This window comes from Amblyomma mixtum, chromosome 3 (genome assembly GCF_055824585.1).
Source record: "Amblyomma mixtum isolate Tamu chromosome 3, ASM5582458v1, whole genome shotgun sequence".
Lineage (NCBI taxonomy): Eukaryota > Metazoa > Arthropoda > Arachnida > Ixodida > Ixodidae > Amblyomma > Amblyomma mixtum.
Window position 1 is genome coordinate 161,301,540 of NC_143014.1, and position 264,507 is coordinate 161,566,046.

Here is a 264,507-nt window from a genome sequence, read left to right on the forward strand (position 1 = left end):
GACTTGCGAAGACTTCGCACGATACCTGGCCACGAGTGCTCATTTCTATCCCGCTCGCTCTGTTCTTGGCCGTCTGGGACGGACCGAGCAGCAGCTCCGCCGAATGAGCGTCGACATGTACCGGCCATGCACCAGCGACGGGTGAGCTCTTGCAACCGTGAATGCCGACACTTAAGGGATATCGTACATGCTTGTATGCTCTCCTGTGCACACTTCAAGTGGACATGTTCCTCGCCATCGTCATCATTTATTAGCCTTTAAAGACCCCTGCGAACGGTATTACGTAAGGGCGGACATGGGAATAACGTATGACATTATAGGTCAAAAACTCCGAAAAATTCGTTGCTTGGCAAGGTACAGTGACAACATAAAAATCAAAATGCTAACGCAGCAATTACCTACATTAGGATTTTTAAGTATGAAGATAGCATTTGCCGGAATTTAAAAGCGTGGAGTTCAATTACAATACATACAGTAAATGAATTTCATTCTTCAATGGCAAGAGGCAGAAATGAATGCGTTACAGGGGCCACGGAGTCCTAAAATGCTAATAGAGTTGAGAAAACGGCGCGATGTTCGGAGGGGCGGAGTCAGAATGGAGCCTGAAAGGAAGTGAAAACAACAGTACAATTTACAGAACAAGAATGGAGCCTGAAAGGAAGTGAAAACAACAGTACAATTTACAGAACAACGATAAACGAGCTATTTTCCGCCTGTGCGCCAGAGGCTCGATGTCAACAGACAATTTTATATTGGCAATGCTGGAGCAGGTGTGATAGGTGGAGGTAATAAAGCGGGCTGCACGGTTTTCGACGGCTTTTAGAATGTCAATTACCTAGGCTTCATGTGGATTCTAACGTGGGGATGCAAATTCTAGTTTGGTGCGGACGACAGCTTTGCAGGCTAGTCTGCGAATGGAAGAAGGGGAGAAACTGAGGTGCCATCTGATAAAACACAGTGATTTCGATGCGTCAGCAGCAATCTTTGCGATGTTCTCGGGTCAGGTGAGGTTGTTGGTGATATGGATTCCAAAATACCGGTATGATTCGACTTGGGAAAGGGCGGTTGAGTTCAATGAATACCCGTAGTTGATGTTAGTGCGCTTGCGTGTCACCTGCATGTATTTGCACTTGGATACGTTGAGCGTCATTAGTCTTGTGGAACACCAGTTTTCAATTCTGCTTAGGTCACTTTGAAGCAATGCCTGACCATTGTTGGTAGTTATATGACGGTGCAAGACACGGCCACCATGGTGGCTCATTGGTTATGGTGCTCAGCTACTGACTTGAAAGACGCAGGCTCGATCCCGGCTGCGGCGTTCGCATTTCGATGGAGGCGAAATGCTAGAGGCCCGTGTATTGTGCGATGTCAGTGCCCGTTAAAGAACTCCAGGTGGTCGAAATTTCCGGAGCCATTCACTGCGGCGTCCCTCATAGCCTGAGTCGCTTTGGGGCGTTACACCTCAATAAACCATACACCAAACTTCTTGCACACAGGATTTACCTGTCACAATTTTCTCTGTGCGGTTCGGCCCCGCCGCGGTGGCTCAGTGGTTTAAGGCGCTCGGCTGCTGACCCGAAAGACGCGGGTTCGATCCCGGCTTCGGCGGCTGAATTTCGATGAAGGCGAAATTCTAGAGGCCCGTGTACTGTGCGATGTCAGTGCACGTTAAAGAACCCCAGGTGGTCGAAATTTCCGGAGTCTTTCACTACGGCGTCCCTCGTAGCCTGAGTCGCTTTGGGACGTTAAACCTTAATAAACCAATAAACCATACCTGTACGGTTCGCGCTCAGTTTCCTTGCTCACTATATGTGAGTAAACCAGCCCACACCAAGAATTCGTTTCTGAGCTAGTTGGTGGGACATGACCAGAAATACAGCCGACATATAAATATCACACAGAAAGAAAGGACGTACACAAGGCTGCCTCGTGTATGTCCTTTCTTCCTGTGGGGTGGTTATTTGTCGGCTGTATTTCTGGCCACACTAAGAGTTTGTGTGCTTGGTGTGGCCACACCAAGCCATTTCTGAGCTTACAATGTAGACGCATCTTCTAGTCGCGGTCTCCAGTTGAGTACTTGGCACAGATGGAGTGAGGACGACTGACCAGTACTTATCAAACAGATGCTAATACTTCCGCTGTGCACATCCACAGACATAAGTAACACGTATCAGCATCGGAAAAAAATCCCAGGGCGTGGACATGCAACCGGGAATGGCTGTGTGTGTGTGTAGTCAGCGCTTGAACGTGCGACCATCGCAACAGAACTTAGGTGCGTGCAGTCAATGAACTAATTGCCCTTTCGCAGCTACTGCCTCCTCCTCCTCCTTCCCTGTAACATAACTGCTATCGCGTTTAAAACGTGAAAAGTTAGCTCCTCCACGCTTTGAGCTTGGTCCACTTGATAGGATTTGTATAACGTTTTGCGCGTTTGAAACGATATATTGCCGTATCGCAGTGTTCCTTATGTATGCGATCTGTTATCTTCAGTGTTTATGCTTTGAACCTGTCCTCTGGGTCAAGTGGTTGCTATTTAAATTTTTCATTATATATTGCCACACTTATTCTAGACATTCTACCGACGCCCCCGTGCGGTCTGTCTTCGTCCTTTGCCGCGCGCCGGACTTCGTCGTCTTCTGCTCGGCTCTAGGGTCGGTCGGCTGTGCTCCGCTCAGTACTCCTACCAAGTACTGTTCTGCCAGTAAGAACGCTCTACCGGCGTCCAGTGACATTTTGGCGCAGTCGCTGGGTATCGATCCATGTGCGAAGAGATCCCAGGAACCTCCAGCGCTCAGCCACACCCCCTGGACACGACACCTGTCCATAAGAAAGACCGCATGGGGGCGCCGGTAGAATATCTAAATAAGTGTGTCAATATACTATTCTTGCTTTAATACAACGATTACGTATTAGGTGAGGTTAACTTGAGAGGGGCAATGGCGGTATCATTTTCAGTCTCCAGCCGTAACGTTCATGTCAGTTAAAAACTTCCCTGTTAGGTTGGCCCCTGCAACCGCCACGCCTATGTTACGTTGTTGGTACTCTTCGTCTCACTCTCCAAGCATGCTCTAACTGGCTCGAATCTCATCAGCTACCGACTGGGCATCGGGACTCATCGGGCCCATTCCCTTCACGCTCTCGAGTTCGCTTTCATGAAACACGGTCTAGTGCAGTGCTGCATTGTGAAACGTGCTTGTCTTGTGCAGTCACACACCGTGCTGGATACTCAAGTTCCAACCCGCCTGGAACTATGCCCTCAACCCGCACGGTCCAGAGCTCGTTCAGGAGAGACCGGACGAGCTCTCCTTTCGGACGCTGCACTTGCACAACCGGAGTGAGGTGGACCCCGCGGAGACGCTCACTTCAGCCTGCCTTGCGTTGTGGCTGCTCTCTCATCACCGCTGCATTACCAGCCTGCACCTCAACGGCGCTGCCATCACGCCCTGCTATATTCCTGTGCTGTACGGACTGCTGAGGCTACATGATGACTACGTTAAAATTGCTGTGGAAGGAGGCACCCCTGTGCCTCACGGACTGTCCAGAAACTGCGTCCTCAAAGCATTCCGGTCCATGCGCAAACTACGCGTCATCAAACTTTCAGGGCTTCATCTCTTGGCGTCCGCTGGAGAGGACATGTGCACACTGGTTGCAAACAACGTCAACCTCAGAGTGCTCGATCTTCGGCTCGTAAAGACAGACATTGAGACCACGTTATGCCTCTTCAAGGAATTGACAAAACTCGACTCCTTCGAAGAGTTATACTTTGATGTTTCGACGGAAGAACCTCTCGAGAAGTATGAAGATGTGATCTCCATCATTCTGACATCAGCGGTCAGGAAGCTGACTCTTAATCTTGACTGCGGCATGAGTTCATTCTTCAAGAGCCTTGCGCGAAACAACAGGCTGCGAGAGCTGTGCATTGGCTTCCCTCTTGTAACCTTAGATTCACTGGTCGCACTGCAGACGTCTTTGGTCCAGAACAACACCCTTAGATACCTCAAAGTCACCGCAATATTGGACAAAATGCCGGGCGGCAATATGGCGCCAAAGGCGTTCGCCGATATTGTTGCAAAGAACAAAGGGCTTCAGATACTTGATTTCTCTCGTTCATCCTTCAAGAGAGCTTCACCAAACGCTGTTGAACTGTTCAGCAACGCTCTCAAACTGAACGCGTCTTTGGAAAAACTCTACGTCTGTGAATGTGATCTCAGCAGCTCCGACGTCCGGCTTCTTATGGAAAGTTTGTCACCAGGCTCCCCCCTGAAAAACCTCTGCGTCGGATCAATTGATGATTCCCCCCTGGAGCGGGCCCTTACACTCCAGGCGATGATCCAAGGGCAGCGATGTAGCAAGGTAATTGCCTTGGCAATAGCCAACCACTATGCCTTCAAACTTCTGTTGAGCCTTCCCTCAGTTATTGTCAAGGACGCAAGACAATGGATTGTTGCAGAAACTAGCTGTCATTGTGTACTTGTACTTCTTGTGCATATGTCTGTCAATACTTAATTACATGCACGCCCTTAGCACATGCGTATTTAATTATGCCTGATTTCTCTTTTCCAAACAGAATTAGTGTTGTCTGTCTCCTAAAGGTGTAGTTTTCATCTACCACCGAAATCATTTCTCTTTATAATGGTAAGTCAAAAGCGAATAAACTCTTGAGGCGCCTGAAACTCGACGTTTGATCGTTTTTTCGGACAAAAAGTGCATGTTTGGGTGTCCCTTACGTGTGATTGTGACAGAAGGGAACCATGGCAGAAGTGCATTGCAGAGTACCTTCGGTGTTGTTTGTATCGTACTGTAATCGTTAAATACCAACCAGTATGGCAGTAATAAAATAGAAAAATGCAATACAGGTGATACAAATAAATTCAGGGAAACGCAACCTGTAGACGTCTTTGTAAAGCTGCTACGTCTCAGAAAACTGCATAAAGCGTGGGAAAATCGATGTCTTGAACATTCTAGCGTTGGAGACACTATGGCGTGAGATTGTCAAGATGGGTGTGTCAGGTTGAAAAAAAAAATTCTACAAACAACACGAGGACGATTGAATTGTGCTTATTTTAAAGCAGTTTATGTCAATTAGGAACACGAACCGCTGTATGGCAAGTGCTGTTCTTTCGAATGTCGGAAAGTTGTCAGCAGCCATCAGTGACGATGGGGAATCTTATCTGACAGGGACTGAAGATAAAACATACTGTTTTTCTTTGAATCATTTCTTGTTTACGAAACAGTATTCGAGCTTAGGTCCAAGGAGGGAGTCGTAAGCGAACAAATTACCATGCGAATTGGTTGCTTTTATGGTACGTTTTATTATAAACAAAAAATATAAATATAAAAACAAGATGTAATTAAATTCAGATTTGAAGACATCTGATCCGTTTTCGTGAGAGAATTTGGTAAGCGTACTGTCTGTGTCGTTCTGATGTCTCTGTCGTTTACACCACGTTCCTTTTCTGGTTGAAGCATGCTATGCGCAAACCCTTTGAGATGAAGATATGCATGCCTCCACGACTTTGACAGTTCAAGCGGTTGTGTTGAGGGATGTCTTGCAGTGTTATTTATTTATATGCACCGCCGCGGTTGCCTAGTGGTCTGAGCATCTGACTGGCATGCTGGAGGCGCGGGTTCTGATCTCCAGTGCCACCGGATACCCACCGGCATGGGTTTGAGTACCTGAGCCCACCTTAAGTAGACGAAAATACCTCGCGCCCCCTGGTGAAACCTGCCCTTGCGCCATTAAAATGTACCACAATTATTTCTGGATATGTAAGGAGACATGATCATAAACGAAGAGCAGTACAGTAAATACTTCTGAGAATATAGGTTTCACGTTCTGTGTTTTGTACCGTTCTTTATGGACAGGGAGAAAATATCTTCCGAGAAAGCATGCATCAATGAGGTCCCTGTATAATCCTCGGAGCTAATATAAGCCTATAGGTTCTCATATTCAAGTATGCACCTTCAAATGAACGACTCCGATTTTTGTCTTTCTGGCATCAAGTGATTGCATAGGCACTGTAGGCCTGTATATAACGGTTCCAACGACATTTTATTAGCTGCGTCCTGTGTATACGCAACTCTCGGCGTGCCTCAGAAGTCGTCTGTCCATCCGTTGACAGGAGAGTGAGAGGAAAGGCAGTTCGGCAGGCGCGGGGTATGTGGGCGATACATTAGGTGGGAAGGTATGCAGATGCTCTCAGGTCGCACGACACGTGGGCGGTTACCGTGGGCACGCTAAAAGGAGCATCCGGAGAGACCAAGCTCTCCAAGGAAAGGACAGCGAACCGCACTGCTGTTGAATCGTACACTGTCTCGAGTTTCGAGTTCAGTCGAGAGAAAGTTGAATCGAATTGAGGCGAAAATAATCGGTGGAGCAGAGGGCCGGAAGTGAAATCCAGCCATTCTGAACGTTCGCAAAGACGAGCGAAAGGAAGTCAGGGGGAAATTACGCTGGTATTCCAAGTTATCAGGCTGTAGTGCTATGGCACGGCTCACAAAGTTCAGAAACGTTAGCTGTCGCCTGTGGCTTGCTGCGCACATTACCGAAAATAAGCCGCACCTTCTATGACGACAGTTGTATGGCTTTCAGCACGTTAAACAGCGTCGTATACAGTTGTAACCGAAACTCCCGCGTGCGCTGCTCCGTCGCTTTTTCGCACCGGAAGGAAGAGTGAAAAGTGACTCAGCGAATGGTTTCTCCCAGGTAACCGTTGTGTGGAGCAACGACGACGTGCCGCTTCTCGAGCGCTCTCTCGCGGACCTCCGGCGGCCGCTCTTTCGGAAGCTGCACATCCGCTCCGGCACAGTCTCTCCAGGTTCCATGGCACTCTTCTTGGGAGCGCTACGCAGAACTGAGGCCACGCTGCACACGCTCTTCCTGGACACACCAGAAGTGATAAAGCCGGAAGGGGCGGTGGCGCTGGCGTCGCTCTTTGAGAACAGTGTGGTGCTCCGCAAGGTGGCCATTCTTTACCGGACCACGGAGGAGTCGTCCGTGGCACTTCTCAACGGGCTTGCTGAGTCACGGTCCATCACAGTGCTGGCTATCGGGCGTTGGCACCTGGGCGGCCTGGTTCCTCAAGCGTTCGAGGCTATGCTGGGAAAGAATAAGAGTCTGCTTCAGGTGACAAACCTCGATGTTGTGCGCAAACAGTAAGACGTACCGAGCCGTTTGCGCACGGAACAGTTACTGTCAGTCTTTCATTTGTGCGTGAACACATGTCGCCATTTTATCCAGCTTCAAAAAACCTGGCAGAAAGCATTCTGGTCGCATTATAAATCTATGCAAAAACTAAGCGTAAATGCGGAGGACTGTCCCGACTCCAATGAGCAATGAGCTTTGACAATTTAAAATCGAAACCCGTGTTATACCTGGAAGAAACCGAAGGAAGGTAAAATTAATTCAACTAAGAAGGTCAGTTTTTCGCGTTCAGCTGGTTGTTCAACAAGGCGATTCAACAAACGTGCGTGCAGCCTATTGCGTGTGCTGTGCCGCGCATTTCTGATGGATACCGATGATAGCCTTTAAGTGACTCCTGTAATTTTTTCCACGTCATCATGGTCAGCGCAAAATGTCAGCGACTGAAGGATGAACTGTCCGACGACTATAACAGTTCAAGAGGCAGTCCTGTAAGCAGGTTTGCCTGTGGTGTCAGATTATGGCATGAATTCATTGAAATCGCATTAATTTCTAATGGCAGCCAATGAACCCCTGTATTTTCTATCATTAAAAAGTAAAATCACGCACAAAAGTAACTGACCCCCCCGCCCCCTTTTCCCCTTAAAATTCCGAACCGTGCGGCACAGCATGCGGGCACCTCCTGACCATGAATCCTGGCGTCAAGGGCGAGGCGCTCTGCCGCTCTCCAAGTATGCGACGCATCACGAGTTACCCCAGGAATTGAGATTCGGAAATGGGGGGGGGGGGGGGGGTAAATTTCTTGGGTGGATGTTGAGGGTAGACGAGAAGCGGTAGCCATTTTTATTTGAGTCGTTGATGCGTCGCGTAGGACTAGCAACGTTCATGACTCCAACCCTCATGACTAAGAGTGGGAAGAATTACTTCGCATATACCTCAAGTCTGATGTCCTATTTATGAAGACAAAACAAAAGAACAAGGACTACATTAAATGTATCGAGTAATTGGGCGGCAGTTCACACTAGTAACAATAAGCCTTACGAAAAAAACTGCAGGCGGTTTAGCACTGCTAACCACGAAATATATTGCGAAAGCAGGTCTGGTGGACATTAACGACACGCACCTGGAAGGGCAATTGAAAGCTCGTTTCCTTTCCTTTCGTGACTTGCACACATATGCAAGTTGATGGAGACGATGACGCGCAATGCACAGCGCGAGAGTGTGCTGCAGTCTAACACGAGGCGTGATCGGCGGCGGCGATAGCATGGTGTTCTCGTGGAGTGGTCAACGAAGCTGATCTGTTCGCTTTACCGCGGCTTCGAAACCCAGTCGCGGCAATATTTATTTTGTGTACCAGGTTGGCAAAGGCCATCCTCATTCAAAGTCTCCTTTATTTCCCGCCATTTCTCGCATCACGTGACTAGCTTCAGAGGCTTCACCACACACCGGTATTTTCTGCAGGTTTTGAGGACAATAGTGCTGTCGCACTATACAAAACTACCTATTCAATATCACTCGCGTAACACAGACGTGGAAAACGCCGTGAAACACGAACGCCGGTGCAACATAGGCATAACAGATCAGTTCAGTTATTACACACACAACAGGAAGCGAGTCCAGGTTCAGCAGTGTGCAGACAGGCGCGGAAGGTGTATATTGGAGCTTGGATATCAGCCACGACGATATGCATGGCACTGACACACCTATACATAAAAATTTATGGCTGCTACAAACAACAGTGTAGCACATATGAAACATATGTTAGACATATGAAAGAACTACGCACATGCAACGCAGCGCTTGGTGACGCACTGCATTTACAATAGCAGTTTGCATTACACTGAATTACAATTAAAACTCGGTCTAACGAAACCCGATTTTACGAAGATCCCGATCTAAAGAACAAATTCTGATTCTCGGGCAAGTACCCATAGCGTTCAATGTTCTTATCAACCCGAAATAGCAAAACAAACTTGACCATCAAACCCGAAGTTTATCCGGGAAGAAATGAGTAAAAAAGGGGGTGATTTATGATTTATTTTGACCGCAACGTCTCGCAGCTTGTTGGCAGCGTGCTAGCAGTAACATCTAGGCGCCCAAGTCATGGCCCTAATTTCGTTTTGATGGGGCTGCATGCTGCGTTGCTGCACGGAACAACGGACTCGGCAGTCGGCGGTGCTTCCCACCTCGGCTTCGAATCCGTTTTACCAGATGGCGCTTCCACGCACATTCGGGACGCCTTCGCGGACTTTTCATACTGGGCAAGCGCTTGCAATCGGAAAATATGATGCCATTCGCGTGCTGCTACGTTACGATTTTATATTTCGAAGGGCCGAAAAATGCCTTCCCCGATTTTACGAATTTCCAGCTTTAACGAAATAATTCGCACCCGCCCTTCACTTCGTTAAATCGAGTTTTAACTGTAGCAGCCTTGTAGTTCGCATCCAGATCACTGGCTGGCAATTTGAGAACTCGTCATCTAGTCGAAGTATCCGCTGTGCTCGGTAGCCCCATTTTCCCCTTGGGACTCGGTTCCCCGTTAGGGAATGTGCGTTTGCTATGTGTCAGCGTTCGTAGTACCTGCGCTTGCCTTCCGTCGCGACGGAGTTGTGATGTTGTCGCTTGGTTTGTGCTCGCAGCTGGACATTCTGCGCGAAGAGCCCAACGCGCACCTGGCCTTCTACGGGCGGCTCGCGCATATCGTCGCCAGAAGCAAAACCCTGGTCGTCCTCCGCATGTTCGACGGGGCCCGCCGCGTCCGGGCCTTCGACATGGGGGCCCTCGCTTCGCTCCGCTGGCATGAGATGGCGCTACGAAGGGCGCTGCAAGTGATTGTCGTGGAGCGCAAGTACGCGGCCGCCTGGTTTCTCTTCCAAAAGGTCGAGCCTTTCCAGCTTGTCGGGCGCTTTCTCCAGAACGACAACAGCTGGTGGCCGGGATCTTCAATGAACCGACTGGAAATGGCCTTCGAATCGGCGAGAGGCGAGCTGCTGCCTTTAGCACTAATCTACGAGTGCATTCCCGAATGCCCCAACCGGCCTGACCCTCAGCAGGAATTTGAAGTAGTACTCAGCAGCTGCCTTCGTTACGTGGCGAATTACTTCAAGACCAGCCTTCGGGAGTGGAAGTGAAGTTCGGCGTTTTTGTCTGAGACTTCAAAAATAGTGACCAACATATTTTTCAGTTTACTCGTTCGCTGCAGTGCTTTCACTTTTTATCGTTCGTACGAACCACGTCACTTTGCGTGTACGAACTGTTTTATTATGAGCATGAAGATTAAATCTTGGAATGTGATATCGGTTCCGCAGCGACAGATATTTTCGTCTCTTTTTATCTCCGACTTCTTAAAGTGAAAAACTAGAGAGTGTTTACTACATTCGAATCAGTGCGAAAGCACGGATTTTTGCTACGTAGAAGACAACAAAGAGCGGGAAGTGCCGCGGGACGGAGCGCTCGCGCTAGACGAACAGACAATACGAACAGACAACGGACGATTTTGCTGGGGGTTGGTACTCATTAGATTAACGCTTAAGGACTAAAAAATTTCGCATGTAGTGCACACCGACAATTTCTATTAAAGAGGTCGGAATCGCACCGAAAGTTCAATCATCAATGCTGACACAGATACCAAGGGAAGAAATCGATATGTAACGTAACTGCAGCCAACGTTTGGTAAATAAATGCAAGAATTTTCCTAAAAGGAAATATTTTATACCACAAACTACGAGCAGTGAATTTTGCCTGCAACCGCCGCTTTACCCGTGGTCGATCTGCTACTTATTGCGTGGTATTTAAAAATGACTTCCTTACCTACTGGTTCATAAAAACGGCAGCAACGTACAAAACTCTTTATCGTAACTTAGAGGCGGCTACTTACTTCAAAGTTATGGGCGGGGGGGTCAAATTTTAAGTGTTTCAGAAAACACAGCAGAGAACATCACTTATTAGCGCCAGTCTTATTGTAGATGCTGTTGTCAGATATTTTCTCAGCAGCTTTTGTACGAGCCCGGAAACGCTTGGATAATCTATAGTGCAGAGATATTAGAGTCTTTCACTCAGCGACTCTTCTATTCATGCCAACAGTGATCACAGTGGGACATTTTTACATCACTGCAAAGTTGCAAGCCTTTTTCTTTCTTGTAATGAATACGTCTACATTCTACAGCACCCATTTTCATGAAGCGCGTTATCCCTGAAAACATGGGGTCTCAAAGTTTTCATTTCAAACAGCATAAAAAAGGACGAAACTAGTTTATCAGGACTTAGTGGCACCATAACGTTGCTTGAAACCCAATTAGTGAAACCTGCCTCGGTATTAACTCCGAGCGATGAGTATGATTGGCTAAAATGCGCAAACACTCCACTGCTTTTAGCGTTTCACGATATGTGGTTATGATTCATGACAATAATCATGCACCTATCACAACTAGATGTGGCGCGTTCGCTTCATACGCGTCTAACGGAATTGCTCGTGCACCGACAACAAGGCTATGCAGCAGTTCTATTGTAACGACTCGCACCGTGCTTTAAAAGCGCATTTTTTTAAATCAAGGTTTGCATTTAGCGCGTTCAGTGTCGCGATCTCAATCGCACGGCTTTGGCGTGATGAGTGTCGGGTGCTAGATATGTTTGTCTTGTTTGTGTTGTTGCCCCTTTTCCCAATAAATGTGTTTTCACTCCTCCGAATCCTCCTATTTTCTTTCAATAAAGCATACACAGGTAGTGAATAAACTGCGCTACTTTAGGTCGGTCTAGGTGTCAGTAACAGTTTTGATGTCGAGCAGATTTACGCATTATAGACAGCATTTTGTTTGATGTTGTTGGCGATCGAGCTTCGTGCAGAAATGCAAGTGTCCACTAATCGAAAGCCAAGAAATCTTTTAGTGCTTCATTTTAAACAACTTGTAACATTTGCTTAAATTCTGTTAGCAATTTGTACTATTTAAAAAATGTTAAAAGATCACTGCGGCGACCCGCACTGGGAGAATGCGAAAGCATTGATGCCTCCACCACACTCGCCGCCTTTCGCAGACCGTGAAGACGTCCTGTCTGGCGACGTAGACGCCCCATCAATAACGGCAAACGCGCTAACGCACGCAGACCATTCACACACTAGAAAGAAGCGCAGGCACTCGAGGGTGGCGAGGCAACGAGTCCAAGGACTAAGAGGAAGCGCCGGAGCAGAAACAGCGCGCTCGAGCGTTCTAGAAGGTACTTTTTTTTATCCGGCCACCCCTCCTCCATGACGTCAGTGACCCCATTTCAACGAGGCGACATGACGCCACGCATCACGATGAAAACCACGTTGGCGCACGGGCACCGCTCACCCACCCAACGATGCGATGACGTCACGGTGGCCCCACCCAATGTCACGACATGACGTCATGGCGCGACGTCATGCGTCACCATGGCAACCACGTTAGCTCAACGTCACCGCCCCAAGTATGGCATCATCCATTAGCTCTCACACGAACGGAGAAATCGCTGCCGACACATATTCCGGACAAGAAATCGTCGATGTAGCCAACAAAGGCTTTCGCCTTATTTCCGGACAAGAATGAGTTTAGAAGTTTTCGTAGGGAAGACATGCATAATCGCTGCTCCTGCGGTAAAAATTTCTTGTAGAATTTACTGCGATGCTTGCTTCTCAGAAAGGCAGCGATAACGGTTTTCTTCTTTCCCATCGCACTGATTCGACATTTTTTAACTCGACGCCATGGACGCTTCCGTCAGCGTGCCAATGACCCTGCTGAGGTTAACATCGGAAGCTGAAGAAGCAGCTTTCCCCCCTCAAGTTTTGCGCTGAGGCTGTGCGCGAAGATAAGAGCCGGCCACCTGGTTGCGCTAAAGCACGTTATTCGCTGTATGACCGCGCCCGAGGTCGAGACCACTGCCCGGCCTGTCTGCTCCCGTTTGCATCGGGAAAGAAGCCATGAAAGCTCCGATGCTGCTCAGCGCTCTGCTGAGTGCCGTGCTGGGTGTGCAGTCCACCAACGGGACTAAGCAGCTCAAGTGAGGCCCACGTTTTACTTGACTTCCAAAAGCTCTGGCTCTTTTTCTGCGGTATTGAAGCGGTTGACGAATATCGGAGTATGCAAGTTCTCGAAGAAAATGGCTCTGCTATTTGTCTTCAAATGAACAGTTGAAAAAAACTTCAGTTGGGTGTAATAAACTGTGACTCAAGAGTGATTTCGACCCTGTAGGCACAGATTCTTTGTATGCAACGTTCGGCGAAATCACATTAAAGCTGCAACCTAAGTATTAGCGATGAGAATGTTTGCGTATATAAGTATGTCTCGCAGTGTACAAGGACACAAGGTGCTCCTATCTGTAGAGCAGCAAACCCAACACCGTTCTGACATGCTGAGCTCTGAATAGCTGACACAGCATAACCGCGCCGTTCCAACAGGTCAGTGACGTTATGGAGCAAGAAGTGGCTTATAGATTATCGCTGTGTGGCCTCCATATGGGTTCGCGAGTGTGTTGTTTTGAGATATAGCAATGTTTAGATTTGCTCGTTCTTTTGCCTTCAAGGTAGCCAGCCGAGCAACTAAACAAGAAAGTTGCTAATACATTAAATCACATGAAAAGTGCGCCTTTTGCTTGACCTCCACCTGATCTCTTTCCTTTGCGGCGCGTCTGGGTAAACAATGTCTGATTACATGGCCGTTTCCCTGCGGGTGCTATGGCGATTCGTTGGAAAATTGTCAGATTGCACGGAGTTTTATATTTGCGCACCGAGTCGTACCGCTGCGCAGATTTATACCTCCCGTTTCCGCCCGCGCCGCAGACACACGTCTGTGGCATCGGGGAATAATTCTGCATTGGGGACGGCTGTACTCTTTGTATCACTCACTTTAGGTATGTCGGCAGGCGACAGTTGTCGAAGTCCGGACTCGAACCTTGTGGAATACAACAGACGTGAATAGTTAAAAAAAGCGTGAAAGAACACAATCGATCGTGTCAAATCAATTTGCCTCAGAACAGTTTTTTGTTGGGCTAGTTGGTATTCCATGGTGTAGGTCAAACAGCGCACACAGAGAAGGATGGACAGTGTTGTAATATGGGCAGTGAGGAAGAGAAACTTCGTCTTCTTCACTGTTCGTCTTCCTCACAGTTAAAATGTCCCCTCTACGGCTGCACCAGTTGAAATCCTCTCTTAAAGGGCCACTGACCAGGGTCCGGACATTTTTGAAAAACAAGCCCACTGCATAGATGAGGCATCGAAGATGACCTCTGCAAGCTACTAGAGCCATGCGCGCCCCGAAAAGCTGCGAAAATTCAAATCAAAGCCCGCTCGTTCTTTCCTTCAACAAAAACGTCCCCGCCCCACTACTCTGAACCCCTTGACGTCATGGGGGTTACTTTTGCTAAAGGCACTCCATTGGTGCATCGTTCTGACTGACAGGAGAAGGTTGGGCGTAGCCTTGGCGTCGCGTCGTCTGCAGTCTGCACAACGCTTTCCGCAGAGCCTTCTGTTCTCGCACATGCCTACAAACCCGCATGAAGGAACAACAACAAAAAAACTGCGGAGGGAGCGTTCGGCGGCAGCCTTGAACCCTAGCCATAAAAAGTAAAAAAAGAGTAAAACTGAGTGAGTTGGTTCGCCCCCCCCCCCCCCCCCCAGGCCCTTTAAGATCTCGTAGAGGGAAATTGGGTTAAAGATGATTGTTGTAGGATTCTTGACGTCTTGCAGATTCGAATTGATCAATCACATTGCAAGAGGACACTTCTGGAGAGGTTAACTTTTTATAACAATTAAAAGCACAAAGGAAGATACAAGCAAGGAGAAAACATATTTACACTTGACTGACTCGATGTGACGAAACCAGCCCTCGATCCTGCCGAAACAGCGGATTTTAAATCCTATGTCCCCGCCCTCGGTGTGAGGAATAACCAATGAGGTACTGTACAAACACCCACCCAATAACTTATTGGGGAAATGAAAACACAGCCAATCAATGATTGGGGAAAGAAGGTAGCTCATCGCGACACCGTACACATATCGTATGTACACTTTCCACCATCAAAATTTTGCTTTCCTGCTGCGAGCTTCGCGAACACTTTCACTTTCCCATGATGCAGATTACTTCAACGTCCGGTTGACCCAAGTTCCAGGAAAGCCACTTCAACCCATCTGTTTCTCATCGTCGCTCCTCATGCCTGCAGCTAGCGTGACAATATGTCAAAGCACGCCGCTGTAGACATGGCACAAAAGCCACGCACTGTGACGCGGGTTCGCCTCGCCGTAAACACGTGCACACAGGATGCGACCTAACGACTCCGTCCATGAGGGGAGTTTGACGTCTCCCGTAATCCCCCGCCATTCGGCGCCCCCCTTCTCCCGCTGGGTTGACTGACCCCTTTCTGTGCGGTTGTGCTGAGGGCCCAAGAAAAAGGACGTAATGGGCATTCCACTAACGCGACCGGATGCGGTAAACAAAATACAGCACCGCGAACTTCACTCTCACTGTCAGTACTCGCCTCTGTGCGCTGTTCGTACCTACACCATACTATATGCCTCGGTGATCAGATTTGCTCCGTTGGCCCTTTTCTGCGCAACCCTTGCAGACTTCCTCTGATATACGTCGGTCAGAACCGCTCGCTGCACCTGGGACGATCGCCGTTGACGGAACGCCTCAGCTCTGACGAAGACGTATGATGCGAATGTTTCCATTTGAATGTCAATGTGGTTTTGTGAATGCAGTGTAATTAGCGAAAAACGAGGCCATATTTAAAGGGCGCCTGACTCGCATGCGTTTTCGTGGTTTCCTTTTGTTGTTTCTTCCGAAGCTTTAATTCCCTGTGATCGAAGCCAGCCTTGGTAGCGTGCTGGAAAGTACCAGGAACGCTCGATGCAGCACCCCCCTCCCCCCTCCATTTCCTCGGCCCGTGCATCTTGCGTGACGCGCTCCCAACAGTGGTACATTGCACCACGCAATGGTATACGTTTTCCGCAGGGCCTTCTTAATAAGGACACGTTAACGGAGCGCTCACAAACGTGAAGTCCTTTCCTTCTGGCTAAGGCCTCTTGTCAGTGATGGCACATTGTTTCGGTTAATGCAAGAGAAGAGATAACGGATGGCTCTTGAAGGTAACGGTGGGGATTCCTAGAGAATGTGAACGCGGCAAGGGGGGGGGGGGGGGGGGGGGGGGGAGGCATGCGGGCGAAGGAGATTTGTAAGTTTGCCGGTAAACGGTGACCGCAACTGTCGACAAGATAAAGGCGTTTGTGCTGCAGTGGATGAAGTTAGAATAATGACGATTATTACGACTTCGGTAGCTCCTGAGACAACACGCCTGCATGCTGATAAGAAGGGTGGTGAGGCTTTATGTAAACGCATAAAAATCGCCCCAGGGTGGCTCAGGGGTCCTTTAAAAGTAGCATAGGTATTTTGCAACAGTGATCGTCCTGCTATTCATTTCTAAGTTTTAACAGAGTCAACGAAAAACGGTGCCAATCTCACAAAAAGCTCAAGCTGTTTTTCTTTGAACAGATGCGTTATGTGGGCGTCATCTCACTGGGCACACCGCCGCAGTCGTTCAAGGTTCTCTTTGACACCGGTTCGGCGAACCTCTGGGTGCCCTCGAGCAAGTGCGTGGATTCGAACGTAGGATGCCGTAAGATTTTTATCCTCTAATATTTATTTCGGTCACGCCGACTGACGACACGCGGCGACGCAGCCAACCACGCGCTGCGGCCTGCGGAAAAGCGAACCGGTACCAAAGTGAACCGTCTCGTAGATCTGGCCCCAGGTAGATCCACCTTCGCAGCAGCTTTAGAAAAACAGGCGGCTGCCTAGCAGTACCGGCCAAATCAAGTGCGGGGTTTGCTGCAAGTGATGCGCTTCTGTTAAGCTAACAAATCTGTTTAGGAGGCAAGCTGGAACGAAGAGATCTTTCATCACGTCTTCGTTACCACGACTACGAATGTGATAGTCACAGATATACATACCCAACAATTCTGGACAAAAGCATTCTTGAGCGGGAAACTATTTATGGACGCAGTTTTTTCATATAATGTAAGATTTCGCTATAACAATCAATACATCCGCAGATCACCCGATGGCAGACTTGAAACTTCTTTCTATTAACGTTATTGGTGCCATCAAAAGCGCTCCCCATTGGTTTTCTATGGCAGTTTTAACTGTTCGATGCGATTCATGGAAGCGCTTTAAAAGAAAGATTTTGCTACATATATGAGAAGAATGGACCATTACCTTTGATGTTTATATAACAGTATCTTACAATTTTCCAATTCTTGAAATTTTGTCCGAAAATGTTGGACATGAAATAGAGTTATAGATATAGACTACATTGCTTCAATGCTGAACCGTAAGCAGACGCCATAACGCCTGTCGTTCAAGACGAAAAAAAAAAATGCATGAACGCGCTGCATCTAATGACATGAAAATTATCTCCACGCCGACTTTACAGCGCTTTAAACGACGAATTGCCGTTGCAGCCTGATAGCCTCTTTCTGTACTATCTGTACTATGCGGAAGGTCACGCCGTACACTGCTGCGCATAAATCGTTGGGCTGGTGACAACAATTATTAGCTTGAGGCGACCCTACAAAACTAAAATAAAGAGCCCCAGCCTGCACCGCTCAAAGCACAACAGGCTTAAGGCGGACTCACACTGGCGAGTCGCAAACGTTGCGCGACCGATTTCGGTCAATTAGTTACGGTTTCCGAAGCACTAGGAAAGCAAGGATAGAGTGTAACAAAGCGATTTAAACCTGTCGCACGACCTCCGCGACTAGCCAATGTAAAGCCGCCTTTAGTTCAATCAAAACATAAAATAATCCGTCCAAGGAAGGACAAATGGTACTTTTGCACCCACAGGAGACAAATAAGTAAATGTGAGAAAATGCTACGAGTAGCAGCATAAACACACGCCAGGGTGGGGGCCCTGGCAGACTGCCCTGATCAGCCCTGGGAACGGGATGTGGGCTATCAGGGTGGGGTTATGCATGGGACTTAGGGCGGGAATGGGGACGGCGTAGTTTCTCCAAATGGTCCCCATACTATAGCCAAGCTCCTTTTCAGGCCTCAGTCGAGGGCGAGCACCCGCTTTTAGCCGGATGTGCACCCCCGGCCTCCGAGCGCACCTCTACACAACGAAATTTTTTCCGGGGTCTCCGAACCTCCGAGACAGGTTACCCTACTAGAGGCGACGACCAACATGATCTATTTTATTGTCAGCGTTCGTGTCATTCTTTCCTTGTCTAAGTCCCGTTGGTCCGCAATATGTGATTCATATGGTGCGCCTCAGTAACTAGTAATTGATTGGGAAGGCCACGTCACGTAGCAGCTTATTTTTAACAACCGCCTAATTTAGGCAGCGGGGGTTGGATATGTAACACATTCGTCCAGGGTGAGAGATAGTTGCGCTCTGGTCCTTTTGACAGCTGTGCTACCAATACATAAGTATGTCGTGAGAAGCTATCTCTATCACTTGCAAACACGATGTGAAATATAGTTTGGCAAGTATGGAAGTAAGAATGCGCATTTTTATACTACCTATGTAGGTGACAACTTTGTGCGTGCCTTTTGCCTTTTAGAGATATAGCACTATTAAATGCAGAAAGTCGAGTTACAGTCTGTATGGGGATTTGTCACTGAAGTCACCTTCTTACTCGACGATTTCACAGCAACAGCTTTAAGTCAGATGTCGAAGAATACTTCGATTATGGCCAATGCGATGGTGTCCACAAATTTGACCTTCTCGGATTTGGGCCAAAATCGATACCCAACACAATTTAAATATTCCCAATATGATATTGACCTCCAAATTTGACCCGTGACTCTCCGAAAATTTGCCCCATCCCACCTCAGAAATTTTATCTTCTCAAATTTGGAGCGAAATCGATGTCCAAGCTAATTTGAATGTGCTCGATACGAAGGTAACCTCCAATTTTAGCCTTGCGAGTTATCCCTGCAAAGATGACCACAGTTAAACTGCGAACCATAGCCAATTACTTCACGGGCCACAAGACGGTGTTTGCCAGAATTGATGAGAATCAAGAAGCAGAAGTTAGTAAATGGTTAAAACTTTCCAACTGAGCACTTAATCTGAGTACACATAGAGCCACAAGCAACTAGTTAAGCCAAGAGATAATCAGTAAGTTCATAGCAGAAGCCCGAATAGCTATCTGAATGAGAAGGCAAGACACCGACCAAAAAAAAGCGGGGGAGGGAGGGGGGGGGAGATATATATATATATATATACTGACGATTCGGCTCCCACTCGGGAGCCTTGTTCACAAGGAGATACAGATGGGAAATACTGGTTATTTACACTTGAAAACATGCCAAAGGCAGCAGGCGTACGCGCAGGGAAGGGCACTTTCAGTGCGATTAAGTGTTATCGATAGCTTGAATGATTGGGGCCTCTAGATACATACGGTGAAAAGATTCTTTTCTCTTTTTAAAAAGTGGTCGCTACTGCAATCTATGTTATGCTTCATGATTTCAGAACTTTCGGCCAGTGCATTACACAAAACTTTCTTGTTTTTTTACATCATTCTGGTGTTGTTTCAGCTTCTGCACAAAGTTTCCACTTTCGCCCACGTACAAATGATGGTAATCCCCGCATCAAGTGCTGTAGATTAGGCCAGGGAATTTGTCTTCCACGTTGACAAGGGCTTGCCGTAACTTTTTCCGCCACGTGTGACACCTCAACGTCATAGGACCGCAAGATGCGAGCCAAGGATTCGCTGATTCCGGAAACATAGGGTGCAAGTGCGCTTTTTATTTGATGGCAGGACTACGGTCGACCGCAGGGGGCCCCACAGTTGACGTTTACGACGTTGACGAAAGGCGACGTGTAGCCGCTTTCTGAGAGGTCTTTGCGACTCTTTGGCGGTCAGCTTGCAAGTCTTCGAGCTCTGTGAAAATGCGGCCTGCTCGATGAAAAAGCGAGACAATCATTTATCTCTGGAAAGGATGGATGATGGGAGCGAAAATGGAGATAGCGTCCAATATGAGTACCCCACCTGTATACGCTGAACGAGAGCGCGGATTGGTTCCGTTTCACTAGGACGACCAAAAACGGAAGCTGTCCAATTTCTTTTTTCGACTGAACTGGATGGCTCTTCCGATGCTGTTCAGATGCGTAGTCTAAGAAAGATAATTTGTGATGAAGCAAGTGGTTTTCCAATTACCTCGTTTGCTATAACGTTGATCATATATCTCTATCAAAGACAACGGAGCCAATATATGCATGCTATTCTTTTTTTTCCATGCGTTCCCTTTAGGCAAGCAGAATTTTGGCCGCACTTGTGAAACCGATGCAGACGCGTATAAGCTCCATAGCGCAACAAACTCGCCGCCAAGTAAAGCACGAACCACGGCGGTCAGGCTTATTGAAAATGGTGCCATTCCAGACGGAGCACTGAAAGCGCTCTTGGCGAGCAGTGATCGTAGCGGCGCGACTTCGCTCGACCCGACGATAAGGCGAGCACCAGTGCTTGTTGTCACCATTTTTGCGAAGGCTTTCGTCTTTCGGCTTTCGTCTGTCTAAACGAGGGCTACTTTGCGCAAACTTCGCCTCGATCAGTGGCGGCGAGCATACCCCCGAAGCAGAGTTCTGTAATGCACCTACGCTACGCTGACAGTATGGTCTTCAAATAGACTCAGTGGTCGTGATGGAACGCACGACGTTGCTTCTGCGCCGTAGTGGCCATGCCTTGCGTCGTCTGCTAGCAGATGCCAGCTTCCTGGAACGGTAACCGATGGGGAGCCAGGCTCCGGCGGGGAGTCCGCAAGCAGCCCCTGGCATGTAGGTCATGTGACCATGACTGTTTCCTGTCAGAGCGGAAGCCAGGACCTGTCAGCGAGTAGTCCGGGACGGGAGAATCGAATATGCGCAGTGAAACACTTGACTTCAAGAGTAGCTATCGCTAGACAATTTGGTGTAACAAAGCTAAACCAGTGCCATATATTTGTATTTACTTGCTTGTCTCTGCGTACATCTATCTGCGAGGTTTCCCTGGAACAAGGTCGTAAATACAGCAGCGAGTTACCGCGTGTCCTGTTTACCTCATTGTCGCGGTGTACTGCTGTGCAGAATTCATCATTTTTGTTGCCAGACTTGCCATAAAAACTGCGCATGAAATGGCAATTACGGCTCGGCCGTCGTGGAAGAAAGAATGCCATCCGCTCAAGGCCGTACTCGATTGAAATGCGACAAAGAATTTGACACAAGACGCCGAAACCACCTGCGACAATTTAGAAAACCCTAAAGGCCGGGATACATGCGACGTTTTTTTCGACGACATTCGCGCTGCAGAAAACGTCGCGCTACCGCGACGCCCGGCTGGAGATACATGGAGCGTTGAAGCGGCGGCGCGCCGCCGTGTATCCCTCGACGCGAAAGCTAATGTGATCAACCTATGCAAGGAGGTCTGCGAGAACCGCGACGCTGACCATTCTGTTAAAATCAGGAAAGTTTCACTTCGACACCACTGTAAAAATTTTAGCACGCGCGCGCTTAAGTATCTATAAAGATTTGCGTGCTCGAATGCATGCCGTCGCGTACCTTTGGACGCCCGCTCAGCTGCGGACACCAGCGGCTGCGGTTGTCTTCGACACATTCGTTTCAGGGAGGGAGCGCAGGCATTCCGATCTAAGATTAGGCCGTGTTCTCGAAAAAAAGCGACATTTCAAGTCTGATGAAGCGTTTATTTTCACGACAATAACATTCCCGCGCCAAAAACACGGCGTAGCTCGACGGCCATGACGGCCATGTTGGCGGCGGCAGGCCGAGGACCGGAAGAGCGGGCTTGCTGCGCTGAACTCGCTTCAGCCGCCGCCTCCGGTCTCACCGGACGCCGCGCGTCAAAATCTAGCCTGTCCTGATCGGCGGCGGCGGGCGTTTTTCTCGACGCCGGGCGTCAAATCTGCGCCGTCGGGCGAAAATCGACGACTCGCCGCGGTAAAAACGCTCCATGTATTCCGTCCTTAAAAGCTGTTGCGCGCGGCTGTGATCATTCCATATGAGTGGTTGCATATTTAGTCACGAATAGTGTTAGAACCCCGTGCCATCGGCTGGAAGCATGAAAACATTTCATAGCTGCGTAACCCGTCATGCATAGACTGGCGCATTGCGCCAAAAAAAAAAAAAAGAAAACAGGGCGGGGGGGGGGGGGGGGGGGGGGGTTGAAATAAATGAGTCAGCACTATCGTCTGACGACTGGAACTAGCTCCGACCGCAGGCGTGCACGTGTACTGGCGGCCGAAACAGGAATAAACGGTCACGAAGTTACCAGAAAGGATCACCGAGAAGGCGTTGCACCCCGAATCGGGGCAACGGCAAAGGAATGCAGTAAACCCGTATGGCAAGGCTAAAATCAAGTGTTTATTACAAAGTGAATCAAAAGCGGAAGCTGAAAACGCGCGCGCGCGCGCGCGCGCGCGTAAAGAGATGGTCGAGAAGGCTTTACCGGGTCGGACAAAACACTGCAGAAGGCTAACGAGGAGTACGGGCCAGATCTGTAAGAAAAAAAAAAAGATAGGTGCAGCAACATTAGCAGAGGTCGACGCAATAGAGAGATTAGACTGGACTAAGGCACGGCGTACTGAGAGCCTCAGAATGAAGTTCGATAGCCTGCGGGCCTTAAGAGCCAGCGAAAGCCGAGTAGTATACGAGCGCGTCTTGCAGTCACCAAAACGCAGCCACCGCGGTTGATGAGAGCCTGCGCACTCGTGATAGAATGTTCGCTCAGCCAATGCGGCTGGTGCAGCAGTGCGATTAAGGACGGAGGTTATTGAATGACCCTGCAGAGGTAGAGAATTTCGGGGCTGCGGTGGGTACGGGCACAACATGCAACGCATGAGGAGAAGGACAAGCTTATGGTCCCTTTTCCGTTGCACTTTGTGTGCCGTGCAAGCGGTCCTGTATTAGTTGGCGGCAGCAAATATCGCCGCTCCTGTTGACGATCGAAAATAACTAAAGGACCCATGAGAGCTGTTCTGCGCCATAGATTGTGCGTGTTAGGCAGGGTACATTGCATACGCCGTGCAGTAAATAGAGGAGGCAGCTCACCCAATTCATGCTTCCGAAGTACTCTTGGCAGACTGGCTGTCTTCGGTCTTGGACACCGAGTCTCTCGAGCCGCTCTCCGACGACGAACTACTGTCGCTTTTACCGTTGGAGGTGTCTGCCTCTGATGCGGAGCGTGGCCTGACAACGCCCGGCTCTGAGCCGGCACTGACGTCCTCGCCGAAGGTCACCGACCGCGCCCTGGTCGCTGCTGCGGCTGCCCTTCGTTCAGGGTACTGCAAGGACGGCGGCTGCGATGGCGCTTCCTGCGGCGCCGTTTCTTGCAGGGTTGGCGCGTCGACTTCGCTGACGTTGGAGGCAATCAGTCGGTATTCTGGACCAGAATCCGCCCGAGGGGCCAGCACACTCCTCTCGTCTCCCTCCTCTTGTTGGCACATGCAGCACGAAAACAGGGCGCCCATTGCTCCTTTGGCGGGGCTGTGCTGCTGGACTATAAACTGGGAAATGCTCAAGCAAAGCAGGCGGGTTGTTGCCGCTTTCGGGTAGGAGTCGTATAGTTCAAAAAACAGGCTGAGGCGGCGTACACTGAGACCGCCCGCTTCGAGGCTGGAACACCCTGAAGGGAACACCCTGGAGCTGCGACGGCGCTTTCTGCGGGCGGCACGGAGATGCTGATGCTTTTATAGCACTGACCACAACCACATTAGCTGAACGAAAGCAAATATGAGTGTCACCGCGGCTTCAGTTATTGCTAAGCGCATGCTCAGGCGAGTGCGTGCAAGCAGGCGTATGTTACAGGTTCGAAAAGTAATAACGGTGAATGCAGTTGCCCCTCACATTATCGCGCAAGATCCGCTTTCGCTGACAAGATAAGTTTAGACTTCATGGAAAATAACGCATGTCAAAGGGAAAAGATACGCATGCGCTACTTCGGACACCTAGTGGTGCAAGCCGCGCTAGCGCGGCGCTCTTTCTTTTTCAAAAGCACTACGCCGTGCGAGCGTCCGCGTAAGAGACCGCGATAGAGCAAAATCTTGCTCGCCTGGCATTCAGCAAGGCTTACGTGGCACAATTCGAAACAGTTCAGCGCTCGTAAGTATCAAGAGTACTCGTAACGCTTGAGGTCATGGCTAGCGACGCCTACAGTACCGCCTAGTGACGCCACCTGTGTTATCTGTAAGGCTACGCTCATGCGCCATAGAGTAACATAAAAGTAAAGAGCGGACACTCGGGCCCTTTCGCGGCCGAGTTCGGCGCTTCCCCGTTTCCGCCAGATGGCACTGAACGTGCAAATAAAAAAAAGAAAAAGAGTATGGTTTTGGCATGTCTTGGCTTCCTTCTGCGGATCGAGTGACTGATGCGCTCATTGTCACCCTGACAGAATGCACGTAGTAGGTTCACTGCCGCTTGCCAAGCGCACGCGATGCGTGGCATAACGCCTTTGCGGCTTGTGGGTGACGTGTTCGCCGCGGCGTACAGGCAAGCGATCAAAGCCAAACGCTTTTGACGAGCGTTGCACGTCGAAACCTGGATAATCGTTGCGTGCTCCGTAATCGTCACGCTGGTGGCCGGCTGCTCAGCTGGGCAATGTGACACCGCCTCCTCCGCGAGAGTGGGGAACGCACAAGACCCAATGAAAGTAGAGCCTCCGAGATTCCTGTATTCGTCTCCCATCTCTGAGGCCAGTGCGTTTCCCCGGGTCCGCTAGGTGCGCTGTGCACAAAAGTCGGCCGCTGGGGCCCACGGGAGTGTCCGCTCTTTACTTCTATATTACTCTATGCATGCGCTTCGTGAACCAGGTAGTGGTGATCAGCAGAGCACGCCCATGTTTTCAGAGACCCATGGGTGCTATTTGCACTCGTCGGACTGATAGCAATTACCAACATTCGCGGAGAATGCGCTGCACTGAATCGTAGAATGCTCTGTCATTGCCGCGCACCGCCTTGCATGCTCGAGCGCGGTGGTATCCAGCCGCTGTTTCTTCAATAAAAATCACGCGTTACCGCTGTGCAGAGGCTGCTTTCAACCTTTGCTTTCATGTCCTCTCTGAAAAGATGGACTCGCTTGCGGCTCATAAGCGCTGCATACGCGTGACCTCACCGCTGTACAGTTGGCTTTAACGAAAATGTCCAGCAGGCATCGCTGAGCACACGCTGGCTAGTTACTGTTGATAAATCTAACCGCTGTGGCTTAATCTCTTAGGGAAGCACGCACGAAAACATTTTAGCAGCACACTAAAAGTTTCACGTGCTATTTTGCTCTTGTCTCCTGCGTTCGTGCACGCTTTCGAACTTTACGCTTTTAAACAAATGGACAAGGCTAGACTTTCTAAATGTATGGTGAGCTGCTACGTGAGCAGTGAGCCTGAATAACCCAGTATGTTCTCATTGAGCGCAGCGTCGATATTTTGAAGAGCACTTGGATGAGATGCGGTAATCGAGACAGTAAACGCGCTCTGAAGGCGACCGAGAGTGGAAAAATTGAAGACGATTAAAGAAGGCCAATGCCGTCTCACTTGAATTTTGACATATAAGAAGGAGGGGGGGGGGGGGGGGTAAAAGAAAATTTGAGAGCAGGTGTTCTTCACACGTGGTGTGCCGAGTCTGAATGCCTCTAAGTGACGTCATTCATGGCTGTTGAAAAACGCTTGAAAGCTACAATAGTTATTCCTGCGCGTCGTGAGCGAAAGTTCTGTCGAAATAAACAGCGAACCACGCGCTGTTCGGCTCATCCGCTAGAGTGAAGTGACTAAAGTGCTTGGCAGCCTCAGTGTAAGTATGCAGGACTAGGCGTTGCATAAAGCTTCCTTCTCTCTTGGCCGCGCGAAAGGGGGTGCTGCGTAGTGTGGTACTGTACGCCGTTGCGTTGTTTTCCCTGTGTACAACTTTCCGGAACACAAATCATAAACCACAACTCAAGCGCATACTCAGTAGCAAGTCGTTTCGAATCCCAAGTTAATAAAGAGCAAACGCAGCAGGAGCACAACACTCGGGCACCCCTGAAGAGTGCCGTGTGCTGGACCGGCACGTACTATTATACTTTGTGTTTTCGATTATTTACCCAGGCGGCCGCAGTAAGTACGACAGCAGAAAGTCGTCAACCTACAAGAAAAATGGGCAAATCTTCAAAGTGAAGTACGAGTCCGGCCAAGTGCGAGGAACGCTGAGCAGGGATGACCTGGGCATAGCCAGTGTGAGCGTGAGGGGGCAACTGTTCGGCGAAATTACCCACACCACCGGAGACGTCTTCGAAGTGGTCACCTTCGACGGCATTTTGGGCCTCGGCTACCCGGAGATCTCAGTGAAGAACCTGGTGCCGCCGTTCGACAACATGCTCAAGCAGCAGCTGGTCACGGAGCCGCTCTTCTCGGTGTACCTCAGCAGCACGCCCAGCCAGGAGGACGGAGGCGAGATCCTCTTTGGGGGCGTGGACGCCAAGCGCTACACCGAAGGAATCACCTACGCACCCGTCTCCAAAAAGGGCTACTGGCAGTTCTCCATGGACGGGTATGTGCAGACACCACCCACGGGGTGGCCGAGGCCTCGCCAGGCGCCATTAAGCCTTGAGGCTGGACCCCTTATACGGGTGTCTTTGGCTGGTCGCTTCAGTCCTTTTGCTCAGAGTTGTCAGATTAGCAACCATTTTTTATTTAAACAGAAGGAACCCAGCCGAACCCTCGACAGCTTTCGAGAATGTCAAAAGCGTCGGAAACGAATATGAATGGAATACTGGTGGATGTTACCTGGATATTTTTGCAGTCTATATATCTGCCGCAAACTTGACGGGGAGTAAACGCGTATGTAAATACAGTAAGTACAGATGAAAGAAACTTGTGGACAAAGCATAGCGCTAAGCATCGTCCACATATTTGTTGTGTTTATGCTTACCTAGCTGCGCTGCACTTACGCGTGCGCGCGGGCTGAGCGAGTGCGAGCGGCTGCGGAAATGGCTGGCATCGTGCGGCCACCACTCTTCAGATCTCGGGATTGCTCCCATTTGAAATGGGAGCGCTTCGGATCGAGTCAGAGCCGCACACTCGGAACCCACCAGTCGAACATACTGCCGAACATACTCACTGTGAACACCAGCCGAACGTACTCACTGTGCACATGTGCATGTAGGCTCCTATACTGCACACGTGAAGAAGTGGCTGGGAAAAGCATTGAAGTCACATTAACGCCTGAAAAAATTGGTTTTGTAAGCGCAAAAAGCTAGAAAGATGAGATCAGACATGTTCTCGTGTTCAAGTTTTTGAACATTTCTCTCGCCTGCGACTGTTTGCGCTGCCTCTAGATTTTTAATCAATCATTTTTTTGCGGCCGACAATATCTAAATACCGGAACGTCCTCGCAGCCGTGGCTAGAATCTCTTTTTTTTTCAAGCTCATGATTTCGAGGGTTGAATTCATGGCAGCACTGACCGCGTTTGAATGGAGACGAGAAAAGAAAAGCACCTCTAGAAAAAGCACCCAATCAAAGACGGCCTTGAGACATGCGGCCGCCCTTCGAGCAAATGAATTTCGTTCCTTCTCAAGGGGCTCTTATGTAGCTTCAAATACCCGGTCGTGAGCGTAACACAAAACGGAGCCGATGTCAAACGCCTTTCGGTATATATCAGTGGCCATGTGCTCACTGAAAGCTTAAACAGCCCAAGCCAGCGCTCGAGAGCGGTATTTAGTTTCTGCTATTTAATCATTCAAAACTGCTTTTTAATATTCGTGCATCGTTCAGCGTGGCGGGCGTGTGCGTCCGGAATTACTTGGATATTGTAGTGTGAGTGACGCTGATTAAATTCGGTCTACCGATGACGCATTTAAGGTTTCTGTAATTCCGAGTTAACGGAACCTGGAAAAATATTAGCGCCAGGATTCTTTCATTTGAAAGACGCTCCGTGCAGCAGGCAAAAACACTATTGTTTTTAGTTTTTTCTCGCGTGACAAAAAGTAACTATCGTAGACACACACACAAGAAAGGTAAGTAAATAAACGCTGAGCAACTTTTTTTTTTCTCGGCCCACACCATGGTCCTGATACAGCTATGTTTGCTGCTAAAAAGTCCTAAGTATACTTCACCCTTCAATATTTAATCAAAAGTCAGACAACAGGCTTTTTATGTAAGGGCCCACGTCCGGTCCTGGCCTGCAACTTCAAGCCCGAGACCGGCCGAGGCCCGCCGAAGCAACGCGGTTTTTGGCTCGGCCTGCGGGTCGGGCCGGATCCGGGCTTTCGGGCCGACCTGAGCCCGTGCAGTGCTCTAGTGGCGACCACTTTTCCGCAGGTCTCGGGGTTGGACCTATTTCGAAGTGAGAGCGCTTGGCATGGCAAGCACTCGGAAACCACGAGGCGAACATATGATAGTGCCGACCAGCCGAATATACAATACAATATTTTATTCCACACAACGTACACAATGTACATGTTTGAGGTGAAGGGCGAAAAAGCCGCGTAACAACTTCTTGACGGTCCTCACCATCACCTCTGGTGCGTTCCGCCGCGTGATGCTCACCAGTGACATGAAATATTAGGAATCATAATGATAGTAAGAAATGAACATGTACTACAAAAAGAACAAAGTACATCGAACATGGGAAGAAAGAACATGGATTAAGGAAACATGAGAGGAGTTTAACAGTTTCAACAAAAAAAAACAGTTGGGACTTAGATTTTTTTTTGCATTTCTGAAAGACTAACAATACAAAAATTACATAAAATAACTTAAAACAGAAGTTAACAACTAGAAAATGAGGACACTACAGAAGCATTTCAGCAACCTCTTTGAGGATATAGTTGAAGTGTTGTCTTTGGTGAAACCAAACTCGTTCAACGCAAAGGGTTATGCATACCATAGGGCTTGAAAGCCATAATTCGTCCGTGTTCTTGATATGTAGCAGTATTCGTGATGGCGTGTTTCGGAGGTACAGCGGAGGTGCAGGGGGTATTCAGATTCCAAGAGAAGGCAAAAGTAGCAAGGGGCGGCAGAAAGTTAGGTGGGCGGATGAGATTAAGAAGTTTGCGGGGATAGGGTGGCCGCAACTGGCAAAGGAGAGGATTAATTGGAGAGACATGGGAGAAACCTTTGCCCTGCAGTGGACGTAGTCAGGCTGATGATTATGATGATGATGATATGAGGGCCGACTCTCAATGCACTTCGCAATGCGTTAGGTATGCGCCTTTTAAATCCCACTAAAATCTGTGTAGGATGCCAGTCCTATCGGCCAAGCTTCAGACCTTTTGTTCTTTTTTATAAAATGCAGAAGAATGCAAATCTGCTGCGACCATCGAATCTCATGCAGAATGACCAGTATCAATAAAAATTTTGTGGGCGCATAATTAGCCTTCATCTATCTATTTAGACAATAAGAGGTCGCGTTTCTTGAAGGATTGGTGAAAGATTTCCTGAAGGGCTGCTTATGTGCGTTCTTGACAAGCCGTCGCGTATCAGCAGACCTGGACCTTGGACAAATTTTTAAAAAATCTACGAACTCTTCAATTTCAGCCCCAAAGCTGAAAGTCCGTGGGAAATAAGAAAAAAATAAACCCTGCGAACTAACACTGCAAGTTCTCATCTGCTGTAGCTGTAATTTTTGTGAGAAGCATGAAGGTACTAATGGCTGTGCAGGTTGCATATCGGTTGGCTGTCCTCATGCATTGCGTCGCAGCTTCTATTCGCTCAAATAGACTCATCAAGAGAGAGGGTGTTCCAACTCTATTTGTAACTGACTGTCTGGAACCTCCTGAGATGTTGATCCAAAGGCTCGACAGCGGGAAACTCATACGAATAGACAAAGAGACAAGTACACACAAGGCTGGCGCCAATGTCTACGCGTTTCATTGGATGTCCCCGTTCGTTCACGCACTGCGAATGTTTCTCATCAGCAGGAATAAACCATCTAAAGAAGCTCTATCCAGCTCTAGCCTGGACGAGGAGCAGCGGCTGATTGCGCGGGCCCGCAGAATAGTATACGCTATCGGAGTCCTGGAGTGAGGGCCTCGCCCACCGGGATTGATCTCCCAGTCACTCTTCCTAAAAAAGCTTTCCATCATCACCACCTCAGGACAAACTTCTGCTCAGACCGCGTTTTACTTTCAAAGAAGTCACGCTTCATAGAAAGGCGACTCGTTGGAAACGATGGGACCACGCCAAATAAGCAGTATAAGTCACCTACTTCTATGATGGGCTGGTAACTGCTTGCGTTGTCTTCAGGGCGGGCTTTGTAGCGTTTTGGTAATGTGTACACTGGATAGCTCGAAAGGTAGAGCACCCCACGTGATATAGAATCGGTTACAGCCGCTCGCTTGCAGACTCTACACTCTATTCCGCTCTTTCTCTCTCTTCATTTCTTCCTTCCCGTTAAAGAAAGCCGGTGCGAAAGCTAAAGGCTACTTTGCCTGACAAAGGCTTTCGCTCCGGATGACGTTCAGTGAGCAGGTAGAGGGGCAGTTAAAAGAGCATTAGGAAATACAATCTTTGGTCACGTAAAGATTTGAACCATGATCACAAAAATATTTACAAAACAGGCGAACATAATATGGCCGACTGCTTTCCAATCACAAAACATCCAAATATAACTATATTTAAAGCCAAATACGCCGTTATAGGGAATATTACCAAAGAAAGTCCGTAATACTAAAATAAACATACATTTTCAGGCACAACAAATCAAAAGGAATTGGACAAATTTATACGAAATTATACGAATAAAAAGTCATGCTTGAGCAAAAGGGTTTTTAGAAAATATTTGATCATTGGTTTGTTAAAATTTACTAACTCATCAACATGATTGGACAATAAAGGTGTCTAGTAGTCTGTATGGTGCAGGCTATAGTTTGTTCTTGTAATAGGTGTCCTTCTGTGTCCTCTGCGGAGAGAATACTGTGAATATGGCTCAGGATTTTTTGTAGTGTAGAGCTTGTTGTTCTTTATGTATTGCAAAAGCTTGAAATAATAGACCTAGTTTGCTTTATCATTAAATGCTTCGAAAAGAGCGGAATTGTGGGAAGAAGTTGAGGCTTACCATAGAAGTAATATTTACGAGTATAGCGTCAAACTTCCCTTCCATTACAAGTGTCTGTTTTTTTTTTTCTTGTCCGTGGCGGTAAGTTTCTTCCTGTGGCCGTGCTAAGACATGTTTTTCTTTATACCTTTCTCCTCAAGACCTGTGCGTATGCATAATGTTTGGCACCTTGTTTGGTCCCGGTGTTCCAAAGAACTAGGGTGACCAAAAGTTCCAAAGGGTGACCAAAATTAAGCTTTCAGATGTCTAAAAATCAGGCGTTGAGGTGTACGTGGCCAGGAGGACACACTGTGTGATAATAATTGTCACCATCAGGGACCTCATTGACTAGGGTTGATTAATTAGTTTTTTAGTGACTGCAGTAAGTGGCCATGCTTATACTGGAAACTGAGAGGCGGACGTATTCGTACACGATTCCATTTGGTAGAATACTCCTAGCACGCGTGTATTCCGAGATATTCGCATCCAGATTTTCAGCTCGATCCACGTTATTGCACATGCAAGGCGGTGACAGATCGGCGCGAAATTCCTGCCAGCGTGATGCGGCGTTTCAGCTGCCAGCAGCTTAGGGCGACCGGTGAAGATAACGTTTTCTTTTTCACTTTCGGCTATCGAAATGGAAGAAACGTCCGAAGCATCACCTGCGTCCCACTAGGAAGGAGTTTCCCGTCGACTGCCACCGCCTTTCATGTGTAATTACGCTATATCAGTGAAAACTTTGGGGGCAAATATCTCGAAGCACGCGAACACTCGAAGAATTGTGCCAAACAGCGAGCCTAAAAATGTGGCTGCCTACATGTTTCAGTTTAAACATTCACGCTAGGCGCAGTGGATAAAAAGTTCATTAATATATTTAAGTTAATCAGGTGCCTGACGGTGACAATCATCATGACACTTCGTTTGGTTTGGTTTTATTTGGTATGGTTTAACGTCCCAAAGCGACTAGGGCCATGAGAGACGCCGTAGTGAAGGGCTCCGGAAATTTCGACCACCTGGGGTTCTTTAACGTCCACTGACATCGCACAGTACACGGGCCTCTAGAATTTTTCCTCCAAAGAAATTCAACCGCCGCGGCCGGGATCGAACCCGCGTCTTTCGGGTCAGCAGCCGAGCACCATAACCACTGAGCCACCGCGGCGGCTCGTCACACTTTGTGTTGCCCTGGCCGCATAACTTTTGTGCACAGGTGGATTTCACGCGCCACTCAATTCCTAATTTTAAGAAATCTGTAAAGCTTAATTTTGAGCATCATATGAATGTAGGGCCGTCCGTTTTCTGGTATTCCTGTATTCGGGGAGTAAAAACCGGGCGATATTTTGCAAGCCCAAATTCGTTTGTAAATCGGGTTCTTCAGAAAAAATTTCCGTAGTTCAGGTTTTTTCGGGTCATTTTTCTGCAGCATAAGACAGTCTACTAGAACACTTCGTTTTTCTGCAAGACAAAAAAAAAAAGCCATATTTTTGCACCTTATATCACAACATGGAAATCGCGGGTTCCACGAAAAAAATGTTTACTAAGATTTTTTTTCTTAATCTATTGGAAATATTTCGTCGCGTACGTTATCAATTTCCCATGGAGAACTTGGAGCACTCCCGCGTCTGAGCAAGAGGGGCATGACTACAGTGCGAAGATATTCAACATCACAGCGACCATTTTAAACATACAAGCTCCTTGGAGCAGGGTGCCGATAGCCGTAATACAGTGTCTCCTATAAGACGTCCGGTTGGTAGCCTTGTTTTGGCCCCGCTTCTAAATGGCCCTTTTTGAACTTATCCTCAAGTTCACCCGCTTCATGAAAACGAGTTAAAAGAGGTTTAAGATCCCCAGTTGACGGAAGGCACAGATCTGAAATGAGCACTATACGAGGTCTGTTAGAAAAGTATCCGACTTTATTTTTTTTTGCGAACACCTGATGGATATGAGACAAGCGCGCTTGCATCAGGCGACCTTGAACCTTCATGCGCATGCACGAATTTTTTCCCGCCTGCCGATAGCGTCAGTCGCTGGGAAGCAGCGTTTGAGTGAGGCAGTGTGCAGTGCTCTCGTCGGTTTTTTATTGCAAGGAAAATGGCGGAGTGAAAGGAGCAGCGCTACTGCAACAAATTTTGCCATAAACTTGGCGACAGCCGAGTGGAAACCATTCGAAATATTCAGACGGCTTTCGGTGAAGATGCTATGAGCAGCACACAGTTTAAGCAGTGTTACAATTGTTTTAAAGATGGCCGCACATCGGTGGAGAACGAGCCACGCTCCAATCGGCCATCAACATGCCAAAATGACCAGGTCATTGCCGAACTGAACGCCATGGTGATGCGGGACTGTCGCGTGACTATCCGAGAAATTGAGGAAGAGGTGGACATGAACAATTTCTCCGCACATTCCATTATCACCGAAGATTTGGCCATGGAGAGAGTTGCGGCGAAATTCGTGCCGAAGCTGCTCACGGTGGAGCAAAAGCAGCTTCGTGTTGAAATCTCACAGGACATGCTGGATTCCGCAAACAGTGACCCCGACTTCATCAACATCATAATCACTAGTGACGAGTCTTGGGTGTACAGGTACGACCCGGAAACCAGATCCCAGTCGTCAGAGTGGAAGCATTCCACGTCACCAAGACTTAAGAAGGCCCGCCAATTGCGCAGCAATGTGAAAGTGATGCTGACTGCTTTCTTTGACACCCTCTGTGTGGCAGACCACGAGTACGCACTCTACAGGGTCAAACAATGACCAAAGAGTACTACAGGGATGTCCTCCGTTGCCTACGTGATGCTGTGCGGCGCAAGAACCTGGAGCTGAGGTCAACAGGAAATTGGCGCACCCATCGCGCCAATGCTCCTGCACATTCCTCGCACTCGAATCAGATTTTTTGGTGAAAAACCAGACTCCTGTAGTTCAACAGACTCCTTACTGTCCTGATATGGCCCCTGCGATTTCTGGCTGGTTCCCAAAATCAAAAGGCCATTGAAAGGAGCGCGATTTCAGACAAGGAAGAACATTATGGCTGCAACGACAGCTGAGCTAAACTCCATTCCGAAAAGGGCCTTTTCGGGATACTTCCCACAATGGCAGCACCGCTGGGAGAAGTGTGTGGAGTCCCAAGTAGACTACTTTAAAGATGACTAGGTTTGCAACGCTCCAGTTATGCAAGTTTTTTTTTCAACGGCCAAAGGTCGGATACTTTTCTAACAGACCTCGTATATCCATAAATAACATGCGGTGTCTTCAGCTTTGTGTACTGAAAACTAATATCGTCTAGAAGACCTATTTTCGAGTAGAAATCGGGCTTAACCCGAGCGTTAAGGAATACCCTCGGGGGTGCAAGAAAATTGGGTTTTACCCAAAAACAAAGCGCCCTATGTGTATGTATACTAGAGCACTGCACGGGCCTCAATCTGAGGCACAAGCCCGGCCCGGGCCCGAGACCTGAAGCCCGAGGCCGGCCCATGCCCGCGGCTTCTAGTCCGAGCCCGGCCCAGGCCCACTAAATTATCGCTTTAGCGAGCCCGGCCCGGCCCGTGAATCCCGGAGTAAAGCCCAGCCCGGGCCCGGCCCGGCCCGTTTCACAGTAACGCTTGAGATACACTGCTCACTCTCAGCAAGTAGACTGCTACTAGACCGATAAGAAACTGGCCGACAAAGGTTCTGAAACCACAGTTTGGCTTGCAGAAAGTTGGTTCTTTTTAACCCAGAAGGAAGTGATTAAGAGTAGTGCTCACCAGGCCCGTCTTTTGGACAGTGATCTCGTGTAGGTGCGCAAAGATAAACTCGGAAGTTCCGAGAGCCAAATAATAGGGCTGCATACGCGCGTAATTCCCCCATGATTTTAATCAGTTATATTTTGCCGCCCGGAAGTATAAACATTAAAGCTGCCTAGCAAGCAGTGGGATGACATTTTTTTAGTGAACGGGATCTCACAGGTTGAACTCATAGCCGAACTGGTCGCCTTTCAGCAGAAACGAAAAGCTAAAAGACTTGAGTATTTCACGGTGTGTGTTTTGAAGACTATAAGCGACCTAAACTAATATTGCTTGAAAGCACGAGCTGATGGGCGAGTTGGTTGTACATGATATGATTGAAACAGCGCAAGGCCTCTTTTTTTGGCCTTCGGCCTTGCGCTGTTTCAATCATATCATAAACTAATATGTTCTTCCCGAATGCATTTCTAATAGTGTATAGATATGTTTTGGGATGACGAACGATCAATGGCCAATTAAGACCGGTTGAATTTTACTCTTACTGGTGGAGCAGAAGATAACGCGCGAACCACGTGATAACTTACAGGGCAAAACACTTGTCATGACAACCAGGCTGAAGAAAAGAGGAGGGATAGATGTGGTTATAGGATGAGATTTACATACTCTCGCGAGCTTTTGTGGCTATTTCATTTACGAGACGTTCCGGTCCGCTGATCAAAAAGAAAGCCAAATGCGCTTCAGTTTGTGAATTTTCTCACATGAGAAAAATATAGCTATGAAATAAAAGCTATGTTTTTGGGGCTTAAGGGCACAAGGGGAGTCAGGCTGCGAGAGACATGCAATGATACTGCAATGATACTGCAAAGTGCATGGCTGTCATGCTTACCGCCTAAATAGAAATGCCGCCGCCGAGGCTAGGAGCAAACCCTGGTTCCCCGGCTCAGTAATCAAGCGCCTTGACCACTCAGCCACCGCGGCGGCGTAGAAATAAGGAAATAAATAAGTCAATGAATAAAGCTTAGTTTTTTTCCCAGCGCATATTATAACCCATAGCTCATCCCCGTCGCTGCTCTAATGCCGCAGTTGTGTACTTCACTCTGCAGTAGTGAATGAATAGTCGGACACCAGCCGTTTCTGCACGGACCCAAGCCCGACACAGGTCCGCAGCTTTAAGCCCGAGCCTGGCCCGGGCCCGCAACTTGAGGCCCGGGCCCGGCCCAGGCTCGGCAAAACAAATCATGTCCCGGCCCGGCCCGGCCCGAGCCCGTGCAGTGCACTAATGTATACTGCTGCTCATTTGTCAAACTTAAAACACCGCCGGAAGTGTAAAGCTTCCTACCCGTGCTTCCTAACAGCCTTCAGCAGCAGCCAAGAGTTAACATGAGCGAGCAGCTTTTTGCCTTTTGCATGTTTAGGCTGCAGGTTGGAAGCAAGACATTCATCAGCAGCCCAACACAGGCCGTTGTCGACAGCGGCACCACGATCATGGCGGGACCCAAGGATGTGATCGAACGCATCAACCGGTATCTCAAAGCGACACCTGGGCCCAGAGGCACAGTGCGTACTTCAGTGCAGACGTAGATGTACAGGCCATCCACGCCAGGCACCAGTTGTAATGCGTAAAGATCTGTTCAGCATTTTCGCCACGACTCAGAACTGGAGTCGCGAAAATAATGACACTAAGAAGATGGTGCACAAAATGTTCGTCGGTGTCATCTGTCCACCAGCTTCTCTCGTAATCCACGAATCTTGTACCTTGTGTTCTCTTACCTGCCGTGCTTCCTTGTGTGTAAAAACTATGTTGTTCATACGCCTAATAGCCTGTATTTCCTGCATAGCCTGTATAGCCCGTATTTTACTCTTTACTGTTCTTGAGAGCTCCATCGTCAATAGCCTACTTTTTTTTTCACTTTGTATTATTCTTCTATCAGTAATGCATTTACACTCTCGCCGCATGCATACGACTGCCTGAATTCGCTTTTTTTTCTTCTACTATTTATTATAATCTGACGATCACTGCTTCTGGGCTTCTAGTTTGTGCCTTATGCTCACTCTTCACCGTCGTAATTTTCTTATTTTCCCAGCAGCCACTGTGACCGCTCATTCATTCATTAATTTTTTTTTTTTCAGTATCGTGTGAAGTGCTCGAACGTTCCTAAGTTTCCCAACGCTGTCTTCACAATCGGTGGACGACAGTTTGTATTTGAAGGCAAAGACTATACTCTGCAGGTGCGTAACTGTTCCTTTTTTGTATGCGCAAAGCTTTATTTGAACGTAAACACGTACTGCACGCCGTATTGAGCATTCCAGTGAAAGCAAAATCTTGACAGTGTTCTTGCGCTGTGAATACATAGCAGAGCAAGTATACATGTTGCTCACCTGGTTAGCGTGAAGATGGAGAAAAAACTCATGACCATTACGGTGAAGCTACCCATCGCCGTTGGACTCTATAAGTAGTTCAAGTGGCACTGTTTTCTCATAAAATAATTTAGGTACTACACATATATTGGTCAAATGTTTAGGGGAATCCCCCAAGGTGGAGTAAATTTGTAATAAGGGAGTAATTACTCATTGGCATCCACCCAAGCGCAGCCATACGGCTACAAAGGAAAGCTATACAGCTTTCTCAGAAACTTCGTAGTTAAAGAAAAATTCGTCCTGGTCCGCGGTTCGAACCCGGGACCACCGCTACACCGGAGCAGTCGCTCTACCAACTGAGCTAACCGGGACGGCAAGCTTATGGTAGGGCGAGAGCGAATTGATCAATAACTCGAAGTGGGAACAGTGTTGGTCAAATGTTTAGGGGAATCCCCCAAAGTGGAGTAAATTTGTAATAAGGGAGTAATTACTCATTGGCATCCACCCAAGCGCAGCCATACGGCTACAAAGGAAAGCTATACAGCTTTCTCAGAAACTTCGTAGTTAAAGAAAAATTCGTCCTGGTCCGGGGTTCGAACCCGGGACCACCGCTACACCGGAGCAGTCGCTCTACCAACTGAGCTAACCGGGACGGCAAGCTTATGGTAGGGCGAGAGCGAATTGATCAATAACTCGAAGTGGGAACAGTGTTGGTCAAATGTTTAGGGGAATCCCCCAAAGGAGTAAATTTGTAATAAGGAAGTAATTACTCATTGGCATCCACCCAAGCGCAGCCATACGGCTACAAAGGAAAGCTATACAGCTTTCTCAGAAACTTCGTAGTTAAAGAAAAATTCATCCTGGTCCGGGGTTCGAACCCGGGACCACCGCTACACCGGAGCAGTCGCTCTACCAACTGAGCTAACCGGGACGGCAAGCTTATGGTAGGGCGAGAGCGAATTGATCAATAACTCGAAGTGGGAACAGTGTTGGTCAAATGTTTAGGGGAATCCCCCAAAGGAGTAAATTTGTAATAAGGGAGTAATTACTCATTGGCATCCACCCAAGCGCAGCCATACGGCTACAAAGGAAAGCTATACAGCTTTCTCAGAAACTTCGTAGTTAAAGAAAAATTCGTCCTGGTCCGGGGTTCGAACCCGGGACCACCGCTACCACAAATTGGGCTTATGCCGCACGAGGCGGACTTATGGTTGCTTGGCGGGGGAACTTATCACTCATCCGTCAAGACAACGGTTTGGTCTAAGACCCTTTTCCCAAGCATTTCACCCTAGAAGAGCCGAGCACCAGGCCAGGGGAAATCTTGTACCCATTAAAGAAACCGGTGGGTACCCGGCGCCACTGGGGATCGAACCCAGCACCCTAAGCATTTGACCAACACTGTTCCCACTTCGAGTTATTGATCAATTCGCTCTCGCCTATACCATAAGCTTGCCGTCCCGGTTAGCTCAGTTGGTAGAGCGACTGCTCCGGTGTAGCGGTGGTCCCGGGTTCGAACCCCGGACCAGGACGAATTTTTCTTTAACTACGAAGTTTCTGAGAAAGCTGTATAGCTTTCCTTTGTAGCCGTATGGCTGCGCTTGGGTGGATGCCAATGAGTAATTACTCCCTTATTACACATATATTAAATTTTTTTACCTATGGATCAAATATCTTGTGATTTTTTTATTTAAAAATCAATTTACAAGGCTACAATATGCACATTGCTATTGGACCCGTAGCCAAAGGCTAGTTTCGGGTCCATCACAATATTGTACATTATAAATGCGGCATGCGAAGACGACATATTGCGTTCATAAAATAAAGGTCACATTCTCAACAGTTTAGGGATAAACAAAAGTAAGCGTACCAAATACACACATCCTAACAAAAACAAAAAGAAAACAATACACCATAACTTCACATATTCATCAGGAACGTTTTGAAAGATTGGACAAATTTTGTGGAATCTTGTGCAATACAGCCCTAAACAAGACACCTAAAGAACCTATTTCTCGAAGGATGCATTACCAACGCCTTTTTTTTTTCAATTGACTGGGAATCAAAAGGTCGTCGCATAAACTGTAAGCGCATTATTTATACATCACCCATACGATTGGCGACTCATGCTAACAGCTGTTGCCATCGCATGTAACACAGGTTAGTATTATTTTTTTTTCTAACACTATCTTGGGACTCCTAATAAAGGCAGACGCTTTCTTCGCATATCGTTTACATTGCCAGGTTTTAAAGTTGAAAGCACGATTTTGATAATCAGTTGATATTCTTAAAATAATTAACTTCCTGCGTCAGTGATTTCGGGTTATGAGCTTACATTGCCAGATGATTGTCATTCTTCAGAATATGAAGAAGTTTTGGAACAAGATATGTTTGGATATGTTCCGCCGAACATATCCGTCGTGAGATTAGTACACCGCACCGCATACTCCGGCAGCAGACACGAGCCCTCATGAGGCTATCATATTGCATATAAGATCGGAAAGTAGTTCCTTCTGAAGGCTGACTATGCTGAACAGAATATTTAGTCGGTGCAACTTGCAAAGTGCGTATTGGTATAAAGGTCCATTACAGAAACCTGCTTTTCGTAAGCATTCTAAACGAAGCCCGTTTTTCTGACTACATTCTAAGTGGCTGATTTCTTCTGTATTAGTGTCCTAGTCCCAAACTGCATCTGCATACTAAAATAACGGGTGCATGAGAGACAGAGAGACAGGCAACTATTTTGTTTTGCTAGCATAATGTTTTGGACAGCGCTTGAGCAACCACAGTCGCTTTGGTGCTTATGAGACAATGTTGTAGTGTGGTTGTTCAAGCTTGATGTGGAATCATTTATTGCCCGCAGGTGTTTGAACTGTCCATCAGGGGCGTTCTTGGCTGCGTTAATCACGACCTATTCATGGTTAAATTATAAGAATGTGCTTTCCGCAGTGCATGTTCAGTGTATCCGATCGCACTCATCCTCAAAAGCCACCGCGATGGCTCGGTGGTTGTAGTGCTCGGCTTCTGACGCGAAAGACGAGGGCTCGATCCCGGCCGCGGCTGTCACATTTCGATGGAAGCGAAATGCTAGAGGCCCGTGTACAGTGCGATATCAGTGCATGTTAAAGAATCAAAGAATCCTAGGTGGTCGAAGTTATGCAGAGCCCTCCACTACGGCGTCCCTCATAGCCTGAGTTGCTTTGGGGCGTTAAACCCTATATAAACTAACTTATCCTCACACCCTAAATTCGTTTAGATTAATGAATATATAACATGTTCGGTGTCTAAAATATGGGATGCCACAAGGCAGCATTTAAGGCCCCTTCCTTTTTTGTTTTATGCAAATAATTTAGCGCTAATGGATAACTTATGATCGTCTGCGCTAATGATTGTAATCTGTTTTTTTACTGGAAAAGATTAGTATTTCACCACATGCAAGTTCAATTTGCTTCAAGCTGTGTTTGTGGACCTATAATAATAGCCTCTCCTTAAATGAATAAAAAACTAAATGCTTTCTCTTCAGTATATCACGTAAATCGGTGGAAATGCCTGATAACACTGCCATTAGTCCGTATGTAATCATGCAGAGAAATATGTGAAAACACTCGGTGTCGTTTTTTCCGAACGTATGCTTTATAACGACCATGTTGACCATATTTACTAAATAGCGCAAAATGCAGTGGGGTGCCACCGATCGACGTTTTGTGAAACTGGTTTATTTAACAGTTGTGGATAGAATGGTGATTGCAGTTCAGCGCGTTAGAAACGAGCGTATAACTTATCTCAGTTTGTCCAAGCAAAAGAAAAAGGTTTGCCCTATAAAACATGTAGATCCATTCACGCAATGTGCTACATGTGTCATCTACGAGATACCGTTGAAGTATGGGAGCGTGTATATCGGGCAAAGCGGCAGGTGCCTCAACGAGAGACTGCTCGAGCACCGTCGGAAAGCACGTAACAAAAGCGGCGGGCACCTGGACGACCATTGCAAGATTTGCAAAGGGTGCGACCCATTCTACACGTTACAATAAAACTTGGGTTGGGCCTAGTTGGTACATGATGTTGTGAAGGTGTAGGTTGCGCAACCACGGGACGAACCACGAAGAAAGACACAGAGACACACGCAAGCGCAGTTGCGCAACCACGGGACGAACCACGAAGACACAGAGACACACACAAGCGCACTTCAGTGCGCTTGTGTGTGTGTCTGTGTCTTTCTTCGTGGTTCGTCCCGTGGTTGCGCAACCTACACCTTCACAACATTCTACACGCGCACGGTTATCAGAGCACGTGCGAGAACCGAAATAGAAAGGGTCATTATTGAGGCACGGTTGATCGCCAAAGCAGGAGACAAGTGCGTCAGCACCCCTTCAATTTTAATTTCAGACAAGGAGTCGAGTTTTCTAGGTCCACTATAATTACGTCTCTGTTTTGCATGACATTTGCTAGAAGTCTTGTTCTTCAGAACTTCTTAATTTTTAACTTTTTCTTTTTCCAAGTATTGCTTTGAGCATTTCGCAGCTTTCGCGTAGCATTTTGTTTTGTTATGCGTTGCGCCTCTTTGACACTGCTTTGCTTCGACTTTTCACACAGTTTTGCGGTGACTATGTTGCTGTTTTTCGTTTTGTTTTGTTTTTTTGTTCTTTGTTTCTATAATTTGCCTCTGCTGCGTGGGCGGCAAAAGTCGATAACTCATTCTTCTGTATCCTGGTTTCTTATGGCTCTTCCTGGTCATTTAGTTTGGTTACGGGGGTGACATTGCGTCGCCTCGATGTGCTGCTTTGATGTTGCGTGCAACGCTGGGTATCTGTGTTAGATAGTTTTCCCCCGCCTGCTTTTTTATCGGGTCACATGGGTCTTGGATGACATTATAAAAGCTGCTCGTTTCTCTGATAAATGTGTTGGTAGTCAGCGCCAGTCCTGCCCACTTCTTCGTTTGTCCTTGTCTTTTCGCGCTTCAGTCTTTAACCATGCTCCGCATCTGATATGCGCTCTCAGTGCTTACACTGCAATACATGGCCTCGAGGAAGCGCGCGGTAGTTCCCGCACTTGACGCACATCACGCATGGCAACCGGGGACAAACCCGAAGAATCTGGTGATGAATTACCTTAGACAAGCTGTGAAGTATAGTTTATCGCACGCGCACGCATTTGTCTGTACAAGCCACCGGTGCCAATAAGCATGGGTATACTGGCACGACAGAGATGTTGTGAACTAGCAGTTTTTCCCTAGCTCTTACGAGAGCTGAGACGATCAGGACAAGATTTAAACTCAGATACAAGTTTCTCATACAGCAACGGCGCAAAAGACGGCGACAAAGAAAGAGGCAGAACAAACACAGCGCTGTGCAGAATGAATTCTAACCAACTCTCCCAGCTTTTTGCCCTCCGCAAGTTTCTCTCTCTCCACGCCGTATCTTCTATTTCCAGGTCCAGATTGGAGATAAGCTGCGGTGTTACAGTGCTTTTGAAGATCACGGCGGAGACTTCTGGGTCTTGGGCCAAGTGTTTATGCGCCGCATCTACACTATATTCGACCGAGGAAACGACCGTATCGGGTTTGCTTTGGCTGCCTGACAGCATCTGCTTTCGGCCTGCGCGGAATGACGCATCCAGAAGTAATAAAGTCAACGCATGGCTCACGCCTGTTGTGTACCCTCCTCGTGTCGCAAGGTATTTTTTCTTATTTTGCTAACCATGGCACTATATGCAATATTGAGCCGCCCTTGTGGCTCAGTGGTGGCTCGACTGCTGACCCGAAAGACGCGGGTTCAATCCCGGCCACTGCGGTCGAATTTCGATGGCGGCAAAATTCTAGAGGCCCGTGTACTGCGCGTGGTCAGTGCACGTTAAAGAACCCAAGGTGGTCGAATTTACCGGAGCCCTTCACTACGGCGTCCCTCATGGCCTGAGTCGCTTTGGGATTTTAAACACCCATAAACAAAACCTAGAAGATATCTCGATTTTAATTCAGTGCGCCCAGTCAATCACAAGCGGTCAGTGGTTGCATCTCTGATCAACCGCGCCCATGATGTAAGAATATATTTTCTTACACCGTGACCACGTCAGACAAGTCTGCTGCGAAGGCGTCATCATCAACGACGAGATGAAAAGAACAGAACTTGACTTGGAAAGAAACGGCTATCACTTCATCCGGACACTGAACGAAGAATGGTAAGCAGCTGCTTCCCAGGAAGGGGAAGCAATGTAAGAACGAAAACGAAAAGAGCCCCTGTCCCGTATGTAGCAGGAATCAGCGAGGCGCTTGTGCGCATTTTGCGCAAGCACGGTGTCGAAATCGCGCTTGTTCCAACTAGCAAGATAAGGGCTGAACTTGTTAACGCGAAAGAGCAGCTCCCTCGTGGCAAGTTTCCTGGCATCGTTTACGAAACTGTCTGCGCCGGTTGTTCATTAGTGTCTTCACAAGACGCCTGAGAGAATATCTGAACGATGTGAGAAACGAACAAGTAACAACGAACGCAATCGCCAAGCATGCGAACAAAAGTGGCCACAAGATTAAATCGGACGAAGCGAAGATACTGACCGCGGAAACGAATCTATTAGCCCGCCAAAACCTCAAGTCACTGATCATCCAGACAACGCCTAACACACTTGACAGGAACGATGGCACCTAGCATCCTATCTATGCCAAGTCATAAAATGCTTTTAAGTGCTACAAAAACGCTTTTAAGTGCTACAAAAACGTGGATACGTCCATCGGTTCCCCCATTGCAAAGGAACCGTAGCGGTCCCGGAGCATCATCCTTATTTTAACCATGCTCAATGACCAGTGAACTTCACCAGCCATGATTCCTGACCACACGGTATGCCATCATACCAGCGAATACGATAATGTTTTGCATGTGAATATCAGTTACTGTTGTGAAATAGTGATTGGTGGAGATAGACGAGTGCCATAGACGGCAGTGCCATTTTTGAACAATAAATTCCACTTCGCATTAAGTGGGAACACTAATGTTATCTTCGCTCGTCTCTCCATATTTTTCCCCTGTCCCGTATTTCGGCGCTACAGCTGGCTTTTAATTCACCAAGCCTATTATAGGTGTGGAGGTTTTAATAATTGGGGAGATAAATACGTTTACCCCCGTTTAACCGCGGCTGACCCAGTTAAAAACAGCCGGACCCCACCCCGTGATCGCGTACGCTGCCGAGCGCATGCCGACCACGGCGGGCCTTGCTCTGAGGGAAGAAAGGAACGACACACTGGCTGACACAAACGAGGCATTTATTGCTAACACAAAAACAACGCCAGCTAGCAACAAAATACGCTGGGGAATCGAGGACGTCCGACTCACCACCACGGTTACGAGCGAATGTTCGCCCACGGTAGGGCAGAGGAAAACTCCGTGGCCGGACAGAACGAGATGCGGGGAAACGTTCCTCCCCACGAGGGTTCGCGCCAGCCGGCGTAGAGCGGAGCCTCGCGCCGAACGTCAACGCGCTTCCCCGGCCCCAAGCAGAAGAGAGCCCGTCTCCCCCGCGCGCGCAGCAAACATGCCATCCGTGGCGCTCGCGTCGCTGCGACGCAGGCGCAATCCCTTGTTAGTTAAAGTAACTAATGGCTAAAGAGGGTGCATTGCAGCGAAGCGAACCACAAGGGACGAGTTGAGGGTGCGTTACGGGAAAGCAAACTTCAGGGGCGAGTAAACTGCGTCCCCACATCCCCCCAACCTTAAATAGATCCCCGCGCCTGCAAGCGCATGCTATGGAGGAGTCTCCTGGTCTTCATGCACTTGAGGCAGGTCGTGCAGCGGAGGTCACGCCGACAGCTTCCATGCAGACTTCCACGCTATTCTGAAGGGGGCCTGAAGGTCTCCGCTGGGGCGACTCGCATGGCCCGTGGACTACGTGTCCACAGGCTCGCAAGAGGAGGCCGGTTGACAATTCAGGCCAGGATTCTGCGGTAGTCGCCAGGGTAACAGCAGCCGGAGGTGACTGCTGACTGGTCTCGCCACGGCTGCCCCGGATGGATGCGCCAAACAGGATACAGGCAGCTCCGTCATAGCAGGCGGCAGCGAGACGATGTGCGCGGGACAGCAAGCCTGGGTGGCTCCACTGGATCTGCAAGATTTCCGAAACACACTCCGCATGCCTTTAACGTAGGTCACGGAAGGAGAAACGGCGTCCACAAGGGCCTCGTGGCTCAATGCTCAACTCGCTAGCAAAACGTGTCGGGCGGCCGTGCAAAACCCAAAGTTCGAGCGAACAAAGCCCTTTCTTGAGTTGAACGAGACTGCTCAGTTCATGCGATGTTTCAAAACGGGTGGGCATCAAAGTGCGCCCCCTCTCAACACCGCGGTCCGGTGGTCGAGTCTCTTCCTACATGGTGGAGGCAGCTATGAAAAGCCTTAGGCCTCACTACCATCGTCACAATGACCCTCAACAAAAGGAAGACCCGAAACGGGTTACGTGCACGCAGCCGCGAGGAGATATTAGCTCTGTGGGGCGGTCCTACCCCGCTCACTGCCCGAAGCAGCTTCTGAGCGGTCGGCGCCCACCGTATCGGACGGTGTCGGAGAGCCCAGTGCCGAGCTGCAATACCAGCGAGCTCGTAGCGGCACCCGTGGCCCCAGGCCACCTGGCTCCCGGAGCCGTGACTCCCAGAGTCGGAACAGAGACAGCGAGAAAATATATACAGAAAACTCGGACCACCCACGCGGCTTCCGTACTCACTCGCTTTGGGCTCGGCAACTCCGCGGGTGCTAGGCCTCGCACTCCCTCGATGCGGACCACGTGGTTCTTGTGCTGAAGAAATTCCAGAGAAAACTTGACGAAAAGCGTGCTGAGCATGTCGAAAAGTTCACACATGCTGCGGCGCAATGCACCTCGCACTCCAGAAAGCATGCCGCAAATCCCAGCGATCAGAATTCACGCTAGGCCTAGCACTCGTCAAGTCCGGACAAAGAGCGTTCCTCGAACCGAACAGACAGTCGTCCAATGTTCTAAGAGCACGCCCCACTTTAGGCTGCCATGGAGAGATAAATACGTTTACCCCCGTTTAATCGCAGCTGACCCAGTTCAAAACCACCGGACCCCACTCCGTGATCGCGTACGCTACCGAGCGCACGCCGACCACGGCGGGCATTGCTCTGAGGGAAGAAAGGAATGATATGTTTTGCCGAGCTAGTAGCGTGTCCCACCAGGCATCGGGTCCAGGAGCACCGCCGCAGTGCCGAAGGAGGAAGGGACGTGGGCCGGAGACAGGGAGTAGGGGAAAATGAAGGAAAAACTATATTTACATTTTTACATGATTATTTACAAAAAGACAAACATGGTAAAAACTGAGAAGACTCAGGAAACGTTGAGCGGATCGCTCAGGGAGTCGCTCCGGGAATGGCTCCTCGATGAATGGCTCGAGCGCTTTAAATAGACCCTCCCGAGATCTTCCCGCCTTTTTCAACCAATCGTAGGGACTTCGTCCGGGTGCTCCAAGGTCGTTCACCTCTTCGTCGTCTTCCTCGGCTGAGGCCCTTGAATAGTCGGAAGTGGCCCGTCAGGCCAGGTTGATTTCATATCTTGTCTCGAGGAAACAAGATGGGCGAACACCTGCCGCGTCGTCACCTCGCTTCATCCGCTGAGGCCCGTGGATAATCGGAAATGTCCAGAAGAGCATGTTGACGGGCTAGTCGTTTCCGGCCAGGTGGATTCCATATCTTTGTTCCAAGGAAATTCCCCAAATGCGAACACCTGCCGCGGCGCCACCCCGCGGTTGACAAAAGAGCTAGGACCGGTTGAATGGCAGGCGCTTGGCAGACGCTCGTCTCCGCAGGTAGCAGCTGGCGTTGAGACATGTCACCTTGACAGATGCACACAATGTCGCAAGGTCAATACTTGGGTGACGTTTAAGGGGAACTCCGGAAGACCCGTCGTGGCAGTTAGGCAGAAGTGGTGGTACCAGGAATCCAGGAGTTGAATACCTCCCTCGTGTTCGTTTCCACCTGTCATGAGGTTGCATGGGGGCGCGTGTATGAAGACCACTTTCGCAGAACGACGCACTGCCTCTGGACATGGCCTAAGTGGACACAGGTGTGATGGGAACACACAAAGAGAGTTAAGGGGGGGGGGGGGGGGGTAGAAACACAACAGCACGTCCGCCGCCCGAAGAGGTCTCGTAGTGGTTGCAGCCAACGCTGCTGCGCGCAGAGACCCGGAGTTGTGTCCGTTCGGCTTTTGGTCACAGCTGGGTCCAAAGGTTCTTCTTGCTTCGTTGACAACTGTAACGGTCTCAACCAGCAAGGTGCAAAGCCCAACAAGCAGAAAGCGCCAAACCGACTTTAAGAACTGCCAAGCTGTTTTCGGTCAACAAAGTCTCTTTAGAGAAAATGAGCTGTCGCGTGAAATTTACGTCCTCCTCCGAAAGTTTCCAAGTTTGACCAAACCAGAATACACAGAGCTTGGTTAGCCAAAAGGCAGGAAAATTTTCTAAATTTTTTTTTTTTTTTTTGGGGGGGTGGGGTGCCGTAGCACGGTTTATGTCACAGAAAGCCACCTCCCGTGAGAGCATAAAGAGAAGGTGGAGCTGCTGAACACACATACAAAACAGAAAAAAAAAATGATTCCCGCTAAAGCAAAAAAAAAAGAAAATACAAATTTGCATAGCGGAATAACGTCTGGGGAGTCAGGAAAGGGCATTACACGGGAAAGCTTCGGCTGAGGCCATCAGCGTTGCCACTATCTCGTCCCTTTTTGTAACGCACGTCAAATGAGTGCTCCTGTAACGCCAGGCTCCAACGAAGGAGTCTACCGTTTTTAGCTGACATGTTCCGAAGCCAAGTCAAAGGGCAGTGGTCGGTTTCCACAGTAAACCGAGATCCTGCCAGGTAACACTGTAACTTCTGGATTGCCCATACGAGACAGGCGCATTCCTTCTCTGACACACTGTACGCCTGCTCGCGTAGCGTTAGCTTCCTGCTAACAAATACTACGGGGTGTTCCTCTCCGTTTTCGGCCTGTTGACTGAAGACGGCGCCCATACCGCGGTCGCTGGCATCGCACTGCAGAACAAACGACCGTTCGTAGTCAGGGGCTCGTAAAACGGGCTGGCTAGTCAAGGCTGCCTTGAGGGCAAGAAATGAGCGTTCCTTGGGGAGGTCCCACACGACTTTCACAGGTTCGCTCTTTCGCAAGCTGTCCGTGAGGGGGCTCGCGAGCTCGGAAAAGTTTCGGATATAATGTTGGTAGTATCCGGTTAGCCCGAGGAAAGAACGAATGTCTGTTTTGGTGCCTGGCCTGGGATATTCAGATATCGCCGCTACTTTTAGTTCTAGCGGACGCCGGTAACCGCGTCCGACGACATGGCCCAAATAGGTAACTTCCGCTCTCCCCAGTTGACATTTCGTAGCCCTGACTGTCAAGCCGGCCTCTCGCAACCGTGTCAACACTTCTTTTAGATGGTACAAGTGTTACTCCCAGCTCTTTGAGTAGACAGCTATGTCATCCAAATACGGAAGTGCGTAGTCATGCATGCCCTGCAGGACCCGGTCCATAAGCCGGGAAAAACAAAACGGCGCGTTTTTGAGGCCAAAGGTAAGGACAAGAGGGCGAAACGTTCCCAAGGGGGAAATAAAGGTGGCAAATCGGCTCGCCTGCTCAGTCAGAGGCACCTGCCAGTACCCTCTAGTGAGATCTAGCGTAGAGACATACTGAGCGCTACTTATGGTCTCGACCCTCTCCTCCAGGTTTGGAATCGGGTAGCTCTGATCTCGAGTGATTTCATTCAGACGACGATAGTCGATACAGGGCCGGGGATCTTTACCGGGCGCTTCAACTAATATGATCGGGGATGTGTACTCACTCTCCGACGGCACTATCAGTCCTGAGACTAGCATCCGCTGTATCTCTGTTGCCAGTATCTCTTTCTGCCTAGGCGAGACACGGTAGGGTCTGCACCGAACGGGCTCGTTAGAAGTTAACTGTATGTCATGTTCCATCAAGCTCGTTCTCCCGGGCTGGTCTACAAAACGGTCGCCGAACTCTCGCAGAATAGCTACCAGGTCCCTTCGCTGATTATCGTCTAGCGTTGGATCACTGCCAACTTTCTCACAAAGCCCTTCGAGTGCGGAATCTAACGCGGACTCCGGGAAAAAAATCTCAGTCTCCACTTCCTCAGGCGCGTTCAGAGCCAGGTGTACAACAGCTTCTCTCTCTCGGTACGGCTTCATTAAATTAGTGTGATAGATGCGTACCTCTTTGCGTCTGCCAGGAATTCTAACAGCATAGTTAGTGTCGGAAAGCTTCTGTATCACTTCCGCGGGGCCCTCCCACAGCACCTCTAGTTTGTTCTTCCGTGAGGCACTAAGCAAAAGAACTTTGTCTCCAACGGCGAAAGTTCTTTTTCTGGCGTTCCGGTCGTAATAAAGTTTTGCTCGTCCCTGAGCGGATTTCATGTTGACCTCTACCAGCTCGCGACATGACTGAAGGCGTTCTAACAGCTGCAAGACGTACTCTACGACAGTGGGATCCTCTCCGCGCCCTTCCCATGCCTCGCGGAGCATCTGTAGCGGGACCGCAGGGATCGGCCATATACCAACTCTGCTGGGCTGAAACCGGTGGCTTCGTGAGGCACTGACCTCAATGCAAACATTGTAGCAGGCAAACAAGCCTCCCAGTCTCTTTTGTGTTCATAACACAAAGCCCTCAGCACTCTCTTTAGCACAGAATGCCATGCCTCCACGCTGTTGCTTTGCGGGTGCCGCACCGAACTATGAACAATGCGAATGCCGCACCTCTCGAGGAAAGTAGTCGTCAGAGCACTGGTGAAAACGCTGCCCTGATCACTCTGTAGTTCGGCCGGAAATCCGACCCGGGCAAACACCAAAAGCAGTGCCTCAACTACCTCAACCGAGTTGATTTGTTTCAGTGGTACAGCCTCCGGGAACTTGGTAGCCGGGCAAATTATGGTGAGAATGTACTTGTAACCAGACGTAGCCACCGGCAAGGGCCCCACCACATCAACAACAACACGACGGAAAGGCTCGGTGATTATGGGAACCAGTTTCATTGGTGCTTTTCTGATCTCATGTGACTTCCCAATCCTTTGACAAGTGTCGCAAGTCTGGACGAACTTTTCCGCGTCTTTGAAGCATCCGGGCCAATAAAATTCTCTCAACAATCTTTCTTTGGTCTTTTTAATTCCCAAATGACAGGCCCAACCTTTTCCATGAGAGAGGCCGAGAATTTGAGCTCGATACTTAGACGGGACAACAAGTTGGTCGTGTTGGATACCTTTCCTATCCTGATACTGGCGCTGGAAAGTTAGGTTCTTCCGTGACACACCCATGTTGCTTTGGTGACTCAAGTTTTGTAGAGTTTGGTCTTTCTCTTGCTCAGCGGCGAACGTTTCTCTGTCCACACGAAGGAGTTCGAGAAAGCCATCCGAGTGGGGCAACACTAGATTCGTATTCAATCCCTCTCCTAGCCCCAGCTCATCACTTGCGCTTGATTCGGAAGACTCACCATAGCCAGCACTACTATCGGTACTTTTTACCCCTGTGCCAGAAGTGAGTAAGTCCTGGTCTGGCTCATCATTGTGGACATGCTCTTGGATCAAAGTTTCATTCCTGCCCTCTTCCTCCAGGCGCTTGGCATGCGCTGCGATTTCTCGAGCCTTTGCACGAGTGAGAGCCTGGACAGCGTGATCGCCAAAACTAAGGCCTTTTTCTCTGAGCAGCATATCCGAGCGATTAGAAAAAATGAAAGGATACTGCTTGGGCAGGTTTTGTGACACTGCTGCTTCGGTGTGAAGCACCCCGAATGGTCCTTCGATTGGGACGCGGGCGATGGGCAAGCATACGCTATTCTCCTCCACTACCTGCCGTATCCAGGCACATTCACCTGTAAATTCTCCTGGCTTAACATACTCTGGGCGGACAACGTCCATCGTTGCAGCGGAGTCGCGGAGAACTTTGCATGGTTTTCCGTTAACCTGTAGGTCCCGTAGATAGGGCTGCAACAATCGGAAGTTGTCGTCCTCGTTATCCAGAAATGAGAAGATAAGTTTTGTGTTACGGCAGCCGGTCGAAAGGTGTCCGGGCTCTCGGCACCGGAAACACACGATCGGCTTTTTGGCTTCAAAAGCCTTTTCCTTCTTAGCGTCTTCCTTGTTGCTAGCATCTTTGTTGTTGGGTGCGGGAGGACCATTCGACGACATGTTTCTCGCTGCTTTCTTAGTTCTCTCATTTCCTGGAAAACGCGCCCGACTATCTTTGTCAGATTGAGACATGGGCCGAACACGTGCTCTTTCAGATTCCCGACGGGCCACAAACTCATCAGCAAGTTCTGCCGCGCGCTCTACGGTTTTCTTTTCTGGCCTGTCCTGCACCCACAAGCGCATTTCTTCCCCCAGACAACCATAAAGCTGTTCGAGGCAGACTGCTTCAATGACCATGTCGCGACTCTCATAAGCCTCCTCCGCTTTCAGCCACTCAATGAGATCGGCTTTTAACTTGTATGAGAAATCTTGGAACGTCTCGCCCTGTTTCCGCCTGGCATCTCTAAAGCGGCGCCGGAATGCATCCGCTGATAGTCGGTATTTCTTGAGAAGCGCTGCTTTTACTTTGTATTAGTTATCAGCATCTTCTTTTGACAACCTGGCAATAATTTCGGCCGATTCACAAGGCAGCACATGCAATATTTTCTGCGGCCAGGTCTCTCGTTGTACTCCTTCTTTCTCACAAACCCTCTCGAGGTTTACGAGGAACAACCCGATGTCCTCATTTGCTTTGTAAGGCTGTAGAAGATCTTTGATTTTAATTTTTCTAGGTGTCGAGACCTCCTGATTATTGGTCGAATTATTCTCGGTGCGCTTTGCCTCCGCAATTTGCAACTCTAAACGCTTCAGAGCAAGTTCTTTGTCTAACCTGTCAGCCTCCTCCTTAGCGGCTTCCTTGCGGTAAAGGCGCTCCCTTTCAACCTTGTCGGCCTCCTCCTTAGCTGCTTCCTTTTGGTAAAGGCGTTCTTTTTCTACCCTGTCGGCCTCCTCCTTAGCCTTCCTGATCCCCTCTTGAATGATCTCCCAGGACTCCGCAATTTCGTCGTCCGCGACACCACACTCCTCAATAGCCTCAATCAGCTGCGGCTTTCTGCGACCTTTCCCGACCTCAATACCCAGCTCTTCACACAGCAAAATCAAATCTGGCTTCTTTAGTTTGCTCAAATCCATGGCAACTTCCGAACGAGGACTTTCAACAATAAGCTGCTACGTGAAATGCTTTAGCGAGCACGTGCAGAAGATTAATCTACAGGTACTGATAAATTTCCAGAGTTATCAGCCTGGCAGATTCTTAAAGAAAGTCAAGCGCTCACCACTGCTGAAGCCAGGACCAAGCGTGGACGATCCCACCGCTGCCAACCAGTTGATATGTTTTGCCGAGCTAGTAGCGTGTCCCACCAGGCATCGGGTCCAGGAGCACCGCCGCAGTGCCGAAGGAGGAAGGGACGTGGGCCGGAGACGGGGAGTAGGGGAAAATGAAGGAAAAACTGTATTTACATTTTTACATGATTATTTACAAAAAGACAAACATGGTAAAAACTGAGAAGACTCAGGAAACGTTGAGCGGATCGCTCAGGGAGTCGCTCCGGGAATGGCTCCTCGATGAATGGCTCGAGCGCTTTAAATAGACCCTCCCGAGATCTTCCCGCCTTTTTCAACCAATCGTAGGGACTTCGTCCGGGTGCTCCAAGGTCGTTCACCTCTTCGTCGTCTTCCTCGTCTGAGGTCCATTGTAGAAAAAACCAGCGCTTACAAACACGGACAGAGGACAAGGGAAACAGACTGACGGCGCTGAACTTACAACTGAATTTTATTCATACGTACGCAGTCAATTTATACATTTACACAGACATGCGCAAAGACACCTTGTCAAACCCGGATACACTGTTGCCACTCACAAGCGTAAAAATAGAGAAAACAAAAAACAGCAATCATGCATTAAAGGCACGTGTGTCAATACCTCACCCTCCCTACCCAGAATGAAGCAGGTCTGAGGCCCTTGAATAGTCGGAAGTGGCCCGTCAGGCCAGGTGGATTTCATATCTTGTCTCGAGGAAACAAGATGGGCGAACACCTGCCGCGTCGTCACCTCGCTTCATCCGCTGAGGCCCGTGGATAATCGGAAATGTCCAGAAGAGCATGTTGAAGGGCTAGTCGTTTCCGGCCAGGTGGATTCCATATCTTTGTTCCAAGGAAATTCCCCAAATGCGAACACCTGCCGCGGCGCCACCCCGCGGTTGACAAAAGAGCTAGGACCGGTTGAATGGCAGGCGCTTGGCAGACGCTCGTCTCCGCAGGTAGCAGCTGGCGTTGAGACATGTCACCTTGACAGATGCACACAATGTCGCAAGGTCAATACTTGGGTGCCTTGGGTGACGTTTAAGGGGAACTCCGGAAGGCCCGTCGTGGCAGTTAGGCAGAAGTGGTGGTACCAGGAATCCAGGAGTTGAATACCTCCCTCGTGTTCGTTTCCACCTGTCATGAGGTTGCATGGGGCGCGTGTATGAAGACCACTTTCGCAGAACGACGCACTGCCTCTGGACATGGCCTAAGTGGACACAGGTGTGACGGGAACACACAAAGAGAGTTAAGTGGGGGGGGGGGGGGGGTAGAAACACAACAGGAACGACACACTGGCTGACACAAACAAAGCGTTTATTGCTAACACAAAAACAACGCCAGCTAGCAACAAAATACGCTGAGGAATCTAGGACGTCCGACTCACCAGCACGGTTACGAGCGAATGTTCGCCCACGGTAGGGCAGAAAAAAACTCCGAGGCCGGACAGGACGAGATGCAGGGGAACGTTACTCCCCACGAGGGTTTGCGCCAGCCGGCGAAGAGCGGAGCCTCGCGCCGAACGTAAACGCGCTTCCCCGGCCCCAAGCAGAAGAGAGCCCGTCTCCCCCGCGCGCGCGCCGCAAACACGCCATCCGTGGCTCTCGTGACATAGGAAACCCAAGTCCGCTCTAAGAGATCACTCCTATACTCATCTACATTAACATTAATCAATACTACCATCGTTACATTTTCGGCCACCATTAGCACAGAACTGCAAGCCATAGGGGAGCAAAGGCATTTTGAGGCAATCAATCCGCCACAAGACTGATTAATGGTGCTGTAAATTAATACCATAACTCCCCTTGGAAGTTAAAACGACTAAAAAAGATGACAAAACAAGAGAAGAGATGGAACAAATCACCATCACACTAAGTGTTACATTCTTCCTTTTAGTTCTGAGCGTAGTCAAGCAAAAAAGGAACTGGTTTGGTTTGGTTTGGTTTATGCGGTTTAACGCCCCAAGGCGACTCAGGCTATCAGAGACGTCGTAGTGAAAGGCTTCGGAGATTTCGACCACCTGGGGTTCTTTAACGTGTACTGACATCGCGCAGTACACGGGGATCTAGAATTCCGCCTCCATCGAAAAAAGAAACTCCACGTCGGTGTAAGCTTTTGCCAGTGACCAAGCCTTGAAATATATTCAACGGTAGGAAAGTACGGATTCGACTATCGAATTATCAAGATCATGGAACGCTATTCCTCTGGAAATTCATCACCACGCAGCAACTATTTAATGATAATAAATTCAATCCAGTCTCCTAAGGTCTAATTTGTCCGAGAGCCCTTAGCAGGCATGCGTCGCCAGTGACACTGGCAGCGCCGACAAAAAAGTTGCTGCAGAACTAGAGCACGCTGTTGCGACCCGGGTAGCATGGCCGGTGACCGGTGATTGGACGAGGAGTATGGGAGACTGGGTTTAGAGGAAGGTAACGAAAACTTTATACACTTATTTACATTATTTACAGAGAAGGACTGAGAATGGCTCTCAGTGGAAGGGGAACGTCTTCGTCAACCGTAGTCGACTGGAGCTAGCAGGCTTCTCTCGGCCACACTCACGGCCGAGTTAAATATCGTCCGGTTTCCCCAGATCCCTGGCTGGGGAATAATGGTCGACGAGCACTGTCCAATCCGATGGACCGAAGGGGACGTTCTTGTTACCGCCCACGGCTGGGCAGGTGCGAGCTTTTCCACTCTCTCTCGCAGCGGGGTCGATGAGAGGGGGAGTTGCCGCCTCATCCAGCCCTGCGGGAAAGGAATCTCCCGAAGTCCTCCAGCAGGTGAATAAACTTGCTTCCCCGCCGATTTCCCAGAACGCGAGTCGGGGCCACAGAATTCTTCAATTATCCGCCAGCGTGACCGGCGCCGGCCCGTAGCCTCCTCTGTGGTCGCCCGGACAATACCTCCGATCAAGGAATTTCGCTGGGGTCATTGCTGACAATGGCCCCTGGCATTCTTGCTACACTAATCCGCTGAGGCTCGGAGGGGCATTCCAAGCATCCCACTTCCCATGGTCGTCGCGGGGTTGTCGGCCTCGTTGATTATTCATGGTTGCTACTGGTCTGGCCCACGTGGCTAGAAGTACGGTCACAACAACGCAAACCCCCGATCCGCACAGGCGCTGACGCCGCACTCGAAGCCGGGCCGGCGGAGGTGGAGGTGGGGGCGACACCGCCTCCGCCGCCGGCGTTGGGTGCGGCGCCGGGGTAGAGTGTACTAGAATCTATTCTAGTACACTCTAGTACACTAGAATCTACTCTAGTACACTCTAGCCGGGGTGTGCCTCGGCTGACCGCCATCGTCGGAGAGGGCAGAGTGCTGTCCAAGGCGCGGGCGCAGGTAAACGTCAACGGCTACCTGAGCCGGCAGTCGATCATCGCAGAGCTCGGCTGTTCATCTGCTTGCGCGAGCCTGTCCAGGCCCCATCGTGCGCCAGCAGCAGCACCCTCATGGAGAACGCCGAGGAAAAGGAGGCTACACCGGGAACCGGGAGCAAAGGCAGCGGTCCACACCCGGAGCGTCGACGGCGCCCTCCCCCCAGCGCCGGCCGACGCCCGCTCGGCCGCCATGGCAGTCCGGCTGTCTCTGCCCCCGGTCGCGGAGTCTACTGACTGGTGAGCCTGGAATTAATACTAGAGCGCGCAACAGACGCGTGGTTTTCGTCAACCTCGCCTCCGCTCACGCCTTCTCCGCGTTGTCCAATCCAGGACTGGCAGGCACGGAGCGAGAAACTACGCACGCCTAGCTATTGAACGCTAGTCAGGGAAGCGGCAGCGATGGACCAGCCGCGGCAGCCGCAGCTGCTACCAGCTGTGCTGCTCCAGCACAGAGCTCGGAGGTAACACTCCTCTCAGCCCGGCTCCGGTGAAGCGGCCTGCACGAGGGCGGGACGCAGCAACCACGACGGAAAGCTGCACCTATAGGCTCTTGGGTCCAGTTCACACACGCTTTCGGAGCGCGTGTGTGTTGAACTGCGCTTTGTGCGCTTTTTGTGTGACACGTTTTTCTCCCTCCTCGAACACTGCGCGGGAAGCATGCCGAGGTGGGATTATGTGTAAGAGTTATCAGGCATGGCCGTATGCACTGTTCTGATAAGCGCGACCTCTGAGCTCAAGACAGCCGGTGGTTGGTGTCAGCAAAGACAATGCCGTGACCATGAGAAGGCAGCCTGTAAGCAAGGCGAAGGGTACAGAGTGTCTCGCCGCACGTTCATTCATCTTCTTCTTGCTTGCCTTTTCCTTCCAGGTGCACTTGTGCTTTCGTTCAGGGTTTTCGGCGACAGCTGCACCGCTTCCTCTCTTGGTCACATGAGCTTTCCGTCGCGTTTAATGATTTTTGTGGACTTTCACTTGCATCATTTCTATAAGGCTTTGTGGACATTTTTTTTTTTCACTGCACTTCTCTAATCACGCCTCAGGCATGCAGGCGTGGCTATACACGCTCTTCCCACTTTTTTTTTTGTCACTATTTCTTGGGGCTGCACGGTGCAGCAACTAGCGAAGCAAGAAGCGTCGGACTTCGTGTTTTCGCATGTCTTCAGTGTTCGCTATGATGTATTTTCACATTTTGCGCCAATAAAATGCAAGAAAACTATTCTGTCTTCGAAACGACTCCTGCACCTCATTCTCCAGTCACCCCCGCCCACATATAACCAGGGGGGTGAAACTTCTAGCAAAGATCGAGCAGAGTCGTCACCTCACGGCGGAGCGGCGAACCCTCTAAAATGTTCTTGAGTAAAACACATTTTTGGGCAAGTTTGTAACATTCTTGATTCATACCGGCAGCGAAGAAGCACAAACACACAGACAAGGAATACGCAAAACACGGACGAACGCTGCACACACTTTACTGCGAAAATATTTCGAGCATAAAAAAGGCTCAAGCGTCTGCACACTGGAAAGGGACACCACCACTTGTCAATACATTGTCTCAAAGAAGTAACAACTCTTGGTGAGGTATAGAATAAAACATCCTGTACATCGGCAGAGAATGCAAACCCGATGTTGTGGTTGTGGAGATACCTCGCTTCTGGATGCGATGCTAAGGCACTCGGTGTAGAACCTGGTTTTCCTCCAGGTCTCGGATCGCAAAATGCGGCAGACTCGCTTAGCCTTACCATCTCAGTGTGCGAGCCCCCCAAATAAGCTGAGAACATCAGGAGGCAGATAAGAGTTCTTGATTTAAAACGTGAGAAGACAGGCCCGGCATGAGGTTGCGGCCAAAAGATTGACACATATAACAGAGGAGCAGAGGCATAAAGGAGATAGGTTTGGTTTATGTGGTTTTAACGTCCCAAAGCGACTCAGGCTATAAGGGACGCCGTAGTGAAGGCCTTCGGAAATTTCGACCACCTGGGGTTCTTTAACCTGCACTGACATCGCACAGTACACGGGCCACTAGCATTTCGCCTCCATCGAAATTCGGCCACCGCGGCCGGGATCGAACCCGCGTCTTTCGGGTCAGCAGCCGAGCGCCGTAACCACTGAGCCACCGCGGCGTGGTCATAAAGGGGATAGGATGTTGTGGTCGGTCTTCAGAGAATTAACTACGTCTTTAGAATTTTCGGCAAGGAACGGATCGTGAACAGTAAGCTGTTTCAAAGATATTTGCAGAAACTGGTTAACACGTAACTGCCAAGAGCCTTTTTCATGTGAATGCCCGCTCGCGTCGACTGCTAGCCGCAGTGTTTACGTGGCGTGTACGGCAGACATTCCTCGGGACTGTTGTTTGTTTCGCGGTTTCACTGCACTGCAACTTACAGGTCTGCCTCTTAATCTGCAATGAAGATAATAATAGTCAATACCCACTACGTCATGCTGTTTCATGACATCCGCCGTCAGTTTTCGGCACTACAGGTTGCCGCGCGGCGTCTTAAACACAGTGACGATGGCGTTAAGCTCCGTGTCGCACCACAACGAACAGGTCGCTGCTGTCCATACAACAGAATGCAGCCACCTAGCGACTGTGCTTTGCCGTAAGCAAGTTTTAACGGGCCATTTTATGTCTTCCATCTACAGGGAAGGATTTAAGCAAGTTTAATTCATCATGACTCACATCATCTCCCCAACGTCTCCTGTCATTCGCATACATCATCATCATCCTCAGCCTGTATACGCCGACTGCAGGGCAACGGGCTTTCCCATGTCTCTCCAATTGACCCTGTCCTTTGCCAGTTGCGGCCACCGTACCCCAGAAAACTTCTTAATCTCGTCCGCCCACCTAACTATCTGCCGCCCCTGCCACACTTGCCTTCCATTGGAATCCACTCCGTTGCCGTAAGGACCACCGGTCATCTTGCCTTCGCATTACATGCCCTTCCCAAGCCAATTCGCATAAAAACACTCCATTAAATAAATTGAGTCCTAGGGTCACACCTTGGGGCGGCACCAACTGTCTGTCCACCGCGAGTGTGTCTCCTTGCCCTCGGAGTGAGGCGTGAATCACAACTGAGCCGCAATGGTTCTTCGGCGAGCTCCGTGGAATCAGGAATTCTCGGATGCTTCCAGCACCTAGCCATCTCCGCTCCTTTTATCGCTGCCGCTTTCGCTCGATCCAAAGTACTGTTCTCCTGCGGCGGCCCAGCGTGCGCAAGATTAGTACCGCAGCCCGCCTTTTTTTCCTTCGACCCTTCATAACCTTCCCTATGGTGGCCGCGGCGGTCGAGTTTCAATGGCGGTGAATTTCTAAGCGTACTGTGCGTTGTCAGTGCACGTTAAAGAACCTTAGATGGTCGAAATTTTCGTAGCCCTTCTCTGCGGCGTCTCTCGTAGCCTGAGTAGCTATGAGACGTAAAACCCCCATAAACCATCAACCAAAACCTTTATCTTCGTCATACTTTTCACGGAAATATAGTGCGTGCCGGCGGTGTGGGCTATTTTTGAAACAATCGTCGAAGAAAAATATGCCGGGCATTATACGAACCTCCTGCCAATATTCGAAAATGATTATAAAATTTGAGAACATGTTCTATCCGTATAGATAACCTTGAAAATGCGCTATTTGACTCGTCGAAATCTAATAGAATGAAGTTTAGAAGATCAAGTTGCTGGGCTAGTTGGTGCTGTTGCATCGTGGTGGAGCAGCGCAAAGGACGTCTTTCCTTGTTTCTTGTGTCCCGTCCTTTGCGCTGCTCCACCACGATACCACGATGCTAATAGAATGATAGTCTATGAGCGATTCGAAATTTTCAAATATTCGAATACCTCTACCCGGACATTATTAATTGCCGTAAATATAAAGTACCCTTTATGCTGTGCTCAAAGTGAAGATATTTGTAATTCGATTGAAGTTGTTTTTACATTAAAGAAAGACCTTAAATAAATGCGTTCTTTAATTTTTCTGGGTTCACAAAAAATAACAGTGCCTGGATTAAGTTAATGATCCCTCAACCAAAAATTTGAGTAATAAAACTAAGAGGCCGATTATTGCGAATCACAACATCAAGACGATCGAAGCGTAAGGGCTGCTGCACCTCACAGGTAAATGCCAAATTGATTAAGGTTCGGAAGCACTTCAAGGCCTCAGGATCACTGGATTTGCTGCATGAAGTGGACAGTTTAAATTCAGTCTCTTGCACCATAGTTCTTCCCCATCTCAAAGCCGATATGATCCGAGAGTGCGTGAAGTGCTTCGGAATCACTACGATACGAGGACGCACCATATAATGCGATGTAAAGGGGACAGCGTTCGGCAGTTCCATCTCATTCCGTGAGAACGTTCCTTCGAATCAACTATCAGTTCATTCATCTCTTCATATTTTTTTCCTGTCCCGTATTTCGGCGCTACAGATTACTGTTAATTCACCAAGCACATTATATGAAACCCCAATCCCTCCAAGAGATCCCTCCTTGTTGTTGTTGTTGTCCTCTAAATAATGGCGCGTACCCACTGCGGGTGATTGGCGAAGACACAGGCAGCAGCTGATAGGTACTCAGAATGTTAAATAAGTAAATAAATGAGAAAAAAATGTAATGGTAATAATGATAATAATAATAATTATGAAATAAATTAAAGAAATACACATGTGTAAACTAAAATAAGCTAAACAAATGCTGTGATATCGGTGAGAAAGGGGCTAAATAGAGAAAGAAATAGAGAATAGAGAAAGGGGCTAAATATTCCATGTTTCGGAAAGCTTTCGTTGCATAGAAATACCATGAGAAAGAGCTTAAGACGGCAGCCGTTTGGTGTCTGTAAGGAAAGTTTGAATGGCGAAGAGCACATTCCACTTACTGTGCCCAAGGGAGAAAGCACCAAGAGACAGAACAACCCCAGCTGACAGACTTAGACCTAGCTGTAGTAGCGGATGCTCAAGCAGGCGGCTCCGTAAAGAGGAGAAACGGCGGCAGGTCAACAAGAAATGATCTATCGTTTCGGGTTCGCCGCAGAACGGGCACAATGGGGAGACCGCCAGACCAGATCTATAAAGGTAGAAGTTTAAGTGAGGCATGCGACAACGTCGACGCGTGAAGGAAACCTCAAGCTTGCGTGATCGCCATCCTTTACTGCACCACGAGTAAAGGAGATGTCGGAATTCGGGAGAAGAGGTCAGCGCTGATGCTGCGAATTCTTTCAAGAGCAGATACCGGCGAAACCTGGCCGCAGTAATATATACGCTGGGCGGAAGCACAGATACGACTGGGCCTTGAAGAAATGCCTTCGCCAGGGTATCAGCAACCTCATTCAAATGGATTCCTCTGAGCCCAGGCACCCAGACCAACCGTAACGAACACACGTGGGGTGGAATCAAGCATTTGAGTAAGCGGAGTGCCTGAGATGTTGTAGATGCGGTGAGAGATGAACACAAGGATAATGAATCCGTCATAATTATGACAGAAGACAAAGAGCTGTTTAATTTGCGCAACGCCAAGACTACTGCTAGAAATTCGGCCAAATAAATAGGGGTGTAATCGGGAAGGCGGAGGGAGAATGACCAGTTAAAGAAGATGGAGAAAATGCCAACACCGGCCTTTTCTTCCCACTGTGAGGCGTCTGTCGCTATGAGCACATGAGAGTTAAAGCCCAGCAAGTAATCCGGTAATAAACCGCTGAGCAAATGGAAAGGCATTAATTTTGCATGTTTTGGAAAGATGACATCGAAGACGATCTGAATAGATGAAGAATTGGCGCATACCGGAAGGATGTCCGAAATGCGGACGTTTAGGGGGTCAAGGAGGGATTGCACAAAACAGATCTGAGGGGTACGGAAACGAGACCAGGTTTCGTTGAAAAATGGCCTAGGCTGACGAAAGAAGATCAAATTGGAGGCATGAAGCGACGAATCGCACATTTTTACAAACGTTTTCACCGTTAAGAGCCGAAATCTTGAAGGCAATAATGGAATACGCGCTTCCAGGTACAGAACAAAATTCGCCACAAATTTTGGAAGGCCCAGACAGAGGCGCAACGCCTCCCGTTCCAAGAGAATCAAGGGGCGAAGTTTATGCGTTGGCGCACCAGCGAATAAAATACAGCCGAACTCTAAGACTGGACGGACATACATTCTATAAATCATAAGAAGCGAGTGCTTACTCATGCCGGAACGAACGTTGCTCGGCCTGCGCAGCACACCGACTGATCGGACTCCTTTCGCAGAGATCTGCTCTATATGGGCCCGCCACGAAAGAGAAGGATCATAAATTACTCCGAGGTATTTGACACTTTGCACTTGAGGAATTACATGGTTTCGGTAAACAATAGAGATATAAACTGCATGAGAGAGCGGGAAAACAAATAAAGCACATTTATTAATATTAAGGGACCGATTAATGTCCCCTAACCATTGGTCCAGGACATTAAGGTAGGACTGTAAGGACTGGTACAAAGAGGAGATGTCGTTCTCTGAAGCAAAAAAGGCGATGTCATCAGCATACACATAAGAAGACACCTTAAGACTACAGGGAATACTGCTGAGTAAGATGTTGAAAAGTACAGGGGAGAGGACCGCCCCTTGGGGCACTCCTCTCGCTTGTCGAAATCTGCTTGATGAAACACCGTTCTGGAAGCAGTAAAATTACCTCTCAGCCAGAAATTCAGAAACCCAAGCCACAGAGTATCTCTGAAGACCTACTGCCTGTAGCCTTTTCAAGAGCGTCCTGTGCTCATCGCTATCATAAGCCTTAGGCACATCTAAAGTAACAAGCGCTGCGTATTGGTTTCGGCGACGAGCTAACTGTATGCGGCTCTCCAGATCGGTATGGGCACACCATATAGAGGATCCTGGCCTGAAACCTATTTCGCAAGGGTTCAACTACCCAGTCTCTGAAATAACGGACATTATTCTACCATGCAACACCCTCTCAATTAAATTTACGAGATTCGAAGTTAAAAAAATTGGCCTTATTTTGTCTAACACATAACCATCTCCCTGCTTTTTAAACAAAGGGATAATCTTTGCTAGACGACACTCATTTGGAATACATGGCCCCTTAAGAGAGTAATTTATAAGTGCAGTAAAAAGGTGGGAGATTCCTCGAACAAGGTTTTAATCATAAAAGAAGTCACACCATCAGGGCCAGGGCCCGCGGGTGGAAGGCTGGATACAGTGTTCGAGAGCTCAATGAGGGTAACCTCCTCGAAATCGTCCAGTGTGGCAAAAAATCTCGGAGGAGAAGGAAGAAGAGCCGTAAACCTACGCTCAAGGCCTCTGCCTATCTCGTCTAGAGACTGAGCAAGTTCAGCCGGTAACTGAACTAGGGAGACTGCGTTCATGGTGGTCGAGATTAGTTTCCTGGATTTTAGGCAACTGCATAAAGCACGCCTATTACCAGATTTAGAAAGGAATTCGTAGTGTTGAGTATGGTACAACTCTTTTGCACAAGATACGATGCGCTTAAACGTAGCTGCAATGAACTTATAATCGATCCAGTTTTTGGGACACTAATTGTAGAGAAGTTTCTTCCAAGAAGCCTTTCGGCGCCTATAATCTCTAGAGCACTCTGCGTTCCATCAAAGGCATGGTGATGTTCCCTTATTTGCCTGGACCAAAAACTCCTATCTTTTACGAGTTCCATCAAAAATTGAACAAATGCGGATGGCATTATCTCCACTGTTGGAATGAGATAATTCTTGAAGGTCTGCTTCGAGGACATTTTTAAAACTGTCGTAATTTATGAATGTGCGCCGTGTGCTGATAGGAGGGATCAACTGGCACATAACTTGGAAACTGATCGGAAGGTGATCACTATTGGAGGCACAGTCAACTAGCGCCCAAGAGGACACAGTTATTCCGGGGAGGAAAATGACAGGTCTAACGCTGAGCGAGACTGACCACGAACGAATGTGGGGAAACCGGAGTTTAAACAGATGGTTATTTTCACAAGCCCAGTCCCATAAGAATGTACCGCAGCGATCTGTTCGAAACCCCCCCGAAACATGATGCGAGTTGAAGTCTCCAACAATTAAAACTTGTTTCCTGCAACTAGATAAAAACGAGTCAAGAGGCCGAATGTCATGCACAACTGTGGGAAAATATACATTAGCCAGAGTGAGTGGCTGATATCCAGGAAGATTCAGATCAAGAGCCTGAATTTCGCACTGCCTGTCCATATATTGAAATGACACAGTTTCCCTGTGTCAAAATTTTGTGGATACGAACAATAGCAAGCCATCACCTCTTGAGGGCCGGTCTAGTCTGAAAGAGCGATAATTTTGTAAATTGTACCTAGAATATTTAGTGACTCACGTTTCCTGAAGAGCAATTAAATCTGGACTTAATTTACTGATTAAACAAACTAAATCTGCTGAAGCGGAAAGAATTGACCGGCAGTTCCACTGCAACACCTTCAACAACCCTATTTCGCCGGAAGTACCGCAGCGGAGACCGCCTGATCTAAAATACTGCCTTTGAGTGTAGATTTAGGGTGATTTTTTTTGTCTTCGTCTGAGAGCAAGACGGACCAGCAACACCTAACGGAGACGCACTGCACTTTTGAGCACGCATCTCAGCCTCCATGTTAACGCACTCTTCAGATGAAAATTCTGTCGCACTGTGATGTGGATAACTCGTTGGAGGAATAAACAAAGGCTGTGATTGAGTCTCACAAAGTGGATTGGAAGCCATGGGCACAGAAGGATCGGGAGGTGCAACCAACGGTGAAGAGATTATGCCACAAAAAGGTGCAGTAGAAGTTTGCAACAAAGCGGACATCTGGGATGCCAAGACCTGCGAAATACACGCGGAGAGATTTTCGACTATACGATCCATGGCACTCGCCATTGCTTTCTCCAAGGCCGCGGCAATCGCTTGCTACAAGGAGGAATACACAACGGTTGCATGCCGCGCTGCCACACTTGCATAGCCAGATGTCCTATCTTTGATGACTGCAACTGCCTCACGTCTTGAGCACCTGTGCTTGTCAATCAACTCTAGCATTTGAACTTCTTCAGCCCGCGTTGGGCATTCGGAATGGCTTGTTTAGTGTCCACCGCCTCACAAACAGCATTTCTCGTGTAGAGAAGAACACCCAGTGGGGTCATGGCTCTCTCCACACACACAGCAACGGAAATTCGATTTATAGGCCTTGGCACTATGGCCAAACCTCCAGCAATTGCGGCACTGAAGGGGCCGAGATGTAAATTGATCAACACGGAAAACCAAAGGCCACACCTTAACTTCAGATGGACAGGTCAGCCCCGCAAATGTAGCTATAACTGTCTCCGTTGGTATCTTTGTACCGTCCACCATACGACTGCATCGGTGAATGGCGATCACGCCAGCCGAAGTTAGTTTTTCTAGTGTCTCAGACGCGCTTAGCCATAGCCCTACACCACGCACTAACCCTTTGGAACACGCCAGATGAGGAGGTATGAACGCGCTCACCAGGTGATTGACAAAGGAAGGACACTTCAGTAGATCAGCCACGCATGCCTCCTCTAAGCCAGCGCGATCGGTCCTTGGACTGGTCCCCTGTTTTAGGGAGTAATAAAAGAGATCACCACCACCACCTCATGTAATGAGGAGTGGTCGATTTAAGAGCTGCCTGTACAGCCTCGGGGTTATTCAGCTTCATGGAGCCCTCATCCGCGGGGACGAAAGCAACCGGAATGCTGCTTACTCCGCCACGGAAGAAACAATCAAGGGGCAGCTCATCTGGGCACAGACAAGACGAACTGGGGGAGTTCCCCTGGCCTGGAGAGCTTGTGGACATCAGCCCACGTTCCCGCGTTCAGTCACCCAGGAAAATAGGAAGAGAACATAGGAAATCAAGCAGAAATTCGAGAAATAACGCAGCACCGCCTGGTACTTAGCCGCAACCCAACAACAGCTGAGGTGGCGCGAGTGAGGGGTTGTCGCGAGATGCTCGCGCCTATGTCGTCGTTACTTTTTCGGCCAACATTGGCACACAACTGCAAGCCAGAGGCGAGCAAAGGCATATTGAGGCAATCGATCCGCCACTAGACTCATAAATAGAACTGTAAATCAATACCATAACGTCCTTTGGAAGTTAAAAGCACTAAAAAAGATGGCAAAACAAGAGAAGTGATGGAACTAATCACCATCACACTCAGTGTTACATTCTTCCTTTTTCTTCTGAGCATAGTCAAGAAAAAAGGAACTGCACGTCGGTGCAAGCTTTCGCGAGGGACCAAGCCTTAGCATATCTTCAATGGTGGGAAAGTTCGGATCCGACAGTCGAATTATCAAGATCATGGAGCGCTATTCCTCTGGAAAATCATCACTACGCAGCAGCTATTTAATGATAATAAATTCAATCCACCGTGATAAGGTCCAATTTGTACGAGAGCCCTTAGCAGGCATGCTTCGCCAGTGACACTGGTAGCGCCGACAAAGAAGTTGCCACAGATCGTGGTCGCGTGCATCGCCGATTGACGGAGGCGCTGACGCCGCACTCGAAGCCGGGCCGGCGGAGGTGGGGGCGACACCACCTACGCCGCCGGCGTTCGGTGCGGCGCCGTGGCGCGCCTTGGCTGGCCACCATCGCCGGAGAGGGCAGCGTGCTGTCCACGGCGCGGGCGCAGGCCAACGTCAACGGCTACGTGGGTCGGCAGTGGATCACCGCGGAGCTCGGCTGTTCATCTGCTTGCGCGAGCCCGTCCAGGACCGATGGTGCACCAGCAGCAGCACCCTCATGGAGAACGCTGAGGAAAAGGCGGCTACACCGCGCCCCGGGAGCAAAGACAGCGGTGCACACCCGGAGTGTCGACGGCACCCTCCCCCCAGCGCCGGCCGACGCCCGCTCGACCGCCATGGAGGTCCAGCTGTCTCTGCCCCCGGTCGCGGTGTGGACTCTCTGGTGAGTCGGGAATTAATACTAGTGCGCGCAACAGACGAGTGGTTTCCGTCAACCTCGCCTCCGCTCACGCCTTCTCCGCGTTGTCCAATCCAGAACTGCCAGGCACGGAGCGAGCAACCTCAGACGCCTAGCTCTTCAACGCTGGTCAGAAAATCGGCAGCGATGGACCAGCCGCGGCTACCGCAGCTGCTGCCAGCTGTGCTGCGATGCTCAAGCACAGAGCTCGGAGGTAACACTCCTCACAGCCCGGTTCCGGTGAAGCGGCCTGCACGAGGGCGGGACGCAGCAACCATGACGGAAAGCTGCGCCTATAGGCTCCTGGGTCCAGTTGAAACACGCTTTCGGAGTGCGTGTGTGTTGAACTGCGCTTTGCGCGCTTTTTGTGAGACATTTTTTTCTCCCTCCTCGAACATTACGCGCGAAGCATGCCGAGGTGGGGTTATGTGTAAGAGTTATCAGGCATGGCCGTATGCACTGTTCTAATAAGCGTGACCTTTGTGCTCAAGGCAGCCGGTGGTTGGTGTCAGCAAAGACAATGCCGTGACCGTGAAGGGGCAGCCTGTAAGCAAGGCGAAGGGTACAGAGTGTCTCGCCGCACGTTTATTCATCTTCTTCTTGCTTGCCTTTTCCTTCCAGGTGCACTTGTGCTTTTGCCCGCAGTTTTCGGCGACAGCTGCACCACTTCCTCGTTCGGTCACATGAGCTTTTGGTCGCACTTAATGATTTTTGTGGACTTTCACTTGCTTTATTTCTATAGTGCTTTATGGACATTTTTTTTTTTCACTGCACTTCTCTGATCACGCCTGAGGCATGCAGGCGTCGCTATACACGCTGTTCTGACTTTTTTTTTGTCACTATTTCTTGGGGCTTTACGGTACTGCAACTAGGACTTTCGCTTGCTTTATTTCTATAGTGCTTTATGGACATTTTTTTTTTCACTGCACTTCTCTGATCACGCCTGAGGCATGCAGGCGTCGCTATACACGCTGTTCTGACTTTTTTTTTTGTCACTATTTCTTGGGGCTTTACGGTACTGCAACTAGGACTTTCGCTTGCTTTATTTCTATAGTGCTTTATGGACATTTCTTTTTTTCACTGCACTTCTCTGATCACGCCTGAGGCATGCAGGCGTCGCTATACACGCTGTTCTGACTTTTTTTTTTTGTCACTATTTCTTGGGGCTTTACGGTACTGCAACTAGGACTTTCGCTTGCTTTATTTCTATAGTGCTTTATGGACATTTTTTTTTTCACTGCACTTCTGTGATCACGCCTGAGGCATGCAGGCGTCGCTATACACGCTCTTCTGACTTTTTTTTTTGTCACTATTTCTTGGGGCTTTACGGTACTGCAACTAGCGTGCAACGAGCGTCGAACTTTGTTTTCGCATTTCTTCAGTGTTCTCTACGATGTATTTTCTCATTTTGTGCCAATAAAATGCAAGAAAGCTATCCTGTCTACACCCCATTCTCCAGTCACCCCTGCCCCCATGTTCTCGTGCTGGCACTGGTGTTCTCGCAAGCCGCAGCATTAAGATAGTAGCGAAGCCGCCTTTTCGTTGCTGCTCTGTAAATGAAAGTAACATAAGTTCCGGAGGCAATAAAATTGTCTGCTCCTCTGTCGCACCACTTGCCAGGGAATCGGAACCGCTTCGCAGGTGGACCCCGTCCCTTGGTGTGTGTAGTGTTGTACACGCTACACCACCTCGTACCTCCATTCTGCTTCGGCGGGGCCACTTCGTGCAAAGTAAATCAAGTAACGCGACCAAGACGAGGACAGATACGATTAAGGTGCCCACAACTCTGGCCAGTCCCCCATTGCGGGTTTGTACCACTTCTTCAGAAGCAACAACAAGGTACACACTCAAAGCACTAGCATGGGCATGGGTGTGTATGCCTTCTATCGTTGGTCGCCTGCGAGTATCTGGTGCCCAATGCAGCAAGAAACCCAACTATGCCTGCTGAGTGTCCATCGAATGAGCGCACGAAGGTTGCGAAATGGCGGCCCCTGCTGCCCCGCGGCCGAAGGGAAGGGCGTCTCAAACCGGCCGCAGCTAAGTTTCACTAGTTCATCTCGGCATATGTCGGCCAAACTTGAGCCTGGTCCTCGGGAAAGCGAGCTGTTGGTGTCCGTTGGAGACAGTGGCGGTCCCAGAGTTTGGTTTTGAAGGGGGACGGGGGGGGGGGGGGGGGGGGTACTTCTATATATTAAGAAAAAGAAAAAATAGAAACAACAATTTTCTATTTACATTTTATTTGTACAACAATTTTTTAGTGTTTTTCTGTTTAAATTTAACGCGAACGATATAGATGTTTTATCATAACTCTTGCCCTGAATGTTAACGGTTACGTGAGCAATATTAATTTAGATGCCCTGCTGCTTGCGCTCTTCTCCTTGAAATGGTTTGGTTTGGTTTATGGTGTTTAACGTCCCAAAGCGACTAAGGCTATGAGAGACGCCGTAGTGGAGGGCTCCGGAAATTTCGACCACCTGGGGTTCTTTAACGTGCACTGACATCGCACAGTACACGGGCCTCGAATTTCTCCTCCAAAGAAATTCAGCCGCCGCGGCCGGGATCGAACCCGCGTCTTTCGGGCCAGCAGCCGAGCACCATAGCCACTGAGCCACCGCGGCGGCGTCTCCTTGAAATGGCTCACCTCATAAGTAACACACAATTCCACATTTATCACGCTGATTTTTATCTTTCCTCTAATTCCTCTTTCCCACGCTGAGCACAAAGTAGGGCTGCGTGTTCCTTTTTTTTTTGGGCATAGGCGCTTTAGCAGTGGCCTGCATAGAGAAGTGTCATGTGATCGCATTGTGCGTGACTGGAATGTTGTGTCACGTGATGCTGTGACGCGTGTGATGATGCAATGCGGAGAGGGGGAGCGTTGCTCTCTTGTTAAGAAGGCAGCGAGCAGATCGCTCGTGTGTGAGTCTTCATCTGTACGGCCCCGCATGCCGAATAAACATATTGCCTAGTTGTTCTGCCTCCGCTTCGCTCGCCGCGGCTACAACATAATTGGCGACGAGGATGAGATCCTGCTGGACTGCGTAAAACTCATCGCGGCGTTCGTGGAGGCACCGGCGTTCGTGGAGAGCGTTCTGGCGAGGCACAGGGATGGCAACGCTTGGAAGTTTCGACCAGTTCGTCGAGGACGGAAAGGAGGACTTTGGGTTCTACGTGGAAAGGTTCGAGCATTTCCTGAAGGCCTCCAAGGTGAGCGACGACCTCAAGGTCTCGATGTTTATAACGGCGATAGGCAAGAAGGCTTACAAGGCGCTGAGAACTTCGCTAGAGCCTAGAAAGCCAGAGGACAAGACTTATGCGGAACTCGTATAAGTGCTGCGAAGTCATTTCACACCGAAGCCCATGGTCGTCGCAGAACGATTCAAATTTAATCGGCGGTGCCAGCAAGAGGGAGAGTTCATAGCAGCGTATGCAGTGGAGTTGACGCGATTGGCAGCTTCATGCGAATTGGGGCGATTCCTCGATGGGGCTCTGGGAGACTGCTTTGTAGTGGGCCTCTGCGACAGCGCAATGCAAGCAGAGCTGCTGAAGAGAAGCAAGTTGACGTTTTCGGATGCCTGCGACGTTGCGAAAAGCATCGAGCTTGCGCGGAAGGAAAGTTGGGAATTTTAACCGAGGGGGTGCAAGGTACAGTCGACGCCGTACGTCATAAGCCAGGCAGTGGGAAACGGCCACAGTAGCGTTCATCCGGTGCAGGACTAGCAAGGGACCGAGTGTCTGAATCGCCGGACTGTTTCCGGTGTGGCTCAGCGCACGAAGCATCGAACTGCAAATTTCGCAATTATCGCTGTCGTGCCTGCAAGCGTTACGGACACTTGGCGAAAATGTGCAAGTTCAAGTCTAGAGACTCGGCAAATTCGGTAGCTGAGGAGTAGGCGGATTGTGACCAAGTGTTGTTGTACAATGTCTATTCTTGTGTAGAACACCCAGGGCATTGTGAAATCTGCCTTAAGGTAGCCAAGAGAAATGTTAACATGCAAATAGACACGGGTGCATCTGTTTCCATTGTGCCAGGAACGCTATACAGGAAATTCTGGCCCAGTCTACCTAAAGAGCCTTGCCACATAAAGCTGAGGACATACGCTGGGTCGCCGCTAATAGTCACAGGGAAATTGACGGTTCCAGTGGAACATAATGGTCAGTGCAAGCAACTTCCGCTCGTTGTTGTTAAAACCCACAACAATAGCGACACTGCGTTGCTGGACGTGACTGGCTGGAGGCTCTTAAGCTAGATTGTTCAAGTGTGCATGGTGTGCGTTTAGACAAAGTTGCAGCGCTACTTGAGAAGTACGTACAAGTGTTCGAGCCCACTCTGGGGCTGATCAAATGTAGTCCAGTCAGGCTGGTTTTGAAGGAGGGGAGCAACCCCGTATTTTGCAAGGCGCGACAGGTGCCATTTTCTTTGAGGGGAACCGTGTCACTTGAATTGCAGTCTCTTGTGAACAGGGGAGTGCTTGATTTGTCGACGGCGTATCAGCAGCTGGAACTGCATCCGTAGGCACAATCAATGGCGGTTGTCAATACACACCTGGGGCTATTCAAATACACGCGCTTGCCCTATGGCATCACAAGTGCACCTGCTATTTTCCAGTCTGTCATGCATGACGAGTTAAAAGGGCTTGAGCGGGTAAGCTGCTACTTGGATGATGTACTTATCGCGGGTTCAACATTTGACGAATGTTTTCATCGAGTGGAAAGGGTGTTGGCACGTTTCCTAGAGAGAGGCATACGATTGCAAAAGGAAAAGTGCAAATTCTTTCAGACGTGTCTCTTACCTAGGCCACATTCTGGACGACAAGGGCGTTCGGCCATCAGATGACAAGGTGAAAGCGATAAAAGAGGTACCAAGTCCAAAGATTACGGCACAGTTGCGAGCTTACTTGAGTTTGATTAACTTCTACGGGAAGTTTGTGCCGAACATGTCAGCTAAGCTTAAGCCTCTGTACAACGCTCTAAAAACAGAAAAGGGATTTCAGTGGTCACAGGAAGCTGAGCAAGCAATTCAAGAAAGTAAGACTGGTTAACACAAAGCAATGTGCGGACATACTACGTCCAAAAAAAGCCGATAGGACTAGTGTGCGACGCTTCGGCTTACGGCGTAGGAGCCATTCTTTTTCATAAGATTGGAAGCGACGAAAGGCCAATTGCCTATGCTTCCAGAACGTTAAGTAACGCAGAGCAAGGGTATGCTCACATCGAAAAGGAGGCCCTGGCTGTTGTTTTTGGGCTGAAAAAGTTCCACAAATATCTGTTCGGGCACCGCTTTCAGATTTACTCCGACCATCAGCCATTGGTAGGCTTGCTCGCTCATGGTAAGCCCGTACCAATGATGACAGCAGCCCGCATGCAACGCTGGGCTTTACTGCTTGCAGCGTACGATTCTCGTTGGGTTTACCGCAAAGGTCGAGAGGTTGGAAATGCTGACGGTTTTTCACGGTTACTACTTGCAAGTCATAACGATGTCTCGGATTATGCACATTTCTTTTCAGCTGTTGATGAAGTGCCGTTGTCTGCTGTTGAAATTCAGAAGGGCACTCGAACTGACAGAGTATTGTCGAAAGTGCTGTGCTATACGATGAGTGGTTGGGCGGCGCATGTCACAGATGATGACCTAACGCCTTATTTCATTCGGCGACATGAGCTATCTGTAGATCAGCAGTGTGTTACATGGAGAAATCGAGTGATTATACCTCGTGGGTTGCGCAAACAGGTGTTGCATCTTTTGCACGAAGGACACCCCGGGATGACGCGCATGAAAATGCTCACCCGTAGCTTCGTGTGGTGACCTCAGCTCACGGAGGACATTGAGCAGATTGTGAAAAGCTGTGACACGTGTCAGTTAACACAAAATGCTCCGCCACGTATTCCACTGCTAACTTGGGGTTGGCCAACTCGCAGATGGCAAAGAATCCATCTGAACTTTACTTTTACAGATAACCAATGGCTCCTAGTCTAGTGGATGTGCATTCCAAGTGAACAGAAGCGTTCGTCATGCCATCCACCTCTACCGAGAAGACCATTGAAAAGCTGCGGAGTGTCTTTGCGCCCTACGGCCTGACGGAAGAAATAGTTACGGACAATGGCACACAGTTCTGTGCCAAGAATTTCGCAGACTTTCTCCGCTCAGCCCCTCAGCCCTCAGCCCCTCAGCCCCTGGCCGCTCTCGCCATCTCGAGCGGCCAAACAAACCAACAGCTGGCTGAGCAGTTCGCTGACCGATTTGCGCCACAGCGTCCCGCGAGCAGTGCAGTGACGACATCGGGCCCCAGTTTTGACGCCAGGTTCTCTTCCCCCGCCCCGGATGACGGCCCGTGCAACGCGCTCTTCACAGCGGCGGAACTGAACGACGCGCTGCACCACTGCACCCGCCGCTCATCGCCCGGGCCAGACGGGGTTACGTACCAGATGCTGCGCAACCTGGACGCGGAACAACGTCAAGTCCTCCTGCGGCAGCTCAACCTGGTGTGGGAACGCGGGGTGCTACCTGAGGAGTGGCGCACAGCGGTCGTCTGCCCGATACCGAAGCCAGGCCGCCCACCCACGGAGCTCAGCGGATACCGGCCAGTGGCGCTAACGTCGGCGGCATGCAAGCTGATGGAGCATATGGCGCTCCAACGCCTGCATGCGCGGGCCGCGGAGGCAGACTTGTTCGACGAGCGTCAGACAGGGTTTCGCGGGATGCGCTGCGCGGCCGATTCAATCGCGGACGTTGTCTCCGCACTCGAGCACGCCGTGGCGGCGCGGCAGGTAGCACTGCTCTTGCTGCTCGACGTGTCGAGTGCGTTTGACAACGTCCACCGTGCGGTAATTCTCGCGAGGCTGGAAGAGGCGGGCGTGGCCGGTCGTCTGTTGCGTTATGTGCAGGGGTTCCTCAACGCGCGCACTATTCGCGTGCGCGTGGGAGCGACTCTCTCTCAGCCCCGCCCGGTGGATCTAGGCGTGCCGCAGGGGTCGGTGTTGTCCCCGTTCCTCTTCAATGTGGCGATATCGGCGGTGCCGGGCTGTCTGCCCACAGGCAACCGGCACCGCGTGTACATCTCCATATACGCGTACGACATCGCTCTGTGGTGCTTGGGACCTCCGGGCGAGGCTTCCCGCGTGAGAGACTGTCTCCAGGGGTCCCTTGACGCTATCGGCGACCGGTTGCGGGGCCTCGGCCTGGCGCTTTGCGCGGAGAAGACTGCAGCCATGGCCTGCGCAGCTCGCAGATGCGCCCGCCTGGCGCCGCTGACGTTGGCTGGGACGCCGCTGCCGTGGAAGAGCTCCGTGCGGTACCTCGGCCTGGAAATCGACCAACGCCTCTCCTTCCGCCCCGCGGCGACGAAGAGCAGATGAAGAGGACTACAGCCGCTGTGCACAAGCTCACCGCCCGGGGCCAGGGGATTTCTCAGCAGGCTGCGCTGCGCCTCTACAACGCCGCAGCCTTAGGGGCGATACTCTACGCGCTGCCCCTCGTCACGGTGCGCAAACCATCATGGAAGGCACTGGAGGTGCAGCATCGCAAAGCGCTGCGGACCTGCCTCGGTCTACCCGGAAACTCGCAATGCGAGGCGACACTGGCCGAGGCGGGCGCGTGGCCGCTGCAGCTACAGGCCACGCAGCGCTCGCTGCACCACATTGACCGCCTTCACCGCGCACCAGACGGCGCGGAACTCCTGCAGCGCCTTCGTCACTATCCGCGCTCAAGAATGGGCGCGGCACTGCAGGAATATGACCAGCTGACGCGCGCCACGCCCCCCTACGGCCTCTGCTCCCCCTGGCCCCTCACGACGGAGGTACAGCGAGAGATCGTCGGCATCGCGGGAAAACGCAGCACACCACTATGTGCAGTGCAGCAGCTAGCCGGAGCCGTCATCTACGAGCAACTGCGCGACCATCTGCTTGTGTTCACTGACGGCTCCGTGGTGAGCGAAAACTGCTCGCTCGCCGCAGCGGCCACCATCCCCGCCCTGCAGCTGCACCGCCAGCAAAGAGTGGCTTACCTGGGCTCTTCGACCACGGCGGAGCTACTGGGTCTTCGCCTGGGCTTGGACCTGGTGCTCACCCTTACTCCGCCGCCACCCAGGTGTGATCTGCTGTGTGATTCCCGTGCCGCCCTCAGCCGCCTGCAGACTCCCGCCCGTGGCACCCCGTTGCTGTGCGCGTTACGCGAGCGCATTGAGCGCCTCGCGGAGCGCAGATGCAGTATTCGCGTGCAGTGGGTGCCCGGTCACTGCGGCATCCGCGGCAACGAGCATGCCGACGAGCTCGCCACCGCCGCACATCAGCTTCCTCCCAGCGACGAACCGCTCGCCCTGGAAGACGTGCGTGCGGTGATCTACGACCACCTCCGTCAGCAACACCCGGACCCTCGCATCGCGCGAGGAGAGCGCATTTCTCTCGTCGGCGCGCGCTCATTGTCGCGCCTCCAGCGGGCTGCGTGTGGCCCGGGGAAAGACGGGTGCGCCACGGACTTTCGTCGAGCGACGCGTGCGCTGAATGCGGCGCAGTGGAGACATTGGAGAACATGCTCCTTCGCTGTACCGCTTCTGCAGTGCCGCGTCGCGAGATGCTCGCGGCCTACAGGGCGCTGGGAATCATCCCGGACAGTCTCGAAGCGCTCCTGTGGCCGCGCGGCAGTGCGCGCACCCGTGACAGAACAATGGTGAGCCTCTGTGCGTTCATCGAGCAGGCGGACTTGACTCCCCGCTTGCTCTACGCCAGGTAGTGCACGCGTGACACGAACGCTCCGTGGGTGCTACCTCGGACGGTATACGCGGCCGGGCGCCCCACCCCGGCCGCTAGTGCAGTGTGCCGCGCGCGCGATTAATCCGAGACAGGACGCTACGTGCGCGCGGCTATGTACATACAGTTTTACTTCTTGTGTAAGTGATTGTGCGCAGTGGCCGCTCGAGCGCACTTATTTTCGGACAATGCTTGGACATTAGCGCGCGAGCGGCGCGAACTTGATTACTTTTGTATTTTGTAAATAGTGTACAAAGCTCTACCCTGTCCTTTCTCGCTGTCGCTCCCCTCTATACTTCTCCTCACTATCCTCTTCCTTTCCCTTTCGTTTCCGCCGGCTGCAGCTCGGGTGCTTAAGATATTAGATAGCAATTGCCGTGGCCGGCAACACTCTTTTGCTTCACTTTTTTTTTTAATAAACCACTACCACCACCATACCAGGACACCACCGTACCACCCCGCATCAAATGGAAGCGCAGAGCGGTATGTACAGAGCATTAAGCGGGACCTTTTGCGACAGGTTCTCGACGAGAGAAGAACAGGGATAAAAAAAACCTTGCAACATCGGGTTGAGCAATCTCTGTTCACGTACCGAAACACACCAACCGCAACCACGGGGCTGACACCCGCGGAATTGTTTCTGTTATAGAAGCCGCGCACACGCCTGACTTTTCTCCAACCGAACTTAGAGAAGCGTATGGACGACAGGTTCTACCAGACGAAAGAGAAGGCTAACGATAGAGGGCGGTCATGGAGATCATTTGAGGAAGGCGACCATGTGCTCGTGCAAGGACTGCGTCCAGGGGAATCAAAGTGGTTGCGGGGCGTTGTAGAACAGCGGTGCAGTGCATCCACCTACAATGTTAGAATAGGGCAGCAACAGAGGTTTGTGCATGCCGACAACCTACGTCTGTGTTCGTTTCAAAGTGTTGAAGCCGGGCCAACTGTGTATCTTTCTGTGCCTAGTTCAATGTCCAATTCTGCCGCCGCGGTGGCTCAGCGGCTATGGTGCTCGGCTGCTGACCCAAAAGACGCGGGTTCGATCCCGGCCGCGGCGGCTGGAATTTCTTTGGAGTAGAAATTCTAGAGGCCCGTGTACTGTGCGATGTCAGTGCACGTTAAAGATCCCCAGGTGGTCGAAATTTCCGGAGCCCTCCACTACGGCGTCTCTCATAGCCTTAGTCGCTTTGGGACGTTAAACCCCATAAACTAAACTAAACTAAACTAAACCAATGTCCAATTCTGTACCGGAAGAGTCATCTCCTAAGATCCCTTCTTGGATACGTCTGAGCCACAGGACTCATCAGCACCACAGCCTATCCAAACATCTACGTTGCCGGAACAGAACGCCAGTTCGCCTGCAAGGTCCATGCTGCCTGCACCACCGCTCCGGGAGCATGCGCCACCTCCGAACACGCCACCTCTTCGGCGCAGTGCTCGTTCCCAGAAGCCTCCTGATCGTTATACCCCATAGAGCTTGTGTAAAACAGTTAGGGGTAAAGGGAATGAAGTGCCATGTGGTCGCATTGTGCGCGACTGGAATGTAGTGTCACGTGATCGACTGTGACGTGTGCGATGATGCAATGCTGAGAGGGGGGAAGCGTTGCTCTCTTGTTAAAGGGCCACTGACCAGGGTTCGGACATTTTTGAAAAACAAGCCCACTGCATAGATGAGGCATCGAAGATAACCTCTGCAAAATACTAGAGCCATACGCGCCCCGAAAAGCTGCGAAAATTCAAATCAAAGCCCGCTCGTTCTTAACAAAAACGGCCCCGCCCCACTACTCTGAACCCCCTTGACGTCATGGGGGTTACTTTCTGTAAAGGCACTCCATTGGTGCATCGTTCTGACTGACGGGAGAAGGTTGGGCGTAGCCTTGGCGTCGCGTCGTCTGCACAACGCTTTCCGCAGCGCCTTCTGTTTTGGCACATGCCTAGAAATCCGCATGAAGGAACAACGACAACAAAAAAAACTGCGGAGGGAGCGTACTGCGACAGCCTTGAACCCTAGCCATGAAAAGTAAAAAAATAGTAAAACTGAGTGAGGCGTGTGACGCACTCCACAGACACCACGCCTCAGGCTTACATCGGAGAAGGAAGGGGTGATTTTGCCTTGCCGAGCCTACTCGACGAGGTGCGGGAGAGAAAAATCTCGAGCAGGGAACGGAAGGAGAGGAGGCTCACTCCAAGAGCGGTAGAGAGTGTTTGCGACCGGACGGTGGTCACGGGCCCTTTAAGAAGGCAGCGAGCAGATCGCTCGTGTGTGAGTCTTCATCTGTACGGCCCAGCATGCCGAATAAACATGTTGCTTAGTCGTTCTGCCTCCGCTTCGCTCGCCGCGGCTACAACATATACTGACTGTGTTTTGACTTTGGTTTTGTCTTGTTTCGTTTTGATTATGCTTTTCTCTGATTTTCGTTGTGGCCGGCACTCGGTGCTTTGTTTTGACTGTTACTGTGACCATGAGTATACTGTGACTTTCGTTTCCTTATTTTTTATTTATTTCGCGGACTACACGCTGTGCTTTGGCTGTCTGGCTGGGACTAACTTTGACTGTGATGTGCCTTTTGTTCCCTCTTCTTTCGAATTTTTCGTTTTTTTACTGCTGTGTTTTTCTCTTTAAATTATTTTGTAGCGTGAGCAACTGGCCGAGGTTGAGCAGTTTCGTGTGGCTCCTGGATAGTCGTGCTGCGCATGCGCGAGGAGCAAGTGACGTCACTACGCACAGATGGCGTGCCTCGCCGCGCACGCTCGCCTTCCTTTCCTTAAAATGATCGGAGTGTAAAACGTTGACAACGCCAACGCCATGAGCATAATGAACGACGATGGCCTATGACTTCAGCGCCGCGTTTCTGACACAACCTTGTCAATGCCTACAGGCCACATCCCTCTCTCATCACCCCAAATACCTATAAGCCCGATTCAGGCGTCCACTGACCCAGGGAGGCATTATGCGCACTTCCTTTCCTTAAAATGATCGGAGTGTAAAACGATGTCAACGCCAACGCCAATGAACACACCGAACGCCGACGGCCTATGGCACCTCGTTTCTAGCACAACGTTGTCAATGCCAACGCATGCAGCGCACACCTGTCACTACCGTAACTTAGCTTAAAGCTTAAAGCTTAAAGCATTATGGCAGCAGCAGCGGACACGCACACAGCATATCAAGATATTGTCTTCAATTTTTCAGCATTTCATCGACGTACTGCCCCGTGTCATCGTCAGAGGATAACCGAGGTGGGCGTGTCTGGCACCCACAGTGAGCGCCACCTGGACTATCGCTTACCTGCAGCCGTGCGAAACACGTATCTTCACATTCTGGCAGCAGCAGCGGACACGCACACAGCATATCAAGATATTGTCTTCAATTTTTCAGGTACTGGACGCTGGACGGCTCTTCTGTTCTCTTTACCGGTGGTGCTCTACCGGTGGTTGCCTTGGCAGCTGCCTTGCCTCTTCCGTTCTCCTGGCACTCATCGCTACGCCGCTTTTACAATTTCCTGCAGCATTTCATCGACGTACTGCCCCGCGTCATCGTCAGAGGATAACCGAGGTGGGCGTGTCTGGCACCCACAGTGAGCGCCACCTGGACTATCGCTTACCTGCAGCCGTGCGAAACACGTATCTTCACATTCTGGCAGCAGCAGCGGACACGCACACAGCATATCAAGATATTGTCTTCAATTTTTCAGGTTGGTGCTTGTTCGTATGCTTTATTGTAAACGGCATTATCATCTTGCCGTCGCTGCTGCTGCCAGGTGTGTTGTGGTGTAATTTTGTCGCCTCTAGGACTAACTTTGTCAGGTGCTTTCGCCGAGCGCCTCAGCGCGAAAATGGACAGTGCAAAGGATGCCCTACAAGATTTCAGGGCTCTCGGGGATAAGCCTCCAGGGAGCATTAAGGAAGTAGCGAAGATCCTTACCGAACTGCTAACTAAACTTGATGTATTTGCATCCGACATGAAAAGCAGTGTCGAAAAAATGGGCGGCTCAAGCACTGAAATTCGCGCTGAGCTCTCTGGCATTAAAGAGTCAATTGACTTCATGAATGAGGGGTTTGAAAGCTTCAAGGCAGATGTGGAGGGTTTTCGTCGGGAGCTTGCGGAAGTCAAAAAACAAAATGAACATTATCAGAAAACAAATGAGCTTCTGAGAAATGAACTGCAAGAGACAAAAAAAGAGATGTTAGAGCTAAAGCAGTTCACCAGGAACATAAATCTTGAAAGCAAGGGACTTCCGCTTGCTCCGAATGAGGACCTTGTCAACTCTGTTCAGAAGGTGGCTTCTTGCCTGGGTGTCGAACTTGCCGAGTCTGACATTGATGTGGTGCATCGAGTGCGCTCTAAAGATAAGGATAAGCCAAACGTGGTGGTCAAGTTTGTCACAAGGTCTATCCGAGATAAAGTGCTCAATGCTGCTAAAAAGACTGAACACGAGACTGCTTGGTTTTGAAGAACAAGAACCATTGTTTGTTAATGAGCACCTGTGTGTTGAAAACAAAGTACTACTATATAAAGCAAAGAAAGCAGCTAAGGACCACAACTGGAAGTTTGTTTGGTTGTCACAAGGAAAAATTTTGATGCGTAGGGCAGACAACTCCACTGTTCTGCACATCACAAGTGAAGGTGACTTGGCCAACGTTGTGTGACTTTTCTTTTTTTTCTGTCGTTTAGATCTTAGCATGACATTTTTTCTGTTTCTTTTGACATGGCTTTTACGTTTCAACAAGTTGACGATTTGATGCGTGATAAAAGCTTTTCAATTTTGCATTGTAACGTGCGCAGCATACGAAGTAACCTAAATAACTTGATTGTACATATGGCAAGGTATAAATCCTGTTTTGATGTAATAGCCGTGAATGAAACGTGGCTCAAGCGTGATGAAGTAGTCTCTTTCCCGGGTTATAAATTTTTATCCCAGCCACGGGATACACGAGCAAGGGGAGGTGGGGTAGGGATGTTTGTCAGAGATAGTGTCTCCTACCAGCTAATGGGAGTTGCGTCTGTTAGTTTTGACTGCATTAAAACCCTGTTCATAAAACTTCAAGATGGTTTGATGGTTGGTGTGGTTTATCGGCCACCAAACACATCGATAACGCAGTTCCTTGAGAAGTTCGAAATGATTCTAACAGAATGTTTTCATGGGCGTCGCTCTAATATTGTCATAATGGGCGATTTCAATTTAGATCTTACACATGGAGTACAGAACAGCTACACTTTCCTTCTCGAATCATTTGCCTTACGCAACCTTATTACAGAACCTACCCACGTAACAAGTACTTCAAGTACTCTAATAGATCACGCCCTCTGTAATATTGTCCCAGGTGTACTGGCCGGTACCTGCGCTGAGGTGGTAGCTGACCATTCACCTATTTTTCTTGTAGTAGAAAAAGACCTGCCTCCGCAAGCGCAGCTGACGCAGTGTAAAATTCGAAGTAAGATAAACTATGTAGCACTACGTGAAACACTAGAACAAGCCGACTTCACTACGGCATATGATCAAAACGTCAATGCTGAGTGTAAGAACTTTTTAGATATCCTTAAAAATGCCATTGAACAGAGCTCTCTGCCGAACACTAATAAATACAGCCAGCCAACGTGTCCTTGGATGAATACTGAAATATTAGCCGTGTTAAAAGATAAGGACAAATGGTATCACAAATGGAAGCAGTTGAGATCAAACGAATACTACCTAAGCCAGTATAAGCGTTGCAGGAACTTGTCTGTATCTCTTATGAGAAAAAGAAAAAAGGAATATTATTCATCACTGGTGAAACAGGCGCATGGAAATACAAAAAAAATAATTGGGATATAGTGAACGACGCAATCGGCTTGCGATCCAGTACAGCAACACTCCCTGAGACAGTTGACGAAGACACAGCAGAATCATTTAATACCTATTTTACCTCCATTGGGCCTACGGTTGCCGCGCAGGTTCATGCTGACGCACCTACGGCGAAGATGCCGGAACGTGTTAACAACAGTTTTGCTTTGCCTGACATAGACATAGAAGAAATAATCACTGCAGTCGGCAGCCTTTCAGCCGGCAAGGCGGCAGGACCTGATGCAATACCCGTTAGACTGATAAAAAACAACATTGATATACTAGCGATCCATCTACTACACATCTTTAACCATTCATTGGCAAATGGAATATATCCTGACGAGCTGAAGGTTGCAAGGGTTGTACCTATTTACAAAGGCGGTGAGCGATCTGATCCGCGAAACTACAGACCAATATCGGTATTAAATGCAATTAATACAGTTTTTGAAAAGGTTCTTTGTAGACGTATACAAAATTTTCTAAATAAATATAACATTATATGTCATAATCAGCATGGCTTCAGGCCCCAAAGGTCAACGTCATCCGCAGTTCTTGTTCTTTCACAACTTATAAATTCTGCACTGCATAATAATAAGCTGGCCATAGTAGTATATTTAGACATATCAAAAGCTTTCGATACGGTTGATCACACAATACTACAACAGAAATTGGAAACCTACGGTTTAAGAGGGAAAATTTGTGATCTAATTAGAAGCTATTTTACAGGACGGAAACAATATGTTGTCGTGAACAATTTAGCCTCACTACCACAAAGCATTAATCTAGGTGTGCCTCAGGGCTCCGTGCTTGGGCCGCTATTCTTTTCCCTGTATATTAATGACCTTCCATCAATGCTGAAATATTCGAAAGCTGTAATATATGCCGATGACACTGCATTACTTTTTACAGGGGAAAATTTAGAGGCACTTAAATGTATTATTAATGAAGAGCTTAGTGAAGTTTCGCAGTGGTTTAAAAGTAATCGGCTAACCCTTAACACTGAGAAAATAAAGTACACCGTGTTTCACTCGCGCAGGAAGAACATGAACTACGAACATATATCTCTAACTATCGACAACACGACTCTGCTGAGGGTGCCTCAATACAAGTATCTTGGTGTCCTGTTCGCGTCTGATATGCACTGGAAAGAACAAATTAATAATATTTGCTCCAAATTAGCCTATGGTTGTCATATTTTACTAAAGGCCAGGCACTGCTTTGATCTTCCAATTCTACGCATTCTGTATTTCGCCTTTGTGCACAGTCAATTATCTTATTGCCTGGAAGCATGGGGTGGTACATATAAAACATACCTAGATCCTGTTTCTCGCCTTCAAAAACGAGCTATTCGTATGATAACTTATTCAAATAATACATACCCCAGCAGGCCACTCTTTCAGCAGCTTCGTATCTTACCCCTATCAATGGCATATAAACTGAAGATAGCTGAAATAGTAAACAATGTAATAAAATCTAACAACCCCCTGCCCCTTAGTTTATTTAGATTACCAATGAAACAAACAAGAGCCGCAACCAACAATCTATTTAATTTACCACCTTGTTACAATATGTACGGCCGGAGACTCCTAGAATACAGCGGAGCCCATGTGTGGAATGAAATTCCTAATGAAGTTAAAGAAAAAAATAACTTTTCGGCATCTTTAAAACACTATTTAATTTCCATGGAAATGTAAGAATGAATTCAATTGTGTGTGTTAATCTTGAAGTTTTTTTTATTTTACACGTTCTGCAGTAATATTGTACTTGTTTTGTATTTGGACCCCTCACTAGCCGTAAAGGCTATGGGTCCAAACAACAGTTTGTGTACTGTTTCTGAGAATAAATAAAGAAAAAAATTCAAAAAAAAAGGTTGAGGTCTCCATTGTTCCAAGAGGGCAGTTATGCGCCTTCCCTCTCGTTCAGGTGCCCACCGAGATGTGGACACCTCGCCCTCACCTCAAGCTACGTATATCCAGCATAGCAGACCTAAGCCACCGCCAATTTTTTTTCTTTAGAGCATTTACTTCTTTTTGATTTATCTTGAATTGGCGTTAAGCCTGGCAAAGCTTTGATGGTCCGGGGACCCTCTGTCTTTTATGCTTTTTCCGCCTTTTCTGAGAGCAGCAATAGAAGGGTAAAAGGTCATCGGATGAGATATTCCGCCACGGTGGGTCCAGCAAGGTCAAAGCACCTGCCCGGGCATTTCACGTGAGCGAATGGCGGCCTTCATTACTCAGTTTGGGGAAGGGGCTTTGTTCCGCCCTTGGTCCCCTCCGACAAGGCGGCTGGTCGGCGCGCCTTGTCAAGCCAACAGAAGGGATGATCCCCACATGGCGTCGCTGTGTTTCATGGTGGGGTAAGTGGTAATGGTTTATTTTGAAAGAAAAAAATAAAAAAAGGTGAGAGAAAAGATTGTTGCCGATCGCGGTAATTACTATCTAATATCTTAAGCACGCGAGCTGCAGCCGCCGGAGGAAAAAGGTGAAAGGGAAAGGGAGGATAGCGAGGACAAGTATAGAGGGGAGCGATAGGAAGAAAGGACAGGGAAGAGCTTGGTACACTCTTTATAAAATACAAAAAGTAATCAAGATCGCGCCGCTCGCGCGCAAATGTCCAGGCTCTGTCCGAAAATAAGAGCGCACTAGCGGCCACTGTGCACAATCACTTACAGAAAACGACCAATTGTACGTAGCGTCCTCTCTCGAACTGACCGCGAGCTCGGCACACTGCACGAGCGGGCTGGCTGGGGCGCCCGGCCGCGACCGTCCGAGGTAGCACCCACGGAGCGTTCATGTCACGCGAGCACTACCTGGCAAAGAGCAAGCGGGAAGTCAAGCCCGCCTGCTCGCCCATGATGGGATAAAGACACGAAAGGGTGGCTTCCTTCTGCCTCGACGAGGTTGCTGGCCGCCCCAACCACAGCGGAATGGCACCGCCGCCCCCGCCGCCGTCGCCGCGCCGGCGCTAAGGCAGGACAAAGATGCGGGCACGGTAGGACCCTGATACCTCGACAATAACTAGGAATTTTAAGGCGAAAGCCTTTAATGGTCATACTGTCGTGACCCAGACGTGTTAGCAAATATGTCCGCGTTTAAGATTGGTCGAAATGGTCGTGACGTCACTGCGCGCGAATTTTGACGGGTGTCCACTGAAATATGTGAGACAGTTACTGCGGAACTTCCTTTCCTCAAATACAATTTTCGACTGGTGTCCAGCGAGATATGTGAGACAGTTACTGCGTAATTTCCTTTCCTCAAATGCAATTTTCGTTTTCTTCATTACGGCCCCTCTTTCTCTTTCTTCTTTCACTCCAACTTCCTCTCTTCCTGTACGGTGCGGTTCAGGTGTCCACCGAGATGATAGAGAATTACAGCGCCATTCCCTTTCCTCAAAAAGCGTTGCGTTCAGAGGGCAACGCATCGAGCCGAACGGGTGGTGGCGTTCCGTGGACTTCCTGGCAGCGCTACGACACGCTGTCGCGTTCCACTCCTAAAGGCAAAGATAAAGCGTCATTAATTGGCAGTTAATTAATGCACCAACAAAATATGAAGTGAACAGTCGCATAGCAGAATGCAGCACTCAGGAAATTTCGCCTTTCACCACTTTAGCCGCTAAAGTTCCTCGTAATTTTTTACTCGTATAGCCTGTAGAAAGTAGAATTGTGTGAAATAAGGCTGGCGCTAACACGGTGAACGTACAAGGTAGGGGACTACTTGACTCATCACATACGCAAAAGCTTTCCAGTTCTACGTCAAAAATCACATAACGCCCAGTGAGTGCCGGACGTTCGGAAAGATGTGCGAAGGCTTAGGGTGAGGGTGGGGGGGGGGGGTAGGCGACCGCCTCCTCCGCACCACCCCTCCCCCCCTTAGGACCACTACCGGTTGGAGATCGGGCGAGCTCGAATAAGAAAAGACTCGGCTCTATGGGAGAAAGCGGATAAGATTGAGAGATAGGGTGGAGATATCACAGCATTATGTGCAACATAAAGGATGTATTCCGTACCTTGCCTTCAGCTGATGCGGCAAAAATAAATGTAAAATCCTCTACGCCATACGAGAAAGACCCTTCAGGACCAGACAATTTTTTTTTTTTTTTTTGTCACGGTTAGACATAGCACCTGGTGTTTCATTCCGGACCGATTCAATCGTTCAAAGGGCCTCAAGCACCGTCTGAGGAGAGTACATAAACTGGCTCAATCTCCACAGTGTGTTGTTATGGATAGCTGAGCCAAATACTGTACTGATAATATAATACACGCGGGTCTACCTTTCAGCAGTCAAACAGTGACCAGTGGAAAGGGAAGGGAGCGAAAACGCTGAAATTCAAAGTATAACTGCAGAGTACGCAGCTGCTAACAAACGCTTTAAAGAACTTTTTGCTGCGGGATAGATATTTTCGAACCGGCGTCCTTTAACATCCCAGGCATGCTGAAACATCATTGAGAGCCCCTTTCAGAACGCTTTTAAGTAAGAAAACACTCATCTTTCCCAAAAAGCAATACCGAACGTTTGTGCAAAAAAGCACTGCAGAACAAGGAGAAGGTTGTTTTGTAGCGTTCTGGAATTATTCCTTTGAAATATGCATTAAAAACATCGCCTGTCAGCTTCATCAGGGACATTAGTATTCATGCTGAAGTTAGTGCCAAAAACCAGGACCAAAGTGGGAGAAAGACACAACACGAGCGCTTTCTCCAACTTTGGTCCTCGTTTTTGGCGCTAACTTCATCATGAATAAGATTCAACTCGCCCAACTTTCCCCCTTACTACGACAGTAATATGTCATTTGTTATAGGGGAAATGGCAACCGAATGTTTCTTGGTTGACTGCACATTATTTCCATATAACATGTGCGAATTCACTTTTTTTTTTTAGTGATGCAAAAAAGTAAGCCTTACCTTAATTTAGTTAAAAAAACAACAGCAGAGTTGCTCGAGCCGCGCCTCAAGCAACCGAGCTCTTCCTTCCGCGATCTGCGATCGCGCAGACCATCCCTTTTCCCATCCCTACATGTCCCTCATTAACAAAATCAGCCACCTCAGGCTTTAAAAAGTCCGTGAAGTACGGGTGTGCGAACAGTACTTTTTCCAATCCAAATCGAATGCGAACACTCTAGCTCAAAATTGAATCAAATACGATTCGAATAATGATAGGACTGAATCCAATACAAACCAAATATTAATGCTTATATTCGCTGCTTATGCGAATATTCGTCCACAACGAGCAACTCTGCGAAACACTGAAGCGAATTTTGTGCCACTCCTGCACGGCGCTATAAGTTTGAAAGCTGTGATTTTAAATCTATATCTGGTAAAATACACGACACTAATACGAAACACCAATCTCTACAAACAGATCGGAACACAAAGTCACTATATTAACTTGAAGGACATCAAGTTATTGAACCAGGAAATTGCCATTTTCATTGTTTGATTGGCTTGGTCAAGGAGACTTTTCCCAAGGTCCTTAAAAGGATTCCTAGAGAAGGCAAGCGTAGCAGGGTGTGGTAGAAGGGTAGGTGCGCGGATGAGATAAAGAAGTTTTCGGGCATTTGCCCTGCAGTGGATGTAGTCAGGCTGATGATGATGACAATGATGATGACTTTTTCCAAGCATTTCACCCCAGAAAAGCCGAGCACAAGGCCGAAGGAAGCCGTGTACCCACTAGAAAACCGGTGGGTGCCCGCGGCACTAGAATCACACCGTAGGAAATCAGACTAGTGGCACCTACGTGTGAGCCGTGGCCTCCAAGATCGAGCATCAAGGCAAGGTTTTCCAGAATTTTTCCTGAATACTATCCCGTCGTCCACTCTTGGAGGCGATGTGCGAGCCTCATGAGCGCCACCACATAAATGGACTGCCTCGCATACCTGAATCCTTCATCTCTGTCATCGCTGTGTGTCAGCGGTTACGGTGATTAGCTGCTCACCCGAAAGACGCGGGTACGATCCCGTCCGCGGCGATCGAATTTCAATGGTGGCGAAATTCTAGAGATCAGTGTACTGTGCGCTGTCAGTGCACGTTAACGAACCTCAGGTGGTCGAAATTTCCGTAGCCCTTCACTACAGCGTCCCTCATAGCCTGAGTCGCTATGGGACGTAAAAACCCCATAAATCACAAACCGAAATATTCATCTCCGTCATACTTTTCGCGGAAGGATGGTACGGAACGTCGGCGTGGGACGTTTTTGAAACATTCGTCGAAGAAAAATTCGCCGGGCCTTGTTCGAACCTCCTGCTAACATTCGAAAATCATTCGAAAACTTGAAATTATATTTGATCCGGTTAAAATAATGTTGAAAATATCTTATTTGATTCGTTCAAATCGAATAGAAGGATATTCTATTTGCTATTCGAAATTTTCGTATATTCACATACCCCTACCCAAAGGTTATTAATTCACGTAAATATGGAGTACCTTTTATGCTCTGCTCATAGTGAAGATCATTTGTAATTCGATTAAAATTGATTTCACGTTAGAGAAAGACCTAAAGTGCATGCCTACTTTAATTTTTCGGGCTTCCCAAAAATTAATAGCGGCGAGATTAAATTCATGATCAGTCATCCTAAAATTTTTCGTAACCAAACAAATAAGGGGCGGATTATTGCAAAGCACATGATCAAGGCGATAGAAGCGTAAGGGCTGCTGCACCTCACAGGTAAATACCCAAATTGATTAAGACTATTCCCGTTTGGATGCGCTTCAAGGCCTCAATACCACTGGATTTGCTGCATGAAGTGGATAATTTAAAGTCAGTCTCTTACACGATAGTTCTTCCCCATCTCAAAGCCGATAAGATCAGACAGTGCGTGAAGTGCTTGGGGATCACTGTAATACGACGGCATATAATAAAATTGCGATGGAAAGGTGACGGCATTCGGCACTTCCATTTCATTCCCAGCCAACGTTACTTCGAAAGAAACTTTCAGTTCGCTCGTCTCGCCACATTTTTCTCCTGCCTCGTATTTCGGCGCTACAGCTCTCTGTTAATTCACCGAGCAAATTATAGGAAAGCCCCACTCCACTCCAAGACATCACTCTTATACTCATTTATATTGCCATCAATCAAAATTTTCGTTGTTATTTTTTTGGCCAAAGCATAGGGGAGCAAAGGCATTTTGAGACAATCGATCCTCCATTTGACTGCTTAATCAAACAGTAAATCAATACCATAACGCTCCTTGGAAGTGAAAACGACTAAAAAAGACGACAAAAAGACAGAATAGATGGAACAAATCACTGCCACAATCACTGTTACATTCTTCCTTGTTCTTCTTTGCGCAGTCAAGCAAAAAAGGAACCTCACCGTCGGTGTAAGGTTTTGACAGGGACCAGCCTTCCCATATCTTCAACGGCAGGAAAATACGGATCAGATTATCGAATTATCGAGATCATGGAGCGCTATTCCTCTGAAAAATCTCACTACGCTGGCAACTATTTAATGAAAATTAATTCAATCCAGCGTGACATGTGATATGATATCCAGAGTAATATGATATGAAATCCATTTGTCCGAGAGCCCTAAGCAGGCATGCGTCGCCAGTGACACTGGTAGCGCCGACAAAGAAGTTGCTGGAGATCGTGGTCGCGCGCACCGCCGATCCGCAGAGGCGCTGACGCCGCACTCGAAGCCGGGCCGGCGGAGGTGGGGGCGACACCACCTCCGCCGCCGGCGTTCGGTGCGGCGCCGGGGTGCGCCTCGGCTGGCCGCCATCGTCAGAGAGGGCAGCGTGCTGTCCATGGCGCGGGCGCAGGTCAACGTCAACGTCTACCTGAGCCGGCAGTGGGTCACCGCGGAGCTCGGCTGTTCATCTGCTTGCGCGAGCCCGTCCAGGCCCGATCGTGCGCCAGCAGAAGCACCCACATGGAGAACGCTGAGGAAAAGGCGGCTACATCGCGCCCCGGGAGCAATGGCAGCGGTGCACACCCAGAGCATCGACGGCACCCTCCCCCCAGCGCCAGCCGACGCCCGCTCGACCACCATGGAGGTCCTGCATGCTGTCTCTGCCGCCGGTCGCGGAGTGCACTCACTGGTGAGTCGGGAATTAATACTAGTGCGCGCAACAGACGCGTGGTTTTCGTCAACCTCTCCTCCGCTCACGCCTTCTCCGCGTTGTCCAATCCAGGACTGGCAGGCACGGAGCCAGCTGGTATACACACGCCTAGCTATTGAACGCTGGTCAGGGAAGCGGCAGCGATGGACCAGCCGCGGCGGCCGCGGCGGCCGCAGCTGCTGCCAGATGTCCTGCGATGCTCCAGCGTAGAGCTGCGAGGTAACACTCCGTACAGCACGGCTCCGGCGAGGCGGCCTGCACGAGGGCGGGACGCAGCAACCACGACGGAAAGCTGCGCCAATAGGCTCCTGGGTCCAGTTGAACACGCTTTCGGAGCGCGTGTGTGTTGACTGCGCTCTGTGCGCTTTTTGTGTGACATTTTTTCTCCCTCCTCGAACATTGCTCGTGAAGCATGCCGAGGTGGGATTATGTGTAAGAGTGATCAGACATAGCCTTATGCACTGTTCTGATAAGCGCGACCTTTGTGCTCAAGGCAGCCGGTGGTTGGTGTCAGCAAAGACAATGCCGTGACCGTGAGAAGGAAGCCTGTAAGCAAGGCGAAGGGTGCAGAGTGTCTCGCCGCATGTTTATTAACTTCTTGCTTGCCTTTTCCTTCCAGGCGCACTTGTGCTTTTGTTCGCGGTTTTCGGCGACGGCTGCACCACTTCCTCGCTCGGTCACATGAGCTTTTCGTCGCACCTAATGATTTTTGTGGACTTTCACTTGCATAATTTCTATAGTGCTTTATGGACATTTTTTTTTTTTTCACTGCACTTCTCTGATCACGCCTGAGGCATGCAGGCGTCGCTATACACGCTGTTCTGACTTTTTTTTTTGTCACTATTTCTTGGGGCTTTACGGTACTGCAACTAGGACTTTCACTTGCTTTATTTCTATAGTGCTTTATGGACATTTTTTTTTTCACTGCACTTCTCTGATCACGCCTGAGGCATGCAGGCGTCGCTATACACGCTCTTCTGACTTTTTTTTGTCACTATTTCTTGGGGCTTTACGGTACTGCAACTAGGACTTTCACTTGCTTTATTTATATAGTGCTTTATGGACATTTTTTTTTTTCACTGCACTTCTCTGATCACGCCTGAGGCATGCAGGCGTCGCTTACACGCTCTTCTGATTTTTTTTTTTGTCAGTATTTCTTGGGGCTTTACGGTACTGCAACTAGCGTAGCAACAAGCGTCGAACTTTGTGTTTTCGCATTTCTTCAGTGTTCTCTATGATGTATTTTCTCATTTTGTGCCAATAAAATGCAAGAAAGCTATCCTGTCTACACCCCATTCTCCAGTCACCCCTGCCCCCATGTTCTCGTGCTCGCACGGGTGTTCTCGCAAGCCGCAGCATTAAGATAGTAGCGAAGCCGCAGTACATCACCTTTTGGTTGTTGCTCTGAAAATAAAAGTTCCGGAGACAATAAAATTGTCTGCTCCATTGTCGCAACACTCGCCCGGGAATCGGAACAGCATCGCAGGTGGACTTCGTCCCTTGATGTGTGTACTGTTGTACACGCTACACCACGTCGTACCCACATTCTGCTAAGGCGGGGCCACTTCGTGCAAAGCAGATGAAGTAACGCGACCTAGACGAGAACAGATGCGATTAAGGTGCACAAAACTCTGGCCAGTCCCGCAGCGCGGATTTGTACCACTTCTTCAGAAGCAGCAAGGTACACACTCAAAGCACTAGCATGTGCATTGGTGTGTGTGCCTTCTATCGTTGGTCGTCTGCGAAGTATCTTGTGCCCAATGCAGCAACACACCCCGGTATGCCTGCAGAGTGTCCGTCGAATGAGCGCACGAAGCTTGCGCAGCGGCGGCCCCTGCTACCCCGCGGCCGAAGGGAAGAGCGTCGCCGCCGCCGCGGTCAAACCGGCCGCAGCTAAGTTCCACTTGTTCATCCTGGCGTATGTAGGGGAACTTCAATAAAACTTGGGTTGGGCCTAGTTGGTACATGATGTTGTGACGGTATAGGATGCGCAATCAAGGGACGAACCACGAAGAAAGACACAGAGACACACACAAGCGCAACTAACAACTGTTTAACAACTCTTAACAACTGTTTTGCCAGTATCACGAGACCGTGATACTGGGAAAAAGCAAAAATGAACAAGCGCGGCTGGCTTTGGAAGCTTTCCACATAAAGGAAAACGCTGTAGACTGTATCAGTGACACGTCCGTGGCTCTGTACGTAGCAGAAATCAACTTTTTGCGTTCGCGTCTGCGTTAACCATAGAGTTTCTTACTACTACCTAGAGGGAAAGCTGGCGGCGCTGCACTTCAGCCAACATGGGCGCTCAAAGCATCATGGGGCGGTGAGCTACTTGTTGCGGCACAGTCGTAGTTTTTCGGGAACACAGAGTGGCAGTACTAAGGCGTTTCATTCCGAAAACGTAGTTCGTGTGTGCGCAGACGACTTTCGCGCGAACGCAGTGTGCAAAAGCCATAGTAGTGAAGACGCGACGACACACGACGCCAATAAAAGGTTTTACTCTTCCGAAATGCCATTAAAAGACCTCTTAAAGTATCTAAACAACAACATTTTTTTTGAAAACATATTTACTTTTAAAAGTGCGCCTGTTAATTACGAAATATTAGTTTTTTTAGTGTTCATCACTTGGCCAATAGGAAAGCTAGTCATGTCTTATTTTAGGCAAACTTTGCACTTAAATGCTTTTCTGCTCGTTTGTTGCAATCATTAGACAAGATATTGAATGTTAGGACGTTTGTAGCTATCAAACAGCTTTATTTTTTTATTATTTTTTGGCCAAAAGTTACAGTTCCGCAACAAGTAGCTCACCGCCCCATGATGCTTTGAGCGCCCATGGTGGCTGAGGTGGTCACGTGGGGTCTCCATGCAAACTCCCATAGACGGCTTGCCAGCTTTCCCTCTAGGTAATAGTAAGAAACTCTATGGCGTTAACAGCCCTTGGCATGACTATTGTGGTTAAAGATTGCATTTGAGCATGCGTGGCCAGGTGTATAAGTAAGCGTTCCAAGGAAGAAATAAACAGTTGTTAGTTGCGCTTGTGTGTGTCTCTGTGTCTTTCTTCGTGGTTCGTCCTTTGATTGCGCATCCTATACCTTCACAACATATGTAGGGGAAGAAGCGTGCCGCTGTCAACGCACGACCAAACTTGATCCTGGTCCTCGGGAAAGCGAGCTGTTGGTGTCCGTTGGAGATCGGGAGAGTCCGAAATAAACTCGGGTCTATGGGAGGAAGCGGAACAATGTGAGAGTTATGGTCAAGGTATCACAGCATTATGTGGAATATAAAGGGTGTATGCCATACCTTCCGTTCAGCTGATGCGGCAAAAATAAATTTAAAATGATATACGCCTTACAATAAAGACCGTTCAGGGTCAAGCACATTTTTTTTTTAATGCATGACTAGACATGTCACCTGGTCGTAGCATTCAGGACCGATTGAGCAGTTCAAAGGCCCTCAAACACCTTCTGAGCAGAGTACATAAAGTCGCTCAATCTCTACAGTGTGTTGTTATGAATAGCTGAGGCAAATAATAAACTAATATCATCACACATGCAGCACAGAACCCATTATCGCGCGCGAAAGTTACCGAGCCTATTCCGGCGGCGTTTTCTTAACTGACATACACAGGAGCATGAAACGAAGGAGGTCCCCTCTTCCGTTTCATGCTTCTGTGTATGTCAGTTAAGAGGTGGTTTTTGGTTATTCTTTTTGACGTCACGAAGTTACCAGCCACCAGTGTCGCTCCGGCGGTACAAGAAGCTCTGGCCACGCTGCGGCCCCTGAGAATTCCCGTGCGTTTCCGCAGCCCGCGGGAGGGGGGGGGGGGGGGGGGGGGGGAGTCAGAGTAGGTGGGGCCGGCGAAGGAGGGTCTAGATTTCAGCGGTCAAACAGTGACCAATAGCAAGGGCAAGGCACGAAAACGTTGAAATTAAAATTATAACTGCAGATAACTCAGCTGCGAACAAACACTTTAAAGAGGCGGCGTCCTTTCACGTCCTAGCCACACCGCAACTTTATAGAGAGCCCCTTTCAGAGCTCCTTCAAGTAAGAAAACACTCATCTTTCCTAAAAAGCAATACCGAACGTTTGTGCAAAAAGGCACTGCAGAACAAGGAGAAGGTTGTTTTGCGGCGTTCGGGAAGTAATCGTTTGAAATATGCATTAAAAAGCATCGCCTTACCAGACTCGTAAGAGGCAGTAGTTTGTTATTTGTTACAGGAGAAATGCCAACCGAATGTTTTTTTTTTTATTTCTCTGCACATTATTTCCCTACAGCATGTGCAAATGAGTTGTTTTTTTTTCTGTGATGCAAGAAAGTTAATCTTAGATTCAATTAGTTTTAAAAAACTGAGCTGAGTTGCTAATCCCAGGTATTCCTTCCGCGATTTGCGAACGCTCAGACCTTCTGTTACCCCATCCCTATATGTCCCTTATTAACAAAATCAGCCACCTCAAGCTTCAAAACGTCCAGAAAGTAGGGGTGTGCGAATGGTACTTTTTCCAAACCAAATCGAATACGAATAGTTCGGCTAAAAATCGAGTCGAATACGAGTCGATAGTGACAGGACCGAATCGAATATGAATCAAATATTAGAACCGATATTCGCTGCCTCTGCGAATATTCGTCCAAAATGAGCAACCGTGCGAAACACTTAAGCGACAGTTGCGGCACTGCTCTACGCTGCTAAAGGTTTAAAAGTTATCAAGTTAAAGATATAGCTGCTAAAAAACGCAACACTATTAAAGAACACTAATCTTCATCAACGGGTCGGAACATAAAATCACCATATTACCTCAAAGAGCATCGAGTTATATCTACAGGAAAGTCACGATTTGCTTGTGTTGGTCAACGGTACTTTTACCAAGCATTTCAACCCAGACAAGCCGGGCACAAGGCCAGAGGAGGCCCTGTACCCATTAGAAAACCGGTGGTTTGCCCAGAGGCACTAAAACCACACCGCGGGGAACAAATTGGCGGCACCTACGTGCGAACCGCCGCATCCAAGATCGAGCATCAAGGCTGCGTTATTCTGAATTTTTCTCGAGTCCTTTAGCGTCGCCCAGTGTTGGAGGCGATGAGCGAGCATCATGATAGCGACCACACAAATGGACTGCCTCGCGTAGCTGAACCCTTCACCTGCGTCACCGCTATGTCTCAGCAGTTACAGCGATCGGCTGCTCACCCGAAAGACGCGGGTACGATCCTAGTCGCGGCAATCGGATTTCAATAGAGGTGAAATTTTAGAGGCCATTGTACTGTGCGTTGCCAGTGCACGTTAAAGAACCTAAGGTGGTCGGAACTTCCGTAATCCTTCACTACGTCGTCCCTAATTGCCTGAGTCGCTATGGGACGTAAAACCTCCATAAACTATAAACCAAAACGTTCATCTACGTGATACTTTTCACGGAAAGATAGTGCGCGCCGTCGGTGTGGGCCATTTTTGAAACATTCGTCGAAGAAAAATACGCCGGGCCTTATTCGAACTTTATGCCAGTATTGGAAAATGATTCCAAAACTTGAAAACATATTCGATCTGTTTAAAATAATCTTGAAAATACACTATTTGATTCCTTCATATTGAATAGAGTGACATTCTACCCGCTATTCTAAATTTTGGGCTATTTGCATACCTCTACCCAGGCGTTATTAATTGCCATAAATATAGAGTACCATTTAAGCCCTCCTCAAAGTGAAGATCATTTATAATTAGATTAAAGTTGATTTTACGTAAGAGAAAGACGTTTAGTGCATGCGTACTTTAATTTTCCTGGTTTCCCAAAAATTAATAGTGCCGGGATTAAATTGATTATCACTTATCCTAAAATTTTTCGTAAACAAACAAATAAGATACGAATGATTGCAAAGCACAAGATCAAGACGATAGAAGCGTAAGGGTTTCTGCACCTCTCAGGTAAATACCCAAATTGATTAAGACCATTCCCGTTCGGAAGCGCTTCAAGGCCTCAGTATCACAGGATTTGCTGCATGAAGTGGACAGTTTAAAGTCAGTCTCTTACACTATAGTTCTTCCCCATCTCAAAGCCGATATGATCCGAGAGTGCGTGAAGTGCTTGGGAATCACTACGATGTGAGGACGCACAATAAAATGCGATGTAAAGGGGACACCATTCGGCAGTTCCATCTCATCCCGTGAGAACGTTACTTCGAATGAACTTTTCGTCTCTCCATATTTTTCCCCTGTCCCGTATTTCGGCCTACAGCTCGCTGTTAATTCTCCAAACCTATTATGGAAACCTAAGCATGCTCGAAGAGATCACTCCTATACTCATTTATATTCCCACTAATAAAACTGTCGTGCTTATTTACTCTGGCGCTTGATGAGAATAATATCCTTGATACTAAATGGTATTGGGTTCCCTCCCTGCTGAAACTAGGAGAGTTCGGTGGTGTGTTCAGCATAGCTGTTTGAAGTGAAAACAAGGGTGTCATTCTTCTGCGGTTTATAACAAACATATTCCACGCATAGTGCCTATGTGAGTATGCTTACTGGTGGAAAAACAGCAAAATTTCTTTTAAGTGCAAGCTCATTAAAACTGCGCTGTAGTTGAAGCAGGAGAACACTGCTGTAAAAATTGAAAATTCTAGTAATATATTTGCTGTCTACTTCAACTCAAATGGGAGGCATAAAGCACGAAGCGCAGCTCCAGTAACGGGGCAAAGGCTATGTGGGTACATAGCAGCCAATAGCTATGTTAATGACATTGTCTGTACGTGTGGTTAAATTTCGCGTTTGATGCAAGCTCCACTGTAGAGCAAACCATAACCAGTGCTCCATGGAGTGGGGGTCTCTAGCGATTCGAGCACAGGTGGAGAGGGAAATAAAGAGGGAGAGAGAAAAAGCGGCCGGCGGTCTGTTTTACACAGTTTTATACAAAGGGGAGAAATTTTTAAAGGTCGTTCTTTGCTCAGTTTAGGTCACAGACCTGGAACAAACGATCGCCACGCTCTGCCACTGTGCTCGTTGTTGCTGTGTGTCCTTGGAGCTTAGCTGCCAGCTCTGGGCTGACTCGTAGCGTGAGGGCACAATTTTCTCTTTTTCTTTCAGCCTTTGTGTGGTGCTGCCAACTCTGTATTTTCCTCCGTCTCGGCTTTTAGAAAACTTGTTAATGATGCCTGGTAAAAATCCTAGCGAAATTTTCCGAACGATAAAGACGAAATATTCCAACCACCACTGACAAGAAGAATGAAAAATGGTTGTTTGCTTCGGATTCATGCAGTCTCTAAATTCTAGCACGGGGGGGTCTCAGATCCTTACTCAATATCGGGAGGGGAGGTGCAGGAGACTTTCTGACTTTAAGCACTGGAAATGACACACGCTTGAGTTATGCCGCATGGCTCCTATATCTTGAGTTTTTTCCCCTGATCATGCCATTCTATTATTATTCTGCACAACTCAAACATAGCTACACTTGCTGCTGTTTTTCATACTAAGCCTTAAAGAGGCGCAAACTGAAGCGAGAATAGTGCAAAAAGTAATATTCAAAAGAAGTATGTCAGATCCAGGTGCATCGTCACGTACAGTATGTCCCTATCATGGGGATTCATATTTGCTAGCGCTTAGTGAACACACGGGACAAGAACAGTTGAAGACTAGCGTCTGTCCTGTGTATTTGTGTTCTTGTGCCGTGTGTTCACTAAGCGCTAGCAAATATGAATCCAAACGCTTTCCAACTAGCCCAAGTTTCCGCCTTAATAACTATCATGGGGACACTGAAACATCAGTGTCTTGCTACGATAACGTGCAAATCTATCCAAAGGAATTTATGGCAGCTTATTCAACTACTAACAACTGAGCCTGAAGTGTGTGGCTTATTAAGCATGAAATGCTTTTAGCTCCCGTTGTCGGCAGTGTGGTGACGTCACGCCGAGATCGAGAGCCAACATTCGGGCACTGAATACACTCATCCGGGCTCTGAAACGAGAACATCCGGGCACCGTACGAGCTGTAGAGAGTTTGTTGTTGTTGTGACTGAGAGAAGGATGAAAAGGAAATTGCACGGGCCTGCTACTGGCTCTAGCCAAGCCACCACCGCTGCCAACGTGCAGATAGAGGAGAGGTAAGAGAAAGAGGCAAGGAAAGACGCGCGTCGCAGCAACAACTGGCGGACGCTGCTGAAAAAATCAGATAAGCGGCCGAAGCCGCGCCCGCCGAAGCGAGATCAGCCCTCCTACGGGACCGGCATACAAGCGCCGGTTGCTCTCCAAACGAGTCACATAAAATAACTGCTGCAAGTGTCTTTTCAATGTTCATCAAGATATCATTCGAGCTGTGCATTTGATTGCACGGTATTATAATTTCCGATTTCTAATAACGCGTGCGAAAAGCACATAAATGCCACGATACACTTCGTTGTCGTACGTGATCTCTTAGGGGCTTCGCGCATCGAAGCAAAGCCGTGCAGGCGCACAGGGGCCCGGGGGAGGAGCTTCGTGTCGTCTGCTACCGCGCTGGCGCGCACCTCGCTTGCACCTCGCTTCAGGTGCGCGCAGGCGCAGCGCTGTAGCAGACGACACGAAGCTCCTGCCCCGGGCCCCTGTGCGCCTGCGCGGCTTAGCTTCGATGCGCGAACGCGCCGGATCCGCTGGCGCTCCGCGGAGCGCGGCCACGCGGAGCTGTGTTCGTACTTAGAGTGGACCACCCTGTATATTCTTGTCAGGCCTGCGTCTCGTCGTGCCCGCGTACGCTTCTGCATCGTCCTGGATTTCAATGCCGCCACCGTCACAGCTGCTTAAGCCGAGCAATGGAGCCTGTGTTAGGCCCGTAAACATTTCATGCTTACTCTACTCTCGGTTACGGGAGAGGCGCAATTTTATTTAAAGCTAAGCAGGTTGCAACAACGATTGCGGCTGGGTATGAATGTTAAAACTACTCTGCAGCAAAGAGGACAAAAAACGGGATATCAGGTACGGGATAGGGGACAGTGCTCCTGATAGCTGATTGGAGCATGCATGTAAACTTGTATTTAACAGCGCGAAAATGGGACATTAGAAGAGTGAAAAAAAATAGCGCTGCTCATCCAGCGACTTCTTATTGCACACATACAACACAATCACACTCTGGACACACAAAACAACTCTAAGTTTCACTAAAAGTAGCTGCTGTGCAAAATGACATCACCTTCAATCATATGCAATGAAACACACGAAAAATTGATGCCCGTGTTGGCTTTCTTGTGTAGCTGATGGGCCTTGCAAATTCGAACTTCACTTGACAGCTGTTTTGTGGTTCAGAGCCTGCAGTGCAGCTGCAAATAATTTTTTTCCTAAAATTATCAGGTATCAGGGAAAATGTGCCCAATTGGTTTCTGAGGCATGATAGACAAGGAGGCTGGTGTTCATCAGTTTTCGATGACAGATCTGCATGCAGTATCACTTCGCAAACCTCTATACGCTGCCATATTATGACACCTGACAGGGTAATGTGTGGATATATCTGCAAAATCAGTTATTCATTTTCTTCGTATCCTTTCCTTACTGTGCGACGCTTAATTCATGTTTACTTCAGGACATATAACTTATTTGAAATAACCGAGAGTTAAACTCTGTGCAAGACTGAAAGATTGATAAAAGGGTGCATAAAGGGCGCTCAAGATCATAAGCTTAAAAACAGAGCTGATCCAAATGACATCTGTTTCATTAAAGGGGAGGCTAATTCATGATACCACGTTTGTACGTGTAAGTACGTTATTGACTTCTACTTCTGTAGTTGGTGAGGTATGAACAGCATTTGACAAAATGAGCGCATTACAAGCAGGCGTTGTTACCGCCGATTTGAGAGTTTTTCTACGAATAATGAAAAAAAAAATGATAGAACTGGCGAGGGCTCAGCTCGTCGCTTTTCGTCAATGGTCTGATCGCCGAAAAAACTATCAATACTATCGTTGATGCAAGTGGATGCACATAAAATCTGGAAGAAGCTCCTTGCTTGACCTACGCTGTGTGCGTGGACTTGTTCACAGGCATGCGCATTTCGCGGACCTTATTCGGAATAAACGCAATTGGGTTACGGTTGCCTTGTCGGCCGGTCATCGCTTCCTCTGGCTCTACGCTAGACAAATACGGGGTTCATGTTTCAAGTGCATAAACCTGCAGGCCGGCGAGTGGTCGCATAGGCGAGCGATCGTGCAACTGCATGGCCCTTGTCGTAGGAACGCGCGGTGTAGAAGATTGAGCCCGGTGCCGCTGGCCCGTTACGAAAAGATGCGGCGAAAAAAGCTTGCAGTCATAGATTGCTCCGTGGTGGTGGCCTTAACTTAATAAACAGGGGCTTGAAATGCGTTCTGATCACAGTTGTTGATCTGACAGTTGTGCGTGCCGAAGTTGTGATGCCAAAGGCCAGTACGAGCACAAGAGCTACGGTAGAGTTTCCTACCTTATAGGAAGAGATATTAGATACCAGGAAAAAAGAATCGTACCACCAGAAAGGGAGAAAATAGCATCGTCGGCGTCATTTTCATCCCGATCCGCAGAGATTCGCAATGCATCAAATCCTCCGGCGCCAATCGTTTGAGCACGAACGAAATTTATGAAATGATGTGTCACTGTGTTGACACGCACTGCGGAACTCTACAGAATCGGTTTCCTGCTCTACTTTATTTTTTTTCGCGGCTCCATGAGCGCTATGCTAACGGGTTTCCATTAGCTGGCTAGGGGCCTGTGTTGGAACTCCAGACTGCGTTTCTTGACTTCGTCGCCAGGTGCCGCGTGGATTGGTTAATATACGAATAGAACAGAACTAAAGCCGCTGGAAGTATGTTTTTGAGCGCGTTTGGGCCCTCCAAACGCTACTAAGTATGGACTTGGAACTCCCCTTGTCGGCTGTTTGCTTCTTGCTTAACAATCGTCACTACCCCAAACACGTGCGCATTCACACCACTTGGCGGCGAACAGGCTGAACACGCACCGCCGTGTCGCACCTTAGAGCACTCGCTATCACTCGCACAAAGAAAAGGACGCGCACGTGTAAGCGCGCGCGTGTCGCACAGCGTGTGCGCTGAGCCGTCGGTGGCGGTGAGGCCCACAACTCTTATCGTACCTGCGATAAGCGGCCTTCCATTAGATATTAGCACATGCCCCAAGAGAAAACTGTGAGTGCGCCTCGTATAGCCGCCCATTTTTTCTCTGAACACATCAAGCTGCGTTAACTTCTTTTCGCCCACCGATGGGTAAAATCCACAGACGCTTTATGCACAGAGAAAAAGGCGCTAGCTTGACAATTTCCGGGGCAAGAATAAGCTTCGAAGTTTTCGTGGGGAAAGCGAATACATTAATCGATGCTCCTAAGGAAAAAATTTCGAGGAGAATTTACTGGGCTCCTGCTTGCTTCTCGTAAAGGCAGCGATAACGGTTTTATTCAGTCCCATCGCACTGACTCGACCTTTTTTTTTAACTCGGCACAGTGGACGCTTCCGTCAGCGGGTCAGTGACCCTGCTGAGGTTAACATCGGAAGCTGAGGAAGCACCTTTTCCACCTAAAGATTTGCGGAAAGGCTCTGCGCGACGAGACGAGAGTCTATCACGTGACTGCGAGAAAGTACGTCCTCAGCAGCATAAGGTAGCGGACCACACCCGAGGTCGAGACTGTTGGCCGGTTTGTCTACTCCTGTTTGCGTCCAAGACGAAGCCATGACACCGCTGGTGCTGCTCTGCGCTCTGCTGAGCGTGGTGCTCGCGGTGCAGTCTAGCAACGTGACTAAGCAGCTCAAGGGAGACCCACGTTTTATTTGCTTTTCAAAAGCTTTACCTGTTTCTCTGCAATGTTGAATCGGTTGAGGAATATCGCAGTGTACAAGTTCTCGAAGATGACGATTCTGCTATTTGTCTTCAGCTTATAAGTTAAAAAAAGAGGGGTTAAGGGCTTCAGTTGGGTGTAATACACTGATTCAAGCTGTGATTTCGATTCAGTGACTCTTTTTATGCAACGTTCGATCGGTCGTATTAAAGCTACAACATAAGCGTATAGAAATATGTGATGTTCCTGTGTGTAGAGCAACAAAGTCAATAACTTTCTAACATGATGAGCTTGTGGACTTTACAGCTGACAGAGCCTAACTACGCCGTTCCAACAGGTCATTGACGTTTTGGAGCAACAAGTGACTTGAAATTATCGCCGTGCGGCCTCCATATGTTCAACGGTTTCGGAAGGGAACAGCAGTTTACAATTGGTAGCGAGGTGCTGGAAGTGGTCAGAGAATATGTCTGCTTAGGGCAGGTAGTGACCGCAGATCCGGATAATGGGAGTGAAATAACTAGAATAAGTGGAGCGCATTTGGCTGGTTCTCTCAGATCATGAATGACAGTTTACCAATATCCCTCAAGAGAAAAGTATATAACAACTTTATCTTACCGGCACTCACCTTTGGGGCAGAACATGGAGGATAACATCTTAAGGACAGCGCAGCGAGCTATGGAAAGTAAAATGAAAGATGTAACGCCAGGAAGAGGGCAGAGTGGATCAAGGAATAAGCACGGGTTAATGACATCCCAGTCGAAATCGAGAGGAAGAAATGGGCTTGGGCAGGGCATGTAACGCGAAAGCAAGATAACCGCTGGTTCTTAAGGGTAACGGAGTGGATTCCAAGGGAAGGAAAGTGTAAGGGGGCGGCAGAAAGTTAGGTGGGCGGATGAGATTTAGAAGATTGCGGGATAGGGTGGCCGCGGCTGGCACAGGACAGGGTTAATGGCGAGTTAAAGGAGAAGCCTTCGGCCTGTAGTGGGCGTAGTCAGGTTGATGATGATGAAATGATTTTTATGGCCATATTCTAATCCAAACTATCTATAGAGGTGGTCTTTCTGAGTCTTCGAGTCAGGTTTAAAAGCTCTGCGGGGAACCTATAATTTACAAATAGTTCTTGAAAACTGCTGCTCGCAAACAGATCAGAGCGTCACCTAACCGCGTTCTTAGCCGCCATTCCGCCTCTGACGTGGAGTAGCGAATCCTGGCGAGCCTTCTCATTCGGTGTGCTCAAGTGACATGGACAGGGCGGGTGGGGCGGGCGCATTCTCGACCTGTTTTCTTTATTTCTTTTTCTAGCGCCGTCAGCCCACATGAGTTGAGGAAGGAGAGGTGCAGCATCATTTGCAATTGCCGATATCTTCGGTGTTAATAAAACTAGCTCAATTTTTTTTTTGGTGGTGCGGTGACAAGTGAGGGTGCAGTGAAAGGATCGCTCCTGCGCTATTAGTAACATCATTAAATATTAATGCGATAGCATTTAGGCTGTCGTCTTCCAAAAAAATGCCGGCTTCTCTGTCACACAATTCCTTGATTGGTCGGAAGAGGTCACGTCCCATCATCACAACCTGCCCATCGTGGCAGTTAAATTAATGATTCGTCGAGCGAGATCTCGTTACCATGTGACGTCATCGCAACCTGGCCACCATGGCAAGCGACAACCTGCCCACCGAGTTGTGAGCTGTCTGCCCCCCGTGGCACATGGAAATGAAATTAATTCACATCAATTCAATTCCCTTGCCACCTGCCCACCGTGGCCCTGTACATGCACCTTACGGGAGCTCGGGAACCTGGGTCTCACAAGCCCCACCGGTGGCTGTGTTTGAAACAGCCACCAGCCAGGGCAGTGGCGCATCTCTTAACCGCTACACCACTGCGCCAGTAGTGGTATGAGGACTCCCTGCGATCTACGAATACGAGAATACTAGAATGTCGTGACGTAATCAACACCACGTGATCACCAGTGGGTCAATCAAGGGCACCACCAAATCTGAAAATCTGAGGACCCCCAAAATTTACAAGTAGATCCACCAAATTCCAAAGGACCCCCAAACATTTGGAAGTGGAACCTCCCCAGTAAATTAATTAAGGCGCATTAGTGGGGATTAATGGGTGGATTAAGGTCATTAGTGGTCGGATAAGTATAATCGAATAGCTAATTCAATTAAAACTACTCACAACATTCTAGAAGGTGATGACCTACACATACCTTATAACTGCAATGGAACTGGTTCCAACCAGCGTTTTGAGGGAAAATCGCAGGGACATTAAATACTCATTGTAGACACCATAGCAGGCAACGCAAATGCTGTCGCATTTTCTTCTTTAAGAATGTGGTTAAGAAGGGCGGTAGTCTGTTCGTCCGCTACGGCTGCGGGAGGTGGCTGGTTCAGAACCCATCGCCGAACGTCCACCTGTAAAAATAGGTACAAGCGTCCCCCGGCCGGTTGCCCAGCTTCCTCCGTGTTGTGCGCCTGGAGGAGGCTCCACGAATCCCGCTGCGCCTTTTCGGGGGCAAAGCTAGTTTCGAACACGTCAGCCTGCAAAGGTGGTTCGTGTTACCGTGTTTACTGCGAAGTGAAGAGTTCAAGCCCGTACGCTCGGACCAGCGTGCCTCAACAGACGTACAGGTTCAACTGTCACTACTGTAAGCGATCCTCCGACATTTCGATGAGAAAACTTCGGATTATCATTGCGGTCTTGGGCCAGTCCGGATTTTTCTTAGTCTGACTTTATGAGAAAAAAAAAACGGGCCACTCAATCCTCTTCCGGCCTGACCTTCAGTCCCGCTCCTGCTGCAGAGGTAGACCACTTCTCGATAACTTGCCCCGGACTTCGGGCGGCACGCAAGCTACAGCTCGGCAGCCAGGATTACCATCCTAGCCGACCACCAGACACAAGAATCAGGACACACGGGCACCAACACCGGGTCTTGTTGGCATTTATAGCCGACACGGGTCTGCATATCTATATATAACTGTCTTATGTCAAAGGGCGCATTAGCGCAATAAAAAAAAGGGCCCAAAGTTTTTGTTTCATGATTCGTTTAAGGTATCTCGGCAGGCAACAGCTGCCCAAGCCCGGACTCGATGTTTTCGAAGTACGGAAGGTGCCAGTAGATAAAAAGCGTGAGGGAACAGAATCTATGAAGTCAAATCTGAATGCCGCGATGATGAAATTTACTTCGTTGGCCTTTTTCTGCGCAATTCTTGCAGGGTTCCTCTGATATACGTCGGCCAGAACAGCTCGACGTACCTGGGACGATCGCCGCTGACGGAGCGCCTCAGCACTGACGAAGACGTACGAAGCGAATGTTTCCATTTGAATGTCGACGCGATTTTGTGAGGGCTGTATGATTACGAAAAACATGGCCATAGTTAAAGTGCTCCCGACTCGAAGTACGTTTTCGTGTTTTAGTGAGAAAGCACTGATTCACTAGCAAAGCTGAAAAATCCGAGGTATGTGTGAAGCCTAAACGTTTGGCCTTTGACGGAGCGCCAGTGGCGGAGGCCTTGCGCAGCTGCTCTGTCAATACGCAAAGCCGACAACCCCCCCTCCTCCCTGCGCGCTTGCCGATAGCGGCTGACTACAAGTTCTTGCATGCGGTTGCCTTTGAAACGGTGTTGACTCAAGTGCTTTCGCAGGTCCTATTCGGTTTAACTACGCTAAAAACCTGCCATTTTTTGTTGTTGTTAATAGTAATAATACTTTATTGTGCGCATTTTTCTCTCGTTTACATGCAGCGCCCGCCTAAGCACGCAGTGCTTGTGTTCTCATGCTCTATTTCTCTCTGATCCCAGCTAGCGTTGGTAGCGTGCTGGAAGGTATCAGGAACGCTCGATTCAGCCTCTCCCCCTCCCTTTCCCACAGCCCCTTCAGCTTACGTGACGCGCTCCCAACGCTGGTACAATTGCACCACGCAAAGATATCCATTTTCCGCCGGGCCTTCTTTAGGACGCGTTAACGGAGCACCCTGTTTTGGGTAATGCAGAGAGCAGATAATCGGTCGTCCCTGGGAGTAACGGCGGGGATTCCAAGACAAGGTAAACATAGTCGGGTGTGGGCGAAGATTAGTCAAATGGGCGCAAAAGATTAGGAAGTTTGCGGTAAAATGTAACCACAGCTGTCGTAGTTAATTGGAGGCCAACGGGAAAAACGTTTTTCCTGCAGTAGATGTAGTTGGGGTAATGACGATGATTACGACTTAGGTAACTCATGCCGGGCAACACGCCCGCATGTTAATGGTATCCAAGGCTGTGACGTTTTAAAGAAACGCAAAGATCTACCAAGGGTGTGTCAGGGGCCCTTTAAAGCTACGCTTATACCTCTTGAGTATTCCACAAACATCGGAGGTATGTTACAGCATTCAGAATCAGAATCAGAATCAGAACGTTTATTCACGCAGAAATTGATACAGAAAATGCTGTATAGTCATCTGGATCCTTAGCCGCTATGGCTAGTGATGGATCCATTACAAACATTGTCAGAGTTAGACAATCACTATATGGAGCATTGCTATGAACAACAACATACGTTTAGCTTGGTGCATCAAATTCCTTGTTGTGACAGTGCCGTTTTAGTTTAGAAACAAAGTTCGACGTGTATTTTATGTAACACGGAACGGTATTCCATATTTTATCCCCGATAAAAGATATTGAGCGCCGCCCGTATATGTTGTGAGCTATGGGTAAATTGAAGTTATTGTGCTGTGCCTGCCTAGTGTCACGTTTGGGAGAAATGAATATGGAAGAAGGATGTGGAGAGTTCGTGCTAATTATCTGGTGGACTAAAACGGCCGTTTTGTGCTCACGTACATTGGTGAAGGGCATTATGTTTAATTCATCAAAAAGAGGTTTGGATGGTATTGCTCTCGGTGCAGATGATATTATTCTGACAGCCCTTTTCTGGAGAGTGCTAACTTTTGCTAGGTAAGATGCGAAGGTGAAAGCCCAGGATTCAATACAGTATATTAAATGGTTATGGAAAACGCTGAAGTATATCATTCGTAGTGTGTTCTTGTCGAAATGTTTTTGTGCTTTAATTAGTGCATAGCATCCAGAGGTTAACTTTTTGCATAAGTTGTCTATATGAGGAGCCCAGTGTAGATTTTCGTCAAGAGTTACTCCTAAATATTTGCAGCTTTGAACCCTTTCAATGGGTAACCCATCGAGATGCAGGCTACTTTCTACGGGTGTAGATTTACGACGGGAGGTGAAAGCAATGAACTTTGTTTTTTTAACATTTAGCGCTAGTTTGTTAGTGCTAAACGAAGTTGCTGCTTTTTGAAGGCTATTATTTGCAAGTGACTGAGCCTTTTCTGCCGACTGATGAGATATTAGTAGAGCTGTGTCATCTGCATACATGACTGCTTGTCCATGCTCAATGCAACGAGGCAAATTGTTTATAAAGAGGGAAAAAAAGCAGGGGGCCAAGTACTGACCCTTGCGGAACTCCTGTCCTAACCTCCCCCATTGAAGATCTTTGATCTGAGATTTGCACGAATTGCATGCGGTTAGTAAGGTAGCTATGGAAAAAAATTCTTGGTTGGTCCTCGAAATCCATAATTTTCAAGTTTCTGTAACAAGATGTCATGGGTAACAGTGTCGAATGCTTTTTCTAATGTCCTGAATATGCCTATAATAATCTTGTTTGAATTTAAAGCCAGGTTAATTATTTCTGTTGCTGAGTGTACTGCTGTGCCTGTAGAGTGACCTCTGCAGAAACCGTGCTGTCTCTGGCTAAGATGCCATATTTTTCAATAAAATCCTGTGTTCTCTTAGCTATTAGTTTTTCGAAGAGCGTATTAATGCAGCTCAGTATGGTAATTGGGCGGTAATTTTCGACATCATTGGGATTGTCGTTTTTGTAGATTGGTACAACTCTCCCAATCTTGAGCGTATCCGGATAGATACCCGATAAAAATGCCTGATTAAATATTTTTTCCAGTGGAAGGAACAAAATATGAATGTTGTCCTTAATGATGTTCACCGATATTTCATCATGACCTATAGCTTTATTAGGCGACATCTGGCGGACGACAGCAACAATTTCGGCAGCTGTTATCTCTGTGTAAGCTAAAGTATTAGAGCACGGAGTTGGAAAAACAGTACAAGAGTTGATTTGCAAGGTGGCAGCTATATACTATTACCTATGTGTCGTGTCCGGTCGCTGTGTTGAATGCAGCGAAAGACGCACACGGTACTTTAAGACTTCGTTTATTTAAAGCCGATGAGGGTGCGACCAGCGTCGACCGAGGCAGGAGCCGAACTGGCCGCCCGAAGAAAGGAGGGAGCGGAGAAGCGTCCACGGGAGGGAGTGGCTTCCCAAAACAGGAGGAGGATGCGGGGGCGCACCATGGGGGGGCATCTGGCGACAGCGTGCGACGAGGGGCAAGTGGTCGTTAGGAGGAGGATGCGAGTGGTCGTTAGGAGGAGGATGCGAGTGGTCGTTAGGAGGAGAATGCGGGGGCGCACACACACAAAAGCAATAAGGGGACACAACACTTCCTTCCCCCTTAGAAAGTTGCCTGGTATCGTGCAGGGGGTCGGCGCTCACGCGTGGAGGCGCGCTGGCTTTGTGCGCTCGGGGGAGAAACACTTGTAGGCTGGCTGTTGTTCGCTGTGTCTCCTAGGTCTGTCCTGGGCGAAGTCTCTTCTTCCGGGAAGAGGTGCCAGGCTATGTGGGAAGATGGTGCACGTGTTCTCTCCGCTGGCGGACAGCTCTCAGACGGCGTCGTAAATCTACGCAGCTGGTTGAGATGTCGGCGTGCTACTGTGCCATGTATGTTGACGAGCCAAGAGCGCAGGCCTATGCGTCTGACAATTGTAGCTTCCTCCCAGCGTGGCTTTTTCAGAAACTGTCGGGCGAGGACGCGCTGCCCCTCATTAAGCGTGCCGCAGCGCGGAATTGCTTTTTCTTCCCGGAACGTCTCTGCCTTTGGCTCGGGGAGGATGGCTGTGAGCTGGGTTCGCATTTCACGCTCGAACATCATTTTCGAGGGGGTCTCGCCTGTTGTGCTCTGAACCGTCGTGTGCTGCTTGAAGATAAAGCGCGCAAGGCGGCGCTGCAGCGAGCCTGTCTGATCTCTTTCAAGGGCGCGTTTTAGCTCGGCTACGTAGCGCTCGGCTTGTCCGTTTGTCGCTGGGTGGTAGGGGGCCGATGTAACTGATGAGATCCCGTTGTCGCGATAAAACTTGAGGGTCTCCGCAGACACAAACGGTGTTCCGTTGTCCGACACTACCTTGCGCGGCAGGCCGAACGTTGCAAATAGTGATCGGAGGTTGTCAATGACTGCTGCCGAAGTCGTCTGTCCCATTTGCCTTATCTCAAGCCACTTTGTGTAGGCATCTACGACCACAAGGAAAGTGCAGCCCTCAATTGGTCCTGCAAAATCAATGTGCAGTGTGTGCCATGGTGTGTCTGGCTTTTCCCATTCTGGGACAGGAGCTTTCGGCGGGGCGCTCCGGCTGCTCTGGCAAGGCCTGCATTCTCGCACCACTGTTTCGATGTCGTTGTCAATGCCAGGCCACCACATGTAGCTTCTGGCACACTTTTTCATTGCAACGATGCCCCGATGTCCGGCGTGGATGAGAGACATAGCTTGTGCGCGTAGTTCTCTCGGCATCACAACTCGGGACCCAAATATGATGCAGCCGCGATGGGTGCTCAACTCTGTAGCTCGCCTGCGGTAAGCGTCGAAGTTGTCCCCTTTGAGTTTATGCACGTTGCCTTGTTGAACAGCTGTGTAAACTAGCCGGAGAGCTGCGCACTTCTGCGTAGATGCTGCAACTGTGCCTGCTGTAAGCGGAGGTTCTGGCAGTGCTTCGAACATCAGAACGTCTCCTGGTGGAAATGGTTCGTCAACAGTTGCGTCTAGTGGCAGACGGCTTAGCGCATCGGCGTTTTGATGTTTACTCCCATTGCGGTAGACCAGAGCGTAGTCGTACGCTGAGAGTTTGATGCACCAACGTGTCATTCGCGGAGACAAAGTTGGTGGCATAGGCCTTTGTGGTCCCAGAATGCCCAATAGCGGTCGGTGATCGGTTATAAAGGTCACCTTCCGGCCGGCAATGTACTGGTGAAAATGTGTCGCCGCGTAGACGATGGCTAGCCCTTCTTTGTCAAGTTGCGCGTAGTTGCGTTCTGCTTGCGACAACGTACGTGAGGCGAAGGCGATGGGAGCTTCCCTTCCTTGCTCGTCAGTTTGCGATAGAACCGCGCCGACTCCGTGCGGTGATGCGTCGCAAGCCAAAAGCAGAGGCTTCCTTTCGTCGTAGTGGCGGAGGACTGTACATCTTCGAATCAGGTCTTTCAGGGCATCGAATGACTGCTGATGGCGTGGCGACCATGTCCATGTCACATCTTTCCGAAGGAGTTGGTATAAGTCGTTGGCCACGGTAGCTCTTTGTTCCAAGAACCGGTCGTAGAACGTCAAGAGTCCGAGAAAAGCCTGTAGCTCCTGCTTGTTTGTTGGAGCTCGTGCTTCTGTGATCGCTCGCACTTTGTCCTCGGTAGGGTGAATGCCTTCCGCATCAATTCGGTGTCCCAGAAATTGCACCTCTGGCACCGCAAAACAGCACTTCGATTTGCTTATGCACAAATTAGCGTTTGCTAGCCTTTCGAGAACGAGCTCTAGGCGCACTGCATGCTCTTCAGTGGAAGTGCCACTGATGATGACATCGTCAAGGTAGACACAAACTCCTGGGATGCCCTGAAGCACTGTCTCCATGAATTTTTGAAATATGGCCGGGGCTGCAGCTACGCCAAAAGGCAGTCGCTTGACTTTGTACAAGCCTTTCAGTGTGTTAATTGCCAATAATTCAGCAGTTGACTCGCTCACCTTCAGCTGCTGATACGCCTGGGTGAGGTCCAATGTGCTGAAGACTCTTGCGCCACGTAGTACACTGAATACTTCTTCAGGTGTCGGTAGCGGGTAAGAGGACGCTTTAGTCGCAAGATTGACGGTGCTCCGGTAGTCTCCGCAGAGGCGTATGGTTCCGTTCTTCTTGCGAACTACGACAAGTGGTGTGGCCCATTCTGAATGCTGCGTCGGCTCGATGACACCTTGCTGCTCCAGTTTGTCCAACTCTTTTTCAACTGAATCTCGGAGAGCAAACGGCACCGGCCTGGCCTTCAGAAATTTGGGTTGCGCGTTGTCCAACAACTCCAGTGTGACCGGGGGCCCTTCGTTTCCTGGAATCTCTTCCGAGAATACTCTTTCGTATTTCTCTTGCAGTTGCTCAACCATGTTCTGGCTCGGCGTCTGGTGTATGCCGCATATCATCACGCCTAGTGGAGAAAACCAGTTTCTCCCTAGAAGGCTTGATCCTGTGCCCTTCACAACAAGCAGAGGTAGCGTATGGGTCTGGCCGTTGTAGTTAACCTGCACGTTGGCAGAGCCCAATAGTGGCAGATTCTGTCCTGACCACGTTCGCAGGTGCGTGTCGTCTTGTTGCAGGGCGGGTGCGTCAGATGGCCATGAAGTTCGGAACGTGTCCTCACTGATCAGAGTACAGGCTGCGCCGGAGTCCACCTCGAACTTAATCAGCTGGTGATGCACGCTTACTTCTGTAAAAATCTTCGGTCGCGTGCCGAGATTCATGGTGTTCAGGTCGTACAACACAGATGGTGTTGCTGATGTTGTTCCATGGAGATCAGATAGCGGCGTATTCTCTGAGGCGTTGACGCTGTGATTAGGCTGGGAAGGTGACTTTATCTTGGCAAGTCTCCGTTTCGTAATGCATGCTCTTTCGATATGCCCTCGCTTGTGGCAAAAATTACACGTGGCTGACTGGAATCGACATCCCTGGGGGTTGTGTTGGTCGTCACACCGCCAGCAGCGTTGTGCCTTTTTGACCGATTTTACAACAACAGAAGGCTTGCGCACCTGGTTGCTTGTCTGGTGTACCGGCTCGGTGTTCCGGCGAATCCCTCTCTGCTGGTGACCGGCGCTCTCCGCTCGAACGGCGATGTCGTAAGCTTTGCTGAATGTGAGGTCCTTCTCAGCGAACAGGCGCTGCTGCAGTGACTCGTCACTCAGTCCGCACACAAATCTGTCGCGTAACATCACGTCCAAGGGAAGCATGGTGGTGTTAGCAGAAGAAGCTGCGTCTCCCTCCTGCCCGGTAGCTGTTGTCGACAGCGTTCCAAAATTGCAGTCGGCAGCGAGCTTCTTGAGCGCGGCTACGTAGGCGCTCACAGTTTCTCCTCCCAGTTGATCTCGTCGTTGGAAGCGAGCCCGGCTGTAGACCTCTGATGGCCTCGGGTCGTAGTGCTTTTGCAGTGCTGATACGATGTCGTCGTAAGACACTGCCGCTGGTGTGCTTGGCTGAATAAGGGCGCAGACAGTATCGTAGGTCTGCTCCCCGCACAGCGTCAGCAGGTTGGCCCTCTTCAAGGCTGGGTCTGTGATGTTGTTAGCTTCAAAGTAGAACTGAAGGCGTCCAACCCACGATGACCACGATGAGCCGTTGAACTCTGGTATCTGATTGGGAAACCCTCGCGTAGCCATGGCTTGTCAATAGCGTTGCGTAGCGCGGGTCGAATCCACTTTCTCGTCGCCACTGTCGTGTCCGGTCGCTGTGTTGAATGCAGCGAAAGACGCACACGGTACTTTAAGACTTCGTTTATTTAAAGCCGATGAGGGTGCGACCAGCGTCGACCGAGGCAGGAGCCGAACTGGCCGCCCGAAGAAAGGAGGGAGCGGAGAAGCGTCCACGGGAGGGAGTGGCTTCCCAAAACAGGAGGAGGATGCGGGGGCGCACCATGGGGGGGCATCTGGCGACAGCGTGCGACGAGGGGCAAGTGGTCGTTAGGAGGAGGATGCGAGTGGTCGTTAGGAGGAGGATGCGAGTGGTCGTTAGGAGGAGGATGCGGGGGCGCGCACACACAAAAGCAATAAGGGGACACAACACTATGTTAAGAAAAAAACGGTTGAACGTTGAAGCAAGACATGCTAGGTCAGAGTTGAAGGCACTGAGCTCTGGCGAAATACTACATTTCTCGGGGGATTTAGTAATGGAAGCGATTATCCACCATATTTATTTTGAGTTACCTTGGGCTTTTTTAACCAGGTTGCTATAATACCGTTTTTTTCGCCTCCGCATCATAGAAGGGGACATATTCCGTATGTTTCTGTACTTTTCCTTGTAATAATTGTTGATTGGATTTTTCATCAACTTAGTATGCCAATGCTCTTTTAGTCGGATTATGGAAAGTATTTCTTCATTCATCCAAGGACAAATCGGTGAATTAAGTTCTACCAGATCCAAACCACAAACTGTGCCCATCTCGCAAATTCTAAAGATGTTTTCCTTTGAACAGATGCGTTATGTGGGTGTCATCTCACTGGGCACACCGCCGCAGTCGTTCAAGGTACTCTTTGACACGGGTTCTGCGAACATCTGGGTGCCTTCGATCAAGTGTGCGAATTCAAACCTAGGATGCCGTAAGATTTTCAGGCTCTCATATTTCCTTTTTTATAAGTGTTTTACTTCATCAGCACGTTGCAATGAGTTTGTAAAAAAAAGTCAAGGTGAAAATTCAATGGTTTGTTCTTCACGTCACAGGAAAGAGAAGGAGATGGGCCTTTTTCAATGTGGTGTGTCACTGCGCCCACAAGTACGCCTAGCAAACAAGGAGTGGGTCCACAATCTTTTAGCCAGTTACTGTGCAAAAACCTTTTTCGCCCTTACGCGCCGGGCCTTGACCGCCGCTTTAACTGCAGCCGCCTTATCCTATAATTGCGAGGGGCGACTGGCGGGGTCGTTCAACTGGCAAATGCGAGAGAAGAGTGGATTGTTTTGTGTGCACTTGTTGGCGTCGCCCCCGTTGTCCTCATGACTGTATTCCGCCCGGAATGACACTTGCGCTTCCGTCCTCCAGCCTTCAGAAGACAAAGGCCCATCTACTTCCCTTTCCTGAATAGCCTTGGCTGCAGAAGCGCACCTTCCAGGCTCGTTTCGTTCCCAGATACGGACAGAATTTATGCTGCCGTTGATAAGAGGTCGGATGTTGAACAAGCTTCGCGTCACATCCGAGGTCCCGTTCTCTGTTTTAGTAGCTCCACGATTCGGATCTCAGGCTGCGAGCAGTGTTCGACCAACCCGCCACTGTCGCGTCTCGACCAAAATGGTCGCGCAATATCCGCGACTCGCTAGTGTGAACGCCCCTTTAGGGTAAAAGAGAATAGTCATACTATTGTGCAGTGAAATGTGACTATTCCTTTTAACTTGAACTCGGCCATCACGTCGGCTACTCATGAGCATGACGACAAGTTGCCTACTCATCTAGTCTGTTCGTCTGAGACAACGCAATGACAGGTCACTAACGGCGTACCGTATTGTTCTTCAGAAACTAAGTGCTACGACTATTACACAAGCCTGCCCAAAAGCCTGTCTGTGACAGCCATACACATTTAATGCAGATCAATGAAGTCCAGCTTTATTTTCAGCCGTTACCTGGAGTTCGCCAATATGTAGTGCTTCGGTCCTCATTTTCCGTATCCAGTTGAACTTCGTTATAACGAAGTTGAAGGGGCCCAGCGATTACTTCGTTAAGCCGTAGCTTCGTTATAGCTCGTGACGGCCGAGCTTCCAAGGTGAATCGTCATTCTTTCGTTACATACATAATTTCGTTATAACGAGGTTCGATTCTATATCACGTATAAGGTATAGGGAAACACGGGAAGAAATTGATCGCGTAATACAAAAAAAACACGTTCAAGCGTTCTTAGAATTTTATACCATATTAAATTCAAGAATTGCTGATCAGTTCATATACGTGTAATTTATTAACCCTCGGCGGATTCTCATTTTATTCAGTGGTATGCAATGAAGATCTGAATTTCACCTGTTTTCTCGAGTTTTCGTAGCAAGAACAAAGCTTAAAAATATTGAGCACCAGCGTTCTCCTCCAATCCGCCCCAACACGAACCTAGACAAACCGTGCATTGCCGCCATAGTGAACAGTTCGGTCTCTACGCGACGCCGTCTCCAAGCAACGGAGTTCAGGTTGGCTCATCTTCGCAGTAGGTTTTGGAAAAAACGCGACTGGCTAGAAATTCCAGCCAAGTCAAGGACAGGGTGTTTAGCAAGCGATGCGTTTATGACAACCTAACGAACCTGATTAGGAGGCAAGCTTGAAAGAAGATATCATCAGTCACGTCTTTGTTACTATGACTACAAATGGGATTGTCATGTATAAATAGCCAAAATGTTCCTCAACGCAAAACCGTAAGCATATGCCATAACGCTTGTTACTGAAGATAAAAATACTTGTTATTCATGAACGCATCGCATCTCACTAGCTACATACACATGGCAATTATCTCCATGCCGACTTTCCGCCTCTTAGGCTTAGTACTGCGTTTTCAGCGACCAATTTGCTCTGTAGCATTGCGGCTGCTTTTTCACAATAAATCTGTATTATGCGAAAGATCGTGCCGTACGTTGCTCCACATAAATCGATGGGCTGGTGACAATACCGTGATGTATTTCGTTACCAGTGCTCGTGTCACCCTTTTATTGTCTAAGCCCCGTTGTTCCGCAATGTATGATCCGTATGGTGCGCCTTATTCGGTGACTGGCAGGGTAAATGTATCGCATCTTGAAGCAACTTAACTGATAACCGTCAAGTTTACGCAGACGGGTTTGCATATGCGACACAATCATCCAGGGCAACAGACAGCTGCGCTCAGGTTCTTTCGCCAGCTGTACTGCGAAGACATCGGTTTGGCGGGAGAAGCTATCTTCATGATGCAAAACGATGGAAAGCATATTTTTGAGTGCATAAATATAAGCATAATAAAACGCGTTTTTTTTACCTATGCTGGTTACGGCTTCTGCGTTATTTTTATTTACTTTCTTGCTCGCCTGCCCATGCCAGTATGGTTTCTCTAATAAACGAACTTAAATTCAGCAGCGAGTGAACGACTGCCCTATCTCTATCAGTGTCGTCGGTTTCTGCTGCGCTGTATTTTTTTGCTGCTGCTGCTGCCCGTCACTCGCCAGTTCAAAACACTAACGCCCTCATAAATCACTGCGCATAGACGTTACGATCTGTACTACGCACGTATAGAACTATTTGGTTTGGTTTAGGGGGTTTAACGTCCCAAAGCGACTAAGGCTATGAGAGACGCCGTAGTGGAGGGCTCCGGAAATTTCGACCACCTGGGGTTCTTTAACGTGCACTGACATCGCACAGTACACGGGCCTCTAGAATTTCTCCTCCAAAGAAATTCAACCGCCGCGGCCGGGATCGAACCCACGTCTTTCGGGTCAGCAGCCGAGCACCATAACCACTGAGCCACCGCGGCGGCACGTATAGAACTATCATAGAGGGAGAAAAAAAATGGGGACAAAGTTGTCAGCGCTGTCGGCAATGGAACTATATTTATTTATTTATTTATTTATTTATTTATTTATTTATTTATTTATTTATTTATTTATTTATTTATTATCAATACCTCAAAGGCCCAGGAATGTGGTATTACATGAGGGATGGGCTGAATGTGTCACTAATGAGAGATTGGATGGCAGCCTTGAAGTGCAGTGGATCGGAGTGGTGCACGGAGTCGATTGGCAGGCCGTTCCAGTCTCGAGCAGTTTGCACGAAGAATGAGCGAAGATGAGCTGTAGTCTGTGCGGGGGGAGGGTAGACTGCTTTGGGATGGTTGGCACGGCTTGATAAGCGATGAGCTGGCAGGATAGCTGAAACATCAAGTTGGCTGTGATAAAATTTATGAAAGAGGCAGAGCCGAAAGATGCAACGTCTGGACTCGAGATTAGCCTCAGATTTAAGTGCAGTGACGCTGGTGTGATACTAGTAGTCCGAAAAAATAAATCTAGCTGCGCGATTCTAAACTGATTCGAGGGTGTTCGAAAGGTTAGATTGATGAGGGTCCCAGACTGAGCATGCGTACTCCAACTTCGGCCGGACAAATGTGAGGTATGTTAATGTTTTAATTGAAGCAGAAGCGAGTCGCAAGTTCCTACGGAGGAAGCCAAGAGTGCGATTGGCTTCGTTTGTTATGTTTGTTATGTGCGCTGACCAATTAAGTGTGTTAGAAAATGTGATGCCGAGATATTTATACGATTGAACAGATGCTATTTCAGATGCACTTATTTCATACTTGAAGGGTTGATAGTTTTGGCGCCGATGGAAAGAAAGCAATGACGTTTTATTAGTGTTTAAGGACATTAACCAAGTGTTGCACCAGGTTTCAACACGTTTAAGGTCGTCTTGAAGTAAGCGAGAGTCAGAGGTGTTATGGATGGGGCGGTAGATTACACAGTCGTCTGCAAATAGCCAGCTCTGACTGGCGGGGAAGACCCGAGCGTTGTACACACTAGGCCATCGAAGTGAGATGATAGGGAAAGGCGCAGTAAATTTTTTCCCTCCATGTTGGCGTCGCGCTCCCTCATTATTTTTTCCTCCGTGCATGCCGAGCGAGCAAACAGCACAGCAGTTTCGTATTGACATCTGGTGGCTTGTTGTCCCGAGATCCGATGCATCCGAAGGCGCTCGAAGTGAGCCGAGCACAGTGTCTGGTGCCTGCTAGACCTGAAGCCCGTTTGACCCATCGCTTTGAGCCATTTACGCAGCAAGCTGGTTTTGTCCAGCCGAAGTCTGTGCTCTGTGAATTAAAGGCAGAAGAAGGGGAAAAAGTTTTTTGGGGAACGGAGAGCTTAACAGTCTGATACTGTGATCCCTCTGCCCATGTCTCGTAGGAGTCTCGGAGACACTTATCTTCCAGAAGCACAAAGTACTTCGACAAGCGCAACTTATGTTTAACGCGTACTCACCGGGGATTGCGTTTGCTTCATTTTCAAGACTGGCGGTGGCCGCGAATTGCATGTAGGAACGACTTCCACTTAATGAATGAATTCACACAAATATTCGCATGTTGCACTTGTCAGCACGAACATGGCCGTCACTTACGGGTAGGACGGGTTCCCGCTTCTTAATTCATGTTTTTCTTGGCAAAATCTGTAAGCGCAGCGCCAGGACAAGGAAAGAGGTAGCATTTAGTGCGTGCAAACTAGTTTCTCATAAAAAAGCGAGGGCTTGGGCAAGTTTCTCATGGCACGAACCGTAGCGTATGGTAGGACATGGGGCGCGAACCCGCAATAGCAGACTGCACCAATGAAACGTTTCTGTTCTTCACAATGCGAAAACGGAAGCTTCTATAGTGTACTATTTTAAGCGTTAATAATATTTGGAAGAATATTTGCTCGGAAAAGCGCGTCTGTTAAACGCAAAAAATTATTTTCCATGGTTGGCTATATTTGGCGGCAAGACGAGAACGCCCCCTCTCGCCATGGGCAAATTCAGTGCTCGTTTACTCCTATCTGCTTTTCTGCTTATTTATTGCGATGTACAGTAAGCATATTTTATTACAGGACATACTGAGTGTGAAACAACGCTTCCTTGCAACATATAACTTGCGAAAATTTGTATTTCTGCAGTGGTATTTATGTTTTAGGGCCAAGTAGGGCCAAGCCAAGTACGATACGCTGTCTTCCCGGCATTCCCACGGTGAATGAAGTGCCCTTTAAAGGTGCACTAAAGAGGAATCTGAAATCGTCTTTTCACAGCGGGAACTCCGTCTACACTCTCCAAGCATTCTTATAAAGCAATAATTATTGTCCTGTGCGGCCGATTTCCTTATCAAGTCGAATTGAACGTCCCGACTGCCCTTTTTTTTAACTCACCTTCTAAAAGATGAGGAGTCAACGTGCGGAGTTCCTTTCAGCCAGTCGCGTGGCGGCTTCGCTTTCGCTTTTATTTTGTTTTTTTAGGTTTCCGTGAATAAATAGTTACAGTCGCAGACTACATAGCCGCAAATTAGGCCGGCCGAAATTAATATACGCGTGGACTCTTTGCTTTCGCTCATCGCTACGCCGATGGCACACTCCGCCGATGGCAGACAGTCAGGCCGCCACGCGGCTGGCTGAAAGGCACTCCACGCGTTGGCTGACTCCTCCTCTTTAAGAAGGGGAGTTCAAAAAAAATAAGACGGGAGCCGGGACGTTTAATTAGATTTAATAGGGAAATTGGCCGCACAGGACAATAATTCGAAGTTTCTTGGAATGCTTGGAGAGTGCAGGTCGAGTTCCTGCGGTAAAACGACGAACTCAGAATCCTCTTTAGTGCACCTTTAAGAAACTCCCATAGACGGTGGCGCCAGTTTTATCTCTAGGGGATATTTAGAAACTCTATGCTTTGTAGCTCAGAAAGAAGTGAAGAGTTGCATTTTTGAACCAAAACAAATGCGCCGCAAAGCCTTTTCAGGAAAATATGGTGACATATATTGCATAAAATACAATCGACGCAAAGCATTGCATCAGTGTGGGTCGTCACTGGTGGGTAGGGAAATGTTTGCTTGTGCGCCTTTTCCCACGTCAAGATTCGAGTGCACGCACTCTCCCGCAAGCCTGTTACGTAGCTTCGTATGCACTTTACTGAACTGCGACCAGTATCTTTCCCACGACACAAACGATAGCCGCCGCCGCGGTGGCTCAGTGGCTATGGTGCTCGGCTGCTGACCCGAAAGACGCGGGTTCGATCCCGGCCGCGGCGGCTGGAATTTCTTTGGAGGAGAAATTCTAGAGGCTCGTGTACTGTGCGATGTCAGTGCACGTTAAAGAACCCCAGGTGGTCGAAATTTCCGGAGCCCTTCACTACGGCGTCTCTCATAGCCTCAGTCGCTTTGGGACGTTAAAACCCCATAAACCTAAACAAACGATATAGGAGAATTCGGAGCTGCCGACATGCGACTGACGTCAGCGGTTGGTTGCTACAGACCTTGTCGACCGCTCGAGATGCTTGACGCACTCCCATACAGCTCGTTTACACAAACTTTTACACTGCGTGGAGAAGTGAGACTTACAGACATGCTCAGCTGGAAGTCATTTCGAACCCTGAGTTACTATAGCAAAAGCAGAACAAGATAATTATTTACATCGTATGAGGTGCAAAAATGTAAGCAGAGCTCTGTTGGCCCCAATAGCCATAGGCAATCCTTGGGTCCGGATGTGAAATATTATCGACACTCAGCATAAAGACAGATGAAGCATTACAAATGATGAATATATAAAATTATAACACATTAATTAAAAACGGATAAACTTAATTTATTACGAACATATATAAATACCTGTACCCGTTGCATAAATCATTATCAGTATAGTGCACAAGCCAAGCAAGAACACATGCACTCAATCAGTGGTTAATTTTTAATAAATGATTCTAGAGCTTTGCTGAAATGTGTGTTTCATTTCTCTCAATGGGCATTGCCGACGGAGCACGCCACTCAGGCACCTTTGAAGAGTGCCGTGTGCTGGGACCGGTAAGTATTATGTATACTTTGTGTTTTGGGTTATTTACTCAGGCGGCCGCAGTAAGTACGACAGCAGCAAGTCGTCAACCTACAAGAGAAATGGGCACGCCTTCAAGGTGAGGTACGAGTCCGCCCACGTGCGGGGAACGCTGAGCAGGGATGACCTGGGCATAGCCGGTGTGAGCGTGAGGGGGCAGCTGTTCGGCGACATCACCGAAACCTCAGGAGACATCTTCAAAGTGGTTACCTTCGACGGCATTTTGGGCCTCGGCTACCCGGAGATCTCAGTGAAGGACTTGGTGCCGCCGTTCGACAACATGCTCAAGCAGCAGCTGGTCACGGAGCCGCTCTTCTCGGTGTACCTCAGCAGCACGCCCAGCCAGGAGGACGGAGGCGAGATCCTCTTTGGGGGCGTGGACGCCAAGCGCTACACCGAAGGAATCACCTACGCACCCGTCTCCAAAAAGGGCTACTGGCAGTTCTCCATGGACGGGTATGTGCAGACACCACCCACGGGCTGGCCGAGGCCTCGCCAGGCGCCATTAAGCCTTGTGGCTCGACCCCTTATACGGGTATCTTTGGCTGGTCGCTTCAGTCCTTTTGCTCAGAGTTGTCAGATTAGCAACCATTTTTTATTTAAACAGAAGAAACCCAGCCGAACCGTCGACAGCTTTCGAGAATGGCAAAAGCGTCGGAAGCGAATATGAATGGAATATTGATGGATGTTACCTGGATATTTTTGCAGTCTATATATCTGCCGCAAACTTGACGGGGAGTAAACTCATATGTTACTCCCCACCTGTACAGGTGAAAGAAACTTGTAGACAAAGCATAGTGCTAAGCATCGTCCACATATTTGTTGTGTTTATGCTCACCTAGCTGCGCTGCACTTACGCGGCGCGCGGGCTGAGCAAGTGCGAGCGGCTGCGGAAATGGCTGGCATCGTGCGGCGACCGCTCTTCAGATCTCGAGATTGCTCCCATTCGAAATGGGAGCGCTTCGGATCATTCCGAGTTAGAGCCGCGCACTCGGAACCCACCAGCCGAACATACTGCCGACCAGACAAACGCGCGGCGTTTTCGGAGCGCTCTCAAGCGACGAGTAGAAGGTGCCGTTAGGCTGTTATGAATAAGACTGCCACGACATTCCTCGCGCCACATTCTTCGCGCCCTGCGAAGTATGCGTATATGCAGAGGCGCCGACTCTAAATGCATTTCGCAGTGCATTTGACAGGCGTCTTTGTAGGCCCACTAAAGTCTGCGTAGGACACAGCTAGTACAACGTCCAAGCTTCAGAGCTTTTGAGTTTTTTATTTATAAACTGTCGAAGCATGCAAATCTACTGCGAACATTAATCACCCAGAATAAACCGTATCAATGTAAATTTTGTGGGCGCCTATTTAGCTTGCATTTAATGACTTCTGAGGATAAGAGGACAGGTTTCTTTAAATATTCATGAGGGATTTGCAGACCGGCCGCTTTATGTAGTACGTTCTCGTTATCAAACAAGCCGTCGCGTATCAGCAAATCTGGTCCTTAGGCAAAGAAACAAAAAATCGCTTACTCTTTTATTTCAGCCCCAAAGCTACAAATTTCGTGTTAGATGCGAAAAAATAAGCCTCTTGAACTTTTGCTGCAAGCACCCATCTGCTGCCTGTTATTTTCGTGAAAGTCATGAAGGTACACACGGCAGCGCACTGGCTGCATATCGGTTGGCTGTCCTCGTGTATTGCGCAGCACCTTCCATTACTACTGCACAAAATAGAACGAAAATAGAACAAAATAGAAATAGAATTGCCAATCGGATTTATCAAGGGCGAGGGGTTCTAACTGAACTTGTAACTGAATGTCCGGAGTCTCCTGAGATATTGGTAAAAAACTTTACAGCGGCAAGCGCATGAGGATATACAAAGCTATAAGTACGCTCAAAACTGGCGCTATGTCTACGGGTTCCTTTGGATGTCCCTTTACATTCATGCACTGGCAAGATTATTCATTTTCATTAATAAACTAACTCAGGAAAAATTTCTGCTAGGACCACATCTTATTTTAAAAGTAAATGCGATTCATTGAAAGGAATGGATCCTCGCCCAATAAGCAGTAAAGCGCCTCCTTCTAATGGGCTGCTAACTGATTGCGTTGTCTCCAGGTCAGGTTTTGCGGCGCTTTGGTAAGGTGTACAGGTTTTTTTTTTTTCAGACTATAGCCCGCGGACTATACATACTATACAATACTAGACTAAACTATAATTTTTTAACGATTGTTTGTCACAGCCGAAAAATAAGCCTGGCGTTGCGGTCAAAATAAAAAAAACGCAGTTAGACTCCACCTTGCTAAATCCCATAGCGAAATTAGCTCCCATATGCTATCAGCTTCAATATGCAAGCGAATGCTGCTTGCGGTGGGTGCTCTTCAGTGCTTGAATTTGTGAGCAAGTGCGTACAACCTCGCTTAAAAGTGCCAGGAGAGACGAAGAAGCGCATCGTACTATGGCTGCTGAAGAAGGTATCCGAGAAGTTGCCAACAGCAAGAAATCCGGACTTGAAACGGCTGCAACCGAGGTGCCGTATTCTGAAGCCGATGAAGACACTAACGAGCCGTTCATCGAGCCCGCTATGCTTTTTTATATGCCATGTCACTAAGGCAACAACAACATGCTTGATTTGTTTCTTTCCTATAGACCCGGGGAAAGGGATTTTGACAGATTTTAGAACTAATTTCTATGCAGTCTATGAAAGCCTCAGAGTTTTACTGCTTTACACTAAAACTTTCGCTTATCGGCTGTAAACTGCTAGCTGAAAATCTAAAAAGCTTTTCAGTCAAAATTCGTCTCTGCGGGTTATAAACCTGGTGCGTACTATATAAGCAAAAACTTATTTTAAGCCGAAATTTACCCTTGAGGATTATACACCGGGTGCGAGCTTTACGATACACTGGATAGCTCGAACGATAGAGCATCACACGCGGTGTAGATTATGTTACAGCCGGTCGCTTGTTGACTCTGCACTTCTCTCTGTAGATATTTATAATCTCACACTTCGATTTTATTACAAATGTCTTGTGTTTTTTTTTTTCTTTTTATTGTCCATGGCAGTCAGTTTGTTCCTGCGTTAGAAGCTGTGAGACATGACAACAAGAGCTTAGCATTGCCAGAGGAAGTGTGAAAGGATGGTTACCCTAATTCTTGCTGCCTCGATCCTTTCTTTCGGCTTTTCTTCTCTCTACTGAAGACTTGTGCGCATGCAATATGCTTAGACATTTTGTTGGGTCCCGGAGTTCACATAAAAAAAAATAAAGGATGTTATATATTTACACCGCAGCTCTTTTGAGTAAATTAAACCACCGCGGTAAATAAGTGTAAAGTTTCATACCGTTGCTTCAAAACAACATTCAGCTGCAACCAAGAGTTGATCTAAGCGACCCGCTTTTTACGCCCTACATGTTTAGGCTTCAGACTGGAAGCAGGACATTCATCAGCAGCCCAACAGAAGCTGTCATCGACAGCGGCACCTCGATCATAGCGGGACCCAAGGAAGTGATCGAACGCATCAACGGATACCTCAAAGCAACTCCTGGCCCTGTAGCAGGCACGGTGAGTACTTCTGTGCAAGCGTGGATACACTGGCCCTCCATGACCAGCACCAAGAGCAATGCGTAAATATCCGTGCAGCACTACCGTCAAAACTGTAGTCATGAAAATGACTCTAAAGAAATGGTGCACGAATGTATTCGTTGATGTTTTCTCACCAACTTCTGTCAAAATCGAGTTCCAGCTGCGAATTTTGTGCGTCGTGCTCCATTGCCTGTCTTGCCTCCCTGTCTGTAACAACATTATGTTGTTCATACGCATAATCGCCTAAAGCCTGTATTTTACTCTTTACTAATCTTCTGAGCTCTATCCCTAGTAGCCTACATTTTTTTTCACGTGGTATTATTCTTTCATCATCAAAAGTCCGTAATGCATTGGCACTTTCGCTGCGTGAATACGACGGCATGAATTTGTTTTGTTTTACTGTTTGTTATAATCTGACAGTCCCTGCTTGCGGGCTTTTAGTTTCAGCCTTGAGGCTCTCGTGATCGCCGTAATTTTGTTCTCTGTTCCTATACATCGCTGTCTAAACATTTTTCGGTGTACCAGTATTATAGCACAGTGGCCGCTCATTCATTCATTCATTCATTCATTCATTCATTCATTCATTCATTCATTCATTCATTCATTCATTCATTCTTTTTTCAGTATCGTGTGAAGTGTTCGCACGTTCCCAAGTTTCCCAACGCTGTCTTCACTATCCATGGACGGCAGTTTGTTTTTGAAAGCAAACACTATACCCGGCAGGTGCGTACTGTTTCTTCTTTGCATGCGCGAAAGTTTATTTGAACGGAGACACTTACTACACGCCATATTGAGCATTCAAGTGGAAGCGAAATATTTAGAGTGTTCTCGTGCTGTGAATGCATAACAGAATAGGTGTACAGCTAGCCCGCCCGATCAGCGTGAATTATGAGAAAAATTTATCACCTTTGCGATGAAGCTACCGATCGCTGTCCGTCCGTCAGTGGCAGTCTGTTTTATAAAATCATCTAAGTACTGCACCTTTATTAATAATTTTTATGCGAAGCATACTACTTTAGCTACCACTTCAGCCCTTCACCGTGGTTATGCGCCTCCAAATCACGTGATACATGACGTCACACCACGTGACACGATGACGTCACGACAGTGGAGAAACGGGGGCCCACCTCGCGCCGTCGCTGTGGTTGTGCGCCTCCAAATCACGTGATACATGACGTCACACCACGTGACACAATGAGGTCACGACAGTGGAGAAACGGGGGCCCACCTCGCGCCGTCGCTGTGGTTGTGCGCCTCCAAATTACGCGACACGATGATGCTTCGCATTCTCCAGGCTTAACCAAGTTAAGCCTCAGCCATTTTTTTTTTATTTACAGCTGAGAAATTATTTTTTGGGACTGGTGAGGAAAAGGTGTACGCGGAAAACGTAAGCGAGTTTTTTATACATGCTGGTAATATCCATCGCCATTGCATGTAATACAGGATGCTCTTTTTTTTATGCGTCAGCACTACTGCGCGCGCAGTCACGGATTTCGCGCCGGGGCATTGAAGCCTTGAAGCGCCAGAGATAAGCAGGTGGCGACGTCGCGTCACGCGCGACTTAGTCAATGAGGAGGCGGCGCGGTCCCACAGCTGCAGCCAATGATAGACCGGATTTACCACAGCTATTGCCGTGTTGCGCGCGTCAGCGCTTTCCGCAGATGGTGTGGGATCCTCGCTGAGGACTCCGAACGGAGCAGACGTGTGTCGCTCGCGTTCCCACAAGCAGTGCTAGCGCACCTACTTCGAATTTGATTAACTATGCAAATCAGCTATCATTGTTTTTTTTTTTCAAAGACCATTTTGGAACTCATAACAAAGGCAGACGCTTTCTTAATATGCATCCGATTTACGTCGCCAGGTTTTATGAGTTGCAAGCAGGATTTTAATAATCAGTTGACAACTTGCAAATAATTAACTGAGTCAGTGATTTGGGGATACGTTTACAGTTGCCGAGGAAAGAATGTCGCTCTTTATAATATTTGCAACAAGAATTTCGCCGAACATAACTGACGTGAGATTTGGCCCTCCGTACTACATGCCCCGGCAGCAGATACGAGCCCTAATGAACGTATCATATCCCATACAAGTTCGGAAAAGTAGTTTGGTCTGATTGTTGGCTAAGATGAACAGCACATTTAGTCGCTGCAACTTGCGACGGACGGATTGGTTATAAAGGTCCATTAGAGAAGCTTGCCTGTCGTAAGCATTCTAAATGAATCGGAGTCCTTTTTCCTGACTGGTTTCTATGCGGCTGATTTCTGTATTAGTGTCCAAGTCCCAAACTCCACCTGCATCTAAAACAGCGGGCGCAGGACAGGCGTGTAGGCAACTAGATTTGTTTTCTTGGGAAGTGCTTGAGTAACCACAGTGGATTTGATGCTGCTGAGACTCTTGTTAATGTGGCTGTTCCGGCTTCATGTGGAATCAGTTATTACTCTAAGGCGTTTGAATTGTCGATCAGAGGCGGTTTTGGTTGCGTTAATCACGTCCTATTAGTGATTATATTAGAAGAATGTTCTTTAATTTCACGATACATGTTCTCAGTTATCTTCACGCTCTGAAATCGCATAAATAAATTAACACACATCCCATATTAGGTTTCTGCAATGTGGGGTGCCATAAGGCAGTATTTTAGGCCCCATCCTCCTTTTGTGTGTGTGTGTAAATGATTTCGTGCATCGGCCGAAAGAAACGTGTTTGTGCTGCCCCGCCAAAGGTTATAACACAGGTCGTTTGTGAAAGCAAACGCCTTCGTCGTCTTCTGCCGCGACGAGATATGGAGCCGGTGCTCCAGCACCATCTATGACAGCGGCCGGGCGCTCGGCACCTGATAAGCGCCCTCAGGACTTACACTGGAATGAATTACTTCGAGATATCAGGCTATAGATCCCGCACTTGACGGACACCAGGTGTGGCATCCCGGGAAACCCGAAAAACCTGAGGTTGAATTACACTAAACAAGACGTGCGGTATAATACACGCACCCGTTCGTCATTATGGGCCACTGTACGAATATGCATGGGTATACTGCATAGCATGGGTATGGTGGCTAGAATAGCATTGGTATAGCAGTTTTTCTCCAGCTCTTACGAGAGCAAAGACGATGAGGTCAAGTTTCAAACACAGATTCAAGTGTTTCCCTCTCCACCTCGTATCTTCTATTTCCAGATCCAGGTTGGGGATAAGATGCGGTGCTACAGTGTTTTCGAACATCACGGCGGTGTTGCGACCCGGGTAGCATGGCTGGGGACCGGTGATTGGACGAGGAGTATGGGAGATTGGGTTCGGAGGAAGGTAACGAAAAACTTTATACACTTATTTACATTATTTACATAGAGCGGGACTGAGAATGGCTCTCAGTGGAAGGGGAACGTCTTCGTCAACCGTAGTCGACTGGAGCTAGCAGGCTTCTTCCGGCCACACTCACAGCCGAGTTAAATATCGTTCGGTTTCCCCAGATCCCTGGCTGGGGGAATAATGTTCGGAGAGCACTGTCCAATCGGATGGACCGAAGGGGACGTTCTGCCCACGGAAGGGCAGGTGCGGGCTTTTCCACTCTCTCGCAGCTGGGTCGATGAGAGGGGGAGATGCTGACTCATCCAGCCCTGCTGGAAAGGAATCTCCCGCAGTCTTCCAGCAGGTGAATGAACTTGCTTCCCCGCGGAATGTCCAGAACACGAGTCGAGTCGGAAACACAGCCGTCTTCAATTTACAGCCAGCCACGTCGCCTCGGCATCCACGGTGGTTGCTCGGACAATAGCTCCTGGGCATCGCCTGCCTTCGTCGCCGCTGCCAGTCACCTGCACTCCGCTTCCGCTGGGGTTGCTGCTGACAATGGCCGCTGACATTCCTGCTGCTGACAATAATCCACTGAGGCTCGGAGGGGCATTCCAAGCATCCCACTTCACCACCGCCGTCGCGAGGTTGTCGGCCTCGTCGATTATTCACGATTGCTGCTTGATCGGGCCCACGTGGTTAGAAGTACGGTCACAACAGCGGACACTTCTGGGTCTTGGGCCAAGCGTTTATGCGCCGCATCTGCACTATATTCGATCGGGGAAACGACCGTATCGGATTTGCGGTGGTTGCCTGACAGCCTCTGCTTTCGGCCTGCGCTGATTGTCGCAGCCAGAAGTAATAAAGTCAACGCACTGTTCACATGCGTCCCCTACTCGCGTCGCAAGAGATTTTTTAGTGCGAAAGTACTACTTCACTAAAAATCCTGAAAAAGCTCTCTGGGCCTCTGAAGCCTCGCCCTTTGACCATAACCTTTGAGTTGAAATGACTTGGATACAGTGTGGCTAGGGTAAGGTCACGTGGTACGAAAGTTTAAAGGAAAATGACTTGGAGGACAATGTAAGGCAATGTCTAGGCAAGAATCAAGCGAATTTGAAGGACAAGATGAGGCAATGCTAAGACAATCATCATCATCATTAGCCTGACTACCACTGCAGGGCAAATGCCTCTCCCATATCTCTCCAATTAACCCTGGCCTTTGCCAGTGGCGGCCACCGTATCCCCGCAAACTTCTTAATTTAATCCGCCCACCTAACTTTCTGCCACCCCCTGCTACGTTTGCCTTCTTTTGGAATCCACTCCGTTACCCTTAAGGATCAGCGGTTATCTTGCCTTCGCATTACATGCCCTGCCCAAGCCCATTTCTTCCTCTCGATTTCGACTAGAATGTCATTAACCCGCGTTTGTTCCCTCACCCACTCCACCCGCTTCCGATCTCTTAACGTTACACCTATCATTTTTCTTTCCATAGCTCGCTGCGTTGTCCTTAACTGAAGCTGAACCCTCTTTTTTAGCCTCCACGTTTCTGCCCCATAGGTGAGTACCGGTAAGATACAGCTGTTGTATACTTTTCTCTCGAGGGATATTGGCAAACTGCCATTCATGATCTCAGAGAACCTGCAGTATGCGCTCCACCCCATTCTTATTCTTCTAGTTATTTCCCTCATGATCCGGATCAGCGGCCACTACCTGCCCTAAGTAGACGTATTCCCTTACCACTTCTAGCACCTCGCTACCAATTGCGAACTACTGTTCCCTTGCTAGACTGTTGAACATTACTTTGGTTTTCTAAGGCAATAGTCAAGCTAATTCGAAACCAAGTGCTTTCGCAAGTCATACTCGGTTTAAAGGCCTTAAAACTCTGTCATTTTTTGCTTAGTATTCGCTAACCATGGCACTATAAGCGGTAGTCAAAAACAGCGATAAGACATAAACAGCAATGCAACTGTGTGCCATCGTGTGCGGCATTGCAGCTGTGGTCGTGATAGACAAACTGTGAAATCATACTCCAATGGCACACGATGAAACTTGGTAATATGGGCACGTTGCCTTCGGTACATTTTGCACTATGGTGAAACGTGCGAAGTGCCACTGGGACATATGTGCACCTACGGACATTCAAAACAAAACTGCCGTTCATATGAAAACTTCCCAGCACATCGCCACATCGAATATATCTAAACCATCTCGCTTTATTCTTTGAGCACTTTACCTACATCATCGTTTTTGAAGCCATGAACTGAAGTGTTTTGGACCCGAAAAAGCTGATTTAGAAGAATAATAGGCGTACAGGAGAATATATACTAAGAGGAATGATTATAAGCGCGCAATTTTCTTGGTTTTAAGATTCTACTAATTTGAAAATTTTCTTAACTTTACCGTGTCGCCATCACCACCTCCCTTCTAGACATGCCAGCGCTTCATTCCTTACCTAAACTTATTTTTTCTCTGAATAATAGAGAGAGATACAAGGGCATTTATCATTTTTATTATAGTCTGGTTTGCAAGCATAAAACACCGACAGAAAGCAGTGCTTGTGTGTCAACTTGTTTCCGTGTATCGTGTCATCCGTGTTGCGCTATAATTCTGCACACGCATCCTCAACTAGCCCGCACCCTAAGCCTAGTGAAGGGGAGGAGTTATCGAAAATTCCCTATTTCAAGTCCTTTTTCAATGCCGCAGCTTGAAAACTCCATCAATTTGGAAACAGTGAGGCAAATGCGGTCCTTGAAATTCCCTGAAACTCCACGAAAATGATGTTTTCGCCAAATGTTACCTCTCTAATGCCTTGAAAAAGGCAAAATTCCCGAATGGAACATCACTGTTTTTTGTTGCTATTTCTCGTAGCATTCGGAACTGCTGTCTTAGCAGCTATACCTATGAGTAATGTTCTTCAATAATGTACACAACTGTACCATATCGTATAAGAGGCCAAGGCCTCTTATCGTATAAGAGGCCAAGGCGCTGTCTGAAGAACGAATTAAAGAACGAGAGGAGGCTGAAATTACAAAAATAAAGATGTACCAAAGCCGCCAGCACCCGCCGTGGCGGCGCTTTGGTGATATACGGCAATCCGCCCCTGGGAACAAGTTCAATATGGCCGACTTAGGTCTCGTCTTTTATATGTCGCAGAGGGCTGTAAATTTGATCGGTTCCGTTGGTGTATTCCGTCATAAATCATATCAGCAGACGTGCCTACAAGAGAGTTTTCAATATTACGTATAAAATTCCAGTAACATGCTAAGGAGTGCACTATGTGGGACAAACACGGTGACGCTTCAGCCAACACTCCCGACAGCGCTGTTTTCCTTCAAGGAGCAGTTCAGGTGGAGACCTCGGAATGCGCTGTCGTCGGTGTGGGTGTTGTCCCATCTTGAAAAAACATGTTTTCCAGCCAGACCCGAGGACAAGACGGAGAGGTAAGTAATAAAGGCCTTTGTTATGATTCAAGACAGAGCCGTCATAGCTGAAATTCAGCACATGTGTGGGCTTTTTTTTCTTTCCTTTCCTCTTTCTTTTTTCTTTCCTGTCCTTACCATCCTCTTCCAGGCAAAGACGACTGCGCTTAGAAGTATTCGATTTCCCTCTTATCGAAAGAACTTTCTTCCTTAGTGTTCACATGAAGTTGCTTGCTGGCCACAGAATCTCTTTGAAGTTTTAAATTTAAACGCCCATTTGTCCTATAGGGACATCTGTAACATACAGACGTTGGTGAACTGCGACACCCCGGTTTAGAACATTCAGGCACCTCCCACCCACGACTTGCTGTGCGTGGCGTTCGGCGTGTGTCTGGGGAAAAGGAGATCCTGGTGGTTGAGCCGACACCGAGTGTTTGGTGCTTTAAGGCCTTTCAGGGGAGGCGACACACACTTTGGCCCCAGATTCCCGTAGACAGCGCCTCCGGCCTGATCCGACCGGTGTTGCGACCCGGGTAGCATGGCTGGACCGGTGATGGGACGAGGAGGATGGGAGACTAGGTTAGGAGGAAGGCAAAGAAAACTTTATACAATGATTTACATAATTTACAAAAGAGCGACTGAGAGTGACTCTCAGTGGAAGGCAACTTCTTCGCCAACCAGAGTCGACAGGAGTTAACAGGCGTCTCTCGGCCACACTCACAACCGAGTTAAATAGGGTTCGGATTCCCCAGATCCCTGACTGGGGAATAAAGTGCAAAGAACGCTGTCCAATCGGATGGACAGATGGGGACGCTGGTGTTACCACCCACGGCAGGGGCGGTGCTGGACTTTCCCGCTCTCTCGCAGCTCGGTCGATGGGAAGGAGTAATCAAACACTGCTGGAAACGAATCTCCCGCAGTCTACCAACAGGTGAACGAACGTCCTCGTGCTTCCCCGCCGGATGTCCAAAACACGACACCTCTGTCGAGGACACAGCCGTCTTTCAATTAACACCAACAGCTTGACTTGCATAGCACCATTCCGTCGTCAGGTGACCTGAGGGTAGACTCAGCCTGACGCCACCGCCGTCGCTACTGCTTCCGTCGCTGATTCCGCCGCTGCTAATCCCTTCACCAGCCCTCTTCGCATCTTCGGCCTTCGCCGGTCTTCGACCTTCACCGCTGCCGCCGTGGTCACCTCCGGTCAAGGAAGTCCGCTGCCTTAATCCACTTAGGCTAGGGGGAGAGGGGGGCATCACAAGCACTACACTGGTCTGCCGCCGTTGCGAGGTTGTCGGCCTTGTCAACCGTTCTCGGTCGCTGCTTGCTCGCGCCCACGTGGCCAGAAGTACAATCATGACAGCGGGGAATCGACAGTCGCCTTTTCATGTCTTCTCCTTTTCTCACTTTCCTATCCCCTTTCTCACAAAGTTATGTCTCCTCCTCCCTTCTGGCATTTTCCATTATTACTGGAAGCCAGGGTAATCTTGTGCGGCTAGCTACTCTGATTTATCTGGTTATAGTTGGGGTGCACAGCTGGCGTGAGCAGGGTGTTAAGTTCCTGTCCCGTCCCCTTATTAGGCTCCACAGTTGGCACCGAGGCCGAACAGCGTATTCATTTCATGGCTCGCCCTTTATTCGCAAAATGATCGCCCCCAAAAATAGGGCGGATCGAAGTGACTGCACGGTTATTTAAAAAAAAACAAAAAAAGTTTACACGAGATTTCATGTGGTACATAGCGCAAAAGCAACAAAAAACAGCACGAATCATTTCACAATTAATTGTTTCCAAAAGACTGGATGATTTCTTAGCTAGGCCCGGCTACAAAGTGACGGAACTAGATAGCGGCGACTACACTTTGAGATCCGTGATAAAACGCAATATTCCAAACTCCCAAACATCGCTGTCTCTACCGGTGCTCGCCAATCACTGAACATAGTCAAAGGCATAATTTCTGCACATGATTTCTTCCTTCTCAACGAAAAAGAAATGTTAGCGGGACTCAATGACCAGAATGTTATTGATATTCATCGAATAAAAATCGAAGCCGCCGCAGTAGGTCAGTGCTTAATGGTGCTCGGCTGCTGACCCGAAATACACGGGTTCGATCCCTGCCGCGGCGGTTGCAATTCGATGAAGGTGAAATTGCTAGAGGCCTATGTACTGTTCGATGCCAGTGCACGTTAAAGAACCCCAGGTGGTCGAAATTACCGGTACCCTTCACTACGGCATCCCTTATAGCCTGAGTTACTTTGGGACGTTAAACCCCCAAAAACCAATTCAAGCCAAATAAAAATCCGGATAGACGATAAAGAAATACCTATAAAACACCTAGTCGTGATTTCTGCCTGCAGCCGAGTTCTTGAATCGATTGAAGTGGGATACGAAAAAATCCGCATCCGACCATAAACAATCGAGCCCACTATAGCGGCCGATATAACGAATGCTCAATTATTATGAAAAAGGATGGTGCCACTGTCAAAATATGCATTAGGGTACAGGCAACGAACAACCATGTCTGTACCGCTCGGTTAATGCGAACGAGGAGGCGCTGCAGCCTGAGAGCGCCTCCAAGGCCCCGCGACATCGCCCCGGATGTAGCGACAAAAGAAAAAGCAATTAAAAAGGTGCAATTGAAATCGTAGATAACCGTCGGGAAATAGCGCCGTGGTGGCGCAGAAGCTCATTCAGCGCTTGCCTGTGTGCCGGCTGGACAAAGCGTTTCTAAAGTGGAAGGCGAAACGTGGTGGGCGCGAAACAGGGGCGGCATTAAAAATGAAGCTACTGCGCGCAGCCAGTAATCGACCCATGGCATTGATTTGATAAGTTTGAATATCGCCCACGTGGCCGGTGTGCCTTGCTGGCCTAGCAGGTCACGTGGCACGCCTCCCCTCCATTGCAGACAGCAGTCAGAGCAGCTGGTACCAGTGCCTTGGCACGTTGTGTGCACATGTGCGCTGCATCGGCAAGAAATGTCCGCACGACCAGACGCATGTGGATTTGTGGCAACACGTCAATGATGCGCATCTAGCCGGATATCTCCGGCGGTGACTTCCGCGGATGATGATGCCGACAACGCAGCCGAAGCCTAGTGGTTTGATCGTCCGCCTCGGCTGCGGAGGTGGCAGGTTTCAAATCCGCAAACGGACACCCACCCGACGAGTACGGCGCCCCCCGACCTGGCGACCTGTTCTCTCAGGGGGTGCACTCATGAGCGAGGCTCCGCAGACCCCGCTGGGCCCTTCGGGGCACCCACCCTGTTTCTAACAGCCGCCTGAGAAGATGGTTCGATGTATGTTCCAGTGCCGTCCATGTGGTTGTCTTAGTGCCGCGTTAGTGCTCTACGCTAACCCCTCCCAGGAGGTTACTGTTGCCCAGGCCAACAGTGTCGAGCAGATGCGATTGACGAACCCACTACACGAACTACGAGAGTTCCCCAGCCACCAGGAACCTGATCAAGACATAATTGAAGACCGACCTAACCCTGCCGTGAACGCTTCATCCGCGATTGGTTATATCGCATTTCTAACGCAGAATGCTGGATGCTGTCATGCTTGAGGTGCCCTCCAGCCTAAGTGGGTTACGGCAGCCGACTCCCTCGACCGGGGTGACCACGGCGGCGGCGGCGAAGGCCAAGAACCGGCGAAGGCCGAAGGCGAACGCACACCACTCGGGTAACGACCTGCAGACCCGGGGAACGCAAGCCCTATGCGCGTCCGTCTTTGACTGAAAGGGACGTCGGGGCGAAGTTTGGGGTACAAAAGCGCCCAATTTCCTGTGTTGCCCCACGTGCCGAGAGCCACCGCAGCGAGCAGTCGGGCGTTATCTTCCCGCGGCTAGGTCTGGAGACGAAGGTCTTGTTTTGGGTGTTGCCCTCCTGCGTGCCTGCCCCGCGAGTCGGGTGTTATTAAGCACAGGCTTCGGCAACACGTGTCTTCCATCAGCTGGCCATGGAACAACCTGTGCTGACCTACCGCAGCCTACGCGACCTAGCCGGCATTCTCCTCACTCAAGCTCTAACATGTGACAGGGGTGTGGCTACAGGTGAGAGAAGGAGTGAGACTGTGCGAAAGTGAACGTTCAGGCCGCTCCCTCCTGGGCGAGGCCGCCCTTCACTGTAAACAAAAATAAACCCAAAAGGGTGTATAAATGGTGGCGGCCACCCTTTTTACTCCATTTGTGAAAACATTTACTCCATGAGTGTGGAGTAAAAAGTTGGACTGCCCTCCATTTTACTCCCATATAATAATGGAGTAAAAATGAGGATTTATCTGCATTTACTCCAGTCTAGAAAGGGAGTTAATTGTACCAAATACTCCACCAGTGCCGAAATGGAGTAAAAAAACACCATTTTGTGCAATCCGCCGCACCACCTAGCGTCTCGTCTGCTTCTGGTCAGTCGTCTGATAATGGCGGTGAGTGAAGACCGCTTGGTTACCATCGTTGCTGGATCTCTGCTGCTTCACGGGCGCCTGCCGCGGTACAAAATATTGGCTTGTCGCCGTTTTCCGCTACAGTACGCTACATAATTTAATTGCTCCTGTGAAGCATCCACTGCTCTAACCATACACCCCGTTACAACCCCCGCTTAGGCCTAATTCTCACAGGCGTTTTTTCCTGTGGTTCTCGCAGTGTGTAGCAGCAGATTATGTGTTGCATGTACATGGAACTGTGATAAAACATAGTGTGAATGCTGAGCTCCTGACTTGGCTGATGAGACTACATTTTTCTTCAGTCATATTGAAAAGCCAAGCCCTAATGAAGTGAATATGAAGGCAAACACGGCCATTCCAAACTACCATCAGGGGTGTTTTAAACTTTTCTGCTCTGGTTTTTAGTCAAATATAGCGTGGTGCATGACCGTGAAAACTACCCAGCGACTCCTTTTCAGTTTTCAACAACTGATTATAATGTTACATCCCTTTATCTACGAACATGGCCAACCAAACGAGCTCGTACAGCAAAAGGAGACGACAAGCGCACGACTCCCGCCGCTTACGCCGCCGCTGGGCTTGCAGACGGCGAAAAGAATGCGTGACGCGGGGTCACATTATGGCAGCGCAGATTCTCAATTTGGGTTGCCGGCGGCCCGCAGAGCTGCTGCCCGTTTCCGCCACTCTCACTGCTGTAAGACTGAGCCTGATTGAGAATAAATAAACATGACGCCACTTTTGGGCTCTATTTTTGTGAGTAGCAAAAAAAATACTCCCTTATACTCCAAAATAACTCCCTTATATAAGGGAGTAAATAAAAAACACCATACATGTGGAGTAAAAAAAACGCCTTTTGGGTGTGCGTTAGAGGACAAGCCATTTACTCCCTTCAGGGTGTTTTTTTTTTTGCTAACAGTGTCTGTCTAGGGACTCTAGGTAATGAGAGCCCTATTTAACTCGGCTGTGAGTGTGGCCGAGAGACACCCGTTGGCGAAGAAGTTCCCTTCCACTGAGAGACACTCTCAGTTGCTCTTACTTGCAAGTAATGTAAATAGCGTGTATAAAGTTTTTCCCTTGTTTTCCCTTCGCAACCCAGTCTCCGGACTTCCTCGTCCCCTCCTCCGGCCCGACCACGCTGACCGCGATCCCTATAATGCAAGGGTCTCGGCGAAGAGCATGTGACCGCGCTGGAGACCTTGAATAGCGCCCCGATATGGTCTGTTTTGAAGAAGCAGACGTGCATAACGCCACTTTTTCAAGAAGTAAAACACCGTGTCTACTTGACTTCGTATTTTTGGCTGCGATATGGGAAGCCCACTTAGAATGGTTTATGGTTTGCGGGGGTTTAACGTCCCAAAGCGACTCAGGCTATGAGAGACGCCGCAGCGAAGGGTACCGGAAATTTCGACCACCTGGGGCTCTTTAACGCGCACTGATATCGCACAGTACACGGGCCTCTAGAATTTCGCCGCCATCGAAATTCGACCGCCGCGGTCGGAATCGAACCCACTTAGAATGAACTTCGGATACAACGAACGCAATCCGCGCGACCTTCAAGTTCGTTATAACTGGGCTCGACTCTATACCGAATCCTCGTCGATGTTTTAAATGTCAGAGGTTTGGCCACGGCTCACAGCTGTTGTCGCGGCCACCAAAAATGTGCGAAATGCGTCTCGACAGATCATCCTTCTAATGGATGTTACGCAGCGCCACACTCGAAAACTGTGAGGCGAACAACCCCCGTACTCACGGTCTTGCCTATTGTGGAAGCCCGAAAAGAAAATTATCACTTTAAAAGGAAAACATTTCATTGAAACTAGTTGTTTAGGGGCGATGCACCACACCGACCTTCGGCACCTGTTCAGGCCACACGCAGAGAGCCTGTGGCAGGGCCATCCACGCTCCCCGTTGGGCTAACACTACTCCGTCACCTCTGAAGCAGGCTACACAGACCCCCGGGTTGACAAGCCTCAAGACCTCTTCCCACAGAGCGGGGTCTAACTCGAATGTACGTGTGCCTTCTGTGTGGTCCTCCAGCGCCTCTAAAGAGACGATGGATGTCAGCCAAGATAGTCAAGGGCCGTCGACGTCGGACGGACGGCGGGACTCCTTGGATCGTCAAAAAAAAGGGGGGGGGGAGGCAGGCTGTTACGCTCGACGCCTACCGCAAGTTCACCTCAGCATCGGAAATGAGCTGCTTCCCCAAGCCAGCCTCGGCACAATGGAAGAATGCCAGAAGAACGTCAGTAAGAACGTCAGTGGAAGAACGTCAGTGGAAGAACGTCAGGCCCTCGGGTACGGCTGGTCAGCAGAAGGCGTGGCGGCGAGACGCGCTTGTGAGAGCGAAGCAGCAGCAGTGTTCGGAGAAGTGCGATTGCCCGGACGGCACTGCACGAGAAGAGCCGCCTGCCTTGGCGCAGCGAAATAGTCACAAGCCATCTGCACGTGCTGCGGCAAGTGCACAGTGGCGAGCCGTCGCCGGAGCCTAAAGGGATTAGCGCTGGTGTCGCGCAGTTCGGTAACCCCTTCGTGTGCCGGACGGGGGCGCGGATCGAGTCTCATGCGTGAAGGTCGCTGGTTTGGTGGCTGTGCTACTCCCGGCCGGGTTGCGCCATGCAGTGAAAATCCGTGAACTTCAGCACTCACATCCTTGTGCGGGTGCGATAAGCGAAGGTTCGCGCCCGACCTTGATGGAGACGGCAGCGGGGCCGGCAGCGATGACAGCAGCGACGGCAAGACGAACTCTTCCGAGAGTTGGAGAACGCGCAGATGAGGACCAACTGCGCTACGGTGTCATCCGAGTGGCGAGGGTGTGTGTCGGATGATGATTCGAGGCCACCTCCGATGGAAAGAAGGAACATTGTCCGGGGGCAGGCGGTGCCGCCCCTGGGGCTGAGCCTCGGACCCCATTGGTTGGCATTGAGTGTGAAGGGTATTTAACCACATAGGATGTAATAATACGGATCTGACTTTTTGATTTGGACAATGATGTGAGGGAATAAATTTCAACCTGTAAAACCGATGCTTTGCTGCGAAACTTCATGTGCCGGCAGATAGAAAGAACGTATATGGAGAATCAAAACTGAGGCTCAGACTCACGAGGCCTTAATTTTTTTCTAGTTTCTTCCATTTTATATATGTAAGATGGCATTCATAGTGCACTAAGTTAAGCGATGTAAAAGAACTCTTGACACCACTCTTCCCTGCTGCTTTGTGCATACAGGAAACAAATTTGTCCCAGCACACGAACATGCTTACAAAATATGAACAATATGAAGTTTGCCGCCGAAAGCAGGCGAGCAGTCTTTCGGGCGACATTGTCATCAGGGTGTGAGATGGGGTCGCGACGCGTGAAGTGGAACTTAGATCAGGTGGAGTAGCAGCCGCTCTGCTTACATACAAAACCACTGCAGCGTGTTCTGTATACCTTGAGCCACATCTCAAAGAAATCCTTCATGACTTACGAGAGCAGCTACCAGAGCTCTTTTACGTAGTAGTTGGAAATGCACATTCTGGGTTTTGGAGAAGTGCAAAAACCCACACTAGAGGTCAGATTGTAGGGGATTTTATTCTGCGCAGTAATAGTAATAGAGGCGGAACACAAAAGGCGCCCGTGTGCTGGACGATGTCAGTGCATATTAAAGATCCTCAGGTGGTCGAAATTATCCCGGAGACTTCCACTACGGCACCTCTTTCTTCTTTCATCCTTCCTCCCGCCCCTTACGGCGCGGCTCACGTGTCCACCAAGATATGCGAGACAGATACTACGCCATTTCCTTTCCTCAAAAACCAATTTTTGTTTGCCGAACACCGGTAAGCTCACATGCTGCTCCCCAAGCTCGGGAAAATGAGATGCTTAGACTGAGAGCTGTGAACACAGATATGATATTTGCATTTTTTTATAAATCTCAAATACCACAAATCTAAGACCTACTTGCTATTTCTGAGTATGATATGCCCTGAGTATATGCCCTCTTCTAGCTCCAGAAATCGCTGGAAGCATAACTATTTGTCTCCAGCCCGCTTTTCATTTTTGTCCTTTCATGGGCGCTTCACATTGCGCTGATTTTTCGCTTGGCCTAAATATTATAAAATTGCTGTCGTTTTCAAGTGACATATTCTGTGGTTATATGTATTACTGCATAATTTTATAAGCAGTGGGTGGAGTGCAAGGTTAACATAACGTCATTAATACTGCTGAAATGACAATTATCCACGGCCACAATTATGGGATGAAAAACCATCAGCTTCCACTGGATTTCAGAACAGCGCAGTCAACGCTCTCGCAAGCTTGGAAGAGATATAGATTCAGAGGAGGTTTGAATTTTCGATCTTCTCAGCGAGCTTAAAAAACTCTAGACAAAGGCGAGACCACCGCCTCGCCTTTGCGCGGCGGTTTATATCTGTACCGAAAACCGTCCTACATATTGACTTAAAGACGCTGGATGCTACGGACGCGTAGTTGAGCAGGTGAAAGGAACAAATATGCGCCACATCGCAGTTTACGAACGGCTTGTCATAGCTACAATTAGCCGTAAATGGTGTGGTATCTGAAATAAAATCTATCCAAGCAGGCGTTCCGCAAGGTAGCATATTAGGTCCTTTGTTATTCAACTTGTATATTAATGATGTCGTGAAAATTGACAATACCTCTAAATTTGTAATTTATGCCGATGATATGAGCATATTTCTGAAAGGAACTACCTTGTCCGAGCAATGACATTCCCCTAGATTCTTCAAAGGGTGCACGAAGAGGCGCTAATGAGGAGGTTCCGAAGCAATCGCAACTGGACTCAGGCGCCGTGGAAGCTCGGGATTAGGCCCCTGGATCATTGCTGGGAAATCCTTCCTTCCCTGCCAGTCTAAGGAGAGCAGTCAGCTATGATTTCACATGCCCAAGTTCAAATTCTGAATTCGGGTCAGGACTTGTGGAATTAGCAATGGAGGGAATTGGGCGGAAATAAGAATAAGTAACAGCACGGGACTCATTCTCCGCTCGTGGAGGTTGTCTCCTTGATAGAATTCAAAGCACCATATGAGCGAAAAGGTTTATCAGGACATTCTTGAAAAGGTTGTGCTTCCATAGGCATGCAAGAATCCGAGATCTGGATAAGTAAACAGAATTACGACCCGAAGCACTCTTCTACACTTGTGAAAATCAGATGTGGACGGTAGACATTATAGAGTGGCCAAAAGTCGGTCTGCTGAGATTATTTCTATTGAACATCTTTTGAATGAGCATCGCGCATCGTCCGAGGGACAAGTCATCATCGCCGAGCAGAGAGTTGACCAACAGCTGCAAGAGTGGGAAAACACAGACTAGACGTTCAGTGACAGCTTCCTGCATGGCTCCGTGCTTTGGCGGTGTCAAGCAGTAATCGACGAAAAAGGCTTGCGTGCGAAGTACTAGTGGCTTAACTTATTGTGAAAAGGCATTCTTTAAATGGTTGCCCTATTTTAATGAAAACACATTACAGCCGATGCCTCCACACAACGCAGAATGCAGTTCAATAAATTTGCTGTCAGAAGAATTGTGGCTTAATATGAAAAATATTGGTTGCTATTGTGTAAAACGGCTGACATTGTCTTCCCACCAACATCGTGCACAAGCTTTAATGCGGTAAAAAATCTTAATAGGCTACAGGACGCCTTCAGAACTTCGGATGGCTATATAAAATTTTAGCTATACTTATCAAAACGTCTGGGTGTAGATGACTTTTAGATTTCTATTAGCACTTTTTGTGTTTCGTGGGAAGGACTGCAAGACGTCAAAGTCTACATCAGCGCCATCACAGAAATCCCCAGGTTGTCTACGCAGACGCTTGTTTGGGTTCTATGTAAAATGACTAACACTATATAATCAGTGAAGATTAGCATGTATCCCAAAACAAATACTACACAAAGTTTTCGTGCTGCGTACGAAACCAAGTACTAACAGTTAAGTACTAACACTGAGAAACAAAAGTGCTCCGAGTGCTGTTGAAGTGATGGAGATTTTAGCACCTGTATACAGCAAGCAACTCCTTCCCGATGAATTGTTTTTAGAATGTAGAGCTTCCTTACGTCCTCAACCATCCGTAAGGAGTCACTATGGAAGCCTTGCACTGGTATGCATGATGCGGGGAAAACTGTCAATAGATGCTGGTTGGTGCACTAAGTCACTTGGTATTATCGACTAAATACTTGCTCCTTCGTGCGTCGGCCACTGGCTTGCACAGTTTGCCGTCTGGTCTGCACAGTGAGTGAACATGTTATACTTTACATGCGCCACGCCAGGCGAAGCAACAGTGCATGCAGCAAATTAAAGCTTGCACAACAAAGCAATGATCAAATGAGCCGCATGCGGATTCGCCTTACTCGCCCAACTGCCGCAATCAGTCTCTGTAGCCACTTTTATTCACACAGCCACGACGAAGCAAGTAGAAAACACTCTCATCATAGCCCTCAAAGCCTACAAGGCACTGTTTTGCTACCGGAGAACGCTTGACTTGAGTGCAAAATTAAACTCTGCTTCTCGCCCCTTCCCTCTTCTAATTTCAATCCCCTCATCCCTCTTCCCAGGCGCAGGGCAGCCAACTGGAACGCACTTAACACCCCTGCCTTCCCTCATCCTCTCTGTCATCAGTGAATACCATTAAGTTATCCAAAACACCATATCGAGGTTGCGTGCTATGAAATAATTACCATGTAAAATCACAAAAGTTTCAATAAGGCACTCGCAAACGCTGTGGTATGCCAATGGTTTTGGAGCTTTTTAGGGTGCCCTTCCACACTTCTAGCCATGGTAGCTGCCTTCGTCCTACCACAGAGTGCAGTGGTGGCCGCCAGTGGTAGGCGGGGAAACTCCTGCGCAGGTTCCCTCTATCGGCTTTTGTTTGACTCAAGTGACCCCAGCTCGTCTGTGACATGACAGCCGACGTTGGGCTGTTGAAAATGAAACAGCACAAAAAAAATTGATTATTTAGCTGGAATAGGTGAATTCAGTGTCGTGACTCATTATACTATTGTCTGGCGCACTATTCCTAAAAAAAAAAAAAAAAAACATCCAAAAATTTGGCGTTCAATTCAAAGGAAGGACGTTCCTGCAGAGTTATTTTCTTTGTCGCCCACAGCAAGGTCCCTGCAGGACCTTAGCCTGCAGCCCAAATAAGCACGTGCATACGGCATCTACAGCTTCCTCATGAAGGCAACGGGAATGAGTTTAGACAAACTTGTCACGTTACATACTGCGTTCAAGTAACAGCACTTTGCCGACGCACTTTTATTGCAACAAGTTTCTGGCCAGTACTTCACTCTTCAAAGAAACTCCAGGCCTATGCTCCAAGTACCTGCAAGGCAATGCTATTTAAATCAAGGCCTGCTGACATCAAGCAGCCACTGCATCTATATCATATACGTTGAAACATGGTTGAATGAAGAGAATAAAGCAAATGGAAATGCCACACTTGAGGTGAGCAGCAGGTAATACAACTGTGGTGCGCGCTGACAGTAGATTGCACTGCAGTAAATAACAATCAGTACTGTACAGTTCTCTACATGCAGCAACTCTATGTGAACAAGGTGAAATGTGCAAAAGCGTGTTTGCACAAACACGTTTCAGGTTCACATGAGATCGATAGTCAAACTTTACTCAATTTTTATTTGCTGTCATCTAACATGCCCTTGAATGTACCTCCTTAGAAGCAGTGCGTTGGAGCAATAGGTTTTTAAAAGCCTAGTTTTCTCAGGATAACACTGGGCAGCATATGACTGACTTTACCGAGAAGTGGAAATTAGGCAATTGAGTTATGCATGCCATCCAGTCCATTAGAAATGCTTTAATGGAAGCAAGAAAGAAGAAGGTGTGCGACTGACTGTGCTATGCGAGAACAAATAACACATGACAACAAAAGCCATTTTCAAATATGCTGTGTTCTATCGTTAGTTGAGAATCATTCAGTACAACATTGTTCTATACAAGTGCTTTTGAAACATGTACACAACGCAGATCAGATGCTTCTGCAACATTTACGTGCTACAAGTGTGACCACAGCTATGATGACAAAACAAAGCAGATGTGACACAAACGAAAAAACTCTGACAACAACAGTGAAGCGATAAACAGAGTTTATATGTCAAAACCACATATATGTATATATGTGTATGCATGTATGGATGGATAGGCTTGATCGATGGATCGACAACCCGGAAAAAAGCGAAGCACGAGGGACGACAGACTGCAGCACAGTCGACCATACCTGGCATTTTCTTTTCCAGGATCGTAGCACTATCCAGTGAGCTTAAAAGGTACACAACCATCGCACCTATTACACCTGCCTTTTTTGATTTCAAACCAAGACTTATATGAAGACAAAGCAAAGCAAAAAAAAGGGGCAAAGCAGTCTTACCTTTAAAATTATGAAAAGGCAATACACCAAGACAAAGTTTTTTTTTTTTTTCTAAACTGAACATCATATTAGCTAGCATAACTTTGAACACCAATTGCGACGTTGCTGAAATAAAATTTTCAGGGACACCAGCGACGTAGCCAACATTTTTCCCTTTTCTTTCTGACGGCAGAGGGAGAGGTAATATGTGTACACAGGGGAAGGGGCAAGGTAGACGACTTGAGGAGAAGTGCTTTTTGTGTGGAATCCACCACATTTTGAAAGGGGTATAAGGGTTGGCGCCTGAAGAGCTCACCCTTCCCCTCTGGCTACGCCCCCAGGGACACCATGTATAAAATCAAGCAAGGGTCCTTTTAACAGCTCAAACAAACGGTATTGTTTCCCTAGTAGCACGAACTGTTGCCAAAGTAATGCTGCAGTGTGAACTCATTAGATACTGCAGAATGTTTAGACACATAGCAATAATTTGTGCAAAGGTGACCTAGATTTAACATCTGCAACATTCACTAACATTTTAATAACATGCAAGAAAATGTGCAAAGCTGTGCAGCATATAGCAAACTTCAGTAACACGCAATTTCTTCAGTACACCATATTTTCAGCGCTATGTCACAGGCTTTGTTTTTGCTGTAGAGTAAACACATACAGACTTACATCGTTAATGTGACTCTCGTTACTATTATAGACTTGAATTGTGGGCAGTTTTTCTAAGGACCAAATTTTTTCAATGTATTCATACCTCATTAATTTTAAAACTCGCTGTGCAAACAATGAACAGGGTGAAAATGCACAGAGATAATTGCGACCCATGTATTACTGTCATGTTAATATGAACAGCAATGAGCCTAATACCTCAACCAGATGTTTTCTTTACAGTCATCTGAGTGCAGGACACCAGCCAAAAGCAGTATGAAAGTGTAGGTGCCCGTTTGTTTTTCTTTTTTTTGTCTTGAGGTTCCATGCTTTATAGATAGTGCAAAGGTGACCAGTAGTCATGCCTTTCTATTTGCCATATTGCATGAATGGCTGTGAAGTAAGCTTACTGGGGAGGTGGTCGCTGGCTACAGACTATTAGCCTTGAGACTGCAGCCAGAAATAGCTCTGCCGTAGTGACACTTGATACAGAAACGAAGCTCCTGAAACAAAGCGCCCGAGTATCCTGCACGCATTGCGATAGTGCCTAAAAACAGAGACCTGTCTACTGGTGACAAATAGAGACAACAGCAAAGGAAGTTCTCTTTGTGGCTTCTGCTACACTGAAAGTCGTGCTCGGCCACTGTCTGTCAACTGGGCACAGACATGTACTGGTGGTTTGTGGCATGCAAATAATCATAGTAGGAGAGACATCATGCGACGTCTCCTGCACCACTAGATGCTTAAAACTTTGATGAATTTTTTAAAATAGTAATAGCTGGGATAGTGCTCTTGAAGCTCAAAAATTCTGCATATATTCCACTTCACTGCATATGGTTATGCACATAAGTAGACCTCAATCAATTAAAGTATTTTTCTTTATTTTTTGGTTCTCGTTACAATTCATTACTACAGGCAGTTTTGCTTACAAACCAGTGTCCATATTAACAAGTCATAACTGTACATGAACTAATGGAACTTTTAGGGAAATCTATCCATTTGTTTAGCCCAGAAATTGTATTAACATAACCAAAATTCTTCTAGATAATGTCTCTCACTCTCAATCCTCCAGTGGTGGCACTATTTGGTAGGCTATTTATATAAGCATGTGTGCAGAGCATTTGCTTGAATCAAAGAATGATGAGCACTATATGCACTGTAAAAGTGCTGCAACATAGTCTCTGTTGTCTGCTGGTATTTCTTAGAATCTGAACGGAAAAATGAATTCTTGGCCTCCATCTCACAATTTTCACGGAAGAAAAAAAAGTGTCCGGATTTCAACCAGAGCCATTGCTCATTTTGACAGGACCTGTGGAACAGATAATGAGCAACACTGGAGATGTCAAATGCTCCATGTTCAAAACTGTGCATTGAAGGCATAGAGCTGCCATCTGCAAAGTGTGCACCAAACAATCTGAAAGATTGCACAGGATCACTGTGGCAGCTAGAGTCGCTGGAAAAATTTTCAGAGCACCACGATCCTCCTCCCCACTACCGGATTCCTAAGCTTCATAGCTGCCCCTGACAGACGTTCCCAGCACTGCAATCTCATCCGTAGCTCCCTGTGTGTGCACCCTCCCAACGTCGTTATTATAAGTGAAAAATTAAAAATTAAACTTTTGCATAGTTAGCACAGCTAACTTCAGAGATAATGTGAATGGACACTCAGAATAGATGGGAAACAATTTTCGTAACTCACTGAAGCAACACCATGCACACTTTGGGGTCTAAGAGGAAAGCCCAGAGGCTTTGGAAGCCCGCCTTTCCATGAAAAGTCCCTGCAAATTATTGCGTTTTTTTGTTGTGGTGACATTAGGCCAAGGCAGCCACGTCTTTTCCAAGCATAGGTGGTGTGGGGAAAAGGAATACATTACTCCGAAAACTTATCCAGAGACTCTAGTGGCAGCTAACACAGCCACAGAAGGACAACATGCAGGTGCCTGCATGCAGCCAAATTTTTATGCAATACCCTCTGCTTTGCAAGTTTAAGTTCAGTGAAAGAAAAAGAGAAAGGACGGGTGGCAAAGTGAAATAAATAAATAATTGTTACTAACGCAGCAATTCTTTACTGGCGCCTGCTGTGGATGCTACTGTGCATGCTACTGTGCAGGTGGTGCAAACTGAGAACTTTGCTTTCCATGATGAGTGCAACCTCCCACAGTATTCACGTGAAGCGCAGTGTTCTGTAAAACACTGCACAGCCTCGCAAAACATGTTACCAGAATGCATTTCTGCACCAGTAAGCTTCAGCGAAACAAAAACCTCTTGGAATTTTTTTTTAATGCTCATACTCAAACAGCAGGTCCAATCCTGCATTGACACTTAATTTTTATGAACAGTGTACACAGGTTCTAAAATTGCGCATAGGCTGCAAAACTGTTCCTAGGATGCCTGAATGAGGAAGACCTAATTTTCAAGCAATTTTCTAATAATTCATTGCCATGTGTATGTTGTGGAATCAAGGCCTATGGTAGACACTAGCCATGGTAATGTACCTTTAAAAGGCCATGTCATGGCAGCATTCCAACAATAATTCGTGCTACTAAGGTTGTTTATGCAAGCCAGCCTAGTACTTAAGAACAAAAAAAGCAACCAAAAAGCATGAAACTCTATGCATGTTCGAATATTTTTCTTGCAGTAATTAGATTTGATACATGTTGAATATACACATACAACATGGAGTAAAATAAGCTGATCGAGAGAATTGCAACCATGCAAGAGCACACTGTGCAACAAGCTCACAAATGGGGAGCATAAATGTAAGCCTATTCCTTTGGCAATGAAAAACTGCATTAAAGGGGTCCAGAAGCACTCTTTGAAAAATGGTAAATAAACCCAACCACTCAATTGTGAGCTTATGAAAATTTGAGCTGATTACAGATGCCTTACACATAGTAGAGGGCCACAAATACTGCATCAAAGATTGCTTGCTGTTAAGTGCAGCTGCTCTGGATCCGCAGCAAATTTGGTACACCAGAATCAGTCTTGGTGAAATGCACTGGTTTGGCGATGCTGCTAGACTTCAAGCTTCAATCGGTCCCACATGTATCGTAAAAGTCATTTCTGCTTCTTACACATCATGGTGGACAGGTGGCAGCTGTTAGCTAGATTCCCTCAGCATCGTGAGCAGCAGGTGCCAATGGGAGCAGAGCAGCACTGAAAGTGGGCAAAGCAGACAAAGCAAGCTGCTAGCCTATATCAGCAGTCACCAGTTAACATGTGCAAGAGAACAAAAAAAAAAATATGCAGCACATAGTGTGTCTATTGGGTTAGACACCGCAAACATCTCAGAGTGCTACTTGTAACCTAACAGGAATGGCAAGAGGAGATGAAAAATCTTAGATGCACTGACAAAGAATTTTCTTTTACTGTTGATAACTCCACTGACACAAATTGCCTTTGCAAAATTGTGGCGGTAGCTTTCATAAGCGGTTGTGAAATCTTCACATTCAGTAGATTTTTTAAAGTTTGGACAAAAAAAAAAAAAGGTGTTTCGGGACCCCTTTAAAGAGCATGTGGAAAAGCAGGTGACTGGCAATATCTTCGATGTTACCTTAGATTCCCCAAGTAATGTGGCTTCTTTCTCCAACATTGCGTCCAAGCATGCACACACACACACACACGCACAAACACATTCCCACTCATTTGGCAGTGGTTTACACATGACAACGCCTTTACCAGAAAAAACTACTTATATGTGAACATCCCTTCAACCTCCTGACCATTCCAGATACCTTCGGATGTATACACAGTTGTCATCCACATGTCTTGACAACAATAAATGATAAATGCTCTGATCTAACACAGACAAAGCGGGTTTGGTATGTGCGTTGCTTGCAGGCCTGACACAACTACAACAGGCCATAAGGAAGGCAGATGACTGTGCAGTTTGGGAACAAGTGCAAATGAGAGAGCAGGTTGTTCAGCGAGAGATTCAGCTCTGCAGTATTCCAAACAAAACGTTTCCTAGACACGAGTCACATGAAATTAACCCCACCCTGACCCTGCCACTTATGTGGCTAGTTTGTGTTCACCCTTTCTCGAACAATCCAGTCGAGTTGTGGGGTGCTAAATGTGTTATGGCACAATTCAGTCAACAACCAACATGCTCAAGGCGTCTGCACACAACAGGAAGAGCAAGAATTTAGCAGGACGCCTTGGCAGGGCACAAAACAGTTCATAAGGTTGCGCAATGGTAATATCAAAACCAAGCCTTAGCTGCAAAACCCCCTGTGCAACCATAGGATAAGAAACACTATCAAGGAAAGAAATCAGCTGCAGGAAAGTACAAAAACAAGCCTCATATGTCATAAAGCTTCAGGACAGTGGCAGGATTAATTTGTACACACTAAACTAGATAAGCTGTAATCTCCATTTTCCACTCTTGAATAAACTGATAAAAAATGTGTGCAGATAACTAAAAGGAATAAAAAGTAGTCTAGTTCAAGTGACCACGTCCTACAATCCTGACAAGTTAACAAAGGAACACAGGCTGGAAAACACTGCAATAATGGGAGGACCATAAAAATTGGATGCAACTGCTCTGCCACATGGTGTAATTTTTCACTGCTATATCTGTTTAGAGAAATAACAGACTATACGTTGCAAGTTGCACAATAACAAAAATCAAGTTCAAGGCCTACTTCAGAATTTCTGTGTTGTGCCGTCAGTGGTGGCCATTTGTACATAGAACGCAGCATGTGTTAAGCTGCAAAGTGCCCTGCAGGAGGCAGGCCTTAGAAACTGACACAGAGTGGATGCACGAAGTGCAGTTTCATTTCGATGAAAAAAGAAAGGCAAGGGTAACAATACACCTATAAGACAAAGATAACACTACAATGACACTGCAGGCACAGCACAAACTACACGGAAACTACACGGTGCAAATAATTTCCACAAGAGGAATACAGCACTGAAACGAAGCAATGTATCAGCGACTGTGTGCTCAATCAGCATGCAGGTTATGTATGCATACTTCCAATAACATCTAGGTCTCTCAAAAAATAAAGAAAGAAAAATTGTGCAACAGTGTAAAGCAGTGAAAACAGTGACGTACTGTCCACATGGACAGCTTACAAGGAGGACACTCGGTGCAATGGCAAAAACTTGAGCTGATGCTTTTGTACTACATGAGAGCGCCAGAGTGGAGGACTGAACAAGTCGATTCAAGGCCATGCTTGCTACAGGGCTGAACAAGGTTAAATAAACAACAGTGCAAACATAGTGAAACGCCTGAAGCTGCAACTCTGCAGGCTCAGCTCCGGCTGGTAGTAGCACGTGTGCAACACACAGAACGAAGGCTAATTAGATGGATACCATTGTACCAGGACTGCACAGCACCTTTGCAATAGAAACAAGAAATGGACAACAACCGAGCAGAGCTTGAAATTTGCGATGCCACTAGCTCTCGTTTTCCCATCAAGGCAGTCTACTACCTGACAAAATAAGTATGCCTTATGTCAATCTCCACGTGTGCTGCCCATTATGAAACCACAGGAAGAAAATTACCCAAGTGCAGACTAAAATATTTGATGCCAGACTTTTTGCCCACCAAGCAATGCAACCTTGGAGAATGATGCTTTGTTTAAGCATTAAGTCTATATCTTTTAAACATATAACAATCAACTCCAGAGATAATTTTCTGTTGTACTGGCGCTAAAAAAGTGTGCACGAAGCGGCAATTCACACATGATCATATAAAAAAATAGAAGTGCTTCCTTGCACCCAAAAAAGGCAGCTTCCCACATTGGTGCTAAATACGACCTTTCTTCCTGAACGCAAGGCTTTAAATAAGCATTACACAATGCCCTGCGGCAGAAATAAAATTATACTTTGGTACTTATCTTTCACGAGCAGAGGTGCGCAGCTATGCATGTCAGCACTTTTTCATTAGAAGGAAGAAAAAAATAGATAAAAACCTTCCAAAATTGCTCTGTTTGCTCACGAAAACCAAGATCTTCACGCAAGGAATCACCAAGTAGCTATTAAGAACAGCAGGGGATTCACACCTAGCAATACACACCCCGAAAAGTTGCAGACAATCCACTTAATTTTCTCTCCTGGCACAAAACTCTTAGAAAACTTACAAACAGACATGAGCACATGAAAAGAAATGTTCACACAGAAGAACTGAACAAAGATATGACGAGTGCCACTCGCTTCTTCACTCTTTTGGTTTTTCCATTGCAGCAGCTGCCTCCCGTCACTGACACCCTGGTGGCCGTTTCAGTGTTGAATGCAAGACTCACTGGGTTCCTCTTGGCACCACTCCTTTACTCTGCAAGAAAGAAGATCTGGTTAATAAACATCTCAACATAAAATGTGGCTTAAATGTTGCTTCATCACTGCAAATATACTGTACTGTGAAACAGCATTAGGATGTACACCTGCTTTCAAATAAAAGACAATGTACTTTTTCTCCCACTGCACAACAACGAGCTCTTTACGAGCATGTGCTAAGCAATGTCCAACAGCACAGACCTGCCTTTCTTTCCAATGGCTGAGCATCCCCTGACAAGACATACGATGCATTTACCCTCGGTCTCTTTTCTTTAAATGAAATTTCTCTTCCTTCTCTTTCAAGAGAAATTCTTTCAAAGGTGTTGTCAATTGTAGCCCCGTTTTTTATTTTACACGAGTGAAGCCACAAACCAATATGACCATGGGGCTTCATACACAGATGCAGGGCAGAAAAATATGGGCATGATTCCAGCCGTATTAGGAAAGATGTCAGCTGCTTCAATAATGTGGTGATGACTGCTACAAAGAACAGAATTCTGTTCCTGTCAGCAAAAGGGTTTTCACCTTCTGTAAAGTTCCTATAGAGGCAGTGAAGAGGATGCAATAGAGAACAATGGCAATGAGAAGCTGACCACAACTAAGGCAGCAGCTATGGATTTCAAGGCAAGTCAGTGAAATGGTGACAGAAGCTGGCCCCCCCCTTTTTTTTTTTTGATGACTAAAGCGTCATTTGTCGCATGCGTTTTTTCTGATAAAGATGACACCAGTTGCCCAGGAAGAAAAGGAAGCTAGTTGAAGGACTTCCAAAAGCTGATTCAGGAACTCAAGGGAGACCTCCTTTGAGCTGCTCAATCAGCTTTGGGAAATTCTAACGCTTCCCTGTACCAAGAGATCTTGCATGAAAGAAGCACAACAAAAATACGAGGTCTGTTAGAAAAGTATCTGACCTTATTTTTTTTTCCGAACACTTGATGGATATGAAACAAGCGCGCTTGCATCAGCCTACCTTGAACCTTCGTGCGCATGCGCGAATTTTTTCCTGCCTGCCAATAGCGTCAGTCGCAGGGATGCAGCGTTTGAGTGAGGTAATGCACAGTGCTCTCGTCGGTTTTTTTATTGCAAGGAAAATGACGCAGCAACTGGAGCAGCGCTACTGCATCAAATTTTGCGAGAAACTGGGCGACAGCCAATTGGAAACCATTCGGAATATTCAGACGGCTTTTGGTGACGATGCTATGAGCAGCACAGAGATTAAGGAGTGGTACAACCAGTTTAAAGATGGCCGCACATTGGTGAAGAGCAAGCCACGCTCCGGTCGGCCATCATCATGCCGAAATGATCAGGTCATTGCCGAAGTGAACGCTGTGATGATGCGGGACTGTCATGTGACTATCCGAGAAATTGCGGAAGAGGTGGAAATCAGCACTTTTTCTGCACATTCCATTATCACCAAAGATTTGGCCATGAAGAGAGTTGCGGCGAAACTCGTGCAGCAGCTGCTCAAGGTAGAGCAAAAGCAGCTTCGTGTTGAAGTCTCACAGGACATGCTGGATTCCACAAACAGTGACCCCAACCTCATGAACACCATAATCACTCATGACGGGCGTCGGGTGTACGGGTACGACCCGGAAAACAAATCCCAGTCATCACAGTGGAAGCATTCTCAGTCACCAAGACCAAAGAAGGCCTGCCAAGTACGCAGCAACGTGAAAGTGATGCTGACTGCTTTCTTTGACTCCCGCTGTGTGCCATCACGACAATGCTCCTGCACATTCCCCGCACTTGATTCACACTTTTTTGGCGAAAAACCAGACTCCTGTAGTTCAGCAGACTCCTTACTCTCGTGATATGGCCCCCTGTGACTTCTGGCTGTTTTCCAAAATCAAGAGGCCATTGAAAGAAGCGCGATTTCAGACAAGAGAGGACATTATGGCTGCAACGACAGCAGAGCTAAACTCCATTCCGAAAGGGGCCTTCTCAGAGTGCTTCCAAGAATGGCAGCACCACTGGGAGAAGTGTGTGGAGTCCCAAGGAGACTACTTTGAGGGTAATTAGGTTTCCAATGTTCCAGTTATGCCAGTTTTTTTTCTTCAGCCAAAGGTCGGATACTTTTCTAACAGACCTCGTATGCCTGTTTTGTGGAGGACCCAACAAAATAGAATAAATACCAATCCCATGCTTTGAGGTCAGCTTGGCTGCTTCCTGCTGCCTTGCCAGTGTGCATAGCTGGATTTTTGAGACCACCTGGCTCCTAATCTTGAGCAATGCGCTTAAGCTGCATGAATGGGTGAAGATCAGGAGCCAGGAGATCAAGAATCCCACTGTACATGCAGGCAAGGCAGTGTTTTAAATCCAGTCTCTCCCATCACTACACCCCTGATGAAGGAGCCAGACACTGGAATGTAGGGCTTTGCCTGAGAATCTTCCAAATAGACTTGGTTCTATTAAGATTGCGTATGTTCTGATGAAACTTAGAAGAGAGGCTAAACAAGGACTTCATTTACACAACTACAAACTACAGCAGCGAAAATACACTGTTCACAGCCACCAAGAGGCAAAAGTTGGCAGTGAGAAACCTGTTTTTGGCTGCAATATACGCGTGAAAAATACAGCCCTCCATGCACGGAAATAATTTGAAAACACCACACAAAGAGGAAGTTTCACTGCAAATTCTGAAAATTTAGGTTTTCGCTTTCAAAACTTTATGCATATGTACGTTTTATTAATACCTGTTGTATTGTTTCTAGTGAAGAACAGCGCGAACTTGGACGAGGACTGAAGGAAGACACATAGACGGGCACTGTCCTCGTCCTCGCCCAAGTTCACGCTGTTCTTCAGGAAAATGTCATACCAACTCACCCAAGCATCCGTTTTAAATTGTTTCTAGACAATATCAGTCGCTATTCATCTCTTAAACTGTCACTTCATTGATGTAGTACATGCTTGATATTTTGCATAATTTGCGTACTACGATTTTATACAATGTTTGCTTTCGTTGGTGAATTTTAGTGAACTCTATCCCTTCAAGCTTTCATCACCTGTCACATGCAGTCACCTGTCCTTTGATCAATTACTAGTAATACGAGGGAATTTTAACAGTTCACAACTTTGCGACTTCCTCACGTACTACAACTAATTCACAGTTCTTTTACATGCTTTTGAAATAAATCTGTCTAAACCGCTCGAAGGTCTCTCCAACCACAGAACACCTAAAAAATAAATATCTGTAATAAATATCTATAAAATAAATATCTGTAAGCGGCAACTGACAGCCTAAATATACTTCACCAAATGAGAGTTGTACGCAATACGACCTCAAATGCGACTGTGGTGACATGATAAATTTTGCTTAGAGGCAGAATAATCCACTGCAATGTTTGTTTGTTTGTGTTTGTTTGTTTGTTTGTGTTTGTTTGTTTGTTTGTTTGTAATACTGCGAGTCTCTGGTTGAGACTTTAGCAGGTAGGCATTACATCCATCAGATTTAGCAAAAGAGGAAATTTCAAAAAGCAGCAAGCCGACAATAACCTAGACATTTCATAGAGCACAGAAAACTGCATTAACAGATTTGCATAAGTAACTTTCAAAAAGACACATACAAGTTCAAAACATTAATAAGGGCACAAAACACTGTCTACAACATGAATTAGGTCAAATGAAAAACTGTTTCTAACCACATCACTAGTGTTTAAAATGTGCCATCTAGTTCGGAATAAAAAATTGAAAATGAATCAACGTTAGCAATGGATGTGTCCAGGCGGTTCCATTCTCTCGTTGCTAGCTAGCAGAGAGAAAAAGCGTGAATATGTCACTGTGATATGGATATTGACTTAACATATACGCATGCCAGTTCCTTAATGCTCGTTGATGTGAAAGTGAAAGAAACTTTCATGATTTGACCTTAAGGTGTTATTAAGCAGCTGATAGACAAACTTCAGTCGTCTGCATTTTGCCCTTGCTGATAGCATTTCAAGCCCGGAGATTGCAGCTTGTTCTGGTGAGTCTGTTTGTATTTGTTGTGAATAAACCTCAGTGCTTTACCTTGTATTCTTTATAGTCGTGAAACATTGGTTGCAGACTAAGGAAGGCAAACTGTGTTAGCATTCCCGAAGTAACAAGGAGGAACACTATAAAAAGGCCACTGCTATCTTAGCTTTAGCAAGCCATGCCGTGCCGGAGAGGATAAGCACACGCACTGTTATAAATCTAGCTCCCAGTGGTCCTCATATGTTGCAGGTCATACTGAATGTGATGGCACATGTACATGAAAAAAGATGGCGATTTGAACATACAGCTTCCGTCAAAAGTCTTCAGACCATATGATTTTCTTTACAGCTCAATAGCAGGACTCTTATGGTAACCATGAAGCTCTAAATCTCTAGGGTAAGGCAAGGACCCCTGTCCTTGCCTTTCAAGACACTGTAGTCTTGAAGGGTGCCATAGAGCTTCACTACAGAGTTCAAAAGCAAACCACGCAGCCTGAAGACTTGACTAAGGGTGTACCTTAATCGAAAGGATTAAAAGCTTCAACTTTTGCCTTTTCAGTAGATCTACGGCCCACAGTATGTGCTATGAAAAAAAAAATTGAGTGTAAATGTTTTACACTGGCTGGTAAGTACGCTTCAGCACACTGGATAAGAGAAACTTACTTTTCTTGTTCTAACGTAATAAGAAAGATACTACTAAATTCCATTGTAGCCATGTTCCCTTCACTGGCGGCATCTGACATTTTCCCACAGAACGCCAGCTCAGTGACATGCAATATAGCTTGAGGTTACATAGTGCTTCACCCTTCCTTGGTTTCCTAACATATACAGGGTTGGAGAATTTATAGGGCAGTGAGGAAGTTTTCAGTGTCATAATGAACCAAAAATCAGCAAGTTGTATCGATTTTAATGGATGACAAAGCAAACCAAGTTTGTTGCAGATTTGGAAGCACCACAGCTAAACTATACTTTAATATATTGCTCACTATTTTCCTGCATTTTCGGTATTTTTCCTGCAGGAATGAAACATGCAAAAGTGTGTTATTTTGAAAGGAGGTGATAAAAACAAGTTTACAAATTATCGGCCAATTTCTATTCTCCCTGTGTTTTCGAAGGCACTCGAAAAGTAGTAGTAGTGGTTTATTTTAAAATAAGGTAATAAAAGGAAGGAAGATTTTTGCTAGCCCCGGCAAAAAATATTTGATGCAGGGCTGGTTGGTTCATGGTAAAAAATTTTAATGGCGCAAAAAGGCACACACACAGGAAAAGAAGACAGAAAGAAACGGACAGTAAGAGCGCCAACTACCAACCGGCATCTGCCATCGCTACGGAAAGCACCTGAGCTGGGGCAGCGGGAATAAAGGATAGCAGGCAGACTGGAGAAATGAAATGAAAGAGGTGAGGGGACCGGTAGAAAGGATAGAGGGGGAGAGGTACAATGTACAAGTAATCTATTTACACTATAAAATATATACAGGTCGGGCGCATGTGATGTTTATAATCAAAACTGAATAAGAGCATGCGCGCACAACACAATGTACACTACAGCTGGAGTGGGGCATCCAGCTGATAATCGTACAAGGTAGCACACGCGGAGCGTTCAGTAGGAGAATCAATGGGTCATTTTCAAAACACTCCTTACTGACCATCAATATGGATTTCTAAACAGCAAGTCCATAGAACCTGCTTTACTCTTGCAAATGATAATTATTTTAGGGAATAATGAAGCTAAAAACTTGACGCCCAGTATTTTTGTTAATTTCCCAAAGCATTCAACCTTCATAAGCATGAAATACTGCTCTATCAACTCGAAAGCTGTGGCACCTGTGGTCTTTCCCTTGAGCTTTCTCAGTTTTACTGAAGTATGCGTAAGCAGGTTGTCACGGTCAATTATTACAAGTCTGGTTCCTTTTTAATACAATGTGGCATCCCGCAAGGTAGCCTCCTCAGTCCATTCCTCTAAATGTCTATACGCACGACATCACAAACGTATTCGGTACGCTGAAAACATAAGTTTTTGTTTAGGAGCTCCTCCGTCGAGCAACTGATGAATGGAGAAAATCTGATCCTTTGTGCTCTCAACAAATGGTCCAGAGCTAATGGCTTGGTACTTAACTATACCAAGACCAAGCCTTTCTTGTTTCAGCCCCTTAGCCGATATTATGATATGCAATAACCTAAACCTACAAAATAAGATTATTGAAATGGTGGACAAGTTTAAATCGTTGGGCGCCACTTTAGACTCTTGCATGAGATGGTCTGGCCATGTAATGCATATTGAAAGCAAGATTTCTAGATCCGTAGGCTTCCTCTCTGGATGCTGAACTAAATTTTCCCCGAAGCATAAGCTTACAATTTACCATGAGATATGTCAATCATATATAAATTACTACCACGTACCTTGTTTGGGGCGCGGCATCTAAAACAAACTTAAATATACTCGCTCCAAAAGAAGGCAATTAGACTTATCACTGGTTCGTTTTACACTGCTCATACGAGAAGTTTATTTCGACAATGTAGGATTCTTAGTATGCCTGCCACAAGTAGTACTGCCTTAGAGTCTTGCCATAATGCACATCAGACTTTCTGAAGGCTCTTGCTATACTTAAGCCTAAGGAAAACCCTTCTTCCCAGAAGCAAACAAGAATGGGATGTTCCTTGAAGGAGGACATCAACCAGAGCTTTTGGTTCACTTTATTCTATAATGATTTATAATGTATGGTTAGTAACCCAACTATTTTTATAGCACCCATGAAGGACTTTAAACTGAATTTCATTAATGCAGCTGTCTCTTTTCCTTGCCTAGGTCGGCACTGCCTTGAGTAACTATTTTTCATTAGGATTAAGCAACAAAGCCTTGCATACTGTTAGACAGCAGTTGGTCCCTCACTACTTTCCTCATTTTTAATTCGCTTAAGTTCATGAGCGCAAATTTTGCTGTTCTTTACTATGCACTTTGCACTCTCTATAAGTTTGCCTGTGAGTATTCACATGCACCATTGCTCTTCTTTTTTTTTTCCTTGCTTTAATGGGCCTTCGGTACTTCTCAATCTACCCTTGTAGCTTTATGTCTGAGTAACGGAAAAAAGTAAACATTCAATTTAATTTAACTTAATGTGCCTGCAGCACTGTGCTTTCTATAGTTTTCATGCAACCTGAAGACAACGCCCATCAATTAATGCCCTCATGAATGCTTGTGTCTGTGGTATCAGATGCACTAGACAACTTTAGCACTGCCTTTGAAAGAAAGTATAAATTCCCTCGAGGCTGAACTGCTGGCTAGTCTGCACTCACATTTTGCAGGCATTTCATACTAGGTTTTGGTTCATACTACATGTGAGTGGAGCACTTCCTGGCTTTGTTATAATAAATAGAAAATACACAATTATTGGAAGCGACACTTTAGAACAAAAAAGCAAAATTTTGCAGCTCAATGAGCAAGAATAGTGCTTGTCGCTAGGTGGGCAAAATGACCACTATGCAGGCCTTGTCAGTTCCCATGACCTTCTGGCAAAGGTATTACTTTCCTGGCTGAAGTTCTGCTACAGTAGTGTGGAAGTGCCGCAGACAGTAGTGTACCTTGATTTGTATTCAGCAAAGAACAAGGCAAGCACTACAGTCAAGAGCGGCATTAACCAAAGCTAGGTACCAAATGCCACCTACAAGCAAATTTGAGCATCAGTTTGTCTAGCCATCAACAGCTAGACAACCTAAAGCAGCATTTTTTACACCCATCTTCAAGAGCAATGCAAGAGTCGGCACATACACAAACATAAGTCGATCCAAGCATGAGTTCGTGCCACACCCACACTTCTTTCAGAACTCTAAAGTACAAAATAAGGTTGTCAATGCAAGCAAGCTTGCACAAGTCGACAAATGCTTCCCCACCTAATCAAATGAAATCGCAGTTTTGAAAATGGTCTGAAAGGTAAACTAAGGTAAATACAGAGCATCCAATTCCCTGACACCATCGACATATCTCTGATCAGACAAGGCAGTCACTTCAACCATAGCTTGTTCACAATCTTTAGTGAAGTAGAAGCTTAATGTAACATTTGGAGTCAAACAAGCATAAATACTACGCATGCATGTACAAAATAGTGTAGGCTTGTGTTAAAATTGTACTCCTCAGGCCTAGAGATAGCAATCACTTAAGTTTCCAGTGTGGAAAATTAATTGAAACACTACACAAAAAGACATAACTGGATAGCTTCCCGTACAACGCATATTTGTGAAGCTATTTCCTTAGCAGCAATCTAACCAGGCAACAAGGTGAATTGCCTTTCATTCCTGCATGTCCAAATAATCAATATTCCATTTATTCAGCACGTATCCACTCATGATAGAGTTTCTCTTGAAAAATCATCGCGACAGGAAACAAAAGGTTTAAAGAATTGAAAGAGACTGAAAGGAATGACTCAAGAAAATTGCATATTTTTTAACAATTCTAAAACAAAATTGATGTGTTTTCACAGGCCACATAAACTACTTTTGTCAAGATCAGTACTACTGCACGTGGAGAGCTGCACGAACAGCTCAGGCATTCCACCTCCATACAGTACAGCAGTCAAAAAACAGTATGTAAAAAGTTAAGGTTTGTAGCTGCTCAACTGTACCACGTAAAATCATGCACGAATGTTAAATTGAGTCAAATAGTGTATAAACCAATTGATCAGTAGGAGAATCATTATTAACATATGAGATTAGATAGTTTGGCTTCTATTAACAGAAATTAGCAGAATAGTAATGATAAGCTTAAGTCACAATCTCATTGTGACTTAAGTTTATATGTTGCAGAAAATGTTTTGAGTTTCCCATGCTCACGAAAAGTCCAGCCATTTCGCAGTCCTCTTGTTTACGTTGTAATATACTGAGTACTTTTCTTAGCATTCCATGCAGAAGAAATGTTTTTGCACCGTTTGGTTGCAAAAATTGATTGCATTTAATTATTCATAGCATAACAGAGTTCATGCATTGTGTCGCAGTGCCACCTGAACCTGCGGCTGCCTGTGCCGCACACAAGCACAATTGTGCTTACTTGCACAATTGTACAAGCACAATTGTGCTGTACTTGGACCCGAACTAGCCGTTGGCTATGGGTCCAAAAAGTGTTTGTATTTCCTGTGAAAGAAATTCAAAATAAATTGAAATTGAATTTTACTCTCTACATGAAGATAGAAATAATAAATCAATTTATTATTATTATTATTATTATTATTATTATTATTATTATTATTATTATTATTATTATTATTATTCACATTGTTGATGCTACCAGCAATAACAAGGGTAAGTATAAGTTAAACTTACGTGTTCCTTCAAGTCAGCTTTGAACTCTTTAAGTACAGTTTTCTACATTAATCAACTTCATACAAAACATACTAGTGGCAAAGAGAATGCGCAAATGAGGACTTCTGCAATTTACAAGCTACTACTTGTGTTTAATATAGCAGTATCTCATAATGCACAAACGTGGAAGAACATTAGTAGTAAAGACAGGAAATTGTCTGAAATTGTAAGAGCTCTAACCAACACGTGCAGTACTAGCAGTGCTAAAGGTTAACGCACACTCGTGTCAGTAGTAAAACGCTGTGAGCCTACACAATGGTGGCAGCAACAAGAGGTGAATCAGAAGGGATCAGGGGAATGTGCCACACTCACCAGGCTGGTCTTAGCCACAGTGTGGGTGCATGCCTTAGCAGCGTGCATGGTTAGTAGGCGGGATAGTTGGGGCTGGTGGGCGACACCGTGTTTGAAGCTCCGAGCCCTGCACTGGGCACCGATCTCTCACCCTGGGCAGGCTCTCCAGACTTCCAGCCTTTGTACTTGAAGAAGGCATCCGCTCCATACAGGATCATGGCCACAAAGCCAAAGAACTGAGGGGGTAAAGAGAGTAAAAAATGAATAATAATATGATAACAGAGGTTGTCACAATGCTATGCATTATTAGCTAAGTGACCAACACAGTTGCAGCATACCTCCTCTTTCCCATGTCTTACCCACAGGCATGCATGCATCCGGTCAACCACTTCCAGCCTGAACATGGCTCCGCGCCGCTGCCGTTCCGTGGAGTGTCTCTCACAGGCACCTGGAGAAGTGTTGCGCAGGCACAATGAGAGCCATAGGTGGGTGCTCCAACTCTGTAGTCTGCTACAGTGCATCGGCAGCAGCTACTACAGGCTGGGACGTGCTGTAGCTGATGACAGTGCTGGAGCATCTCCTACGGTTCTCACTGTGCCTGCGCAATGGTGCCCTAGGCACCCGCAAGAGGCACTCCGCGGAGCAGCGGCGGCCCAGAGTCGCGTTCAAGCCGGCAGTGGACAACTGTTAATATCAGCATTAAGTGTTAATACACCACAAGCACCACTAATGGCCAAAATTCTAACACAGTATTGGCATGCAATGAAAAACAACATGTATGCTACAGTGTTCCCACACCAAGGCCTAGGATGCATGTCTCATACTTAGGCAGCACACTGTGACCATAAAGAAAGCTTCGCTTTTCTGCTATTACACACGGACTGTAAACTTCCAATGCAAAGTGTTCATGTAAAGACAGAGTCACCTGTCAGCCAGCTGCACTGTTTGCAGTTTTTGAGCACATCACCCGTTAACTCTTTCAGTACTGTGGAAAACATGGCTGCTATTGGCAGATTCATTTCAATATTTCTGACTGAAAAATCTTGCGAAAACATTTATTAGAACCAGCAGTTTGCTTGCAGCGGACTGATTGACAATTAACAGCAGCCATGTACCACAAACATCACAGAAGAAAACCAGTAGCTGTCCGAAATGTATGCAAGTGCATGATAAGTGATTGTATTGCTAAGCGAATGAATTGCGAGATATACTCCTATAAATAATTTGCAAATTTTGTGAAAAAGTCTGCTTTAGTTTCACTTCACTTATTCCACCGATGTAGTCATCTTCCACATTCAGGACTACAGACCTTTCAGCAGTACCCATGACCATCGCAAATGAAAACATGCTACCCTATCAAAAAGGCTATCAAAACATTTTTGTGCTGTTTACTCACCGTGACAAAATTAGAGAGGCACTGTTAGGACTGCTTTAATGTCGACAAGAATACCTTGTATAAACAAGTAAACTCTGATCCTTTAAGAAGCTGCAATTAACATCTTAGACACGAATTTGAGCAGAAGTCCATGCTAACAGCCAGTGGTTAACAGCCAGCATGGTTAACAACCAGTGCATTCCAAGTCAGCAGCAATTCTCATGGCCAGACATACCTGAGTTGGAAAGCACCAGTGACAACGGCAGAAACAAATGCCTCCATGCTTTTTGCCATTTATCCATTTCCATAATTTAAAAAAAAATTATGTGCTACTTTCACAAGTGAATAGTGAAACACTCAAAGTAGGTGCAAAGCAGGTCCCAGATTAGGGTTAAAGAAAAGTATCACAACAGCATCAACTCATCCCATCATCATAAACCAAACTGCCTATTGCAGGATACAGGACTCCCACACTGAACTTCAATTAACCCTGCCCTGCAAAAACTGCGGCCACCATAACATTGCAAACTTCCTAACCTCACAAGCCCATATGACTCTCTGCCACCCTCTGCTATATTTGGCTTCTCTTAGAATCCCCTTCGTTACCCTAAAGGACCATCGGTTGCCTGGTCTCTATGTAACATGCACTGTGCACTACCCATGTCCACTTCCTTTTTTTCATTCCAGCTATGATATCATGGTTATGGTTTATGGTTTATGGGGTTTAACGTCCCAAAGCAACTCAGGCTATGAAGGACGCCGTAGTGAAGGGCTCCGGAAATTTCGACCACCTGGGGTTCTTTAACGTGCACTGACATCGCACAGTACACGGGCCTCTAGAATTTCTCCTCCAAAGAAATTCAACCGCAGCAGCCGGGATCGAACCCGCGTCTTTTGGTTCAGCAGCCGAGCACCATAACCACTGAGCCACCGCGGCGGCCTATGATATCATCAATTCAAAGGTCCTTAACAAATGCTTCAATTGAAAAAAAATTTTGCTGCTTCAATCAAATGAAGAAATACTTCAAGGACTCAAGAGGTTCAAGAAGGGGAAGAGGTTCCAAGAACTCAAGTTCCATGCGACCTCTCTCCCACCTGTGCTGCTGTGCTCGCCATTGCTTGCTGCTCCAGCCCAGGCGGGACCGCGAAAGGTCACGTGAAATGTGCACCACGGAGTGACATGAGCTGTTATGCGCTGTTGTGCACACTCCGCAGTCGCACGGTACTCAAACGGCGTGCAAGATGGCCAAAATTTCTTGAGGCCTAGTGCCAAGGTTAATTATGGTTTCGAAATTCTAAAAGTGGATCTGGCTATTACTAATGGCCAGCTACAAATCACCAATAGGGGATATTCAAAATTCCGCAAGTGCGCTTTCCCGCATAACAATGTTGCCCAAAACAAGATGGCTGACCATGCGTTTCCAGCTGCTAAAACAAAGCAAGAAAGACTAGTTTTTTGTTTGATTCTTCCAAAATACGTTTCTTACATTCTATCCACACCTTTAGCGCCCGTCCTGTAGCCCATATAGTTTCTTTATAGCGAAGTCGGCCATCTTATTTTTGGCAACATAGTTACGTGGTAAAGCACACTTGCAGAATTTTGAATATCCCCTATTGCACCAGGCATCTAACTGTAAGATTTAAAAGTTAATGATTACAATCTGATCAATCACTGACCAGTAATCTGGTTACCTAGTCTTCCGACGTCCACCATCACTGGTATTGCTATGTCACAACAGTCTATTTTATACCTCAAAAGCCATACCTTTAAAAATTAGTGGAGGCATTTGCTGAAACACCTGGTATACATTTATACCCATAAGATTTTTAATTAACCCTCCACACTGCTACTCTCTTGTTTACAAAGCATGAAAGAAGAAATTTTTTAAACAATCAAGGCAGTGACACTAATGGTTACTAGAACTGCTCAACTACTGTCCAGATACAATGACATATGTAAGTTAACAGCTGACTGCTATCTACAAGGACAAGTAAACCTTTGTGGTGAGCTGACCCGCTTGCATGGAAAACAAATTATGTTGTGTCTTGCACTGCCAGGTAAGTCTGACAGAAAGAAACGCTATGGTGTACGAGGACAATAAAACCAAATAAAAAATATGAAGTGACAAGAGCATTTGAAGACAACTCTTAATATCAATTCCTCGAAATTGACCTTTTGTATTCTTAATATGATATTCTGCTGTGAATAGAGCCTGCTTTCACAAGAGCTCCATAAAGTCAATGACACTGCTGCCTGCGTCTTCTTAGTACTATCCTCGTCTTGGTCAGGCCATGTCACATGTCATGCATGTGTTTTTGAGAACCCTTTCCATACCAATCCAACAGCCATGGATTGCTGTTAACTTGTACATAAGTTGGGACAGTCAACTGAACACAGAGCCATAGCTGGAACTTTATAACAAGAGTGCTCGCATACAGGTGTCTGCGTAGTACACCACAAACTCCAGTCACTTTTAAGTATAGAACAATTTGTGTTGTGTGAATGAAAGTGAAAAAGCTTTGTGTGGCAGTGCTATAGCCTACCTGGGAGTAACCTTCTGCCACTAGAAGAATCAATGAACTACTAATTCACAAACCGGCCAATGATAGCCAGCTACAATTTTGCAGTATAAAGGACAAAAGCTATACCCTGTCATACATTTTTCCCTAAAATAGTTTATGCCGAATCAGAAAAGTAATTGATCGTCTGAAAGCAACACTATTTTTTTCTTAAAAGCCATTTGTGCGCAACTGTATGAAAGTCAAAATTGATGACGTGACCAAAAAATCATAGCCTTGGGTTTTTTACAGAAGTACTGCCTTGGGTTTTGTCACAGAAGTTTTCTACCATATTTTCTGTACAGTACTTTACGTAGACAGCTGCCAGTTTTCTGCAGGCCCCACCAACCAGGATACTCATGGAGCATTCAAAGTGATAGTGCTTGAGCCACATTCCAGTGTGAGGTCCAATGATTTGAAGATGGTGACACAAATAGTAATAGAATCCACTGTTTGCCTCACTCATGGCAGTACCTAATTGCTAGTATAAGTGACTACTCCAAAGGAATTGGAATGGAATGGTTGTTCATGTGTAACACAACATTAGTGTGTGATAACAATGAAAAAAAAAAAAATAAACCACTGCAATGGGACATGGTTATATTCACTACTGTCCATAGTGTCCCACCTGTTAAGACTTGCTATACAGTAAGTAGCAAGAAGTGATGAGGTTAGAAAATTTGATATGACCGAGTGGCCCCAGCTTCTACAAGACAGAATTAGTTAGAGACTATTGGAACGCACCGGTGTCCTGCAGTGAACTCAACACAGCAGATCAAAATGGTGAACAACTTCAGGGGCATATGTAAGATTAAGTCTGAGGTATACTGGGTGGATGCCAATGAGCAATTGCTCCCTTATTACAAATCTACTCGTCCTGGGGGAATCCCCTAAAACATTTGTCCAACATTGTTCCCACGTCAGATTACTGGTCAATTTGCTCTCACCCTACCATATGCTGGCCATCCCAATTAGCTCAATTGGTAGGGCAACTGCTCCGGTGAAGCAGTGGTCTCGGGTTCGAACCTCGGACGAATTTTTCTTTAACTACAAAGTTTCAGTGGAAGCTGTACAGCTTTCCTTTGTAGCCGCATGGCTGCGCTTGGGCGGATGCCAATGAGTAATTACTCCCGTATTACAAATCTACTCCACCTTGGAGAATTCCCCTAAACGTTTGACCAACTCTGAGGTATGCACTGCATACAAAGAAGCACAATATATTTCAGGTCATACAGTGCCATTTCAAGTTTTGTTTAGCAAACACATTTACTTGATTTTCTAAGCTCCACTTAGTCAGAATCAGCACTAAACTAAACCACAGTACAAAGCTAGATGTTAGATTAATTATAAATTAAGAAAGGAGTTCATGGCAAACAAAGATCACAGAGCAGAAAAGGTGCACAGGTATTTTTTACACCCGAGGCTTTCGCAGTTGACACTAAAGTTGCTCTAATTAGTCACTTGTCACGGTTGCTGATCAAGAAAGAACTGTGTGTGCAATACAAGATAGAATCTACTTACAGCAGCTGCAGCCAGGCATTCCTGATATCTGCCTTTAACAGCTGCAGCTATGGCTGCTGTAAAATACAAGGTTGCCCAAACGCCACAGTACACAAACTCCTGCAAGAGGAAAAAAAAAAGCAGTGATTAAAGCAATGAAATGCACAAACATAAGCAGCGAAGCATCAAAGGCCAGTGCAAGCCATAATTTTTTAACATCTTCGTGCAATGCAAGAGGTAAGACAATGGCATGCCTGCATCTAAAATAGATGGGTTGCCTTCATTTACTTCGACATTTACCACCTTCACTGGCAAAAGGAAGCAAATGCATATACTACATAGAAAAACTCGCTTCACTTTTATTTCCTTATGACACCTCCTTTTCTGAAGAGTATTACATAAGGGTGCGGTTAACATAAGAAACCATAACATTTTTCTTTTATAATGATAAGTGCAATGCGACTTTACCAGGATGGTTGATCGGCACATGATGGCTACACAAGGTGAAATGTGATAACTTGTTGACGTCCTCCTCATAAGTGCATTAAATTTACACAAGCCACCTCTTTCTGCTGTACTGTATTCATCATGTGCACCAATAATGAATGTCAGTGTAATCTATACGTGTTTTGCAAAACAAAGAATTTCTTGCAAAATGCTGTTGCTACATCAGGATGAGTTATCACAAGACTTGTGAAGCCAAGAGATGCAAACCAAGACCACAAAAATTTTTTGATGCGTCAGAAGCTGACACAGTCTTTCATACTGTAGTCTATGCAACACCAGGTGCAGGTAGCACTAAAGATATCCATTTGCTTCAAGTAAAAATGTAATAAGGTATCACAAGGAGCACCATAGACTGACTCATATCCAGCTTAAAATTATGAGAAAGTAACTGAAGTAGTTAGCTGCACAAAAAAAAAAAAACTTCGACAACACTTATTCTAACCTTATGAGTATAGTGCAATAGCATTAGAGACCCCTTTCATGCAAATACTCGCTACTTTTCATAGACTCATAGATATGTTAACCGATGCAGCACTGCTCCAGCAGGTGGCTGTTTCAAACACAACCACCGGAGAGGCATGTGCAACCCAGGCTGCTCTTCCTAAGCTCGTGCAAAGCTCATTTTTGCACAGGCAGTTTGTCAGGAGACTGCATCTCTCAACCAATAAGCTGATGCGCAGTGCCATGATGGGCATGCAGGTGGCAATTGCACTGACTTTATTGTAAATTTCATTGCCATGATGGGTAGGTTACCCACAACCCAGTGGGCAGGTTGCCACCTGCCCACCGTGGTAGGCCGCCACCAGCTTTTTCGTTACATGAATGGAGAGACGCCGGCTCTTCTCGTGAATGGGACCTTTAATGCTACTGCATTAATACTCTTACAGTACTGCTAACCATGAACAAATATCATGTCACTGTAACCACTGCTACAAGTTAGTGAATGTGAAAGCTGAACATGGACTTCTGCCAAATCCACATTGCTGCACTGTGCACTGATATCTTCTACTTGCCAACCTTTTTTCAGTGAAGGCAGCAATATTAATCTCAGGAAATTTAGACACTGCTTTCAACACCAATACTATTATTAAGATGCCCCAAGTTCACCTAGAACCTATGGCGTGTGTATACTTACTGCGAGCATCCAGGGAACGAACTTCACCCTCTCAATCAGGCGGCAAAGGTAGAAGAAAAGGAGCACCAGGGTCACCCAAAATGCAGTCATCGACACAAAACCGTACCAATTGGATGTGCTCGGGAAATAGTAGTCAAGTTGAGAGCAAATGAATCCAATCAAGTTGATAATCTGTAAAAAGAACATGACTGTTGACATGCTTTGTTACAAAGAAGTGAACAGGCCAAAACACGTTAAGAGCTAGGACACATATGCATGTGTAACCTGGTGCACGTTTTCACTCAGCATGCCAATAATTTGCACAGTGTTTCTGCAAATGGCGTGAATAATTTGCTAAGCATTCTCGTATAAAAAAACTCTTCTGATTCTTTCCTACAGAAAAACATGCTCATCTGATCTAGCTCTATGGCTTGTAATGCACTCACAGCCACAATTCAGTATGAAATAAATATATATATTAGCTACACACTGTATTTTGTAGCCAAATCTAGCTACTGAGCAGTTATTTCTTTTCCTGAGCTCTTGCTTTCAACGCACAGCATCTAGGGGTTTTTAAGTTCACAAAGCACAGACATGTGCACACTGTGTTTGATGACAAACAGGGTGAAAACAATATTTTTCATCACAAAAGGCTGTTCTTGTTGACATATGCATCAAGAGGTTGCTAATGAAAGTTGTCAAAACTTTTGTTTCCCACTCCACACACAATTATGGCCCATTAAGTTCCCATACTGCTTAGAAGCAGGTACCATCAGCAACGAATGATACACGAACAAGAGAACTGAAGGGCCAACACAGAAATACCAACGTATTAGCTCCTGGAGAGTAACTACAAGCAAGGTCAATTAACACTTCGAAAGGTTTATGGTTTACAGGGGCTTAACGTCCCAAAGTGGCTGAGGCAATGAAGGATCCCGTAGTGAAGGGCTCCAGAAATTTCATCCACCTGGCATTCTTCAACGTGCACTGACATCGCACAGTACACAAGCCTCTAGAATTCCGCCTCCATCAAAATTCGACCTCCGCGACCGGGATCGAAACTGCATCTTTCGGGTCAGCAGCCATGCATCTTTAGGGTCAGCAGCATCTTTCGGGTCAGCACCCGAAACTGCATATTTCGGGTCAGCAGCATCTTTCGGGTCTGCTGGTATGTGTGGAAAACCTGCCGGCAAGGAAAGGGTGACAAACTGCACTCCTGTAGGTTGTACTGGTGCATATGGGGACTGCAGCCAGCTGCAACCTAATCTGGTTTGTCTCCAGTTTGGGATCTGCCTTCCCTTATGCCAATTGCTGTCTCTAGCAATGAAAGGTTTGAGGTATGAAACACGGACTGGAAAGACAGCAGGCCTCCTCATTGAGCCCATCAGCTTCTACATAAATGTCACTTTAAGTCCCGTACAGTACAATCCTTGCCTCTCAGCCAACACAGAGGACGACATACCTTTGCACCAGTCACTCAGAATGTGGTTATAGCCAAGAATGATATCTACCACTCGGTAACGCAACCCTCTATCTGACCGGATGGTGGCTATAACAGTCTTCATTGCAATGTTTGCAGGCATGATCAAAGGCACCACAGATACAGAAGTGTGCAACAAAGTGACATCCAACCACTGCTGATCCGCAGAACACAGTCCAGTGTATTTGGCAGCTTTTTGCAAAATGTGAAAACAGCAGGCATGCACTTGTCAAACAGTTCGCCATGCAATGCGAACAGCTTGTCCCATGAAGGTAGGCATCCCATTTCTTGTGTGTCGCTGAGCAGAGGCTGCTAGCAAGGGTTTGATGTACCAGCTAGGCTGCATCATACAATTATGGGTTTCTTGCAGTGCTTCACGTCCAAGGCTGCACACATGCCCACAAATGCCTTATCCATGAAGTAGGATGCGTTGTCTGTTATCTAATCTGCCAAAAACTGCAACCACATGAAAACCTCAGCCATGTTATGACCCTGCAGCTGGCAACGTGCCATGTGACCAGTTGAACATCGGACAAAAGCACGGTGCCACATGGACACTGCGGCCTGCAGCGGCTTCCCACGCTTCACAGCATGAAAGAATCCTTCCCGAAGAGGGATGACCGATGACAGCAATGGACTGTCAGACCGAGGAGGGGGCGGCCGTTTGAGAGAACAAGGGAACTAGGCCGTAAAGTCACACTCATCTGTTAGAAGTAGTGTTAGAAGTAGTAGAAGAAGCAGACAGACTTCTACTGTTTTGAGCTACCGCTCGCCACATTGCACGTGCCCTATGCGCTGCTCACAGCCATCTTGTTAGCTGAGTGAGGCAAAAGTGCACAGCTGCATGACGTTGAGAGCACAGTCTGAAAGCTCCCATGCATCACGTTGTTGCCAAGCAGCTAAACTGTAAGCCTTGATTTGCCGGGTGAACAGGAGAGAAAACTCAAGTGTCAAATGTGTAAAAAAGCTGAAGAGAGGCAGCAGTGGGCAAACGGCTCATGCTGCTTGTGCTTTGCTTCTGCAGCCAAATAATTCAGTTCATGAAAATAGCATCCCAAAGGTGCAATTGCTGAATAGTGTGCAATCACTCGATAAACTGTTCCTTACATCAGCTGCATGCACAAAGTAGATGACTCTCTTATTACACTGCAACAACCTTCGTCTACCAAGGCTAAAAGCAGCTTACGATTTGGGCTCCCTTCAGGATGCCCGGCAAGGTGCGCAAATATGACGGGTCGAACACCAGCCATGAGGCAGTCTTGGTTGTGGTAGTGGTTGTCGTGGTTGTGTGCGAGTCGGGGAAGCCCTGGCCCTGCATTCTGCCAGTGGGTGCAGCAACAAGGACAACAGTCTGCTTGGCGCGACCTCCTAAAGCAAAGAGCAATCACAACGGAAGAAGAGTTACAACAAACTTCACGGGGTTACGCAGGAACACCAAGCACAAAAGAATAAGAGGAAAATGAGAATCAGCACAACAGCTCCATTTACCCCAAAACAGAATTTAAGTTCCATGCTTAAACTAACAACTTTGCATGCTATTCACCTCACCCTCACATTTTTAGATGGCGTGACATGAGCTTTTACAACTTTAGTGTTTCGTAGCATGAACATGTATATTCATTAGGAAATGACAATGGCACAGGACCAGAGTAAGTGGCACTTTGCATTCTTATACCTCAACAGCACTCGCCATGACACTTTCCAATTTTGATCGTACTTCCCATCGAAACGGTGTTGCATACGAAAGTGATGAGCCAATGACTGGCAAGGAATTAAGCTGAGCACGCACAGGTACCAAAATTTCTGGCAGGCTATGTCAATACAATACTTAACTTTATAAAATTTTCTGGCTTCTCTGTTCTCGGCAAAAATGACATATTAGCAATCTTGGGACATCAATCTCCCAATGTGGTTGCATGTAGTGTTCCCCTTTAGTGCTTCTTAAAACCATGGTGGGGAAATCACAATCAAGGATAAGTTCTGACTAAGCTTGTTTTTGAGAAGTGGTAAGATTTTGACAAGTTGGTTACTCATTGCAGACAAAAAAAAAATGCTAAAAGAGATTAGGACACAGAATAATCCGCACAGACACCGAGAGTACAGATAATGAATACTCTCATGCGATCAAAAACAGTTTGAAGTAAGTGCACTTTGGCCATCTTTTTAAGCGTCCTTGTCGTTTCGAACACTTTTTGCATTCATAATCAGGAATAAAAATGTAACAGTTTGAAAGACCCAGTGATTACTTTATGTCAGTGTGTCACCAATTCTTTCCTGCATATTCATTCCATCTTCATTGCCCAACAAATCAAGTTCGCAAGCGCTAATGATCTCAGAGGTAACTAGTAACTCATTACTTCTTTCTCGTCAACTGCATCATAAAAAATATAAAATATGACAAGGACAAGATTGGTTTATTGGTTTATTAGGGTTTAACGTCCCAAAGCAACTCAGGCTATGAGGGACGTCGTAGTGAAGAGCTCCGGAAATTTTGACCACCTGGGGTTCTTTAACGTGCACTGACATCGCACGGTACACGGGCCTCTAGAATTTCACTTTCATCAAAATTCAGTCGCCGGGGCCGGGATCGAACCCGCGTCTTTCGGGTCAGCAGCCGAGCGCCATAACCACTGAGCCACCGCGGCGGGGCAACAAGGACAAGAATCTTCAGCAGTGCACATGTCAGAATGCATGGCACTACAAAGTTTCAGCAAAGCACTAAGCTTGTTCCACTATTGTTATCCGCTTGCGCGGAGATTAAACTGCACTTACACAGTAACAAGTGTGCGCCCGCACCTGGCCACCATAGAGCCATTTGTGCATGCGCAGCTAGCAATAGTCAATGCCACAGAGTTTCTAAACATTACGTTGAGGAAGAGCTGGCGCCACCGTCTATGTGGGTATATTAATGAACACTTCATCCACCGTGAGAATGCCGGGAAAATCTGGTACCTTAATTTGCTTGGCTAGTGTTAGCCCTAAAATGTAACTACAACTGCAGAAGTATAAATTTTTGAAAAAAAAAAAAATACGACAAAGAAACGCATTTTTTTACAATGAAAATGTCCTATAATAGAAGATTATTGTAAATTGCAACAAATGAGCAGAAAAGCAGTAAACATACACCACCAAATTTGCCCATGGTGAGAGAGGGCTTTCTCTTCATGTCGCCAAATATAACTAACCATCAAAACAAGTTTTTTTGAGTTTAACAGACACACTTTTCAGAGCAAATATTCTTTCAAAAAAATTGTTAATGCCTAATATAGTAGTAATACCAGAGATTTATTCATCGCAATGATGAACTTTAAGAGCTTCCATTATGGCTTCATGAAAAATAGAAATATTTCATTGGTGTCGTCGGCTATTACAGGTTTACACCATATTGCATGCTATGAGAAACTTAGGCAAACCCTCACTCTTCTATGAAAAAATTGTTAATGCGCACATAGTCCTGGCTCTCATCATGCCCTGCGCTGCGCTTGCGGATTCTGTGAAGAAAAATATGGACTAGGAAGCGGAAACCTGCCCTACCACAAGTAAGAGACGACCGTGTTCATGCTGACAAGAGCAACACAAGTATATTTCTGTGAAATAATTCACGAAGTGAAAGTCACTCCTGCATGCAATGGGTGGCCACAACCAAACTTTGAAATCAAGCAAATGCAATCCTCAATGAGTATGGTTAACATAAGTGCATGGTGCTTGTTGAAGCACTTTGCACTTCTGAAAGATAAGTGTCCCCTAGACTCCTAGGACAAATGCGCAGGGTGGTCACAGTAGCAGGCAGGTGAGCTTTAAATTCACAAAAAACTTTGTTCCCCGCTTTCATCTTTCATAGGTTCCTGTTGGACAAACCCAGCTTGCTGCGCAAATGGCTCCAAGTGATGGGGCAAATGGACTTCACGCCCAACAGACACAAACATTGTTCAGCTCGCTTCAAGTCAAGTGCCTTCAGATGCTTCACATCTCGAATGAACTGCCCGCATAGCTGGATAACTACACCACCACAAAGTGCACACAGCATCAATGAGAGCGAAACTGAACAACCATAAAATCCAATTCATAGAAGGCAACAAGCCACCAGATCTTCCCGACGTGCCTAGCGCATACTTGGTGGCTGAAGTGCAGCACGGCCAGCTTTCCTTCTAGTCAATGGTAAGAAACTATGGTTGGCGCCTCTCAGAAGCGCACATGTGCAGATGGCGCATCGCAGAAACATATCACAGATTGCGTTGCACTAAAAATATATCCATTAGGGTATTTGTCTTGCCAGTTAAATACCAGCTGCCAACAAAAGAGCAAAACGCCCTTTGACAATGCCTTGCCAAAAAAAGCACTTTGCTAATTCAGTAAGCCTATTTTTAACAATTGTGTAAATTTTTAGGTGAAACACCCCGTATACCAGTTTACCGGAAGCCTCCTGAGCATGTGCAGTGGCAGGCCACGTCACTGCGCATGCGCATGAGGCGTCTGGTAAACCAGCATACGCTTAAGCTAATACGTCTCCGAAACACTAAAAGGATCTATACGCCTCTGTTATGGTGCAAGAGCCCGCGGAAACCAAATCTCTAGTAGGAAAGCAGGGCTGTAACTAATTATATAAAGCAAACTGGACAATATAGTCTCCAGATCTGACGTTCAGTGGCCCTGAGAAATAAATAAAATAAATAAATAAATTTAAGAAAATGAAAATTTACTCTTACGAACGAGTTCGGGTTTTATTTGCTGCACATTCCTAACGCATCCTATAATTTGAACTAATTATGATCTGCCCAGCCATGTCAAAATAACTGAAGTCAAGCGCACCAGTTGTCTAGCAGGTGATGGTACGAAACTGCCTCCTCTGGAAGTACGGATGTGCGTACCTGCAGCTACAGAAGAGCTACAAAGCAGCTGCAGAAGGCTATAAAATCGACAAGAACGTTTGTGGCCTGGGTGCTGTTCCCTGTGCCCCGGTATGCACACACAAAAACTGACTGATTTATAAACTTCCCCTTACAACCCCTGCTCTCCTATGGGAACACTTCTTCAGATAGCAACCGCTAGTCCTCCACTGTTTCTGCTACGATACCAGACCAGGCTGGAAAATGCACATTTCACTTCGAAAACATACCCCCCTCTCCGAAGCGCACAGCCTACACTGCAATGAAATATAGGCGAGAAATAATAGTGCTTTGTATGTACCAAGAAACAGCTGCAAAGTTAAATATACCTGAAGGACGTCACTGTGAAAGCATCTGCAGCAATGCACTGCTGCTCCCATCGACTAAACACATCAGCTAGGTAGCAGTTAGGAAGTGAACTTTGAGATAACAGAACTGTTACACCATACCCTCAGTTATAGCTTACACGCTGTCACCATGCACGACACGAGGGACATACACTCGAAAAAAGAAATTCGGGCCAAGAGCGACTGATCCTTGACGCGGCCACTAATCCAGTTAACGCGGCTCAAAGGCGAGTAAAAATACACCGCGCGAGGCTGTTCGGCGCAACCACGGCGCACCATCGCTTTTCCCCTGTCTCTCTCTCTCTGCCGCCCTCTTCCCTCGTTTTCCGCCAAAGCGAGAAGTGCGGGAACCTAATCGCCGGAGGCACGCCAGCACGCGGCCAAGCAGCGAGAGCTCGGCCGGGTTTATTTATCCCGTGCTCGTTTCGCCGAGACCGTGAGCAGCAGAGCATAGACGAGGGGCGCCGCAGAGGCTCTGGCGGGGTTCCAGGGCAAGACATGCACGCCGCCGGCTGGCGGCCCAGATGGAGCGCGCACCTGCCGCCGCGGCCACTTGCTCGAGCCACTTGTTGGGGCGCCACTTACCCTCCGCCCTTGGCGCCCGTGCTTCCCTTCCGAAAGATCGCCCCGCAACGTGACTCGACCACTCCTCGTTCGGCACATGCGGAGTGCGTTGTGAGAAATGCGTGAGGGAGGACACCGCTACTTTGGCAGCGGAACATCATCGTTTGTCGAACGTATAAAACGCCTTGGAAAAACGGCGACACCGTCTCCTTCTTTCTCTCTTTAGTTTATTTTGTTCTCTCGAAAGTAACGTGCGCCAAAGTCGTCCCATCCGCGCCGCCTACCACCACGATACGGTTGGTCATACGGCTACCCACACTCTCGAACATTTATTTCGCAGCCAGGAGCGAAGCACCTTCCTGATGACGCCATGAACAAGCAACAGCAATGACCCTTCTATAATGTCAGAAAGCACTTCGGGTATCGGGTAGGGAACCCGCTACCGGTACTGCCTCCCGGGACGTTCATGAAGGCTGTGTGCCATACTCGTCTGACGTTTTGTCTTCAAGGTAAGCAAATGAGAGCTTGGGACAGTCAGATGCGGATGAAGGCAGAGCTAATCTCACGAGAATAACGAGGTTAAGCAAGCCTTGCTGATTTATTAAAATTACGTACGTAGCACTGAACTTGTTTTGCACTGCGTTTGGAACGATGCATTATGTGTTCAATGATTACGAATGCAAAATTACAGCCTTTTATATATCCCCAATTGGTAGGACGAGTTATCAGCGCTCGCGAAATGATTAACACAATGAGGATGCCACGCATGACTGCCACCGAACTAACGCGAATAGCCGCAGTAGCCCGTGAGTGATTGGGAGGATTTGTAGCTGAGGGGAAGACTGGGTTATAGCGCCTCGGGTTCGAATTCGGTTGCCTAAGCTGGCCTTCACCAGAGGGCGGAGACCAGGGTAGAGTTCGAGTAGGGACGCCCAGCTAAAAATGGATCATTATTTAATAAAAGAAAAAAGCGTTCTTTCGAACTGAAATGAGGTGAAGGTTGTCTTGAATTAAGTAAAGTACCTGCCTACTTTGTTAATTAGTATTAATTTTTATTTAATATAGGCGCTCAGGTGTGAACTGGACAGTTGTTGAGCGCCACAAAAGCCCGAATTTTTTTTTTTAAATACCACGTGACAGCGTGTTCCGTGTGGCCCATGTGCGGCCAAATGCGCCGCGATTACATAGCTCTCATCCACGACTTGGTAAAGACCTGCAAGCTTCGCGCCTTCTGCGCCGCGCACGACAGCTAGGGCTTTGCGTTGGTCCGTCGTCGCCTCTGTCCTAGCTGCATCGGTTACTGAGGCTGCTCTCCGCATTCTGTTCTGGGTGCTGCACACTGTCTCCGTTCCTCTTGTTGGCACATGTTATTCCTTGCAGGGACAAGTGAGTCTTCAGAGCCAGCAGGAGGCTCCTGCGTGTACCCCGCCAGCCGCCATACTGTTGCGAGGTCCTAAACTACTTGCGGCATTTCGTCCCGGTGCACTTCCCCACCCTCTCAATGGCTAACAATGCAAGAGCGGGGGCTAGTTGGTGCTTCGTACTGATCAATTCGCGCTACAAGGAACATACACACGGAAACACAAACGGACGAAGCGCGCTTCGTCCGTTTGTGTCTTCGTGTGTATGTTCCTTGTAGCGCGAATTCATCAGTACTCTCAATGGCGTTGTCCAGCTACAGCAAAGCGGGAGGCCACCCGTACAACCTGCCCTGCACGTACTCTCTCTCTCTCTTATGCATCTTATTCTTCGTTTGTTTTAGTTTATGGGGTTTAACGTCCCAAAGCGACTCAGGCTATGAGGGACGCCGTAGTGGAGGGCTCCGGATAATTCCGGTCACCCGAGGTTGTTTAACGTGAACTGACACCGGCACAGTGCACGGGCTTCTAGCAATTCGCCTCCATCGAAATACGACCGACGCGGCCGGGAACGAACCCGCGTCTTTCGGGCCAGCAGGCAGCCGAGCACCATAACCACTGAGCCACCGCGAGGGCTGCATTTTATTCATCTCCCTCCGGAATGTTCGGTTCGCGATGTGTGAGAAGCAACCTGCGCCCGCGCCGTTTTCCGTGCCAGTTCGGCTCTGCTGCCAGTACAGACAAAAGTAGGACCGTTTTGGCAGTACCTTCAATGTGTTCTTTTATATATACCGCCATTAGTTGACACACACACACACACACACACACACACACACACACACACACACACACACACACACACACACACACACACACACACACACGGGTGCTTTTTTTATCTGTAATAATTTCTTTCAAAAGCCACGAGATACGACAATGCCGTTTGTGCAGGTGGATTCTACAGCATGGCCTACATTATGTATTTAATATAGCTCGATAATTAAATTATTAATTAAATTTAAGTAATCAACTTTTTAGTTTTACATTTTGGGGGCAAGATTATATGCTAAATTGAAGGTTGTCAACATAAAAGGTGAGCCAAGTTTTTAAATTTTCTTAATCGGCAATTTGTTTAGAAATATCGAAGGCCGAAAATACTCATTTGAAAGCTCACCGAGTAGGCTTTCCCGCATTGCTCATTTATAAAACGCTGTCGCTTCGCGCAGTATCGTCGTTAAAATTTCGTCAACTGCTTCTATGTCATAGAATGCAGGAATGACGCTTGTGTTTGCTGCATTAGGAATGCGAGCGACACCATCTTATTTATAAGTGTCCAAAGCGGGAAAGCCAACTTAACGAGCATTCAAATGAGTATTTTAGACTGGATATTTCGAACCATATTGGCAATTAAGAAACTTAAACGCTGGGCCCACCTAACATGTTGACCACCTTCAATTTCGCGATATAATCTTGCCCCCTAAGGTCAAAAATAAAAAAGCTTATTGATGCACATAGTCAATTACCAGCTCATTATTGAGCGCTATTAGTCACATAATGTCCGCCATGCTGTAGAATCCACCTGCACAAACCCCACTGTCTCAACTCTCATGGCTTTTTAATGAAAAATATCGCACGGAATCGGCGGTCACACCATTCTTTCGTTTCTGCAGCAGGAAATACGTTCGTGGAAAAATCAGAACGTTCGATAAGACAAAAGTGCAAGAAACTGACCACTCCAACTACTCTCGCATCACGTTTGCTGCATCCAGGAGAAAATCTGAATTGAAAAATAAGACAGAATAATGGTCGTGACGAGAGAAAAGGCAGTCGCGCGAACCATTTCAGCAAACGCCAGCCTTTTCTCCACGGGGCTCCCGCAATGCTCGGCTCGACCCGAGCACGATCCTCCGCCCTTCTGCGCACACAGCGATCCGACGACAACCCACGCGTCAGCGAATGTCAGAGAAGTGCCATCAGTCAGCGTTGCGTAGCCAGTTGCAGGCGCCCACAACGCTGCCTTCGAGAAATATCGCGTTGTTCGCGGCCACGGGCACGCGGACACGCAAGAGCCGAGCGAGCTAGCGGACATCCGTAGCGCGTACTGTGGTAAGACAAGCGACGCCAACGCCGCGGTGCGGTCGCTCTACCCGTCCTTGTTAATCGCCACAGAAGAAGACGGCCTCACCATCACAAAATTATACGTCCGAAACAAGTGTGTCACAGTCAAATGCGAAGTTGCTGCCGCGACTGCGAGGTACGTTTCGGATTGGAACTCGCTTCCAGTGGCCATTTTCCAGTCCTCCGTCGCTTAATTCAGGCATTTGCTGGAACAGTATTTTTGTCCCACTAATTCAATGTGGCGCTGTTAGATTTTTTTTGTGTGAGTGAACTGTCGCGACCTCTTGAGCTGCTTTATTATTTTTCTTCACTGTGCTTTCGTGCATTTGCTTCAGTTTTGTATTGCCCCCTTCCGCCTGGGCTACAGAAATTTCGGTCTCAGGCTATGAGGGACGTCGTAGTGAAGGACTCGCACAGTACACGGGCCTCTAGAATTTCGCCTCCATCGAAATTCTAGCCGCCGCGGCCGGGATCGAACCCGCGTCTTTCGGGTCAGGAGCCGAGCGCCATAACCACTGAGCCGCCGCGGCGGCTGTTAAGGTATTTATATTTTACGATATGTTTATACTCGGACACAACTCAAAAACAAAGCGGTTTTCCCCCAACAAAAGGACCCCCTTCCAGCCAATGGCGTCGGCCGTTTCTCATGAGCCTGCTAGTGTGACAATGCAGGGAATGGCAGATGAAAGGGGATTGTCCCCACCCTCCATGGTCTACGTTGTCACGCCGCTCCTTGCACTGTCAGGCTGGCAGGTTCACGAGAATCGGCCGACGTCACTGGCTGGAAGGGGGGGGCCTTTGACGAGGGGAAGGCGTTTCGTTTTTCAGTTGTATCGGACTACAGGTAGATAATATTATAGCTACTTCATATCTGTACAGTCATAGAGCGCTCTTTTTAGTTTTCCACCATATAATCGCTTTTCCCTCTGCAGTCCGCCGCTCTATGCGCGCGGAGTCACCGGTGACCCTCTCCTCGGGCGGAGCGTTTATCATCAGCTGCCGCAAATGGACTGTGCTACAGGCCTCCGCTCTCGACATTCTTTCCCTCCTTCTTACACAATAACCACTCTCTGGATAGTTCCCGTCGTAACCACTCTCCGCTTACACACTCCTACACTCTTGCCAAACCCTCCTCTCCTTCAGCTGTAATTCCCTCCCCCTCCTTCCAGGGTAACTACTCTCCGGGTGGTTCCCATGGTAACCACCCATCGGCTGCACATTCTTACGCTGTCGCCATACCCTACTCCTACGGTAACCATCCTCCACTTGATGATAACCCCGCTCTCGCCATACCCTACTACTAGCACGGTAACCACACTCCGGATGGTTACGGCAGTAACCACCCACTGGTTACGAATTCCTTTACTCACATCATGCCCTCCTTCCACGGCAAGCACCACTACAGCGGTTCCCATGGCAACGCAACCACAGGTAAACGCCCACGATAATGACTACTACTACTAATAATAATAATACTACCAATCTTGCTACTACTACTACTACTACTGCTACTGCTACTTACTACTACTACTACTACGATGACGACGACGGCACGAAACCCAGGAACGGGCGGTAAACAGCTGTCGCTGTAATTACAGTGGAAATAACTGCCCGGCTAAGCCGTTCTTTTACCCGCACCGCCATGAATAAACTCCAACGCTGCTGCAGCCAGAGATACGGCACAGGTATCGCGCGTGCGAAGCCATTTATCTATTCTATACAGCGCCGGCAGGCAATATGGGCCTGAAGTTAACTTCAACAACAGAAAAAAACACACGGATCCAATTTCCGGGCATGATTCAGTAAAGGCGCATGAGTAGAGTGGAATAATTAGCTGCGACGACGACCAGTCAATGCGTCGTACAGGATATATGATAAAGGCGGGGACACATGTCAGGCGGGCGCTCCGAATCCGGTCCGGCTCGCCGCGTCCGGCGGCGCCGCTCCGGCCAGCCGGCGACCGCCGGACGCGTCAAACCGCGTAGATATGTCCGGTGCACCGCGTCCGGCGAATGTCCGGCACGCCGCTCCGGCGGGCAGCGGCAGCCAATGCGAGCGCGCAGAGCGCCAACGTCACGATGACGTCGAGTTCGCGACGTCACAGGTGAGCACGACAGAGGTACCGTGGTGAGCGGTGTGTCGGCTGCTCAATTGTACGGTTAGTTTGACAGCGCTGTTTTCACCGAACACCATGTCTTCGTTCAAACAGTCCCGGATTTGGGAGAACGAACAAGGGGTGCCGAGTGTAGCACCTTTTTTGAGCGCTGGCCAGTCCCGAAGAGCCCGCGGCTGCGGCGTCGATACGAAACGACTAGGCCTAGCGACGACTAGGGCAGTCGGGGACTAGCGCGCAGTTCGTCGCCCGGCGTTGCCGCAGGCGATGTCGTTGCCGAAAGCTCCACTCTAGCACAGGCATGCTGTCGTTGCTCGAATCTAGGAAGCATCCTTTCTGGTAGCATGGCTGTTCTGTATTTTCTTGTGCGAACGTGAAGTAAGCCGAGCCTGCCGGTCGACCAGCCTGGATCGCGTCTGCTGGCGTCATAAAAACGAGCTAATGAGTGTTCTTGACGTAAATAATAAACCCTGGGATAGGGAAATGAGAAAATTATATAATTTTTCTGGTTCATTGGCCAATACCGAGTTGCTGGTAAAAGTAACAACTGTGGTACGAGCGAATTAGTTGCGAGAACCGCCCGCAGCTGCCGCTAGCTGGCCCGACGCTGGGGTCCGGCTCGACTGGCGCCCGCTAGCCGCTGCTGAAGGCGCCACGGAAACTGACCATACTATTATTTTATTGTGTGATGATGCTGTTGACAGCAAAGCGGAGTGAAGAATAGGCCTTGAATTATAGCGCAGGCGACTTCCGAAGCGCCGGCCCCTGCCGCTTCGATGCGTAGCAGGCTATAGGCCTAGCGACGACCACGGCAGACAGGCAGCAGCAGAGCTCGTCGCCCGGAGCGCCCGCGAGCGGTGCCGTTGCCGAAAGCTCGCAACATAAGCAGGCATGCTTTGTCGCCGCTCGAGTATAGCATACAGTCTTTCTGATAACAAGGCGATGCCGTCTTTTCTTGCAATATTTGTACACCAAGCCAAGCAGCGCTCAGGCACCGCTGCGCGGCGGCGAAGTGCGACGCCGGTTGTGGGCGGAGCTTGGGTTGAGCGGCGCAGCGATGCTCACCGCTCCTTGTGTGTCCCTGCTTGCTGTGGTGCGGCAGTTCGGAAGCGGCGACCGGAGCGGCGCGCCGGACGCGTTGCCGGACATGTGTTCCCTGCTTAAGGCGCAAGCGAGCGCCCGATGCCATTGCTCGGTCGGGCTCGAGACTGGAGGCGACTGGACGATGACGCATTCCCACTTTTCTCCACGGAACCAACATGAGCGCCACCGAGAGCCAGACTGGGGGGCGATCAAGTTACCGAACCGGGCGATCATAAAGAAAGAGGAATCACATCGAGGGAAGTCACCTGGCACCGTGCACTTGCCCGGAGTACCCATCCTGACGTTTAAAAAATAAAAAAAGTAACAAAATCACGGAGCTCATATTTCATGTAGCGCAAGGTCAGGACAACAGAAAGAATATGAACACTGGTTCTTTCTGCTGTCCTGACTTTTGTGCTAAATGAAGTGAATACGATGTGAGACTACAAACTAGCCCAACAGATAACTCTTTTGGAACACACGAAGCGCCACTGACACCTCGGTCGAAACATTACAATGATGCGGTGCTGACTTTGCACGAGGATGGACGCAGAGAACTGGTTTATGATTTATGGGGGTTTAACGTCCCGAAGCGACTCAGGCTATGGGCGACGCCGTAGTGAAGGGCTCCGGAAATTTTTACCACCCGGGGTTCTTTATCGTGCACTGACACCGCACAGTACACGGGCCTCTAGAATTTCGCCTCCATCGAAATTCGACCGCCGCGGCCGGGATCGAACGGACGCAGAGATATGCGGTGAGAAGTCACCTAACGCAAGTAAGCATTTTTTGCATATATAGATACCTTATCAAGGAAGTAATCATGGATGGATGTATGCCATGAGTGCCCCTTTGAAACGGGATGGAGGCATGCAGGCTCGATTCAACCAGGCTCAGTATCTTTTCCTCTCGCTTAAGTTTTGTTTTTGTTTTTAACCACTGGCATCCACGCGAGTTCCGACGTTAGGCTATAAAGGAAAGCTACACAGCTTTCTCATTATCTTCGCCCTTGAATTCCACTCCGTGCCATCTGCCAGTCGTTCTGCTTAGCTTAGTTGGTAGACCGGCTGGTTCGGACAGGCAGTCACACCGGGTCCGAAAGCTGTGCAGCGCTCCGCCGTAGCTGTACAGTTACGCTCGCATGAATGTTAACGGGCGATTTACTCCCTCCACTGAACCAGCTCCACCTTGGGGAATTTCCCAGAAAAATGAAGGAATAAATAAATATCTTAAGTGTTTTTTTTTTTTTTGTCGAACCCGTGGGTGCAGAAAACCAACGAACCAGAAAATTGTCGGCAAATGGCGCTGACAATCGACAGCCGGACTGCCCGCTTTCTCACGCGCCAAGCAAGTTACTGGCAGAGCATCAGTGTCATTCGCCGACTGGGCGCAGACCTCTCCACATGTGTGTTTTTAAATGTACAGCCTTCCGGATTTTCGATGATAGTGACTTAAGAATAGGGTGACCCTAATCTCTGATAGGGACTTTTATAGAATAGGACGACGCTATCGTTCAGGGGCACAGGGTAAAAGCAGGGGGGGGGGGGGGGGGGCATTGCGCAGGTGCAGGGCAATAACCGGAGGAAGGGGCGTTGTGCGGAAATCGGGAGAGGGAACGAGCACGCGCACTGATCATCCTGCTGGAGCGAGCGTCGTCTGCTCGGCTGTTCTGCTTCGTGCGAAGCAACCCCCGCGAAGGAAGTTTTATGGCCGAGTTCTGAGAGCGCTTCTTTCGTGTTCTATCTGCAGCGTGTTTGTGGGTCTGGATTGGTGCGAATGCGTAACGTTCCAAGCACGGCGCTAGGCCCCGGCTGCGTTTGCGGGTAACAGCTCGAAAGTGTTTGTTTTAACTAAATTAATGCGCCGCTATCAGGGTCCTGTACAATTATTTTTTCTTAAGTCACGATTGCACCTGCATGGTTTCTTGGGCATGCTAGGCTGCGCATCGCAAATGCGTGCTCTCCTGAAATGTCACCCGCACAATACGCAGCGGATAAAACAATTGGTCGCAGCTTCTTTGGTGCATGCAGCCGATGATGGCCGAGCAGGAGTTACTTCGCACTAATCAGAACAGCCTAGCAGACTACGCTCACTGCAGCAGCATAAACTGTGGGAATGCCCTTGCCGTGTCATGCTTTCTCCTGTCTCCCGGCGCAGCAGCACCGGACAGTCAACGCTCTCGCGATATTATTAAAAATTCGGGGGGCTATACATTCCCCTCAACCAGCACCTCTTCTTCCCTCGCGTGTCACATGTCATACCTTACGACGTTGAACCACTCAACATTTAAATATGATCCGCTCGGATTTGAACCCGCGTCCCGTCAGTACCGTATCTGCTCCACCTGAGACTCCCGCATGCTGCGTATAACCTAGGTAGGCGCTACCGCAACGTGACTCCACAGGATTTTTTATTTTTTTTTTTTTTTTTTTGCAGCATGCCCTATTTCCAGGATGAAACTGTACGTTCCAGCAATGGAAGTAATGTGCTCAGCATGCGGTGCCCGAGAAAAAACCTCAAACGCACAACTTTGAAAAATGAATGAAGGCCTGACTCCATCTTCTCCAGAGTTCCTTTCGTCCCTAACCCTATCCCCGATGCTATATGGACCTCCACGTACCGCCGGTGCATGATATCCTGCATATTTTAGGCGAATATACTGCCGCACAAACAAACTTGTCCCTTCCTCTCTCCCTTCCAGCGAACAGAAGAGGCACGAGCGCCCTGACCTCGGATGCCGAGTGCCCACCAGCTGCACGGCTGTTGCCACGGTGCTCCCGAGTGCGGGCAGCCGCGCCTCGCAGCGAGCGACGTGCTATCTCGCGGCGCTCCAGCGCTGCGCGTATACCTTCATTAGAGAGCTTGCTAAAGGGCGCGCGCCACGAATGGTATCACCGCGGAAACCGCTTCAATCGGCGTTGCCTCTGATATCACCGCATTCTAAATTGCAATATTTCCGGTGTAAAGTTCTCGGCGGCCGCACTCTGAAGGAGGAGAAATGCAGAAATGCCCGTCTGCTGGCCGATATCAGTGCACGATTGTTGAAATTAAGACAGAGCCCTACACAACACGGCGCCACTTTCCCCCTTCGCTACCTCCTTCATCCCTTTCCACGCGGCGCAATTGAGGCGTCCACCGAAAATGAGGCAATCGCTGCGTCCTTCATTTCCTCGTGAAACATCTGCACTTGTATCTCCTGCTTTTAACTCTTTAATAACCTCCTCCCCCGCGAGCGTTTGAAAAGCGGTTAAAAAAAGATGTTTATTTCCCACCTCGTAAACTTGTCCGTAAAGGCAGTTCGTTACTTACGGGTAATTAGCAAACAAACTACTCCTATAGTCGGATGCAACTGCAGCGAAGCTCCGCCTACGTATACGTGACCGCCGCACAGAATTCCTCCACGACAAAAAGTAGACCGTCGTAAAACTGCTCTAGTGACCTGAACAAGATGCATATTTCAAGACAAAACTATCAGATAAAATTTTTCTGCCACTGATTATTTTTTTTACATAGACAAGCACTAAAAAGCTGATTCTGTTTGCTGCTGACATTGGTAAGTGCAGTTTGGTTTTGTGGGGTTTAACGTCCCAAAGCGACTAAGGCTATGAGGGACGCCGTAGTGGAGGGCTCCGGAAATTTCGACCACCTGGGGTTCTTTAACGTGCACTAACATCGCACAGGACACGGGTATCTAGAATTTCTCCTCCAAAGAAATTCTAGCCGCCGCGGCCGGGATCGAACCCGCGTCTTTTGGGTCAGCAGCCGTGAGCCACCGCGGTGGCGGTAAGTGCAGTAATGCAAGACCCGGCGGGTCATGATCAAATGTTAACTGCTGCTTTTTAAGTTTTCTACTATAGGTGCTCAGGATAGGACTGCAAACAACACTCTGCCCTTATCACATCCGGGCAAAATATAGACCTTAGGCACACCGCCTACCCTTATTTGCAAGGAAGTACCTTCTCGAACAGTCCCCTGCGAAAGCGGCTCCGATAAGAGCCCACCGGTCGGCCGAGGGGTGAAAATGTCTCGGCCCCCGTCCAAACAGCACACATGTTCCAAGGCGATATCCCTCGCAAGCACAACACAGATGCCGCTCGCCGGTGTGGATCATTTTGTTGCGGGGTCTGCAGCAACAGAATTAGCTCCAAATCCGATGAAGTTAATGTGAAGCGCCCCAGAAATGCAGAGAGAGAGAGAGAGAGGAAGAAAAAAACGAAAAAGTGTTCTCACGAGCCAACATAAAAACCCCGGGACCACAGGCAACTTCTGCACTTCACCTCCAACAAAACATGTCAGTATGGCTGGGAATCCAACCAGCGACCTCTCGCTGGGCAGTGCGCAGAGCCATCGAAGCAACGCAAAAGCGACGGCGGTTGCGTCATGACTAGGGCCCGGAAATTTAGGCACTAAAGAACCCCGGAATAGGCAGGCATCTAGGCTCTAAAAAATATTGAAATAGGCGTTATAAAGCCAAAATAGGCACTTTTAATAAAACTGTTTATTAGTACAAGCTTTATAAGTCATGCACGGAGCGTATGCAGTCCTCAATTGAAGCACGGCACAATAAAGCTCATTTTCAGGTTTTCGAACTTCAAGCTCCTTCGGTTTTCTCTAAGCACAGCTTTGTACTTTGAAAAGCTTCTTTCTACATCACGTGAAGTTAGTGGTGCGAACCTAAAACATGAGAGGTCATAGGGGCTCAGACCTTCAGGTGATGTAGCCGTATCCTCTCCGCGTAGGAGGTCTCTAATTTTGGAAATTGTTTCTAGGCCTTTATTCTTCTCTCCCAATTGTTGCATCTTCATAGAAGCAGTAGCGCCCTTTCCTTCCAGTCACCTAAGTGCTGCGTGTACTTCTTCGACTGCCTTCAATGAATCCTCTATTGAAAGTCCAGCCTTTTCCAACTCTGTCATCCTTTCCGTCAATGTTGAGAAGTTTGCACTAATGTATGTCAGGTCACTTTCCAAACTCGCCGCTTCGAACACAGCTCTTGCTTCGATCAAGCGCTCGACGTTACCCTTGATTTCCTCAAAAACAGATTTGACGACTTCAAAGTGCCGTGCATAGTATTCTGCTGTGTTTATCCATGTTTCCCATTGAGTCAAGCAGGCTTTGGCGGCAGAGGAATGTCTGGTGCCGCGGCGCGGAAAACAGCAATTCTTGACGGAGATTTAAGGAACACGTGTTTTGTGCTAGATACTAACGCGTCCTCTTGGGGAGAAGAAAGCCGGACACATTAGGCGACAAGATGCATTGCATAAACAACGCAGGTCAGATCCATCTTGTTGTATAAAAGCGCCAGTTCCTTTCCTGCCTTGCACATGTAGGATGCTCCATCCATGACGAACAAAAGTGAACATTTCCTGGCCGTAGAAGTTCTAGAGAAGACGTAAAAAAAACGCGCTATCGTCGAATGGCTCCTTTTCAAGAACATCTGCTTTGAGCAGGATTGCTCATCCGGCTTTCTCTGGGCTCAATGTTCCGACGATGAAGTTGTCCACATACCGTCCGATAGCTTCCGTGGTTTCGTCGATTGCCACCTAAATGAAGTTGTCCCCAATTTTATCTCTAATTTTCGCGAGAGTACCCTCGTAGCAGTCTTTCACGTATCTCTTAAGAAGCGTTGATTCATCTGAAACACGCTGCTTGGTGTACTTATCCAGAGAGATCCGATGATCATTGTTGGTTAGTTTCCACAACGCAGTATCTGTCTCCAGGAATGCTTGACACAACTCTTTGGTAAATGACGATTCCTTTGCTGTCGAACTGCTGAAAGCATCTACCAGTAGGAGCTGCGATGTCCCCTCTTTAGTTCGCTTCTGGTTTGCAATATGCTTGCTGGTAGCGACGTGATGCGCTAGATGGCATCGCTTCTCACTTGATACTGAAGTTCCGCAAGCTTTGCAGAATAAGCACCATTCCATCAGTTGAAAAAACATCTCTAAATTGCGAAACCAACGGCATGCCTGCAACGAGCGCCTCTCGATGCCTCTTCTTCCGGCATGTCAGCACGAAATGAAATGAAGAGAGCTGACGAAGCAAAGGTTGTGAGCCCGCTCAAGTCATTGTCGCGTGTTCTGGAAGCGGCAGGCAAAGACCATTCTCTGCGGAGGGCTAGGCGGCCGAGGGTCGACCGAGCAACGAACGAGCGGTGAGGGCGCGAGCGTGCGAATCCTGTGCGCGTTGAGGCGATGGTCCCCGGCTGGACGGCGCCAGTTCGGATGTCGGGTTGCACCCAAGGAGGTTATATAACCTCTTTTGTAGCGCCAGCGCACCAGTTACACTTCGAAAAAAAAAAAAAAAACGTTTGGCGAGACCCGCGCCTTTCACCATACTTAGACAGATGTCTCAAAATTGAAAAAAAAACGGTACCGAGGACCGAAATGCCGGATTTAGGCATTTATAGGCAACAAGCGCGGTTGAATAGGCAGTGTTTCCTAAAAAATGACAAAAAGGCAGGTAAGTGCAAAAATCCCCCGTTTAGGCATTTATAGGCATCATTAGGCAAATACCTATTGTTCCGGGCCCTAGTCATGACAGAGCATATGGAGTATATGCAGCAGTCAGAAACCGAATTTATGGATGCCAGTTGGAGTGCGCCAGTATGCACAGATGTGTTCAAAATTGTCAACGCGCAACGACTGGTCTGCGTGAGATTTTCCAGCAATGAAGCTGGCGCGTTAACTCGCGCCTGCAAAAAAAAAAAAAAAAGAATCCGTTAGTTTCCACGTTTCCGACCTTTTCTGTCGCTATAACAACGACACCTTTCACGCCGTGACCGCACAGCTTTTTCAGCTGCCAAGCGAGAAGACGAGTGAAACGAACGATAAAGGGTTTACACGAACAGTAACGAAATCGACACACATACCAGAAATACAAGCGAGATGAAAACAAAGGCTATAAAAGTGGAAAAAGTTGCACCCACACATAAGCGGAACATGTGCTGGGGCCAGGCTGTCAGAAATTGTACGTTTTAGACACAACTTGGCGACAAACTCGCAACAGCCACTGCTCGCTTAAATGGCGCAGCACAACGTCCACAAGGCGCCCGGCAGCAGCCCAGGGATGGCGAGAGACAAGACAGACGGAGCACGGCGTTGTCTAGGCGGGGCGTACGGATATATCGCCTTTTCGCTCTTTTTCCCGAAGCGGCGCGGATACGTACACCACGAGGAAGGAGCGCATCTAGGATAATCAACCGCGCTTTGCGCCACACATTTCACTAATGTGTCGTCGAACAGCTAAAGATGGCCAGACGCGAAACAAAGCACGCTCATCCGTACGGCCACAAAACGCTCGTGTTGGCCGCTCATCGATTACAGAAGGCTCCTCGGCGGCATGAAGTGATCGCGATGGCGTGGCGTGGCGCGACCGTAGTGGTTCGCGAAGCCCCGCTGCGCCAGACTGTGTGCCAAGAACGACAGAGAACGCGCGCGCACCCCAAGTCGATGCGAACCATTAAGGACGCCGTCTCTCCAGCTGGAAAGGAAACAGGGGAGAAGGGAGGGGGACTCGTTTCCCGTGCGCCCTGTCCCAGCTCTTCATCCCTTCTTGCCTTCCTTCCTTCGCGTGGAGTTATGACAAAAGGCGCAGCGCTAAAAGCTAGGCCGCGCGCGAACGCGGCTCGCTGACGCTATCGATCGGGGGCGCGTGCTTCCACCCGCATAAGCTCGGAAGAGAGACTCTTCGCGCAGCAGCAGCAGCAGCAGCGCCGGCGGCGGCCAGCGTTAGAGCGCGCGACGGGCTGGATTTTTTTTTTTTTTTAGATTGCGAGCGATGCGGCGCAAAATGCACGAAAAAGGCTGTTCCAAAGGTCAGGCACGCGCTGCCAATTAGTGGCCCGTGGGTCGGAGGATGTCCGCTTCAGGGATGAGGCTTCTGGAACGTCGCCGGCACACGGATTCAGTCATTTCAGAAGAGGCATTAGAGGACGCGTGCGCGAATCGCACCCGAGCCCTCCCAAGGGCATTTGCCCCTCTCCTCCGACCCGCATTACTTTGCATTCGCAAAAGAAAAAGGAAAGAAAATCGGGACGAGTCGTTTCTGAGAGAGGAAATGTGTACAGAATGCACAGAGACGTCGCGGCGGCAGTGGGCGGAAGCACGACAGCACACACGAAAGGAGGCAGTCCTGAGCTCGGCAGTTATAAAAGCGCAGCGCGCGCCGGACGGGCAGGCACGGCGCTACTAGGCATTTTCATTCCAACGTCCATCAAAGGTGATGGAATTTCACCTGACAAACTGACACCGCGGATTATGAAACATTCAGCTTCGGAGTGCTCCGGGTTGTCATAAGTACATCAAGATCTCTGAATGCGGGCGTTTTTCCATTTTGCTTCCACCGGAATTGAACTTCTTGGCTCGTGCCCAAGAGCCGAATGCTGCAACGAACACGGCCAAGTGAGGATACGAGTGAATGTGTCAGCCGCCACACAGCATCTGTGTGCGTGCACGCGCGTATGCCACGAATTCAACTACCCGGGCTTTCACATAAACAGATATTCTTTAAAGTTCCTCCCGAGGCAGCAGTAGACTGAGCCACAAGAAAAGCAGCACGCTCGGATGTCTTGTAGTTCGAACACAACACTGAGGGAAACGTGAACATTTAGCTAGAATTGGTCGCAGGGGCATTCGACGCGTGCACGAAGAACGTTTCGAGTGGTGCTTGGGAATTCGTCGGCAGCCAAGGCGGCGAGGCCAAATAGATCAGTCAGACGTATACAGCGTGCCGGCGCATTCCCGAGCAAAAAACTTCTAAGCAGGGAAACATTTGACCGAAGACGCCCATGAACGCAACTACGGACGCACACTAACTGTACGAATGAGTTCGGACTGCGAAACCAAAACTCAGCTTTTTTTTTATGGGAAGGGGGGGGGGGGGGGGATGTCCAGCGTGGCATGTCTAACACAGCATGCAAACAAGCCCAATGACGCATTTCGCACCTTCACCCTATGACTTCTTGGGCATAACCAGGAGAGTACTCCGCCGCCCTCTGCAGCCCTCACGAGCAGAGGCGGTGACATTCTGTCGACCACGGGCTGACGCGGCGGCACAAGGGGCGAGGAAGCCAAGACGCCCCCTGCGAGGAACCGCTAGAGTGCACAAATGCCAGCGAGCAGGCGCAGCGCCCCCAGCCAAGGCCCGACGTCCGCGCAGCAGACGGCTGCAGCATGCAGGGCAACGGAGGTCGGCGCCGCAACGAACGCGAGGAGGAACAGCCGCCTGCCTCGCGCAGCTGGGAAGGAGCGCGCGTACACGGGCGAGCGAGGACAGCACGGTACAGGGAGCAACTTCGCAGAGTCCCGAGCACCCAGAGGTGGCGAAGGCACTTTCCGGAGCCAAACAGCCTTCCGATGTTCGTGCCTCGTGCCGCATCACTGGCGACGTTTGCTTCCGAAAGACGCGACGGGTGTTTCGCTTTGCACGGCAGCCCACGGAAGCTCGGCTTCTCAAGCTGCGGCTAGACTGAAGACGGAGCGGGGAAAACACAGTTTGCTTGGTGAGGCGGCAATGGAATGCCGTAGCTACAGCGCGAAGGACGCCGACGCTATCGCAATGAACACACGAAACAGTACCGACCGACAACTATTTTTTTACTGCCAGGGCAACCGATATATGACCACAATGGATACTAACAAAGAGAAACACGCAGGTTACGCCTTTACATGCTTGTCACAATACCGTAAGAGACCTCTGGCGAGTGTCGCTGTGCTACTTCGAAGAGCTTTTAGTCGCGTCGCAGAAAAGCCGGCGTCTTCGTCAGCGTCGCTGACCATGAGCGCAAAAATCCACGAAGAAATCTCCGGCTAAGCAACGTATGTGGCAGTTGGGGCCCCTAGGTAAGCCACTTAGGTTCGACATCTGGCACGCGGTTTCGATAACATTTTTAAAACGCGCGTTTCTTTTCATTACTGCCTGCTCCGTAAACTTTTCACTTACATGGGCACTTCAAAAATCCGAGCTCTTTCCCGCACACCACAACGTCGATATACTTGTGAAAACAACGTTCCAGCATCCAGAAGACAACCAAACAGCAGCGTTCACTCATCGGCACTCACGAAATCACCCCTCGCAGCCCGAAGAACGAAGGGTTAGGGATTTTTAATTTATTTATTCATTTTGTGGTGTTGATCAATTTAGAATATTACTGAATATGTTATCGCTTAAAGCTAATTGATTAGAAAAGCAGAAGAAAAAACAACCACATGCCGCCGGTGGTATATATATATATATATATATATATATATATATATATATATATATATATATAGAGAGAGAGAGAGAGAGAGAGAGCACCGGACGCGTAATTCGGAGGTCGTGGGTTCGGATCCCACCGGCGGCATGTGGTTGTTTTTTCTTCTGCTTTTCTAATCAATTAGCTTTAAGCGATAACATATTCAGTAATATTCCAAATTGATCAACACCACAAAATAAATAAATTAAAAATCCCCTGTGCCCCTTTGTTTCTGTGGCTGTTGGCTTCTGTCATATATACATATACATATATACATATACATATATATATAAATATAACCGCTACGGAATGAAGCAACCGCCGTACGTACTTTGCACGGTGTAGGGAGGCGGAAACGGTGCTCACTCCTCAAACACAAGTATGCGGCTCCGGCAGCCACTGTCGCGGCACGGTACATACCTGTAGCACCGTGGTAGTAGTGCCGGATCTCCGAACGCTCGCTCCGTGCGTCACTCGGTGACGACGCGCAAACGCAACACGGCACACACGTCAAAAAGCGGTGGACTGCTGCGGTACGCGCTCGTTGTCCGGCACGGTAGCTTTCAGAATCCCGGAACACTCGCGGCGACGATTTCGTCCATCCACACACGTATCATGCTTCATCACTGGTCGCGAAATCAACACACTCCGCATCCTCCGCCGCGGTCCGCCATGTTGTATACGATAAGTAAACGCTCCGGAGACACCTTAAAATCATTCCTTGCCGGAAAAAGCCTCGTCTATTAAGTGGTGGAAGGGAAAAGATAAGTAAAAGGTCCCTTTGTGCCTCCAGTTTTTGAGCAGTTATTTGTGCGCTCACAAAATATCCTGCACCCAGGCAGCCCTATCCGCTTCTATATGAGCCAGGAGCCGCGACAATTTGGCACTCAACGACAAACAGAAGCTGATAGGACTGCCCGACTGCAGGATATCTGTGTGCGCGCACCGTACTTAGAGCTGTACCCGAAAGAGCAAAACTTCTAAGTATCACAGCGGCACTTTCCAGACGGCTTTGCCGGCATTCGGACAAGCGTGCAAGCGCATAATGCACGCGTTTAAACTCAGGTTGGCCGCTATAGTGCGGTACGTAAATCGATTGCCCTGCCAATAGAAATTCAGTAATCAGCCGAGTTCCCCCAGTTAGTAAACATTTCTTCCGAGCGGGGAGAGAGCGTCGGCGCTGACCGCAGCTCGCGCACGTTTCTCTCAATTCCACTGACAGAAGAAAAAAAAAAACAAGAAAAAAAAACGAGGCAAAGAATTCAGGCTATAGCCGCCACATCTGTACAGCTGGTTGAAAGTTCGATTCTGGAAGCCATGTATACAGCTGCGGACACAAGTAAACAGGGAACGTTATTCCGTTCTGTGTGCAATCACGCCTTCCCTGTCGGGAATGAAGATCAATTGTTTGTCCATGAGAAAACACACGAGCCTCCATTACTAGCATGCACATAACGTAGCTGGAAATTGCAATTAGGCAACGCGTGAAAAATGCTGGAACGCATTGAAGAGCTTTAGGAACGATGAACACGGCAACGACGGTATAACTGCTACCCTACGGCAAATGTGGCTATCCTGGCAACGAACGGCAACGCGTTACCGTAATTGCCGTAAGGCTGTCCGCCTACGCTCAAACTGTCTAATAGCATGCTCAGTTTACTTTTGTCCGCGCCTCCAAATAGGAGAGAATTGAAAGAAAGCTACTCCGTTCGCAAATGCGTGCGGGTTTGATGCGTGCACAGTCAACGCCGCATATTCAGCCCTTTTTAAAGCACAGCGGAGACGTGCTAACGTAAACGCATATCGATCGGACCAGTCGGGTACCTACAGCGCATGCGCAGTGGAATCAGAATTAGGACAGATTGGCGAGCAAAAGAAAATTGCTGTCGCATTTATAAACGGAATTGGGCGCCACTGTGCCGAAGACCAGACGCTGGCCGAAACGTTAGAAGGAAGTTGTTTTTCCACCAGGTGTCAACCCAATTCCGCTTATGTTCTACCGGATCCATCCGATCTTCACCCCTTGTATAGCCCCCGGGTTAAAATATATCTAAAGAAATTTACCTTTCTTTAAAAATTTTGGACCTTCTAAAAAAAAAACACCCGGTATATATTATATATATATATATATATATATATATATATATATATATATATATATATATATATATATATATATATATACCTACATCCGCTAGATGGTGGTTACATTTTGCCTCTCTCCGCCTGCCACCTGTCAACTGTCCCCCTCTCCACTTATAGGGGAGAGAAGGGAGAAGCCTGACGCAGAATTACTCAGAAAAAAAAAACGAAAATTACTAAGAAAATTACTCGGACAACAGCACACCCACGTGCAAAATATGCGCCCTCCCGAATAATTATCTGTGCAAAAATGAGTCTTGCGGGAGATACTCCTTCTCGCATATATCTCGGGAAGAGCAAACTTGGGTCTCGCAAGAGAGGCGGCTGCGTTGGAATCAGCCACCTGCCAGTGCAGAGGCCCATCGCTGAAGCGCTGCGCCGGTAGTGGCATGAGGGCTCGCAGCGATCTAACAATGCGACACATTTTGCGCAGTTGCGTAGTCAGAACTGCAATTGACTGGGCAGTGAAAGGCAATCGACTCAGAACTGGAACAGAATCAAAAGCGGAATAGATTGGCAAAATGAAAGAAGAATTCCATCGCATTTCCTCCGCACCAATCCAATTGATCACACCTAATTTTTTTTTCAGCTATTACCGTTAGTCTCCTTATTTATTGATAGGTGTGTAGCCCACCATAAGTAATATCCATATCAGCTTTTATAATTTCGATAACGTAGTTACCCTCCGCGCTGCGGTCCAACAAAATTTGGCTACTTCGACGAAGTACTGGAGGAATTGCTTTGCCTGAAAGCTTCTCGAAAGCGCACTATTTTGGCGCGATATAAGCAAAATGTGTTGGGCCACAGCGCCGAGGGTAAATGCGTTTTCGAAATTCTAAAAACCGATATGAATATTACTTACGGTGGGCCGCACGCAACTCAATAAATAAGGATACTAGGAGCAATACGTGAAAAGTTAACTGCTGAATACAAATTAACCACCCTACTAGTTGGCACGTCTTAGCTGTATTGATGCGCTACACCGCTGACAATGCTATGCCGAAAAAAAAAAAAGAGCTGTTCTAACTCAAAGAGCCTATTTTTAAAAAAAATCGCAGAGCATCTTCGACGAAACCCCCGGTATATGCCTGTACCTTTGTTGTGAAGCTGACGGCAGTCAGAAGACAATACTTCCCCCCCCCCCCACACACACACACACACACACGCAAGCACACACTTGCGTTCCTGCCCTCAAGCATTCGCGACCCTCTTTAAGGGCAAAGGGAGGGAGGGGTAAGCGTTACGAAAGCCAACCATAAGGGGCGTTTCAGAAGAACCCCGGAAGTGTCGGGTTGCTCACGGTAGGGTGTTAAGGGGCGTGCTGAGGCCATATGGAGGCACGCAGTTGAGTGCTGTATCATGGTCGAAGACAACGGCTCGCTGTGTTCAAAAATATAGGTAAAAATTTTCTGCCAATAGTCAAGGGATAGATCAACGGATGGATGGATCCCATTTTAATATAACCCAGCATCCCACAGAAAAACTGACCTGTGCACACTGTTTTTTACACAAGACCACAGGGACTTACATCTGCCTTTTTTGACCGCAAGATGATCAAAACTAAATCCTTCTGTGAATAAACCTGTTAAACCTGGAAAGCGCAATAAAAACAACGTTGTTTTTATTGCGCTTTCCAGGTTTAACATGTCTAACCAACTCGCCCAAACGCAGCCATTATCTGTGAATAACTCCCGACCATCCGCGAGTACGCCCAGGGACGTGTTAGGGAGAACAATGAACTGTGAACACGGAGAACGCATACATAAGCAGATGAATCGAGATAGAAACGTGCAGCCGATTGTCGATTAATTCGGTCCCGGAAGGACCGCCAAGAAAACAGTCCAAGTTTCCAAAATATTGAATATTGATATGACTGGAAAGAGCGGTGACTGCGGTCAAGGCGTTTTCGGGCGATCGACTAAAGCGAACCATAAAGTCAACTGCGGCTTAATTAGCAGGAAAATCTGCTGCACCCATTGTTAAAAGCAATTCGCAGCTACGCGTCAACGGAAGGGGAAAGACGACGGGACACTCGACACACACGCACGCTTGCTTCCTTTTCAAAGTATGAAGGCCGAAGCTCAATGCACTCAACAAGAGCCGGCTTTTAAGTATACTTATCGTTCAAGCAAGACGAAGAAAAAATGCTCCGATTTCTTGGTGTCGCTGCCCTCTGCGGTGGAGCACATATCACAACGCTTCACTTGGGGACAGTATATATATATATATATATATATATATATATATATATATATATATATATATATATATATATATATATATATATATATATATATTCCGGCAATTTTGCAGTCATCACCGGACAGCTATAGCGACCACCCGGAAGCTCTTTCGCGGAGTGCAATAGGCGAAAACCACGTTATGGTCGCCGAAAATTCGCGGGCGACTTTCCCTAATGGTCAAATGGTTCTAAAGACATATTCGAGCGTGTACAGTACCACAGAAACAGAGCACCTTCAAAGAAGACAGCTAGCTCCCCTCACCCAATGACAGTTAATCATTTTCATCTCCATCAGAGCGCAAAACATACATCTTCGAAAGCCCGACTGTAGCAAGCACTACCGACCGATAAACAACTGGTGACGACACCCACACTGACAGCGAATTTGAAGAACCAAATATTCGTAATACTGCAGACTTGTCTACTGACGGAGCAGCTGAAATTAAAGACGCTGCCAGTCCACGCGCTTCCGCTGCAGAAGAAAATCTTTACGACTCAGGGGTGAAATGATACGCCCGCGTTTAGTCAACGGTGATGAAACGATCTAGAAACAGCTGTCAATGAACTGTGCTGGCTTGAGGCCAAGGGCAGCCCAGTTGAGTATGCAACGTTACCGGAGCACTCACGATTAATAATCGAATTTTCCGGAGGAAGCTGCAGCTCTTGCGCAGACCCCTAACGTGCTGAATGTTTTTAAGGCGCGATCCACAGGTCTCCGAGCCATCAAGGCCTCCATAGTCACGCACTGATGCACTGGCGCCTTTACACAGCTTACGCGCCTTACAGCTAATAAGGCCCTCGTCAACATCGCTGTACCGCGCATGCGCTTTCAAGCAAGTCCGCCATCTTGTTCACTCCGTAACCCGCGTCGTCTCGCTGGTGTTAGCGCTGCATGCAGCAATATCGGAAAACTCGTCTTTCATCCACATGAAAGGCACCGTACGCCAAGCTACTGAGTTTGTCCAAAGCACAAAACCCTAATTTGTCTTGAGTACAACCCACAGAAATTGCTCGAGGTTTCGTTTCTATCGCTATTCTTCCCTTCTTCGCAATCGACACCTGAAAAGCCTGGACAGTAAATTCCCCGTTTCATAACTTACGCTTGGCACCGCCCTTCGTTTCATCACGTGGACCCCAGCGCGACAGTGACATATACGACGCAGCAGTTCAGGAATGCCATCCAGAGAAAAATAAAGAGCGAACTTAAACAAACAAACAAAACGAACGAATAAAGCCCAGGGACCCTGGCACAGCCGCGCCGCTCTTCCAAAGCCGGCCGATGCCGTTCATCTCAGCGCTCCCCAACAGGTGCGGCGCCGCATGATGCGGCGCGCGCCGGCACCGGACCGGAATGGCGCAAACAGCGGGACACGGCCGGCATCGATCCCGTGCTTCCTCCTGGGAGCCAGGCCTCTCCACAGGAGCGTCACTTTAATCTCCCCGCGACGTAAACAAGGCGCCCGTTATCGCGCAGAGCAAACACCGTGGGCGCAAACCAAAAAAAACCGCCAAACGACGGGCGGAAACCAGCCACTTGCATGAAAAATTCACGATTTGTTTGAAGAGCTCGGGTTTAGAAACGGCATGTGATGGGGATGTGAAAGCACTGCATTCACTCAGGCCGGTTACCGTACGTTTCACACAGGTGCAGCACAACAGCACAGCGGCGGGGCGTGAACAGAAGCGCTGTGTTCGTGTTCTGCTTGCGCCCCGCCTGCGAATTCATCCTTTCATAAGCTCTTTCATCGCTCTCTCTCTCTCTCTCTCTTTGCTAGTTATAAGTTATAACACACAAAACATTCACAAACGAACTCCAAGACCCCAAGAAGAGCACAGAAAGCACTCAGATGGTGTTTTACTTGGTGAAGAAAACAGTCAAGGCAAACACCATATCGCCCGTCTTCTTGTATGTCCCCAACCACCCCCAATTTCCCCACTATATTTTTTTTTTTTTTTTAACGAGACGACGGCTCTTCATTTTACTGGCGGTGTCAGGCACACGGCGCTCAAGCGCAGTCAAGGTTTCTCACGTCTGCATCATGCCGAAGTTCTTGGTTTCCCTTGCTTGACTACTTCATGATTACCTTCATAAACAAAACACAAAGAAGCCCCCCCCCCCCCCCTCCCTTTTTCTTCTTCCCATGACGTCCTGCGGTACAACACCCTAGCGCTGTACCCATACACTACAACAAAGACACGAAGCAAACAGCTGCACGAAGCCGACTCGCAACCGAACCGTAGCAGTGAGCTCACAGATGGGCGATTTTTCATCAACGCTTATTTTAGCTCTTATGATAAGTGATACTGGCAGCAGGCCGCCGTCATTTGCAGAAAACAGACCCCATGAACCGTTATCTCTGGTCAAAACCGCTCAAATCATTCCAAGCAAGACTTCAGTACATTTCTCAACCACACCACCTCAACAAGCTAGAACTGCCGTGTGCGCACTGTAAAGTCCGATCGGACGGATATTGCGAGCGTCTTACAGAAAGGATTTTAACGACGATCGCGCACCCTACACGCACATAAGCAGCCGTTGTCATTCACACACTCGGGCCGCGTTAGCTTTCAAACAGAGCTACGCCGCACCACACACGCCCAAGATAATGAAAATATCCCTCGCACAACAATAGTGTCGCTGAAGGCAAAATTAACAATTGTTAATCATTTTCACAGTTTTCTCTCTGCCATACTGAAAGTAAGACTGCCAGTACTGGAGTAAAATTATGGCTTGTATTCTTCTGATCTGCGACCACCAGACGCAGACCTAATTGATTAGAATACGAACTCACCTAAGTCCACTTATTTCCCATCTCTAGGATGCATAATGCAAAAATGAAAAAGACTCCTTTTCCCCCATAACCGTGAGTCACCCGACGCCATAGCGAACAATACGCACGCAAGGATCGTCGCAGGCGCGCAAGCAGCACAGAAGGGACTGCGAAGTTTCCAAAGCAACAAAGTCGCAGGGGAAAAAAGAAAAAAAAAAGTTGAAAGGAAGAGCTAAACGAAAGTAGCGTGCGCGACCTACTTACATACAATACAGCCTAGAAGTCGCATAGTTAATACAACACGATGCGGAACTCCGTTAATTAGCAGCCCGGAAGGAAGGCAAGCCGCAACTATTTATTTTACCGAAAACAACCGATGCATATATTCTGCCGCGAGAAAGCAGTAGAATGGAGCGTAGCCAGAATCGGAGACTGGTGCAAAGCTCCCCAGAACGGTACGTGGCCAAGTTCATTTCTCTGCAGCCTCACGCGAGCATGAACACTCAGGCGCTCAGCAATGCACAGCAATGCACAGCAATACATAAGGTTACAATATCAAGGAAGTCAGTCAAGCAGCCACCAAGACGATGATCACGCGCGCGCGCGTGAGAACATTTCCTGTTTGTAGGCGTGTCTACGCCGACCGCGCCGCTGTGCCTTCCCCAGCCCGAGTGAGTTCAGCGCCGCTCCCACCCGTAAAGACTCCGTTAGTGGCGCGGTTGACAACGGCACCCGTATCGCTGTAACTGTGATCGGCAGGTCAGCTCAGGACGGATACACCTGGCACGATCTCAATCTTTCCTCCCTGTGCTGACCGGCAGTTGAACGTTCCGTAACAAATCAAGTCGGCCGGACCGACTAGCCGTGTAGCCTTTTACGGATTGTTCTGCGCACCGCTATCCCGCTATGCTGAGCAACCCGCATCGGACATATGCACTCTGCATGTAATACGACAAATTCGAAAATTCGCGTACTCACAAATGTGGCGGAGAATCGTTGACTGCTTTATCGATTGCAAACAGCGACCCTGGGCACAACCCCAGACTTGTGCACCGGGATTACAGGAAACAATTTCAGTCGGCCTACCCGCAACTTAGGCTTGCTTCCACGCTTGCTTGTTCTCGAGAAAAGACGTTCAGGAAAAGTAAACGTATATATACAAAGCTAACGCGTTGATAGCGCCATCTTTTTGTGAGTTTCGGTTTCGGTTCTTGTCACGCAAGATGGTGACATAAAAAGTGCTTTAATGTTTAAGTTATGTCTGGTTTACCGCTGCAACTTTCAGACGTAGGCAGTACAAGAACTTCGCAATGTCAGTGGTCTGACTCCGGCGTTCTCGAATTTCTCAACCGCAGGCTTTTGTCATTCACATCTTGGCCACAAAGTTACGGAAACCAAACATAGCGCCTACGAGTGGTACAAAGAGGTAAATAAAGAGCTCGTGTATTTTCGACGACAACTGAAAGGTTGCGAGAAATTAAAACTGAGTGATTGCGCTTTACTCAGACTGTTATGCTTCATGCCGTAGAAATCTGGCCGACCTCATCAAAACATGCTGCTTTCCTTGCTTTCATAGGCAAAAGTTTTGCTTGATATTTTTAAAACTCATTTTTGCACTTGTGTTTGAAGACAGCGCAAGGTTGGACAGCATTTTGGTTAGTGACTCTTAATTTTATTCAGTGCTCAGTGCCTTTCTTTTTTTCTTTGTAATGCTGGCTTAGGCACAAGCCAACACAAGCGCTACCGTAGCCGAACGTTTGTATTTTTTTAGCGCTTTCACTTTAGAGGTCGTTAGCTAATCCCAAGCTTTTACTTGCTGTTGGCGCTCGCCCACTTACTAATACCTTACTGGGCATCGGGGGTAAATCTGTTAGCACCGTGTATTTGAACACTCCTGGCTTGTGTTTTTGCCAGCGTGCGTAATCTGGGTGCTTGTTGGCCCGAGTTTCTTTCCCATGTTAGTCCTAGCTCGAATACCACAATAACACAGCTGACCGAGATTTCGGTGCTCCGTGCTGCGGCTCGTTTGCCATCACCTTGCCATGCATATTTCTACGTGGAATCGCCTGCATAAGGCGTGCTGTAGGTAAGTTTGTTGTGCAATTCAGTATGCAGGAACTTCCGTTGGTTTAGGTTTGATGTCGTTTCGTCAACTTGGAAACGTAATCATTGTTCATGCAGTGAAACTTCTTTGGCTGGGCTATTTTGCGCTTGTGCTCAAAACAAAACTCTTGTGTTTCGCACCGGCCACATCCCTGTGCACAGTTCTGCACCAGTCGCTCGCATTTTAGCAGTGAACGTACTGTGCGGGTAAGCGCCTCGCCTGCAGTGGCTGCTCTCTGCATCGGTGTTTTCTCGCAGACTGCTTTAACTCGAAGTTTATGTACGTCACTGGTGAGTGAAAGCTGATGTGATCGCTAATAACGGAAGGCTTTGAAAAGCGTAATGCATTGTGCCTCCGGAATACATGTATACTTGGTCTCAGTTCTGGACCAGATTGCTTCGAAAATTTACGTCTGTCTGCCATATTGTAGTTAACACCAGGAGGCGTTGGCGTTTTGCAAGTTTTAGAAGCTTTGCATGCGCTGAAACATATATTACGTGCAGTATGCGATAACCACGTGCTCCTGTGATGATACTTTGCTGGAAAAGAACCAAGCTTTACCATTGCTGGTGTAGCTTGCTGAGGCGTGCTGCAGGTTGGTTGGCAGGGTCTTTTCATCACGGTGGTGGGAATGCTCGACCATCTCCACTGCAATTAACCTGCTACATGCTGCTACAGATAGGCGGTTTTTGGTGAAATTAATCCAAGGCTGCTCCAGGGTACTATTCCAGCTACCGAGAGCAGCGGTGAATGGGAAGAGGCTTAGGCTGCTACCTAATGTGCAGTGGCATGACCGGTTCCTTCTCCTTATGTGTGACGAGAAAGATGACTTGTGTAATTCAGCGCTGCCCCGTCTCGCTTTCTAGCCCTTTGTCAGCTACTGGTAGTATATGGCGTGCTTGCATTTTGAACATCTGCTTTGGCGGCGTTATCAACATTGACCCTAGTAAATGTGGGAAATGCATATGAAAAGAGAAAGTTGCTTTTAAGATGCTCAAGTAGAACAAAATTTGGGTCCTGCTAGGTTTATTGGACTTTTACACAGCATTGTCATGTGTCCCATGACTTTGAGAAAGATTTCAGACATGCTCCAGGGAATAGCTCAATTCCGCTGACCTTATTTCTGGAGCCCTTCACTATGACGTCCCTCATAGTCTGAGTCGCTTTGGACGTTAAATCCCTATAATACATAAACCTCATCAAGAGGACGGCAAAACTCAACCAGGTGAACGAGCGAATGCTTTACCAGTGGACAACACAGACGTTGAAGGTGGGCCGAATGTTGTCCCCGAAGAAGCTGGCAGCGTTACAGTGATGGAAAACGCGCCATGTCATTCTGTGAAGCAGGATAAAGTGCGGCGGATGAATGGCCTCAAAAAAGGACATACAGACTTTGCTGTCTGAAAAGGTGTCATATGGAACAGCGACATGATGAAGGCTGAGCTCATGAACCTTGTCAACAATGTGAACATAGATGAGGACCGATGCCATGTGGACTGCATCGCCGAAGCTGCTGGCCATGTCGTTGTGCGCCTGCCACCCTACCACTGCCAGCTGAACCCAATAGAGCTTGTTTGGAGCGATGTCAAGGGTTTCGTGGCCAGTCAAAACACGACGTTTAAGCTCCAAGACGTGGAGCCTCTGGTTTGGCAATTGGCATCATCCAAGTGACTGCTGAGAAAGGTGTAATGAGGAAACTGGACCACATCATCGACGATGTTGTTGACCGAGGACCGGCTATTGTTGTCGACCTGGAGGATGACACAACCACCAGTGCTGAATGGAGTTGTGATGAGGACGATGAGATGCATTCTATTAACCTGCTAATGTGCGCGTAAAAGTTGGGACCATTCAGTACTGTTGGCAGTGAGAGTAATGAAAATGAGAATGAAATCGTCTCTCATGAGATATGGCAGACACCTTAGTGGAGGGCTCCGGGTTAATTTTGACTGCTTTTGCGTTGACTCTCGTGCAGCGCATGGGCTTGTTTTGCATTTCGCCGCCATCAAGATTTGGCTGCCCCGGCCTGCATCACAACACAATCACAAGAAAGAAGACGGGAAAGGCGCCTGTCCGGTCTTCTTTCTTGTGATTGTTCCATGTGCGCATCCTATCTTGCTTATGTAGTGCACGCCATCCTGATTGGACGAGAGAGCTCTACCTTTCGTAGTGCTGCAGACATGTTGTGAGATGGAGTATAGCCTCGATATTCAATTGAATGCTGCTCGCTGTGGCTGGTTTACAGTGCTGATTTCTGAGGACGTTCAAAAAACCTAGATGAATAACGCTAGGGGCAGGGATGTCGTCCTTGAAGAATGGGTGCGATGTCTCCAAAAAAACTAACAGCCTTCACGGCAGCATTCCAGCTTAGTGTAGTCGATCTTGCGAAAGCACTAAAATCTAACCGATCACCCTGCGAAAGGATTCGACATGGTTAAAAAATGGGCTGCTTCTATGAAACACCTGAGGGAAATGCCTGCACGGAAGAAAGCACGGAGGTAGAAGATGCCAGCTTGGCCAAACCTTGAAGAAAAGCTTGCATCATGGGTAGAGCAGCCACAGGAAACACTGAACCCGGTATCGACGGAGAATGTAAAACTGGTTGCTCATATGTGGCTTCTGGAGAAGGCATTCACGAATGGAAGAGTGACGTGTCGTGGTGCTCTGGGTTTACCAACTTGAATCGTCTTAGGTGTTTGGCAGCGCACCATGGTGGGTCAAAGTGAGGCGGAAAACTGACACTGGAAGTCTGATACCGGTTGTATGCTGCTCGTGGACAATCCGAAGAACTCATATTCAGCCGAAAATTATCCTTGCGGATGATACACCGTTTGTGGGCTATCTAAGCAATAACTTTTTTTTTTTCTTTTTAAGCCGAAATTTGCCCCTGCTGACTATAAACCAGGTGCGGACTCTAGTCTAGAAAATACGGTAATTTCTGCTATCCCTGCATCGGCAAATAGTGCTTTAGCAATTGCATTACACACCATGGGATGTCTATTGTACTGGTACAAGTGTGCCCACTACACGCTTCAGAAAAACCAACCACTGTGTGCGGTATGATAGCGGCATGCATCTGAAGCTCGGGGTGGCTCGAAAACGCTCTGCAAAGAGAAGTATATTTAGCCATGCATCTGTGCTGCATATGATTCACACGTCAACCTCAAAAACCTGACAACTGTGTGCTAGAAAAGGGATTCAGTGCACATGTTTAGCTTATTTCAAACATGTAATATGGCCCCAACTCAACTTTCCAGCTTTGTAATCTTCAATAATGACATGGCACTTTCTTATCAAGTCATTAAGTGCAGTCAGATAAAGAGGCTATTGCTAGGGACACATGGTTTGGTAGTGGTGTTACCATTTTTCAGCCCACCTTGCTGTTCTGTCACAGTGCCTACAAACACTAGAAAGAGCGAGCAACTTGACAGATTTGGCATGCCGTGCGTGATTGTTTTTTGCTCTGTGACTGTGGAAGAGTCAAGTTTAAATCATGGAAGCAGAGGGCACAGAGGTTGTGGTGTCATGGCAGGTGGTAAATATATTATTGTAGAGTCTTACGCACAATCCAAGTGTGGTGCTAAGCATGAGCCTTTCAACAGGGAACCATATATTAAAGTTAATACTGATGCTGCTCTCAATTAAGGTTGTACTCGTTGCTGCTGCTGTGATTTTGGTGTAGTTAGGTGTTTTTGTAAAAAAAAATTGTGAACTTTATTATTAAAATGTGGTTACGTGGTTAGTGGTTATGGCATTTGGCTGCTGAGCCTAAAGTCTCGGGATCAAACCCCAGCTTCTGCGGCCACAGTTCAGTGGAGGTTAATGCCAAAACACCCATGTGTTGTAAGATGTCAATGCACATCAAGGAAACCTAGGAGGTCGAAATTAATCCGGAGCCCTCCATTACGACGCTTTTATATAAAGCCCATATGCAGCTTTGGGATGTTGAACCCTTCATACCATACCATAGAAATAATTACTCAGAATTAAGCACATAGTAAATTTCATTGCGAAAAAGCTGTGTCTCATCCCGGCTTCTCCTTTTGGCCACGTGCCGTTGCGCTGTTTCCCTAAGAACCAGCCATTTGTGAATTTCAACCTGTAGTCCACATTTTGCAAGAAACACAGTTTCTTTTTTTTTTTCTTGCATTGCTTCTATATTTTATTTTCCAGTAGCGTTCACCGCATAAAGATTGAGCGCTGTCAATAAAATGAGCACGTTAAAGTTACTAGTTCTTTTTCTTTTTTTCGAATGATTTCCTGTTGTATTGGGAATTTGTTTATTAACGTATTGCTTAAACACATGGGGTTGCTTGTTATGAGCAGCCTGGTTTATTGTGAGTGTTGCAGTGGGCGCGAAAAATTTTTCGCTTGTTGGTTTAGTGTATGTATTGAAATTGTAGACTTTCTACAGCAACAGTGGCGAAAGTATAGGTTATAGGTATAGTATAAGGGAGGCAGGCTTCTTTGAGTTTTATTGATAAACTTCAGTGGTGCATGAGTTTCCTTTTGGTTTGTGCATGCCCTTTGTCTTGACTCACCGTTTTGATAATGCTGCATTATAAAGCAGGTCTTCTCTTTATGCCCAGGTAGCACTGCTGATGGTGTGGTTGTGGCCATGATTCTACCAAGAGGCAGCTCTTCATGCTGAGCAGACTGGCAGAAGCAAATCAAAAGCAGCATTCTTTGTAACCAATCAAAGAACAGAGGATGAAGGAAGTCTCAAGACACAGTGATGGAACAGTACCGGGTTTCCGGATGGTTCACTTTGAGTCACCACCACATGCCAGCGCACTTCTTAATGGTCTCAACCTTTTGCGGGCTCGAGGTCAGCTTCTTGACGTGACATTGATTGCTGGTGGACGAGAGTTCAAAGCACACCGTGTTGTGCTTGCTGCCTGCAGTGACTACTTTCGGGCTATGTTTACGGATGCCATGCTTGAGAGTCGGCAGCCTGAGATTTGTCTTAATGGAGTCAGTGCCCAGGGCCTGCGATGTCTGCTGGAGTATGCATATACATCTAGGCTGGTGCTAAGTTTGGCAAACATTCAAGATGTATTGGCTACAGCTAATCATGTTGGGCTCACCCCTGTCGTTGAAGCCTGCTCTTCCTACCTCCAAGATCAGCTTGACCTTGAAAATTGCATTGATGTTGCCACACTTGCTGAAACATACTCGTTGAGGAGACTTCGGAAGCGAGTTTATCGCTTTATTTGTGCAAACTTGCATCAATTCGCAAAAACGCCTGAATTCCAACGGCTCTCAACGACTCAGATGGAGCACCTGCTTGCCTGCGATTTCCCTGTCAACTGCCCTGAGGGGGATGTGCTGTCTTTCGTACTCAGCTGGGTTGCCTGTGATGTAGCAGGCCGTCTCTCACAGGCGCGGAAGTTGGTGTCTTACGTTTGCTTTTCAGAAATTCCAGCTTCTAAGCTTGCCGAGTTGTGGGACTCTCCAGTGCTCCAGTGCCTTTTTTCACGAAGGATTCCTCCACACCTGTCCGGCATTGGTGGTCAGCCACCCCCAAGCCTAGTAAACACGCGAGGTATGGAGCTGGTCTTGCTCAAGGTGGGAGGATTCGGCTTGTCAGGGGTGACCAATGAAATTACATACTACCTGCCAAGTGCAGCTCGTTGGAAATACCTCACCTCTATTCCTCATGTGGAGCAGTGCAATTTTGGTACAGCTGTTCTTGGAAACGAGCTTTATGTTGTTGGTGGCTGCTTCAACCAGAGCCTGCACCAGGAGAATGTGCACCCCTTTGGATTCCGTTACAATGCGCTCACTGGCGAGTGGTCGACCATGGCGCCCATGCGTTGGGAGCGCTGTCGATTCGCCCTCTGCGTGGCTCGAGACCACCTGTATGCAGTGGGCGGTGCTGGTGAAGTGCTAGGTGACACTGACACCCCAGAGGACGGAGAGGCCCACTGTGAGCGTTACGACCCTCACTCTGATGTGTGGATCCCAGTCGCCCCACTTCCTGGGGCACGAACTCAGCATGCTGGAACAGCGTGGGGCCCATACCTGTTTGTCTCTGGGGGCCTCAATGCAGACTCTGTGCTCAACTCCCTTCTTCGCTACGATACCCGCACTGACAGCTGGGAAACAATGGCACCTATGTCAACACCCAGGGCTGACCACTCCATGGTGGTCTACGGTGATCGGCTTGTGGTCTGCGGTGGATGGTATGAAGATGGTGCTACGGGCACGCGAGTCCTTGCCGAGTCAGTTGAGGCGTATGACATTGCTTCAAATGCATGGACACCCGTGACAGCAGTGCCAACACCGCGTTACCATGCTGGTGTTGCTGTGCTTGGCTCCTGGTTGTACACAGTTGGCGGTTTCCATAGCGACACAACATTTGATAGGGCGAGTGGAATTGTTGAAAGGTTTGACTTGGATGGCAGCCTTGGTTGGGAAGAAGCTGAACCTTACCCACAAGATGTATGGGAGCATGTATGTTGCACGCTTTTCGTCCCACGGTGTAGAGACGACCTTGATGTCATTTCAGACAAGACATTAATGTGAGACTTGGCTGTGGTGATGTAATGTCTTGGAAGAAATTATATTCGTGCCACACAGGATGAATAACATCTGTGAGGAAACGAGTTACTGCCAATGTTCTTTTTCTTGTGTGCATTTTTAAGTAGCCTGCATTGTGTGGTTATGCCGAAGATTTTACTGGGTCTGCCGAAGACAACTGCCAGGGACAGCGTTGTAACTTAATATAGTGTATTTTAATGTCACGAGGCAAATGTTTTGGCACTTTTATCTTAGTCAGTCATTACATTTGTTTTTACTGCAAAGTGTCGTGCCTTTAGTGCTGAATTAGTATCATAGCAGGCTAAATGCCGTTCACATTGCAGCCTGCTGGTTGCCACCTTTCTGAGTGTGTTTGGCTATTACAAAAGCCAGTTTATCTGTGAATTCAAGGGTTCGAGCTGAATACATGTGTACAACAGGGCTTTTTGTGCTCATGCTTGCACCAGATAATGAATTGTTGCAAAAGAATGAGTAAAAAGTAATACTGATAGCAGCCGTGACAATGCACAGGAAAGAAACTGTTTTTATTTTGATGCTACCATTTTATTCTCTATGCCGTTATCTAGTATCATGCTCTGAATTATTATTTTTTTTTTTTTGCAGTTGGTTAAGGGTCTCTACATAGTCTCCACTCACACGTGTTCCCTTTTTTAGAATTCTTTGGTTGAGTTTGTTTTGGTAGGAGTCTTACATGCGTCTATGAGTATTTCTTCAATTTTTACTCTTTGTGTTAACTATCAGACCATGCAGGCTACTATCAATAAAATGGGGTGTTTCCGAGGCAGTTCTGGCACTAGATTCTGGTTTTCAGTTTAAGATCGATTGCGGTCAATGCTTTTCACGTCTTCATCATTCATAACGGTTTCACCGTGATGTTCTCTGACCCTTTTGGTATGCTATGCATTATATACAACATTGCCTTTAACTCTTGTTGGAACGTAGCTCACATTGCACTGAAGCATTGAAAAATTGCTATTTTTTTGCTATTGTGCAATTGTAAGCAGTACGAGAGGGAACGAACTGCTTGCACAAAATTGCAAATTTTCTCGTTATTTCTTCACTAAATTTGAAAATGACATTTAGCTATTGTATGCCAGGAGGGAAACTAATTAGAAACCAGAATAATTAGTAAGTGAATGCTCAAACTGTTCCCTGTCATATTGCCCTGTCGTATTGCTCATGACTGTACCCCCCTGCTGCAAATAAGCTTTACTACAATGAGCAGTGCAGTTTTTTTGGTGCTCTAGTTATTGGGTATCATGAATTAGATCTAAAAAAGTGGTCATTAGGGGACTTTTTTTCTCATATGCTGCAAGCTAGTATGAGGTAAATAGGTTGAGTAACAAACCTGTAATCACTTGGCTGGATTCAGGATACTGATTGGGTTTGTCATGGGAAGTATGGAAGCAGTATATTATGTGCCAAAGGGATAGGGTTCAGAAATTTTTTATTCATGCTTGCTAAATATTACATGTTACAAGTTTAGAAGCAGAGAAAACACATTGCAGAAGCAGACTGGGTGCAAGCCCTTGACTTCATGTAGTGCCCAACATAAACTGGGATGCTTATCTGTTAGCTTCTGCAGGAATGTGGGTGTGTGCGTATGCCTGCATTTTGGACACTTGAAAAATTAGCGATCATAATTTCTACACAGGTGGTCAGGGTGTCCGTGTGATTAACAATGTCATTGCCATTTGAGCACCTACTTTCTCTTGCCTTTTTCAAACTTTTAAGACCCTTCAGTTTGAGTAGTGGCTTAAGCGTCATAAAAGGCCATACATATTGCATTGCTTGGCTCGTTTACCTAAAAAAAGCGCATTGTTGACTGCAAGACTGCAATTTCTGGTGCACTGCTTACACTCTTTTCTTGCAGTCTGCTTGCAGTCTGTATCCCTAGTGGGTGACATAGGCTTTTGTTGTGTTCAGTGCCCCCTTGCTACTTCCCTTTAGTCCGTTATGCTGCATGTCCACATGCCGCACACAAATAGCGTGTACAATTTAGGTTTTATCACAGGGTACATCTGCCATATTTTATGTTATAAAAGAAAGCTAAATTAATTAACATGGCATACAATTTGCAAGCCAACTGTGAGAATTGTGTGCACTGATGCTTGCTGTCTGGTACTTGTTTTCAAGTGTTCTGCTTGTAATAATCTATCAACTGGCTACCTCCGTGTCTGTCCTGGCAGAAGGGTTTTATTGGGAGGCCATGAGCCCATTTGCACTTAACCACAAAAGGCCAAGTGTTTTCTGCTATGCACACGCTGCAAATAGAATTTCATCGGCTGCCATGAAGCAAACTTGGGAGTATGGAGTTTGTGGTGCCTGTCTGTTGGTTGGAACTAGTGTTGTCTGGAGAGTTCTTGTTACTTTGTGGAAGTATGTTTGCTGGCAGTCGCATACATAGTTTACAGCAAGCAGAGCAGTTTGTGTAGCAGTACTGCTACCTGGAGGTGGTATACATCCATGTCTATGGCAGTTTGCAAACTGACCAAATTGCCTTGTCGTGTTTGTTGGCCAGGGCAGTATTTCTTGGATTTCATTGTAGTTGTGCATTATTACAGTTTGACGGGCTGATAGCTCACTGTGCGTGGTTTTCCACTTCAGTTGAATTGCTTTTAATTAGTAATGGTAGCCCTGTTGTGGACTCATCATACTTATTGCTGTATCTTTTTGCAGCACACTGCATAGCTACCATTTTTAGGTACTTCATTTTTATCACTTATTGTGATCTTTAGGAGGGGTAGTTTGGTGCATATTAACACGAGATGTGTAGGCTAATCCCCATTGTGAGGTGCTCTGTAGCTGCTTTGACTAAACGGCCTAATTTTTTAGCCTGTAAATATGTGTTGTATTGACAATATGTTATGTTGCTTGCTTGTGTTTTTGAGAGCCACATGTGTAGCATGAACCCACTCGCATTTGCATAACTGTCTACTCTCTGGTGCTTTCTTTTCTCGTGTACTATTATTTTGCTCTGGCACGTAGCACTGCATTGCTACATCTCTGGCTCTTCTCTGTGTTGTGAACATTGAACTCTAGCTGTGCTTGTGCAGTATAAAATGTGCAGACCTGCAAATGGAGTGTGCTTTGCGTAGGCTATGTGTGAATGTCAGTTTTGTTCATCTGTGCTTCTCTGGATAACTGTTATGACTGCTATAAGACTGCAGGGTTGACCTGGTGCTTGGCGTACTACCCTTGTAGTCTCCGAGTAGGATCACCACATCTTGCACTTGTGTAGGGTTGCAAAGGTATTTTTACCTTGTCATATTTTTGCAGTAGCCCGATAATCTTTTTTTTTTGTTTCTTTTTCAGTTTTGCAGGCTTGTCAGGTGATATCACAAATACTGGGTATTGCTTCACGTTTATAGCTATACTGCTTGTAAAGTTTACATAAGCAATGCATACTAATGGTAGTACACACATATTGGAAACATGTTGTTGAACCTTTGTGCACATGAAGTTGCATTGCAAAATGTAAAGATTTTATCATATGAACAGTTGCATCCTTACTGTTCTTTCAGTGAGCTCCATCATGTAATGCAGGTTGTCAAAGTGGTCACCTGTAATTTCTGCATTTGATACTGTGCCTTTAGCGTGTGTATGTGTCTAAACTGAAAGATTGTATTATGATATGTTGTGCTCATGACAAATGCTTACTGCAGTTAACTGTTACTAAGTGGTCAGTACTGAATGGTTTACTGGGGCTTCAGTTCTTGATATGTTGTCATTTTTAAGTAGCATTTACTCATTGCCTAGTTGTATCTTGTAGTAAGAGAAGTAGTAAAATACTTCTGTGAGTGGGACTGATGAGTTACTAGTTCTAGTTCCAAATTCAGTGCTGTCAGATGATGCTTGGCTATTAACCTGCCTGTCTGAAGTGAGTTAATGGGCTAATGGATAGAAAGTATATGTTTTTGTTGTATGCTTCACCAAAGCAGTGAAACCCTCCATACACAATGCCTTGTGACCTCGAGCGTACCTAGAGCTTGGAAAAACACTAACATTATCTTAATTCATAAGAAAGGAAACGTCAAGGACTTGAAGAATTACAGGCCGATCAGCTTATTGTCTGTTACCTACAAGGTATTTACTAAGGTAATCGCTAATAGGGTCAGGACAACCTTAGACTTCAATCAACCAAATGATCAGGCAGGCTTTCGTAAAGGATACTCAACAATAGACCATATTCACGCAGTCAATCAGGTGATAGAGAAATGCGCAGAATACAACCAGCCCCTATATATAGTGTTCATTGATTACGAGAAAGCATTCGACTCAGTAGAAACCTCAGCAGTCATGCAGGCATTGCAGAATCAGGGTGTATAAGAGTGTTATGTGAAAATATTGGAAGATATCTACAACGATTGCACAGCTACCATAGTTTTCTATAAAGTCAGCAATAAAATTCCAATAAGGAAAGGATTCAGGCAGGGAGACACGATCTCGCCTATGCTATTCACTGCCTGTTTACAAGAGGTATTCTGGGGCCTGAAATGGGAACAGTTGGGGATAAGAGTTAATGGAGAATACCTAAGTAATCTGTGATTCGCTGATGACATTGCCTTGCTAAGTTAATCAGGACATGAACTGCAAAGCATGATCAACGAATTAGACATGCAGAGCAGAACGGTGGGGCTAAAAATTAACACGCAGAAAACCAAAGTAATATTCAACAGCCTAGCAAGGGAACAGCAGTTCGCAATTGGTAGCCAGGTGCTGGAAGTAGTAAGAGAATATGTATATTTAGGGCAGGTAGTGACAGCTGATCCAGATCATGAGAGGGAAATAACTAGAATAAGAATGGGGTGGAGCGCATATGGCAGGTTCTCTAAGATCATGAATGGCACTTTGCCAATATCCCTAGAGAAAAGTATACAACAGCTGTACCTTACCGGTACTCAGCTATGGGACAGAAACGTGGAGGCTAACAAAGAGGGTTCAGCTTAAGTTAAGGACAACGCAGCAAGCTATGGGAAGAAAAATGATAGGTGTAAAGTTAAGAGATCGGAAGCAGGCGGAGTGGCTGAGAGAACAAACGCACATTAATGATATCCTAGTTGAAATCAAGATGAAGAAGTGGGCTTGGGCAGAGCATGTAATGCGAAGGCAATATAACCGGTGGTCCTTAAGGGTAACGGAGTGGATTCCGAGAGAAGGCAAGTGTAGCAGGGGGCGGCAGAAAGTTAGGTGGCCGGATGAGATTAAGAAATTTGCGGGAATACAGTGGCCGCAACTGGCGAAGGACAGGGTTAATTGGAGAGACATGGGAGAGGCCTTTGCCCTGCAGTGGGTGTAGTCAGGCTGATGATGATGATATGTCTTAGCATTGTATTTATTCGTTAAGTGAGGTTTGGGAGTTTTTTTATCAAGGCAAGGATTTGTGTTGTAGGTTTTTAATTGTAAAATGGCTTCCTCCCTTTTTTTTTCTGTGCTGATGTTTGTTTGAGAGACCTTCTTTGAGGCAGACGGCATTGGCATGGATTGATGAGCACCTTGATAAGTTTTTGTAAATGTTAAGAATGGTGCAGCAGGCTCATTCCTTGAAGGATTTATTGCAGGAATTCTATTAAACTGCAGCAGTCTGAAGGGAATGCATGCACATCAAAAGTATGCATGCCACCACTAAAGTGCAGCTACTGCAGATTTCGTGAAGGTTGAAAGTTCTGATGCTTTGAACACTTGATAACTGGAGTGGTTGTCTTTTAGCCATGTGTAACTACATAAATGACCCCATAAAGCAGCTAAGTGTGATTTGTGTTATAATTATATAGTCACCAACAGCGACTTTTCTGCAGCACGCAGTTTTATATGGCACTTCACCAGTCTCATATGCTGTATTAATGTACAATTATTCTTTCCTTATCTTATGCTTAGCGTAATCTGCAGGTGTGCATTCATCAGGTTTTATGTTAAAAACAAGATGTTGCTGCTCTATTGGATTTGGTGTAAGGTAGTGCTTAACAAAATTCTAAGAAGAAAACCTTCATTAATTCTGCTCAGTGAAAAGACCATTAGTTGCCAATTGGCTGCTGATTGCTGTAGCTCCCAAGTTCCTGTTTTGTTTTGCGGTTTGAAGCATATAAAATGTGACTCACACAGATAGCTCTACGGAAATCAGTGTCCACACTTTTAAAATCGTTTCTTTCAGTGACTCTTACCTGCCTTAAATGTGTGTTGATAGCTGCTTAACATGTACTTTCCATTGTGTGTTTGTGCTAGGCCTTGTGGAGTGTGCTGTTATTAAGACAGCCTTCTTTCAAGGCCAGTGGTTTGACATGCTGCATTCACTTCAGTGCTTTTTTATGTCGTGGGTTACATGCAAACGTTTGTGCCATTCAGCTGAGAACTTTTAGCTCCATTAACTTGTGTTAGTGGCTCATACATGATTCTTTTTATCAATCCGGCTTCCTGTGAAGGAAATGTGTGCCTTTCAGTTTTTCACTCTTTTTTTTCTACATAGCTAATGCTGCCTCTATTGTATTTACATCAGAGGCTTAAGTGATGGCCACACATCCTGCTCTTGTGTTGTTATTCTGTACACCTGGCTATACACTATGATGTAAAAGGATGACACTGTGATACTATTTATTAAATATTGAAAGTTTACTTCTCATCATTGGTGTTTTTTTTGTGTTTGTAGCATGTTGCCATATTAGAGCATTTTTACTACACTTTCAGCGCGTGCATACAGTTGTGGAGCGTATGACACTGTTGGCAATGCTTGGATGTGAGAACTGCTGTTACAGATGTTGGCGCGCACATTGTGGGTTTTACTGTAATTGTTTCCTAAGCGGCTAAAACAGAGTGCACAGACATCCTGTCTGTCCTTTGGGTTCGCGATCATCGTTGGATCTTTGTTACACTTGTAGTTCATGTTCACTGTTATACACCAAGTATTTAAACAAGCACTTTCAAAAATTCCTAAATATAGGGTGTTTTAACTAGATAATAGTTTCTGGAACACTTACTCAGCCACGGCAGACATCAGTTGCCTAAAAATTCAATAATCAATTAGCTAGTGCATTAAGATTTACTAATTAGCTTTTAAACGAAAAGTTTGATGGTTAGTGCCAATGGTGAGTTCGCAGCCGCGGACAACACGACTCCATTTCAGTTTTTGAAACCAAGAAAAAGTCATTCTCTATAACCCTGCAGCATGAGGAAATCTGGTGCTTTTTCCGTGTGAAACAAACTTTGCATGAGACGCACAGGAAGCCCTGTGCTCCGCTGGTGACCTGTTGCAGTGCGTATGGCGCCAAATTCGAACTGCCCACAAGGCGTCATGCATGTCTTTTGCTTCTTCGCTTGCTGCAAGGAGAAGGGAAGTTACCGCCAGCTAATGTTAATTGCTTCCAACAGCGATGAAGCATAAGAAAGTGCATGCCATGGTACAGTAAAGTAGACAGTTTTAATTTGGCATTTGGCGCTGTACTTGCTGTGACATGCACCAGCAGACCTTGCACAGGGCTCCCTGCACCTGAAGCGCTCAGTTTCGTTTTTCTGTGGAAAAAAGGGATTCCTCATGCTGCAGGAATTTAGAGGACGACTTTTTCGGTTAAGAAAGTGATATGGCGTCATCTTGCCCAGGGCTAAGAACTAGTCATTGGCACTAACCACCAGACTGTGTTATCTGAAAAGTTGATGGAAAGTGGCTATAAAGAGCGTGCATTATGTAGTATAAAGGCTGCTGAGCATTCATGCCACATGCAAGGCCTCAAAGCGAGCTGATAATTTACAAATTTTTAAAAATTGCTACGGCCCATGACTCCATCTGTTGCCGCGGTCTCTCGTGTGAATCGGGCCTTATGACGTCGTATATAGCTTGCGTGACGTCCGGTGTGAAGCACTCGCCATGAAACATCGCACACTACTTGCAAGAAAAACTGCTGAGACGTTGATAGGCGAAGCAGGCCAGTTTGCAGAAGTCTTCGCACTTTGAACCCTCATAGTTATATGCATGGAAGAAGTCCGCCTTGGCGATCGTAACTTCCCCGGTAGCACTGAAACATTACATCAGTGTTACATTTTTATTTTGGTCAAATGTTAATTTAGTGTTCTTAATGTCTTTTTGTTTTCTAATATTTTTGTGGTGTTACAAATAAACTTTCAGATAACCTTCCCATAGCATTAATTAAACATTTAAACAACCTAAGCATAGCATTCTTGATAATGGTAGACCAACCCTACACGAGCATGCTTGTGTAGGGTTGCAGGCCCGCCAGTTGGGATGATGCAAAACTTGCGACTCTGCAGGAACAGCAACACTTGAGCTGCACTGTACAGCACAACATACCATGATGTCAAGATTATATACCCATTACTAGGTGGCTCAGTGGTCATGGCACTCGGCTGCTGACCCGAAAGACGCGGGTTCGATCCCGGCCGCGGCGGTCGAATTTCGATGGAGGCAAAATTCTCGAGGCCCGTATACTGTGCAATGTCGACGCATGTTAGAGAACCCCGGGGGTCGAAATTTCCGGAGCCCTTAACTAAGGCGTCCCTCATAGCCTGAGTCGCTTTGGGACATGACAGCCCCATGAACCAAACTAAACCAAACCATTACTAAGGGGTGCCCCATGATTGATAATGGATGGACAATAACTAAAGTTTGCTAACAAAATAATGGGGCTGTGCATGCATCTATGTCGAGTATTATCGTAGACATGTAGTTGCAAAGTACTGTAAGCTGAGGGGACCTTTGCTACACATTCCGGTTTATGGGGGTTTAAAGGGACCTTGAAATGGTATGTAGTACCAACTATGGTAGTACTTAGGTCAGGAAAAGCGCACGGGCGATCAGTATTCCATTACTTGTCATCTCCCTGCAAGGATTCATTGCACCGAAGATGTCGGAGAGGAGATTAAAAATGATGCTCCTCTTCGCCGTCCTCAGTCCATACAAGCCGACGCATCAAAAAAAAAAAAAACTAAGTCGGGACTGCACCCCTCCGCGCCCCACGCCACTTGGGCACGCCCCATGAGAAGGCTCGCCCAGAGTGCGTCACTGACGTCATCGAGCAAGGGGGTGCGCGGTGAGGGGTTTCCCTAATCGGTTGCGAGCTGCTGCGAACAGAGATTTTTCAGAAAGCATTTGAAAATTATGGGGTCCACTCAGAGCCTTTAATTTTTATTGCTTACGAAGATCACCTGTACAGCGGTAGTCCCGGGTTCGAACCCCGGACCAGGACGAATTTTCTTTAACTACGAAGTTTCTGAGAAAGCTGTATAGCTTTCCTTTGTAGCCTTATGGCTGCGCTTGGGTGGATGCCAATGAGTAATTACTCCCTTATTACAAATTTACTCCACCTTGGGGGATGCCCCTAAACATTTGACCAACACTGTTCCCACTTCGAGTTATTGATCAATTCGCTCTCGCCCTACCATAAGCTTACCGTCCCGGTTAGCTCAGTTGGTAGAGCGACTGCTCCGGTGAAGCGGTGGTCCCGGGTTCGAACCCCGGACCAGGACGAATTTTTCTTTAACTACGAAGTTTCTGAGAAAGCTGTAGCCGTATGGCTGCGCTTGGGTGGATGCCAATGAGTAATTACTCCCTTATCACCTGTACAGATCCGTTGCACTGGAATATGACCATGAAAATCTTGTAGGGTCCCTTTAACGTCACAAAGCGACACAGGCGTGCGCGACGCCGTAGTAGAGGGCTCTGGATAATTTCGACAGTTTGGGGTTTTTGAACGTGGACTGCCACCGCACAGTCGCGGGTCTAGCATTTCTCCGTCGAAATGCGGCCGGGGTCGAACCCGCATCTTTCGGGTCAGCAGCCGATCACCACAACCACTAGGCCACCGTGACGGCGTGTTCCCTCGACGTTCGACTCTCCCATTGGCCGAACGTCGTCACTGGTATTTGCAAGCTTTTTGTTGTTGTTGCTTCTCCTCCCCCTTGGCGCCAAACAACGCGAGCGGCGCATGCAAGCACCAACGCGATACGTAGCGCGATCGTTCCAGAGAGCTTCTGCAAGTACGTACAGCAGCGCATTATTGTAAGGCCTTAATGAGGTCTTACAATACCCGCTGGAGGCCATAACTATGGTAAGTTTTTGTTCCTGATTTCTCAAAAACGTGAAGCGACCGGCGGACACCGGGGTTTTCGTTCGCATGGCGATTTAATGCTAATGGCTTGTTCACATGCAAGCGAATGAGCGATTGAGCGGCGCGTCGCAGCGAAAACTTCCCACTTGTTGGAACCTCGCCGCTGATCGCAGCGACAACTCAAAGCCGATTTTCCCGCCGCGGTGGCAGGATTCGTTATCCTTGCTTGTGAAACAGGCTTAAGGTGTTAATAATTTAAAGGGGCTCTGAAACCCCTTCTGAGGAGAAGGGAATTCTTGGGAATTCACCAAGCGTCCTTGGACAAGACTACACATCGATTTTGCTGGGCCCTTCCAAGGCAAAGTCTTCCTCATTGTGGTGGACTCTCACTCAAAGTGGTTGGAAGTGTGCCGGATGAATTCCATGTCGGCAGCTGCAGTTTGTGCGAAGCTTCGTTTCCTTTTTGCTACCCATGGCATTCCAGAAACTTGTTTCTGATAATGGAACTGCCATTTTTTTTTTAAGCCGGCGCGGTGGCTCAGTGGCTATGGTGCTCGGCTGCTGGCCCGAAAGACGCGGGTTCGATCCCGGCCGCGGCGGTTGAATTTCTTTGGAGGAGAAATTCGAGGCCCGTGTACTGTGCGATGTCAGTGCACGTTAAAGAACCCCAGGTGGTCGAAATTTCCGGAGCCCTCCACTACGGCGTCTCTCATAGCCTTAGTCGCTTTGGGACGTTAAACCCCATAAACCAAACCAAACCAACTGCCTTTTGTTCGGAGGAGTTCAGAGACTTCATGTGCCGAAATCAAATCCGACATGTGACCGTTGCCCCATATCACCCTTCTTCGAATGGTCAAGCAGAACGCATGGTGCGCGAAACCAAGGAAGTACTCAAGCGAATGGTTGGAGGCGATATCGACACACGTCTGGATAGGTTTTTAATGACCCAGCATATCCTGCCTCATGCTACAACAGGCAAGAGCCCGGCCGAATTGCTAATGGGCAGGAAACTTTCAACTGTGTTAGAGCGTCTGCATCCTGACCTGCAGTCCGGTGTGCAGCAGAAACAAGAGCAGGTGATGCAGCGCCGTAGCCAGGCAGTGCGACTGTTTGATGTGGGGGATCGAGTGTTTGTGCGCAACTATCTCTATGGGCCCAAGTGGTTGCCGGGCATTGTGGATGCTGTCAAAGGACCAGTGTCGTACTTGGTCGTCACCAAGGACGGTCGTCGATGGAGACGTCATGTTGACCAACTCAGAAGTCGTTCTGCCAGCTACGCATTGGACAGTTCCGCTTCTAGGATGTGTGGCCACGGGCCGAGGATCTTGGGCTCTGTGAAAGGGCGGGGATAATCATCAAGGCTCATAATACAATGTTTTGTCTTTCCGAGAGACTGCCTTGCTTGCTAGATTGTGACTTTGTCTCTCGTTCCTTCTCTCTTCTCTTCCTTTTTTATCCCCTCATTCCCTTCCCCAGTGCAGGGTAGCCAACCGGAAACCTTTCTGGTTAACATCCCTGCCTTTCCCCCTCTCTATATCTCTGTCTCTCTCTCTCTAGGATGTGTGAAGAGGAGGAACCGCTGGTTGCTTCCCCGGCAGGGTGTTCCGGGCTTGGCATTCCTTCAAGCCCAGAGGACCCTGGAAGACGGGACCAAGGAGAAAGACTGGAGGAGGCTGCAGAGCCCAGTACCGAATCTGCTTCCTGTGGTGAGGACCGTGAAGCGAGTGCTTCCCTTCAAGTCCAGCGACCACAGCGCCAACGCAGCCGCCCTGCGTATCTGAAGGACTTCGTGACGTAGGGGGGAGGAGTGTTATAGCGGGACAATCTTTAGGGCCAAGCAACCCTGAGTTACCATGTGTCACGTGTTGGCGGCTTTCCCGCCAGTCTGTACCCTGCCGCCAGCAATAAAGGATGTAACATACATAAACTCGCTCAATCTTTACATTGTGCTGTCATGAACACCTGAGCGAAATAATGCGCTTCTACACACAACACGATCCTCTCGCGCATCGACCCAGGGGAGAGAACGTTCAATTACGTTCGCTCTTTCCTCTCGGAGAAAACGGCTGAGCTATCGCTCGGAGGTCTCACGTCGCATCCCATCCCCTAGGAAGCAGAGGCACGCCGCAAGGCTCGTTCCTCTCGCCCTTCGTATTTAACCTGTTCCCTAATCACGCTACCCCCGAAACTGGCCGCATTCGAGTGTCTACAGCACAGCTTATACGCGGACGACACCACCCTGTGGATGTCCGCTGGCAGTGACGGCCAAATAGAGGAGACGCTGCAGGAGGCCGTGAACGTAATCGAGTCCCATGCCTCGGGCGCGGGGCTCGAATTCTCGCATCCCAAATCGAAATTGCTGGTGCTCAGAGATAGACCGAGAGGCAGCCTCAGAGGCCAGGCACCCCTGCCTCCGCTACAAATAACTGTAGGAGGACACCCTATCAAGGAAGTACGTACCATTAGTATTCTCGGGATTCTCATTCAGAGCAACCGCATAATAACGAAACAATAGGCAAACTTACCGCCACGGTCAATCAAACCATACGGCGAATAGCCAATAAGAAACGCGGCATGAGGGAGAACGACCACTGCCCACTGATTCAGACATTCGTCCTCAGTAGGTTAGTGTACATTCTACCGTACCTGCACCTCTATCAAGCGAAGATCAAGATAGAATGTCTCATCCGTCAAGCTTACAAGACAGCGCTCAGTACAACACGCCTACCGACAGATTGCTAGCCCTTGGCATACACAACACACTACCCGAACTGTGCGAAGCACACCTCACCTCCCAATACGCACGTCTCACGCGATCCAAGGCAGGTAGGGCCATCCTGCACCGTATCATGATCAACGCCAAACCCCTAACCGAAGTCTCGAAGCAACTCATTCCCGAAGTACGCAGAATGCTCACTGTACCCCCTACACCCTACGCACCGCGAGGGAAGGCGAGAGCCTACGCCTACATTTACGTCCACGGTGGCAGCAGACTGCGTACCTTACGCTCAATGCAACACTCGTTTTAACAGACTCATTGCGTTGTTTAAGGCGAAAGCCTTTAATGCCTCATCGTTGTCGACAGAAGCTTGTCAGCAGAGGTGGCACGCTTTTGACGGGTGTCCACCGAGATATGTGAGGCGGTTACTGCGTAATTTCCTTTCCTCAATTACAATTTTTATTTTCTTCATTACGGCCCCTCTTCCTCTTTCTTCTTTCACATCCACTTCCTCCCTTCCTGTACGGTGCTGTTCAGGTGTCCACCGAGATGACAGAGAATTACTGCGGCATTTCCTTTCCTCAGAAAGCGTTGCGTTCATAGGGCAAGGCACCGCGCCGAACAGGTGGCGGCGTTCCGTGGACTCCCTGGCAGCGCTACAATGCGCTGTCGCGTTCCACTCCTAAAGGCAAAGCTTAACCGTCATTAATTAGCAGTTAAGTAGTATTTAGTCATTATTCAGTAATTAGTCATTAATTAATAATTTGTCATTACTTATGTGTGACATCATCCAGTTGTGACGTCACCAGTGCCACAGAGGTAGTCAAAGTGGTGCGGAAAACTCTTTCGCCTCTGCGCACTTTAGACAGTCAAAGTGCCCCCTGAATTTTGCGTTTAGGCTTACGATCCTTACCAACGATCCGTGCGTAGCGCACGTAGTCTGAACCCGGCTTTGCACGCCAAATACAAGGACTTACGCGTCGGAATATCTAACAACACAAAGCTTACGCGATAGGCGCAGTGACTGGGACCGGTCCGCCCTATAACAACCGCCACGATATACACCACCTGCTCCGAGACGGCGAAGGAAGCGGCAGTTGCATTAGCCATAGAGCTGACTTTATTTTCAGCGGTTCAAAAGCAGCCCTATGCAACTTTGCGAGGGGCCGCGTCTCCCCCATCTCCATCCAAATCCTCAGAAGCACCCACCAAATCCCTCAAAGAAGATCGAGCTGTTCTGGGTTCCGGCCCACTCGGGCAACTCGGGGAACGAGGCAGCCCAAGATTACGCCCGAGGTTTCGTCAGCCGGGCAGTGGGCTCCTCTGACCCGAGTTTCTTGAGGGGTCGACTGTACTCGTTCCACGACATAACACACCACTTTCGCCTCGAAAGACGCACCTTCCTTCCACTGCATAAATCGCTCACAAAGACCCAGGAGTCCACCTGGCGTCGCTTGCAAACCCTTTCCCACCCCAACCCGGCGGTACTTTCGCTCATGTACCCCGGGCAATACTCCCCACAATGTAACAAGTGCGGCGACAGAGCCACACTAGACCATATCCTGTGGAACTGCCCGGAGGATCCACCTCCTCCGGACCTAATTCAGCTCCTAACTTTCGAGCTGTGGGAGGCCATGCTGCTCAGCTCCAACCCGGTGATCCAACTCCGGGCAGTGGAACGAGCCAACGAGGTCGCCGTAAGCCACGGGCTGACGGCCATTTAGCGCGACCAAGACCTCACCTTGAAGGGCTTTCTGCCGGTGAATTAATGTTTTCCAGTCCAATCCAATAGGGAGCCCTTTCTGGCAACATTTTAATATTCGTGCTCCTCCACGCTCCTGCGTATCTCTGTTAGGAGATGGCTGTTGGTTAGATTCTTTCAGACGTCACACGGTTGCTGTGGCCGCGGCCAGCAGCCTCGCTCCGGCGCGTCAGGAAGCTCCGAACTCGATGAATTCCTGCGCGCGCCGGCAGCCGGCGGTGGGGCCGAGTGGTGGGCAAAGTGATTTTAGTCAAATGTTTTAGGGGAATCCCCCAAGGCAGAGAAGAGAAGGAGCGCCGACCTTGAGCGTGCAAACAATGGCGAGAGAGGGAAAGGCGTGAAGACGCTGAAATTCAAATGTTTATTACAGATCGCTCAGCCTCTACAGAACGTATTAAAAAAATTCTTGAAGTGCGCCACAATGACATATTTGCGGTGCGCGAAGATTTGCCATACACAACAATTCTGGACAAAGGCATTTTAGAACGGGAAAGAGTTTATGAACGAAATTTATTCATATATTGTAAGATTTCACAACAAAAATCAATATATCTGCAGACCTCCCGTCGGCAGGCTTTCATTTTTGTGCTATTAACGTTTTTGTTATCGTCAAATGCGTTCCCCATTAGTTTCCTATGGCAGTCTTAACGGCTCGATGCGAGCGATGGAAACACTACAAATGAAAGTTTTTGCTACATATCAGAAGATTGGGCCATTATTTTCAGTATTTCCATATCAGTACCGTACAGTCTTCTAATAGTCATAATTTTGTCCAAAATGTTTGACACGGGCAAGAAAGAAAAGAAAATTCAGAGGGAACTTTGTCTAAAGCGCGTAGAGGCGAAAGCGTTTTCCGCACCACTTTGACTGCCTCTGGGGCACTGGTGACGTCACCACTGCATGACGTCACACATAATTAACGACTAATTACTGAGCAATTACAAATTACTAATTAATGGCTGATTATACTTATTAACTGCTAATTAATGACGCTTAAGCTTCGCCCAACATAGCGGAGAATACCTATGCTTGAAAATACCGCTGGTGCACTCGATAATAGCCCCAAGAAGTTTTCATATTTTCTTTGCGAAGCGCGCTGTTATAGTTTAAACGCCGAAGCACTCTTCGTTTTATTTTGGCCGAAATCCGAAGTGATCTCTACGATGCCCTTTTAAGCACCGCCGCGGTGGCTCAGTGGTTACGGCGCTCGGCTGCTGACCCGATAGACGCGGGTTCGATCCCGGCCGCGGCGGCTGAATTTCGATGAAGGCGAAATTCTAGAGGCCCGTGTGCTGTGCGATGTCAGTGCACGAAATTTCCGGAGCCCTTCACTACGGCGTCTCTCATAGCCTCAGTCGCTTTGGGACGTTAAACCCCAATAAACCAAACCAAACCAAACCTTTTAACACTACGCCCCACCATGGTCACTCTGCGGTGGATGCCTCGTTATTCAGAAGTAATACACACACACGTGTGCGTGCGTGCGTGCCTGTCTGTGTGTGTGCGCGCGTGCGTGCGTGTGTGTGTGTGTGTGGGGGGGGGGGGGGTTTAGCGGACCGCGGTTACCACTTTATCCACGAAATGCAAAGCACTAAAGACAACAGTGACAAAAGCTAATGGCGTGTCATCAGCGATGCGTAGGGAGCGTTGCTTTTCATCGAAGGGCGCACTGAAGAGAACGTAAACAGAAGTATTACGACGACCCACTGAGAAAATCGAAAGCTGTCCGTCATTTGCAGAAATTGCGATCAGTAGACGCCGAGACGCTGTACTCAGATTAATTAATTATTTATTTTTAATCAAAAGCGCTGTGCTTGCTTATGCTATGTCCAAATATGGGCATGCATTCGACGTCAACAACGAATGACCTCCTCCTCTCACTAGTAGAGAGGACTGACAGGAATCAGGCTCCAGCCGATTGCGCTTTACATCTGATTTTAATAGAAGCCCGAGATGGGTGGTGACTCAGAATGGGGCGAAGAAAAACCATTGTACCCTTTCGACAGCTGTCCACTTCGAGCCACTTTGCAGGCAGCTTCGACATTCCGGATTTCGAGTAGATTACGGAGAGCCCTTTATACAATATTTACAAAAATTTACGAAAAGTTTCCGTCGCTCGCGCGCGAGTGTGCAGGTACTGTCCGAGCTATAACCTTGCGCGAGGGATGATAGGCAGCCTTTTTTCGCTTCCAAAGTGGGGGTGTTGCCTGGGAATCTGGCCTATCTGCTCTAAAGAGCTGCCTTTTACTGTCGAGCACGTTTTCAGCGAGGCGCATATTCTGGCAGAAATCGACTTTAACACGATTTTTAAGAGAGGTTTTGGGGATGCATGAATCGGGTAAAATCAGGTTTCACCCGAAAACGAAGGACCCTACATATAAGGCAAGGTCTTTCCATTTCCACCATAATCTTATGCCAAGGCTTTTAATTGGGCGGGTTGGTTGCTATAATTCGACATAGTGGCTAGCTCGCAAGGAAGACGCACACAGAAGGAAACCAGACCGGACAAACGCTAGACACTAGCGATTGCCCTGTCTGGTTTCTTTCTGTGTGCCTCTTCCTTGTGCGCTCGCCACTATGTCGAATAATCTTATGGCAGGTTTTGGTCAGTGATCGGTACGTTTAAGGAAGAAATAGTTAAGCTTAAAAGGCAAAATGCCTCGCTTCAGGAGCTAAAAATCATTAAGAACCAATCCCTTCCACTCATGTAGGACACCAAAAACAGTCAGGCAGGAACTATGATTTGGTTTGTGGTTTGGTTTATGGGGGTTTAACGTCCCAAAGTGACTCCGGCTATGAGGGACGCCATAGTGAAGGGCTCCAAAAATTTCGACCACTTGGGGTTCTTTAACCTGCATTGACATCGCACATTACACGGGCCTCTAGAATGACTGTGTATGAACAAATAATCGCGGAAATCAATGCCGACAGGGAAAATCAGTGCTCTATATTTAACAAGTGATTCACTTCGTGAAGCACCAGCTTGTAAAGGAGACACCTAAAACGAGAAAATACATTAACACAGCCATAGGAAAAATCACGGAGGAGTTCAAAACGAGTCTCAGTGAGTGAAGCTTCGAACACAAAAAGTCTAAACACCCGGACAAGAGTCTGAGCCCCGAAGCAGACGATGAGATCATCAATTATGGGCAAAAACAAACACGAAAAAATTATCTCGTAATGGAATTGCAGAGGGTTCAGCAAGAAAAATACCTATAGCCTTGTATCTTATAGAAACACACATAGAAAAGCTGGCAGTTACCCTCCGGCAGGAAACGAACACTAAATACAAAATCAAAGGCTACACCACGCTGGAGCAGCATGAAAATCTGAGGGGTTCTTGAACAAAACGAATTCGAGGTTATTGTCTACGATTGTATTGAAAACTACACCGAGCATTGCCACACCGAGATAGCGCCCCACCCAAAAGGGGATCCAAAAGTCTGCACATCCTAAATGTCTATAGTAGGCCAAAGAACCGCAACCCGAATCTGAACGGTGTCTTGTCAGAGAATTCCTCAGGAGGGCAGGCAAACAGCTTACCCTGCTGGCAGGGGATTTTAAAGTCCACAGTTTCTGAGGGTATCCGGCCAATATCCCCAAAGGGCGCAGGCTCCTGGAATCCGCTGACAGGCACTTACCCTCCTTACAGATCCCTCTCACCCACCCGAGTTGGTAATAGTGTCAGTCGTGACACACACCCTGACCTAGACCTAACTTTTGACAAAAATCACAGGCCATCGAAATGGCACAATATAGGAGAGCCAATGGGTAGCGATGACTTCATCCCGGCTTTGACTATCTCATGCAACAAAAGCAGAAAACGTAATGAATGCGGTATGGCGATCAGCAGGGGCGCCTGGAGATAAGACCCAGCCAAACTCCCGGAGGAAGCAATACTACGCATTGGGGAGTGAAATCGGGAAGTGTTTGGCCTGGCTGAGAAGCCCACCTCGATCGTTCCTACTACGGAAGAACCCCCTGCCGTCGACTTGCACCTCGTTCACTTGTGTAAAGCTCGAAAGTCGCTTGGTAAAAAGCGGAGCAGGTAAAAGCTTACCCGTAAGCCTCAAGGATACAAACTTGGCCGAGTCGGTAGCGGTTAACCATGATATGTGAGGTAGCGCAAAACGGGACAAGGGACAGAGAAAGACGCACACAACACAGGCGCTAACTTCCGACTGACAGAAACCAAGGCGACCAAGACGAACGTGATCCGTGAGGGCAAACAGGTGCATGCGCCCGGAAAAAAACATATAATGAAAAGCAGGTGAACGAGGGACTATGGACATGCACTACTCAGCCATTGTTTAAGAAGGCCAGCTCTCTTTTGGACAGGGAGGAAAGCGGCTTGTTGACACATTGTCGTGTCCGGTCGCTGTGTTGAATGCAGCGAAAGACGCACACGGTACTTTAAGACTTCGTTTATTTAAAGCCGATGAGGGTGCGACCAGCGTCGACCGAGGCAGGAGCCGAACTGGCCGCCCGAAGAAAGGAGGGAGCGGAGAAGCGTCCACGGGAGGGAGTGGCTTCCCAAAACAGGAGGAGGATGCGAGTGGTCGTTAGGAGGAGGATGCGAGTGGTCGTTAGGAGGAGGATGCGGGGGCGCACACACACAAAAGCAATAAGGGGACACAACACTTCCTTCCCCCTTAGAAAGTTGCCTGGTATCGTGCAGGGGGTCGGCGCTCACGCGCGGAGGCGCGCTGGCTTTGTGCGCTCGGGGGAGAAACACTTGTAGGCTGGCTGTTGTTCGCTGTGTCTCCTAGGTCTGTCCTGGGCGAAGTCTCTTCTTCCGGGAAGAGGTGCCAGGCTATGTGGGAAGATGGTGCACGTGTTCTCTCCGCTGGCGGACAGCTCTCAGACGGCGTCGTAAATCTACGCAGCTGGTTGAGATGTCGGCGTGCTACTGTGCCATGTATGTTGACGAGCCAAGAGCGCAGGCCTATGCGTCTGACAATTGTAGCTTCCTCCCAGCGTGGCTTTTTCAGAAACTGTCGGGCGAGGACGCGCTGCCCCTCATTAAGCGTGCCGCAGCGCGGAATTGCTTTTTCTTCCCGGAACGTCTCTGCCTTTGGCTCGGGGAGGATGGCTGTGAGCTGGGTTCGCATTTCACGCTCGAACATCATTTTCGAGGGGGTCTCGCCTGTTGTGCTCTGAACCGTCGTGTGCTGCTTGAAGAGAAAGCGCGCAAGGCGGCGCTGCAGCGAGCCTGTCTGATCTCTTTCAAGGGCGCGTTTTAGCTCGGCTACGTAGCGCTCGGCTTGTCCGTTTGTCGCTGGGTGGTAGGGGGCCGATGTAACTGATGAGATCCCGTTGTCGCGATAAAACTTGAGGATCTCCGCAGACACAAACGGTGTTCCGTTGTCCGACACTACCTTGCGCGGCAGGCCGAACGTTGCAAATAGTGATCGGAGGTTGTCAATGACTGCTGCCGAAGTCGTCTGTCCCATTTGCCTTATCTCAAGCCACTTTGTGTAGGCATCTACGACCACAAGGAAAGTGCAGCCCTCAATTGGTCCTGCAAAATCAATGTGCAGTGTGTGCCATGGTGTGTCTGGCTTTCCCCATTCTGGGACAGGAGCTTTCGGCGGGGCGCTCCGGCTGCTCTGGCAAGGCTTGCATTCTCGCACCACTGTTTCGATGTCGTTGTCAATGCCAGGCCACCACATGTAGCTTCTGGCACACTTTTTCATTGCAACGATGCCCCGATGTCCGGCGTGGATGAGAGACATAGCTTGTGCGCGTAGTTCTCTCGGCATCACAACTCGGGACCCAAATATGATGCAGCCGCGATGGGTGCTCAACTCTGTAGCTCGCCTGCGGTAAGCGTCGAAGTTGTCCCCTTTGAGTTTATGCACGTTGCCTTGTTGAACAGCTGTGTAAACTAGCCGGAGAGCTGCGCACTTCTGCGTAGATGCTGCAACTGTGCCTGCTGTAAGCGGAGGTTCTGGCAGTGCTTCGAACATCAGAACGTCTCCTGGTGGAAATGGTTCGTCAACAGTTGCGTCTAGTGGCAGACGGCTTAGCGCATCGGCGTTTTGATGTTTACTCCCATTGCGGTAGACCAGAGCGTAGTCGTACGCTGAGAGTTTGATGCACCAACGTGTCATTCGCGGAGACAAAGTTGGTGGCATAGGCCTTTGTGGTCCCAGAATGCCCAATAGCGGTCGGTGATCGGTTATAAAGGTCACCTTCCGGCCGGCAATGTACTGGTGAAAATGTGTCGCCGCGTAGACGATGGCTAGCCCTTCTTTGTCAAGTTGCGCGTAGTTGCGTTCTGCTTGCGACAACGTACGTGAGGCGAAGGCGATGGGAGCTTCCCTTCCTTGCTCGTCAGTTTGCGATAGAACCGCGCCGACTCCGTACGGTGATGCGTCGCAAGCCAAAAGCAGAGGCTTCCTTTCGTCGTAGTGGCGGAGGACTGTACATCTTCGAATCAGGTCTTTCAGGGCATCGAATGACTGCTGATGGCGTGGCGACCATGTCCATGTCACATCTTTCCGAAGGAGTTGGTATAAGTCGTTGGCCACGGTAGCTCTTTGTTCCAAGAACCGGTCGTAGAACGTCAAGAGTCCGAGAAAAGCCTGTAGCTCCTGCTTGTTTGTTGGAGCTCGTGCTTCTGTGATCGCTCGCACTTTGTCCTCGGTAGGGTGAATGCCTTCCGCATCAATTCGGTGTCCCAGAAATTGCACCTCTGGCACCGCAAAACAGCACTTCGATTTGCTTATGCACAAATTAGCGTTTGCTAGCCTTTCGAGAACGAGCTCTAGGCGCACTGCATGCTCTTCAGTGGAAGTGCCACTGATGATGACATCGTCAAGGTAGACACAAACTCCTGGGATACCCTGAAGCACTGTCTCCATGAATTTTTGAAATATGGCCGGGGCTGCAGCTACGCCAAAAGGCAGTCGCTTGACTTTGTACAAGCCTTTCAGTGTGTTAATTGCCAATAATTCAGCAGTTGACTCGCTCACCTTCAGCTGCTGATACGCCTGGGTGAGGTCCAATGTGCTGAAGACTCTTGCGCCACGTAGTACACTGAATACTTCTTCAGGTGTCGGTAGCGGGTAAGAGGACGCTTTAGTCGCAAGATTGACGGTGCTCCGGTAGTCTCCGCAGAGGCGTATGGTTCCGTTCTTCTTGCGAACTACGACAAGTGGTGTGGCCCATTCTGAATGCTGCGTCGGCTCGATGACACCTTGCTGCTCCAGTTTGTCCAACTCTTTTTCAACTGAATCTCGGAGAGCAAACGGCACCGGCCTGGCCTTCAGAAATTTGGGTTGCGCGTTGTCCAACAACTCCAGTGTGACCGGGGGCCCTTCGTTTCCTGGAATCTCTTCCGAGAATACTCTTTCGTATTTCTCTTGCAGTTGCTCAACCATGTTCTGGCTCGGCGTCTGGTGTATGCCGCATATCATCACGCCTAGTGGAGAAAACCAGTTTCTCCCTAGAAGGCTTGATCCTGTGCCCTTCACAACAAGCAGAGGTAGCTAGCAGAACTTTTTGCTGGGCTAGTTGGTCCATTCTGACATTGGTGAAAACAGCGCGAAAGAAGAAGCCCGAAGGCGAAACGAGGAAGTGACAGGAAAGAGCGCTGACTGACAACTGAATTTATTGAGCGAAACTCGCGCAATATATGGGAAGGCAGTGCCAAAGATAGTCAGATGCAGTCAACGTCACATGGTGCAAAGAGCCATAAAAGCGATAAAAACAAAACAAGGTGAAAAAACTAACAGTGAACTGAATATCAAAAGGGATGGTACCAAAATGAAAAATACACTCAATGACTATACACAGTTAATGTCACATGGTGTAAAGAGCCATAAAAGCGATAAAAACATAACAGGGTGAAAGGGCTAAAAGTCCGCAGAATCTCAAGGGGATGGTAACAAAAAAAAAATACATGATGACTTAAACAGTTAATGTCACAAGGTGTAAAGAGCCATAAAAACCGATAAAACATCCATAGCAGGTAACAAGGGTAAAACCGATAAAAAATGACGAAATGGAATTGTGGAAAGAATAAAAACTAACTGAATGTAACAACGTATGGCTAAAACATGCACATACCTTAACAATAAAACGATGAAACAGTGACACTCAACGATTGAAACATGCGTAGTCAACAATAAACAATGTTGACTACGCATGTTTCAATCGTTGAGTGTCACTGTTTCATCGTTTTATTGTTAAGGTATGTGCATGTTTTAGCCATACGTTGTTACATTCAGTTAGTTTTTATTCTTTCCACAATTCCATTTCGTCATTTTTTATCGGTTTTACCCTTGTTACCTGCTATGGATGTTTTATCGGTTTTTATGGCTCTTTACACCTTGTGACATTAACTGTTTAAGTCATCATGTATTTTTTTTTTTGTTACCATCCCCTTGAGATTCTGCGGACTTTTAGCCCTTTCACCCTGTTATGTTTTTATCGCTTTTATGGCTCTTTACACCATGTGACATTAACTGTGTATAGTCATTGAGTGTAGTTTTCATTTTGGTACCATCCCTTTTGATATTCAGTTCACTGTTAGTTTTTTCACCTTGTTTTGTTTTTATCGCTTTTATGGCTCTTTGCACCATGTGACGTTGACTGCATCTGACTATCTTTGGCACTGCCTTCCTATATATTGCGCGAGTTTCGCTCAATAAATTCAGTTGTCAGTCAGCGCTCTTTCCTGTCACTTCCTCGTTTCGCCTTCGGGCTTCTTCTTTCGCGCTGTTTTCACCAATGTCAGCAGAGGTAGCGTATGGGTCTGGCCGTTGTAGTTAACCTGCACGTTGGCAGAGCCCAATAGTGGCAGATTCTGTCCTGACCACGTTCGCAGGTGCGTGTCGTCTTGTTGCAGGGCGGGTGCGTCAGATGGCCATGAAGTTCGGAACGTGTCCTCACTGATCAGAGTACAGGCTGCGCCGGAGTCCACCTCGAACTTAATCAGCTGGTGATGTACGCTTACTTCTGTAAAAATCTTCGGTCGCGTGCCGAGATTCGTGGTGTTCAGGTCGTACAACACAGATGGTGTTGCTGATGTTGTTCCATGGAGATCAGATAGCGGCGTATTCTCTGAGGCGTTGACGCTGTGATTAGGCTGGTAAGGTGACTTTATCTTGGCAAGTCTCCGTTTCGTAATGCATGCTCTTTCGATATGCCCTCGCTTGTGGCAAAAATTACACGTGGCTGACTGGAATCGACATCCCTGGGGGTTGTGTTGGTCGTCACACCGCCAGCAGCGTTGTGCCTTTTTGACCGATTTTACAACAACAGAAGGCTTGCGCACCTGGTTGCTTGTCTGGTGTACCGGCTCGGTGTTCCGGCGAATCCCTCTCTGCTGGTGACCGGCGCTCTCCGCTCGAACGGCGATGTCGTAAGCTTTGCTGAATGTGAGGTCCTTCTCAGCGAACAGGCGCTGCTGCAGTGACTCGTCACTCAGTCCGCACACAAATCTGTCGCGTAACATCACGTCCAAGGGAAGCATGGTGGTGTTAGCAGAAGAAGCTGCGTCTCCCTCCTGCCCGGTAGCTGTTGTCGACAGCGTTCCAAAATTGCAGTCGGCAGCGAGCTTCTTGAGCGCGGCTACGTAGGCGTTCACAGTTTCTCCTCCCAGTTGATCTCGTCGTTGGAAGCGAGCCCGGCTGTAGACCTCGGATGGCCTTGGGTCGTAGTGCTTTTGCAGCGCTTTTACGATGTCGTCGTAAGACACTGCCGCTGGTGTGCTTGGCTGAATAAGGGCGCAGACAGTATCGTAGGTCTGCTCCCCGCACAGCGTCAGCAGGTTGGCCCTCTTCAAGGCTGGGTCTGTGATGTTGTTAGCTTCAAAGTAGAACTGAAGGCGTCCAACCCACGATGACCACGATGAGCCGTTGAATTCTGGTATCTGATTGGGAAACCCTCGCGTAGCCATGGCTTGTCAATAGCGTTGCGTAGCGCGGGTCGAATCCACTTTCTCGTCGCCACTGTCGTGTCCGGTCGCTGTGTTGAATGCAGCGAAAGACGCACACGGTACTTTAAGACTTCGTTTATTTAAAGCCGATGAGGGTGCGACCAGCGTCGACCGAGGCAGGAGCCGAACTGGCCGCCCGAAGAAAGGAGGGAGCGGAGAAGCGTCCACGGGAGGGAGTGGCTTCCCAAAACAGGAGGAGGATGCGAGTGGTCGTTAGGAGGAGGATGCGAGTGGTCGTTAGGAGGAGGATGCGGGGGCGCACACACACAAAAGCAATAAGGGGACACAACACACATTTATCATCCAAAGCAGCGATACGCGCTGCTTCAAAAATTTCACGTGTTAACTGATCCCGGTGTCTGGCCACGATCGAGCACTTATCTAAAAATGGCACAGAACCGTACTCCTTACAGTGCAAAGCCATATTACTGTCAGTAAAAGTTTTCAAGTTGTTTATGTGTTCACGAAGCCTCTCATTAAAGCAACGACCAGACTGACCAACATACCCCTTGCCACAAGAGAGTGGGATGTTATAAACAATGCCTTCAGTACATTTCAGGAATTTTTTCTTGCCATTAATGGTGCACTGCAGCTTTTCGGGAAGTTTATCGGCGGGCAAATCTTTTAATCTATGTTTGAAAGATGCCCTGGAAAAGTCATGGCCCCACCTCATCAGCCAGAGCTTTCACGAACAACTCGCAAGGTTCCATGAAGCAGGCTACCCAGCTGATATCTGTGTTTCTGTCGCCGAAGGCACGTTGAAGAAGAAGCGCCAGGAAGATCAACTACCGTCTGTGCCTTCAGAAAGAAAGAAAGGCGAAATTTCCGTCATTCCCTGCATTCATTGCCTGTCCCACAATCTCAAGAAGATTGGGACAAAAGCGAATGTTCGCGTGGTTTTTTCAGCCCCTGAAAAACTAAGTGTGATATCCAAAAAAACTTCAATAAAACGGAGAGTTGAGCTGGTTGGTACATACTGCTGGGAAAAAATTTTGCCCGCCGATAAACGTCCCCACAATCTGCAGTGCACCATTAACGAAAAGAAAAAGTTCGTGAAATGTACTGAAGGCATTGTTTATGGCATTCCACTCTCTTGTGGCAAGCGGTATGTTGGTCAGTCTGGCCGTTGCTTGAATGAGAGGCTTCGTGAACACAAAAACAACTTGAAAACTTTTACTGGAAGTAATCTGGCTTTGCACTGTGAGGAGTGTGGTTCGGTGCCATTTTTGGATAAGTGCTCGATCGTGGCCAGACACCGGAATCAGTTAACACGCGAAATTATTGAAGGAGCGCGTATCGCTGCTTTGGATGATAAATGTGTCAACAAGCCGTCTATCTCCTTGTCTAAAAAAGAGCTGGCCTTCTTAAACAATCGCTGAGTCGTGCATGCCCGTAGTTCCTCGTTCACCTGATTTTAATTTTTTTTTTCCGGGTGCATGCGCCTGTTTGCCCTCACGGATCACGTTCGTCTTGGTCGCCTTGGTTTCTGTCAGTTGGAAGTTAGCGCCTGTGCTGTGTGCGTCTTTCTCTGTCCCTTGTCCCGTTTTGCGCTTCCTCACATGCCATGGTTAACCGTAAGCTCACCTCCATAATAGAACTGAGCAGCAGAGCTGAGGAGTATGCGACCAACCTAGCCGATCAAAAATTAGCTCAAAACGTGTGACAGTCTCAGCGGAAATCTCGGTGCGGCACGTACCTGGAGCCTCTTAAAAGCTCTCTATTTGATCCGGGCGTGGGAAGGAAGGTACTAACGGATAAACGAAGGAGAGTAGTACACTCCTTCCTTAATATCTATGTACAGGCCTGGCGGCCCCCCTCCCAGACCACGGGGGCCTGGATAATGAAGATTTGAGTTGTAACATTTCCATAGAGGAACTCAGAGCCGAATTGAGCCTGATGAGAAAAACTGTTCACCGGGCCCGTATAAGACAACAGGCAAAATCCTCTACAATCTAGACAACTATGGTTTACAAAAACTAGCGGACAACTTCAACACGAAACTTTGAAGAGAGGGAAGCATCCCTGTGGCGTGGAAAATGGCTGACATCCGTCTTATCCCGAGCCTCAACAAAGAGCTCGACGTCAAAAACTTCAGGCCCACATCCCTGACCTCATGTTTTGGGAAACTCTGAGAGTGTAGTTAACACCAGGCTTATGAAGCACATAGAGAAATATGAGCTTCTCCCTGGTGGCATGCTCTGCTTCAGAACCCATCTGTCTGCGGCGGATATTTTTCTGCAGATAAAAAGAAGAGTTCTCAAACACCCGAACTTTAAAAGGCGCATTTGATAATGTCTCGCAAACCTGCATCCTGGCCAACCTTAAGATGATACTTACTATAAACAGCGGGTATATAACTATGTCAGGGGCTTTCTTACGGATCGGGAGGCTATTCTAACCACCGAGGAACTCACCTCAGCACTATATAGAACATTCCATCGGGCGAGGATGATGTCGATACGCCCCCTCTCTGTGCTGTTGCAAACCTGTTCCGCTGCCGCTTCCACCGCGCTAGCGCGGGGTGTACTATCAGCAACGAATGAAACGCGAACAAGAAAACTGAGGTGGCAACACAAAAACAACAACGTATTAGCTCCTGTATTGGAAATACAAGCGCGGTTGAATGACACTTCTAAAGGTGAGTCCTCGTGCCTTCAAAATGAATATAGCAGGAGCTAATATTCAGCTTCCCCTGGCTAAGATCTGCTTATTTTGCAGTGTGTGGTTCAGTTGTCTTGTTCGCGTTTCATTTCTTGCTGATAGTACACTACAGCCCAGCAAACCAAGAGAACCCTCAGTGGAAAGGTCTATGCACACTGATCCTAAAGGAATCCCCCTAGGGGCTGTACTATCCCCTTTTCTCTTCATCCTCGCCATAAAAAACTCCGGAAGACGAGGATATCGACTTCCCAAAAATGGCCAGTACTTGCGGTGTTTCCTGGTACCCCCTGAGAATATGTAGAATGGCTTGACAAGTACGAGCGTGTGGCAGTTTTAAAGACATGGAACAAATAGGTGAAGCTTAGGCACGTCTTTTTCGCGCTTCATGTGCCACCACCCGGTGCTAGAATCACGAGACCCTTTCGCCGTCGTTGGATGCGTGTAACCCTTTCAACCCCCCCCCCCCCCCCCCCCCGTTATTCCAGTTGGAATCATCAAATTTATACGCCGCCAGCCTTGAATTGGGCGATAAATTCGTACTGCGTTCGCAGTAGTTCCTACGTTTAGCAATTCTTCAACATATTTTAGCAGCATTTCCCCTGACCGACATATGCTAGTAGGTAAGAGAGGGAGATAGAAACTGCGTACGCTTTCCTGTCGCCATCGGCTGGCGCCACGTTCTCCCTTGCACCGCGTAGAAGACATAAAATCATTTTAGCTTTTCTCTAATCACGTGGAGCGGTACAAGCAAGCCTCACTTTACTCCTTCGAAACGAATTATTTCTGGTGAACGCATTTACAAGCGCTAAAAAATTTCGCAATATATTTCGCAAATGGAATAACTGGGACCTGGAGGCTCTATTGTGGAATAATCAGTGCGGTCGTATTTGTGTTACCTGTGACTGCTTGTGCTGTGTAAATGTCGCCCCTTTCGCATTATATATGCAACAATAAACATTTTTCTCTCCAAAGATGTCTACATTGAGTGCAAGCTCTTTTCACGCGGAAATGGAGAAGTTTCAAGAGCGGCTCATCCCACGTGTTGAGGTGTCAACTCATTCGATGAATGAGCAGCATTCATCGCATGTAGGCGAACAACAACAACCGAGTGACAAAGCATAACAAAAAAGCACTGAACCGCAATAGAATATCGCCCATGGCAGCAAATTATAAACTGGAGGACAATGTAGAATCGAATGGTAGCACCACTACGCCGAAGGTTGAAGGCCGTGCAGCTTTCAACCTTCGAAAAGGCGACCAACTCGCCCAAGAGTTTGTGTTGTGTCACCACAAAAGTTATCACAGAAAACTCCGCATTGTGGATGCAGCGCACAATACTGCTGATCAAGGCAGAAATCATGAATACGAACCCTCACTTCAAGGAGCGATTCCAACGTACGAATACTTCAAATGCTTCATCGACTCAGTTTACGGGAATTTCTCATTATAAACTTTTGGTTAGGGCAGTAAGTAGATGATGTGAGCTCGAGGCTGGAAATCTGGATACTGGGAGCGTGCTCGCCCTGGCTCTTACACGGCATGTCTATAAACAACTAGTGCTTATCTTCAAACAACTAAAGAATTCCGCTTGTAGAGGACATCATGCTGGCCCACACACAGTAAAAAATAACAACAGACGTACAAGCTCTGTATTATGTCATTCCCACCAATTCTTGGCAAGAATTGTGACGCCCTCTACACCAGCAGAGACAAGCGTAGTTTCAAGGCAGTTGTTATTTAATTCAATTTTCATAGAAATCACAAAACTAAGTATTTTGCAGCCACTAAATCCCAATGATTCATTTGAAATCATGCTAGTAAAAACTTGTAAAGAACCCACGAAACTTTAATTTTCAGATATTTTACAATTATCCTCCTCCTATACATGCAAGTCTCTGGATATCAATTTTTTATATTGTACAGTCTTAATTTGGGCCGACAAGGGTTAAGAGGCAACTGTTGAAAATTTTGACGGGTGTTGTCGGCAGAAAGAGAGCCCTGCTGCTACTACAGCCACGCATCCAGTACTTCTACGAGATGATCAAAATGTCGGGAGATGAAACGTCTCTGCCTTCCAGCGCGCCCGCCCTGGGATGACCGAAAAAAAGGAAGTATACCTCTGTATGCAAGGCGTTAACGACCAACTTTTCGCTCGCTTCATGCGCTACCCTCTGAATCCGGTCACCGAATTCACAACGCAAGTGTCCATGACAAAAAAGACACATTAAATTACGAAAAGTGATTTTGTCCAAAGTTGTTGGGTATGTCCCTGACGACCACCTGCTGTCTTTGCAGTCAAGCTTAATGTATCATTTGGTCCCACTAGTGTGTTGGCCTCCCTCCATGGTTTCTCTTAAGATGGAGCATGACCACAAAACGGCAAGGCGACCACGCGAAGTGATTTGCGCCACGTATAGATATAATAATCGCTCAGGTCTCCGTCGCTTACGCGTTTCGTATCTTCACGCCGCACCTATGAAGAGGTACCAGGGGAACGTCGTCAACCCTCCATAGGGGATGCTAAAGAAAATGACCTTTGGAACAGGGGTTGCTCTGCGGAGAAACGACGAACATCCTTAAATTATGACTACATGACACGCGCACATGACCTCGACGACACTGCGCAACGTTAAATTGGCGAATAAACCTACTGGTGGTAATATGGCACGCCCCCACGACTCTAGATATAATGCATGGGCAGTATCGGAGATACATGTATCTTCGATACTATCTTTCGATACATTTTGAGTATCGGTATTAGGTATCGCTCGCCAAAAATTAAATTATCAGAGTATCGGTATCGAAAATAAATTTTTATTGTGTCGTGTATTTAAACGATGCTCGACACTAAAAAAAAATGTGCCGCAGATTTGGGAGCTCGCTGAGACCATGCAATAGCACATTGAAAAAAGAAGAATTAGGAAGAGGCGATGGCACGGTCAGTCTTTCTTCCTGTGCTTTTTGCCTGGCAGATAGACGACGTATCTGTCGCGGTTCTGCAGACTCGGAGACAGGAGGGACGATGATATAGGCTCACCGTTGTGGTAAAAACAACAACCAACTCGTTTATACACCAGACGGTGAGACAGATCCAGAACAATTCGTGAAAACGCGTATATATAGTACAAAATACGCGCTCAGCTACAAAACGGTGTCATGCAGACTCACGCGGGGCTAGCCAGTGCCCATACTGAACAGATATTAAGCAGTTTTGGATGCAAGTACAGATGAATTTGCCCGCAGGTTCGGCCATCTTTTGGGGATAAACCCTAGAGCAAAGGAAGAATCGGTTTCTGTTGCCCTTCACCCTTATTTCTAATCGGGGTGGTTGCCAACAGAAATGGAACACTTCCGCCGTCATGGTCAGGACCTTACAGAAGAAGATGTTGTTCACTTTGTCAGCACGACAAAAGTCACACTCTCTTCCACACGCGAGTCAAATGCATCAGCTGACGCATTGTATTCGTTTAGAGAAGCAAGTGCTACAAGCCGTGGTTCTGAAGAGGTGCTAATGAAACTTGAGTTTCTTAACCACCACCACGACCCTCTAGACGACTGGGCTATATGCTTCACTTTATCTCTTGATAAAGGGCGCCTTCATTAAATAGAACAAGACAACATGCATGTGTGCTCCTACATACAGAGGCTTTCTTCATTTGCTTCGCTTGTAGTACGGCAGCATCGCGGGGCTCTTTCAGACCGGCGGTTTGAGCAAATTCTGTAACTTAGGACCGTTAAGCAAAGATGTAACATCTAAAGATATGCTTGGCCTAATATAACTTCCAGCCCTTTAATTTTTTTTTTTCGTTTTTCTTCTAGCTTCTAACGCGGAATGTTCAATTTCAAGCGTCTGTTAAACACAGTGCCGGAGAAATCACTGTTCCGCTTTTCCAAGGGCACAGAGCTTGCACCAGTTAGCACGAGGAAAGGCAGATGCAACCCGGTAAATACGGCAGTAACAAACTAAAGGTATCAGAAAAAGTTTCGAGTTTATTAGTATGCAGTAAAGTGCTAACTAACACTAACTGGTTCGAATGAAGAACATTAGCTTAAAGAGTGCCTTGGTAGACTGCTTATGGAACCGACCGTTTAAGCGTCCCCACGGCTTCTCTCCAATGCTAAAGTTGTAATGAAACCAGCGGCGCCGACAGTGCAGCTTAAAGAAATCCGTGTGGTCGGATTCGTATCGCTGTATCAAGTACTTTAAAGGTTCCAGAAACCACGGAGAAAATCTTAGTTTAGCTACTCATATTACACAGCTTTATTAATATTGGCGATTTCAGTAATGTGTCGATGTATTGATGATATAGAATTTAGTGTCTTTATTGGAAATAAATTACGGTTCTGTAATTTTACCGGTATCGGAAATGCTATTTTCGAGAGTATAGTGCATCAGTACCGAAGATTTGAAGTATTGTGTCCAGCCCTGCTAGATATGTGCCAACTCGTACAGCTTCAACATTCGTTTAGAACCACTCACCTGAAAGTGGATATTGTCAGCCGCAGGTGGTGGTGGTGGAAATATTTTGTTGACAGCGAGAGATTGACGTGGTAGGGGTCCCTAGTCCGAGAGTGCGTAGGCTGATGCTTCCACCCTTGCTTGAGGCGCAGACGCAGGGCTACAATTTTTTGCTGTTATATTATGGGACGATCCGCAGATCAGCACAGCTAGAGTCCACTTTATAACGCTGACAGAACGCTGCAGCTCAAAAGTGACGGCGAAGGTACATCCTACGTACAGACGGCAGTCCCTCAAGATGTGAAGATGTTCTTTAAAGAAACGGTCCTCTGCCATTTCAGATCCTTGTGGTGCCCACCCAGCCAGCCGTGAGCGACCAAAGGAGTAAAGAGACAAGCCAATTCACTACACCGCATTCGCACGAGTTCTGCTCGTACCCGAGCGTGTATGCATGAGACTGGCCTGAAATCGTCTCCGCTGTGTTCTTCATGTTTTATGAGCGGGAATATAGAACATTATCTTATGTGCTGCCCAGATTAAAACACGGAGATCCCCTATTTTAATTAAAATCTAGGCGCCGCTTCTGTGGAACAGTTGCCGGCAGGATAACCGCAAGGCTAATCCCACCAATAGCTAACAATGACTCAGCTCAACTTTACGGGATGTAGGTGTGCGAAAAAAAAATCTAGGCACGGTCATGGAATTCATTTGCTTGAATAGCTACAGGTATATCAGGCGAGGATAATTGATGGCCCCTTAAGGTAACGGAGTGGATTGTAAGAGAACGGAAGCGTATAGACGGTGGCAGAGTGTCGGGTGGGCGGGTGAGATTAGTAAGTTTGAAGGAATAAGGTAGCTGCAGCTGGCACAGGACAGGGTTAATTAAATGAATATGGGAGAGTATTCTGTCCTTCAGTAGACGTGCTTAGGCTGATGATGATGATGAGGGGTCGTGCATGCTCCTTTGGCTGGTTTCGATACTAATATGCGATTGGGCACGAGGGAGCACTGAAATAAATTTGTTCCTGAGCATGCGGCTAGAACGGTTCACGCGGTGCCGGTTGCGTGTTTTAAAGCGGTAGCATTAATGGTACCGTTTAGCAGAGAAACCGCCGTGCTTTGGCGTCCAGAAAATCGAGACTGGTCGAGACGGTCGTGTCGTCCCAACTACATGACGTCGCGCGAGTGATTCAGACACCCCACAGCAATCACTAAGTACTACAATGATAACACCACTACAAAACTGCTCATTGGTCTACATGGCCGTGACGTCATTCCACCACCAATACGCAGTGCCTCTGAAAAAAGAAAAGCAACTGCGCTGAAAAAAAAATGGTGGATCCAGGACAGGAACCCCTGCTCCATGGGTCGTGGAGGCAGGCGCGCTATCCCTGGAACACTTAGGAACGTTCGCTCGACTTGGTTTAAGGGAGGCCTTGTAAGTCTTGCGGTAAATTGAAAAAAAAAAAAAACTCTGTAATGAAGAGCATTTTCCATGTTTGCGAAGTGATGTGCACGGAGGACCCCGGAAGCTGTAGGGACCCATTAAAGCTGTCGTGTCATACCCATAAACCAAACCAAACCAAACCTTAAGATAGAGCTTAAGTGTCCCCTGAAATTTTTTTTCGCGCTGTCGTCGCTGTTTTCCTGCCTGTGTACTGTAACTGTGTGTAAACGGCTTTATGGGGGGGCACGCGCTGCTCGCGGGTAACTGACAACTTCGCGGACACCGGCCTGCCATTGGTCCGTTCATCATAAGTGAAATTCTTGTTATTGGCTCTAACAAGCTCGTTTCCTACAGGATGCAAAACTGTCCCCCAGGATATTATTAAAATTTTTCTAAGGGACATCTTTCTGGTGCCCAAGGGAGACTTTGAAAATTTTTTCGATTGGGCAAGTTCGGCGGGCTAGCCGGCGCGCCTATGACAGGCAGGGCGGCGCAATTGCCACTCTGGCCGGCTTGTATTTTTGACCATTTTAGAGCGAATAAACTGCGCATACTGTCCGAAGATGCAGTCTCCCTCCCAACAATTCTAGACAAAAGCATCTATGAGTGGGGAAACAGTTTATGAAAGCAATTTTTTATATAATGTAAGGTTTCAGTGTAACAATCAATATATCCGCAGACCACCCGACGGCAGTTTTGCAAGTGTTTTTCTTGCTATTGACGTTTTGCTATCGTGAAAAACAATCCTCATTGGTTTTCTATGGCAGTCATAACTGCTCAGTACGATCAATGTAAACATGTTAAAATCAAGCTTTTGTTGCACATCAAAAGACTGGACCATTACTTTCAATATTTCCATAACAGTATCTTACAATTTTTCAGTATTCAAATTTTTGTTCGAGAATGTTGGACATGACAGTCCGTTTTTGCAAGTGCGGCTGGATTAGCGGACCAAAAGAGAACTTCCAGATCACCACCGTCGATAGTCGTTCAGAATTCACTGCGCTTGTGCTACTTCGGGGAAGAGACACACGTCAGCTGCTTTCTCAGGCGCTGTTGTGCAAGTCACTAATGCATTCACTCTCTCTGAGCCGTCCTCAAGAGCCGCACTGACTGAATGCCCCGGGCCCTTCTTCGACGTAACCCCCCCCCCCCCCCCCCCCCCCCCCCCGCTGCTGAGGCATAAACAAGAACGACTTCGGAGCCTCCTTCAGCGTGACAAGGAATGCCTCTCTGGTCGTCAAGAGTTCGGCAATCTTCAGTCGCCAAGCACCGCATTGTAATTGAAAAATGGACACTATCTGTCTGCCAAGACATCTACAGAATCTCGAAGCGAGAATGTGAAGCTGTCAAAGACCAGGTTGAAGAATGCTGAGCGACGATAGCATCCAGGCATCTATGGAAGCTCCTGCGCATCGCCGGAAGTCCTTGTAAAAGCATATAGGGCATTCCAGGCTTCTGCGGCGATTATTGTCGTCTGGACAGCAGCACAAAGAAATATGTGTGCACCCTTCAAGGATCGACAATACTCTGAACTGGCGTTTCCATGTCACCTACTTTTCGTCGATGTACTACAGCCATGGACAAGCTGACCTGAAACGACGGAACGACGGGCGGAAACTACCGGTGGCTTCGTGCAGCTTTGGTAACCTGCTGCAGGAACATCCTCCGGAACAAACTTAATGGGGAGTAATTGTCATTGGAAGCACTGGAGCCGGGGCGTGCCAGTGTGGCGACTAGAAGGTTATGGAAAAAATGAAAGTTCGCACTCGGGCAGTAGAGGTCGGCCCCGCCCAGTGGTGCGGGGAATAGTATTATGTTGTTGCCAGAGTTCTGCTGTAAAAATATTCCTTGGGAGTGCTGTTACACGGGTGTCTGGGTGTCTGCGTGGGCATGCTTACAGCAGGTTTCCCCGCTGCAGTAAAACACTGGCAGGACCATCACCGCACGGTTCTTATTCGACACCCAGTCTATATATCTAAAAAGAATCATTGGCCTGGACTAGGATGGCTTTTGTTAGTACGAAGCGCTATATGTAAAAAAAGAAATCGCCGAACACAGTACTAACGGGCACATTTCAAGCGCGCAGAGTTTCATGCGAGACTGTATTTACTGCAAGCCTTATTAAATTAAATTGGTTTTTGAGGAAAGGAAATGGCGCACTATCTGTCTCACATATATCGGCGGACACCTGAACCAGCCTTATTACGGCAAGCGTGTATTGTGACATGGTGCGTTCTTATCCACGGAGGGTTGTGATATTCGAATTCCATATCATTGATTATTTTTCATTTCGATTGCCCAATGCACTCGCTGTCGCTGGAATCAGTCAGGCAGACGGGCGGATGACAAGAATCGAACATAATTTTTACGAAAGTAATGGTATCATTGCGGATTTACATTCACTGCATGCCTTTCCGTCACTTGAGGAGCAGGAGAAACGTTTATTTAAACCAACTAGACTAGTGACCTTGAGATCGAGGGGATGACTTCCTCATTCCAGGACTCTACTGGTCATGCATGGCTGCTCGACGAACTTACTGGACGAGCGCTCTTGTCCCGCCATTGTTTCGCAGGACAGTTGTACCTCCCACCGCACAAATGATGTGCTAGGCGGCTTTAATTGTTGGGGTCTGCAGCCGCACTCCCACAAGATGTGGAAGCGTGTGGGACGTGAGTCGGAGCACCAGGGGCAGATGCCACGATATGTTAGCAGGTGCATTTTGCTTCTATCTAGGCTTGGGAATGTATTTGTTTGAATAAGTCTGAAAGCTACTGCGTCTTCAATGCTGAGCCTTTTGTGTGTGTTGGGGAGAGGGGGGGGGGATAAACCTTGCGGTCAAGCCGCTGGATCTCGAGGCGTCCGCCGTAATTGGATGGCAGCGGCACGAAGGTAAATGGTGGGGATTTATCGGACGATTGGTTTTGCCCCGCTCGGCTGGTTAACACTCGAGCTAACGCGTTCGCCCTTCGTTCTCCTCCAGTTTCGCGTGGCCCAGCGTCCACGTGATTTGATGGTATTCTTCCAGCGTCGGGCCCAGGATCTGAGCCGCCAGCAGCGGTGTTCGTCTGTTGGCACATTTCCGACAGGCCTGTTGCGAGTCGGTGACGACGTGAACTTCCCTGCATGCCTACCCTGTCGTGGTGCTTAATTACTAGTGCCGCGGCTATGGTTTCAGCCGCAGCCAATATTCCAATGAAGATTGGTTATCTGCTCCGTGTAAACTGCCTAGAGCTTGTGCATCGACTGGTGCCGTGAAAGCCAAAAAAGATTTATGCGCATCCAGATGCGCTACATCTCTCACAGAACGTTCATCCCCTTAAGTTGTTAACTGAAGAAGGTCAGATTGGACGTTGCAGGAGTGATCGTTTGCTCAAATTTACACGCGGTATCTTTGACTTCTGGCCGTGGTGCGCATCTGGCCGCACATACTCTCGAGGCGGGTGCCGTTCTTTGTATGAAGGAATGTGTGTGTTTGGGCGACGCGCACTGAACATAGAGCTGGAGAGTAAAGTAATGCTGGCTGCTGCAGTGAATTAAGCTGCCTAAACATAACGCTTGCGCGACCGCAAGTGAATGCGGTGTGCGTACTTGACGTGTGCCACATGACAAAGTTCGTTTTCGCTAGACCGTCATAGTTGCCTGTCATTAACTAGTATTGCTTGGCGGGTGCGTTTCAATTTCGTTGTCCAGCCACTGGCTCGTTTTCAGGTTGGATAAGAAGTAATTTATGGTATACGTATTTTTCTTCCATACTGATCATGAGATCTGACAATCTTGCGATGCATATGAGAACGGTTCGCATGTGCATCACAATAAAGTACAATGCACGGCAGTTCCAGTTCAATTCAGTGGACGTTTCTGGAACATGGCTGCTTCCGAAAGTGTATAGTGGTAGTTGGATTGCCACAGGCAACGGTTACGGCCGCGGCTACCAGAGGCGGTATGCGAGGGAAAACTGAGGAGAATATTCTAGGCTCATGAAGCAGCGAAAGGTAGGCATTTTAAAATTAATTCCTTCGTTTCTACTGCGCGTTAAGAAAAAAATTATACGGGATGATATCGCACACAAGGCGTCCTAGAGTCTCCGAGGCGTTTCGCGCGACTGACAAGGGGTGGTCCAGGGCCCCTATGAGAATACCAGAAGTAGAAGAACTAAGCCCTCCGTTCCTGCTCCCTGCCACGCTTCTGGACCCGCGTGGCTACTCAGCTAAAGCGACCATTCGCTGCTTTCACGTACCTGGTGGAACGGAGTAGATCATCTTGAGGGCGTCGATTACTGCTGAAACGAGCTGTGGTCCTTCTTGGCACTGCTGACGGGCTTGACGGTCATCGCAGTCCGGGCTGCTTCAAGTGTCGCCTATCCCGCACGGGCCTGGCCTTGGAAGTACGTGCTACACGTGTGGGACAAGAACGGATTATGTCACGCACGTACACGACGCCGTTACTTCGAGCGTCCAAAACTGCGAAGCGGTGCCGCGAAGACGGATCTTGAAAAAACCTCGTCTCCCTGAAGCTGATCGCTTTCCGTCAACGAAGCTGCGTGCCAGTGCAATGGTTCCACGTTCTACGATGTCAAACGTCGCCGCTTTGCAACAGTTCACAGCTCGTAAAAACCCGAACGGCTGCTGTGTGCAAGCTTTGAACCGTTGGCAGCTGCAGTTGCGCAATCCCTTGGACCGCGGTTAAGAGCACGGCCGCAGTGTCACACCTCGCTCACCGCTCAGACGTCGCTCTGTCGCAGGCGGCGGCAGCGAGCGGAGGAGTGATCAGGAAGGCTGCAGCAGGACGGTGGGCGCGTGGAAGGCGCGCGTCTACTCACTCGCGGAGGAGGCGAGCGAACAAGTGAAGCGTCTTCAGGACCTCCGGGGCTCGCTCGCCGACCAGCGCGGGTTGGGCAGCGGGCGCGAGGCATCCGTGAATGACAGGCCTGTCAGAGAAGGGGGAACCTGCTGCTGCCGGTCCGTTCCCGCAAGCACCGTTGTTCTCTGGGCGAGCGTCTCGCCCCGCTCACTGTGCCAACGGATGCCACCCGGAGAAGGGAGGAGGGGGTCCCTAAATAACAACGCCCCTCTGGACAAGAACAGGAGGCAGAAAAAAGACGCCCTGGCTTTTTTCCTGCCCCGCCGGGGCTTCTCTTTCCTGCGCCGCTTCATTCACTGGATCATCACTTACGCACTTGGTCTGGCCGGCCAGAGAGGGGCACCGCCTGACGAGGAGGCCAACGCTTGCGCCACGCTTCGCTCCTTGCCGGTGCTCCCGGCATTGTTTTTCCGCTGTCTGGTCGAGGCAGGAATTCACCTTGGTCAGCAGAGCCGCGTTTAAGCAGTGCAGACTCGTTACACTGCCGTTCTGCCCAGCTCTCATTACTGGCCTGCCCGGCCTGATTGTGGCGCTCAGGCTCCGCGAGGACGTCGCCGCAGCCTTCCAAATGGTCACGCGACTCGTTTCCCAGTGACATATCTGTACTCGCCCTGGGGGTTTGTTCGTGGAAGGCTCTTTTTGGCCAGATAAACAAATTCATGAATTGCGGAAATGAGCGGCGGAAGGGCGCAGAAACAAGCCGGCTCTTGAAGGAGTGGCACAGCGATCAAGCACGCAGGGAGAAAGTGGGCGCTGGTTGCGCGTGGGTTATCCGACAGGCGTCACGGATGCGCCATGTGCCTACGAAGAATCCGCTGCTCGCTCTGCCTAGCGTACGTTTTTGTATACACATCGGCTCTGTTTTTGCCGTCACGATCGAGAGATGATGGGCAGTGGAGCGGATTTGTAGGATAGACGCCATCTGAGGGGCGGCAGGCGGTCCACTCGTCACCTTCCTACATTGTTTTTTTTTTTTGTTTATGGGAAGGTAAAAGAGTTTGCGCCGGATACGCCGGCTCCACTTCTGCACATCGGATCACAACTTTTATCTCCCGCTCCTGCGGTCGTCCTCGGCCCCCGGGACCGTGTAAAGTGCTGCCATCCTCGGTTAAACAATGGAGACCTCGAAAGCGCCTGCACCGGAGCTGACCCTTAACGGGACGGGTCAAGAGCGGCTGCCTCCGAGAGTCGTCGACCTAGGTTGCAACGTGTGGCGCTCATTATTACGCGCCATTCGTCCCAGCTGCGCAACTTTTCCCAGAGTGTTCGTGAATAGAACTGCGCCAGAAGAGAACGCCAATAAGCCCCTGTCTACGTTCGTAAATTTCGCGATGGGAATATTTTGAAGCTAACATCGCGAGAGAGGGATGACGAACGACAGCGAGGAACAGAGAAAAGGCAACTGATCAAGTGACAGGAAATGGTGCGGGGACGTAGACCTCTTGCGAACTACCAAAAACACTGCGGCTAAACCAGCCTGTTTTTCGGGGTTACATTAATAATCCGATTGTGGGGCGAGCAATAAAATGTTCACGAGAGAAAAAGCAGCCTATACTCTTGTTTCTCATTCCCTCATATTCGTGGTTTTATTTGTTTTCACTTCCATTTATATTGTTTAATCGCATTTTATTCGCTCGCCTCCACCTGCTCTGTGCTTGTTGTTGGCATTCCGCCACCCACGTGCTTTTGTTTCTGCTTGCCATCTCGATGCTCCCAGTGGTGTCATATCTGGCATGGCATTGACAATCTGAGCAGGCCTCCGGCAACGATACGTCCCTGGTTTCTACTGTGTTGTTGTTTACCCATTGTATCAATTTTTCTTGGGAAAGCATTGTGTTAGAGACACTCTCAGCATGCGCAATGGATATATAGCAAGACAGTTTTGAGGTTTAGATTTTTCTGCATGTATAGCCTGTGATTTCGCTTGAAGAAAGAGTTGGCCACCCTCGTGGTGTCATTTCGTGTGTTCTTTTCTCCCCGTTTTATTAGCGCAGTTTACACATTCTTGAACATGAACAAGCTACCGCGCAAGCACGTCCTACTAAAATGAAATGTTTTACCCCTTTTCGATTCCAGCGAAGCGCAAGAAGCATTTAAATGCAGATGATGATGTCTTGTATGACATGGCGGCAAGTACCGCTCCATACATCAAATACATCGTCAGAGAGGCCAACATCGACTCTGACGAAGCGCATGACCGATGCAAGTGTGGTTATTAAATATTTTGCACTTTCCTTTAAGGATAGAGCGAATCATGATGCTTATTTTTAACAGTAGTCAATTGTTAGTCGTATCTCTCGCTCAACTGTAGTTTATAACCCGAAGTTAATACACCTGACTATACCGGTTTGCAGTGGACTGATTAATGAACTTACCGCGCGCTTGAAATATTTTTTGTGATACATTGATAAAGAGGTCATAGAATCCTAATATGAGCAAAGCGTGCCAATGCGCACCTAGGGCTGGTTGACCGGCAGAAACACCCTACTTCCTTTGCCCCCTTCGCTGGTCCCGTACACCTTCTGAATATGGCTGGCTCACGTAGAACCATCCACGTAGAAGTTCCATCTTCACCGAACACCAATTCACTCCCACCACGGGTCAAACATACGTCATCATATCCCCGCTTCTTCCTCTTCCAGGAGGCATTTTCGGCCACTCCGTTGGTGCAGGCGTACTTCCAACAACGTCCATGAATATTTTGCAGGTACTTGTCATACTCAAAGAACTTATGCAACAAACAACTTTCTGCGCACAGGTCATAAAATTCGCCTTCACTTGGCGGCAATGAGTCGCTCTTCATTAAACATATTGTTTGCCATGGAACAGTTCCAAACGGACAGGATCAGGTTACGTACCCAATGCAGAGGAGTTAACAGTGGAGCATCAGCGGATGGGCGAAATGTGCTTTTCTCATGGATGCTTAGCACTGGCCCTTCAATAATCATCCTCCAAAGCACCGTTCATTAAAATAGTGTTCCTCCATGTGCCCCTTCCGGTGCGTGTGTTTAAGATGCTTGACCTTCCTGATAACTTGCGGCTAATTAACTCAAACTTCCACCAGTTAGCGTCGTTCTTTATTGGCACATATCAGCTGAATAGCTTAAATTGTGCCGTCACCCACGCAGGTACCCCTTGGCCCAAAGTTTACTTTAATGCCTGGGCCTCTGGAACAGAGCCACGTGTGGGCGGCTGTATGTTATGCAAACACAGAAACACGCGTTGTGTCGCAAGCGTCACCAGTGCAACTCGTCATCGTCTTTCTGTTTGTTGAGACAGCGGAAAAGCGGCGTGACGGGCTGTTATAGGGCTCGCTTTAATGAGGTGGCTCCCCGCTTCCATTTCTTGTCCCCCAGCGCTCTTCTAAAGGCAAGCAGTCAGCGGGTTATTACTTGGTCCGCATTTGCTTTCCATGCTGTGTATTCTAATTTACATGCAAGCTGTGACATGTAAACCTTTGCATTAACCACCGTGAAACCTCCATCTAAAACGTGGGTCATGATGATGTGGGGATCTGGAGTGGATTCTGTTCATAATTAGTGAGTAAGAGAGAAAGTATGCAGTGGCAAAGCACATGGAGAAAGAGTGCTGGGCATAATATCAAGAAAGAAGAGTACGAACTACTATAAAGCGAAAGAACGCTGTAAAGGACACGTTATTTTCTCGATCTAGTCGCAACGCACCATGCGTCCGCACAGAGACACCGCCCGTCGTTCATATATGTTCAAATAAGGTAGACCCATGAGCAAGAGGGCAGACACATCTCGTTCCCGGTCTCGTGCGAATGAAATGCTTGACGGGCGAATGGGGTCATTGAGAGGGCTGATGCGTTCCGTCAGCAACTGGCTCTGTGCTAGCGAGGCTGTTGTGAGGCGAACTGCAATGTAGCTCACGCCTAGCTTTCTGTACAGTATACGAGGTCTGTTAGAAAAGTATCCGACCTTTGGCCGAAGAAAAAAAACTGGCATAACTGGAGCGTTAGAAACCTAATAACCTTCAAAGTAGTCTCCTTGGGGCTCCATATACATCTTCCAGCGGTGCTGCCATTTTTGGAAGTATTCCGAAAAGGCCCTTTTCGGAATGGAATTTAGCTCTGCTGTCGTTGCAGCCATAATGTCCTTTCTTTTCTGAAATCGCGCTCCTTTCAATGGACTCTTGATTTTAGGAAACAGCCAAAAGTCGTAGAGGGACATATCAGGAGAGTAAGGAGCCTGTTGAACTACAGGAGTCTGGTTTTTCGCCAGAAAATTCTGAATCAAATGCGAGGAATGTGCAGGAGCAATGCCGCGAGGGATGCGCCAATTTCTTGTTGACTTGGCGGGCCTTCTTTCGTCTTGGTGACGTGGAATGCGTCCTCTGTGACGACTGTGATTTGGTTTCCGGATCGTACCCGTACACCCAAGACTCGTCACTAGTGATTGCGGCGTCGGTGAAGTCAGGGTAACTGTTTGTGGAATCCAGCATCTCCTGTGAGACTTCAACACGAAGCTGCTTTTTCTCCACTGTTAGCAGCTTCGGCACAAATTTCGCTGCCACTCTCTCCATGGCCAAATATTCGGTGATAATGGAATGTGCAGAAAAATTGCTGATGTCCACCTCTCCCGCTACTTCTCGGATAGTCACACAACAGTCCCGCATCACCACAGCGTTCACTTCGGCAATTACCTGGTAATTTCGGCATGTTGATGGCCGACCGGAGCGTGGCTCTCTCTCCACGGATGTGCGGCCGTCTTTAAACCAGTTGCACTACTGCTTAATCTGTGTGCTGCTCACAGCATCACCACCGAAAGCCGTCTGAACATTTCGAATGGTTTCCACCTGGCTATCGCCAAGTTTCTGGCAAAATTTGAGGTAGTAGCGCTGCTCCTCTCGCTCCGCCATTTTCTTTGCAACAAAAAACCGACGAGAGCACTGCGCACTGCCTCACTCAAACGCTGCTGCCCAGCGACTGACGCTATCGGCAGGAGGGAAAAAAATTCGTGCATGCGCACGAGGGTTCAAGGTCGGCTGCTGTAAGCGCGCTTGTTTCATATCCATCAGGTGTTCGCAAAAAAAAAATAAAGTCGGATACTTTTCTAACAGACCTCGTACCTGCTCAGCGAAGTACGACAGCAACGACACTTTTTTTTTTTTTTTTACATGACGGCAGTGCACATATCAAGGTGAGCGTGGCTTAAGAGGGAGGCGTGAGATTCTCTTCATCGGGTCTGTAAAAGAAACCACGACGCTCACGCTGACCAATGAATGAATGTGCAGCCCATTCACTCATACATGTATGCGAAGTTCCCGAACGGACAGCAGATGTGTAGCCGAATCTCCTTCTTTCAGCGCTGGGGCAACGAGAGGCCTCGCGGGAAGGAAGCAAAGCCGCGGGCGCGCAGTCCCCCTCGCGACCAGCTTCCGGCTGGGGATGCCTCCCCGGGTCGGGCCTGGGTTACGCGACGGGCGGGTAATTCGCGCCAGCTGTTGGTGACCGCGCGCTTCCTGATCGCCCAAGCGCGGACGCTTTATTTTTCCTGGCGTCTGCGGGGGCTGCTGCCGGCGTCAGCCGCAGCCGCGGCCCAGCGCCCGTTTTCAACTTGGCTCGCGCTTCGAAGATAAGCTATCGCCGGAGTGACAGGCGAGCAAAGAGACGCAAGTTCAAAGCCTTGGTCACGGATTTGGGTTGTTTGCCGTTGCGGCCGCACCCTGGCTCAGGGTTATCTACTTTTAGACGAACCGCTCAATAATGGCCTCCTCGCTGTAGCTTCGACCAGCCCGGCTGCGAGCCCTGCGGAGGCGCTCGGAGGGTCAGGGCAGACTCCTCTCCTCCACGCTCCTACTCGTGTCCCGGGCCGGTTCAGGGTCAGCGGGGCTGTTGCGCGGAGCCTGAGGTTAACTGCTGCACGTGCCCCTGACGCTACAGTGGCAAGCGAGTTGAGCGAGTTCCCGGGGAAAGCAGTGCTTGCGCGCCGAGACCCTGTCGTTGGCAGTTCATGGAACCGCAACAGGCAGGTCGTTTTCGGTGAGGGGGCCTTTTAACAGCCAACGTGGCCGAAACATTGACACGGCAAACATTGCATAAATGGAGGTTTTAATTACCAGGCTTTGCGTTCTCAAAAGGGTAAAAACGAAAACAGAGGGCATGGAAGACTAAAAACAGCAACGATGGGAAAACGGAAGGGGGCAATTTCTTTTCTACAGACTTCCCGCGCCTACAGTTTCGTTCGTCGTCGACTGCGTCGTTTCTGCTGGCGTAATACAAATTCACCGCCGTACTTATTGAAGTGAGAATAATATGATGGTATGAGCGACAAAAAACGTGGCCTTCTCAACGGCGCAATTGGGAGGAACGAAAGGGAAATATGTACAGTGCCGGTGCATGATAACGCCATAAAAAAGGGAGCCACGGGGACGTGTTAACATGAGGTAAACGCGATTTCTGCAGCCCGCTCTTACCTGAAGTTGTATAACCGGAATGACGAATAAGAGTAATAAAAGTAAATAGCAGAATATATGCAGAATGCAGATGCAGAGGGCTGAAAATAATTCCAGCCCCCAAGCTAAAAAGTAAACTGCAACTAATGGCTTTTCATCCAGGTGAAGCTGTTCCCCCTTTCATGCACTGCATACACAATTTGCCACAAACCGAGTGCTGTCGTAATTAAGCCGCTTATACGGCGATAGCTGTACATGGCATAAGCATGTGGGCACGCGCATCAAGGATGTACAGCTACGCGGCGCGAATTAGCGGCCGGGAGAAGGAGTAGCAGGAATGGCGACAAGAAGGAGAATGCCCGAGTGTGCAGTTGCAATATGTGGGCACTCAGAAACCGGCAACGCTATCACGGTGAGGCCCCGTGCACTCGAAGAGCACGACAGACGACTACGCGCTGTTGTATTACAGAATAAAACTTTGCGTGCGTTCCGAACGAGACTCATGGATCACTCGGCCATTACCGTGAGGCTACGGGGCGGTGCGTCTGAATGATATTTCTGAGCATAAACGTCCACGTGCTCGGCGATTAAAGTGCTGTAGTACCGCTTGGTGAAGTCGGGTGATTCGAAAGCCGGTCAGCGTCTTCTGAACCTGCAGTGCGACACAGGTTTCATGCCGGGCAGCGGAGAATCAGAACATTGGTGGTGATTACGAGAGAAGCGCTCCATCGCTTGGCAACGCTTATATGCAGCCGCAGACAAATCGTGAGATTGGGACCGAACGTGTCACGGAGACTGATGAAGAAAAGCGGACGAACACTTCCCTAAACAACTGGCCGAGACCGATTTAAAGAGTGCATCTATATGTACTAAATGACCCTTCCTAAAATGTGTGACGAATCCTTTCCGAAGAGCAGGTCTTCAATGGTATTCCTGCAGCCATCGCTGTAGACCATCCCACGTATCACGTATGCTTGCTGAATTGCTTTTTTAAATTACCGCTGTTGTTCAGACCGTTAAAAGACCCGAAGTGATTGTTTGCTTGCAGAGCACTAAGTTACCGCTGGTGTGACGTGGAACGTCATCGAACGGTGAGGGTGGAAGCTGTTTGAGAACCCCCTTATGCTTCCTATGACGTCAAGGCTGCCAGAACCGAGGCCCTCGTTAAGCAATTAAGCAGACAAGGGAAGCGGAATGAGGGGCTCGTTATGCACATAAGAGGAGCCAACAGCCACAGAAACCAAGGAACATAGGGGATTTTATTTATATTTGTTTATTTTGTGGTGTTGATCAACGGAAAATATCACTGGTTATGTGATCAATTAAATATAATTGACTGGAAAAGCAGAAGAAAAAACAACCACATGCCACCGGTGGGAACCGAACCCACGGCTCCGAATTACGCGTCCGGGGCTCTACCAACTGAGCTACGGCGACGGCTGTCTGATCATCTGCTTTCAGGGGTATTTATGTTTACAAGTGACCTGACCTTGAGAGTGTTCATCAGCGCCACCCACGTTCGTAAGCGGCGGACGTAGTACGTCCTAAGTTACCGCTGGTGTGACGTGGAACGTCATCGAACGGCGAGGGTGGAAGCTGTGTGAGAACCCCCCGAAAGCAGATCTGACAGCCGTAGCATTCTATAGAATATTATGTGCTCGCTCGAATACTGTCTTAAAACATCAGTAGTGCTTGCATGCCGTTCTGAAGTACTGGGCCTTTTTATTCATCGAATTGTTGCTTTTATCGGATTCTCAGAAACAAAAAACTCTCACTTACTGTCAACAGATTAATCTAGCACGAATAAACGAGGACACGAAAAAACACCCGACATAGGACAGGCGCTGTCCTTCGAGCTGGATTGGTCTGTTAATAGCAATCAACCGACTAGCCCAGACCAAAATCCTTATTCTCGCTTGCTGCACCTTTCACACTGCTATATGCTATAGGTTCAATATGCAGGAAAGAAAAGAAGACTGTACTGGGAAAAAACGCCTGGTTTTCAATGCAAGTGCTTGCAGTTTAGAATAAGCGGCTTGGTAGAGAGTTGGTGATCTTATTTCATTTCTGTATCCTGCTCGCACGCAGTTGCAATGTCGCATCGCAGGTATGTACACAGGTCCGTACATAAGTGAACGAAGCATGTCATTTTGTTTTAAGCCCAATCGCATCTCCCCTAACAAAAATTAAAAACAAATGAGTGCCTTTGGGTGACTGCACCTGCGGTCACTAGTAGTCTGTCATACCGTAAGTCCCAATTTTAATTAGACAACGCGCAAATAGTGTTCGAAGACAATAGCGTGCTCCGTTTACTTCTCTACGCACCTGTGCTTCGCTCTCACACAGCGTTTGAGGTGTCCACGGCTCCCCGAGGTAAAGAGGAGCGAATTCAGCACTAAAGAGGAAACCAATACCTTTAATAGCATCACAGACATTCAGAAAAAGAACAAAAGGATCTATCCTCCTCCGGATAGATCGCTTAGCTCGGCTGAGGCCTATGACTGGAGAAGACTCCAAGCTAGAAACTTCGCATCCCCGCTCTGGAGGAGCTGGACAGGAGGTGACACGAGGGAGGATGCGGAGGTGTGCGAGTTCTGCGGGCATACCGCTACACTCGAACACATACTATGGAGATGCCCCAGTGCCCCAGGATATGGCAGAATCAATAATGCAGAGGAATGGGAGACCATACTCAGAAGTGCCGACCTTAGCATACAACGATACGCTACCCGCCTGGCAGCAGAAGCTGCGCGACTATACCGTTGCTAGTCTTCCAGCTGCGACGCTGCCCCTCCCCGGACGCCTGCGTGCGGACCCGGAGGGGCACGGGTCTTCTTCTGGCGGAAATAAAGTTTCTTCACTCACTCACTCACTCACACAGCGTTATCGGCTAATCATATAATGTAGCTCGAAAGCTGCGAAGATTAATAATTACCAACTTTCCACCATTCCGTTAACGTGTACACACGAACCTGTATCCAGTGCCGGAAACAAAACTAGAGCAAACGTGTATCTCACTGACATTCCCGTTCACGCCTGTAGCGGCATGGATGGAAGCGATGCAGCCGAGAGCTTATGCGTTCATGTAGCAGCACTGCGGGATGACGGACGCTCACGGAGCGTGACGCGCTTGCACAAGGCGTAAGACAATGCATCACACGTGGATGTGCGATAGGACCAGCTTAAATAAAGGTCTACACAATGCGCGCATCTACAGAACATGTTCCGACCTAGTGCTGCTTTACAGACCCTCGACTATACAGCTTGTCCTACCCGCTGGAATCATTTGCGCTGCAAGTGAGCGTACCCCGTTGCTTGAATGATATTCGTAGTAGTATGACTGGCGAGAGTAAGATGATGGTTTGGTTTGGTTTGGTTTATGGGGTTTAACGTCCCAAAGCGACTAAGGCTATGAGAGACGCCGTAGTGGAGGGCTCCGGAAATTTCGACCACCTGGGGTTCTTTAACGTGCACTGACATCGCACAGTACACGGGCCTCTAGAATTTCTCCTCCAAAGAAATTCCAGCCGCCGCGGCCGGGATCGAACCCACGTCTTTCGGGTCAGTAGCCGAGCACCATAGCCACTGAGCCACCGCGGCGGCTAGTAAGATGATGTACGGTACTACTTGTTATATTAGGCTTGTACCTTCTGAAACCTTTTTTTTTTTTTCCTTAGTGCAGAAAACTTGTTTACTATATCGGCGTAGAAAATCTGGCCGAATATTTATTTGGAAAATAATTTAATTTGATGGTTTACAATGTTCCTCATTCTTAAGTTGGCTTCTCCGCAATGTACTTTGCCCAACTAATAACCGAAAAGCCCGTTTTCCGAGCAGGAAATATAAACACAATTCATCTTTTTTTTTTTTTTCGATATAAGGTACGCGTACACCTGGTGACAGTGAAACCACGTCGACATATTCCACGTCAAGGAGTGCGCGGACTTTACTTATTATATTCCCTGCTTGGAAAACTGCCTAACCCACCTTTAGCTGAGCACAATGCACTGCGGTGAAGCCAGCTTAAACTTCAGGAAGCTCTCCTATACTGCAGACATGGCATCGCTATCTTCATGCTGACTGAGCTCCCACATTTCCCTTGGTATTGTTTGGTAAGGCTTTGACATCTGTTTTTGAACGACGTCGCTTTTGTTACACCTTACACCGCTTTTGTTACACCCATTTACACCTCAGCCAATGCAACTATTGGCCAATCAACGTGTTTTTAATAGAGGCTACACGTTGAGGTACGCTGCAGTGCACGGCTTCGAATGAATTTTGACCACCATGAAGGCGATCGTAATTGGTAATCCGAAGGTAATTCGGCGCATGTTTAATGGCGTACACAAAAAACAACGGTTATGATTTTTACAAATTAGAGTTGTAAATTCACATGCTATAGGTGGACCGCGACGCCATGCCAATAGGTCAAAGCCATTGTTGTTATTATTATAATTATTTTTATTATTTTATTATCTGCGGAAAATTTTAACATTCACTTTAGGGCCACATGCGTTTCGTAAAGTTGTAGAGGGGGCTACGAAACAACTGATCTAGATTTTTGTAGCGAAGTACCTCCTACGTGGTCCTTTTTGTCCAGCATTTCAAGAAAGTCCGCGAAATATAAAAACGGGAACGCGCTCTTGAGCTGAAGTATTGTAACGCTGTCAAACGCGTTCTGAATGAACAAAGCGTGCATCGAAACCAATTTAGCCAAAGCGATTATATTGCATTTTTCATGCCTCACGTGACCGAACGGAATTTTGACGTCGTTGAGTTGTTGGAACCGGAACTGAAACAGCATGAGAGAAAAATTCGATTATAGATTATTTAGCGGCCGTATACAGGCTAATACCACGTGGCGATTCATGTATGGTAATGTCCTACGCATCATATCAAAGAAAACACGTCACCAAAATTAGGTGTCTATATTCCTTTAACGTACGAGAAAATAAAATTTGCACTACCACAGAACCCTGAGCGGTTCCCGTTAAAATAGTTAGGCGCGAAGATGAAAAGTCGGTTACACAAACTCACTGTTAGCGTTTCTTTAGTAACTGACGAATTCTAAAGTTCTTCTTTCAAAGTCATACTGCAGTATCAAACTAAACTGAATGCGTGATTGTATAAAACTTCCTTCTTAAGTTCAAAAAGAAAAATACTGCTGTGTTACCATTACACAATTAATAGTAGATGGTCTGCGTTAGTTCCATTAACGCGGAAGACAACCGATGAGACCTAAAACCATGTTGTGAAGACGTAACTGTATTAGTTTCATCTAGATATTTTTGCAGCCGGACAAAAATGAGGTTTTCGAAAACCGTGTCTAGAACGCTTAACACCGATATGGGTCGGTAACTGTCAGATCAAGAATATCTCCTTCTTTGTTGGCCGGCGTAACTTTTGCTACTTCCAAAACGTCCGGATAATCACCACGACGCAAAGCGTAGTTAAATAACTCCGTCATTACCGGCACCCATATATATCAGTATTCTGTTGTAGAATCGTTACGATTATGCCATCATAGCCAGGAGCGTTGCGATTTGCTAAGCTAGGAACTACAACGACAATTCTCAAATTATCTGTGGCATCAAGGATAAAACCGTTTTGTACCGTATCAGCACTTGTAGCATAATTAGCTAAGGGTACCGGATTAACTAGTTCGGTTCTTATGTTCAAAAAACCTGTTAAGTTGCTGCATTGCAAGAGGACCAAACAAGTCAGGAGCTGTGTGTGGTTGAGGCGATTTCCCTATTACGCTATAACAATCACATTTTTTTTGTTCGTGTATCCTTGCGCCTACTGTTGCGTAAGTGGACTACTAAATTCTTTTTTCCTTTTTTTTTTGTCGTAGCGACAACTCTGCTTTAATCATAAGAAACTAGTGCATGCAGAGATTATTGTTTTTTTTTTTTCGCCATTCATTTTTGATGCCATACGAGTTTGTCCCTTATCACATTGAGTACAGCAGTAGTCATCCAAGGGCATATTGGCTCGTCATACTGCTGTTAGGATACGTGGAACACCGTGTTTTTAAATCGATTTTAATAGAAACAAAGCTCGAAAATTCAGCCTTAACTCCATCGCTACAGGCATAGCTATATTTCAGATGCCCAAGTTCGCTCCATAATAAGCCACAGTTGATTCTGGGCTGCCATGGATACATTCTGCGACTATGAACAGTATTTCCGATGCGAAGGAATACAAATACTGCTGAGCGGTAAGATGTAACTACGTTATATACAACCGAAAATAAATCGTTAATGCTGCACAAAACATGATCTAAAATTGTAGCCGTTGTTGCTGCAGTTCTAGTGAGCAATACAGTCGAACCCAGATATATCGAACTCGAAGAGAATCGCAAACAGTTCGACATATTGGTAATTAGAGATTAAAAAATGGCAGTGTAGAAGCTTATCTGCGGCCTAAAAGCAAGAATAGGTTTGCACCCACGCTAGTGACTGTCTTATTGTAGCGACGCGCCATCCGCCGGCGCGCTGGCAGCGCGTGAAGGTTGTTTGGAATTAGCTGCTACCTATTAAAAAGATGTATAATCCTGTTACCAGTACACTATAAACAGAATAATTACTCACTAAAATTCAGGTGCAGCTAGTTTCCGCCACGCCTTCGGCAGCGAAGCGAATGAAGCACGTCAAGAGTGGACCGTTGCTAGGCTTTAGTTAGGTTGGCTTCACAGCATGGCAGCGATGTGGATGTGAATTTGAGTACAGGAGTTCGAACGCCACCCTCAAGCACCCCCCCCCCCCCCCACCCCCCCTCCTATTCACCTTAGCTTGCCCATTCACAGTGCTAGTGCTGCAAGCAAGTGCCCAAAGTCGCGCAGCCGACCCCTTCTCCGCGAGCGCCATTAGGAGAAGCGCCACTCGCAGGGTCGTGCTGCGCCATTCGGTACACCAACCGACCGGCGAAATTGTAGTTGTACATACAGCGCGACTTTACGCAGGATTTTCAGTGAGGTAATTTGTGTGTTCAATATAGCCAATACTTCGAAATATCCTGGATCGTTACATCCTTTCTCGAGTGTACTATTGAGCAAGATTGTTTGATTGCAGCAACAATGAGTAACGGGCCGCTAAACCGGCAGAGGTATCAAAGTCAAAGTCTCCTGTAATTAAAGAAAGGCCTTTAGTTTCCGACTCAAGGATTTCTTCCATATCCTCTAAAAATGGCGGCAGACTCATGTATTCTACATCGTCTGCCGGCGCGGAAGTTTCGTTCGCTGGAGTAACGACAGGCTAGTCGGATCTTCAGGCTGTTGTGTGGATGGTGCTCGTAGGGATTGTGAAAACTTCTTCGCGTTGAAATTTGTGCACTTGATGACTTCAAGTGAGTGTTGCACACGCTATTCTGCTTTGCGATACGCTGCACAAGGGGCAACAACAGAAACGATGCCACCGATCATAATTTTTCTCACCACCTCGCGATAACAGCCAGTTTAAAAGGTAGGAGCAGATATTGCGTCGCAAGAAGAACTGTGTCGCACGTCTATGGTATTTGAGCGTCATCTTTAAGATGACGATCCTATCAAGGATGACAGGCACGTTGTAAACGGACAAGAAGTGCGAAGTTCCTCGCGGAAACTGCGCGCTGCCCGGTGTTGTTCCTGGACTCTTTCCCCGTCTTCCGGAGCGAATCTCAAAACCAAAAAATGGGCAATGCAGGCGAAAGCCACCGAAACAGCGTACTTTTATGCAGGCTTATAAGCCCGGAGATCCTTGCCGTGGCAGTACGTACGTCGTCTTCAAGCGATCCGTTCGTATGCAGGCGACCTAAATATCTGGGCAGGTGTAACGACAAATCTTGATGCACAGGCGGCGTAGTCGGAAAGTGTTCACGACAGACAACTTCCGCTTGGAAGAAAAAAAGAGCAAGGCCCTGGCACTTAAGGCAGCACTCTCAGAAGTTACAGACCAAGGTATTGAAAGAGCAGTGGTTGATATTCCACCCTTGCGGCGTCTGACGTTCATGTCATTAGCATTTGGCATGATAGGGCGTTCAGAACACGGCTCAGTGCTTGTACACTGTAACAGTTTTGTCATAACATCCGATTGGTATGAAGTGCTCTAACCGCCGAAGAGAGCACAGTGAAAAAATTAATGGCCTTCTTAAGGATTCTTTAACGAAGGAAATGCGGTAGTGTTCAGGTTGTCGGTTTTGCCGTCCGTTCTAATTCCGATGTCTTTCCTGCGATTAAATTTTGCTCCCTTTGCTATGACTATTTCATTTAGACGCAGACACAAACAACCATTCCAGAGAGACACCGGCATGCGAACTCCATATCCTTGAGCTCCCGGCAGCCGGACGCCTGGCACCCCGTCGCCGCTATATAGTTTCCATACAGAAACTATATGCAGAAACTATACAGAAACTGTATAGTTTCTGCTTTCAGAGTAACGTTGCCTTTTTTTTTTAATTCGTTGCTGATGTTCATTTTCACAGTTTTAAGCCCACATTATCAGACCATGCTCTGGTCGTGAAGCCTGTCTTAATCATGTGCACTGGCATCGGTAACTTTGCGGAGCGTTCGGAGCATGTGGTGCCCCTAAAAATTTCATTCTGAAACAGCGCAAAAGAGACACGGACAAGAGGAAGAGACGTACAAACAGGCGCTGACCACACATTGCTTGTAGTTGAAGGTGCAAAGCATCTCTATGAAAGCGGTTAAGCTCCTGCCATTCCGACCTCATAATTTTGCACATCCTGATGCCATGGCCTTGTGACGGTAGGTAGCCTCCAAACAAGCGGCGGAGTTCAGGCAGTAAAACCTTGTTGCGGATGTAGACAGCACGGCTGTCTGACAGCACGGCTGGTGGCACTGCCGCAACAACCCCGCACAACTTTTCTGGCCATGACCGTGCCTTCCCTTTCTAAATAACCTCCTTTTATTTCATTATCGAGTAAGCTCCATCGAGGCGCGGTTGACGTGTCCAACGAGAGGGGCCCTTTCCTCTCCCCATAATCAATCCCGCACCCAGCGTTTCATGGCATCGCTTTCTCCCACTCATTCGGTCGCGGCGGCCAGCGAAGTGCAAAGCACCCTGTCATGTGCCATGTCAGTGCACATCAAAGGGAAAATGAACAGGTTTTCGATCAAATGAGCGAAACTTACAGATGCTTGAGCTGTGTGTTGTCCACATCAGTCTCCATCGCTTGTTTTCGGTTGCTCTAAAGCCTTGCAAGATGTGAACCAACAATCCCATGTTGCAGCTTTATTGTAGGTAAATCATGCCAATTTTATTATTATTTATTTTTGCGCTAGCATTCTAAATGGTGACATAATCGCTATTCACAGCCTCGACGCTGTTTAGGTTTCTCCGCACAGCACAGCGCCGGATAAGGAGCCGCATGATGACGTCATCTACGGCCGCCATATATTTCCAGCGCAGATACGCTTGCTTGAAAGAAGAAAACAAATCGCACCGAAGGTAAAGCCCGCGCTACGTTGCTTCGCGGCATTCGACGAGGCTCGACAGCGCGCGCAGAAGCAGCGAAAATCTCAAACCTGGCTATATATCGCGGCATCACCGGGCTTCTCCGCAGAGCACAAGACTATAAGGAGAAGCCTGAACGCCATAGTGGCTTTAATCGGCAATTATGTCATAATTTTAACTGCCAATACCAAAAATCTTGGCATATTTTACCAACAATCTTCACACAAAGCCGACGCCCGCGCTATAAATAGCAGTGGTACCATGCAGGGACAGGTTTGTGGGCCACTCTTGAAGGTGGTGAAACAAATCACAGAAACTACGCGTGGCGCTCCATGCTGTAAAAAATGCCAAAAACCGCAGTTCTGCTTTTGCCAAGGTGGCGGAAGGCGACCGGTGCGTGTGCCCGGAGGCGCACCCAAGGCAAGCGGTGGCCCAGAAGCGGTGGTCTTGGATGGACAATCCGCCTCGCATTCGGGAGGTGCTGGGTTCGATTCCCAGTGCCGCCGGATGCCCATCAGTTTTCTAATGGGTACAAGATTTCCCCTGGCCTGGTATTCGGCTCTTCTCGGGTGAAATGCTTGGGAAAAGTGTACCGGACCAAAAAGTGTTCTTTGCCGCACGAGTTAGATTTAAGTTGTTTGACGGCGGAACGAATCACCGAACCACCAACGCAACGGCATTGATCCAAGACCCTTTTCCCAAGCATTTTCCCAAAACTTGTTTTTTTACGTGTTCCAGAAAACGAGGAATGATGATTTGTGCATAGTTCGTGACCAATGCATGCTGCTTCAAGTCCTTGAAAACGAGCTGCGAACACCGTTTTCAAAGTGCGAGTGCGGAGCGCGAAATAAGCGAGCGTGACGTGTGGGCCCTGGTTTGAAAGGTCGTTCAAGAGCACTAACATGAACTTTCAAGGGCGAACAAGAAGATATAGGTTTGATTTATGGGGTTTAAGAGGAACAAGAACTTATAGAAGTAGCAAGGACTCAGTGGCTAGAAAAACTAAATCCGAGATTGGGTTAGCGTAAACTTCAACACGCGACCAATCAAGCATTTTTACCCGCCACCGCGTTGGTTCGTCACCGCCTTGGAAGTGTCTTGATAGTCTTGCACCTTTGAATGTGTATTTTTTTTCCCCAGAAAGTGCCATCTACGAAGAACACCCCTCAGGCATTCGGAAAACATGAACACTGCATCGGTCCACCAAGGCAAGAGGCAAGCGCAGTAGCCGATGCGGTTAGGATGTTGCTATTTCCTTGTTTGACTTTTTTTCAGAGACCATTGAGAACAAGGCCCACCTGTGTTCAAACATTGTTCTTTTCGCAGAAAATCTGAAACGTGGGAACATGACTGCGCAGCACCGTTGGTGCGGGTATTACTAATACTGCGTCACTCAGAATACTCAGAGCTTTATGTGTTGTTACAAAAGCATAGATTTCTTAAGTAACAGCACTCTCTGGATATGCATAACTTCTGCCAGAACAAGCACACAGTTGTAAAATTTGGCTGAAAGTGTCTCCAAATTTAGTTAACTATGTACAGGCGAAACGTTCGCAAGCACCCTGAGGCTTTTTCTTTCCTTGTTCACTTTGTGATTATCAAGAGCCATCTGCCCAACCTCTCTCTACTATGTACAGAAAGTTTCAGTTTAAATGAGTGGGCTTCAGAAATTGTCTTTTTTTTTTTTTAGGTAGCATTGCTCTTATGACTGGATATAAAGAGACTCGGGAAGGAGGTGCAACAACTTTAGTTTAAGAAAAAAACAAAACGCCCTCAAGGGTTGCCTCCTAATTGTCCCTTGTGGTCCCTGACATGATAGCGAGTCGGTACCCACGTCCAACAACGCCGCGTTCACCCCCCACGCGGCACCGCGCTCTCCTTTGACCACGCTCGGTCCGCACTCGTGGAGCCCTCCCATCTGCCCACATCTCCCGCGTGTGAGTTTGCGATGGAATATAAGCGGACACTTGCTGTGCGACATCGCCTTCGGAGTGAAGTGGACGACATGGTGTAGGCGCTAGAGTGCTCGCGGGGACCGCGATGGTCACAGGCGAAGTGCCGTCCTCATTTTTCTCAAGGGCTCCGCACGCTCCTACTCAGACCCCTTTAAGCTCAACCGACCACAACCGCGCCGCTATTCTTATAGACAAGGGTGCTTCAGAAGTGAGTGAATCCGACAAGTGTCTTGGAAGCGGGAGACGTGTGTTTAATATAAGCGCGGAGAATAAAGTAGAGGTGTAAACATTTGCACACGCCTGGATAAACGTCGCGGAGTTTACAGCGCAAACACATACCACGCTGTGCTTTGCGTATCTAAGACGCCATGTAATCGCAGCTGCAAAATCGAACTATTCACTGCACGCTAGGAAACCGAATAGTGTGAACGCCAGCTTCTAGCCATTGCAGGCAAATAAGCCAGTCATTCTTGACCACAAGGGGTTAGTCTCATTTGAGAACTATGTTATGGGTATCGAACTGTTGCCAGCAGTTAACCTCTTCATGTTCCGCCCCTACTCACCCTATACATGCTACATGCCGAGTTACAGATGATGCTGGGACGGAAATGCGCATGTATCACGATGTTTCAAAAACACAACGCTTTTGTACGCGATTTCGTTTCAAACATTCACATTCCGTTCTAGGCTGTATTCCGCTTTTCTTCCGAGCCCAGGAAAGCTGGACAGACGTTTCTATATTGCACGGCTGCCACCTCGAGTTGCACGGCGCTTATCACTCGAAATCACTAGAGTCACTGGAAAATTTTCAAGTGACTAGAAATCACCTCTGTAATATCTAATTCTTTGTGCCCGATTGATTTTCTATGGCAGTCTGAAATATGAGGGTGATGGCAAAAATAAGCTCTCCGGTTGTTTTGGAAATAGAAAGGAACTCTTGTTTTCAATAAGTAATATATATAATTTCAAAGCTTGAACGTTCCTCTGCTTTTGTACATAAGTGTAATTTCGGTCTATCGACTTTTGCACCCACTGGGGCAGTTTTTGTATGCCCATGTCATACCAGCTCGTCGCCTCGTCATTGTTATTTTTTGCAAACAATTATGTTCGCTATCACGAACCGCTTCATGAAACAACGCACGACACACCATGCAAGGAAAAGAGCTGATCGTGTTACGTTGCTTTTCGCGCGCAATAATGAACGCTATTCTAAGCATACAAACGTCACCGCGCAAGAATGACACAAGTTAGCAGACATCTCTCGCCACGAACGAATTATGTCTGTCATACTTAAAAATAGTGCCAAGTAAATATTAAATGCCGGGAAAACGGCCTCTGATGTTCGTGCATACTTCTACACACGTTAAGATATGATATGCCACCTACAAAAGAAAGCATCCCTTGGCCGCGGGTGAGCCGGCCGGCGCCCCGTCCGCACCAAAACGGCTCCAGGCGATAATTACGTGCGCAGGTAAACCTATCTTTTTTTTTTCTTGCACTATTTTAAGCATGCTATGCTAATGCATCGGCGAATGAGCGTAACAGCTTTCCAGCTACTAAACCTTTGCCGCTTACAGCTAGTGACAGCATCGAGACCCAGACTTTGCGCTTTTCTGCCGTGGCCCATTGCCAGCTATCTGCGACAGACGTATAACGAGGCTCACCTACTTTCCTCCCTTTCAGCTTCTACGCGAATCCCCCAGTGACGCAGCTGCTCAATACACGCTGCTTCTGCAACACGCTATGTGCGATGCAGCCGCGCAGTCCCACCAGTAGCTGCGGCAGCTGCGGCAGGCACGCTGAGGCAGAACCTGTTTTGCCTACTGTACGGAAGTCGCTACCGACCTCAGCGCCAGCACATCTTCGTCACGTCGTAGCGTGAAGGAGGTGTATACTGTCATTTAGGCATTGCTATTTCATGTCAGAAGATATAATGAGTAGAACACTTGGATTGCGAATACTGATGGGAACAAGGTATTATCAACCATGGGAAAACGTGCCTTACAGAGTTGTATGTAACTGAGTTCAGCCCTGCCCAACAGTGCTGAAGTATTAGTACGCACAACACTGCAAACACGATGCGAGAACGGTAAGCTGCGAGAGGTTGGGCCTGCCCGCAGAGTCGCAATGTCAGGCTATTTTTAAGGGCCGGCTGCTTAACTCCTGCAAACAGGTCCTACCTGGAACGCGGCTCCTCATAACAATCTTCGAAATTAGCCGGGGAGGTGTTCCAGACAGTCGTATGGGGAACACTATTCCGCATAAAACTTATTAATTCAACTGGGACATTGTTCCACATGTTTGCTGATTTCTGTGTCCGGAACGCGATTCCATTTATTGAAGTGGAATTTTAAAAAAGCTACATTTAAGTTCCACTTCTCAACGGCAACCTATGTGGAACTACTCGTAGATTAAGAGTGATTGAGGACGTGAGAAACATCTCTCCTATGTTTAACGAGCGATGTGCTTTGACATTTTGTTGCGGATGCAGAAACAAAAGCGTGCGAGTACGGTGCGCGGGAGTGACGCATCAGAAGAGAAAGAAGGAAGAGAAAGT

The 264,507-nt window shown here is 47.8% G+C and overlaps 4 protein-coding genes and 2 pseudogenes across 6 annotated transcripts; 5 read left to right on the forward strand and 1 right to left on the reverse strand.

Annotated features, from left to right (window-relative positions):
• Nucleotides 1-13,073: 13,073 nt before the first annotated feature.
• LOC149352533 (lysosomal aspartic protease-like) lies at nucleotides 13,074-42,789 on the forward strand. Its single transcript, XM_089577194.1, has 7 exons — nucleotides 13,074-13,153; nucleotides 15,713-15,797; nucleotides 16,639-16,762; nucleotides 26,214-26,655; nucleotides 36,273-36,414; nucleotides 36,988-37,086; nucleotides 42,643-42,789. Exons 1-7 carry the CDS (start codon nucleotides 13,074-13,076, stop codon nucleotides 42,787-42,789), a joined length of 1,119 nt encoding a protein of 372 aa, XP_089433320.1.
• Nucleotides 42,790-69,929: 27,140 nt separating this feature from the next.
• Nucleotides 69,930-70,752, forward strand: LOC149352534 (uncharacterized; annotated as a pseudogene).
• Nucleotides 70,753-79,382: 8,630 nt separating this feature from the next.
• On the forward strand, nucleotides 79,383-80,496 carry LOC149352535 (uncharacterized; annotated as a pseudogene).
• Nucleotides 80,497-101,097: 20,601 nt separating this feature from the next.
• On the forward strand, nucleotides 101,098-127,254 carry LOC149352536 (lysosomal aspartic protease-like). The gene is made up of 8 exons (XM_089577195.1): nucleotides 101,098-101,177; nucleotides 104,422-104,506; nucleotides 112,529-112,652; nucleotides 119,598-120,039; nucleotides 122,993-123,137; nucleotides 123,783-123,881; nucleotides 126,330-126,383; nucleotides 127,144-127,254. Exons 1-8 carry the CDS (start codon nucleotides 101,098-101,100, stop codon nucleotides 127,252-127,254), a joined length of 1,140 nt encoding a protein of 379 aa, XP_089433321.1.
• Nucleotides 127,255-142,092: 14,838 nt separating this feature from the next.
• On the reverse strand, nucleotides 142,093-243,522 carry LOC149352537 (plasmolipin-like). 2 transcript variants are annotated; one of them, XM_089581715.1, is made up of 6 exons: nucleotides 243,504-243,522; nucleotides 168,898-169,079; nucleotides 166,253-166,423; nucleotides 164,632-164,730; nucleotides 159,328-159,412; nucleotides 142,093-149,587 (listed from the first exon to the last, which is right to left on the reverse strand). In XM_089581715.1, the coding sequence occupies exons 2-6, from the start codon at nucleotides 169,027-169,029 to the stop codon at nucleotides 149,583-149,585; spliced, it is 492 nt and encodes a 163-aa protein (XP_089437841.1). In that variant the 5' UTR covers nucleotides 169,030-169,079; nucleotides 243,504-243,522; the 3' UTR covers nucleotides 142,093-149,582. The 2 variants fall into 2 exon arrangements, with proteins under 2 accessions (XP_089437841.1, XP_089437840.1); XM_089581714.1 differs by having other exon boundaries at nucleotides 159,198-159,412; nucleotides 243,504-243,521.
• LOC149352538 (kelch-like protein 36) lies at nucleotides 199,313-212,832 on the forward strand. 2 transcript variants are annotated; one of them, XM_089581711.1, is made up of 2 exons: nucleotides 199,313-199,655; nucleotides 204,263-212,832. In XM_089581711.1, exon 2 carries the CDS (start codon nucleotides 204,384-204,386, stop codon nucleotides 206,199-206,201), a length of 1,818 nt encoding a protein of 605 aa, XP_089437837.1. In that variant the 5' UTR covers nucleotides 199,313-199,655; nucleotides 204,263-204,383; the 3' UTR covers nucleotides 206,202-212,832. The 2 variants fall into 2 exon arrangements, with proteins under 2 accessions (XP_089437837.1, XP_089437838.1); XM_089581712.1 differs by having other exon boundaries at nucleotides 199,313-199,651.
• Nucleotides 243,523-264,507: the final 20,985 nt, after the last annotated feature.

Coding starts and splice junctions, on each gene's coding strand:
- LOC149352536 (XM_089577195.1), top strand. CDS start 101,098: ATGACACCGCTGGTGCTGCTCTGCGCTCTGCTGAGCGTGGTGCTCGCG. Junction 112,653..119,597: donor GAATTCAAACCTAGGATGCC/GTAAGATTTTCA, acceptor TTATTTACTCAG/GCGGCCGCAGTAAGTACGAC. Junction 123,138..123,782: donor CTGGCCCTGTAGCAGGCACG/GTGAGTACTTCT, acceptor TTCTTTTTTCAG/TATCGTGTGAAGTGTTCGCA.
- LOC149352537 (XM_089581714.1), bottom strand. CDS start 169,029: ATGCAGGGCCAGGGCTTCCCCGACTCGCACACAACCACGACAACCACT. Junction 166,424..168,897: donor TCCTGAAGGGAGCCCAAATC/GTAAGCTGCTTT, acceptor TTCTTTTTACAG/ATTATCAACTTGATTGGATT. Junction 159,413..164,631: donor AATGCCTGGCTGCAGCTGCT/GTAAGTAGATTC, acceptor TTACCCCCTCAG/TTCTTTGGCTTTGTGGCCAT.
- LOC149352538 (XM_089581711.1), top strand. CDS start 204,384: ATGAAGGAAGTCTCAAGACACAGTGATGGAACAGTACCGGGTTTCCGG.
- LOC149352533 (XM_089577194.1), top strand. CDS start 13,074: ATGAAAGCTCCGATGCTGCTCAGCGCTCTGCTGAGTGCCGTGCTGGGT. Junction 15,798..16,638: donor GCCTCAGCTCTGACGAAGAC/GTATGATGCGAA, acceptor TTCTTTGAACAG/ATGCGTTATGTGGGCGTCAT. Junction 26,656..36,272: donor TGGCAGTTCTCCATGGACGG/GTATGTGCAGAC, acceptor TTGCATGTTTAG/GCTGCAGGTTGGAAGCAAGA.